The sequence below is a fragment of the Leucoraja erinacea genome, chromosome 13 (assembly GCF_028641065.1).
Source record: "Leucoraja erinacea ecotype New England chromosome 13, Leri_hhj_1, whole genome shotgun sequence".
In the NCBI taxonomy this organism is placed as follows: domain Eukaryota; kingdom Metazoa; phylum Chordata; class Chondrichthyes; order Rajiformes; family Rajidae; genus Leucoraja; species Leucoraja erinaceus.
This window is the reverse complement of record NC_073389.1, coordinates 26,797,671-27,086,028: the sequence shown is the minus strand read 5'-3', so window position 1 is coordinate 27,086,028 and position 288,358 is coordinate 26,797,671. Positions and strand designations below refer to the sequence as shown.

The window sequence follows — 288,358 nt, the reverse complement described above, 5'->3', positions numbered from 1 at the left end:
GCAAAATCTCGTGCAGCCAAACACATGGCTGGACTGAAAGTCTACAATGTGGATGGTAAGTCAAGGCCAGAGTAATCTAGCCAGGAGGTGACCCACAGCTTTCAAGGAATAGAAGCACAAGAAAACAATTTAGCTCCCTGTAATAAAATCTAGCAGTGTAATTGTGGCTGATCTTTTCTCAGGCATTTTTCTTTTTAGATTAACCATATTTTTCGTGGGATCTAAAAATTCACTTGTTTTGAATGTACTCAGTGGCTCATTTACTGCTGCTTCCACATAAGTACGGCACACAGTAGTGCAGCTGGTGGAGCTGCTGCCTCACAGCACCGGGGACCCGGGTTCAATCCTGACCTCGGGTGCTGACTGTGTGTGGAGTTTGCATGTTCCCCCTGTGACCGTGTGGGTTTCCTCCGGGTGCTCCGATTTCCTCCCAAAAGATGTGTGAGTTGGTAATCTAATTGCTCTCAATTGTCCCTGTTGTGTAGATAGACAATAGGTGCAGGAGTAGGCCATTCAGCCGTTTGAGCCAGCACCGCCATTCAACGTGATCATGGCTGATCATCCACTATCAATACCCCATTCCTGCCTTCTCCCCATATCCCCTGACTCCGCTGTCTTTAAGAGCCCTATCTAGCTCTCTCTTGAAAGTATCCAGAGAACCGGGCTCTGAGGCAGAGAATTCCAGACACACAATTCTCTGTGTGAAAAAGTGTTTCTTCAATTCCGTTCTAAATGGCTTACCTCCTTATTCTTAAACTGTGGCCTCTGGTTCTGGACTCCCCCAACATTGGGAACATGTTTCCTACCTCTAGCGTGTCCAAACCCTTAATAATCTTTTATGTTTCAATAAGATCCCCTCGCATCCTAAATTCCAGAGTATACAAGCCCAGCCGCTCCATTCTCTCAGCATATGACAGTCCCGCCAACCTGGGAATTAACATTGTGAGCCTACACTGCACTCCGTCAATAGCAAGAATGTCCTTGTTCAAATTTGGAGACAAGCTGCACACAATACTCCAAGTGTGGTCTCACTAAGTCCCTCTGCCACTGCAGAAGGACCTCTTTGCTCCTATAGTCAACTCCTCTTGTTATGAAGGCCCCAACATGCCATTCACTTTCTTGTGTGATCAGTGATGGCATCAAGCGGGAGTTGTTGAGAATGACGGGAGATTAAAACATTTGGCTTAATGTAGGATTAGTGTAAAGGGTGGTCAATGGTCAGCACAATGATGGGCCACAGGGTCTGTTTCTGTGCTGTATCACTCTCTCGGACTCTGACTCCACAGCCTCTTCACAAGTACATCCTTTTTTGGGAGGGGAGACCAGAACTGTGCACAGATTCCAGAGGTGATTTCATTGGAGCTCTATATAACTGGAGCAAGTAATTGCTGCATTTGTCCTGAAGACAATGTACAATTTACTTCCCCGATTGCTTGCTGTACCTGATGTTAACTTTCAGTGAGTTGTGTACAAGGGACCAATGTCTCTCTGAACACCAGCACTTGTCTATCTTACTGTTATTAAAGCTAAAATATTCTGCTTTTCTGTTGAAGCGAAAGACCTTGATTTTCCTGAAAGCCTCACGTTTTATCGATGGTCCTTCGTGCCGTTGCCATCACTAGACTGCTACGGGTCAGCACTGGTGCATGAGGATGGCCAAAATAACCAAATTTCAATGCTTCTAGGTCCTGGAAACAATGCCGCTGGACAGTCCCGCGCAATGATTGCTGCAGCAGCGAGGAGGCGAGATTCAAGTCACAATGAGCTGTACTACGAGGAAGCAGAACACGATCGGAGGGTGAGAAAGCGGCGAGCAAGGTAAACACGATCGCCCGCATCTGTTCTGAATGTTCTTTGTGTTTGCCTGCATCAAATTCCATTTGCCGCAACTTTACCCACTAATTTAATCATTTAATATCCCTTGTAATATTTATGCCTCCGTCTACAACTTGAGTATGTGAAATGAGCAGCCAGGGGAGGCAATTGAGACAGGTGTTATAAAGACACTTGAACAGTTACATGGAAAGCAAAAATTTAGAGAGATGTGTGCAAATGAGATGACTTTGTATGGGGCATCTTGCATGGCAAGGACAAGGTGGGCTGAAGTGCCTGCTTTTGTGCTGTATAACTCAACATTTTGCGATAGTGAAAAACGCTGATTACAACTCTCTAATATTGTCTGTGTTCTGGAAAATGTCAAAGGCGAACTAAATGGCCATCCTGTGGACTTCTTGCAACGTTATGTTTTTATAAAGAGCTTCTTAGTGAATTTCATTAAGTTTTCCTAACCTGGTTTCTATTTACCCGTGTTCAACACAGACATTTCTGACAATCACAATGTAGTGGATACATAGCAACATAGAAAAATTGGTGCACGAGTAGGCCATTCAGCCCTTCATCTAAAATCAGTACCCCGTTCCTGCTTTTCCCCACATATCCCTTGATTCCTTTATCCCTAAGAGCTAAATCTAACTCTCTTGAAAACATCCTGTGAATTGGCCTCCACTGCCTTATGTGGCAGAGAATTCAACAGATTCAAAACCCTCTGAGTGAAAGTTTTTCCTCATCTCAGTGCTAAATGGCCTACCCCTTATTCATGCGCACATGCACACTGCCACGGCCTGCACATCCTCCCCTGCACATACGCACAACCGCGGCCAGCACATAATCGGCCGTGGTTGTACGCATGTGCCGCCCTGCACACGCGCACTGCCACGGCAATTGGTCACGCCGGGCACTTTCTCCCTCCCTTTGCATTGTGGGAGATCTAGCCGCCATTTCTGTCCGGACGCTGCCTCACCGCGACCGCTGAAAACCAGAATCGAACCCAGATCTTTGGCGTGTGAGGCAGCAAGCCCACCACTAGCAAGCAGAATCACTCCCTGAAGCTGGAGTAAAACCCTGGAGTAATTCTTGCTTCTTCCTGGTCCTCCAAAAATATTCCAAATGGAATTTAAACTGGAGTGGACCCTCCAGCACCAATCTCCAAACTCTGAAAAATAACAGCCTATTACACTTTGTCTGGGACACATGACAAAAAAACTCTTGACTTGTGACTTGGACTTAAGCAAAAAAGTGTTCTTGGGGCAAACAGAGCTACCTTAAATTTAGTTGCATCTGAATGGGTAACTATGGTAGCGTGAAGACTATTCCATAATTTAATTGTGCGGGGGAATTCCATGGAGCAGCCAGCATCTCTGGATAGAAGAAATTGGATGACGTTTCGGGTAGAGACCCTTCTTTAGTTTTCCTTTGGTTTTAGTGTTTTTAGCGTGGAAACGGGCCCTTCAGCTCACCGAGTCCACGCCGACCACCGATTACCCGTACACTAGTTCTATCCCACACATTAGCGACGTACGTCAAGAGTGTTTTATTCTCTCACGTCCAAGTTAGAACAATGAAATCCTTACTTGCAGCAGCACAACAGAATATGTAAACAAAGTACTCTAAACAGTGTTATAAACGAGAAAACAAAACTGTGTATATTTATATATAAATATATATATATACACACACACACACACACACACACACACACACACACACACACTTTCCCTCCTAGGATTAATAAAGTTCTATCGTATAGTATAATTTGTGTAGGAAGGAACTGCAGATGCTGGTTTAAACTGAAGATAGACACAAAAAGCTGGAGTAACTCAACAGGTTGGACAGAATCTCTGGACAAAAGAAAAATATTATGTTTTGAGTTGGGTCTGAAAAAGGTTCCTGCACACCTTTAGAATGTGGAGCACCTGGAGAAAACTCATGCGATCAAAGGGAAAAGGAGCAAACTCCATAAAGAGAGCACCCATATTCAGGATCAAGTCCGGGTCTTTGGCACTTTTAGGCAGCAACTTTATGGCCAATGTACTGCCCCATAGTCTTGAACTGAATTAAAACATATAGTAGCTGTAAAGTGGAACATAGCATCACTTAGAGATTTAAGACTGAAAATGGATCGTTTCTTATTTTTTAGTAACCATAAGTTATCAACGTATAATATTTTGTATGTTGGAAAATAAAATATAATGGCACAGCTGGTGGACTTGCTGCCTCGCACGCCGGAGATCTGTGTTCGATCCTGTTCTCGGGCACTGTGTTGAATTTGCACATTCTCCCTGCAAGCGTGCGGGTTTCCTCCCACATCCCAAAGACGCATTGGCTTTATAGGTTAACTTGTCTCTAGAATTGCCCCTAATGTGTAGGAAGTGGGTGAGGAAAGTGGGATAACAGAACTTGTGTGAATGTGTGGACAAAAATGCTGGAGAAACTCAGCGGGTGAGGCAGCATCTATGGAGCGAAGTAAATAGGCGACATTTCAGGTTTGATTTGATTTGATTCAATTTATTGTCATTGCACTTTTCAGTGCAACGAAATGGTTTAGCCTGCAGTCATAACAAAGAATAAATAACAAACACTCAACACAGTTTAAAGTCCCAAAGTCATTGTCCCTTCCCTCCTTGCTCTCCCTCTGCGCTGAGGAAATCCAAGCCTCCGATGTTGTGACCCCGCCTGGTGATGGTAGGTAAGTCCCACGGCTGAATCCGAGCTCCGCAAACGGACCGGTTCAAACTCCGCGGCCCGGGGTGGTCGAAGCTGCCGCCCTCCAGTCCAGCGGACGCAGCAGTAGTTGCGGGAGCTCCGGAAAACATAACTCGAGCTCCCGATGATGTCGTCCACTGGCCCGCGGCCGAGCCTCCAAGGCTCCAAAGTCGGGTTGGAAGTTGGGTCGCCCGCAACCACAGTGCCGAAGTCGGCCAGCCTCGTGTTGGTAAGTCCTGGCTCTGCCTCCGCAGCCTCGAGGTCGGTCGCAGTTGGAGGCCGCCAGCTCCGCGATAGGCCTCAGTGCAGATGGACACGGAGACGGGGGATACGGCAGGAAAGGTTGCATCCCGCCGAAGGAAGAGTCAAAAAACATGTTACACCCACCCCCCCACACATACAGCTAAATAAACCAAAATAAACTGTAAAAACGGGACAAAAGAAAACAAAAAACAGAAAAGACAAACGGACTGCAGGCGAGCCGCAGCTGCAAGGCAGCGCCGCCACTTCCGGAAGGGTTGAGACCCTTCTTCAGACTGATGTGAGGCGGGGGGCGGGAAGAAGAAAGGAAGAGGCGGAGACAGTGGGCTGAGGGAGAGCTGGGGAGGGGAAGGAAGGAGAAAGCAAGGATTACTTGAAATTGGAGAAGCCAATGTCACTTTCCATCCTAATGCAGAATTCCACCATATTATGGTCACTGTTGCCCAAGGGGCTTTGCACAACAAGATCGCTAACTAATCCTTCCTCATTGCACAATACCCAGTCTCGGATGGCCTGTCCTCTAGTCGGTTCTTCTACATATTGGTTTAAAAAACCATCCTGTATACATTCCAGGAAATCCTCCCCCTCAGCGCTGCTGCCAATTTGGTTAGCCCAATCTATATGTAGATTAAAGTCACCCATGATAACTGCTGTACCTTTGCTGCACACATCCCTAATTTCCTGCTTGATGCTATACCCACCTCCCTACTGCTGCTTGGTGATCTGTATACAACGCCAACAAGCGTTTTCTGCCCTTGGCTATTTCACAGTACTACCCATACCAATTCTACAGCATCCAAGCTAATATCTCTCCTTGCTATTGCATTCAACTCCTCTTTAACCAGCAATGCCACCCAACTTCCTCTATCCTTCCTGAATATTGAATACCCCTGCTTATTTAGCTCCCAGCCTTGGTCACCCTGGAGCCATGTCTCTGTAATTCCAACTATATCATATTCCTTAACTACTAACTGCACATTCAATTAATCCACCTTATTACGAATGCTCCTTGCATTAAGGCACAAAGCTTTCAGGTTAGTTTTTCTTATCTCCCTTCTACCTTATTGCTCTGTCCTCTATTTTATGGCCCTCTCTCCTTGCATTGGTTCCCATCCCACTGCCCGTGTTAGTTTAAATGTGACCTTTCCTACATTCTATTCCCTGTTAACTGCACGCATACGCTTCCACGTTGTTGTCTCCACCCCCCCCACTGTTTAGTTTAAACCCACCCGTGTAGTACTAGCAAACCTGCCTGCCAGAATGTCGGTCCCCCTCCAATTAAGGTGCAACCCGTCCCTTTTATACAAGTCACCATTGCCCCAGAAGAGATCTTGAAATTTAAATCCCTGCCCCTTGCATCAACTACTCAGCCACTCATTCAGATCCCCTATTTCCATGTTCCTACCCTCACTGGTACGAGGTACTGGAAGCAAACCAAAGATAACCACCCTAGAACTCCTTTTCGGTCTCCTCCCTAGTTCTCTATACTCACATTGCAGAACCTCCTTCTCTCTTACCCACGTCATTTGTGCCTACTTGCACAACTACTTCCGGCTGTTCATCTTCCCTCACAAGGATGTTCTTAAGTGGGTCTGAGACAACATAGGCTGGCTGATCCCACAACTACAACCCAATGCTGCCGCCAGGACTATGGGCCTTTATGGCCAAATACTTAGCTAAAAATACTCTGAAAGTAGTGTGTTATTGTCTTTCCCTGATTGTTATTGAGCAGTGTGCAGCTGCTTATTTTAATCAATGCCCAACTCAATGAGCCTGATATAGACTGAAAAATACAGCATAGAAATAGGCCCTTTGGCCCACTGAGTTCATGACGACCATTGATCACCCGTTCACACGAGCTCTGTTATCTCATCTTCTCATCCACACTCTACACACGTGGGGCAACTTACAGAGGGTAAATTAACCTACAAACCCACACGTCTTTGGGAATTGGTAGGAAACCGGAACACCCAGAGGAAACTCACGCGGTCACAGGGAGAGCATGCAAACTCCACACACAGATAACACCCAAGGTCAGGATCGAACCTGGGTCTCTGGCGATGTGAGATAGTAGCTCTACCAGCTGCACCATGGTGTCGCCCCATTTGGGTCGTTTTTTGATGCAACTATGGGAAATGTTTATAACTACATCAAAAAACAAAGTGTGGAAGGAGGCAGCCCTCTCCTAGAGACAATCTGATTGCCTATTTTGCTTTGTCTTGTTTTCATCCTTCAGGTTGGTGGTTGCAGTTGAAGAGGCGTTTACACACATCAGGAGACTTCAGGATGATGAGCAGCAGAAAGCTCCTGGAGAAGTGATGGATCCTTTGAATGCCGCACAGTCCATCTTTCCTTCGATGGCAAGGGCGTTGCAGAAATATCTCCGTACCACCAGACAGCAGCATTACCACACCATGGAGAGTATCCTGCAGCACCTGGCATTTTGTGTCACCAACAACATGACTCCAAAGGTACATCAACATTTCCCATGCAAGTGATTGCAGATTTTCACAGGATCAACACCTTCCTTATAATTAAAATTGCTTTGTAAAAATTAATAATTTAAGTGAAATTTAATGTTCCTCTAAAGCATTTAGTTTTAAATGAAAAGGATTATAAACTGTGCAGTCTGTTCAGTCTGAGACATCAGTGTAAGTTGACAGGCCAAGGACACATGGCAAATCGGTTCAATAAAGATTATAAACTGTCCAGGCTACGTGCTGGGATCAATTAACTGGATCAAAGATGCCTAGCTTTAGTGTGGAAACAAACAACTGCAGATGCTGTTTTTTTTTTACCAAAGATGGACATGAAGTGCTGGGGTAAATCAGTAGGTCAGGCAATATCTCTGGTGAAAAAGGACGGGTAGCATTTTGGGTCGGGAAGGGTCTCGATCAAAAACCTATCTTTTTTTCCTCCCCCAGGCCTGATCTGCTGAGCTACTCCAGCACTTTGTGCCTATCTCTGCCTAGATTCAAATGTGATTCGAAGCTCTAGTCAAGAGCTGGGAATGGAGTGATAGTGGAAGGGTCTAGTGAAAGATGAAGGAGAAAGCACATGTTTCAATTGAATTGAATTGAATTTCCTTTATTGTCATTCAGACCTTTCGGTCTGAACGAAATTTCGTGCCTGCAGTCATACATACAATAATACAATAATAAACAACAGTAAACACAAATTAACATCCACCACAGTGAGTCCACCAAGCACCTCCTCACTGTGATGGAGGAAAAATCTTAGGGCTGCAGTCTCTTCCCTCCTCTTCTCCCTCTGCGCTGACCGGGCGATGGTAAAATTAGTCCCGTGGCTCACCGAGCTCCCCGAACGGGCTGGCTCAAACACCGCGGCCCGGAGTGGTCGGAGCTGCCGCCCTCCAGTCCAGCGGACGCAGCCGCTGACGACGTCGTCCACTGGCCCGCGGCTGAACCCCGGACTCAGGTCAACGCCGCCTCAGCCACCGGAGCACCGTTCCAGCCCCGTGCCGGATCACCCTCACGTGAGTGCCGTTCCACCCTCGGGCTGGGCCGCCCCGACTGGAGCGCCGTTTCCCTCGGGCTGGGCCGCCCACACGGGAGCGTCTCAGCCCCTCGCCAGGCCGCCCTCATGGGAGTGTCACAGCCCCTCACGGGAGCGAGCCCAGGGCGAGTCCCGACAGGCTGCCTCCGGAGCCTCGAGGTCGCCAGCTCCGCCATTAGGCCTCAGCGCAAACGGAGGCAGAGAAGGGGTATACGACAAAAAAGTCGCATTCCCCCGAAGGGAGAGACAGCAAGCCCCGTTTCAACCCCCCCACCCCCACATAAACACTAAAAAAACAAAAAAACAATTCCTCAATTTGTCTTTTAAAAGCGTCACTATATGAAAAGGATTACATTAAACTTTAAATTATATTTTGGTATGAAATTTTTCCCTTATCACTGCTTTTAAAATAGACGTCCATCTACACTTAATGTGGTCTCAGAAAAACCGCCGACATAATCAAGGATCCTTTTTCACCCTAGTCATTCCCTCTACTCCCCTCTTCCGTTGGGTAACCTAGACAAAAACTTGAAAACACGTACTACCAGACTCAGGAACAACTTCTTCCTCTCTGCTATCAGACTACTGAAGAGTCCTCCCATAAGATAGAGTAGTCCCAATCTACCTTAATTACAGACACTGGGCTTTTTTCCTGTGATTGTAACGCTGCAATGTTTGTAACACCATATTCTGCACTCGAGTATTTTTCTCTGTCCTACCTGTTGTACTTGTGAATAGCTTGATTGCACTCTGGAATAGTATGATGTGATTTAATTAGATAGCATGCAAACAAAATGTTTTCACTGTGTGGTTGACAACAATAAGCTTAACACCAGGACTAGAGGGTGTGAGCTATAGGGAGATATTGAGTTGGCTGGGCCTCTCTTCCATGGAGTGCATGAGAATGAGGAGAGATCTTCTAGAGTTATACAAAATCATGAGAGGAATAGATCCGGTAGATACAGAGTCTTTTCCCCAGAGTTGGGGAATCAAGGACCAGAGGACATAGGTTCAAGGTGAAGGGGAAAAGATTTAATAGGAATCTGAGGTGTAACATTTTCACACAAAGGGTGGTGGGTGTATGGAACAAGCTGCCAGAGGAGGTAGTTGAGGCTGGGACTATCCAATTGTTTAAGAAACAGTTAGACAGGTATGTGGATAGGACAGGTTTGGAGGATATGGACCAAGTGCCGGCAAGTGGGATTAGTGTAGCTGGGACATTGTTGGCCGGTGTGGGCGAGTTGGGCCGAAGGGCATGTTTCCACACTATGACCAAAACCAATACGCAATCTGATATAATGATTTTTTTTTAATAGAATAGTGAATGTTAAAATGTGCTCACTTAAGAATGATTTTTGTTGTGGTATTATGTGCAAGCTTTACTTATCTGAATCATTCTTTGCATTATAACAGCATGTTCCTCACTGCGTCTCGTTTAATTTGCAGGCCTTTTTGGAGCGTTACCTAAACCCTGGACCCACCCTCCAGTACGATAAGAACAGGTGGTTGGCCAGTCAGTGGACATTGAGTAGTGAAGAGGCGGTGACCAATGGGCTAAAAGATGGCTTGGTTTTCACACTGAAATGTCTTGACTTCAGTCTGATCGTGGTAGTGAAAAAAATCCCTTTCATCAAACTTTCAGAGGAGTTCATCGACCCCAAATCGCATAAGTTTGTGTTGCGTCTTCAGTCTGAGACATCAGTGTAAGATTACAAGGCCAAGGACACATGGCAAATCAGTCAGATAATCCAACTGCACTTTGGATGGGGAAGGGTGTTTATCTTTTGACCATGTTTAGATTCTTTTTCCTAAATACTGGACACCTAAACTTTCTAGTATAAATCTTCAAGAAAATGTGCACCACCTATCACGGGGTTGTTTATTTTGCCCCGATTAATGTCTCCGCCTGCTTCAAAACACCAGCATTATAGCAGTGAACCTCTAGAAACCTGAACATTTTCCATTTTGAGAGAAATGCACTGTCTTTCTACTTGCTTCCAGAGAAACCTTTTTTTTCCATTTCCATATAGACCATTTCACCCTCTAGTGAAAGTACTTTGGAAATCCTAAATGTGTGTTTCTTGAGATTTGGGCCATTCTTTTGAGAAGACTGGGTTACACTAGCTGTAAATGGCTCAATGTTCTGCAAATGAAGATGTAGATATGTTCCATCCATCCACTCCTAGTGTTCTAGAGAGCCATTTTTTCCCCCGATAAATATGCTTGGAAAATGTGGTTCAGGAATGTAGACTTGCACAGTGTAAGCATTGTTACAGAGTAGATAGTGTTTTATCCAATACGTGGAGTTTATTGTAGATGTACTGCCTTAGGCAGGTAATGTAAAGATAGGGAAAAAATCTTCCTAAAACCCACCTCTACTGACCTTCTCCCCCTCCCCACCCCATCCCCACCCACCAAAATAAAATGGGAAATTATTTCAACTAAATCATGTTAAGAGGGCTTGGGAAGTGTTTGAGGAAAGAAACACTAAGGCACATGTATCTGGGACACTAGAGCACACTTGTACAGCAAGGAACAAACATTAATTTTGTCTTTTATGTATTATTAAATCATGCTCACTAAAATCAGTGTCACATATTTCCAAAAGTTTAAGGCATGTAAAATACTCAATTTCATTTTGTCTACAATTTTGGGATCTGCCCAGTAGGAGCTGTAATTTTTTTACTGAGGACTCATTCATATTCTTCACACTTTTACCTCGTGCAGTGCAATGCAGAATGTGCCCTTGTGGCTCACCTCATGCCCACATGCACTGCACTCCCACTTATGGAATTTTTATACAAAAATAAGTGCTGTCAGAATTCTGTTTGAGAAATGATTTACTTTTTACTTTTTTTAACGGTTGTGGCCTTTGAATTTTCTATTTTATTTTTTAACAGAACTTTGTTTTAAGCAATTTTTAAATTGACATTTCTTGTGTAAAGAATGTTTTATCAGATCGGGAGCAGAGTACAGTATTTGTCCATTGTGTACATCAGACCAAGCCAAGCAACCATCCAAACATTTGTCAGCTTACTGTTTGCAATTGGAAATGAATTTGGCTTGTTTTCCTCAAAGCCAAAAACCATCAGACAATGAATTTACTAATTGATCTTACAGCAAGGTTTGATTTTGTTCTTTCAATTTCAATATCCTTCTCACTTTGCCCGATGGTTCATTTTACACGGGGTGAGAATTTTGCATATTGATTAATGGGACGTGTCAGGCCATCTGTCTCTTTGTTTGGGAAGGAACTGCAGATGCTGGTTTAGAAGGGTCTCAACCCGAAACATCACCTATTCCTTTTTTCCAGAGATGGTGCCTAACCCGCTGAGTTACTCCAGCATTGTGTGTCTATCTTTAAATGTCCAACGATGACTTTGCGCATTACTCGTTTGTGAAAGATTATTGGATTTAACGTGTGTTCACCAAAAAATCACCAGGGACCCAGTCACATGGACAGTGAAATAGAAACTGACTAAACTCTGGCTGAACGGAGCAGTCAACTAGGTGCAGGCGCAATATGTAGCTAAATAACCTTCAATTCCCCTTTGAAGGACACAATGACTGGAAGGACATTTGAGCGCATGGGTTCTTAACTTTCAATACTGCAACCATGTAATTGCTAAGTCCTGAGTAGCTGCAGGGGAATGCTTTTCTTTATTCATTATCTCCACTGTCACTACCTCAAATTTCATGTACATTCCTTCCAACAGAAACCTGATCAGAGATACCAATGCTGGTTAAACATTTCATGAAAAAATATTGGGTCCAATTGTTTGAATTAAACTCTTTAAATATACATTTGAAAATGATTAAGCTTCTGTTTAGTGTTTAAATTGATGTTGTTAAAATGTCCCTTGGTTCTGCTGGAAACATGGAGGCACGAAGGGCCCACTCTGAGCGTGGTGAGTCCACGTGCCACGTTTTTGCTTCCGTTTCTGTCCATGATGTTCACTTACAATTGATGGCTTCGCCTCCTGAGAATTCTAGGGTGCCACTTACTCAGAAACCACTACATCATTGCCAAAGACAGTCCGATCCCATTCCACCCTTTGAATCAATGGGGAGGAGAGGCCATGATCTAATGACTGTGTTTCACTTTAAGGGGAGTTTATCAACAGAATATTTAATGGAAGCATCTACCAAGAGTCTAGAGGGATATGGGCCAAACATGGGCAGGTGGGACTAGAGTGGACAGGACATCTTGGTTGGCACAAAGTGCCAAGTTGGGGAGAAGGGCCTGTTTCGGTCCTGTGGGACTCAGCATTATTTGGGTGCTAAAGAGGAGGACCATCTGTAGGAGTCTCCGTCCTATTTGGTTCTTTCCCTTGATGGTAAATGCCATTTTTCAGTAGGAATTCATTGATGTTTCCAGATTGAGTGAAAGCACTTGGGCATTTTATTCCTTGGCATACAAAGTCGTTACATTTAGACGGCATTACAGTTATCTATTCTGTTTATAATCAGGGTCAGAAAGTTTCGACACTTTGAAGAGGGCCTCCTTGATGAACAGAGATTACGCCACGTAATGTTCATTTAGTTATGCAACTTGATTCCATTGTGGTCTCTATGAATGTAAAATGCATTGAGTACTGTTGTCGCTGTAAAGCAAAAAAAGAATTGTTGGTCACCGAATTCAGACAACCAAGGTCATTGCTGTAAGATTGATTGGTAACTCACTTGCGGTTTCTAGTCTTGTGAAAGTGTTATTGAATTGTCACTGTGTAACTACTGTTCACACCTAATTTTGTACAAGAACTGATTTTTAAACAATTTCTATTGTATAACCTTGTAACAGAGTCTATGACTGTAACCACCAGCTTCTGCACCTTGTATCGAAACAGAATTTGTGGATTTTAGGGACATTATTTGGAATTACTGAATTTTTAATCCAATTGAGTAGGTGCATGATAGACACTAACAATTGTGTGTGTATGTAGCCTTAGTAATTTATTTCTTTTTGGAATCATTCTCTAAATTTTACATTTTTGTAACAAATTGCAAAATGTTTTTTCCACACCAGGTTTTGTACATGGAGTCTCCTGAAAATAAAAAGGAAAGCTAGAACTGTCCTGCCTTGCTTTGTCAGAATAGTTATTTTACTTTACTTGTTCTCAGTGCGTTGACACATTCTTGGGACAGTGGTTCAACCAGCATTGAACATCAATGTCTAGTTGCCCTTTGAGTACCTGTTGGTGCAGTGATAGAGTTGCTACCTCACAGTGCCAGAGACCTGGGTTCGATCTTGGCTACAGGTGCTGTCTTTACAGAGTTCTCCCCGTGACCGTGTGGGTTTTCCGGGTGCTCCGGTTTCATCGGTTTCATCCCACACTCTAAAGACATTTGTAGGTTAATTTGGCTTTGATTAAATTGTCCCTAATGTGTAGCATAGTGCTTGTAATGGGTTGATTGTTGGTCGGCGTGGACTAAGTGGGCTGAAAGTCCTGTTCCATGCTGTATCTATAAACTAAACTACCTTTTGTGGCCCCATAGCTGTGGAAGCAAAGATGAGAGAGATTTCCACAGGATCCAGTGGGCTGGACCAAGTTATAGGTTCAATTTGTTTTAAAAATAGGACTGGCAATTTGATTCCAATGCCTTGGAACACATGAGAGTAATTCAGGGTATGTGAAATATAATGATATGAAAATAAAATATTACAAAAGTAAACCTGCAGCCTTGTAGTAAAAAGGACACACTCTGGCCATGGTATTGTTTAAATGCTAATCAGTTATTCCAGTAGCACTACATAATTCCCATCAAATTTCATGAACTTTTATGCTTTTGCACTTGAGAAGAGCTAGGACCAAGTTGGTGTGGCACAGGATGAAAGTTGCTGCCTTGCATTGCCAGAGATCCCGATTCGATCCTGACCACAGGTGCTGTCTGTATATAGTTTGTACATTCTCCCTGTGACTGCGTGGGTTTTCCCCAGGTGCTCTGGTTTCCCACCACACTCCAAAGATGTACAGGTTTGTAGGTTAATTGGCTTTGGTAACTTTTGTAAATTGTCCTGAGTGTGTAGGATCGTGCTAGTGCACGGGGTGATCACTGGTAGGCGCAGACTCGGTCGGCCGAACAACCAGTTTCCACACGGTATCTCAAGTCTAAAGTCCCCATGCACAACAGTGCACTTGAAATTAAAGCAATGTGTTATCTGGTTTCCTAAACCAGACTCTTCAATCATGAGACGTTCAGGTTCATGTGTGGGTCTATATCTGTAAATTATCTTACTGGCCTGAAAAGTGAAGTTCAACTTGGTCGAAACTGCTTTAAATTAGATAAACAATGTGCATTATTTGATTATCCATAGATTATGTGTGGGGAGGTTTAGGGGACATAAATTTGTCTGTGCTGGATGTTCCTAACAAAAACTTGAAATGTGAGCCCAAGTTTGATTGGAGTTTATCCAGAAATAACTAATCAGAATTTGAACATCCAAGCCAAGAGCATTTTGTCGTAAATCCACTCAGTCACTTGTTTAAATGCTTTTTATGCATTTGATAGGATCAAGATCAATAATGGAATTGATTTAGCAAATTCATTATTTTCTCTGATTAATCAAGTAAACTGCAAAGAGTACAGAGAAGGATAGTGCAAGTGTACAGGGTGATCGATGGTTGACACTGACTCAGTGGGGGCTGAAGGACTTGTTTCTGCACTCTTTCTTTATGGTCTAGAGGAGGTAGTTGAACAACATTTAAAAGACATTTTGACAGATATATGGATAGGAAAGGTTTAGTAAGATATGGGCAAAACGCGGGCAGGCGGGGCAAGCGTGGCTCGGACGACATGGGAAAGTTGAGCTGTATTGAAGGACTGGGTAACTGTCTTTTAAATTGTCTGGAACTCTGACCTTAATAAATGATTGTTCTGTTGCCACTGAAGCCTCATTCTGGCCCTGGAAGCCAGTCCTAAATTTAAAAATGGAAAGCTCTGGCTCCAAGGAGTGGTTAAGGAATGGGTTGCATTCAAATGGAGAACTTCTCTAATCCCCGAGACTCCTAAGGGTTTTATGCGCTTCTTAAGAGAGGTTGATTGTTACTTTCGGAAATATTCAATTGGCGTCCCGATACTCAACCATGTATGGTTACGGAACAGGGACTGCAGAAGTTTATTTTTGATGTGCACCAGTGAATTTGGAAACTTGATGCTATCAAATGCTAAATCTGATCTGCAGATCATATTCGCTTGATAATTTACCAGTAGCATTTTTCTAATTTGGATATCTTCATTAGTATGGGAAACATTCCATAAATGTTCCATACAATTTCCACCCTGCCTCCCATAAGGACACCATCTCCTCTCCGTTTCCCCATCTATGCTGCATCTGCTCTGAAGGTGAGGTGTTCCACTCCAAGATTTCGAGAAAGGTAGCTTCTCGGCAAACATAGTCTGAGCCATCGCACACATTTCCTCCATTTCCTACATTCTGCTCTCACCACATTTCCTCGCGTCAGACACACTGGAGATAGTTCTCCCAAGTCCTCACTTTTCACTCCACCAGCCTCTGCAATTGGCATATCGTACTTTGTCACTTGCGTCAGCTCCGATGGGATCCCATCACCAGTCATGTCTTCCCCTCTTCACTGCCCCTTTTTTTTTACAGTGGATCCATTGTCCACTGATCCACCTGTCCCAACCTCGTGCTTTCTTCTGCACCTGCAGGAGGGGTGACAATTGTCCCTACACCACCTCCCCTCCATACCATCCAGGGAATGAAACCACCTTTTCAGGTCAGGCAGAGAGATTCATGTGCACTTCCTCCAACCTGGTCTAATTGCATTGTTCGCAATGTGGCGAGCCAATGTAGACTAGGTGTCTGCACTGCAGAGCACCTGCACTCTGCAACAGCCATCTTGAGCTTCCGATTCCATGTCATTTCATTTCAACTTAACTTTAGACTATGTGAACTGATTCAGGAATACCATCCTACACAACTTCAAATATTTCGTTTTTTAGTTTTAGAGATACAGCTTGGAAACGGGCCCTTCGGTCCACTCAATCCATGCTGGCCATCAATCACCTATTCATACTAGTTCTATGTTATCCCATCTCCTTTATGTCCTTTAGTATGCACTGGATGTGCAGGGAATGGAAGAATATGGACCATGTGCTGGCAGAGGAGATTAGCTTAACCTGCCCAAAGGGCCTGCTCTTCTGCTATACTGTTCTATGTTTAGTTTAGAAATACAGCACGGAAACAGGCCCTCGGCCCACAGTCAGTGTTGACCAACGATCCCCATACACTGACATTATCCTACACACTACGGACAATTTACAATCTTTACCAAAGCCAATTAACCTACAAACATGTACATCTTTGGAGTGTGGGAGGAAACCAGAGCACCAAGAGCAGACCCACGAGGTCACGGGGAGAACCTACAGATTCTGCACAGACAACACCCAGAGTCGGGATCGAACCCGGATATCTGGCGTTGTAAGGCAGCAACTCTACTGCTGCACTATCTGCTGCTCTGTTCGATGAAGCATTTATATAAATGTTATTTTTACAGGCTGCGGGTTCTCCAAAGTGTGAGACATTTGAGATCCTGATATAATATTTCTTAACGCCAAATATTTGTTGATCACAAGAGCTTTCATTGGTATAGGACCTTTAATATAGCAAGATATATCCCAAGGCCGCAGATGGGGGCATAGTCAAAATTTGACCACAAACTCGGAAGGAAATATTAAGGCAGTGAACAAAATGTTGGACAAAGATGTGGGTTTGGAGGAGCGTTCAAAGGAAGAGAGAGAGAGAGGCACAGAGGGTTAGGGAGGAAATTCCAGAGGATAAGGTTTTGGCAGCCCACTAACCGATTGATTGACATACAGGAAACAGGCGGAGAGATACTGTTTATATCTAGAAATAAACCATTCAGTCAGCCCGTTACACTCCCAAACAACTTTGCTTCGCACACTCATTATTTTAATATGTACACACTTTTTACGTGGGGCGCCTTACAGCGCCATGCACCCGGTTTGATCTTGACTACGTGTGTTGTGTGTATGAGGTTTATACGTTCTCCCTGCTAGTTTTTGTCTGGGTGTTCCGGTTTCATAAGTTCATAAGTCATTAGGCCAATCAAGTCTAGTCCGCCATTCAATTATGGCTGATCTATTTTTCCCCCTCAACCCCATTCTCCTGCTTTCTCCCCATAACCCCTCCACAGCCATCTGTCTACTCTAAGGTCTTGTAAAATAGTGCTGCAACCAGGGTAATGGACTGCACTAAAGGTTTAATACATTTTCTCCTGCCAAAACAGCCCTGTATTTGAGCCATAAAGAACGGATGCAATTCTGTAACTTTGGACAGAAGTTGTTTCTGATTTTTTTTTTTTACTTCGTATAACGGTAATGCAAAACCAAACTTTGATAAGATGAATACAACAGGACCCTGCAATGTTGGAACCGTTTCAGCCAAAAGATTCACGACCTTGAATTATCCTGGCTGCCCTCCTCTAATTCTTAATGCCACTCTGTCCCACGGACATGCCGAACACTCTGTATTAACTTGCTGTGCACATTGGTTCTCCAAGTTTAGAAGTTTGGAATCCCATAATCTTTTGGCATTTTAATCAGTCCAGCTGTATGTTAATGGAATCTACTATTACATCGCAGCCTTTAGGCAGTGGAATCACAATGCGCTTACACGTGATAGTGTAATGACATTAGAATGCCTTTTCGATCCTGGGATAATTTATTATAAAGTCATAGTGTTATACAGTGTGGAAACAGGCCCTTCGGCCCAACATGTCCCATCTACGCTCGTCCCACATGCCTGCGTTTGGCCCATATCACTCGAAACCTGTCCAATCCATGTACCTGTCCAATTGTTTCTGAAACAGCTGTGACTAGTGGGGTGCCGCAAGGCTCAGTACTGGGACCCCAGTTATTTACAATATATATTAACGATTTAGATGAAGGAATTAAATGTTACATCTCCAAGTTTGCGGATGACACAAAGCTGGATGGCATGTGTGAGCTGCGAGGAGGATGCTATGAGGCTGCAGGGTGACTTGGATAGGTTGGGTGAGTGGGCAGATGCATGGCATATGTAGTATAATGTGGATAAATGTGAGGTTATCCACTTTGGCGGCAAGAACAAGAAGGCAGATTATTATCTGAATGGTGTCATGTTAGAAAAACGGGAGGTGCAACGATACCTGGATGTCCTTGTACATCAGTCACTGAAAGTGAACATGCAGGTACAGCAGGCAGTGAAGAAAGCAAATGGCATGTTGGCCTTCAGAGCGAGAGGATTTGAGTATAGGAGCAAGGAGGTCCTACTACTGGTGTACAGGGTCCTGGTGAGACCACACCTGAGGTATGTGCAGTTTTGGTCTCCTAATTTGAACAAGGACATTCTTGTTTTTGAGGGAGTGCAGCATAGGTTCACCAGGTCAATTTCCGGGATGGTGGGACTGACATGATGAAAGAATGGATCGACTGGGCTTATATTCACTGGAATTTAGAAGGATGAGAGGGTATCTTATAGAAACATAACATTCTTAAGGGATTGGACAGGCTAGATGCAGGAAATATGTTCCCGATGTTGGGGGAGTCAGAACCAGGGGTCACACTTTAAGAATCGGGGGTAGGCCATTTAGGACTGAAATGAGGAAAAACGTTTTCACCTAGAGAGTTGTAAATCTGAGGAATTCTCTGCCATAGAAGGCGGTGGAGGTTGTATTCAAGAGAGAGTTAGATATAGCTCTTAGGGCTAACGGAATCAAGTGATATATTGAGAAAGCAGGAACAGGGTACTGATTCTGGATGATCAGCCATGATCATATTGAATGGCAGTGCTGGCTCGAAAGACCAAAAGGCATATTCCTGCACCTGTTTTCTATGTTTCTAAACATTGCGATACTACCTGCCTCAACTACCTCCTCCAGCAGCTCATTCCATACACCCACCACCCACTGAGGGGAAAACGTTGCCCCTCAGGTTCCTATTAAATCTTTCCTCCCTCACCCTAAACCTACTGTCTGTATGTCCTCTGGTTCTTGATTCCCCAACTCTGGGTAAGTGACTGTGTGTCTGATCTATTCATAATTTTGTACACCTCTATAAAGATCAATTGGTCTTAAAATTGATAATTATTGGCTCTAGATTATACATATACAGTACATTATAATTAAAAAATTATACTGCAGATAATGTTCCTGAAAATGTATTAACGGTTTTTTTTTAGAGATACGGAACGGAAATATGCCTTTCGGCCCACCAAGTCCGTGCCGACCAGCGATCACCCCATACACTAGCACTATTCTACACACTAGGGACAATTTACAATTTACAGAAGCCAATTAACCTTCAAACTTGTATATCTTTGGGATGTGAGAGGAAACCGGAGCACCCAGAGAAAGCCCACGCAGTCACAGGGAGAACATGCAAACTCCGAACAGACAGCACAGACAGGATTGATCCGGGTCTCCGGTGGAGGCAGCAACTCCACCTCTGCGCCACTGTCGGCCGCCATAGGAAATGCTTCTCCCAGACATGACCCCCAACAAATTAGGCGACATTCTTCCATGGAAGGCATAATGCATGGTCAGAGATATTTATCTATATTTCTCTTCTTTATATTTAACACAAGCTGCCACAGTGGAGCAGACTCCAATAATAGTGGAGACATCTAGGACAGACACACACATACCTATATGTATGTTTCTTATGTTACACCAAGAACGGTTCAATATAAATTCCTGTGCACATTCTTGCATTGAGAAAATATATTAATTCTTTGTTTAAAACACATGTAAGAGCCTCAACATGTTGAGAATCTGCAGTTTTTATCATGTTAATCTTATATTCATTTAAAAATATGAATTGCAAAAGCTTTGAACAGGAAAATGATAAACAGGTTTTGGTTTGTCAGCAGCATAAATGTGGTAACACTCTGTATACTGCCGAGGTGTGGTCTGCTGTATGATTTTACTGGGTTGTATGCAACACAAAGCATTTCACTGTACCTAGGTCCATGTGACAATAAAATATCATTGATCATTGAATCATTGAAAGTTAAATTCTTGTTTCCAATAACAAAAGTGACCTTGAATATGCAATGATGCTTTGATTTTTTACTTTGAGCTTTATAATATACTTTTAGTTGATATATTCAATTCCTTAATTAGAAATCAATCTTTAATAATTATTTCCTCAAATAATTTTCTGGTTTATATTTGTTATAGAACGCTGGGTATCATTTATCTGCTACAAACATAGTGCAATGTTTTGTGTTGGATCATGTCTTGGTCAAACAGTTACAGACAGCATTACCTATCAAGTAGAACCAAGGCAGAGTAAGAATATATTTAGATTAGATTTTGTTACCGTAGGTTAAATTCGATTAGATTACATATGAGATGAGCATGGTAACTCGGCCCACAGAGTGCATGCCAGCCATCGATCTCCTGTTCACACTAGTGCTATACTATCCTACTTTGCATACAAGGGACAATTTTACAAATTAATTTACCACATCCCGCCGTCTTTGGGATATGGGAGGAAACCAGAGCTCCTGGAGTAAACCCACACAGCCACAGGGAGAACGTGCAAACTCCACACACAGACAGCGCCTGAGGTCAGGATCGAACCCAGGTCTCTGGCGCTGTGAGGCAGCAGCTGTGTCGCTGTCCCTAATGTTTAAAATTAAAATCATGCAGTTAATATGACTGGCATTAAAACTGCCCTCTCAATACAAAGACCTCCTAACTGCAGCACATGCATGGTCTAATTGTGGTTTGCATTCTTCAGTAACCATTGTCAAAGAAACATCCAGTAGTTTTGCATTGGGAGATATGAAAAGTGTGGACTTGTAAAACATTGGAGGGCACTAATGTGCAAATGTCACGTATTGATCAACACGGGTCTCTGGCGCTGTGAGGCAATGGCTCTACCAGCTGCGTCATTGTGCCACCTTATTACAACAACGTTACAAAACACAAAGTGCTGAGGGAATTCAGCAGGTCAGTCAGCATCTGTGGAGGGAAAGGACAGATGATGTTTCGGTTGGGGACCCTTCTTCAGTCTGGTCCTTCCTCAACCCAAAACGTTGCTGATCCATTCCCTCCACAGATGTTGCCTGACCCACTGAGTTCCTCCCGCACCTTGTGTTTGCATCTTGTGTGTCTCTCTCAACGTTTCAATCACATTTAATCAGCTGCAAAATGTGTCCAGTTGATCTTAGGTGTTGAGAAGAGCAGTGTAAATTCAAGCTTGTTATGATCACAGGAAAATGATGAAACTGCGATTAAAAAAATAAGCAGAGTAAGATTTATAAATCAGTTGTCTTTCATTTTTAAATCTGTTTTTACTTTGATCGTTAGGAGAATTTGAATTCATTTCAAGTATTTCTCTCAAATAACACATATCTGTTTTAAAATACCTTTGAACATATAGAATTATTTTGTTCACATTGTTGATAAATGAAGATTACAGATCAATGATTAGTCATCATCATCGTCATCATCATCATCATCATCATCATCATCATTGTCATCGTCATCATCATCGTCGTCATCATCATCATCGTCGTCTTCATCATCATCGTCATCATCATCGTCATCATCATCGTCATCATCATCGTCATCATCATCATCATCATCATCATCATCTTCCGTATTAACCTTTCCTGAGAGAACGTCAAGAAGCCATTCTTCCAGTTCCTCAGCTGATGGTAGGTCATCATCATCTTTAATGTCCATCCAGATACTATCGGCCTTTAGGCATCAAAACAATAATGTCACTGTGTTAATGAACAACTAATGGTGGATAGATCAGGTGAGTCACAAATACCATAGCATCATGGAGGACAGTAATAGGCCCTTCGGCCCATCGAGTCCACACTGACCATCGATCATACTAGTTCTATGTCATACCACTTTTTCATCCACTCCTACCAACTAGAGAGCAGTCCTGGGCTCATATCTTCCTTATTAAAGACCCTCGGACTATCTTTGATCGGACTTTACTGTACTTTATCTTACAGAAACGTTATTCATATTATTCCCTTTATCATGTATCTGTACACTGTGGATGGCTTACACCGACCAAGATGCCCCATCTACACTAATATTTCCTGTCTGCATTTGGCCCATATCCCTCTAAGCCTTTTCTATCCATGTATCTGTGCAAACGCAAAGGGGTGGCACAGTGGCGCAGAGGTAGAGTTGCTGACTTACAGCGCCAGAGATCCGGATTCGATCCTGACTACGGGTGCCGTCTGTACGGGGTTTGTACCTTGGGTTTTCTCCGGGTGCTTCGGTTTCCTCCCACACGCAAAAAGACGTGCAGCTTTATCAGTTGCAAATTGTAAATTGTCCCTAATTTCTATAATAGAGCGAGTGTACAGGGTGATCATTCATCGGCTGGGCCGAAGGGCCTGTTTCCACGGCATATCTCCAAAGTCTCCAAATGCTGTTACCGTGCCCGCCTCAACTACCTCCTCTGGCATCTCATTCTAGATACATGTTTCTGAAAATTACACCCCATTATAAAGCCAACCATAGGTAGTTCTGCAAATGGTACATTAAATGGTCCATTAAATTAGCTCATGAATAAATACACCAGGTAAACAGAGAAGATTTAAGGCAACATTTATAGCTCCTTCTGATAGCTTGAGCAAATACAATATTTGGTGTTTGGCTGTTTGGTAATATTTTTTTGATTTAATTATCTGTTTAGGAAGATAATTAATATCACAAATAACTATTACTTGTCAAAGTTGAATATCAATGACACCTTCCCTACATAATGTCCAGAAAGCAAATTCAAAACTCTTCTATTTTGCTCCGATATTAGTTTAGTTTCATTTAGAGATACAGTGTGGAAACAGGCCCATCGGCCCACCAGCTCCACGCCGACCAGCTATCTCCGCACACTAATACTACCCTAGGGTCACTTTACAATTTTACCAAGCCAATTAATCTACAAACGATACTTCTTCGGAGTGTGGAAGGAAACCAGAGCACCCAGAGAAAACCCAGGCAGGTCACGGGGAGAACATACAAACTCCATACAGCCAGCATCCATAGTCAGGATGGAACACGGATTTCTGGCACTGTAAGGCAGCAACTCTACTGCAGTGCCATCGTGCTGGTAATGAATAGAAGATTGACTGAAAGGTATAAATGAGCATATATGCTTCCTTGCACACTGGAGCTATTACATCTATAAGTCATGTAGTCACAAAGTTATACAGCATGGAAACAGGCCATTCGTCCCACCTTGTCTATGCCGACCAAGTGGCTTTCTCAGCTCGTTCCATTTACCTGCATTTGATCCATATCCCTCTAAACCCTTCCATTCCAAATATCTGTCCAAATGTCTTTTAAAAGTTGTAATTGTTTGCACTTTGATAGCTTCTTCTGGCAGCCCTTTCCAGATTGTTTTATGCTCTGAGTGAAAAAGATGCCCCTGGGATGTGGGAGGAGACCCGAGCACCCGGAGGAAACCCGGAGATTTCTCTTAGATCTCTCCCCTTTCACTTGAATGATTTTAGCATCCTCCACCCTGTGAAAAAGACTGTGAGCGTTCATATTATCCATGCTCCTCATGATCATGTACACCTCAATAAGGTCGCCACTCAACCTCCTGTGCTCCAAAGAAAAAAGTACCAGCCTATCCAACCTCTCCCTATAACTCAAGCCCGCAAGCCCAGATAACACCCTGGTGAATCTCTTCTGCTCTTTTTTTTTAACTTAATAACATCCTTCCTCTAGCTGGGCGACCAGAATTTCACACAATAAGTCTACATGGATGAAGGAATTGAAAACGATCAGACACATAGAGACTCATGTACAGTGATACTCTTTGATAGGTAGATGGTTTTGCGAGGAATGGAGGGATTTGGATTACGTGCAGGCAGAAAAGAATTGATCTTGGCATCATGTTCAGTACAGACAATGTGGGCCAAAGGGCCTTTTCCTGTGATGTACTGTTCTATGTTAGATGTATGTAATCCATAAGTGAATTTCTAATGATAATAATGCATAGTGATGTTCATGCACAAAATCACAATCAGGTCCAGGCATAAATGCGTATATGCATAAATACATAATGCATAAATGCATATACCTGCCTTGCATCCCTGCTGAGAACTATATTCTGCACTCTGTATCTTCTCCCTCTTTCCTCTACCTTTTGAAATTTGACTTGATTAAGTTTGACTTGATTGTACGGTATATCTGATCTGTTTGGACAGCATGCAAAACAAACCTTTTCACTGTACCTCATTAGACGTCACAATAAACACCTAAATCTAATCCCACAGATCATGGCAAAACATACCTGCGTTAACAAAAAGATAGGAAGCGTAAGGTTGGACTTTGATGACTCTACTTACATCGGTGACATTCACCACTCCAATCTGGGGTCTATGGAGATCAATCTTGAAGGTTTTCTCCCAGTAAGTAAACAACTGAAATAATCATAAAAGATCAAATTACTGCCACAGAGCCGTCTGTAGTGCATTTAGTATTAATTGCTGCGTGACATTTCTACTCACCAGAGGGAAGTCATCTGGGTCTATCCACACAATGCTCAGGTCTGGATTGTTTGTGTTTTCTCGTGCTACTTCTTTTAAGATTGTCAGAAATTCATAGCCGTCTGTGAAACAATAAAACTGCCCAATTATTCTCATGGATGAAACCACAGTTTCTTAACCAAGTAAACAGTTCATGGAGACACAAGGAACTGCAGATGCTGGAATCTCGAGCAAAACCCAAAGTGCTGGAGGAACTCAGTTGGTCGGTCAGACAGCATCTGTGGAGGGAATGGAAAGGCAATGTTTCTAGTCGGGACCCTCCTTGATCCATGGAAATCAATTCCACCATGGAGTGGTAGAGCCGTTGCATTACCACGCAAGAGACCCGGGTTCAATCCTAACCTTGGATGCTGTCTGTGTGGAATTTGCACATTCACCCTTTGACCACATGGGTTTCCTCCGGGTGCTCGGGTCTCCTCCCACATCCCAAAGACGTGCAGGTTTGTAGGTTGATTGGGCCTCTGTAAATTACCCCTTACAGTGTGTGGGGAGTGGATAAGAAAGTGGGATAACATAGACCTGGTGTGAAGGGATGATCGATGGTTGGCATGGACATGGTGGGCTGAAGGGCCTGTTTCTGCACTGTTTCTCAAAAGTAAAGTAAAATAGCTATGATCTATGGACTGTGTCTTTGATTGTACTATGGACTTTGATTTTTACACAATTAAAGTTATCTATTAATATGGTTATTAATTTATTGATTATTATATATTTCATCTGCGTGCTATTGCTGTCAAGAGTCAAGAATGTTTCAGTGTCATGTGTACTGAAAACAGAACAGTGAAATTCTCACATGCAGCAGTATTACAATTCTATAAATGTAGGCATGTTACGGGCTTGTTAAGCTGTTGCAAACAAGAACATAATTGTTCCATTGCCAGTGAATATGACAATTAAACATGAGAAAGAACATAAGTAGAAGCAGGGGTGCGCTATTTAGACCCTAATACTTATAATGCATTATAAGGACCTTTCTTCAGACTGATTGGGGGGGGGGGGGGGGGGGGGGGGGGGGGGGGAAAGCATGAAGAAAGGAGGGGCAGGACAAAGCATGGCAGGTGATCAAAGCTGAGGGAGGTTTTTGATAGGCAGATGGTTGGAACAAAGGCTTGAGGATAAAAAGGCCATCACTTGTGTCCTAGGTACACAAAATTGCTGGAGAAACTCAGCGGGAGCAGCAGCATCTATGGAGCGAAGAAAATAGGCAACGTTTCGGGCCGAAACCCTTCTTCAAACACTTGTGTCCTGTTTGTTTGTAAACCAGCTTCTGCAGTTCCTTGTTTCTACTTCTTTCGGTTTAGGTTTAGGTTTAGGTTTACTAGTGTCACGTGTTGCGAGGTACAGAGAAAGGCTTTGTTTTAGTCTAGTTTAGTTTAGTTTAGAGATACAATGTGGAAACAGTGCCCTTCGGCCAACCGAGTCCACGCCGACCAGCGATCCCCGTACACTAGCACTATCCTACACACTACGGCCAATTTACAATTTTTGCCAAAGCCAATTAGCCTACAAACCTGTACATATTTGGAATGTGGGAGGAAACCAGAGCACACGGGGAAAACCCACGCGGTCACAGGGAGAACGTGCAAACTCCGTACAGACAATAGACACCAGCACCCATAGTCAGGGTCAAACTTAGGTCTCTGGCGCAGTAAGGCAGCAACTCTGCCCACTGGGCCGCCCTTGCATGCTGTCCAAATTTAGTTCAAATAATACTATCTTATCTTTTATCTTGATACCAATTTTCTGCATTAACCTCCAACTTCAACATTGGCCAAACCGAAAGAAAATAATATTTTGCAGGGCCAAATATTTTTGCCAAGTATTTCCGAATCTCCTGGGCAGTTTACAGCTTTTTTTTTTTTTTAATCAAAAAATTTATTCAATTATTAAAAAATAATATTTACACTACAATAAAACAAGCCAGAACCCACCACCATAAATACAATACAAACATATATCCATAATAAACTATTATACAATTATGATACAATCCTTATTGAGGATACATTCAACACCCTGCGGAGCCCAGCGGTCCCGGAACTCCCTCAGGGTGCCCACAGACAGGGCGTATTCCCTTTCTAATCCCACCCGGGCACGGACGTAACCCCGGAAAAGGGCCAGGCAGCTGGCCCGGGTAGAGCCCTCCGCCGCCTGGCGCCGTGACTCGCGGATGGCCAGCTTGGCCAGGCCCAGGAGCAACCCAACCAGGGGGCAGTTTACAGCTTGGGTGGAATCATGTTGCAAAAACTCCAGCAGGGTGTGATTTCCACCTCCCCCGCTTCCAGTTGCTGTTCCCAGCTATGTCCAGTCAAGACAGAGTATGTCAGCTGAAGACCAAAATACTTTGTATTTTAAAAATAGGGAATCTCAGTATTTATTACCCTTCCTTGCAGGCATGAGAACAGTTTCCAATCCTCTCACTGAGTTGGAAGTACACCAATGTCTCAATGTCAAGTGTTGCTATGCTGTTTATGCAAAAAAAAGATATTATGTACCTATCTTTAGTGCTGCATTTGTCCATCAGTCCACCATTGGGGTGGCACAGTGGAGCAGTGGTAGAATTGCTGCCTTACAGCGCCAGAGACCCGGGTTCAATCCTGACATTGGGTACAGTCTGTATGGAGTTTTATAGGTTCTCCCTGTGACCGCGTGGGTTTTCCCTGGGTGCTCTGGCTTCCTCCCAAGCTCCAAGGAAAAAACCTTTCACCACATCACATGCTTTCGCCTCGTGTCATAAAACTTGTTATTTAAGAGTCAAGAGTGTTTTATTGTCATTGGGCCCGGACAGGACAATGAAATTCTTACTTGCTGCAGCACAACAGAATATGTGAATATGTAAACATTGTACATAACGGGGGGGAAAAACGAAAAAGTTCAATAAATAACAAATATAGTGCAAATAACAAATAATAATAGTCTTTTGCAGATCAGAGCTCAGAGCTTATTCGTTGTGCTTAATAGATGAGTCGGGGTTGGGTCAGGATTGAAGAAGGGTCCTGCCCGAAATGTCACCCATCCTTTTTCTCCAGAGATGCTGCCAGACCCATTGAATTACTCCAGCACTTTGTGTCTATCTAAGGGAGCGTGCGATTAAATAACGAGTTTTATGATATGAGGTGAAAGTATGTGATGTGGTGAAAGGTCTTTTCACATCCCCAGACTTAATGTTTGGCTTTAAATATATTTACCAGGATCTTCTTCCTCAGCAAAAGCCACAATTTGAATCCCATCTATGTCGTCCTCCTGCACAGAATACAGATCACAAATTAGTGTTGCACTGTAAAGAATGTATAGAGATTTCTTAACAAAAAAATAAAAATTGCTTCCATTTATACAAGTTCCCCAGTTGCTCTTTTCTTTGCTGTGGGATCACCTTTGTCCATGCTGTTTGTTTAGTCTAGTTTAGTTTAGGGGAGTAGTTTAGTTCAGGGAGTAGTTTAGTTTAGTTTAGAGATACAGCATGGAAACAAGCCCTTCGGCCCACCAAGTCCACGCCGACCATCGATCACCCATTCACACTAGTATATGTTATCCCACTATCTCATCCACTCCCTCCATACCAGGGGCAATTCACAGTCCAATTAACCCACAAACTCTTGACAACTTGTTTTATACTTGTTCAACGTGCCAAAATTCTACCCAGAAAATTAAGCCTCATGATCTAAAAATAACTGTGATATACCGACACAGAATTAAGAGTGCTAGAAACATAGAAACATCGCAATAATAGGTGCAGGAGTAAGCCATTTGGCCCTTTGATCCAGTACCATCATTCAATATGATCATGGCTGATCATCTTAAAAGTGCCCTGTTCCTGCTTTTCCCCATATCCCTTGATTCCTTCAGCCCAAAGAGCTAAATCTAACTCTCTTGAAACCATCCAGTGAACTCTCTGGCTGAAAATGTTTTCCATTGTGGACTGTGGGGGTTTTTGTTCTCTGGCTTCCCCAACTCGAGAATCATCTAAGCCTGTCCAATCCTTTAAGAATTGTACCTCCTCCTCTCCATACCCCCTGATCTCTTTAGCCACAAGGGCCACATCTAACTCCCTCTTAAATATTGCCTTCTATGGCAGAGAATTCCACAGAATCACAACTCTCTGGCTGAAAATGTTTTTCCTTATCTCAGTCCAAATTGGCCTCCACTTTGCTGGTTCAATACTATTAAGATAGACTCGGCTTGTACTCGCTAGAATTTAGAAGATTGAGGGGGGATCTTATAGAAACTTACAAAATGCTTAGATGCAGGAAGATTGTTCCCGATGTTGGGGAAGTCCAGAACAAGGGATCACAGTTTAAGGATAAGGGGGAAATCTTTTAGGACCAAGATGAGAAAAACATTTTTCACACAGAGAGTGGTGAATCTCTGGAATTCTCTGCCACAGAAGGTGAGGCCAGTTCATTGGCTATATTTAAGAGGGAGTTAGATGTGGCCCTTGTGGCTAAAGAGATCAGGGGGTATGGAGAGAAGGCAGGTACAGGATACTGAGTTGGATGATCAGCCATGATCATATTGAATGGCGGTGCAGGCTCGAAGGGCCGAATGGCCTACTCCTGCACCTATTTGCTATGTTTCTATGTAAGATTATAATATTTTAAATACAGTTCCGCCGATCTGTGGCATCTACTTTAGTTTAGCTTAGGGATACAGCATGGAAATAGGCTCTTCGGTCCACTGAGCCTGCGCCAACCAGTGATCACCTGTAGACAAGCTTTATCCTACACACTAGGGACAATTTACAGAAACCAAGCCAGCATGTCTTTGGAGTGTGGGAGGAAATCCATGGCGTCACAGGGAGAACGTGCAAACTTCTGAATGTGTAGAGAGGACTCGTAATCACGATTGAACCCTGGTCTGTAAGGGAGAAACTCTATCGCTGCTCTACTGTGCTGCCCTTCATTCACTTCATCTTCTTTGTCACCTCTGGCAACTTGTTCCTCAGTCCACATTGTGTCCATTCCTTTTGCTTTCACATCTTTCTCGCTGGAAAAGTGAATCGACCAGTCTCCCACCTTTACCAATTGCTAGATAGGAAATATGCCATTTGTCTTACCCATGTCTCAAACACGTCTTCCGGACGCAACTTCCTGAGAGTTGATCTGAAATCAGAACAATCACAGTGTCAAAGGCAGGTACTATCCTGCAGCAATAAAGAATGATCAGGCAACATATTCTTGAGATAGACACAAAATACTGGAGTAACTCAGCAGGTCAGGCAATATCTCTGGAGAATGTGGATATGTGACATTTCAGATTGGGACCCTTCTCCAGAATGACTTTTCAGGTCTGGACCTTTCTTCAGCCATATTCTTACTTTTGCTAGTAAGCATGGAGTCTCACTTAATGTTGATAAACTACCTCACCGCTGCAATAAATAAGATTTTCAGACAATTAGAAAACACATTGTCCAGTTGGAGCAACTGAGGATGATCTAGTTCTTCAGGGCCACCTACTAAGAACGTCGATAAGCCCCACCTTTACTATTTACAGAAGTAAGTACTCAATGGATCATCAGTTCATTCCATGATGAATGAATGAATGAAAGAATGAATGAATGAATGAATGAATACGTTTATTGGCCAAGTATTCCCATACAAGGAATTTGCCTTGGTGCTCCGCCCGCAAGTGACAACAACCTACAGTGACAGTTAGGAATGACACATAAAACACTAACCATTAATAATAAAACATTATTGATTAATTGTGAAACACAACTACCAATTATCTAGTAAGGTCCTAACCCGAAATGTCGTTGGTCCATTTTCCACCACAGATGCTGCCTGACCCACTGAGTTCCTTCACCAGTTTGTGTTTTGCCAAAATGCCCAAGAAACTCAGCGGGAAAGGCAGCATCTGTGGATGGAAACTGACTGACGACTGAAGAAGGTCCAGACCCTCCACAGACGTTGCCTGGCCCGTTGAGTTCCTCCAGCATGTTGTGTTTTCGCTCAAGATTCCAGCATCTGCAATTCCTGTGACTCAATTATCTACCTTTTGTGTTCTTGAATAAACTCCACGATTTCCTCCTCTGAATGGGGTTTATCGGGAATAGTGATTGAATCATCCATGAAAGGCTCGTAGAAATCCACCTCATTCATCTTCAGTGAAAGTTTCTTTGCAACCTACCCAGGCGGGAATCAGCGTAACAAAGGGAAGAACTGAAAAGATTAAACTTGCACAAAAACCTCATCATAACAAATTGTAAGTTGCCTTTGACATGAATTCATAGCTCATCAAAACAGGAAATCCACTAGAAACAATGTAAAGTGTTGATTGTAAAATACAGCATGGAAACAGACCCATCGGCCCATCGAGTCCACGCCGACCATCGATCACCCGTTCACAATACATCTGTGTTACCCCACTTTCTCATCCACTGCCTACACACCAGGGACAATTTTTTCCAGAGACAGATTTCCCTGTAAACCTGCACATCTTTGGGATGTGGGACGAAACCGGAGGACCTGGAAGAAACCCACGCAGTTCTAGGGAGAACGTGCAAACTCCACACAAACAGCATCCGAGATCAGGATCGAACCTGGTTCTCTGGCGCTGCGAGGCAGTGGCTCTACCTGCTGCGCCACTGTCGCCTCTTCACTTTGATCAATACAAATGTTTAATGTGCCTCAGAGAAATCATGAAAAATCTAAAAGATACATTGTCGGGTATATTTAACAATAATGGAAGCTGCAACAGCATTCTCTTCTCTTGAATGTTATCTACATACATATTACTATATCACAACAATTTGTATTTATTACATTTCATACATAGAAAAAAAACATGAAAATATATAAGTTTTTAAAATTACATTAAAGAGCAGTTGGTAGCGCTGCTGCCTCACAGCGCCAGGGACTTGGGTTCGATCCTGACCTCAGGTGTTGTCTGTGTGGGATTTTTATGTGTTTCCTGTGACTGCATGGGTTTCCTCTGGGTGCTTCGGTTTCCTCCCACATTCCCAAGCCGTGCAGGTTTGCAGGTTAATTGACCCTCTGTAAATTGCCCTCCAGTGTGTAGGGAGTGGATGCGTAAGTGGATAACATAGAATTGGTGTGAACGGGTGATCGATGGTTGGTGTGGACTTGATGTACTAAAGGGGCTATTTCCATGCTGAATCTCCAAATTATTTTTTTTTAAGTTGTACACGAAATGTATTATGTTGCATATCATGATTAAGATATATGTACAATGCTTCTAATAAAAAAAAGAAAAAAATTAAAACAATATTTACATATTTAAAGGTTAATTTCCTATGATGTGTTACAAACACTTTCTGCAAAACTTTCAGTCACAATTTCTCTGCCGAATCCTGGTCTAATTAAAGCGAGGCTCGCCTTAGTAAAGGTTTAGAAGGATATGAGCCAAACACAGGCAGGTGGGACTACCATAAATGGGGCATCTTGGTCAGCATGTGCCGAAAGGCCTGTTTCGATGCTGTAGAACTCTATGATTATGACCTTTACATAGAACATTGAACACTGCAGCAAAGGAACTGGTCCTTCAGCTCGCAATATCCGTACCTAACAGGTTAAACCCCTACCCTCTGCCTACATATATACATGATCATCCACTCCCTGCATATCCATGTGCCCATCCAAAAGCCTCCTCAATGCCTATCGTATCTGCCTCCACCAACACCCCTGGCACCGTGTTCCAGGCGCCTCCACCCTCTCTGTACAATTTGACCTTAATTCTAGACATTTATCGGTGCTCTGAGACCCTTAATAGCATTATTGAAGTAAACTCTATTAATGATCAATTAAGGGCGGCACGGTGGGGCAGCGGTAGAGTTGCTGTATTACAGCGCTTGCCGCACCGGAGACCCGGGTTCGATCCCGACTACGGGTGCTGTCTGTACTGAATTTGTACGTTCTCCTCGTGACCTGCGTGGGTTTTCTACAAGATATTCAGATTCCTTCCACACTCTGAAGCCGTACATGTTCGTAGGTAAATTAGATTGGTAAATATAAAAATTGTCCCCAGTGTGTGTAGGATAGTGTTAATGTGTGGGGATCATTGGTCGGCGCGGACCCGGTGGGCTGAAAGGCCTGTTTCTGCATTGTATCGCTGAAACTAAAACTAAAAACTAAAACTAAAGCACTTTAAATTGTTGCGAGTCCCACAATTTTGACATATTTTCTTTGTAAGTATGGTTCCTAATATATTCTGTGTGGAGAATCTCTTAGAATTCCATCCCATTATTCTGAACTACCCAAGTGTCAGATAAAAAATAGCTCTGTTAAGGATTGATCCTAAATTATAAAAGCATTAATCAAAGCCTCTTCTAAATTAGATCTCTACTAATAATTTCTCTTGGAGCCATAATGACATGCTGCCAAATCAGTGGCTTGATGCAAACCAGTGTACAATGAACAATGCCTCGAAATGTACAGTTTAGTTTAGGATGTTTTCACAGTACTGAGCGTGCTTGCTAACCAGTCAGCGGAAAGACTATACATGATTACAATTGAGCTGTCCACAGTGTACAGATACAAAGGGAATAATGTTTAGTGCAAGATAAACTTCAGTAAAGTCCAATTAAAGTCTCCAGTGAGGTAGATAGTAGCTCAGGACCGCTCTCTTGTCATTGATAGGATAGTTCAGTTGCCTGATAACAGCTGGGAAAAAATTTGTCTCTGTATCTGGAGGTGTACATTTTAGTCCAGAAGTGTTTTAAAAACTAGTTTGTACAGAGGTGGTGAAACATTCTCTCTATTGTGCATCCTAGCCTCCTCGATGTAGAGGGTAACATTTATGAGGCTTACATTTTAATGCTCTGAACACATCAAACCACAAAATTTCACACTTAAAGTTCCTAACCTTTTCCAAAGTTCCAAACCTTAAAGTTCCTAACCTTTCACTACTTAAAAAAGAATGCTCAGATCTTTTTGTTTCTTTAGGTCTAAAATTGATGACCTCACTCTTAACTATGTTGAAATCCATCTGCCACTGTTTTACCCTTTCACTTTGTCTATCAAAGGGCCTTTGTAATGTTATGCTGCAGTCTGAACTATACACTGTGACACCCATCTCTGTTTTCATTGGTACACTAGGATATATGGCTCTCTATTGTGAGGTCTAAGTCATTAATAAATAAAGTGAATAGTAGAAGTCCCAGCATATATCCTTGCGACAGTCAATCCGATTAGAATACATTCTAATTACGCCCACTTTCTGACTTTTCTCGATTTAAACAAATTCCCAACCCTGTCAACAATTTGTTTTTGCTTTAATTTTTAAGTTTAGTTACTCACCCCTTTATTAAAAGTTGCAAAAAACCTGATGTAAGGATGGAAGTGTTCAGCTGCGTCTTCAAAGGCTTTGTAATCTGTGTGCGAAAGAGCGGGAGAGAAAGGAAGATGCAAAGATGGAAGTGGAGATTAGAAAATGTGAAATATTGTGAAAAGAGACGTCATTGTCTAATGACAGTTTGCACTGGCTCCAAATTACCCTGGAGTGGAATCAAGAGGAAAATCGGGGGAAATTGGAAGTTCGTATTGCCTTGTGCAAGATTAGTTTAGTTTAGTTTAGTTTAGTTTAGTTTAGTTTATTGTCATGTGTATCGAGTAATAGTGAAAAGCTCTTTTTGCATGCTATCCAGTCAGGGGAAAGACTAGACATGATTACAATCGAACTGTCCACAGTGTTCAGATACATGATTCAAGGGAATAAGGTTTAGTGCAAGATAAATCCAATAAAACCTGATTAAAGATATTCCGAAAGTCTCCAATGAGGTAGATAATAGCTCTGGACTGTTCTCTAGTTGTTGAAAGGACGGTTCAGTTGCCTGATGACAGTTCATACAGCTTGGAAATAGGCCCTTCAGCCCAACTTACCCACACTGACCAACATGCATCATCTGCACTAGTCCCACCTGCCTGTGTGACAGGGTAAATGTGTCTGAATCCTCTGCTAATGAAGAGCTGACCTTTCTTGGGGAGACACAGGGAACTGTAGATGCTGGAATTCTGTGTAGGACATAATGTGCAGGAGTAACTCTACGGGTCAGGCAGCTTCTGTGGAAGAATTGGACAGGCAATGTTTTGGGTTGAGATCCTTCTTCATGCCGATTGTAGAAGCGGAGTGGTGGAGGTGGGGTGGGGGGGGGGGGGGGGGGCAGAAAGCTGGAAAAGAACGGTGGGGGTGGGACAAAACTCGGCAAGTGATAGGTGGTTACAGGTGATTTTTGTTTGGATTGGCAGATGGGTGGATAAATGCAAAAGGGTTTAAAAAAGAGACAAGGAGACACAAAGAGTGTAAGATAAGGAGAGAAGAAGAGTGGAATGTAAAGCTGGAGGGGGGTGGGGGGAATAAAGGTGGAAAGTGACAGGCATGGAGTTGATTTTTGTTTGAGCACAGATCAAGATCCTGAGTTCTTGCAAATACGTCCTGAAATTGGGAACCCCCCCCCCCCCCCCCCCCCCCATTCTCCTTCACTGGATATTTTGGGGTGAGACAAAGGCTGTGCCTGCATAGGAGGCCAAAACGATCAGTGTCCAGGTCTCACTAATGTTCTGCTCTTGCGGTAGACATCGGCTGAACTCACATAGGAAGAAGCCAACATTGTGATGAAAATTCAGAGCCTTTTTATCCACCTGACCCTTGTGTGGGGATGCAATGATTCCACCTGTCTCCTTCTGTGCCTCCAAAATACTAGGTTTGAAAGCAGGAGGTTTGGAGCACAGAGGGATGAGGGATAATCTTATAGAGGTGTATAAGATCATGAGCGGAATAGATAGGGTAAATGCACAGTGTCGTTTACCCAGAGAAGGGGAATTGAGAACCAGAGGTTTAAATTGAGGGGGAAAAGATTTAACAGAAACCTGAGGGGCAACCATTTTACACAATAAATGGACGAGCTGCCAGAGGAGGTAGTTGAGACGGGCACTATCACAATGTTTAAAAAACATTTGGACAAGTATATGGATACAACTGGTTTAGAGGGATGTGGGCCAAATGCAGGCAGGTGGGACAAGTGTAGATGGGATATGTTGGTCCGCATGGGTAAGTTGGGCTGAAGGGCCTGTTTCCACACTGCATGTCTCTATGACTATATGACTCTATGGAAGGAGCAACTGTTAATAACGCTGCCTACAATGAATAATTCTTATATATATATATATATACTGTACTGTATACATTGAATTAACTGTATACATTGAATTAACAATTACAAATCATGCATTACAAACAAACTTAAAAGATATTAAAAAACATGTTCCCCTTTAACCAACTGAGAGTAATATAATACATCATAAATTGCTGCTATTTTTTCCATGGGCATAATTGGCGAATGATATAAGGCATCAGAGTTAAAACATGACTCTCAGTGGTCTCAGTAAAGCAGACTGATAATGGATGGAGGACTTCAGGCAATGAAAGGACAGGCTATCGTGTAACCTGCAGCTGCTTATATTAATACATCACCAGGGAATATTTTACCAATTTCAAGAATCCAAACAATGAGATTTTGGTTCTAACTATTTTAAAATCAGGCAACCAGTCAGACCAGTACCTTTTTTTAGAACTTTTGCAAAGCAATGTTAATATTTTACAGCATTCTAGTTTTAAGATTGATTTTCAGAGGTGTCAAAACTGGCCCCAATATTCCTTTTGGTAATTTGAGTTATATTTGTTCTGCAAAATGACAAAATAGAAATGACTGTACAAACAGATTTGTTCAAATTGGATTTTACTGGATTTTATCTTGCACTAAATGTTTTTCCCTTCACCATGAATCTGTTCACCGTGGACCAAAGATCTAGTATCTTTGCTGAGGACGACCTGACTGTAATTATGTATAGTATTTCCGCTGACTGGTTAGCACACAACAAAAAGCTATTCACTGTGCTTCGATACATGTGACAATAAACTAAACTATACTAAAAAATAACTGATTATTATTTTAAGAGAAGATGTTATCAGATTAATGCCTCAATTAAAGTAGTAGCCTCATTAAAGCACCGTGGACTACTTCATTGTAATCATGTATTGTATTTTCACTGACTAGATAGCACGCAACAAAAACATTTTAAATTCACTCTACCTTGGTACACGTGACAATAAATAAACTAAATTCTAAACTCTAATTCATACTTTATGGGTTTAACGCTAACCAAGTATAGGAAACCTGAAGGGCAACTTTTTCTCTCAGAGGGCAGTGGGTATATGGAACTAGCTGCCACAGGAGGCACTTACTATAACAGCATTTAAAAGACACTTGGACAGGTACATGGATAGAAAAGGTTTAGAGGGATGATTTGGGTTGAAGGGTCTGTTTCTTTGCTGTATGACTCTATGATTATCTTATACCACGCTGTGTTTGTGGATCTCTTCAAGTTTAATGATGTTTTGTATTTCGTTCACAGAACAAGTTTCTATAAAGCATAGATTCACGAGACTTACAGTGAATTTAAATACCTTCACAAAACTTTAGCAATGACCAGAAGTTCCATTTTGTTTAGACCTCAACGTTATGTAAAAGTCCAGTAAACGTTCAGAATAAGGGACCTCGATATAGCGGATTTCGGTTATAGCGGACCGAGGCTCTTGTTGCACTGCCCTCCCACTTCCGCCAGTAGCCCAACGAGCTGGTGTCACGTGGCGTGTTTCATAGCTACACGGTGGCACACGAGGTACAGACCTGTGTTCAAACCCATACTCATGTTTGCACGTTCTCCCCGTAACCGAGTGGGTTTCCTCTGAGTGCTCCGGTTTCCTCCCACATCCCAAGGACGTGCGGGTTTGTGGGTTAATTTGTCCTCTGTAAACTACCCTTGTGTGTAGGGAGTCAATAACGCAGGTAGGTAGTGGGATAACATAGAACGAGTGTGAACGGGTGATCAATGGTCAGCTTGAATTCGGTGGGCCTAGGGGCCTGTTTCCATGTTGTATCTCTAAACTGACAGCGGAAGAGTTGCTGCCTTACATGTCAGAGACACAGGTTCAATCCTGACTATGGGTGCTGTCTGTACAGAGTTTGTACATTCTCCCCGTGACTATGTAGGTTTTATCCAGGTGCACCTGTATTCGAAAGGCATTCAGGTTTGTAGGTTACTTGCCTTCTGTAAATCGTTCCTTGTATGTAGGAAGGATCAAATTGGCCTTGGTAACCATTGTAAATTGTCACTAGTGTGTAGGATAGTGCTAGTGGATGGCCAGCACAGACACGGTGGGCCGATGGGCCTGTTTCTGCGCTAAATCTCTAAACTAAACTGAAACTAAACCAAACTGCTAAAAATTCAACAGCTAAGGGAACCTTAAAAGAACATTTAAGGCTAAATCTTTTAACTTTTAAAGTGAAATCTTTCCGTCAAAATGTACATCAGCACCACGGGTCCTGGGGAGTGGGAAATGTTTGTGGTAACTCACTTTCAGAAGATTCACTTTTAAAGTATCCAATCAATTTAATAACTTCATCTGTCCTCTCGAAAGATCGAACCTCTGCCCGGGTTTCGATGAGTTCCACAGGGTCTTCAGTCACCTGTTGTCAAAAACCAGCTTTGTTAAAACATTACATCTTCTTCACCCCTCTCTCATTCCCTCTTCTCCCCTCTCCCCTCTCCCATCAGGCAAGCAGTACAGACGCGTGAAAACGCATACCTACAGATTCAGAGACAGTTTCTTCCCAGCTGTTAACAGGCAACTGAACCATCCTACCAACAACTAGAGAGCAGGCCTGAGCTACTATCAACCTCATTGAAGACCCACCGAACTACCATTAATCGGACTTTACTGAACTTTATCTTGCACTAAATATTATTCCCTTGTATCCTGTATCTGTACACAGTCTTACAGCTGACTGGTTTGCATACAACAAAAAGCTTTTCACTGTACCTCGGTACACATGACAATAAACTAAACTAAACTGAACTGAAGTAAACTAAACTAAGTCTATAATATCGTACCTACAAAATTCCGAGCTAAACATGTTTGTAAATGAAGACACAAGGAACTGCAGATGCTGGAATCTGGAGCATAACACACAGTGCTGGAGGAACTTAGTAGGTCAAGCAGCATCTATGGAGGGAATGGACCTATGATTTTTCAGGTTGGGACCCTTCGTCCCTCCACAGATGATGCCTGATCCACTGAGTTCCTCCAGCACTTTGTGATTTGCTCAAAATTCCAGTATCTGCTGTTCCTTGTGTCTCCAGTAAGAAGCCCTGTCTTTAATTGTGCTTGTGGGGAGGGGGGGGGGGGGGGGCTGGATGGATTAATAAAAGATGGGCTGTTCATTTAAAGAGACAGTGTTTCTATTCTATTATCTACATGGAATACCATATACATGGAGGGCTCCTGATCAGTTTATCTTGACATCATGTCCGGCACACACATTGTGGGCCGAATGGCCTGTTCCTATGCTGTACTTTTCTATGTTCTATATCCTAATGTAGTCTTGGAGGATCTGTCATGTCACCTATCCATGTTCTCCAGAGATGTCACCTGACCCGCTGGGTTACTCCAGCACTTTGATTTGTTTTTTTTGTAAACCGCACCTGCAGCTCCTTGTGTCTTCTCCTATTTTACGTTGTGCAGCTTTGGTATTATCGGCTCACAGCCATCTGTTCCTCAACCTGTAACTCCCAATGTTATTCATAACCGCAAATCCAACACGCTCTTTTTAACCTCAAGATATGAATTGATTTATTGACATGTCCAGCTGTGATTCTGAGTGTAGACACTATTTCTGGAGGCTGCACAGGTGCAAAGTGGTCAATTTTGTTTTCTGACATCCCCTGTGCCCTATTTCAATGATAAGCTATTTGGATATAAGATAATTATGGATAATGTGCTGTTTTTATCTTATCAAAGGTTGGTCGTTGTGGAGCCAGGGAGGTAGAAATTATGTGTTTAAGAAGGAACCGCAGATGCTGGAAAATCGAAGATACAAAAAAATGCTGGAGAAACTCAGCGGGTGCAGCAGCATCTATGGAGCGAAGGAAATAGGCAACGTTTCAGGCCAAAGCTCTTCTCGACCTGGAACGTTTCCTTCACTCCATGGATGCTGCTGCACCCGCTGAGGTTTCTCCAGCATTTTTGTGTACCCAGGTAGAAATTATGTGTTTAGTTTAGTTTAGAGATACAGCGTGGAAACAGACCCTTCAGTCCGTGCCGAGTTCTATGTTATCTTGCTTTCTCATCCACTCCCTACACACTGGAGACAATTTACCAAGGCCAATTAATCTGCAAACCTGCAGGTCTTTGGGGTGTGGGAGGAAACCAGAGAAAACCCCACACTGTCACGGAGAAAACGTACAAACTCCACACAGAGAGCACCGAGGTTAAGATCAAACACGGGTCTCTGGCACTAAGGCAGCTACTGCGCTGCTGTGTCACCCATTGTGCCAGAATGTGTGGTACCTAGGTGATGTCATAGAGGTGCTTAAACAAATGTTTAATCTAAAGTCTCTCTTTAGAGGACACTCCCTCTTCTCCCCTCTCCCATCAGGCAAGAGATACGGTGTCGGCTTCGGCGGCGGCACAGCGCTGGAGCTCCGGTGAGCTGAAGATCGCTGAGGAAAACATCGCGGAGCTGCGGGACTGTGGAACGACCAGCTGCGGGCGGCGGCGCTGAACTTTACACCGGGAGCCTGGGATCTCTAGATGAGATCGCCAGTTGTGAAGCTCCAACCGGCGCGGCCTTGTTGGCTTCGGAAGCCGCGGCCTCCAGTACGGAAGCGGCCGTTCCAGGGTTCCCAAGCCGCTGAGAGGACTCTCCTGACGCCGGAGCAACATCACCTGGCGAGAACGGCCTGGAACATCGGGCCTCCGTAGAGGCTACTGTGGAGGCCTTAATAGGCCCGACTATGGGTGAACTGGGGTTGGGGACTGGACTTTGTGCCTTCCTTCATAATGGGAACCATTGTGGGGGGATGTTCTTTATGTTTAAAACTCTTATTAATGTTATGTCTGTATCCTTTTTTTATGTGCTGCAAAATGGCAAGAAGCATTTCACTTCACTACACCTAGGTGTATGTGAATGTGACCAATAAAATACCTTTGATACCTTTGATAGAAGTGTGAAAATGCATCCCTCCAGATTCAGGGACAGTTTCTTCCCAGCTGTTATCAGGCAACTGAACCATCCTATCACCAATGGGTGAGTGGTCTTGATCTCCCATCTACCTCATTGGGGACCCTCACTGGAATTTATCTTGCACTAAACGTTATTCCCTTTAACCTGTATCTGTACACTGTGGATGGTTCGATTGTAACCATGTATTATCTTTCTGCTGACTGGTTAGCATGCAACAAAAGCTTATCACTGTACCTCGGTACAGGTGACAATAAACTAAACTAAATTAAACTAAACTAAACACAGCTATGAATAACATGTAGATATGGGCAAGGTGCCTATGACCATGAGACCATGGAATACAAAATTGAGAAAACAAAACATGTTAATCTTGAAAATAAGGCCACACAAGGCAATAGTGTCAATGATTGTTATTTTACTCACGTCTAGAAGAAATGATACCAGGACATCAGGAGACAGCTCACCATCATACTCAATCAGGTGATCGCCTTTAAAGATATACACACTCCCAACTTCTATCAGACCTGTGAAGAAACAGGAACTGTAAGTGGAATAGAGAATGGTTAGGTCAGACTACTACAATGTACAGTAAACCATGGTTATAACAGGCTATGGCGGGAGGGTGGGGGGTAATGGTGTCCATCATTGCTGATTGTCTGTTATAACCGAGTAAGAGATTATCATTGTGCGGCACAGTGCCACAGAGGTAGAATTGCTGCCTTACAGAACCAGAGACTCGGGTTCGATCCTGACCTCGGCTGCTGTCTGCAAAGGGCCTGTCCCACTTGCGTGTCCTTGGCACGCAAATTACGTGACCTCGTGGCCGTGTTGAGGCGTATGGGCATTGTATGTCCGTGCGGGGGCGGTCTCACTTAGAAGCGCGGAGGGGTATGTAGTTGTGCGCGACATTGCTCGGGGCTCCGAAATTCTTGCAGTGAACTAAATCTTTGCGCGCCAACGGCCTGTCGCGTAACTGACGGCCAAAGTGGGACAGGTCCCAAGACCCTGGTGCGACGCAACGTCTCACCTTCAACAGCAGCAGAAGCAGACAAACGATCGCCGAGCTCGGCCTGGGGCTCACGGCCGTTGCGGTCCGGATCCGCCCCCACTTCTACTCCCAGAGCGGGGCCAAGAAAATTGAAGATAGACACAAGATGCTGGAGTAACTCAGCGGGACCGGCAGCATCTTTGGAGAGAAGCAATGGGTGACATTTCGGGTCAAGACCCTTCTTTTCAGACTGAAGAAGAGTCTCGACACGAAACGTCACCCATTGCTTCTCTCCAGAGATGCTGACGGTCCTGCTGAGTTACTCCAGCTTTGTGTCCATCTTCAAATGACGTCACATGCTCCAGACGCCTGTGCGCACGCATGTAATCGCGCCCGACCTTCGCAGGACCATCACGGCTCAACGCGACCACGATGTCGCGTAATTTGCGTGCCAAGGACACATAAGTGGGACAGGCCCTTAACGAGTTTGTATGTTCTCCCTGTGACCGCGTGGGTTTTCCCCAGATGCTCCACATTCCACATTCCAAAGACAGGTTACAAATTGTCCCTCATGTGTGGGATAGAACTAGTGTACTACGTGCTCTTGGTGGGCCAAAGGGCCTGTGCCCACGCTGTATCTCTAAAATTAAAACTGGGTTCGATCTTGACCACGGGTACAGTACTGTCACGCATAAAATTCTTCTCCGTAAAATAACTTTTATATTAAGGCGCCAAAAAAACTTGATTTTTAATGGTATTTTTTTAAATGATCCGATAGCATTCTCCCCATCCCACTCCCCCCAGAAAAACAATAAGGTGTGGCACATAGGTGCGGGGATAGAGTTGCTGCCTCACAGTGCCAGAAACCTGGGTTTGATCCTGACTATTGATGCTGCCTTTACGGAGTATACACGTTCTCCCTGTGACTGCGTGGGTTTTCTCTGTGTGCTCTGTAAATGTGTGGATAGAACTAGTATATGGGAGATCATTTCCCTGCATGGACTTGGTGGGCCGAAGGACCTGTTTACATGCTGTATCTCTAAACTAAACTCTAAAGCTCTCATGTGGTTATTGATACAAATTAATCCAAGTTATAAATGTGGATGTACATTTAAAAGACACTTTGACGAGTGCATGGATGGGAAAGGTTTGGATGGATGTGGGCCAAACGCGGGAAATAGAACTAGCTTAGAAGGGGCGCCTTGGTTGATATGGACGAGTTGGGCTGGGCCAGTTTCTGTGGTGTATGATTCTATTTCAAATGCAACTATTCAATAAAATTGCAATGAGTAAACTCATCTAAAATTATTTTCAGCAACGTCTGTCTTTATTTCTATGTGTGTTTCCTTGAGATAGACGGAGTACAGAGTCATAATACCCCAGTCCCGCAGTAATGGACAGCGTAATAAATAACTCAAAAGCCATTAAGGATTTTTCAGATTCCTTCCATTTGTTATCAACAGAATGTGTAACGTCTGAAAAGATGGAACACACACCACCTCCGCACTATGATCCTCGATTCCAATCATGCACAGTAGCGCAGCTGGTAGAGCCGCTACCTCACAGCACCAGAGACCGGGGTTCGATTCTAATCTCGGGTGCCGTCTATGTGCGGAGTTTGCACATTCACCCTGTGACAGGCCCAATTTCCTCCCACATCCCAAAGACGTGCGGGTTTGTAGGTTAATTGGTCCTCTGTAAAGTGTCCTAAGTGTGTAGGGAGTGAATGAGAAAGTGGGATAATGTACAACTAGTGTGAACAGGTGATCGATGGTCAACATGGGCTCAATGGGCTGAAGGGCCTGTATCCACCCACCCATCCATCCATCCATCAATCAATCAATCAATCAATCAATCAATCAATCAATCAATCAATCAATCAATCGCTCGATCGATCAATCGATCGACCGATCGCTCAATCACTCAATCAATCAATCAACTGACCAACTGAGCTATTAGCCGACCCATCGATCAATCCATCGATCGATCCATCCATCAATCAATCACTCAATCTTACTTTGCCCTCATTCATTTAATCATAGTCATATTATGTCAGAAGTTACAGCAAATGAAACCAAGGATTTGAGGGGACGTCAAACATATGTATCTTCTTAGTTGATCAGACTGAACAAGCTGGGCTGAGAATTAGAATCAGTGAATTTATTGCCACGTCATGCTTATAAAGTGAAATGGGTGGAAAGAACGATTGGATTAGAAGCATTTACTTAAATGTTAAAACATTTCTTATATTTCAAATTGATATCTCAATAAATTAAATTTACACAGATAGTGAATATCCTTCAATGCCTAGTGACATCCTAGGAGGATGTTGCCAGGACTCGCGGACCTGAGCTGCGGGGAGTGGTTGGGTAAACTAGGACTTTATTCCTTGGAATGCAGGAGGCTGAGGGGTGATGTTATATAGGTGTACAAGATCATGAGGGAATAGGTAGCATGAATGCACAGGTTTTTTCTTATCCAGGGAAGAGGAATCAAGAACCAGAAGACATAGGTGAGACAGGTAAGATTTCATAGGAACTTGAGGGGCACCTTTTTCACAGAGGATGGTAGGTATATGGAATAAGCTGCCAGAGGAGGTAGTTGAGGCAGGTACTAGAACAACATTAAATAGACTCTTGGACAGGTACATGGACAGAAAAGGTCCAAATGCAGGCAAATGGGACTTAGTTAGTTGGGACATCTTGGTTGGCATGGACGAGTTGGGCGGTGGGCCTATTTCCATGCTGGATGAGTATAACTCTATGACTAATGTCAAATATGTTGCTTGACAGTAATCCATCATGATGCCAGAGGAGGTAGTTGAGGCAGGCACTAATACAACATTTAAAATGTACTGGGACAGGTACACGGATAGGAAAGGTTGAGAGGGATATGGGGCAAACACAGGCAGGTGGGACTTGCGTAGTAGGGGCATCTTGGTCCACATGGGCAAGTTGGGCTGAAGGGCCTGTGCCATGCTGCATGACTCTAGACTCTAATCAATGTTTATCAATGTCTACTAGATCATTAAAAGGATCCTTATGGGCCTGTCCCACTTGGCAATTTTTTAGGCAACTGCCGGGGAGTGTCATAGTCGTAGCAGGTCGCTGAAAAAACGGCGACAACCTACGTCATCCTGGCGACAACCTACGTTAGGCGAAGTCAAGCTAAGCTCATTGGCGTAAAAAACCCACTGTCGCCGAAATATTTTCAACATGTTGAAAATTTTGTGGCGACCAGAAAGACGCCACGACTTTTTGCGCGACTGAGGAGACTACTCCTAGCGACCACCAGCGAACATGTGGCGACAAACTAGACAAACTGTAGTTGCCTAAAAAATCGCCTAAGTGGGACAGGCCCATTAGATGTAAATGGACAAGCGTTAACCCACAGGGACAGAGTTGCGTGTCTCTACATGTAATGCAGGATGCTTTCCAAAATTGATACAGCATGTTTTTAGCTGAAGGGCATTCCTTACACAAATGTGGCCATCCCAATTATTGTGGCTGGGAATCATCTTTGATGCCTTCAGACAAGCCATGTCTAAACATTGACTACTGTTGCAACATGAACGGTGGCATGGAATCAACTGTTGATAATGAAAGGTGGAGGGAGCAGTGGTCATTTATTGTTGCAGTGTTTAGTTTAGTGAATCAGCATGGAAACAGGCCCTTCGACCCATCAAGGCTAAGCTGGCCATCGATCACTTGTTCACACTAGTTCTATCCTACACAGAAGCCTACACTATTTACAGAAGACAGTTAACCTACAAATCTGCACATCTTTGGAATGTGGGAGGTCAGGATCGAACCCGGGTCTCTGTTGCTATGAGGCAGTGGCTCTACCCATTGCACCACTGTGATGCCCTTCAGGTTCTCAAGCCTGATGAGTCTTTGTCGCCTACTATAGCCTCCTCCTGTGAATACACTAACCATCACCATTACTACTAAGACGACAATGTAGAACTTACATTACTTCCCTGGCCTTTCACCATTCTTTACCCTGTTCCACTCCAATCATGTTACTTTTAAAGTGGGCATTGTCTATTGATTTCGTACATTCACCAAGATTTCTCCCCGGAAAAGCCCCTCATTCTCTCCGATCTCCGCTTTCGTTTTGTTTCATCTCTTCTGAATTCACTCCTCCACTAAGAACAGCCGTCCTCACTGTCCACAACTCCTCCAATTTTGGTGTAGTCAGCAAATTTACTCACCAACCCATCTACATTTACGTCAAAGTCATTTGTATATATATATCACGAACAGCAGAGGTCCCAGCACAGATCCCTGTGGAACTCCACTGGCCACAGACCTCCAGCCAAACTATTTACCTTCTACCACAATCCTCCGACTTCTATGCCTAAACCAGTTCTGAATCCATACAACCAAGTCTTCGTGAATCCCATACATTTTAATCTTGTGGATCAACCTACACGAGGGACCTTATCAAAAGCCTTACTCAAATTCACGTACACAAAATCCACCGCACTACCTTCATCAATCTCCTTTGTGACTTCCACTAAAAACGCAATCAAGTTAGTGAGACACGACCTACCATGTACAGGGTGGAACAGTGGTGCACAGGTAGAGTTGTTGCATTACGGCACCAGAGAACCAGGTTTAATCCTGATTAAAGGTGCTGCTAGATGGAGTTTGTACCTTCTTCCCGTGACTGCATGGGCTTTCCCTGGGTGCTCCGGTTTCTTCCCAGTCTCCAAAAACTTACAGGTTTGTAGGTTAATTGTCTTTGGTAAAAATTGTAAAGTGTCCATAGTGTGTGGGATAGTGCTAGTGTACGTGGTTTGTTGGTCGGCATGGACTCGATGGGGCGAAGGCCCTGTTTCTGCCTTGTATCTCTAAACTAAACCAAACAAAGCCGTGCTGGCTATCCCTAATTAGTCCATTCTGTTCCTACTTCTTTATTGCAATCATTTTTCTGATTGTTCATTGTCTAAACCTCTCTAAGCATTGCTTGAGCTTGCCTTTGGCACATTCAGCATTGATTACTGTGTGTAGGGCACACCTTATGGTGCAGGCTTGTTCAGACGCTAAATAGGAGTTGCCACAGTTGGTGGGATAACTCCCTGTCTCATGATAGCCTGCTTGGAGCTAAGAACAGTACAGCACAGGAACAGGCCCTTCTGCCCACAATGTCTGTGCTAAACATGATGCCAAAACCACATTTATCTCCACCCATGTCTAAAGCCAACTCTACTAGACCACCATTGCAACTGTCAATGTACATTTAAGGCAGGCACACTTTATATAAACACATTTTAAAAGCATCATATTTCACTTTACAGAGAAGAAAACAGGCCAAGATACACACAGCAAACTAACTGGCAAATCAATAAATTAAATTTGGGGTCGCAAGGTGGTGCAGAGGTAGAGTTGTTGCTTTTCAGCGCCAGAGACCTGGGTTCGATCCTGATTATAGGGCTATCTAAACAGAGTTTATACCTTCTTCCTTGACTGCGTGGGTTTTCTCTGGGTGCTCTGGTTTTCTCCCACACTCCAAAGACAAACAGGTTTATAGGTTAATTGGCTTTGGTAAAAATGATCCCTAGTGAGTGTGTAGGATAGTGCTTGTGTATGGCAATGGCTGGTCGGCGTGGACTTGGTGGACCAAAGGGCTTGTTTCCACGCTGTATCTCTGAACTAAACTAAACTAAAGGACTGCACGATTTATTTAACTAATACTGGTGAAGGAATCTACTGTATCTTAACTCTATAGATTTATGGTAGATCAGCTGCAGGACATACATAATTCAGAAAAAGGTCTTACAGCAGACACAATACCCTTATTTACATCCTTTCATAAATAACAAAGGGTGGTGGTTGTATGGAACAAGCTGCCAGAAGAGGTAGTTGAGGCTGGGACTACCCCATCGTTTAGGTAGTACTAGTGTAACTGGGACATTGTACTAGTGTGGACAAGTTGGGCCGAGGGGCCTGTTTCTACACTGTATCACTCCATGACTATGATAAATATGATGTTGGCGGCAAAGTGGTGCAGTGAGGAGAGCCGCTGCCTCACAGCGCCATGGTCGCGGGTTTGAACCTGACCTCGGATGTTATATACGTGCAGTTTGCACATTCTCCCTCTGACCGCGCGGGAACAAGTGCTCGATGGTCGGCGTGGACTTGGTGGGCCGAAGGGCCAGTTTCTATGCTATATCCTTAGATCAATCAATCAATGAATCAATCAATGATCATGAAAGCTACTCTGGACAAGTGTGGGGAAACAAAATCAAACGTGGTAATCAGCACCTTCCAGGGATGATGATTTTAAGAGCATTTGTAAGCTCCAACCCCCACAGGAAGGATGGCTGTGGACACAGAATTTAAAAAGGGAACGGTTTGTTAGCTTTCTTAGTCTCTGTTTGAAAAGCAAGTTAAATACAAACACCTCCACATTCAGGGCCGACGGCTTCTCAGCTGTTAGCAGGCAACTGAACCAGCTAGAGAGCAGTCTTGACCTACCATCGACCCTCTAATCGGACTGTACTAGATCTTGCATTTAATGTTACACGTTATTCTGCCTCTCCTCTATCTGTACACTGAGGATGGCTTGATTGTAATCATATATAGTCTTTCCACTGACTGGATAGCACGCAACAGAAAAGCGTTTCTATACCTTGGTACACACGACAATAATATACTAAACTAACTGTGGCGAATGCCTGGGGCCACTGTTACAATGGCAGTGGCATGTAAGTTGGGTGAAATCACCTCTGCAGACAAAATGGGTATGAAGGAACTGCAGATGCTGGTTTACACTGAAGATAGACACAAAATGCTGGAGTAGCTCAGTGGGTCAGGCAGGAATAGGTGTTGTTTTGGGTTAAGACCCTTTATCCGACCCTGATGATGGTGATGAAGTCTGATGAAGGGTCTCGACCCGAAATGTCATCTATTTATTTTCTCTGGAGATGCTGCCTGACCCTCTGAGTTACTCCAGTATTTTGTTTCTATCACGGGCGGCACGATGGCACAGCGGTAGAGTTGCTGCCTTACAATGCTTGAAGCGCCGGAGACCCAGGTTCGATATCGACTACCCATGCTGTCTGTATGGAGTTTGCACATTCTCCCTGTGAACCCATGGATTTTCTCCGAGATCTTCGGTTTCCTGCCAAACTCCAAAAACATACAGGTTTGTTGGTAAATTGGCTTGGTATAAATGTAAATTGTTCCTAGTGCGTGTAGGGTAGTGTTAATGTGCGGGGATCGCTGGTCGGTGCAGACTCGGTGGGCCGAAGGGCCTGTTTCTGCACTGTATCTCTGAACTAAACTAAACGAAACCTCTGCAGAGGTTAATGTAAAATGCCAATTCACCCGACGTTTTGTTCCTCACCCAGTTTCTTTGCCACCTTGGCTTCTTTCTTCTCATCGACAAGTCCGAATCCAACGTTTTTGTCTTGCAGGACCTGAGCTGCCATCTGTCTCCAGATATAAAATGAAGAAAAGTAAAAGGAATATGTTGGTGGGAATGTTTGAATATTATATTGTGCACATCTCTGCTACGCCAGACTGAGAAAGGCACGCAGTCTTTGAAGTTCCAGTGCTTTACTTTACCTTCTACACATTTAACTATTTACACCACTCAAGCAGAGAACCTTTTTAACCAAATCAAAGCACAAAGTGCTGGCAGAACTCGGCGGGTCAGGCAGCATTTGTGGAGGCATGGACTGGTGACATTTCGACTTGGGATCCTTCTCCAGTCCGTCTATCGTTCCCTCCACAGATGCTGCCTGACCCGCTGAGTTCCTCCAGCATTTGGTGTTTTGTTCAAGGTTTTAGCATCTTCAGCCTCTTGTATTTAAACACATATTAAAGCATCATCTTTCCCGTGAGTCTCCGGATAATGTACATTCTTTGCAACCATCCACCCCTCCTTCCTCTTCCCTTCCATCACTTCCCCCCATCACCTATTTTGAAAACACACATGTCCTCACCTCCAGCACCAGCTCGGCCCGGTCAAAGCGCTTCTGGGCAACTTTATCTCCTGCAGGTACCGCCTGATGGTACATGAGGCACAGGATGTCGTACTTTTGCAAAAGCTTCTGGTAGTTTTTCATGTCGACGATGCCAACTCTGTCTTTTCCGTCATACCTGGGGAAGTGGAGACCGTCTTCCGCCCTACAGCAGAGGCAGGCCAGGGAAAAGACGGCCAGGCATAGCCAAGTGCCCTTCATTGGGAAAAGTTAAACTTATATACTATTCACTGAGCAAAACAAACAACAAAAGAGGTAGGGATAACCAAAAAAATATCCTCGCCTTTCCCTTCCAGTTCTGCTTACAGTCCCTGATCGGAGAAACAGGGAGAGAGAAAGAGGGGCATGTTACGATAGCGTATGAAGGAAGAACAGATAAGAGGCAGGGTGTGAATGCACACATACCACCTCCTCCTATTTAAATCTCCATTTTAAGTAACAGTTGTTCCCAGCTATAAATACATGGGACTAAAAGAGCAAAGGCAGGAGCCCAGAGGAGATTTGCTATCCTCACTCTGATGGTCTCTTTTTTTTGGCAGAGGGGTGGGGAGGGGAGGACTGACCTTTCGGATGTCGAGACCACGCATTAGGCTGGCATTATCATTACCTCCCCCCCTTCTCCCATAACAACTGTCACCAGCCGCTGATTATGTTTCCATTTTGTCACGTCGAGAGGTCAAGGAAAGAGGAGGGAATTCTTTGCGTGCGAGGGGGAGGGGTTTTATGATTGCACTGTTCTACTTTATATAGACTATCCTCTGGAGATCAAGCTGGGGGGTTCATTGTTGGATCAGCCACACACTATCTGCTTGTCCTTTTTATTCACTGCTGCAAAAACACATGAAATTATGGAGTAAAAAATATAATTGCAATCTTTTCCCGAGAATGCAGAAAATTAATTTAATTCAATGCAATGATTTACAAAATAATATTACATATTTCAACTATTTTTTTAAATCTTGTTCTTTAGTTTTTAGATTTAGTTTTGGAGATACATCCATGGAAACTGGCCCTCTGGCCCACTGAGTCAAATGCCAATGTCCTACCCCTAGGATGACGGAAGTCAAATTCTCTTGCAGTGATCTGAAACAAGCATTTCACTAGGATAGTCGTCATCCCAGCTGCCTCTGAAGTGGTAGTTGCAAGAATGAAGAGCCAGGGATTGGAATTTAAAGTTGTAATTTTAGAGATACAGCATGGAAACAGGCCCTTGTGCCACGCTGACCATTGATCACCCGTTCACACTAGTTCTATGTTATCCCACACTCATCCACTCCCCACACACTAGTGGCAATTTACAGAGGCCGATTGACCTAAAAACCCAGGAGAGGAGGGCAGTGGGGGAGGTGAGGAGGGAGGGTGGAATAGGGGGAGGCGAGGAGTGGGGGAGGTGGGGGATAGATGGATAGGAGGCGGCAGGGAGGGAAGAGGGGTTATGGAGGGAGGGAGTGACTGAGGGGAGGGGAAAGGAGAAGGAGGGAGAGGTGACGGAGGGATTGGGGAGGGGAGGAGGAGAGGGGAAAGAAGAGGGAGGGTCAAAAGGAGGGGGAGGGAGTGCCGGGGATAAGGGGGAATGGAGGAGGAGGGATGGCGAGGCGCAGTTGGGGAGGGTTGGCTTCACTCGCGTCACAACGGGGATTTCTGTCGTCACAACGGGAACTCGTCAGCCACGCCTACGCTGTCGGGGGCTATGGGTGAGTGGTGGAATATTGCGTTTGGGGTGACATGGACCCAACGGGTCCCACTTGGGCTAGTATATATAGATATAGATATAGATATGCCATTTATTATCACTATACATGTACAGTGAAACTGAAAGCTGCTCGTACTCAGTGCCAAAATACAATTTTACACAAAAAACAAGAAACAGAAAAACAAAACAGAAGGGAGATGGGGGGGGGGAATAGGTGCACAAATTCTGCGGCGCTACAAACATATACAGATGGAAGTCCGTGTTGGGCGGTGTAGTCAGTGTGTGTGAACCTGATTTATAGGTAGATATATGGACAAAGCAACTATTCCTGAGTCCCTATTTGCGCCGTAAAGCAGCAGGTCGAACAGTCCACCGCTACTGTCTTTGGACTGTATATGGGACTCTCACACTGTGTTGTAGTGTGTAACCTGTGGTTCTATGGACAAGCCTGGGTCCCTAGCGCCGTAAAGCATCAACTCTACCACTACTCCACTGTGCTGCCCTCTCTTGAATTTGTGTAGCAAGGAAACAAGTACGAAAGTTGTTAACAATGTGTGCTTTAATTTGTTTTGTTTTACGCAAACAGTTAACTTATTGATCATTAGAGGAAGCCTATTCGCAATGCACATGGAGAAAGGCACCTCGCTGCATTGTCAGGGGTTCTATAAATAACTAGCAGGCTGACCGGTATAAACCATCGCCTGTCCCAATGTGAGGGTCTACAGCAGGTGGTTTGACCAACAGAACAGCAGGGCAGGGTTGTTGAAAGCTGAGTAACAGCGCCATCCTGTGAGCTGGACCTTCGACACCCCGGGACGACTATGCCAAGAGTACACCAGACTTTTGTTCAGATTCAGAGCAGCACAGGATGTGCAAGTAATGTTATTCTTTGCACCAGGAACAGCAGAGGCTGGTTTCCAAATAAAAAGGACACAAAGTGCTTGAGTAACTCAGCAGGGCAGGCAGCATCTCTGGAGAACATGGGCGGGCGACGTCTCTGGTTGGGACCATTCTTCAGACTAATTGTAGTGTGGGGGGAGGGGAAAGCTGGTGGCCACAGGACAAAGCCTGGCAAATGATACAAAGTGCCGGAGTAACTCAGTGGGTCATGGAGCATCTCATGACAGGTCGGAACCATTCTTCAGACTGAAGTCAATCGGAAAAAGGGTCCCAACCCGATACCTCACCTACTCATGTTCTCAAGAGATGCTGCCTGACCTGCAGAGTTACTCCTGTACTTTTCTTTTTTTGAAAAACCAGCACTGGCAGTTCCTTATATCTACATCTGGCAAGTTAATACTAAGTTTTCATTGGATACTTGCCATTTTAGTTTATTGTCACGGGTACTGAAGTACAGTGAAAAGCTTTTGATGTATGCTACCAGTAAGTGGCAAGACTATACATGATTACAATTGAGCTGTCCACAGTGTGCAGATTTGTTAGAATAGAGGTTTAAAAGAGTGGAACAATTGTAATGCGTGATTCCAGATCCACTTCTGTGACCAACACACTAAGAGTCTCCTGGTGTGGGCGCCATCTTGGATCAGGGTGTGTGGGGGTTGATTAGCAAATGGGTCGACAAAAGCCAGAGATGAAAAGACAAATGGTAGTTAAAAGGAGAAAAGAGGCATGAAATGTGAAGCCAGATTGGTCCCCTTCTACCAATATTCCTTCCTCGGGCATCTTCTCCCGTTACCTTACTACCTTTTGTTTTTTTAATCTCTGACCTTTGTCCAACCATATGCCAATCCATATCCAAACATGGACTTCAGATGTTGGAATCTTAAGGTAAAACACAAAGTGATGGAGCAACTCAACAGGTCAGGCAGCATCTGTCGAGAGAATGGACAGGTATTGACCCTCCTTCAGACTGATTGTAGTGGGGGTGGAGAGGAAAGCTGAAACAGAGTGTGTAGGATAGAAGTAGTGTATGTGTGACCGTTGGTCGGTGAACTCAGTGGGCCCAAAGGCCTGTTTCCACGCTGTTTCTCCAAACTAAACTAAACTAAACTCAAATAAAGATAGACACAAAACCAGCATCTACAGTTCTTTTTGATTGCATTATAAACTAAAACTAAATTTAGTCCCCATTAAAAAAATAATTCAGTCTCTCCTTGTCTTTATGTGCTTGGATTAGAAGTTCTATTTGCACAATAAAAAACACACACATGAGTATGTTTTGTAGCAACTGGACATATGCAGTAACATAAAAAGTGTAGGAGCCAAGCATCGTGCAGTTTCTTGAGTTACTCCAGTACTTTATACTTTACTCAAGATTCCAGCATCGGCAGTTCTTGTGCATTAGTCGAGCACCTTGAAATTTACTCAGGATTCTAGCATCTGCAGTTTCTTGAATTACTCCAGCACGTTGTATTTTACTCATGATACCAGCATCTGCAGTTCCCCGAGTTACTCCAGCACTTTGTACTTTACTTCAAGATTTCAGCACTTGCAGTTCCTTGTGTGTAGAGTTTAGAAATACATCGCAGAAATAGACCCTTCAGCCCACCGAGTCCACACCGACCAGTGATAACCCTGTACACTAACATTATCCTGCACACTAGCGACAATTCACCAACACCAATTAACCTACAAACCTGCACGTCCTTGGAGTGTGGGAGGAAAACGGAGCACCGGGAGAAACCCACGCGGTCACAGGGAGAACGCACAAACTCCGTACAGACTGCACCCATTGTCAATATTAGACTTTAGCACTGTAGGGCAGCAACTCTACTGCTGTGCCACTGTGCCACCCTGGTTACTCCAGCACTTTGTATTTTACTCAAGATTCCAGCATCTGCAGTTCCTTGAGTTACTCCAGTATTTGATATTTTACTCATCATTCCAGCACCTGCAGTTTCTTGTGTGGACAGACCCAGTATTTGTCCTGCTATTCACCACCATTGATAATGGACAACATTTCATTGCAGCTATTTACATCTTTAAATGCCATTGTAAATGCAGACAATGCCCTTCATTGACAATTTTACATTGCATGATATTAGCATAATGAAAATGTGCTAATGATATGGGCTTGGAGTAGTACCATCACTGGCAGTTTTCCAATCTATCAACTTTTTCACATGATAATTTGTGTTGATGAGGCCTGGGAAAGAAAAGCAAAGCCGCCTCTCTCTCTGCGCTTTGAATATGAACAGCATTCTTTCACACTTTACAAATATAATAAGAACTGAACAAACAAACCATATCAGGAATTGAGAGCTTAAAACGTTTCAAGCCTATGTCACTTCCAGTTTCACCACTCAGTTGATTTCTTAAGCCTTAGACCTGAGACTGAACGCACAAATGCCTTTTACTGGGTTTATTGGTTTTATTGTTGATTGGAATATTTCTGCACAAACTTACAGCTTGCAGGTTGCCTGCATTTTGTGACGCCAGAGTAATTTTAACGATCTCATTCCCCGCGTGCTTATTGTATTGTATTGTATTCAAATTTATTGTCATTGTCTCAATTAGAGAACAAAATGAATTTTGAATTGAACATGGTGGCGATCAGTTTTACAAGGGAGGGTAGAGTAATGGGTTGGAAACAATCTAATTTTGAAGAACAGACCAATGAGACAGCCAGGTCACGGGTGGGAGGGGAAATATTCGAAATGGGTAAATATTCGAATGGGAAAATTAGATCAGCCATGATTGAATGGGGAGCAGATGATGGGCTGAATGGCGTAATTCTGCTCCTATGACCTATGATCTTATGAATTTATTCTTGCAATATATTGTATTTCCTTTTCATTTAACTTTTTTTCATCTATTTACTACCTTCTTGAGTACTGTGTTTACAAATCTGTTTTAGTTTGCAATATATTATCTTTTCTTTAATTGGAATTATTTTTTGTCCATTTATTATCGACTGAGCAGTGACTTGTGGGGTGCCGCAAGGCTCGGTGCTGGAACCCCAGTTGTTTACAATTTACATTAACGATTTAGACGAGGGAATTAAATGTAACATCTCTAAGTTTGCGGATGACACAAAGCTGGGTGGCAGCGCGAGCGAGACCCTTCTTCAGACCGGAGAAGGGTCTACGACCCAAAACATCATCCATTCCCTCTATCCAGAGATGCTGCCCGTCCCACTGAGTTACTCCAGCGTTTTGTGTTAGTCTATCTTGGGTGTAAACCAGCATCTGCAGTTCCTCCTACACATAAGGGTCTCGACCCGAAACGTCATCTATTCCTTCGCTCCATAGATGCTGCCTCACCCGCTGACTTTCTCCAGCATTTTTGTCTACCTAATGATTTAATCGTTCCGCTCTGGGACATGTGACAATGAAAGACTGGTTGACTGTGCAGAAGGGCACCGTCATTGTTGCAGCACAACAAATGCACGCCGTCACGTGACCGCGATAGTTGTTGCCGTTGCCCGTGGCGACCGTTGCCGGGGCAGCCGTCGCCAGGGGTGGCCGCGGGAGGCGGCGGCCGTTGCGAGGAGAAGGCGGCATTCGAGGAGCAGCGGCTGGGCGCCATGTTCAGGTAGGTAGGTGGTTGAGGAGCCTCGACCGCCCGGCACACCCCGACACCACAGGTCGAAGGGGCGGCTGCTGGAGATCACGACGCCGGGGCTGAACATCCTGGGCCTGGGCCACGGCGGCGATGCAGGAGATGGCGGCCATCTCCCGGCCCCAGGTGCACCTCTGGGCAACTGCACCACAGAATATAATGTTCGTTATTGCAACCTTTATTAACGCTAAATGTCACATAAAACGTCCAATTTCCAACGCAATTCTTTGCAAATGTTTTAAATTGGAGCAAGACAGCTTTTTGAATTTTTTTAAAGGGCTATTTAATTATTGATAAACTCTCCCTACTTCGCTTTGACATTACTGCTTTAACTTCAGAACAGAGGACAGAACGAGACAGGAATACCGATTCAATTAAAAATAATTCATTTGACAGCTGGTAGAAATAAGGAACTGCAGATCTTGGTTAATATACAAAAGGGCACTAGATGCTGAAGTCCTTTTGTGCCATTTGGCAACTCTGTCTTTTGGATTTGGTGTCTAGGCTCAATGATATCGAAAGAATGGAGGGATATGGATTACGTGAGGGCAGAAGTAATTAGTTTATCTTGGCATCATGTTTGACACAGACATTGTGCAAAAAACAAATGTAAATGCTACTAAGAAGAGGCTACCAATATTTATGAAATTTTAAATGGATGATTCTCATCTTGTGACACTTGTGCTTTACTAATGGATGTTCATTAAGTAGTTAGAATGTGCATCCTCAGCCTGATGCTCACTGAACAAAGAAAGTCCATTACCTGTATCTGAAATTGCTGGCAATTCACTGTTTGAAGGGCTGATGTGGAACCTAGAAATACTTCTGTGAACAACAAGATCTGATGTCACACGGGGCAATTCTTAGATTTCCTACATGCGCTGTAGTAGTCTCTTGTTGAGAGTTGATGTTGGACTTGGTAAGCCATTGACATGACTCTCAGAGCAGGTCATTCTCTTATAGCTGTGCTCCTGAAGATTGCCATTCTGCATCGGAGATAACTGCTGCTAGCGATGGCTAGTCATCCTATGTTAATGTATACTCGTGTCATGAAATCATGCGTATCTCTTAGCAAAAAAGAACTATTAATAATGGCACTCTTAATCTCATTGCCTTTCTCCCACAATCTCAAAGGAACTGCTAAACAAACATGAGTGAAGAGAATAGTGTTTCTTCACAAGTTGAAGAATATGAAGATGACTTTGAGAAAGACCTTGACTGGCTAATCAATGAAGAAACAAAAAATAGCGATGAAGACCCCGAGGTAATGTGAAAATAATTATGTATTCTGGTTTGATACTAATGAGGTATGATTACTTTCATAGAGCCACATATGTAACCATGATGTTATCGATCCCCAATGAGAATGTTTCTTTAATCCAAGCAGATTAAAAGTGTCAGCTAAAATAAAATGAAAAATTGCATGAATTTTGGCCTAATCTGTTGCTAATATTTTTTTTTAATTAAATGTAGTTTGCAGTGTTAGTAAAATTTACTTTAATCTTTCTTTAATCTTTTGTCAAAATCGAAAATCATCATCGTTGAAAACATCAACGGGCACAGTGCCTTACAGTGCTATGTACGACAGTGATCACACTTCTACTGAAGTGTGGATGATCGTTGGCTCGCTAGGAGCTCATCCACCCTTTGACAGGTCTTGTTTTTGGTCCTGCTGGGGTTCCACAGCCCCCTCCTCACCTGGCAAATCAGGTGGGTGAGTCGGTTTAGTCACCGACTATCCGACCATGGAGCAGGTAGCAAGGAATTACATGGTACCCATGGCGGTGGGAACTCCCACCCGACCAAAATCGAAAAACTGGATGCAAACAGCACGGAAATGGGTTATTTGGCCCACAATGTCCGCACCAGCACCCACCTACACTGATCCCATTCTTCCTCTTTCATCGCAATCAACTTCTCACCTTCACTCCTGCCACCCACCTAAACTAGGGCTAATCTACCAATGTTTGGCAAGTGAGAGAAAACTGAAGTACTTGGAGGAAACCCACACAGCCACAGTGAGAATATGCAACCACACAGATAGTCAAGAGTGTTTTTTATTGTCAAATTCCCCGAAACAAAACAATTACATTTTCACTTGTAGCAGCACAACAGATACGTAAATATAGTACTCTGTAAAAACCATAATTAAACAAAAAAAGTTCAGTATATAAGAAAAACAAGCCGACAAACAATAATAGTGCAAAGTCAATAATGACCTCAAGTCTAGGCAGTTCGGACCTCGTTGGAGATTGTAGTGATTAAATACTATAACGTCCAAGGGCTTACCAAGGTAGCACTGCATGACAGGGTCGAACACTGGACCCTGGAGCTGTGAGGTAGTAAAAGTAACCACTGGACGTTCTCTCAACCTAAAATGTAAAATACTGAGTAATTACAACATTGGCTGATTTTGCTTTGCAGTTTTCTAACATTGTCATTGATTTGCTGTGGAATCTTTCCCTATTTTGGTAATTGTCTTTTATTCCTCTCTTCTTATCTGCTCCTTTTTTTCTCCTTCCATTCATTTATTCTCCATTCCTTTATTGCTCACTCAGTTATAAGTTTTCTTCCGATGATAACGAACTGAAAATTAAATAATTATCCTTTAATCTTTTCCCTTCATTGCATTCCAGTTGTTTCTGATATTTTCCTGAATTTCACTTCTTTTGGTTTTCTTACAACTTTATGATTATTTATAATTCAATATGTACTGAATTTTCTGCTTTTGGTAAAGAGCTAATTCTTAAGATGGATGTAATTTGACAAGATATACTTTATATCAGGTGTAAAAGAGTTCAAGTAGCCACTAAATTTTAATGGATTTTCTTCCCTATCATGTCAAGAACATTGTATGAATAAAAATCAAAGTTTACTTGGGTGAATGATGTGGTTCTCCACAGGATTATGAAGACGATGAAAACATTGAAGCCAAAATTGATAAGGAGTTAGGTGATGAGGAAGCGAAGGAAAATAAAGATGATGAGAAAAATTCTGGGAGTGAAATTGAAAAATCAAACAATAAAGGTTTTCATAATAATATGAAAAATGCTAATGAAGAGGAAATCCGTACTACCATTAGCTCTGCTCCCAAATCAGACACATGCAGTGAGAGCCTATTCCAGGAGTTAAAGCAGGAGGACCAGCAGGATGAAGAACAGAGTGAGGAGGTAAAACGTTACATAATGGAAAAGATCGAACAGGCCAACAAAGAACTGAAGGACGAAAATCCCGTGAATCAAAATCGAGAGCGCAGATTAAAGTTCAAAGACAATTTAGTTGATTTGGAGGTCCCACCCGTGGAATTCACTGAAATAGATAGGGACAACGGAGAGATCACTGGTCCGATGTGTATCAAGTATATTTCAAATAATGTTCAAAAAGACAATGACAAAGAAGTCACAGATCAGAAGTCTGGAAAGTGTATTTCCAATGATGCTCAAAAAGATAATGATGGAGAGGTCACAGATCAAATGTCTCAAATGCACATTTCAAATGATGCTCAGAAAGTTGATGATACGGAGAGACAGTGGGATGACGATAAGAACAAGAACAAGGAAGTATTGATGGAGAAGGATGGAAAGTTTGAACTACTCAGCTTACAAGATTTTGAAAATCAGGGTTTGCTACCTCAGATTAGTGTAGCTTTCAGTGAAAATGAATGGGAACAACCAAATAATTTGAAGGGAAAAAAACTCTCAAGCAGCCAGAACAATTTATCTCCCTCTCCAACGGAAGTACTTAATACACTAAAACTACAATTGGAACAAAAGGATCGGGTAACATCTCCACCTAAGACATTACCTCGAAGAACGCAATCTGCAGTAGTTACCCCAAAACAGTCTGCCCATCTGCTAATCGCAGAACACAAAGAAATTAATTGGAAAACTCAACAAAAGAAGGAGCAGCCAAAGGCCTCTGAGGTAAACTTGGGTTTTTAAAGCTATGTAAATCAAATTAATATGCTGTAAAATTGCTTGTAATTTCTTATAGGATTGGCACCATTTTCATTACGAGCTACAGTGGCTTGCAAAAGTTTTCATACCCCTTGAACTTTTCCACATTTTGTCACGTTACAACCACAAACGTAAATGTATTTTATTGGGATTTTATGTGATAGACCAACACAAAGTGGTGCATAGTTGTGAAGTGGAAGGAAAATGATACATGGCTTTCAGATTTTTTTACAAATAAAAAACTGAAAAGTGTGGCGTGCAAAAGTATTCAGCCCCCCTGAGTCAATACTTTGTAGAACCACCTTTCGCTGCAATTACAGCTGCAAGTCTTTTGGGGTATGTCTCTACCAGCTTTGCACATCTAGAGACTGAAATTTTTGCCCATTCTTCTTTGCAAAATAGCTCAAGCTCAGTCAGATTGGATGGAGAGCATCTGTGAACAGCAATTTTCAAGTCTTGCCAGAGATTCTCAATTGGATTTTGGTCTGGACTTTGACTGGGCCATTCTAACACATGAATATGCTTTGATCTAAACCATTCCATTGTAGCTCTGGCTGTATGTTTAGGGTCGTTGTCCAGCTGGAAGGTGAACCTCCGCCCCAGTCTCAAGTCTTTTGCAGACTAACAGATTTTCTTCCAAGATTGCCCTGTATTTGGCTCCATCCATCTTCCCATCAACTCTGACCAGCTTCCCTGTCCCTGCTGAAGAAAAGCATGATGCTGCCACCACCATGTTTCACATGGTGAAGTGGGGATGGTGTGTTCAGGGTGATGTGCAGTGTTAGTTTTCCGCCACACATAGCGTTTTGCATTTAGGTCAAAAACTTCAATTTTAGTCTCATCTGACCAGAGCACCTTCCTCCACATGTTTGCTGTGTCCCCTACATGGCTTGTGGCAAACTGCAAACGGGACTTCTTATGGCTTTTTTTCAACAATGACTTTCTTCTTGCCACTCTTCCATAAAGGCCCGATTTGTGGAGTGCACGACTAATAGTTGTCCTGTGGACAGATTCTCCCACTTGAGCTGTGGATCTCTGCAGCTCCTCCAGAGTTACCTTAGCCGGCCTGTCAGTTTAGGTGGACGGCCATGTCTTGGTAGGTTTGCAGTTGTGCCATAATCTTTCCATTTTCGGATGATGGATTGAACAGTGTTCTGTGAGATGTTCAAAGCTTGGGATATTTTTTTATAACCTAACCCTGCTTTAAACTTCTCCACAACTTTATCCCTGACCTGTCTGGTGTGTTCCTTGGGCTTCATGATGCTGTTTGTTCACTAATGTTCTCTAACAAACCTCTGAGGCCTTCACAGAACAGCTGTATTTATACTGAGATTAGATTACACACAAGTGGACTCTATTTACTAATTAGGTGACTTCTGAAGGCAATTGGTTGCACTGAATTTTATTTAGGGGTATCAGAGTAAAGGGGGCTGAATACTTTTGCACGCCACACTTTTCAGTTTTTTATTTGTAAAAAAATTTGAAAACTATGTATCATTTTCCTTCCACTTCACAATTATGCGCCACTTTGTGTTGGTCTTTCACATAAAATCCCAATAAAATACATTTACGTTTGTGGTTGTAACGTGACAAAATGTGGAAAAGTTCAAGGGGTATGAATACTTTTGCAAGCCACTGTATGTTGAGAATATAGAATTTTCTTTAGTTTCATGGACCATAGAACAATACAGCATAGGAATAGGCCCTTCAGCCATGATGTCCGTGCCAAACATGATGCTCACTCAAACTAATCCCTGTTATCTCCAGGTGCTCCATATTCCCCCATTCCCTGCATATCCATATGTCTATGTAAAAGCTTCTTAACGTCACTGGCAGCAGGTTCTGGGCACATACCGCTCTGCATTTAAATAAACAAAACCATGTCCCACATATCTCCTTTAAACATTCTCCCTGTGATATAGTAGTTGTGCCCTTTACCTTTTGCAGTTTTCACCCTTCTATCAGGTCACCCCTCAGTTTCTACCCGCCAGAGAAAACAATTCAAGTATGTCAAACCTCTCCTTACAGCTAAAACAACCTAATCCAGGCATCATCCTGATAAACCTATATTGCATCCTCTCCAAAGCCTGTACATCCTTCCTCTTTATGAGGTGACCAGAACTGCACAAAATACTCCAAACATGGCCTAACCAAAGTTCTATAAAATTGCAATGTGACTTCCTGAAGTCATATGACTTTTACTCATTATTATTCTTATTTCCTTTCTTAAATAAAGAAACAACATTGCCACCCCGAGTCCTCCGGGATCTCACATGTGGCTAGAGAGGATGCGAAGATCTTCATCGTGGCCCCTACAATCTCCTTTCTTGCGTCAATAACCTGGCATAGATTCCATCAGGTCCTGTGAACTAATGCTCTTTAAGAGACCCAACACCACCTCTGCCTTGATCTCAAAATGCTCTTGCATTATTGGTCTACCCTGCACTGATCTCACTATCTTCCATGTCCTACTGCTTAGTAAATACAGATGCAAAGTACTCGTTTAGTACCTCTCTTATATCCTCTGACTCCAAGCATATATTTTCTCTTGTATCCTTGAGTGGCCCTACCCTCTCCCAAACTACCCTCTTGTTGGGTGGAGTGTCAAAATATCTGGCAAGGTATTTTGTGCTCCAACAGCAAAAGTGTAGAAAGATGTAACGGAATATGTAATATATACTTTGATTTTTATTAAACCACAGAGATAAGCCTGGTATTGGGTTAAACATTGGCACCTTGTTTATAAAAGTTGGACCTGCTGTGTATTTTCATTTTGAAAATCAGATAGCTAATCTAATGGGTGTGCAATAACTACATTAAAACTTGCCACAATTAAGTTATTTTGCAGTAAAGCACACTGTACTGAACTTACTGAACATTGTTAAAGAATGTTACAGGATTTCTTGAAAATCAAATCTATTGTTAGTTTAAACATTCTTGCTTTCAAACAAACCCTTATAAATAAACCTGAGAGAAACGTATTGAAACATCTATCCTAGACAAAGTTGCCTAATTCACTATTACCTAAATTAGTTCAGAATTTTTAGTCTACCTTTTTGGAATATGGTTGCATTTGTGACCAGGTTACAACAGCAATAAGCTGGAGTATAAACTTATCTTCAGTCAGACACCGTCAATGCACAATACAGTAGTTTGCACATCGTACTCCTTTTCTATCAACATTAGCAAGTGCTTCAACTTTCTATCCCATTCTTGCCTGATGGTTTTTTCATATAGACTTGTTTCTGGCCAGTTTTCACTCCCCCCACCTCTATCTTTCAGTCTGAAGGTTCAGACTGAAATGTCGCCTATTCCCTTTTTCCAGTTGCTGCCTGACCTGCTGAGTAACTTCAGCATTTTGTCTTATTTCCTTTCTTCTTTTCTCGTTTACTTGATTGTGCTCAGGTTGCTGCTTCTTTGAATTCACACCACTTGTTTCACCTAGGTGTACCCAAAATACTATTCTTTGAGAACTTGTCACAGTGATAAAATATTGCATTACATTCAATTTAAATACATTTTCAGCCATCTTTTAATCTGTTTCACTGATAACATTAAAAACAAAACTTAACTTGAATAGAACATTGCACAGGAATGTTTATATACTTCCAAATCTACATCCATCTGAGATTTAAAAAAATTGCAGTATCATGACATCAGAAGCCTGTTAATTCAAAACATATTTGTCTGGATTTCCTATTCGGATCTATTTTTTCTTGTGTCCCTTGGACTTCCTTTGTTCTTGAGGTGCAAAATTGATTGTTCTCATCATAAAACCAAAAGGTATAAATGACATTTTTACTCCACTGTTTTACTACATTGTAGAGCCAAAGGTTTTGCATCAGATACTGGAAGTCTGAAGTAAATGCAACATATTGGAAATAGGCAGCAGCTCAAGATGATCACTGGAGGGAGAAACAGCACTAACTTTAGGTTGTGTCATCCTGATGAAAAGCCATTGCCTGAAATGTTTATTCTGTTGCTCTCTCTTCAGATGTTGCCTGACCCTCTTAATATTTCTAACATTTTGTAATTTTTGTTGTAGGTGTCCACATACTATCTTTTGATTTATCTCTCCTCTCGATTTTGATGCTGGCTTTCACTATGGGCTTTGGTCTTCAATGTAAAATTTCTTAGTTGAAGGAAAGATTGAGCTTGTCACTAGAATAATTTAAGAAAATATTTTAATTTATGATTTAAAAAAAAACATGTTTTGGGGTAACTAGCAATTTCTAGGCAATTGTGCATTGCTGTTGAAATTCATGTGCTTGAGGAGTGCAAGGCTGATTTTTCAAACTGCTTGGATTTGAGGTTCTTGGTAAACTGGGTTGGTGAGGTGTGACAAGATTACTGAATCTACTGTATACCTTGTTGCAGCTTACATTAACATGATAATTTGTTGTGTAAGATATGGGCAAGAAAAACTGATGAAGATGAGCGGAAGAAAGAGAATAAGGTAGCTTTTGGGATATGGCTTCAAAAGAAGAAACAGCAGCATCAGGAAGAAAAGAGAATTCAATGTGCAAAAGAAATAGAAAAAAAGAATAGTAAGGTAATTGGAAATATTCTTTTTGGAAATTTGAAATCTAACTTCTGTCTAACTTATCAAATTACTCTTCAGCAAAATTAGTTTAGATTACAATCTTAACAATTATTAATTTAGCATTTTGTTCACGTAAAGAATGTCCATTTTGTTTTCCTAATTGATTTTTGTTGACTTAATTGCACGTGTTTTCTCTAGAACACCAGAGGTTGAGGGGAATCTTGATAGAAGTATGTAAAATTCTGAGAGGCATAGTTAGGGTAGCATACACATAGTCTTTATCAGGTGGACATGTCAGACTAGAGAGTGTGGCTTTAAGGTGAGAGAGGGAAAATTTAAAGGAGATGTGTTTTGTTTACAGGATGCCTGGAACGTGCTGCTAGGGGCAAAGATAGAGGCAGTTATGATAGTAGCATTTAAGAGGCTTTTAGATGGGTACTTGGATATGCAGGGTATGAAGCATATGGGTCGTGTGCAGGCAGTTTATTTTGGCATCATGTTCCACACAGACGTTGTGGGCCGAAGAACCTATTCTGGTGCTATACTTTTCTATATTCTTCAATTAACAGATCTTTTTTTCAAATTTTCCTTTTGCCTTTTTAAATATATCAATAAAATATGTATCTTTTCTTTTCTCCGTGCTTGCTCATCCACAATGATGGAGCTGCTCTGATAATCTCAGAATTGGAGTTCTTAAGTTTCAACTTCTACCATTTTCAAAGGAAATTAGAGATGAGCTAGAAAAGCTGACTAATGCCCACCCAATAATAATGAGTAGGAAGGAACTATAGATGCTGACTTTTATACCAAGATGGACACAACATACTAGAGCAACTCATCTGGTCAGGCAGCATCTCTGAACAAATGGAATGGGTGATGATTTGGGTTAGAATCCTTTTTCAGACTGAAGAAGGGTTTCAACCTTAAATGTGGCCTATTCCTTTTATCCAGAGACGCTGCCTGACCCACTGAGTTACTCCAGCATTTAGCATCTATCTACAGCAACAATAATGAATTTGGAAGAAATTGTTCCTCTTTGTGCCAATCTCTGCCACTTAAATCCACTTTAATCATAGAGCCAGCTGTTCAAAATGCCATGTGCTTTATACTTGAAACCAAGAGCAATGCCACACAATTGTTGATTAATAGCCCCTGTGACACTTTAGTACCCTTATTTCATGTGCCCTTGTTGGACTGTTAATTCTACACCGTGCTCTCATTGTGGCTGTAGCACTGCTGTAGTTGGTTGCTCGCTGGATTGAATGAGGTTGGAAGTGGCCATGTATGGTCATTGTGATTAGATTTGGATGTAAATTACTCTCTGGATTGCATTAACCAGTAGTCTGGAATAGCTAGATGGCAGGCAACTGTAAGGTTATGATGTCAATTTGGCAATGATGGAAGCAAGAATGTAGAAACAAATAACTGTAGATGCTGGTTTACAAAAAAAATCACAAAGTGCTGGAGTACCTCAGCGGGTCAGGCAGCATTACTGGAGAACATGGATAGGTGACGCTTTGGGTCGGGGCCCTTCTGCAAATGGTTCTGACCCGAAACATCACCTATCCAATGTTATCCAGGGATGGTGCATGACCTGCTGAGTTACTCTAGCACTTTCTAGAAGCAAGAGTGTTCACTACCAATATTGATAACAAAATTTGCCTTTGTTACTTGATCTAGTAGCTGTAGTTTGTGAATGTGAGATTCACTAAAGAGCAAAAGCTGAAAATGAGGAAAGGTTGTGTCAAAAATATTGAACCCGCAAGAATAAAATTTCTTTCCTTCAATTTTGGTTTCAGTTTGGATGTTCACAACTTATGTATTGGGTATATAACCTTTGTGCAAGGCACCCTTTTGGTAACTTTGGGTTTACAAGGAACTGCAGTTGCTGGAATTTTGAACTAAACAAAGTGCTGTAGGAACTCATTGGGCCAGGCAGCATTTGTGGAGGAATTGGACAGGCAACGATTGAAGAATCGTCCCGATTCGATAGAAGTATGAAGAAGAGTCCCGACCTGAAATGTTGTCTGTCCATTCCCTCCCCAATGCTGCCTGACCTGTTGAGTTCCTCCAGCACTTTGTTTTCCTTTGATGACTTTGTTCCACGAAGGTCATTTTACATTAAAAAATAGCTTGAATGATAAAACATTTGGATAGCTTCAAGGTCAGATGATAATAACTTTTGTGGAAACATTTTGAAAGGATTTCCGAGACCCAAATGATGCCTTCAATCTCTGGCTAAAGAAGAAACGGGAACAACAATTCAAAGAACAGCAAATAGAAACTATGAGAAAAAGGGAACAAGATTATAACTCAAGACTCCACTCAAGAGAAGATTCTGAAAAAGCTTTTAAACAGTAAGGATATTTTAATCATTTCTATTTGTTTAGTTTTGCTCGACATGAAAATAAAGTTAACTATATTTACAAAAGAAAAATGGGATGAGCTAACACTTACTTATCTTTGTAGGATGTGACCTGCATTGTAATCAATAGGTTCAATTTTAGAAATTGTTGAAGTACATAATTATTTCCATCATGAAGCCTGAGATATTGAAACCTCGGGGACCTTTTACAATTACGAGATTGAATAAATATACAACTAACCCAATAATAAGACATACATTTCGAATATGCTTTCAATTTCGTACGTTTTTTGGATTGAATGATTTTATCTTATCGAGTCCTATCATATCTAATTTTCTCTTCCAACCTTCTAGTACTGATCAAGCCTTTCTGTTATGGAAGCGGAAGGGATTAGTAGCTTTTCGTGATTTGTTTTTGGATGGTTGTTTTATGTCTTTCGAACAACTCTCCAATAAATATAATTTACCTAATTCACACTTTTTTAGATATTTACAAATTAGACATTTTTTGAAAGCTACTCTACCCTTTTTTCTGTTGCATCAAACCGAAATCTTGGAAATTATTTTACATTTGAACCCTTATCAGAAATGATTAATAATGACTAATTATGAGTTGATTTTGAAATTACAAATAGATATTTGATAAAATTAAGAATGACTGGGAAAGGGGTCCAAATTTCTCTATCTGTCTCCCCCCCCCCCCCCCCCCCCCTCCTCTCCCTGTCTAGACGCTCCTGCGAGTTGGAGGCTATGCGTGAGTGGATAGGGCGGGGATGGGGTAAAGGGAGTGAATTAATATTAATATATTATCAAGGGGGGTGGTTAGTGTGTGTGTGTGTGTGGGGTGGTGGTTAGTGTGCGCGCGACGCCACAGGCCGTCCCCGTCCCCCCCCATCCCCCCCACACAACCGCGCATTGAGGGGACGGGATCCAACGGGTCCCACATGGTCTAGTTTATTATAAAGGTTGGGACACTCTGTCCTGTATTCTGCTTAATTCAGCAAGCATTTGAACAATAGCTTTTTTTCCTCCATGTATTTTTACAGATGGCTGAAGAGGAAAAAAGCAGAGAAACGGGCCGAGCAGTTGGCTGCCAAGGAGCGATGCAAGAAGTTCCTACTGGAAGCTCGAAAAGTAAAACGAATGCAGACTCTGCTGTGCACCCTTAACGAATCCAAATCATTTCAGTTTGACAATTATGGATACAGGTTCTAGAAAGTCCTGATCATCCTATTCATGTTCACATTTAAAATACCTCAATGCAGGGATGAAATAAAGCAGAGTCTTACTCTGGGTTTGCATATTGCACTTTTACTGGCATAAACACCTCTCAACAATGCTCTCTGCGCTTGTCAGCGTGTTTCTGCATTAGTACCAACACTGGCTGATCATTGCGTACAGCATGATTAGGTTGTAATAAATTATCTACACAGTCTATGTTGTTAATGTTCTTTTGTATTCCAATGAAAAAAAACTTTCAATTATGTACTTAAAAGCTTTAATAAATAGGACGAAGTAGACGGGTGCACCCAAGTTTCCCACAGCTATGTTAAAGGGAACTAATGGCATTTCAGCAGATTTTAGCAAAGTGTTCTATATACAACCAATAGTTAAATTCCATCTACTCAATCTGAACCAAATATTTAAAATTCTATGGTGTCTGAACAGCAGTAAGGTTAAGTGCCAGTAAACTCTTGTACCTGCAGTTCTCTCACAAATAAATGTACAGGTCCAATCCAGTATGCGGATGCCCCACTCATGTACAACATTTGGGAGACTGATGGAATGGATTTGCTGGCTGCCGTGGCGCTGCAGGCATCTTCTGCAGTGTGGGAACTCGGATTGTGGCTGCATTTCCAACTTGTAACAGGTGAACGTCCTTTATACGCTCCTTTGCCTTCTCACTCCCACCACACATACTCTGCATCCCTATCAAGCTGATATATGACATGATTTATGACTTTTTTTCCCCTCCAGGAATGTCAGTAACTGTTGGGTGAGCAAGAAAGGTTTGTGGGTGTCTTGCTGTTTCTCATGTAGAAATGACTCCATACCTAGATTATTGCCCTCAAATTAAACTGACTGAAATTGAGAATTTGGCTTGTTTAATCCCCTCTATAAACATGCATATCAATGTATTAATTCCCTTCTCCTGCCACAAGCAACCTCTTTGGGATTTGTGGTCCTCTGTGGATGAAATGCCCTTTTTGCCAGTTATACCAGTGAAATCAAGTCTTGTGGAACTACCCGGCAAACCACCTTTCTTTAAAAATACATACCAGTAACAATGCTGACATATGAAGGTTGTAAGATTTCTCAAATTTCTATGCACTTTACATCACTATTGACTATACTATAGACTATACTAGACTAATATAATATAAACACAAATTCCAACTAATTATTTTAAGAACTTTACTTATTGTAATTTTCTGTCATACAAGTTTACAGGCAGTAATGCTACACAAAAGGAGTATTTACAGGAAACACAAATTTTCTGTTCCTTTAGAAAAGTTTATTTGAGGTGGAACTATTAATTGGAAAAATTGCAGATGCTGTAAATCCAAAAGAGAAATGTTGTTGGCCTAGCACTCAGAAGTAGATCGGGAAAGAGAAACAAAGTCAAGATTATGTCAAGGATCCTTCATCAGAACTGGAAAAATAAGATAAGAATATTTCGAGCTATAGTACAGGATAGGGGTGGAGGGAACTGAAGGAATATTTGTAATAGGTTACAGATTGAAGTTGTCAAGATAACTTTTTTTTTAGAGTTGGAGGCGGTAAAGAGAAATGAAACAAATTGAAGCAAGAAGGTAACGCTGCTTCCGTGCTTTGACGTGCTACCTAAGGAAACTAATAATGTTTAATCAAGTGTAATGACATTTCATATTACAGTGTTATTGTTTCTCTGTATCTATAAAAGTGCAGGCGTTATTAATGAGTTTCATGACAATAAAAGCAAACATTACCAAATGTTTGGACTTGCACTTTCTGGAGATCAAACTAATGAATGATACCATTCAGCAATAATACACACAATTTATTCAAAAGTGGCCATTATTTCTCTATACAGGTTGGTAATAAATTAGCAGGTTTTAAAAGTTGTGTTCTCAGAATTCCAAACTATGAATGTTTTTGACAACTTTAAAGTGCCCAGAAGTTTATTTTTATGCGCCACGCATTATATAAATGCATTTTATCCAAGACACACCAATTCTATAGCATTAGGGATCTTGCGAACAGCTGGTAGACCTGATGAACTAGAATGCAGGGAAAACATCTGTAAGCATCCTCCAATGTTCTAGAAAACGGGTTCGCTGGGGAGGCTTTTAGATAAGATTGAGGAGGACTCAGTTGGAGTCACAGCTGGCCACTTGACAGCTATGGCAAGGCTTGCATGGTATCACCTTCTACAAGGCACCAGTCTGAGGAGGGGTCCCAACCCAAGGTGTCACGTATCCTTTTTCTCCAGAGATGCTGCCTGGCCCACTGAGTTACTCCTGCAGTTTGTGTCTACACTGGGTAGCTTAAGTCACAAAGATGCACCACGTCCAGAGTTTGCATCTGCTTGATCTGCATCGGCAGACTTTTATCAGTATGGATTGGTAACTTCTCACTGACCATCAACATAGAGCTGCAAGCTCAGGCCTCTGTTCTACTTTTTTTTTATAGCCGTGACTTGTTATGCACAGCTTCAAATTCGGCATGATACATCTGTTGGCCAAATCATGGGTGACGATGAGTCATCTTGGTCAGCATGGACAAGTTGAGCCGAAGGGCCTGTTTCCATGCTGCTTGTGTCTATGACTGCAGGCCAAGTTCCTGTCTGCTAAAAAAAAAAAATCCTTGCCTCTATTACATAACTAAGAAAGTATTTTAAAACTTGATAAAACACTATTTGGTACCGGCTTGAATATAATGAGAATTTCTGAGCACCATACTTAAGGAAGAGATCAGCACCTTAAAGAGAGTTTGGAAAATGTTAATTAAATAGCGAGAAGGACGAGGGACTTATTGCAAAGTCTCTACTTATATCTAAGAACATTGGGATTCAACCTTATGAAAAAATGGGGAAACCTACTTTTGTTCTAAGGGAACTATTCATCAAATGGCAATTGTGTATATTATTTCAGTCACCTATTGCAGCAGCTGTGTGCAGTTTTTCAAGCATTGTTCAACAATTTTGCAAGCAAATTAAAGATTACCTCTCTGCCTTTTCAACTATTTTTCCAGACAAAAGGAAACTGACCAAAATCATTAGTTTGCCAGAAAATTATTTGTAAAAGGATTTATTTCTAAACCTAGGCTTAGACCAAAAATTTTAAACACCAATAAAAGCAACACCATTAAACACCATTAAAAGCAACACACCTGGCAGTTGTTTTCTCAACTACAAGGGATGTGTGGGCAAGTAGAAACAACTTTGGATAAATTTTGTTTCTTACTAAATTGTGTCAAAACATCTCCAAATTTTAATGTATGAACATGAATTATCCTTCAGGCAATTGATTAGTCATGAATGATCTGATTGACTGTAAAATCTAGGTTTCCTCTGGCGAGCACCTGGATCTAAATTTGAATAATGCACAGATTTAGTTGCAGATTTGATGCCAAGAATTTAAACATTAAATCACTTAATTACCAAATTACTTAATCAGACCGACAATTCATAATTTGATTGCCAAAATCAATGCATCAGTGGTACAGAGTTTTAAAGAAATTGAAAACTGCCAAAGTCCTTGAAGAACACCAATCTATTCAGAATAGATTCTAACCATCTAGCTCTAGTATCAATTAATACATTCTTTGGCAAAAGGCCAGATTATTTTAGCGTCAATGTGGTAACAAAGCAAGCTATGTCGAAATAAGCATATAAACGCTTGTTAAGGAGGCTAAGGAAATTCAGCATGTCTCCATCGACTCTTATTGAAGCTCCCAGCGAGCTGCGCAGGCGGCAGAAGCTCTCGGCAAGCTCCGGTCATACCTCGACAGCAGCCCTGGCTCGCCCAATGCTGAACTGGGAACCTATCTCCAGTTGTCTGAGGCTTGACTTCTGCTTAACCTCAAAGATAGGGAACCGGATAGGAGGGTGGAGAGAATTGGCGACAGAAGCGGACGCTGGACAAAGGTCTGTTTTTCAAGATGAAGGAGGATGGAGGAGGGGACCTTTAAGGCCAAGATAAGACTGCATTCTTAAGAACTTTGAAACTTTGTGAGAGTCTGAAACATGGCAACTCTTTCTGTACTATCTCGGTGAAGTGTACTAATACATTATAATCATTGCACTTTTGTACTTATCTTTGATTATGCTCATCTATAGTAATTCTTTTACTGGATTGTATGCAAAACAAAGAATTTCACTTTACCAAGGTACATGTGACAATAAAGTATCATCATCATTAATTTTTTACTGATGCACCATAGAAAGCATCCTATTAGGGTGCACTTCAGCTTGATATGGCAACAGTGCTGCCCAAGACTACAAGAAATCGCAGAGTTGTGAATGCAATCCAGTCCATCGCATAAATGGGAAAACAGCCAGCATAATGAAGGACCACCCATACCCCATTCATTCTCTCTTATCCTTTCTCCCAGTGGGCAGAAAATAAAATAGCTTGAAAGCACATACTATCAGATTCAAGAACAGTTTCTTTCCTGCCATTATGTTACTCCAGAATGGACCTCTGGCATGTTAGGGATGAATTCCTGATCTTCCAATCTACCTTGTCATGATTATTGCGTTTTTTATTCTGCACTTCCTCTGCAGTTTTAACACTATATTCTCTTATTTATATTATCCTTGGTACTGCCCAACATACAACATTATTTGCACTGTATCTTGGTACACATAACAATAAACCTTGCTGACCTTGTGTTGAATAAAGTGATGAAGCACATTAAGATGTTCAAAATATAGATCGCCATTCACATTTACAGATGTGAATGTTGATCTATATTCGGGGTGGGAGATTGCAACCTTCACGTGGTTCCCACTGTTTCGACAAATGCAATCAACCCAGTGTGCACAATCAAATAAGATCAAATAGAACAAGTTGTCCTACAACTTTAGGCCATGCATGCCATACGCAAGAAGAAGAAGAAGTGATCTATATTCAACTTATCATTTCCTTTAAGCAAAATAAAGCAAATTAAACTGATTATATCAACATGATTTTTTAGAATCTGCTTGGAGCCAAACTGATTTAAGAATTCAATAGAAACACTGTCACGATCTGTACCAGCTAAGAAAATAGTGACAATTGAATTTCTCTCAAAATCATCTTGATAAAAACACCATTCCAAACAATAATTATATGATTGTTGATCAATGAAACATAGTCCCTTATATTTGACATTGGGGTTTGGTTGGTCAAATAACTCAAACATTATAATAGTACATTGCATTTTAAAAATCGATGGACACAAATAATATAGCAGCTTGCAAGAATTTATCAGAAACATACACATATTTCACTACAAAATCAAAGATTCATTTGATTTATAAGGAACCTCTTAGGAAATGCATTGACATAGTTGGAACTCAGTTTACTAGGTTTGAATTAAGAACATTATCATCTCTGCGACAACTGTGCCAAGAAATACTGCTTGTATCCACGTTCTTCTGACTATACAAAAATAGACATCAAAAATAAATACATAGCTTTACATTTTAATTCCATGAACCTGAAGTCCAAGGTTCAGGTAATGCAGAAAATTTAAGAATGAGAATAAGGTGGAATATATTTCTGTGCTTCTTAGAATCCATACATACCCATCTTCAATATAGGTAATACTTGCAATTAAGCTCTTTTTAAACAAATAACTAAGTTTGATGGCTTCAAAGTACTTAAGTAGGTAACAAGAAAATGTAACAATAGTGACCATTGTTTCCTAAATCCATTCTCTTCATTAAAAAGCTACTTCACAGGACTGTTAATTCTCCCGTACAATGGTTGCAACAATTAAATGTAATATTTTCATATCTGGTATATGGATGAAATCGTCCAATACTCTTTTTGTTGGCGAGAAATGAAGCCGGGGATGTATCACAGAATGGCAGGTCAGCTGTTCCTTTATTACATGCCGTAAGATCCAAAATCTTTAAAACCTGCAAATGGAAATGGGATGAGAACATTTGTAAATGTAAAGTTGATTAATAAGCTTGCTAAATATACGATCATTATTGTTTAGTTTAGTTTGAGATGCAATGCGGAAACAGGCTCTTTGGCCCACACACTCTGCACCGACCAGCGATCACCCTGTACACTAGCACTATCCTACACACTGGGGACAAATTAGAATTTTATCAAAGCCAATTAACGTACAAATCTGTATGTCTTTGGAGCGTGGGTAGAAATCAAAGCACTCTGAGGAAATCCACGTGGTCACGGGGGAGAATGTACACACTCTGTACAGACAGCACCCGTAGTCAGGATCGAACCCGGGTTTCTGGCGCTGTAAGGCAGCAACTCTACCGCATCGCCACCGTGAAGCCCTCTCTAGGCGTTCCTGGCCTTAGGAACTTTACTTTACCTTAACCATAAGGAGGCCACAGAGGGAAAATATACATTGATTTGTTTGATTTATTTACAAATTTCTAGTGGATTGTGTAAACTTTTTCATCAACTTCGATAACTAGGGCAATACCGTGACACAGCTGGTAGATTTGCAGCCTTCCAGCACCAGAGACCCATGTTCAATCCTGACTTCAGGTGCTGTCTGTGCAGAGTTTGCATGTTCTCCCCATGACCGCATTGGTTTCCTCCGCGTGCTCCGGTTTCCTACCTCATCCCAAAGACATGCTGGTTTGTAGGCTAATTGGCCTCTGTACATTACCCCTTTGATATGTGAAACCAGTGCAGGATTTACAGTTAATGGTACAACCCTGTAGATGTTATAGAACAGAAAGATCTAGGAGTACGTGCATAGCTCTCTTGAAATGGCGAGTCAGGTGGACAGTAAGGTGAAGAAGGAGTTTGGAACGTTTGCAAGAATTGAGAAGTGTACCGAGTACAAACGTTGGGTCATTTAGGAATGAAGGATGGAATGGAGGGATATGGATTATGTGAAGTCAGATAAGAGTTAGCCTTGACATTTTATTTAGGATAGGCAAAGGGCCTGTTCCTGTCCTATATTGTTCCGTTCTATAATGATACAGCTGCACAAGTCATTGATGAGACCACACTTGGAATACTGTGTGCAGTTCTGGTTGCCCAGCTGTATAAAAAACGTCATTAAGCTGGAAAGGGTGCAGAAAAGATTCACCACTATGTTACCTGGGGAGAAGTTATATAGGCTGGGACTTTTTTTAATTTGAAGTGTGGGAGGTTGAGTGATGACTTTATAGAAAATCGTGAGAGGCATGGATAAAGTGAATGTTCAGTCATTTTCCTCAGGGTAATAAAACTTAAAAGGGATCTCAGAGGCAACGTTTTCACTCACCGAATGGACCAAGCTACTAGAGGAAGTTGTAGAAGCAGATCCAATTATGCCATGGATAGGAAGGGATTAGACGGATATGGACGAAATGCAGGCAAAAGGGACTAGCCCAACTAGGTCGGCATGGACAAATTGGGCCAAAGGGCCTGTTTCCATGCTTATAGCTCCATGAATGTATGACTATCAAACTACATCTCATTCAGAACTGCACGATGAACAAGCAAGCCCAGAAATTGGATTTTCCTTACTTTTTGGTGAGCTAGAGACAAGGCTGGTGACAGAAACCAAATGAAGGAAGTCTAATTATGGGCAAAATCAATAAGCATGGTGTGATTGTCAATGTTATAGACTGCAATAAGGAAGAATTTATGCACCACAAGAAACACATAATTGTTATGACCTCTATGGCTTCCTTCACAGTCCTTTCAACAGGACGAAAAAGTTCACTTAAAAAGATAGACAAAGTACAAATTCTTAAGACCATACAAAGCTTTAATTTAACGTCTGACGGGTGTGGACCTAGAGGCAACAGTTTCACGTCTGAATCTCCAGCAGCACACACACAGAAATACCAGAAAACGCGAGTTTATATACGTACAGAAATAAAACCAATTGCATGATGTAATGTACAAAAAACACCAGCCACCTCCAAATATGGAGTTGTTTTTCACTCTTTGCCAAAAGCCAGTCATCCCAAATGGCATCCTCTGGGCCCCTTCTTATCTGATTAACCTCTTCAACTTACATAAAAAACCTTACAAGAGAGCTGCGAACTTTTCACCTTACATAAGAACTATTCACCTTAAGTTAAAAAAACCCTTGGCATGATGGGAGTTGTCCATATCCCATCATGCATTACAATTGGCCTTTTACAACAGGAAAGCTTAAATATGACAACAATCAATTAATAACTAACTATTTCAAGGTCATGGACAAAAACCTAAATAGAAAACTGAAGTATTCTAAAATAAACAAGAATTTTTGAGGCGAATGAGATGTGAGAATGATTGGGGTTGGGATGAGCCTGCAAGGATGAATGGGATGGGTTTTGTTAAATGGCCAGCACTGTGACACAGAGGTAGAGCTGTGACCTTACTGAGACCCGGGTTCGATCCTGATCTTGGATGCTGTATGTGTGGAGATTATACATTCTCCCTGTGACTCATGGGTTTCCTCTGGGCGCTCCAGTTTCCTCCCACATTCCAAAGACATGCAGGTTTGTGTGGTAATTAGCTTCTGTAAATTTCCTTAGTGTGTAGGATAGAGCTAGAGTACAGGGTGATCGCTGGTTGGCGTGGGCTCAGTGAGCTGAAGGGCCTGTTTCCAGCTGTATAAACTAAACAAGATAGGAATATTTGAGGCAATAGAGATGTGAGAAAGATTAAGGAAGAATGGAGTTGGGCTGAGCCTGCAAGGACGCATGGGATGGCCCTTTTTTAATGAAGATGTTAATGATGGATTTAAAAGTTGGTGGTGTTTTGGGGATAGGAAACTGTAGATACTGGAATCTCGAGTAAAAAAGGTTTGATTTTTGTTGGTGTTTGGGACTGGGACTGGACGGAGTTTCAGTTATTCACAGTACTTTAAAAAGGAGCTGCTAATGATGTATTAGCACAGGATTCGGGAGATGTTTCCGTTAAATGTTGAAGAATTGTTTAAAAAAGAACTGTAGATGCTGGAAAAATCGAAGATAGACAAAAATGCTGGAGAAACTCAGCGGGTGATGCAGCACCTATGGAGCGAAGGAATAGGTGACGTTTCGCGTCAAGACCCTTCATCAGTCCCATGCAATATAATCTCTGACGAGAACAAAGAGGTACCCGGTGGGCCGCCTGCAGCCATATGCAGCGGCAAGCTTAGTTCGCTGTTGGAAGAAGATAACACTGTACTAAGAGGTTTTGAAACTTGATCGGCGGCAGAAACGTGGGGATTCTTTGTGTACTGCGTAGGTGATGTCTGCTGCATAATTTTACCGGAATGCAGGGAAAAAACAAAGAACGTCACTGTACCTAGATACATGTGACAATAAAGTATAATTGAATCATTGAACCTTGCAAAATCATATACCTTTTCAGCCATTTTTTCCGCAGGTGTGTTGCAGAATTCAATCTGTTGGTTTGTCTTTTGTGCATTACTTATACTTAGTTTTCCTAGAAGGTGACAGTTTACAGCCTCGGCTAATTTATGATTGGCGGATGCTAGCTCTGCCGTGGTGAATGGTTGAGCACTAGGGTAGTAGGTTTGTTGCCGGCCCCACTGCAGTGATACCAAGAGCTCCTCCAGGAATCTGTGAAATATAAAACAATGAATTACTTGATAGCTTATTTTATGCAGAACTAACCTAGACAATTTGAACACTTTACTGCAGGTAGCTGCAATGTTTATCTAAGTGATCTATACTTATAGTATCACAATTTAAACTATAGATACAGCGCTTGAACAGGCCCTTTGGCTCACCGAGTCCGCGCCAACCAGCTATCCCCATACACTAACACTATCCTACACACTAGGGACAATTTTACAATTTAACCAAAGCCAATTAACCTATAAACCTGTACGTCTATGGAGTGTGGGAGGAAACTGGACAGACACGTACTATCAGGGTAGGCAAGGTAGGCACTGCCTACCTTGACTAAAATAATAAAATGGTAATTATTAAATATAAATAGTAAAGGCATGGGAGAATAATGCCTACCTAAGAGATCGATCTCTTAGTTAGCATAATTCTCCGTGCCTTTCATCCGCAGTACATGTAACACACGAAGGTCTGTGCAGCTGATTTGCCGTCGATGCTGCTTCAAGCCATCAATTTCCAGGGTACTGAAGGCAGCTGAAATTCTGTCTTTGCAGTACTGTGCATTTCAAACATGGATTGCCATTATCTTAAGAAACAAAGAGAGAAGGATGGAGTTCGTGTACAAATGATGTGGTAAATAAATTTCTTGGTGCTATATGTTTTTAAATACCGAATTTCCTGGCAATGAAGACGCTATTTTTTACCCAAAAATAAGGCACGAAAATGTACATGTGTCTTGGAAGCCGAAGTTGGAAGGTTGTTAGCCAAGAAAGATAGACTTGGCTGTCCCTCAGTACAGCAACATTAAGAACGATGTTGTTGTACTGAGGGATAGCCAAGTCTACCCCTCATTGCTGGCAGATAATGGGAAGCGGCTATAAAAGGACAGCGCCGCTGAGGAGGAAAGAGTTCCTTTCACAGCATGTGGGGAATCTGGCCCGGGGTAAATTTGTGGGGAGGGCAGGAGTGTTGAGAAGGAGGGGTCGGGGATCATGCCAGCAACCCACTTGCTGTGACGCTCCGGGCGCGGAGCCACCGCATTGTGGCCTGGGGGAGAAGTAGCTCGGGTGGCTGCGAGCGGACAGCGGAACTGGCCGCCACCTCAGCCCTTCAGCTGGCACCCGCTCACCTCTGGCAGTGCTCTCCGTCTGAAAACCTCTCTCCTGCCGCTCGCCAGCCTCACTCATGTCAGCCGCTTAAATCCTTAAATTCCGACAGCACGATCAAGGGACCAATTGAGGTTACTCGGCTGTCTGAATTTAAGGATTTGCGGGAAGCGGTTGACAAGAGCGAGGCCGGCGAGCGGCAGGTGAAAGATGTTCAGACGGAGAGCACTGCCAGAGGTGAGCGGGCCGGCAGAAGGCGCTGAGGTGGCGTCCAGTTCCGCTGTCCGGTCCCGAGGCCGCTCGCAGCCACCCGAGCTGCTTCCCTCCCCGGCCACAATGTGGTGGCTCCGCGCCCGGAGCGCCGCGGCAGCGGTGAGTGAGTTACTGGCATGATCCCCGACCCCCTCCTTTTCAACGCTGCTGCCCTTGTAGATACAGTGAATAGCTTTGTTTTGCATGGTATCCAATCAGAGCAGATAATCTATATAATACTCTCATCTTGTTCTCTTCCGGTTTGCGTTGTTTTTACATTTGCGCATAAACCGTATCCGATAGCGCTACGATTTTTCGCAACCTTATTGGTCATTCTCCTGTGCTGCAAGTGCAACAAGTTTTGTTCTGATCAGTGGAACAGTACAAATGTTATGGTTTAAAAATCGTAAAAACCACCCCTTCCGGCACCCGCTGTCAATCACTGGCGGCAGGAGAATAAAGCTGAAGGAGCGGAGTGAGCAGAGTGTGTTGAGCGAGTGCGGTGTGAGCAGCGTGCGGAGAGAGAGCAGCGTGCAGGCAGTCAGTCGACTTTTTAAAAATCTTAAACCGCGCATGCACAGATTTTTTTCTCCGTAAGCTGTCAGTGGACTTTTATGGGTAGTGAATTAATATAATCTAAATAAATGTTCACCAGCTACTATAATAGAGGTATTTCTGAGATTTATATACCAATCAATAATAGGGTACCACTCAATGATAATTTGCTTGATTTAAGCTAATTGGTTCCCAATGAGCATTGCAATTTCTTTGTAACTGCTGGTAATTTAAAAGTTCAGAGTTTATTCAATTGGTTTCGATTTATTATCGTCATGTGTACCTTGAATGAAAAAAGAGGTAGTGTTAAGCAAAAATTGTCAATGGGGGGGAGGGGGGGTTCTCTGGTCTGTGTGGCAGACTGAGCTACACACACAACTCCCTGCAATTTCTTGTAATCTTGAGCAGAGCTGATGCCAAACCAAGCTGTGATGCATCCAGTTTAATTGACAACGCGTGATAGACACTCCAGAATAAAAGTATACCTGTGGGAGTCAACCATATCCTGACGAAATTGCTCACGCTCGTTGAGAAGGTCCTGAATGGCACTTTGGGTTTCTCTGACGTTACGCTGCAATGACATCCTGGAATGGGACAACTCATCGGCCATTACTCTGGTGAGTCAAAATAACATTTCACGATCAAAATAACACTTAATTCAGAAAATTACAGCATATTAGTTTTTTTTTAGTTAAAAGGTATTTAAGAAACAAGAACCAAGGGATACACTGTAGATCAATAGAGCCCGTGCTATAAGTAAATTCTGATGCTTCAGTAGTGTTCAACAATAAAAATGAATGCCATTTCTTGAAAACTATTAGCAGAGATGTTAAAAAGATATACACTTCAAGCAGCATTACAACAACAAAAAAAAATCTTTTATGAATTTACTTCAAGTTTATTACTGTGCAATAATTATTTTGACCATTAGAGAATGCCAGGCTTTAGTTTTAGAGATAAGCATGGAAACAGGCCGTTTTTGCCGATTTAATCCACGCTGACCATCGATCACCTTTTCGCACTAGTTCTATGATCCCACTTTCTCATCCACTCCTTCACAGTCGGGGCAATTTATCGAGGCCCAATTAACCTACAAACCCGCATGTCTTTGGGATGTGGGAGGAAAGCAGAGCATCCGGAGGAAACTCATGCGGTCACAGGGAGAACGAGCAAACTCTCGTAGACAGCAGCCGTGGTCAGGATCGAACCTGGGTCTCTGGCGCTGCGAGGCAGTGGCTCTAATAGCTGCGTCACCGCGCCATCATGTTTTTGGCACATTCAGTTAAATTATCACAATGCTCTAATATACAGAATATACTGTACAGATATATGCCATTTGCTCCAACTTACACCCTCCATTACTTCCACTGAAATGCATCTGCTGTATTTACCCCAATATTTCATGAGCTCTCAGTGAAGAAGGAAATTTCTTCTGAATTCCAATTTCATTTTTGGATATCTGTGTTAATGATAATGGTTTTACTTTGGCTCTTCCCTAACTGTGAAAATACATTCTCTGCATCTGTTCTATTATGAAACCTCTCAGCCGTCTTTGTTTAAGAGAAATCAGGCTTCAACCTTTTCAACCCTTAGAATTCCAAGAAATATAAACAAATTCCTGGCATACAAGAAACATTCCTGGCCTGTTTGATCGTACAAGTATGATACCACCGTCCTGATGTCAAATTTTAATTATTTATTTGCAGCCTTTCTAATAATTTTATATCATGACTTATAAAGTGGTAACCAGAACTGTAGATGGTGTTCCAATTATGGTCTAATAATAGTTTAGAAAAACATTTTTTTTCAATTTCATTCTTCAAGAAATAAACTGCAGTATTAGATTTGTCTTTGCTTTGGCCCAATATATATATATATATATTAATCGCATAACACATTTGTCTACCAGCGGCACAGCTGGTAGAGATGCTGTCTCCCAGCACCAGTTTCGATCTTAGGTGCTGTCTGTGTGAAGTTTGCATGTTCTCCCTGTGACCCCATGGTTTTCCACAGGGTGCTCCAGTTTCCTCCCACATCCTAAAGATGAGGGTTTGTAGCTTAAATTGCCCTTTGTAAATTGTCCCGAGTGTATCAGGAGTGGATGAGAAAGTTGGATAATATAGAATTAGTGTGAAAGGGTGATCGATGATTGGTGTGAACTCAATGGGGCGAAGGGCCTGTTTCCACATTATATTTCTAAACATTTATTTAAACTCTGAGATCCATTTGCTCCTCTATCGGTTAGTTTTTCATTTCCAAGTAACGTGGCTTGTAAAAACAAGAAACTGCAGATGCTGGTTTACAATAAAACTGAAGAAGGGTCCCGAACTGAAACGTCACCTATGTTCTCCAGAGATGCTGCCTGACCCACTGAGTTGCTCAAACATTTTGTGTGTTTTTTTAAATATGTGACCTCCTTATTTTTCTCACTAATATCTAAGTTTAAATTTAATTTTTCTTTTTTAAGCCAGTTTATCTGCAGGTTTATTCATGTCCACTTGTATTCACAGAACACTTCAGTGCTTTCTATCCTACCTAATTATGTACTGACTACAAAATGCTAAAAAAATAATTATGATTCGTGGGAAAATTGTTAATATAAATTGTGAACAGAGTCATAGCAATTAGTTTTATGAAGGTGTATTTCCCACCTTCTGGAACCCAGCTCTGCCATTCTGGAAGAGTCCTTCAAATTATTGGGAATTATTTACTTGAAGACAAGCAGATATTTGTTGTGGAGACACAAGGAACAGCAGAAGCTGGAATATTGAGCAAAACACAAACTGCTAGGGGAACTCAGTGGGACAGGCGGCATCTGTGGAGGGAATAGATAGACGACGTTTTGGGTTAGACAATAGACAATAGGTGCAGGAGTAGGCCATACAGCCCTTCAAGCCAGCACCGCCATTCAATGTGATCATGGCTGATCATCCACAATCAGTACCCCGTTCCCACCTTCTCCCCATATCCGCTGACTCTGCTATCTTCAAGAGCCCTATCTAGCTCTCTCTTGAAAGTTTCCAGAGAACCGGCCTCCACCGCCCGCTGAGGCAGAGAATTCCACAGACTCACAACTCTCTGTGTGGAAAAGTGTTTTCGTATCTCCGTTCTAAATGGCCTACCCCTTATTCTTAAACTGTGGCCCCTGGTTCACTGCCTGCCATTCTGAAAGGAACCCATTAATCCCTACTCTTTGTTTCCTGTCTGTCAACCAATTTTCTATCCATGTCAGCACCCTACCCCCAATACCATTTTGCCCACTAATCACCTATGTGGGGCCTTATCAAATGCTTTCTGAAAGTGCAGGTACACTACATCCACTGGCTCTCCCTTGTCCATTTTCCTAGTTACAACCTCAAAAAATTCCAGAAGATTAGTCAAGCATGATTTCCTCTTCGTAAATCCATGCTGACTTGGACCGATCCTGTACTGCTATCCAAATGTGCTATGTCATCTTTCATGATTGACTCCAGCATCTTCCCCACCACCGATGTCAGGCTAACTGGTCTAGAATTCCCTGTTTTCTCTCTCCCGCCTTTCTTAAAAAGTGGGATAACATTAGCCACCCTCCAATCCACAGGAACAGATCCTGTTGGGACTGTTCTTCAGACAGATGGACTAGGGGAGAAAGCCGGAAAAGAGAGGAGGGAGTGGGACAAAGCCTGGCTCCATTCCTCTCTTCCGTATGCCCATCTCCCATCCCCGAGCCCTACATTCCCCTCATCATTGCTCTTTAACCTCCCTGCTGTCCCGTTCCACCCATATCCCTTCTTCCAGCTACATATTACGCTCCTCTTCCTTCCCGACCCAAAACATGTTGGTCCATTCCAACACACAATATAAATTTAGATAATGAAAACGTGGTTCAACAAACATCTAACAGATTTGAAAGTGAGAATTTTAATTGAATAACAACTTCTCAAGTTGAGCAATTCTCACCCACAATAACCAAATTTTGGAAGCAGATGGTGCAGTTAGAACTGCAGTAAACTGTCATTGTAATGGATAGGTAGGAAAGAACAGCTGGTTTAAATCAAAGGTAGCCACAAAATGCTGGAGTAACTTAGCGGGACAGGCAGCATCTCTAGAGAGAAGAGATGCTGCCTGTCTGAAGAAGGGTCTTGACCCAAAACGTCACCTATTCCTTCTCTCCAGAGATGCTGCCTGTCCTGCTGAGTTACTCCAGCATTTTGTGTCTAGCTTCTCATTATAAAGGACCATGTTGTCCAATATTACTGATAGTCTGCTATAATTGAGTAAGGTATTAAGATTGTATAGGTAGTGGCAACAAGCAACTGCAGTTGCTGGCTAATACACTAAAGGACACAAGTGCTGGAGTAACTCAGCAGGTCAGGCTTCATCTGTGCAGAACATGGATAGGTAACGTTTCGGGCCAAGACCCTTCTTCAAACTCTGGGTCCGGAACTGGGCCTGGAATCCAAGTGAATTGACAGCCCCGGCCTGTTGGTGACCAGGGGAGAGGCAAGGATTGGCGGAGTTAATAGTCGCGGCTCGATGGTGGCCGGAGTGCAGGTGAGGGTCGGCAGTGACAGGCGAGGCCTGGCAGCGGCCGAGGAAGCTATGTGGGCTGGCTTTGGCACCAGGCGGTCTAGCCTGGAAGCAGCAGGAGGTGGCGTGGGCAGCAGTTAATAGGTCCGTCTACTATAACCGAAGTCCATTATAAAGAGGTGTATTAAAACGAGCGGTTATTGAATGGAGTATTTTCAATGCCACTAATCAGGGATGAATTTCGAGGCATAGAAATGGAAGTTAAACGAGGAATTGGAAAGTGTGGGAGCAAAAGTAATTGTCCGTTTTAGACCATTTTTGAAAAGTCAATGCCGTAGGTTACAAACCTGCTTGCGAGGAATTTGCTGCGCCACACATCACATTGTATGGTCATCCTCTCCAGCTGCTCGGAAAGTTGAGACAGGTTTTGACTCAAAGTCTCATTTTCTAGGATTAGGTGATTCTTTTCTCGAGCCATGCGCTCAAAGTGATACTGAAGATCATCACCAACAGATGCCACAAGCAACTTCTTCAATTCGCGATTCACCTGGAAGACAAAAACTAAAATGCTTGCAACTGTCCTATTATCTTTATGCACCCGTATACTGTTCACCCTGCAATTTCATGGTTTCCAACCAATCTATTTGTTTCTTCTTATTTTCTAACCGAAATTCAGTTTTATAGAATCATAGTCAGGCACCATAGAAACAGGCCCTTCGGCCCAACTTGCCCATGCTGGCAGAGATCTCCCCCTACACTTGTCCCATCTGCCTGCATTTGTTCCATATCCCTAAACCTTTCCTATCCATGTACCTGTCCAAATATCTTTTAAATTATGTTATAGTACTTGCTTCAACTACCACCTCCGACACCTCATTCCATACACCCAGTGAAAAAGTTGCTCCTCAGGTTCCTATGAAAACTTTCCCACTCACCTTAAACCTGTGCCCTCGGATTCTTGATTCCCTTGCTCTGGATAAAAGACTGCATCTACCTATCTATTCCCCTCATCATTTTATACACATAGAGGTCACCCTTCATTCCCTGCTCCGAGGAATAAAGTCACAGCCTGTCCAATCTCTCCCTGTAGCTCAGACCCTCAAGCCCTGGCACCATCCTTGTTTTAGTTTAGTTTGGAGGTAGAGCATGGAAACATGCCCGATAGCCCACCGAATCCACGCCAATTGTTAAAGCCCGACCACACTAGTTAAGAACATAGTCCTGTGATTATTTAGTTAAGGATAGTTTCGTTTAGAGATGCACCATGGATGGCCCACTAGAACCTTGTCTTTATCCTCCCTCCAAACCCCATTTCCATAATTACAATAGAACCTTCTGTACAGTTCTAGCAATTTTTAATTGGTAACGGGAGGTAAACAGGTTTGAGCGCTAACAGATTTGTGCAAATCTAGGACCAGGACACAAGCTAAAATGTCATCTCACCTCCGTTTGTACCCGGATTTGATTGGCAAGCCCTCCTTTATCCTGAATGAGTTTTCTTTCTGAACACTGAGATTTTTCAAAGGCAGCTTTAAGTTCGGTCAACTCTCTCTTGAGTTCAATTGTATTTTCTAACTGATTTGACAATTCACCTTTATTGGAATATGCAGGATCAGTTAGCATTATACTCTTTGCAGGAAGCTCATGAATCACAGCAGCTTTGGGAACCAAAATCCTCATGGCTTCTACTTCAATTGCTTGGTTTGGCTGAATTTTTCCAAGTTGAAGAATGCCAGGCTTCGTGATAACGTGAGAAGAACTGGATGTTACATTAGTTCGTGCAGCATGATGACCTTTTTTATTTTTTCCTGATGTATTTTCCATTGGTTTGGCTGGCACTTCAGTTTCCATTCCATCTCCAGGTCCTCGGATGAATCGTACTATTGGAACTAAAATATTAAAAAATGAAACTTTATACGTGGATGCAAGGCTCTGCAGATGCTTGAATTTTGAGCAAATTTCCAAAGGTCTGAATTTTGAGCAAAATTCAGCGAGTCAAGCAGCATCTATGGAGGGATTGGATACATGACATTTCTGGTGGGAACTCTTCAGAGGCAAGTGCTGAGGAAAGACATATGGTTGTAGCCGTGAGTCTGGGTCAGAACATGGTGGAATAGCAGGAGAGCAGCAGGAATCAGAGAGGAAGATTGTGAGAGGATCTCACAGAATCCATCAGAGAGAGTAGAAATTCTTCAGTGCAGTGTAGGGATTGAAGAAGGGTCCCAACCTAAAAAGTAATCTGTCCATTTCCCTCCATAGATACTGTCTGACCTGCTCAACTCCTCAAGCACTTTGATTTTTTACTCAAAACGTGAATCTGGTTGAATACAATGCTTGGTAAGTTAAACTGTAATAACAAAATGTCGCATATACCTTAACCAACGTTAATCATCAGTGGACTGTCGTAACATTTAACCCAAGAACCAAATTACATGCATCAGGTCGGAACTTCTGTTTTAAAACTGCTGACTCTCTAACATCTTTGTCTGGTACAAAGTTAAATTTACAAAGCTCATGGTTACATCAATATTTTTGCTCCTTTCCTGTGTTATTATGAACTTTGTTAAATGAGCCGATTCGTACAAATTGTCTGATATCCAGACTGTACATTTTGATAAATTTAACTACACAATAAACAGATGGCCTCCATCCCACACATCTTCAGGGGAATCAATCAATCCATCCACCCACCCACTGAGAAAGAGAGAGAGAGAGAGAGAGAGGGGCCAGGAAAGAGGCAGAGAGAGATGCTAAATGTAAACATTTTATGACCTTTTGCAGTCCTGAAGCAGTAGAAATATGTTTTTTTGAGATTGTTTTTAATATTAGAATCAAAAGTAAAGTAAAAATAGTTCTAAAGTATCAGCTCAGGCAACAAATCCTGTAACCAAGATGATTTGTTTACGTAACTTTGGTTGAACTTTACACATAGTCTGACATAAATCCACTCCATAACCTTCTGACTCAAAAGCCAATACTACCAGCAATGAACCAAAGATGATGGATGCAAAGGATTGTCAGGAAGAGAAGTATCGGCTTTCTGAATATTCCTAACTAATCTTGAACGAAATAGTTCTGTCTGAATTTGTGGCCACATTTAAAGAAGCACTGTTCCAGAAGTTTACACGTCATGTTACAATGTCAACAAGGTCAAAATATAAATTGTGTCTCTTATACAAAATGATCAGAAAATGAGTGGCAAATATAGACATCATGGACCAAAGATACACTTATATCGATACATTTATAAGCCTAGTTTATTGCTACAACCTTTGATACAAGTAAATAAACAAAACTGTTTGGAAACAATTGCGAAATCTTGCAACTATTGAAATACCTTTAGTCTCCATTTTGATGTCTGTTGTCATATTCACAAAATTGTGCTGGATTTTGGAGTACTGTTATAGATTTTCATCTGGGGAAAAATGAGAAGTAATTGTCAGTTACTGAAAGATCAGTACAAACTAAATTATTGTAAATAATCCAAATCTACTGCAGCTATTTAGCAAATAATAAACGGAACCAAATGCTCGATGGAAAAGACAAAAGAAAAACAAAAGAAATCCCAGTCATCTCCTTAAATGTTCACTTATTCAACAATCAGGAAGCATCAAACTAGTGTGAAATTAGTGAAGGTACACAAAAAAGCTGGAGAAACTCAGCGGGTGCAGCAGCATCTATGGAGCGAAGGAAATAGGCAACGTTTCGGGCCGAAACCCTTCTTCATCGCCACATCTTCCCATCTCCCCCCATATCTGCCATACTCCACTGTGAAATTAGTGATATTGATAGCAATTCACTGACTAATCACTGACAGTAGTGCACAACATTCACAATATTCCTAAGCATCGGATTTGATAGAAAGCTCAGGCTAAATGTATCAGCGTAACCCTCTATTCCTGTCTTTCTTGTATGTTTTTCTAGTAAATGTGGTAATACCATTTTCTTCAACACACCCTCGAGGTATAGTTTTAGCAAGGCATCTAATCATGGAGACATAATCCTCTAGAGACACAAGAGCAGATGCTGGAATCTTGAGCAAAATACAAAGTGCTGGGGGACAGCATCTGCGGGGGGAATGGAATGAAGAGGCGTTCTGATCCAAAAGGTCATCAGTCTATTCCCTGATGCTGCCTGACCCGTTCAGTTCCTCCAGTCCTTTATATTTAGCATAATGCTCTTATTTTGTATACATTTCTACAAAATGATAATATTTTTCAGCCAAATCTTGCAATGCGTCCATAGTCTTGCAACTCTTCAGGGGAAAAGATTTGTTATGAATTCATTATTTGTGACTGTCTTTAAAATGTAGACTACAAATTATGTTCTTCCCCACAAGTGAATAAGTTCTCTCTACATCCACTTTGTTAACACCCTTCATTATTTTAGACTTCTATTAAATCGTTCCACAGTCTTCTTTTCTCAGGAGAAAGGAGACCTAGTCTGCTTCTCCTTTCTTAACTGCATGGCCTGACAATTCTGCACTTTCTTCAGTGCCTTATATCTTCCACATTCTTTGAGAACAGAAGGGTATGCAGTGCTCCAAGGAAGTTTCTTAGGATGGAGGGAAATTTACCTCCACTTCAGATATGTGTATCAATCCTTTGAATGTACGTTAGTTGTTGAATGCAGATAGAAATATTAGAGTCAAAGGAGATATTAATAGATTAAGTAAAAGGGCAAATGCAAAGTTGTCCTAGGTTTAGGTTTAGGTTTATTATTGCCATGTGTTGCGAGTTTCAATGATACATTTGGTACCTTTTTTTTGCATGCTATCCAATCAGATTAGGTAATATTATATATGTATAGAATTATGCCAAACCCGTACAAAAGATAGAACAAAGGGAAAGATACAGAATGCAGAATATAGTTCTCCTGCAAAGGATAGTCCTAAGTATTGAGAAACTGGAAGTGTAGGCTCAAAGGCACTTGAAGACCCATCAAGGTTGATTGATAAATGTCGTAGGCAAATTACAGAAGTGAATCAAGAAAAGCAGTGAACTTCTGGCCTTTCCCAACAGGAAGGATGCAATACAAAGAAGGGACAATGATGCTATGGCTACACAACACATAGGCAGGTTGTAACATAATGCATATGCATTATACAACAGAGTAGAAAAAGCTCTGTATATCTAAAGAAATGACTAGCCCGATTCTTACACGTCATTCTTGATGTAGACTGACTTGCATAGGTCTGGGGTTATTTTTCATGATGGACACTTGGACTATTGCGTTCACGATATTGGTGGGCTGTCATTAAATTTTTTACCAAGGGTAGGGGAATCAAGAGGATATTAGTTTAAGGTGAGAGTGGCAAGATTTAATAAGAACCTGAAGGGCAAGTTTTTTCTCACAGAGGTTTGTAGGTATATGGAATGAGCTGCCAGAGCAGAGAAAAACAAGGATCTGCATATGGTGGCTTAGGAAGGATACATAGGCTGGAGTAACTCATTGGGCCAGGCAGTATCTCTGGAGAAACTGGATAGGTGACCTGTCAGGCCGTGACCCAGTCTGAAGAAGGATCCCAATCCTTCACCTGTCCATGTCCTCCAGACCTGCCTGACCCGTTGAGCTACTCCAGCACTTTGTATCTTGCCAAAGGAGGTATTTATCTTGCACTGAACGTTATTCCCTTTACCCTGTATCCGTACATTTTGATTGTGCAGCTTGATTGTAATCACGTTTAGTCTTTATACTACATATATATATTAGTTTTTTACGAATAGTTATTTTTTGTCTGACTGGATAGCACGCAACAAACAGTACAGCACCTCGGTACACGTGGCAATAATAAGCTAAACTAAACCATATGGACACGTATATGAATGGGAAAGGTTTAGAGGGATATGGGCCAAAAAAGGCAGGCAAATGGGATTCGATGCCATGGACAAGATGGGCGGAAGGGCCTGATATTGTGCCGTGTGACTTTTATAATTCCGGTCGAATTTACAATATTAAAAAGTCGACAGAAACACTTACTTTACATATTATCAGGGATCTAATATCTATTGTTATGTAGAAGATCTCTAGGTTGATGTCGCCGGCCGGCCCGCACTCACCTCAGTGACAGCTCCCGCCTGCGTGGACCCGCCGCCGACGGGGAGCACTTCCGGTGCCGTGTCACCCCGACCTCTGACCTCTGACCTGGCCACCTCCTCCCTCGCCAAAACACCTCTTTATATTTTTTAAATATCATCACCTTTTGACAAAATGGCCAAACTGAGTGAAATTAATGCTTTGTCTTCCGTTTGGAGAAAACAGTCTGGGGTGTGGAGGCGGGGCGGTCGAAGTGCGCGTGCGCGCCGTTGCCATGGGAGGAGAGGGGACGCGCGGGGACCATGGTAAGGATGAACCCGGAGCGGGCCCGGGCCCGGGACAGGGGAATGAATGTTTCTCTGGGCAGTGCAGGGACAGCAACAGGCCCTTCGGCCCACACTGTCCGTGTAGTCGTGGTCGTAGTCGAAATAATCCCCTTCAACCCGGCTCTTGAAGCTGGAGAGAGTGCAGGATGTTGCCAGGAATCGAGGGCCTCAGCTGCAGGGAGAGGTTGGGCAGGCAGGGACTTCACTACTTGAAGCGTAGGAGGAGGAGGGAGCGAGGGGTGGATGGAGGGAGGGAGGCAGAGGGGAAAGAGGAGCAGGAAGGAGGGGGTAAGAATAGAGAGTGAGGAAGGAAGGGTAGGAGGAGAAGAGGGAGGAAGGGGAGAGAATGAAGTGAAGAGGGGAGGAAGGAGAGAGAGAAGAAAGTGTAAGAAGGCGTGAGGGGAGGGAGGAAGGAGTGAGGGGGAAGGAAGGAGAGGGGAGGAAGGAAGAGGTGGCAGAGGAAGGGCGGAGAGAGGGCGGAGGAAGGAAGGAGAGGGCAGAGGAAGGAAGGAGGAGGGAGTAGGAAGGAGGGAACAAAGAGGGCGGAGGGGGAGAGGGGGAGGAATGAGAAGGGAGGGGAGGAAGGAGGTGGGGGAGGGGTGGTGGAGGGAGGGGGAGGAGGAAGGATTGAGGAGGGAATCATAAGATCATGAGGAGAATAGATAGGGTGAGTCTTTTACCCTGGGTAGGTGAATCAAGAACCAAAAATAAAGGGTGGCACTGTGACACAGTGGTAGAGCGTTACAACGCTTGCAGTGCCAGAGATCTGGGTTCTATCCCAACTATGGATGCTGTCTGTACAGAGTTTGTACGTTCTCCCTGTGACCACGTGGGTTTTTTCTGAGATCTTCGGTTTCCTCCCACACTCCAAAGACGTACAGGTTTGTAGGAAAATTGGCTTGGTACAAGTGTAAATTGTCCCTAGAGTGTGTAGGATAGTGTTAATGTGTGATGGGTCGATGCAGACACGGTGGGCCGAAGGGCCTGCTTCCGTGCTGTATCTCTAAACTAAACTAGAGAGTAGAACCTAAAGATGCTGGTTTACAAAGACTACAGATGCTAGTTTATCTATCATGATAGGACTTTATTCCTTGTAGTGCATGAGGATGTGTGGTGAACCTATAAAGATGTATAGAATCATGATGGGCTTGGATTGGTGAATGCACATTATTTTACCCTGGGGAGGGGAATCAAGAACCACAGACATAGGTTTGAGAGGAAAGATTTAATAGGAACTTGAATGGCAACTTTTTCCACACAGAGGTTGGTGGGTATACATGGAATAAGCATCCAGGGCAGGTAGTTGAGGTAGATACTATAATAACATATTAAAAAATGCACTGAGACAGTTACATGGATAGGAGAGATTAGAGGGATATTACCCAAACTTCAGATGAGACTTGTTCAGGAATGACGAGTTGGGCCGAAGGGCCTGTCTTTGCGCTGTATGATTCCTCTGCCTGCATGTGATCTATATCATTCTATTCCCTGCATATCCATGTGCCTCTTAAATGCCACTATTGCAACTAAGCCAAGACACTTTGTGTTTATTGACCAAGTTAAACTAATCTCCTCTCTGCATATCCCTGTGGTGGGCTGACTGGCTTGCTTCCATGCTGTTAATTTTAATCAAAGCAAAATCCTAACATAAATTTAAAGTGCCTTCAATCAGGCAAAAAAATATATAATTACCCACTGTCCCCTTGAGTTAGAGGAAGGAACAATGGCTCAATTTCCCAAGTGCCTGCTGCCTAGCTAGTGCTGAAACGGAGTCTGAAAAAGGGTCCTGACCGAAAACATGGTCTGTCCATTCCCTTCGCAGGTGTTGCCTGAACTGCTGAGTTCCTCTAGCACTTTATGTTTTGCTGTAAGTAACATAGGCTTGTATTTAAATATTGGATGATTCAGCTGTACTATATTTGCTCATGGTTAGCTGTTGAAATGGACAATTTATGGACACACATTAAGGAACTTGTCAGAAGAACTTGGTGACTGTGAGGACTCATGAACTTGGAATATAGATCATAAACTCATGAACTTAGAATATAGATCATGTGCAGACAGAGGAGATTAGTTTAACTTGGCATAGTCTTTGGCATGGGCATGGAGGACTGAAAGGCCTGTTGCACTGCAATATGCCTTTCAGTCCTCCATGTCCATGCCAAAGATTATGCCAAGTTAAACTAATCTCCTCTGTCTGCACGTGATCTATATTCTTCCATTACATATCCATGTGCCTCTCTAAAAGCCTTTTAAATGCTGCTGTTGCATCTGTCTCCTCCCCATCCCTGGCATTGCGTTTCAGGCACTCACCACCATCTTTGTAAAATAACTTGCCCCGCACATTTCCTTTAAATTTTGTCCTTTCAACCTAAAGCTATACCCGCTAGCTTCCTTGGATTGCAATGGCCTCAGTGGCTCATAGAACACAGCACATGCTATGGTAATGAAGGATCAACCTGTCCTTCAGGTGGATCCTGCTTCACTTTGATGTGCAACACCAGGGGATTATCATGTTTTTTGTTTAGTGTTAGTACTTTGTTTGGAAAATATGAACGTGGTATTTTCTGGCAGTTGTGTGGGAACTTGCAATGGAGAATAGTCCCATCTAACAACAAATGCCTCTGTCTGGAAATAGTGAACAGAGGTTTTATTGTAGGGTTTGTTTGTTCTCTGTTTACTTTGTTTCATTATTTTGGAAAAATAATACTTGTTAATATGAAAAAACTGCACTGTATAAGCAGCAGCCTTTTAGCAGTCAGTCGGCACATATGCACAGGCCGACTTTAGAGAGTCATTGCCCACATTGATTTATTTTGTGCTTTATTTGCCATTGGTTTCCAACTATAAATATGGTGTTTACAGATTTAAGTACATTTTTCTAGCATGTAATTGTAAAACTCAGCTTCTCTGATATTTCCCTTTGAATAGTGCTTTTGTTTTTTACAGGTTATGTTTATAGTTTGCTTGCGACTATTATTGAATCATTTTCCATTCCTTCCAGGTATTTTAAATCTCAACAACTTTGAGTTTTAACAAAAAATCTTGTTGTATTTTTGTTTGTCAATTGCTGCCAACAAATTGAAACGTTCCCTCTTTACTCAATGGAAAATATGCATGATATGAATGAATGAATAAGTTTATTGGCCAAGTATTCACATACAAGGAATTTGCCTTTGTGCTCCCCCTGCAAGTGACAACATGACATACAGTGACATTTAGGAATGACACATAAAACATTAAACATTAATAATAAAACATTATTGATTAAACATGTGACATGTTTAACACTACTTTAAACTTCAAAGTAAAAATAGAAAATATTGGAAATAATAGGTGAGCCAGCATCTGTGGATTGTCTATGTTACTCTGAACAGTTTACTCCTGTTACTAGCAAGAATCTTTTCACACAAAATCCAGGCAACCTTATAATTTCCTTTATACTTGTAAGTGGGATATACTGACTTGGGTATAATTGGATGTGCAAATCTGAATTCTTCCTCGTACTTTGCATATTTACCAGTGCTAGACTGAGAGTGAACTCGGCAATCAATCTGATGAATTTCTGGACTGGCATTTAGTTTAATCTCACAGTTGCCTCGCTTTGTTAAGAATATTAAATTAGTTTTTGTTCAATTGGGTTGTTGAACTTTCTGTTTGTGGCTGTTGTTTTATTTTGATATTGGAAGACTATCGTATAACTGCCTTGGAACTAAGGTGCAAGAGCAACTTGGAGTTCATGATAATTGTCCTATCATGCAGTAAGATGAGTAAATAGATGCGGGAAAGAAAGTAAAATTCAGAAGGGCATTTTGTTGACTTTTTTTAAAGAAAACGATAAAATTGATAGGTTGATGTGATCGGTGCAATTTTGACCATAACACATAGGAGCAGATTCAGACTATTCGGCCCATCAAGTCTACACTGCCATTCACTCATGGCTGATCTATCTTTCCCCCTCAACCCCATTCTCCTGCCTTCTCCCCATAACCTTCGACGGCCTGACTAATCAAGAACCTATCAATCTTCGCTTTAATGTCTAGGCCTCCACAGCTGTCTGGCAATGAATTTGTGGCCATATAACTAAGGATTTTTTGTTATGGCTTGACCACTATGGCAGATGGTCCTATTTGACTGGATCATATCACTTTTTGGCTGAAGCAGGATTTCATATGATGCATGGATTCTATTTACTTTTATTTTGTAAACATAAGATATGCACTCGATCCTTTTTCATTTCCAGTGGGCTTGGCATTGGGAGACAGGTCAAAGAATTTCAAGGAGCTTTGTATTCATAATGTTTGAGTGAAATGGGAAGAATCCATTTGGCCCACTGAGTCTGTGCCAGCTGACAGATCAATCCCACTAATTTTCTGTAAATCCGCCTGAATGTCCGGAGGTATGTAAGAGGAAACTGGAGCACCAGAGGAAACCCCTCGGTGAAAGAAGCTGCCAACTCGACACATGACCATACCTGCAAAATAGCTAGGTTATTTTGTGAATCATGCACTCAGACATCCAGAACCTTGTACGTCTTGCAACTCTGCAATCTCTCACTATTTAGAAAAGAAACATTTTATTTTTCCCCCAGAATTCAAAATTTCACAACTCCCCCCCACATTATACTTCATCATGTACTAAATCTCTGTCCACTCACTTCACCTATCTATTGCCCTCTAACCTATTCACAATGATTTCATCAACAAATTTAAAATAATGACCACCGTACTTTAAGGGATCGAAAAATGTTTGCAATTAAAATAAACAACATATTTAATCCAAATATTTCACGGTTAATTGAATAATTTTTAATAGAGTATTTGGTTGCTATCTTTTTAGACACCTTTACAATACTAAAAGGCAGGATCCTTTAGTAAAATCTCACTATTTTCCTGCTCTTTTAAATTTAATCTTTAGGTATGGAGTTGTTTCTACACTTTATGCACCTTCTCCTCTTTGAGCCATCAACTTCATGTTCATAAGTGATAGGAGTAGAATTGGGCCATTTGGCCCATCAAGTCGACTCCACCATTCAATCATGGCTGATCTAACTCTCCCCCTCAACCCCATTCTCCTGCCTTCTCTCCATAATCCCTGACACTCGTACTAATCAAGAATCCATCTATCTCTGCCTTAAAAATATCAATTTTTGGTGAGTCGAGTGTTTGCCGAATATACGTAGGAGGAGGGCTTTGAGGCCATCGTACTTCGCGAGTGCCGGTGGGTCCTGCAAGACCGGCAGCAAATGCGAGGCCATCCCCTAACTGAGAGCCCCGACGACTTGGAAATATTTAGTGTCGTCGACGACATTGTTCCGCAGGTGGAACTGTACTTCGACGTGTGCGAACCAGACCTGCGGTTGCTCGGCCCAGAACACGGGCAGCTTGAGGCCGACGGCATTTTGCTGGGCATCGGGGATGGCGGCGGCTTGCATGTTTTACGTCCAATATTTGGTTGGACGTGTCGGGGTCACCAGTTTGGCAAGTCAAGGCAGCGAGTAAGCAAAATTGTTTTATTTTGAAAACGAAAACAACGAAATTACTCAAATCGCTAGAGACAGCCAAATACACGGTTGATTCCACACGTGTGGCGCTAGAAAGAATCAATGCAGTAGAAAACCCGCGAAAATAAACACCCACGCTTATGTGGCTTCTCCAGCCAATCCCGAGGGTTCGATTACCCAGGGCCACCGCCAGGTGTCGCTACAAATTGACTTCCTCACAGTGCACATTCATCTCTTGCTATAGCACTCCTCTCCAGATAGCGCTGTTTTCTTTTATTTTTATTTGCATAATGAATGCAAGTGTCAGTAAGATTTGCAGTTTTGTTTTTAAGCTTAATTGTCCTTGGGAAGGTTTTGATGAGCTGCCACCTTGAAGCACAGCAGTCCGTAAAGTGCAGTTACCTCTTTGGTCTTGTTAGATACAGTGCTCAGCGTTTTGATCTAGCAGCGAAGAATGATTGGTGTTGCATTTCCAAGTTGGTAAGTGTGTGATTTGGAGGTGATGATGTTTCGATGTGCCAACTGCCTCTGCTCTTTCAGTTCCTATGTTTGGGAAGAACTAACTATCAAAGACACCTTGGCATGTTGCCACACTGCATTTTGTAAGTGATACGCTGATGAAGGGAGGGAATGTTAAATGTGATGTATGATGTGCTCTGGATAATGTTGAGCTTCTCGAGTGTCATTGGAGCTGCACTCATCCAGGCAAGTATTCCATCGTACTTCTCATATGCCTTTTAAATAGCAGAAAAGTTTTAGAGAGATGAGTCATTCCCCGCAGAATACTCAGCTACTGACCTGCCTTTGTAACCAGAGTATTTATGTGACTAGTTCATTTAAGCATTCTTGTAAATGTTAAACCCAGGATGTTGATGGGTATGAATCCGAGACCTGAATGCTCTTAAATGTCCTTGGGAGATACTCTCCAGCATCTGTTGAGATTTGTCTTTAATTTAGTTAACTTTATTATTGTCACGTATACCAAGGTACAGTGTAAAAAGCTTTTGATCATGGCGCATATCAACTGTTACCTCAACAAGCACCTGGACCCACTGCAGTTCGCTTACCGCCACAACAGGTCAACGTGGATGCGATCTCACTGGCTCTCCACTCCACTCTTGACCACTTCGACAACAAAAACTCATATGTCAGGCTGTTATTCATGGACTACAGCTCGGTGTTTATTACCATCATCCCCTCCAAGCTGGTTACCAAGCTCTCAGATCTAGGTCTCTGCGCAACCCTCTGCAATTGTATCCTCGAGTTCCTCATCCACAGACCACAGTCTGTCCGTATTGGTGGAAATATGTCATCCTCATTAACAATCAGCACGGGGGCACCTCAAGGCTGCGTGCTCAGCCCCCTGCTGTACTTACTCTATACTCGTGACTGCGTAGACTGACATAGTATGAACTCCATCATCAAGTTCACTGACGATACCACTGTTGTGGGAATAATCACTGATGGTGATGAGTCAGAGTATAGAAGTGAGATCGACCGATTGACCAAATGGTGCCAGCAAAACAACCTGGCCCTCAACACCAGCAAAACCAAGGAACTGATTGTGGACTTTGGAAGGGGTAGGATAGGGACCCACAATCCCGTTTATATCAACGGGACGATGGTGGAAAGGGTCAGGAACTTCAAATTCTTGGGCATGCATATTTCCGAAGATCTTTCCTGGTCCCAGCACACTGATGCAATTGTAAATAATGCACATCAGCGTCTCTACTTCCTGAGAAGATTACAGAGAGTCGGTATGTCAAGGAGGACTCTCTCAAACTTCTACAGTGCACAGTAGAGAGCATACTGACTGGTTGCATCGTGGCTTGGTTCGGTAACTTGAACGTCCAGGAGCGGAAAAGATTGCAGAAAGTTGTGACCACTGCCCAGTCCATCATTGGCTCTGACCTCCCCACCATCAAAAAGGCTGCCAACATCATCAAAGACCCACACAATCCTGGCCACACACTCATCTCTTTGTTGCCATTGGAAGAAGGTACAGGAGGTTGAAATCTGGAACATCCAGGTTCAGGAACAGCTTCTTCCCCACAGCCATCAGGCTATTAAACTCGCCATCAAACAAAATCTGAACAATAACAGCCTATTGCACTTTATCTGTTTATTTATTGTGTATATACATATATGGTCTATGGTATATAGACACACTGAACTTTTATTTCCTGTTCAGTATTATGTTTACATATTTTGTTGTGCTGCAGTAAGCAAGAATGTCATTGTCCTATCTAGGCCACATGACAATAAAACTCTCTTGACTCTTGACTCTTTTATGTTGCGTTCTATCAAGTAGCAAAAAAACCCAACACGATTACAATCAAGCCGTCCACAGTGTAGACATATAGGTTATGGGAATAACGTTTAGTGCAAGGTAAAGTATGATAAAAGATAGTCCAGGGGCCTCCAATGAGGTAGATAGTAGGTCAGAACTGTTCTCTAGTTGTTGATAGCTTAGAGTTTGAAAATTGGAGTTACTGAACTGTCTGAAGATTTCAGTAGATTGTGAACAAGAATAAGATGCAAAACTCTTTCCACTCTTTCTCCTCTCTTGCTGCAACAGCCTAATTTCTCTGCTGAAATCGACTAACTCAACAGAGGGCAGGGAATGTCCTAACTCGGAGGAGGAGCCATCTTGGGGAACGGCTGCTAACCAGCAGCCGTCCATTTAATTCCTTTTTTTTCCAGTTTTTAGTTAGTTTTGTTCGTCGTTTTTTTCGGAGAAATTGACTTCTTATTGTGGGGGGAAGGAAGTAACCTTACTTCTAGGTCCCTGCCTGGTCGGTGAGGCAGCTTTTTCTCTGGGCTGCCCGTCGACCCGTCCTCGTGGCCTACCAGCGGGCTTGGAGCGCCGTTTCCTGGTGGGGACCGCCCAGCACCTCGGCTTCGGTGGCGGCTCAGCGCTGGAGCGCCATCGCGGAGCGGAGCGGGTGATACCTTGCCTGGGTCGCCGCGCTGGATCGACGCGCTGGAGCTCTGGTGAGCTGGACCGCCGAGAGCAACACCTCCGGGCTGCGGGTCTGCGGAGCGGAGCGGGCGGCGCAGACATTAACATCGGGAGCCTGGGAGCTCCAAATCGGTGCATCCTTGTCGGCTTCGGAAGCTGACAATCCCCTGCTAGGAAACGGCCGTTCCAGGTGGCCCAGCCGCTGTGAGGACTCTCCCGACGCCGGGGCAAGACCACCCGGCTAGAACGGCCAGGAACATCGGGCCTCCGTTGAGGCAACAGCGGTGGCCTTAATAGGCCTGACTTTTGGGAGAACTGGGGTTGGGGACTGGACTTTTGTGCCTTCCCCCACAGTGGTAACCACTGTGGGGGGATGATTTTTCTGTGTGTAAGGTACTTTGTTAGTCTGTGTCCAAGATGGCTGTCGGAAGAGAGAGTGGACGCTGGCGCGCTTTAGCTGCCGCTGCTCTCTCTTCACATTGTGTTTTTTTTTGATTTTTTGATTTTGTGTCTTTGGAGCGATTTCTATCTTTAATTTGTGTATTGATGATGTCCTTATTATTTATTTTTCTCCGACTATATGTTTTTTCTTTCTCTTCTGTTTAATCTTTGTAAGGTGACCTTGAGATTTGAAAGGTGCCCGAAAATAAAATTTATTATTATTATTATTATTATTAACTGCATGAAGCTGTTCCTTTTATGAGCATTTTCTACGAACAAAACACTTCAAGATTGTATACAAAATTATGAGAGGCATAGACAGGGTAGAGAGTCACAATCTTTTTCCCAGGATGGAAAAATCAAATACTGAAGGTGAGAGGGGCAAAGTATAAAGGAGATGTGCGGAGCAATTAAAAAAAAAATGTACACAGAGGGTGGTGAGTGCTTGGAAGGCATTGTTGCCAGGTGTGATGGTTGAAGCAGATTCATTAATGGCATTTAGAAGACTTTTGGTTAGGCTTATGGATATGCAGGGAATGGTGAAATTAAGGGTATGTGCAGGTGGATAAGTGATGTTTCTTGATGTCATGCTTGGCACTGATTTGTGGGCCGAATAGCCTGTTCTTGTGCTTTAGTATTCTATGTTCTATATTAAACTTCATACCCAAATGCTATAGAAACTGATACAATTAGAGTCAAAAGTGTTTTATTGTCACATGTCCCGAAGCGGAACTATGAGACATACAGCAGCACAACAGATATCTAAACATAGTACTCCATAATCAACAACAAAAAAAGTTCAGTATATATCTTCTGAACTGTTTTGTTTTTCATTATAGTGTACTATATATATGTGTAAAAACGGTATATATCTGCTTCTGAACCTGGATGTCAGCTTTCAGCCTCTTATACCTTCTTCCTGTAGCAGGAGTAAAATGAGAGTGTGGCCAGGATGGTGTGGGTCTCTGATGATGCTGGCTGCTTATTTGAGGCAGAGACTTGTGTAGATCCCTTTGTCGGTGGGACGATCAGTACCCGTGCTGGACTGGGCAGTGTTCATCACTTTTTGCACCATATCCAGATTTAGAAGACATTGGATAATAGGGACATTTTGCAAACTTCTTTGTTCCTGGGCATCCGAGTTGCCAAAATATGATGCAACCCGTCAATATGCCTTCTACTGTACATCTGTAGAAGTTCAAGAGAGTATTTGTTGACATACCAAATCTCTTTAATCATCTAAAGAAGTAGAGGCATTGGTGGGCTTTCTTCATGATTGCATCCATATGCTGGGTCCAGGACAGAGATTGGCATGCCCAAAAATGTGATGCTTTTGACTCTCCACCATCGTTCAGTCGATGATGACAGGTTTATGGATCTTCCGCTTTCAAAGTTAACAATCAGTTACTTGGTTTTAATGACGTGAGAGCAAGGTTGTTGTTTTGGCACTTTTGGTCAGTTGATCAATCTCTTCCTATACTTTGAATCATCATCTAACAATGGTGGTGTCGATGAATTTGAAGATGGAGTTGGAACTGCGTCTGGCTACACAGTTATAAGAATAGAGTGACTGAGCATGCAGACGGGACTGAGCATGCAGCCTTGAGGTGCTCCTATGCTGATGGTTCTCGAGGAGGAAGGTACAGATTGCGGTCCGTTGATGAGCAAGTTGAGGATCCAGTCACAGAGAGCAAGTTCTGTGAGCTTGACTTTTTAAAAGACAGATACATGGATTGAAAGGGTTACGAGGGCTATGGGCCATATGTAGGAAAATGGGACTACCCCAATTTGCCAACTTGGACAAGGTGGGCTGAAGGGCGTGTTTCCATGCTGTAGAGTTCTGTGGCTATGATTCCTCACAGCAAAAAAATCATTAGCTTTCCTCATCCTCATTGTTAATTGACTCCTCATTATAAATCTGTGTAAATATAGGATGTTTTTTACAGACATTGGGTGAGGAAAAGATTCAGGTCAGTCCAGATATCTTGTCAGTACTCATTTTGGCATGTTGTACTTGAATAGTATACTAGAGAATTGAACAAATCTATTAGATTTAATGGCAGCCTGACTTTTTCACTGTGGAGAAAAAAAGCTTGCTGGTTAGAAATAACTTAGAAAAGATTTCTTAAAATTGAAAAACTATTTGATGAGTTCATCCACAAATTAGAAAAAAATCTCTTATCAGTGAGCAAATAAGCCTCAACATAATTTGGCGGCACAGTGGCGCAGCAGTGGAGTTGTTTTACTGCGCCAGAGACCCAGGTTCGATCCTGACTATGTGTCCTGTCTGTATGGAGTTTGTACGTTCTCCCTGTGGTCGGGTGGGTTTCCTCCAGGTCCTCCACTTTCCTCCCACATTGCAAAGACATGCACGTTTGTAGGTTAATTGCTGTTGTAAATTCTCCCTAGTGTGTAGGATAGAACTAGTGTAAGAGTGATTGTTTGTTGGCATAGACTTGTTTCCCCACAGTATCTCTACACTACGAATCACTTGGAGTGGTGGGTATATGGAACAAGCTGCCAGAGGAGGTAGTTGAGGCAGGTACTATAATAACATTTAAAAGACACTTGGAAACCAGGGAGGGTTTGTAGGGAAGATACAGGAATGGGTGACGTTTCGGGTCGTTTCTTCAGTCTGAAGAAGGGTCTCGACCCGAAATGTCACCCATTCCTTCTCTCCAGAGATGCTGCCTGTCCCACTGAGTTACTCCAGCATTTTGTGTCTACCTTCGATTTAAACCAGCATCTGCTGTTCTTTCCTGCACGTAGGGTTTAAAGGGATATGGCCCAAATGCTGGCAAATGGGACCAGCTTAGATGGGGCATCTTGGTTAACATGGACCAGTTGGGCCGAAGGGGTTGTTTCTGTGATATGATTCTGACTCTCTGACTCAATAATTATCTGGTTTCCAAAATAATTTGACAGTATTTTGGTATATTTCACAGTGAAGACCATAATTTATGTCACTGGATGGCAGCATTTACTCATTTTATTGGTAACACAATTCCTCTCTCACTTTGCTATACATCTTCTGTTTCCCTGAAGGTCATTTGAAAATGGTTGATTGCTAAAAAGTGCAGTATTTTTGATCGCATGATGTTATGAGACTGGAATGAAAATATATAAAATTGAAAGTAGAGGCTGGTTTTGTAGAAAGCACTTTAACACAATTTATAGGTATTAAACTTTCTCCTTTGTGTAGTAAAAGGCAGTATGTGTTTTTATATAGATATTTTATTACATATTGCAACATATTGCACTGCCCTTCTAATAATTTAAGTCAAGATTTACTACCAAGTTTGTACAAAAGTGGAAAATTATTTGTGAACTACAATCTGGGTGTGAATCTCCGATAATTATTTCCTTTCTTGGATCTCCACGTCGCTTGTACTTGGAGGTACTGGAACCAGAACTGTGATATCCAAATGTGCATAACACATGCCTTTTATATCACTTACACATCTCCATGTGTTGTCTGAAGACAGAGATGGCCACGTGCAGAAACTGGCCTGCAGCACATGTTAGACCTGCTCTTCCCAATTAAGGTATACTTGCTTGAGTCAATCTCTGATCAGAGAATATGACATTTGCTTTTGGTAGTTCTGCTTTAAATCAGAGACATACTTTCACGGTGTTTCTTGCATTTGCTTTCCCGCAACACCTTCCCCGTAAATCTGGTGATTGGTTAGCTGCAATGGTGGATTTCCATACTAGATTAGATTAGATTAGATCCTTTATTTGTCATTCAGACCTTTCGATCTGACCGAAATGTCGTTGCCTTCAGCCATACATATAATAATAAACAACAAAACACACAATAAACACAAATTAACATCCACCACAGTGAGTTCACCAGGCACCTCCTCACTGTGATGGAGGCAAAAGTCTTAAAGTTACTGTCTCTTCCCTCCTCATTCTCCCTCTGCGCTGAGGCGATATGTTGTTACCCCACCGGCGGATGGTAATCAGTCCCGCGGCTCAACCGAGCTCCGCGATCGGGCCGGTTCAAGCTCCGCGGCCTGGGGTGGTCGAAGCTGCCACCCTCCAGTCCAGCGGACGCAGCTGTTACCGTGGGAGCTCCAGAAAACAGGCACCAGCCTGTGACCTGCGAGCTCCCGAAGATGTCGTCCACTGGCCCAGAGCCCCGGACTTTTGATCATATTAATTGTGAATGGCGCAAGAAATTGCAGTGGCAGATTGCCAAAAGATCATAGTGTTGGAGATTGCGAAAATGGTTGTCAAAAATAGCAGTAAAATCTTGATCGGTAGGACAGGTGGGCTGAGGCATGGTTAGTGGAGTTTAACATAGAGAAGAGCGAGGTGTTGCATTTGAGAGCTCAAACCAGGGCAGGACATATACAGTGAATTGCAGGGCTCTGGGGAGTGTTGTAGAGCAGAGGGATTTAAGAATGCAGGGACATAGTTCCTTGAAAGTTACATCACAGGTAGATAGGGTAGCCAAGAACAACGTGTAGTTTCAATATATTGGCCTTCATCAGTCAGAGTACTGAGTGGAGAAGTTGGGAGGTCATATTTCAGTGGTAGAAGACATTAGCAAGGCCATATTTAGAGTATTGTGTTCAGGTTTGGTAATCCTGTTATAGGAAGGATGATGTTAAGCTGGAAAGGGTGCAGAGAAGATTTACGAGGATGTGCCAAGACTCGAGGGCCTGAGCATACTGGGAGAGGTTGAGCAAGCTAGGACTTTATTCCTTGGAGCGCTGGTGGATGAGGGGTGATGTTATAGAGGTGTCTAAGACCATGAAAGGAACAGAATGGGCAAGTGCGCAATGTCTTTTTGCCTAGACTAGGGGAATCAAGAACCAGACGACATAGGTTTAAGGTGTGAGGGAAAAGATTTAATAGAGACCTGAGGGGCAGCATTTTTTACACAAAGGTTGGTGGGCATATGGAATGAGCCGGAGGAGGAGGAAGTAGAGACTGGTTAGGAGAACGTGGTGGGTGCTTGTATGAAAAGTGGGAAAAACTGTCCTGAGTTTTAAATGCTCTTTTTCCAAAACCACTGTCCATACACTCCTGATACATCACCTTCTCAGCTAATTGAGTATGTAATGATGGGAGCTTTTTCTAGGTATTAGGTACAAATGAAATGCTGCTTTTATTAATTAAGGAGTGGTAATGATGCTAACTTTGCAACAGTGGTCGTTAATCTCTATTTTCCACTTGGACCATATAAGTGACATGTTGGCATCCAGGTGGCATGAGCAACCCTCATTGATGGTCCATATAGTCTTTGCTTAGTGATGTCACACATATTTCTGAGTCAATAGGCTATGGGCTTAAGCCCCAGAAATGGAGCCTGTTGACTTGATAAAATGAATGTATCAGAAATACGACGTTTTGAATAGATATGATTTTAAAATAAGTCCCTGTCTGGGTTCATGTTCAAGACTCCCACAATATTATTTCAAAGGCTGGAGGAATTACTCTCTGTAATCCTGCCCTGTATTTTTCCTTAATCAACTTTACTAGAACAGATTAATAAATCATTTGGTTGTTATCTTGTTTGTCAGACTGTACAAATTGACCTCTGCCTTTTCCTTGTTACAGTAGTAACTGCACCTCATAAATATTTCAACTTTGAGATGTAGTTACCGTTGTCATAAAGAAACAGCAGCAGCAACTTTGATCACCCTGAGTTGGGAAAGGTGCAACAGAAGTGAAGGCTTTTTTTTATGGCTCTTGACAAACTTGGCTAGTTGGCTGTGGGAGAGTGAAAGTCACACACACTACAAGTGTCCTCAGCAATAAAGCATGCAACCAACGTTGTCATTGAGCAAATATTCAAGATTAACCCCCCTTACTCATTGCAAAAATCCAATCCTTTTGACCTAGTTCCGACACCATCAGCATTGTTAAGATTACAAAGACCAATGCATCCGACAAACATCTTCACTCAATCTGCCTGGGCCTACGCAATCTCATGGTTGCTAAACACTTTAACTCCCCCCTCCCATTCCCATACTGACCTTTCTGGTCCTGGGCCTCCACTGTCAGCTCGTGGCCAAAAGCAAATTGGAGGAACAGCACCTCATATTTTGCTTGGGCAGCTGACAACCCAGCAGTATGAATATTGATTTCTCTAACTTTAAGTAATCCTTGCTTTCCCTCTCTCTCTGTCCCATCCTGGTTCTCTGACTAGTTTCACTGTCCTCCTGATTAATTTTACTGTTTGTATGCCTCGTTATCATCTTCCCCATAGCCAACAATGAACCATTCTACATTTCCTTGTTCATCCTCTGCTTTGATCTGTCCTTTTCACAACTTACATTTTCTTTGTTCCCTTCCATAACTCTAGTTTCCCTCTCCCTGACTCTCAGTCTGCAGAAGGGTCTCGACCCGAAACATCACCCATTCCTTCTCTCCAGAGATGCTGCCTGTTCCGCTGAGTTACTCCAGCATTTTGTGTCTATCTTCGGTGTAAACCAGCATCTGCAGTTCCTTCGTACACAAACTAATTATTTACTTCTCCAACAGACTCCATTCCTCAACAAGTATTTACATGTCTGATATCTGTTAGCCTTCAATGTCTGAAGAAGGGTCTAGACCCAAAACATCACCCATTCCTTCTTTCCAGAGATGCTGCCTGTCCCGCTGACTTACTCTGGGTTTTTGTGTCAACCCTCCATGCATGTCTAGTTGGTTGCATTCCCGTAAAAGCCATTTTGTTTATTAATATCTTTTGGAAAGGAAACCTGCCACCTTCACCCAGCCTGGCATGTTTGTAATTTCAAACTCACCAATGTTACTTCAGCTCAGGGGCATTTAGGCATAAACAATAAATAGCAACATTACCACCAATGTTCCATGAACTTTTTTTTAAAGTGTCAAAGCAATTGTGAGATGTCCTCTTCGTATTTCTGAAGAACAGACATCAATCTGAAAAGTTCTTCTCTCCACAGATGCTACTTGATTTGATGAGTACGTTACTGCAGTTTGGTTTTATTTAAGAATGACTGACTTTTACAATTTTAATGACCACGATAAAATATTGCACAATTTGTCTTGCTTGACAAATTTGCTGGAATTCTTTGAAGAAGCAACTAGCAGGACAGACAAAGGAGTCAGTGGATGTTGTTTAGAAAGCTTTTGATAAGGCCACACGTTAAGCTGCTAAGGAAGATGAGAGCCCATGGTATCAAAGGGCAGATACTATAATCGTTAGCCAGTTGGCTGAATGGCGGAAGACAAAGAGTGGCAATAAAGGGAGCTTTTTCTGGTTGGCTGCCAGTCACTAGTGGAGCTATGCAAGGGTCGGTGTTGGGGCCACTACTCTTCACTATATTAATGATTTGGACGAGCGGATTGAAGGCTTTGTGGCCAAGTTTGCAGATGTTTCGGAAATAGGTGGAGGGGCAGGAAGTGTAGAGAAAGAAGGACTTGGACAGGTTGGGAGAGTGAGCAACGAAGTGGCAGATGGAATATAGTGTAGCAAAGTGTGGGGTCATGCATTTTGGGAGTAGGAATAAAGAAAATCCTATTTTCTAAATGGGGAGCAAATCCAGAAATCGGAGGTGCAAAGGGACTTGGGAGTGCTGGTTCAGGATTCCCAAAAAGTAAATCTGCAAGTCAAATCAGTAGTAAAGAAAGCTAAATCAATGCTAGCATTTATTTCAAGAGAGACTGTATACAAAAGCAGGGATGTAATTTTGAGGCTCTATAAGGCGGTGGGTGGCAAGGCCACATTTGAAATATTGTGAGGAATTTTGGGCGCCATATCTGAGGAAGGATGTGCTGACTCTGGAGAGGGTCCAGAGGAGGTTTACAAGAATGATCCCAGGAATGAGTAGGTTAACCTATGATGAGCATTTGTCAGCACTGGGCCTGTATTCACTGGAGTTTAGAAGAATGAGGGGGAGGTGGGGGGGCTTCATTGAAACATACAGAATAGTGAAAGGCTTGGATAGAGTGGAAGTGGAGAGGATGTTTCCACTAGTGGGAGAGTCGAGGACTAGACGTCAGCCTCAGAATTAAAGGATGTTCTTTAAGGAAGGAGATAAGGAGAAATGTCTTTATTGTCAGAGGGTGGTGAATCCGGAAATCTTTGCCAGAAGGCTGTGGAGGCCAAGTCAATTGATATTTTTAAGGCAGAGATAGATAGATTCTTGATTAGTACAAGTGTCAGAGGTTATGGGGAGAAGGCAGGAGAATGGGGTTGGCAAGGAGAAATAGATCAGCCATGATTGAATGGCGGAGTAGACTTGATGGGCCGAATGGCCTAATTCTACTATCACATGACCATATGAGAATGTAACTGCACCAACAAGTGCAGTATCATTGTTTCCATAAAAGGTATCTAAATAATTTCAGCATCCATTACGACATTTTTGCATTGCATTGGATGCAGAGTAATTCTAAACAATTTGGGAATAACTTGCCACACAATGACTTCTTCACTTAATTATAAATGAGATGTATGGTGTGGTACTAGACAATAACGTGCAAGTCAGAACAACTTATGTTGTTAAACTTGGCTTGGAAAGAAGGAACTGCAGATGTTGGTTCATACCAAAGATAGACACAAAGTGCTGGAGTAACTCAGCAAGTCAGGCAATATCTCTGGAGAAGAAGGATGGGTGACATTCTGTGTCAGGACCCATCTTAAGATTGAAAGTATGGGGTGGGGAAGGGGTGAAGAGCTGTAGGCAAGAAAACACCACGACTAATCCCGGCTGGCCACAAATGCCCATTGTGGCTAGGGAAGGTATGATCTCAAAAGGGAAACAATGTGGAGAACTGTGGAACTGGATTCCACAGTGTGGACTTGGAGTCTTTCTTTGTAATACTTGGCGCATTGTTCATACTTTTAGTAATAACATACAGAAACGATTCTAGATGCATGAGAGCGACATTTTACCAATTTGTCTTGCTGTTTTTATTTGTAATAAACAAATTAATTAAAAGTAGAAAATTAAGTACATAATCTTTTATTGTGAATTTTGGTATATAATTTATATTAAATTTCAATGATTCATCCACTGAATTTATTGTTTTTCATTTGTCCGATTTTTGTTTTTGTATTATTGATTTTTAACCCGTATGATTTTCAACCCCTATGTTATGTAAGCGGAGTCCGCTTTATTTCACATATTGAAGATGCCTCGGTATCTCTCAAGCGGTTTACATTTGTCAACTGGTTGTCCAACATCCTTTTCAGATTGATTGGAAACAATAATTATTATCCCTGATCAACATCATGACTCCTTGCCTTCTCACCTGTTTTATCTTTCTTTTCAGTCACGATGAAGCAAATTTATTGATTTGCATCTGACTGCAAGCTATTTCCAAATCTATATTCATTCTATCACAAGGCCACCAATTCTAAACTTGCGTTTTCCATGCCCTCTTGATTTGCTTTCTTCTATTGCTTATTGAATTTATCCTGTACAAAGTTCTTGTCTTTGTGTATCTTTCTGTCTCTGGTAACCCACATTGGTCTCCAGTCTCCAAATACTTTCAATATGATATTTCATCCTTGCTTTGTTCCTGCCCATATGCACTGTTGTTTAGTATAGATTATAGTGATAGGCATTCTCAAATTGTACTTGATTCACTTCAGTTATTATTGTGCAAGAATCACATTTTTCTGGACATGTATTCTTTGGTTTCTTATCTCTCAAACTTAATTTGGACAGACTTCTTAAAAATTCAAATTTACGTATTTTATTTTAAATGTCAGCGATTCTTGTCACCAATTTTACATTCCTTTATAGCATATGCAGATGACCTGGGTCATTTACTTTCCATTTGGCCCTGTCATTTCCAGCACTATATTCTTTTCTTTGGAGTTTATGGATTAACACCAATAAATATGGATTGAGTACATTTTCTAATGCTGTTATATTTATTATTACATACAGGCATGCATTTATTAATTAATATGAAATGGTACAAATATGTAAAAATAAATAAATGCAGTTGCAAAACTATTAATTTGTACCAGTTCACATGAACTAATAAATGCATGCCTGCCAGTCTAATATAACTACCTTGCTTTGTGCTCATTTCAGAATCCAGAGTATTATTGACATTTCAGAATGTGACCTAACAGGTTTGATTGTTCTACATTTTGTTGTACAAGATGTTTATTGCTTTGATGTTATTATTTTGCAGCAGTAGCACAAAGTAGTAGAGCAAATCTTTTCTACACACACACACATTTCTGTTTGTGGTGATTAGATACCATTTTTTGTGATTCTAATTGACTAATTGGTACACGTGACAATAAACAGACATTTGGATTGAACCTTTAAATATTAGCATAGGCTTTGGGAGAATTGCTTGAACCCTGCCTGACGCTGTGGATGAGCAGGGAGGTCAGACTCCTACTGAAGGCTCGCGACGCCGCTTTCAGATCTGGCGACGCTGAGGGATACAGCTCATCCAGGGCCAATCTGAAAATGGGAATTAGGAATGCTAAACTCAATCATAAACGGTGGATTGAGGAGCATTTCCACAACAACTCTGACCCCAGGCGCATGTGGCAAGGAATCAAATCCCTTGCCGATTACCAGAAAGTTAACACCCCTCCCCCAGACAACGCCACCCTGCTTGACGAGCTAAACCACTTCTATGCTCGCTTTGACCGGGACAACAAAACCCCAGCCATTAAAGTTGCTCCACCCCCGAATGAACAACCTCTCAGCCTCTCCACCTCTGCTGTACAAGATGCACTGAGCAAGGTGAATGAGCGCAAAGCTGCCGGCCCCGATGGCATCCGTGGCCGGGTGCTTCGGGCATGTGCTGGACAACTATCCCCAGTCCTCGCCGACATTTTCAATCTCTCACTGGCCCAGGGTGTTGTCCCCACTTGCCTCAAGACATCAACCATCGTGCCAGTGCCCAAACAGTCAGCTACAGGGAGTCTCAACGATTTCATTGGCACTCACCCCTGTCATCGCGAAGTGCTTTGAGCAGCTGATCTTGGCTCACCTCAAAGCCTGCCTCACCCCCACACTGGACCCCCATCAGTTTGCCTACCGGACCAACAGGTCTACAGGGGACGCCATATCGGCGGCCCTACACTCTGCCCTGACCCACCTGGACTACAACAACTCCTACATCAGGCTGCTGTTCATTGACTTCAGCTCTGCCTTTAACACTGTCATCCCCGCCAGCTTGATCACCAAACTCAGTGGACTTGGCATCTCCACCTCCCTCTGCAACTGGACACTGAACTTCCTCACTAACAGTCTGTTAGGGTCAATAATCTCACCTCCTCCACTATAACACTGAACACCGGAGTGCCACAGGGCTGTGTGCTCAGCCCTCTCCTCTACTCCCTCTTCACCCACGACTGCATCCCAAAGTACGGATCCAACGCCATTATTAAGTTTGCTGACGATACCACGGTAGTAGGACTGATCAGCGACAACGATGAGTCAGCCTACAGGGAGGAGATCCAGCACCCGACAGCCTGGTGTGCCAACAATAACCTCATCCTCAACTCCAAAAAGATGAAGGAGATTATTGTTGACTTCAGACAGACCAGAGGAGGCAGTCATACCTCCATCCATATAAACGGGACTGAGGTGGAGCGCGTCTCCAGCTATAAATTCCTCGGAGTACATATCTCGGAGGATTTGTCCTGGTCCCTCAACACCTCCAAGCTGATCAAAAAGGCACAGCAGCGCCTTTACTTCCTGAGGAGGCTCAAGAAAGCCCACCTGTCCCCCCGGATCCTGACCAACTTTTACCGCTGTACCATAGAGAGTATCCTGACCACCTGCTTCACGGTATGGTACAGCAGCTGCACTGCTGCGGATAAGAAGGCACTACAACGGGTGGTGAAAACCGCGCAGCACATCATCCGTGCCCTGCTCCCTGCCATGGATGCCCCCCACCGAAAACGGTATCTGAGACAGGCTGGGAAGATCATCAAAGACCCCTCACACCCCAACCATGGACTGTTTGCCCTCCCCCCATCAGGGAGGCGGTACAGGAGCCTCAGATCACGTACTAGTAGGATGAGGAACAGCTTCTACAACAATACAATCACACTGCTGAACTCGGAGTCCCGCCGATAGATTTCTCTGGTCCCTCCGTCCCCATTGTTTAATTATTCTGTATTTCCTGATTATTCTGTATCTTCTCTCTTTCTATTTTTTTTTTTTTTTTTTTTTTTTATGTACAACTACTACGGACTGACGAAAAACTGCATTTCGGTGTACTCATACTTGTATTTGTGCGATGACATTAAAGTTGAATTGAATTGAATTGAATTAAATGAGGAAGCTGATATAAATATTTCAAAGACACCATATCTTTAGGTAGAAACACAAGGAATTGCATATGCTAGTATCTTTTGCAAAATACAAAGTGCTGTAGGAACTCAGTGGCTAAGGCAATACCTAACTTTAAGTATACAGTGCTGAATTTGAGTGTTTAAGAGTTAGCTTAGTGCTGAAGACTTTCTGAATTGAGGCTCGTGAAACCATTTGACCAAGGGCATTTAACACCTGAAGGGGAAGGGAATGTCAAAGCTGCAGTAACTGGTTTGTGCAGCATTATTTTCTCCTTTCCTGAGGTGACATGCTAGAATTCCTGCTAGGTTAAACTCTGATTATGAATTGAGCAACATCACTGTTTGGATTCTAATTCTTTAAGTTTGGGTGTTGAATGTTCCAGTCATTATCACTGAAAAGCTTTCGAATATCCCTAGGTCAACTACTGCTTAGTGTTTTCAAGGAGAAATAGCAAAATTGCTATCTCGTTGAAATCAAATGGTTTACATATTGCAGTATGCGGCAAATTTAACAACATATGCATTTACAGTTTGTATTTCTGTTTAAAGTATGAATTTGTATTCAATGGAATAAAATTGGTCAATAGGATATCTCGGGAAGAGCCAAAGATTTAATTTGTTAAGAGACAAGGAGCATTACTTCTTGATTCATGTCCTCTGTTGGTCTGGCAATACAGATAATCCAGAAACGCTCTGGAACCAAGGGTGCTGGAAAATCAGTGGTGGACCTGTCATCATTTGATATTGTTGTTGGCTACAAGTATTCATGTCAGTATTGCTGGAAGCATTCTCTTGCATGTCCTTCAACTTGTGTAGATAGCCAAAGTCCTTTTCCCTTGGTAGAGGTGTCTAAAACTGGTTTAAGATGAGGAGGAGGTGCTTTAAAAGGGATCTGAGGGGTAAACATTTCATATAAAGAGTTATTGGTATCTGGAATGAGCTGGAGGCAGAAACATTTAAGAGGCATCGGAACAGGTATCTGAATGAGCAAGAATATAGAATTAACGCAGATAAGATGGATTGGCCTAGGTAGGCATGATGTTTGGCATAGATGTTTTGGGCCGACGGGCCTGTTTCTAGGTTTACCACTCTATAATCTCAAAAGATTAAAACACGACTCCTTTGCTTATATTGCCAAAAAGCACCTGGCTAATAGTTGAGGGTATTAAGAAAAAAATAGTACTGAATGCTTAACAGTAGAAAATGCAACTTTTAATGTAAAATCAAACTTCAAAAATCCTCCTTATCTGGTGTGTTTGTCCTTCGTTGTACTGTAGGCTGCCTCGCTCCCCCTCAATTTCCAATGGTCTTGCATTCTTCTCTTCTGTTTTCTCAGTCTCTGTTGTTTATTTTGGTTTTGTCAACCTTCAAACTTACATTTAGTTTTGAACTTTGAATTATTTCTCAGTGTCCCCGCTGGTCACGACACAAAATATACTGCTTCATCAGCAAAAGAGTACGTGATGTGGTTTTGAGTGATTAGATGAAAGTTTGTAAGATGTGAGGGGTGACGTGCTAGTAGTATTTATGGCTGATTTTATTTTAGTGACAATGGTCACTAAATGCAATTTTAAGTTAAAATAATAAAAATGGTCTAAAATTGACATTTTTATTTTCACTTAAAAACAGGTGGAGCATTCATAATTTATATTTTATAGTGCACTGTTACAGAGTGAATAATCAAGTAGATTTTGTTGTACAATAACAAATGTTTGGAACAATGTAGTCATGAAATATTTTAATTGGAGCTTTGAAGTTGCAGCATTAAGAGCTCTCGTGCTATTTAGGAGGCAGAACCTGTCACTTATGGCTTAGAAATTTAAAATTATTCGTTAGTGGTCTGGCATGGTGTCAGATTATTGTGGATTATATCTGAATGCCATGCTTAATAAGTCATCAGTCATAATGCACCCAAAAAATATGAATCGTTGAGATTGTTGTGCATTGAACATCTGACAGTTTTTAACTTGCAATACAGCATTTTGACTAAAATTCTGGAGAGAAATTATTTGTTACATTAATATTTCTCAAGAGGGGAACATTAAGTGGATTGTTACAAAAAAAAACTAAATACAGAATCTCCCAAAAAATGAAGTAGATGCCCAGACTTTTTCATTAGTTATGATCAATGGCTTCAATTTTCAGTGTTATTTGCAGTTATTTTGAAGAAAAATAATATACTGAACTAATACATACTAGCAGTATCTAACACTTTATCAAAATAAGAATCAAGTTGAATTTGATACTTACTCTGCCATTACGTTACGTTGGTTTTGAGGGAGTTAGATGTGCCCTTGTGGCTAAAGGGAGAGAAGGCAGGTACGGGATATTGAGTTGGATGATCAGCCACGATCATATTGAATGGCGGTGCAGGCTCGAAGGGCCGAATGGCCTACTCCTGCACCTATTTTCTATGTATCTATGTTATCCAGATGGTGAACTATCAGGGTTTCTGAATAATCAGATAGTGATAGTTTTACTGTTGTATTGGTTGTGTTAAAATTGCCTTTATGATTATGTATTTATATTTTAAAAAGTTGAGGTCATGTCAAAGTGATTGCTCTAGGAAAGAGCTACGATATGATATGCCATTTATTGTCACTATACATGTACAGTGAAACTGAAAGCTGCTCGTACTCAGTGCATACATACAATTTTACACAAAAAACAAGAAACAGAAAAACAAAACAGAAGGGAGATGGGGGGGGGGGGGGGTAATAGGTGCACAAATTCTACGGCGCTACATACATATATACAGATGGAAGTCCGTGTTGGGCGGTGTAGTCAGTGCATGTGTGGATTTGAATTTATGGTAGATATAATTCTCGGGAAGCAGCTATTCCTGAGTCTGTTTGTCCTGGATTTGATGCACCTATAGCGCCTTCCAGAGGGCAGCAGGTCGAACAGTCCAAACGCAGGATGGGAGCTGTCTTTGGTGATCTTCTTTGCCCTGCTAAGGCAGCGGGAGGTGTAGATGTCCATCAGGGAGGGGAGAGGGCAGCCAATGATCCTCTGCGCTGTCCTGGTTACCCTCTGAAGCCTCTCCCTGTCTGCCATGGTGCAGCTGCCATACCATGCTGTAATGCAGTATGTCAGCAGGCTCTCGATGGACGAGCGGTAGAAGGTCAGCAGCAGGTTAGAGTCCAGGTTGTGCTTCCTGAGGACCCTCAGGAAGTGCAGCCGCTGCTGAGCCTTCTTGATGACCGCCGTCGTGTTGTCCGTCCAGGAGATATCAGCAGCGATATGGATGCCGAGAAACCGGAAGGTGTTGACCCTCTCCACACACTCGCCGTTAATGTGTAGGGGGACTAAGTCGGTGCTGTGCCTCCTGAAGTCGACAATGAGCTCTTTTGTTTTCCTGGTGTTCAGAGCCAGATTGTTTTCTGAGCACCAGGTTGTCAACTTCAGGACTTCCTCTCTGTAGGCTGCCTCGTCTCCCTTTGCAATATCATGCATATCATGTCATAGCCTTTTTTCCCATTTGCACCTCATTATTTCCCAATGAATTTTTATCCTATTCTTTCTCATTATTAATGAAACTTTCCCCATCTGCTTTGTAGATTATTATAATTTATTATAAATTCAGTCTGGTTTTAATTTTACTTTACTATAGATATACAGTGCGGAAACAGGCCCTTCGGCCCACTGAGTCTGTGCTGACCAGCGATCATTCCATACACTAATACTATCCTACACAATAGGGACAATTTACACTTATACCAAAGCCAATTAACCTACAAACGTGTATGCCTTTGGACTGTGGGAAGAAACGGGACACCAGGGCAAAACCCATGCATTCACAGGGAGAATGTTCAAATTCTGTACAGACAACACCTGTAGTCAGGATTGAACCTGAATCTCTGCCGCTGTAAGGCAGCAACTCTACCGCTGCGCCTCCGTGCTGCACAAATTACTTAAAAACTTTGTGTCCTGTGACCACTAATCTGTCTGTTACTGAAAAGTTTATTTTTTTCACCCATCCATTATTTTGAGTATGACTTTAAAATTTAGCATTATCTATTCATGTTGTAAGGAAAATAACCATAGCTTATCTATCTCTTTCTGGTATTATTCTATTCAATCCATAAAATACTTTAAAAAATAAATAAAAAATGATACCATTCTTAAACTATTGTGCCCATAACTGGATCAGTTGTAGGTGACCCAGAGTTTTCAGAAGCTTTAAAATAATTGCTCTATTTTGTAATCTGTGCCTCTAGTTGGAAAACGAAGGAACCCTGTATAGATTTTTTAATCCTTCTCTTCTCAGCATTCCCTGCCCACTCAAGTTTTGGGTGCATTCTTGACAAGTCTGTGGATTTTGCAATAGCGAATGCTTAAGTTAGTGAATTAAATGGCACAGTGCTGGAATAACTCTGGGCATAGTCAGGCAGCATCTCTGGAGATCATGGATAGGTGATGCATGCTTGCTTTGTTTAGTTTAGTTTAGAGAGATACAGCACGGAAACAGGCCCTTTGGCCCAACGAGTCCGTACCGACAAGCGATCCCTGCACATTAACACTATCCTACACACACTAAGGACAATTTCCACTTGTACCAAGCCAATTAACCTATAAACCTGTATGTCTTTGTGAATGTGGGAGGAAACCGAAGATCTCTGAGAAAACCAACGTAGTCACGGGGAGAAGTACAAAGTCTGTACATATAGCGCTGATAGTCGGAATCGAACCTGGGTCTCTGGCGCTGCAAGCGCTGTTAGGCAGCAACTCTACTGCTGCGCCACCCGGTCGTTGTTCTGGATGCTAATTGATAATTAAAGAAACTGCAAATGTTGGAAATCTGACATTTTAAACCTGGGCTTTAAACAAAATTTCCTCTAACTCCATTCACTCGGGTGTCATGAGGAGAAAATAAATGGTTTACGGCTTTGTTGAATATTATTTTGTTCTGTTACATTGATATTAGAACCTGAAAACTGTAAGGTCCAGGTTCAGGAACAGCTTCTTCCCTACAGGTTTCTTCTTCTTCTTGCGTTTGAGGCAGCAGAAGTCTGCAGCAGGGTGATGCCATTCGGTTTGAAATCCGTAGGTGCCCGCCCTAAAAAGGGCGCATGGTCCGGGTTGGCGCCAAGCCGTGGCGCTGCTGCTGTCTCTGTTTGTTGTCGTTTGCCTGACTGAGGTCAGTTGACAGGGCTCACCACGGGGATCAGGCTTCAGGCTATTAAACACTACAACCTCCAAATAGGCTCTGAACGGCATAGCCTTGGCATTGGTTTTGTCTTTTTGAACTGTTATTGTTTGTTTGTTTGTTTGTATGACAATAAAACACTTGACTATTGCAAGGCTGTTCTACTTGGTGCGTAGAGTAACGTGATGTGGGAGTTTTATCAGGGCAATTGGTATAGGAGCTAGTGTTCGCAAGTAGCTGGGCAATAGCTGCACAGATGGATGGTTGGAAGTAAGTTAACCATCTGCCCCTTTGTTGTAAAGTTGAACTTGCATGTAAAATATTATATCTAAAGTTACAACATTTAGATTAATATTGGTTGCGATTTGTTTTTCATCACCAACATTGAACTGAATGTTATCAGGCTGTATTGGAATTTAGATTGCCTGAGATGATTTAATATATTTGTGTGCACATAACTTTGGTATTGGTTTAAAATTTTGGAAATTATTCATTACATTCCTCTTACATAAAATCTGCATAAAATCTTATTTCTGCACTATAACATGCCTCTGAAATGTCTAGACTTGGAACGAAGATGTTTTTTATTTGTTAAATCATGTTAATCATTTACTGATTATGTGAGCCTTACTGTATGTGGTTTGTTCATTCAAGCTTAGCATACATATTATGCCACTGCACTTCAGTTTTAAATATTTTAAAGCAGCACCAATTTTGCTTTATTAACTAGAGAAATTAATTTTGTAAATCATTTTTCTAACTGTAAAACTGTGATGTAGAAAGGAACTGCATGTGCTGGTATATACCATAGATGGACACAAAGTGCTGGACTAACTCAGCAGGGTTAGGCTGCATCTCTAGAGAAAAAGCATGTGACGTTTTGGATCGGGACCCTTCGTCAGACTGCCTGCACAAACTGTAAAGTATGTTTTTTTGATTTGATAAATTTCTCTTGTGATTTTTGCCTTTTAGAACCAAGAAGAACAATTTTCGTTCATTGCGGAATGGTATGATTCCAATGCAAGTCTAATTCGACGTTACATTTTCCTGTATTATACAAAGGATGGATCTATTGAAATGGTAAAAGATTTTTTTAAATTCTTATTTAAATGTGTGTGTTATTTTAATTGAACAGTTCAAACACTAGTGGCCAATACTGATTTTGTAAAGTTAGTCATGCAGCACGGAAACGGGGCCCTTTGGCCCAACTCGCGCAAGCTGAGCAAGATGCCCCATCTATGCTAGTCCCACGCATTCCCATTTGGCCCATAATCCACTCGACGTTTCCTATCCATGGCCCTGTCCAAATGTTTTTTAAATGTCATTATAATATCTGCCTTAACTATCTCCTCTGGCAGCTTGTTCCATATAGCCATCATCCTCTGTGTGAAGAAGTTGCACCTCAGGTACCTATTAGGTTGTTCGCCTCTTACCTTAAATCTATGTCCTCTGGTTCTTGATTTCCCCTAGTCGAGGGAAAGGACTCTGTGTATTCACCCTATCTATTCCCCTCATGGTTTCATACAACTCTAGAAGATCACTCCTCAGCCTTCTGTGCCCCAAGGAATAATGTTCTAGCCTGCCAAACTGCTCCCTGAAGCTCAGACACTCAATTCTTGGCAACATTCTCAAGAATCTTCTCTGCACTCTTTCCAGCTTAACAACATGCTTCCTGTAGCAGGATGACCAAAACTGAACACAATACTCCAAATGTGGCCTCACCAGCGTCTTGTACAATGTAAATGGGTTTGGTGCACAAGTGCATGAAAGGTTGCAGCATCATTAAAATATCTTCATGGATCCAAAATAAAAATTTGCAAGAACGGTGAAAGTGTCATCAGTGCTATAATCATGTCCTGACCTGAAATGTCGCCCCTCCATGTCCTCCAGAGATGTTGCGATACTTGCCAAGTTTAAAGCTCCTCGTTTCATCTGACCATTTATTATGTCTGAAGAAGTGTCCTGACCTGAAATGTCGCCCCTCCTTGTCCTCCAGAGATGTTGCGATACTTGCCAAGTTTAAAGCTCCTCGTTTCATCAGAATTATTTCCATGTTCTTCTCCAGAATATCCTTGTACAAAGCATCACTCTACTACATATCTAATCTGGTTATTTATATATTTTTCTGTCTCTCAGATCTTGACTCCTTGTTCAAACTTATTAAATATTTATGCAGGAACATTGTAATTGAATATTATTATCTATTGGCATACCTTCAATATGCTTATAAGGAGTAATTAAGGTTTTCATACTGTGTTGTATAAAAATATGTGACTCCCTGGCTGCAACAAGAAGAAATGATCATGCAAGTTATTGGAATGCCAATTTTTGTCAGTCCCCTTTAATATGACATTCGTTACTCCAGAATTCTCACTATCCAACACTAATTTGTGTATAACATATCTTAACATAGCATAAACATACTCGTGAATCCGACAATTCGTATTCCGACACTGAAGTGTATTTTTCCAAAATCAATCATAAATTTAGCATCATATTTAAATAGTTTCAGTCAGTGCACAAAACCAACGTTTCAGGCCATGTGCCTCCATTTCTTCATTCAACTCACAGCTAATTAAATAATACTTTGCTCTTTCTCCACTTAGTACTGACGAAATGCATTCACCACTTTCTTATTATAATTTACAGTAACACTATTATCACTTTTTAAGTTTGCTTAACAGTGCACACTTTGTATTGATTTTTGATGCCTCTTGCCTGTTTCCAACTTGGTCCTTGTCTGATTGCATAGTTTATCAGAAATTCATGTTTATTTAATCTAAAGGAAAGTTTTATTTGAAATAAATGTTGTTTGTCAAGAAGCCCCTTCCTCTCAACAATCCAACCCTGATCTAATAGCCCTAGATAAGAATGGAATAGTTCAATAGACGTCTATTATACGGTCTTATACTTGTCCAACGTATTTGTGGCTTGATGGTATTTTGCTTGCGAGATATCTCAGAGAAAATGGAAATGAGGCAATTGATTTCCATTAGTATCATGGATACACAAGGAACTGCAAATGCTAAAATCTTGAGTAAAACACAGTACTGGTGTATCTCAGCAGGTCAAGGCAACATCTCTGGAGGATATAGATAGGCAACATTTTAAGTGAGGATCCTTCTTCAGACCTCCACTGCTTCAGTTTGGATAAAGATCCTGACTCGAAACGTCACCCATCCATGTCCTCCAAAGATACTGTATGATGCGCTGCTACTCCAGCATTTTGTGCTTTACTCCATCATGAGCATGATAGTTTAGTACCCTGTGCTGGGACATGATCATCACTTCAGTTTAAATGCTTTGCTGAGCCTGGATGTTCATTTCCTTTGTTCCTAAGTCCAATATTGGATTGAAAACAACTTGCTGTTATTCACAGATGGAGTAGGGAGTTTAAAATAATCTGCTAGATGGATGAAACATTTAATCACCCTTTAATCTGCTACAAAATAGGATAATACAAATAGTCTTTGAAATTGGATTTACATCATAAATCACTGCAATGCACAGTGATCTCCAGCTATAACAGTGATTGTTAACTACATTTTCTTTGGCTCTCTTACTAAATTGAAAAAGTAACTGTCTTCAGTTTAAAAAAAAAAATTCTTCTGTCTTCAAGTGAGGCGATATTTCAGAGTGGCAACATATATTAATTACGCTTTTGCAGCAATACTATGTATGTTCCCAACACTACTATGCTTTATATAGAACATAGAATGGTATGATACAGGAATAGGCCCTTCGCTCCACAATGTCTGTGCCGAACATGATGCCAAGTTAAACTAATCTCATCTGCCTGCACATGATCCCAATCCCTCTCTTCCTTGCATATCCACATGAGTATTTAAAAGTCTCTTAAATGCCACTATCATATCAGCCTCCACCACCACCCTCTGTGGGGGGGAAAAAAAACTTCCTCCGCACATATATTCTTTAAACCTTGCTCTTCTCACCCTAAAGCTATGCTCTTTGATTTTTGGTGGTTTTATCATTTTAATCAGAGTGTTTTGCTTCACGCTAGATCTCTGATTTTCCTTAAAGTATTTCCCAGCCTCCCCTGATCCTCAATGCTCCAGGCACATTTGGTGCCAATCTTATACTTCAGTGTCACCTCAAATTATATGTTGCGTTATAGACTGGATGTAGAAAGCCTGTTCATCTTTACCTATCAGTTTGTCCCAGTCTGGCTATTTACCAATGTTGGTGGGTATCAATACCACTTAACATGGGCTCTCAGAATAACTTCAGCATTAATTTATTGTCACCAATTTGCTTCATATAAAACAAAGGAATTACTATCCTAGGCTTATAGGCAAGTGTGCTGGCTTTGGTTAAAATATTGCCATGTGAGAATATCTGGAACACTGTGATAAAACCTCTACCCTGGTGCAGTTCACCTGTCTGCTCTGTTCATTTGGGATAAAGCCATTAGTTGGAAAACATTGGTGCAATGAGCAGGTTTAATCTGTTTAGAAGGCGAAACAGGTAACACAGTAAAGCTAGGTTGGTGCATTCCTGGATAGAACATAGAACAAACAGTACAGCGCAAGAACAGGGCCTTCAGCACACAGTTTGCGCTGAACATGAGGCCAAGTTAAGTTGTTCTCATCCGCCTGATCCATATCCCTTTGTTTGTTGCACTTCCATATGCCTATCTAAAAGCCTCTTAAACACCATTATCAAATCTGTCTCCACTATCATCCCTGGCAATGTGTTCCAGCCCCCCCCCCCCCCCCCCCCCCTCTCTGTGTGAAAAAAAATGTCCTGCACATCTCTATTAAACTTTCTCCCTCTCATCTAGTGTCGGACATTTCCGCCCTGGGAAAAGTGTTCTGACTGTCTATGCCATCTATGCCTCTCATAATTTTATATACTTCTGTCAGATCTCACCTCAACCTCTGACGTTCCAGAGAAAACAATCCAAATTTATCCAACCACTCCTTGTACCTGAAACCCTCTAATCCAGGCAGCATTCTGGTAAACATAAACAAGATATTTGAGCATTGTTGTGCCAACAATTGTGCTGATTATATCAAGGTTAATTTTGACACTCTGATTTTTCTGCATACTTTGTCTATTGTGGAATGAAGCAACCAATCAATCAATGCAAACTGATATAAAAGCAGCTTATAAACTTGTAAGATGCAGTCCAGATCACAAGGGAGTCTTTTGTTGACTTCCAAATTCCAATGTTGCAGATTAAAATGTCAGTTTGTATTCATTTGTTTCTTTATTTTGGAAAAAAAAATAACTACATTGTTTACAGGAGTGACCATTAACTGAACTAATGTAGATCTCTGCAGAAGAATACCCATTTTTAGTAATCCATCTCAATTTTTGTTCCCTAGCCACATCAATGGTTGCTTGCTGGTGTATGCTTGTTTCCGTATGTGTCCGCCTTGTTATTCTAGATTTGTTTACATTTTATCATTATCAATATCTATTCCTGACATTTTACAGTTTGACATAAAACTTCATCGTACTTTTCTGAAACGAACTAAATATGAAGGTTTGCGGCAAGAAGACTTGTTTGTTGGCAGTACAATTACTGTGTACTCTCGTCAACTACGATTGGTAGGCTATGGGGATCAGCAGACGGCACAGAGACTGGGAAGTAAACAACAAAGGTATGAAGTTAGTTCGCAATTATATTTGGAGATTATGTGAATTACTGATGAGAATATTTAAATCACGTTCAAAAGCATGAAGGTCCTTAAAAGTTAAATGGCATTAACCCTAGTAAAGCAATGAAACATTTCTTGATTTTGGCATTTTGAATTTTAAGATTAGTACTTATTTACCACACCATGCATTAATTATTTTTAATTATTTATTTCATGTTAATGGTTTAGCGTTTAGAGAGATATAGAGCGGGAGTGGGCCCTTCGGCCCACCGAATCTGTGCCGACCAGTGATCCTCGCACACTAGCACTATCCTACACACTAGGAACAATTTACAATTTTTACCAAAGCCAGTTAAGCTACAAACCTGCACATCATTGGAGTGTGGGAGGAAACCTGGAGAACCTGGAGAAAATCTACGCAGTCATGGAGAGAACGTACAAACTCCGTACAGACAGCACCCATAGACAGATTCTAACCTGGGTCTCTGGCGCTGTAAGGGGGGGAGCTCTACCGTTGCGCCACGTGCCACCCTGCATTCAGCATATTGTAGTTAGATCCTGGACTCGATTTGATTTGAATATACTGTACCTTATTGATGTCACTATACTTATTGGTAGCTTCCAGTAAATTAAAGGATGTTTTACTGTCCATTGTGTCTGAATATGGAAGGATTGTGATTTGTTGGCTGTATGATCACTCCATACGAAGGCATATTGCTTTTGTTAATTAGCACGCATGTTGTCCTGGCATGCGCTTTCTCCACATTTACACTACTTTGTAAGGTGTGCGAGATGCATGCAAGGGCTCCTTGCATATCCTTCTACACTCAATGGTTGAATGATTCGTTATTGTCACGTATGCACACTGCACAGTGAAATTCTTGCACCCATCGCCATATTTTGGCACCATATACAAAAGAAAAAGTCCAAAGCAGTCCACATCAGGATTACTGGAGCTGCTCCTGATGCAGGGAAGCCCCAGGCTGCTGTAGGGTCTCCTCCATCGCCCTTTACCTCTCATTAAACCGCTATTGGTCCGTGGTTTAACAGTAATGATTGGGTAAGGAATATGGCAGGCCGTGAAGTACAGATTGAAGTGGAATATAGTTTTGCAGTGCCGATACCCCACAGAAACTCCATGATTTTCCCGGTTTTGAGCAGTCAATCAATTTCAAGTCCATCGCACGGAACACAATCGTAATGCTACAGTTCATGATGGAGGATTTAGATATATAGCATGGAAACAGGCCCTTCAGTCCACCCCTATCATCAATCACCAGCTCACACTAGTCATACAGCGTGGAAACTGGCTCTTTGGCCCAACTTGCCAACACCGGCCAACGTATTCCAGATACACTAGTTCTGTGTTCTCTCACTTTCGCATCCACTCCCTCACACAAGGGGCAATTTACAGAGGCCAATTAACCTATAATCCCAAGAATCCTACAAAGACCCATGCGTATTTGGGATGTGGGAGCAAATTGGAGCACCCGGTGGAAACCCACATGGAGAACATGCAAACTACATACAGACTGCACCAAGGTCAGGATCGAACCGGCGTGTCTGGTGCTGTGAGGCAGCAGCTCTGCCCCCACCAGGTATCATCAGTGTAAAGATAAAACGTTGTTTCTATAAGGACCATATGTGGTATATGGTCACACTGATCTGATCTGATTTGTATTTATGCCTCAAATATTCTGTCGTGCTGCAGCAAGTAAGAATTTCATTGTCCTATCTGGGACACATGACAATAAACTCTCTTGACTTGACTCTTGACTGTGTCACAATCATTCCTATAAATACTTGTGCGGACAGATGATTCCAGACTTTGTAGACTGACGTGGATGAAGGCAAGTGGTTGGTTTACTCTCATCCAATACGACAGCTGTGTCCTTCAATTCTCAGCATGCTACCAAGGACCCAGTAAGTTTCCAAATGTTATTAAAATGTGGTGTATCTTTCATCCACTGAGGAAGGCCAGCAAATGGGAATCAGCATGAGATTTCGCCTGATGCCATAAGGCATAATTTCTCTTTGAAACTTACCAAATGGTGAGAGGCCTGGATAGAGTGGATGTGGAAATGATGTTTCCAGTGTTGGGAGAGTCCAGAACCAGAAGCTACATCCTCAGAGTGCAAGGAGGTATCTTTAGAAAGGAGATGAGGAATATCTTTAGTCAGAGGGTGGTGAATCTGTGGAATTCATTGCCACAGACAGCTGTGGAGGCCAAGTAAATGGAAACGGCCAAGTTATGGGGAGAAGGCAGGAGAATGCGGTTGAGAGGGAAGGATAGATCAGCCATGGTTGAATGGCAGAGTAGACTTGTTGGGCCTAATTCTGCTCCTAATACTTATGAATAATAGACTAAGTTTGAGGACTCTGAGTGCCAATCCTTTTTATATGTGTGACGTACGTCTGTTGAGTGTATAGTGTTTGGGGCAAGGCATGCCCAGTGATCGAGATTTTGGGATGTTGGCTATATGGAGACCAGCCATGTTATGTTAGGCTATTATTTGACTGATGCTCAGATGCTCATGAGGAGGAACTTGCAAGATCACCTAGAGTGATCTTGTAGCATTCAATTCTGATGTCCTATTCATCCTAGGATACACTTCAATGATACGTCTCATTAACGATTGAGTTTTTGTTTTGAAGAGGTGGCTAATAAGGTTGACGAGGCTCGGATGATAGATTTGCCTGTAAGGAATTTAGCAAGGATATTAACATTGTCACACATGGGAGCAATTGGTGGGCTACCAATTGGATACAAAATGAAACTCTGACTGTACCATATCAGAGATATTTCCTTGTCTTATTCACCCCCCCCCCCCCTTTCTTTGTACAACCAAGCTAATTAGTAGGAAGGATCTGATACTGATGCTGATGCCGATGCTGGTTTATACCGAAGATAGACAGCAAGCGCTGGAGTAACTCAGCGGGTCAGGCAGGATCTGTGGGAAAAAGGGTGACGTCTGAAGAAGGGTTCCGACCTGAAACATCACCCAACTTTTTTCTCCAGACCCGCTGAGTTACTCCAACACTTTGTGTCTAACTTCAAACAAATTAGTTGTAGTTTAGTTTATTTTTATATTAGAGATACAGCATGGAAGCAGGCCCTTCAGCACACCAAGTACATGCGGACCATCAACTACCTTTTCACACCAGTTTGATGTTATTCCACTTTCTCATCCACTCCCTACATGCTAGAGGTAATTTATAGAGGCCAATTGACTTACAAACCATCTAACTTCAAATAGCCCTTGCTTTCCCTCTCTCTCCATCCCTTCCCAGTTCTCCCACCGTCTTACTGTATCCGACTACATTCTATCTCTGTCCTGCCCACTCCCTTGACATCAGTTTGAAGAAGGTTCTCGACCCGAAACATCACCCAATTCTTCTCTCGAGAGATGCTGCCTGTCCCGCTAAGCTACTCCAGCATTTTGTGCCTACCTTCGATTTAAACCAGCATCTGCAGTTCTTTTCTACATAACTTTCAAACCCTACGTCTTTGGGATGCGGTGGGAAACTGGAACACCTGGAGGAAACCCACGTACGTGGTCACAGGGAGAACGTCAAAACTCCACACAGACAGCACCCAAGGCAGGGATTGAACCCAGGTCTCTGGTGCAGTGAGGCAGAAGCTCTACCAGCTGCGCCCTCCCCTTTTGTAAGGATGGGTGTTCAACATGAACCATTAACTCTGTTTCTCTTTCTGTGGATGCTGCCTGACGTACTCAGCCATTCCAACATTTTCAGTTTTTTGTTTCAGATTTCTAGCATCTGCAGATTTTTGATTACTAGTTATTGTGAAATGCCCCTTACATCGGCAGATTGTCTGCTCTGTCGTTTATCTTAGTATGTTGATGAGGTAGTATTTTTGCTGCTTTGAAATCATTGCTGCAGTCTGAGCTATAACAGGCATGTGTTCAACTCTTTTCTCTTTGCCCTCCCCACCCCCTTTCCTTCCCATTGTAACTGGAGAGCTGGCAAGCTTTATTGTTCAGCTGTCTATACTGTAAACTTGAGTGCTGTTCTTGGTGTGTTGCTAGTATTTTTAAGGGCAGTAAGCTATTTAAATGTTTGCATACTGCTTCCTACTGTAAGGGAAACACCAGCATTTTCAAAACCTACGATCTGAACAACATGCCCAGCCAATTTAAAATGGAACTGCAGCGTTTAGTAATAGAGTCCAGCATTCTTTTTCCTTGAAAGTATAATTTCCAATAATTTTGTTCTGACAATAAAAATATTAAATTTGTGATGACAGTATTGAATGGCAATAGATAGTTAATTGGAAGTCTCCAAAATATTAAAAGGTGGCACAGTGGCACATTCGTAGAGCTGCTGCCTTACAGTGCCAGAGACAAGGGTTTGATTCTGACTACAGGTGCTGTCTGTACAGAGTTTGCATCTTCTCCCTGTGACCATGTGGGTTTTCTCCGGGTGCTCTAGTTTCCTCCCACAGTCCAAAGATGTACAGAACATTTTTGTCGGTTAAAAAAAATATTGTAAATTGTCCCTAGTGTGTAGGGTAGTGTTAATGTACAAAGTGATCGCTGGTCAGCATGGACTCAGTGGGCCGAAGTGCCTGTTTCCTCGCTATATCTCTAAAGTCTAAGTTTAAAATCATATAACTTGCAGAGGAGGCAGTTGAGGCAGATACTATCACAACATTTAAAAAACATTTGGACGGGTGCATGGATAGGATAGGTTTAGAAGGATATGGGTCAAACACGGGTAAGTGGGACTAATGTACTTGGTCGGTGTGGGCAAGTTGGGCCGAAGGGGTCTGTTTCCACGCTGTATGGCTCTCTGACTCTCTCGCAGTTTTCCTGTGCCGTTACCAGTAAATTAGAACTATGGATTAAGTGATTTGTAAGTGACAAATTTGAGTGTGACAAAAAGGTCATTGGGCTTTCCTACACTAATTTTGGGATTTTTTTAATTTATTGATTTTTTTTTTTTTGTGTTTATGTGTTTAGTTTGACTTCTGCTAAGCTTTGTGCCCATCAAATTGAAATATGGGACATTAGTTTGAGATGACCATTTTGTTGTTACTGGTGATAACTGTTAGAACTATCATGATTTTTCAGTTGGAGTATCTTGTTATTTACCTTGACTGGATGCAACATGTTTTTGTACAAGGTAATGAATAGCTCTTTATCCCTGCTGATTTCTTTTCAGGACCTTGGGTGTAATAAAGCCAAGTAATGATGTTAAATTGGGAAAATTGCTTAATATGATCTACTCATCAGGATTGGTCATAACTAGAGCAAAAATGATCAACTTAACAAGGTAAGTAGTTCGTCACTGATGTCAAGAGAAATTTTTACAGTATTTTGATTTGTTGAATTGTGAAAACATATTTTGTGATACAGTGGTACCGTATTAAGAGCAACAAGCTCCTTTACTCTGGGGGGAAATAAATAGGTAGTATTTCCTGGCACTGTTTGTAGTTAAACTTTTGGAGTAATTACAGGGCATATGGAGGCCATTTGTCAATCAGGTCTTCATTGGTCCTCTTTCCAGCAACCCAGCCAGTCTCATCTCCCTGCTCTAGCCCTGTAACCAATTGGCTATTTCCCTCGAGTGCCTATCCAATTTCCTTTTGAAATCATTGATTATCACCACTCCCACAACCTTCTTTGGTCAGGAGTTCAGGGACATTTACCACTTATTGCCTAAAGTGGACTTCCTCACATTCCCATCCTGTAACTCGTGTTCAAAACTTTATTTCTGTTTTGTGGCATCAGCTAATGGGAACATCGTGTTAATACAATCAGTTCCAGTCACAGAACCAACATTGCTGTGTTCTGCTCATGGACGTGAGGCATGTACTCTGGACATTATGGCAATAGTTTAGTTTAGTTTATTATTGTCACGTGTAAAAAGGTAACAGTGAAAAGCTTTTGTTTGGTACACTCAAGATGGCTCTGAAACCAGGCGACTCTTTGTGTGCTGGTCCCAGAAGTGGATCTGCTATCATACATTACCATCGCTGCACTCTTTTAAATCTTTATTTATCTGTGCACTGTGGATGGCTTGATTGTAATCATGTGTAGTCTTTTCGCTGACTGGATAGCACACAACAAAAAAGGTTTTCAATGTACCTCACTCAGTACACATGACCATATAAACTGAACTAAACTAGTGTGATAAGTAGGAGATGTGGGCAGAAGGGTGAGGGGAGAATCTACATGGGAGGCAAGAGTAGACCAGGGGTCAATTTATTTTGAGGGAATTTGGAGGGAACAGTCTGGGCATGAAATGAGAAGCTATGTGATTGCGACTCGATAAATAAGAGTGGAGCCACTCGACGCCAGTCCCACCTAAATTAATGATCAAGGAAAGGTTTTGAAGAAGAATAGTGTGGCCAAGTACTTCATAGGTTGAGAAGGATGATTTAAAATTAATGGGCTGGATGAAAGCCTGACCACTGATGGAAAAAATTATAATGCAAAAGAATAATGACGTGATTCATGGTTTTTATTCCAAATTGTTATGAGCTTTCCGATGTTGATATCTTATTATTTACATTTAAACACAAGCTAATTCTGAAGAGAATCCCTGGATGTATAATCATAAGTGAAGATGCAGCTATTTTATTTGTCCACAATACAGATGTTCACACAAAAATACATCATTGTGTGCCTTCTATCACCTAACCAATTTGATAAACAAGTTAGAGACACAAGAAACTGCAGATGCTGGAATCTTGAGTAAAGCATAAAATGCTGGAATAACTCAGCAGGTCAGGCAGGACATGAATGTGCGACGTTTTGAGTTGAGACCGTTCATCAGATAACTAGATTTCTGTTGTCCTTAATTTCATGTCTTAATTTAGTTTGTGTATTATGTGCCTCTTTTAACAATGTCTCTTTAAAGGTGACTATAGACATCAGCTGAAATATCATCATCAGCTTCTGCATTATTTTAATTGAAAAAAATACTCACTATTTCTCCAGTTTTACAGTGTACAAACTCCTGTTAAGTTTATATTCACATAGCTCCTTTAACCCTGCTATTCATGGCATCCAAAAGATGAACTTGAAAGCAACTATTATTTACTTGTCAGATAATCTTATACAATCTAATTTTGTCATTCAGTATAATTATGACATGGGTTTTTGGAGACCAAATCTACTTTGATGTTTGAGGTACAGGATACTGAGTTGGATGATCAGCCATGATCATATTGAAGGGCGGTGCAGGCTTGAAGGGCCGAATGGCCTACTCCTGCACCTATTTTCTCTGTTTCTATGATCTAACATCATAGGATGAAGCGTTAGGACCACAGACAGTGGCGCAGCCAGTAATGCTGATCCCTCAGCACCAGAGACCCGGTTCGATCCAGACCTTGGGTGCTGTTCCTGTGGAGTTTGCACAATCTCCCTGTGATTGCATGGGTTTTCTCCCATGATCTGATCTACTCCCACATCCAAAAGATGTGCGGGTTTGTAGGTTAATAGAACTCTAAATTATCCCGAATGTGTAGGAAGTGGATGTGGAAGTGGAGTAACATCGAGCTAGTGTGAACGGGTGATTGACAATTGGCATGGACATGGTGGGCCAAACGACCTGTTTCCATGCTGTTTCTCTAAATTAAACCCAAAAAAGGAAATAATTTGGTGAAATCTTCCTCAGCATTTGTGCTACTGCCTAGATTAACAGCAGACAAAAAGAGAATTGAAACCAGTAATTATTGCGATCATATCTTGATGTATTTTACTTGGTTCTAGATGCTGTGTAAATTTCCTTTGTTGTTAAGTAACCTTCAGAGTATTTGTTTTGCCAAAGTAATCTTGCAGTATTCATTCATAACAATATCTGAAGTTATATACAACAAAGACAGAATTTAATTGCACGCGTCTCTCATTCTGTGAGTCTTGTTGCAGAAATGCTTGACTACTCAACAAAAATTTCATGCTGTTTTATATTTATTGTGTTTCAGTTCAGCATAATTTATTTACTTATAATATATCTTAACATAAAATGGTATGTGAATGTTTAGCCTATTAGCATGAGTGAAGTCAAGCCAAGTTTTTTAGGAAATACGATTGCACACGGTATTCCCTGCTGGGAATATTTGTGCTTTTAGTTCCTGTAACTGTGACTTTCTGCAGTCATGATGTCATTGAGTCTACAGGCTTATTAAGCCCAAAAGGGTGACCTGGGAAAGAATATGTCCCCGTAAAGATCAGCATGGCTGTCTTTGTGTGGTGCCACAAGAGATGGGAGAGACATTAAATGACAATTTCTCATCCTTTTTTACTGAGGGGAATATTATGGAAGCTAAGGAATTGACACATGCAAATTGTGATGTCTTGGATCATTCAGTGCCCTCCAAAATGTTTAGGACAAAGACCCATCATTTATTTATTTGCCTCTGTACTCCACAATTAGAGATTTATAATAGAAAAAAAATCACATGTGGTTAAAGTGTACATTGTCAGATTTTATTAAAGGGTATTTTGATACATTTTAGTTTCACCATGTAGAAATTACAGCTGTGTTTATACATAGTCCCCCCATTTCAGGGCACCATAATGTTTGGGACACATGGCTTCGCAGGTGTTTGTAGTTGCTCAGGTGTGTTTAATTGCCTGAATCGCTAAAAATGGTCAATTCTTGAGTGGCCAAGTCAATCACCTGAGCTGAACCAAATTGAGCATGTCTTTTATATGCTGAAGAGAAAACGGAAGGGGATTAGCCCCCAAAACAAGCATCAGCTAAAGATGGCTGCAAAACAGGCCTGGTAGAGCATCACCAGAGAAGACACCCTGCAACTGGTGATGTCCATGAATCGCAGACTTCAAGCAGTCATTGCATGCAAAGGATATGCAACAAAATACTAAACATGACTACTTTCATTTACATGGCATTGCTTTGACCCAAACATTATGGTGCCCTGAAATGGGGGGACTATGTATAAACACTGCTGTACCTTCTACACGATGAAATGAAAATGTATAAAAATGGCCTTTATTAAAATCTGACAACGTACATTTTAACCACATGTGATTTTTTTTTTTATCCATTACAAATCTCAAATTGTGGAGTACAGAGGCAACTAAATAAATGATGGGTGTTTGTCCCAAACATTATGGAAGGGACTGTTATATACCAATTACCAAATGACTTGTGGCCCAGCTATAGGAAGAATGTTATTAAGAAGTAATTCCGAATGATGTTGCCTGGACCTGCAGGCTTGTGTTATAGGTAGAGACTGGATAGTGTGGGACCTTTTCTTTGGAGCATGGGAGGCTGAGGGTTGATCTTATTGATCACGAGGGGCATGGAGGATCACAGTTTTTATTCCAGGGTGGAGGAATTTAAAACTAGAGGGCATAGGGCTAAGAGGGAAAAGATTTAAGAGGGATATCAGGGGCAACATTTTGAGTCCGAGGGTAGTCTGTACCTGGAACAAGTTGCCGGGGAAAGCCATTGAAGCATGTACAATTACGACTTTTAAAAGACATTTGGACAGGTATATGAATAGGAAGGGTTTAGGGGGCTATGGGCCAAATGCAGGCAGATAGAACTAGCTCCTCTGATTTAATCTGTATAGACAACATACACAATGTCTTTAGGACAAGGTGGCCTGAATAGTCTGTTTTTGTGCTGTTTAGCTCTGCTTCTATGATGTAATTGTATCTTGAATGCAGAATAATAAGTATTATGAGGTTATGTTACAGTTGTACATGTTTGTTTTGGTCACCCTGTTATAGGAAATATGTTGTACAACTGGAAAGGGTGCAGAGAATATTTAAGGGGAAATTTCCAGGACTACAAGGCCTGAGCTATAGGGAGAGGTTGGGAATGCTACGACTTTATTGCTTGCAGCACAGGAGGATTAGGGGTGATCTTATAGAGATGTAAATCATGATGGAAATAGATAGGGTAAATACACCGTCTTTACGAATAGGGGAATCAAGAACCCAATGACATATGTTTAAGATTAGATGGGAAAGATTTAATAGGAACCTGAGGGACAAGTTTTTCACACAAAGGGTATATGGAATGAGCTCCCAGAAGAGGTAGCTGAGGCAGGTACATTTAACTCACTCGATCACAACATTTAAAATACATTTGGACAGGTACATGGATAGGAAACGTTTGGAAGGATATGGGCCAAACGCAGGTAGGTGGGACTAGTGTAGATAGGGCATGTTAGTTGCTGTGGGCAAGTTGGGCCGAAGGGCCTGTTTCTATGCCGTGTGATTCTATGACTATAATAATATCATTTTTGTTCAATTTCAGTGATCTCCTTCAGTACTTAAGCTGTGGTCCTGCAGTTGCACTGGAAATCTTGGGAGATGAGGCAGTATCTGCTTGGAAGAACCTAATTGCTTCTGGAACTGCAAGCAGAGCACAAAATCAAGCAAGTGTGCGGGCACTGTATGGAATTGGTGATGTCAGGAATAACGCCTATGGCTCTGAATGTGCCGCATCTGCAGCTCGAGTAAGCATCTTTGTGGGGTGGGAGGAAGGGCTGAAAGAAAATGGCAATGTACTGCATTTGTTTCTCTTGCTTTCTTATTAACAGTGCATAGTTAACTTGTCTGCTGGTAACTGGGTGAGATTTATCTATTTTTTTCCTACTCGAATGTATTTACTGATTAGTTTTTTATTCTTAAGTATGAATTAGGCCATTTAATTCCTTCTAGCAAATACCAATTAATTATTTAATAATTTTATTTTGTAGTTTAACTTGGTATATCGTATAATCAATGCTAATTTTGATGTTTGGCTATTGATCTGTCTCACTGGATAGGTTATTCTCCTGAAAACTTTAAAAACTTTGCCTTTCAAAACATTTTCCTAGGTCGTTACCTAGAGCAATAAGGAATCCTGAGCAAAAAAAAAACAAAGTGCTGGAGTAACTCAGCGGATCAGGCAGTGATGTGGCTAGGCGAACATTTTGGGTTGTGACGCTTCTGCAGTTTCTTGCGTCTCTCTAAGGAATCCTATTTGAGTTCACTCCCTTCATGAGTTGATTAATGCAAATCTGTATATTCTGTTTGAAAATCTGATTCACAAGAACAAAGGATAGAAGTAGGGTCAGGCATCGTCTCTGGAGAATATGGATATGTGACTAGTATATATGGGACATGCTGGGTGTGGGCAAGTTGGGCTGAAGGGCCTGTTGACACGCTGTATGACTCTATGACTCTGTAATATTTTGGGACGGAACCCTTCTTCCACAAAGTGCTGGAGTAACTCAGCGAATCTTGTAGCTTCTGAGGAGTACAAAAAAGGGTCCTGACCCAAAATGTCGCCCGCCTATCCATTTTCTCCAGAGATGGTGCCTGACCCACTGATGTATTCCAGTACTCTGTCTCTTTTTTTGGTCTATCCATGGTTTCTTTAATTAATAACTAAAATCTGCTGTGCTTGTGTTTGAACATACTTGACAAATAAGCCCCCATATATCTCTCAGATAATGCACCTCACCTTCTTCCACAAGTATGTATTATCTGAGGTAGGGTGACCAGAACTGTAAACAGTATTCCAGATGCAGTCTCAACAGGTCTCTATTAAATTGGAGAAAAATATTCAGATCTTCTTGCAATATAAAACAACAAGGCAAGTAGAAGAGAAGAGTTGAAGTTATAACCTGACCATTCATGATTTTGTTAAATGGTGGATCAGACTTCATGGCTTTGTGGCTAACTTGGATTCCAAACCATATTGGTAGAGCTGCTGCCATACAGCACCAGAGACGGGGGCACAATCCCGACCTTGGGTGGAGTTTGAACATTCTCGTAACTGTATGGGTTTCTTCTGGATGCACCACATCACAGAGACTTGCGGGTTTGTAGGTTAATTGGCCTATGTAAAATTGACCATAATGTGTAGGTAGTGGATGAGGAAATGGGGTCAGTGGGCTAAAAGTTTCCATGTTGTATTGCTAAACTAAACTAAACACTAATTTATATAAATTACATAGTCATGGTAAAATAAAACAGCAGAGGAACAAACTAAAACTTTATCTAAATATTCATCTGAAGAAGAAGTCGCGACCAGAAACATCATTTATCCATGTTCTCCAGAGATGATACCTGACCCGGTGAGTTACATAGATACATAGATACATAGAAAATAGGTGCAGGAGTAGGCCATTCGGCCCTTCGAGCCTGCACCACCATTCAATATGATCATGGCTGATCATCCAACTCAGTATCCCGTACCTGCCTTCTCTCCATACCCCCTGATCCCTTTAGCTACAAGGGCCACATCTAACTTCCCTCTTAAATATAGCCAATGAACTGGCCTCAACTACCTTCTGTGGCAGAGAGTTCCAGAGATTCACCACTCTGTGTGAAAAATGTTTTTCTCATCTCGGTCTTAAAGGATTTCCCCTCTATCCTTAAGCTGTGACCCCTTGTCCCGGACTTCCCCAACATCGGGAACAATCTTTCCTGCATCTAGGAGTTACCCCAACACTTTGTGCTTCTTATCTAAGTATTTACATTTGGAAAATGTTTGTTTTTGGATAAATGCAGTTGCAAAGTACTGAAATGAAAAGTTATATCAAATTGCAAGACGTCAGAATAGTCATCCGGGAAATTCTGATTCCTATCATTTGCAAGATAACCAATTTGAGAAAGGAAGAATATAATTAACACTAGAATCATAGACAGAAATAATACACAAAGAGATGATTTGTTTTTTGTGGTTTTGTAATTTCTTTTGAGTTTTACAAATTAAGCCGGCATTCATAGAATCATAGGGTCATATAGCATGTGAACAGGTGCTTCAGCCCAACTTCCCCATGTTGACCAACATGCCCATCTGCCTACATTTGGTCCTTATCCCTCTAATCCTATCCCATGCACGTGTCTGTCTAAATGTTTCTTAAATGTTGCGATAATGCCTGCCTCAACTACCTCCTCCAGCAGCTTGTTCCATACACCCACTGCCGTTTCTGTTAAAAAAGCTACCCCTCTGGTTCCTATTAAATATTTTCCCTCCTCACCCATGACCTGACTTTCCAGGTCATAGTTTAGACGAATGAATGGTGATCTTATGGGAAAAGTGAGATTTCAAACGAGATTGATGAGGTAATTGCCGAGTGGCATGTTTGTTGGGATAAGGGCAAAAGTTGCTTATCAATAAATTATTATTTTTTTTTTTATAGGAGCTAGACATTTTCTTCCCGTCACCTGGCAAAGGACCGTTAAATACAGCAAGTTGTACTGATTGCACTCTGTGTATTATCAAACCACATGCTATTGCTGAAGGTAGGCTTCAGATTTCAAAAAGCATTCCTTGAAAAGGAAAATCACTCTGAATGTCTTTTTGAATTAAGATACATAATATTTCAGTTTCATTGCTTTTTCTACATAATTGTTTCCAAAACTATTCAAATTGTACTAGTCTTATTACTACCACTTAAACTCCATCGAATTTATTAGGTCAAATGAATTGTGTCTACTACATACCATAGATATTGATGATCACTATTTTTTGGTCTTTCTAGAAAAATAAGTTCATCAAAGCTATGCTGAAACTGATTATTCAATTATATTTGGAAGGACTGCAGTTAGTGAGTTACTTCATTTTATGTGTTTATTTTAAGAACACTTTATCTAATTGGAGGAAAAGTATGTGTCTGCCTTTTGTGAAGGTGTCTACCATTTGGCCCCTCCATCTTGGTCTGCTATTTAATTAGATCCAAAGCTGATCTAATTTGTAATCTTAGCTCTAAGTATTCCGCTCTTACTGTGGTAGCCATTCACCCCCTTGCTTATCAAAAGTGTGCCTGCCTGTACCTTAAACCTACTCAAAGACTATTTCCATCACCCTTTAAGTAACTGAGCTCCAAAATCTCATGTGCCCCCTTGAAAAAAATAATAATTTCACCTCTGTCTTACATAATAAATCCCTTATTTTTAAACAGTAACCCTGGTTCTATATTTTTCCTTTCCGCGTCCACACTCTCCCTCTCTTTTAAACTCTAGTGGGTCCATCTTTGCCTTGTAAGACAACCTTCTCCATATACAACCCCCCAACTTCTTTCCCTACCCACCCCCACCTGGACTAGCACCTACTTCTCCCCTCCCTTTGCACCTCCATTCCTTCCTCGAGCTTCACAATTCATAACTCTTCAAATCTTTTGTCTTATACCTTCTGTCTTTTCATCTGTGGCCTTTGTCCTTACCATCTGCCTAGCAAATAAACCCTCCTCATCTACGTTGGCCAATTACCTACCAGGCTTTGTCCTGCCCCTCCTCTCTTCCAGCTTTCTTTCTCTCTCCCCACTTACAAGCAGTCTTAAGAAAGGTCCCGACCCAAAACGTCACCTATCCAAGTTCTCCTGAGATGCTGCCAGACCTGCTGAGTTAGTCCAGCATGTTTTGTCGTCCTCTCATTGCAGATATTAGAATAGGAGTACTTCTCGAGCAACTGTAGAGAATGGATGAGAAAGTGGGATAACATAGAGCTGGTGTGAACAGGTGATCGATGCTAGCCATGGAACTCGATGTGCCCTTAAGATTACCTGAATCTGAATTTTAGTTTAGTTACCATGTAATCTAATACCATAAGAAATTCTAGTATGGAAAGATAACTTTTTTAATTTTTACATGTTGAAACTGTGAAGTGTTTCTGTAATGTTTATAGGCTTTACACAGCTTCAGTGAAACATATAAACATTAAAACATAAGATTATTAAGGGTTTGGACATGCTAGAGGCAGGAAACATGTTCCCGATGTTGCTGGAGTCCAGAACCAGGGGCCACAGTTTAAGAATAAGGGCTAAGCCATTTGGAACGAAGATGAGGAAATACCTTTTCACACAGAGAGTTGTGAGTCTGTGGAATTCTCTGCCTCAGGGCGGTGGAGGCCGGTTCTCTGGACGCTTTCAAGAGAGAGTTAGATAGAGCTCTTAAAGATAACAGAGTCAGGGGATATGGAGAGAAGGCAGGAACGGGGTACTGATTGTGGATGATCAGCCATGATCACATTGAATGGCTCGAATGGCCAATTGGCCTACTTCTGCACCTATTGTCAGTGCTAAGCCACAACTTGAGAGATAATATTTGACCAAGAAACAAGACGGAAGCTTCATGAGTACACAAAGTGCACTTTAATACTACTTAGCGGGTCAATTAGAAACTCTTCAGAGTTTAAATTTTGTTTCTCTATTTACCTAGATAACAGGTTATGTAAGAATAATACCTGCTGGGAATTGTACCTAAGCCAATAAACTGAATCATTACTATTGAAATTGATGATTGAAATCATAAAGTCAATACATTTCGGATAATTGTAAAACCTAACCTTCCATGATTCCTGGTTTAAAAATTCCATGCTCCCTGGTTTAAAAATGACAACAAAAAATCTTTTTGAACCCTTTAGTAATAAATGTGGGTGCAGATAGGAGTGCAGATAATGTAGTTTATAGGCGAGGTGTAATCTACCTGTGTGGTGGAGAGTTTTAAAAAATCTCTACATTTACTAATTTTTGGGCACAGAATTAATGGACCTGGCAACTGATTTGGGTATAGGAAGATCTGGTTAATCAGATCTGGTGAAAGGGTTATCACTGATCTGGTTGTCAGCTAGTTTTATTTATGTCTTAGTCCTATATCCATTGATGCTTTGAACTATTAAGCATCTAACTATCTCCATTTTGAATTTTCAGTTGAGCTAACGTCATCAGCTCTTTGGGGATGGAAGTGGGAGTGGCATGGTGGTAACTGCCTTACAGCGCCAGAGACCCAGTTTCAATTCTGACCTCGGGTGCTATCCGTGCAGAGTTTGTACATTCCCCCTGTGACCCTGTGGGTTTTCTCCGGGTGCTGTGGTTTCCTCCCACATTCCAAATATATACAGGATTGTAGGTTAATTGGTTTCTGTAAATTAGCCCTTAGTGTGTAGGATAGAACTAGTGTACGGGTGATCGTTGACCGGCACAGACTTCGAGCAGCTGAAGGGCCTGATTCCATGCTGTATCTCTAAACTAAACTAAAGATTATATTCCCTTATCCTAGAAATTCTCAGCAGACCAAAGTAGTTTAAGTTGCATGCAGCAACACAGTAATGCATGAATTCTGTAGTATCTCTGCTCTCTTTCAGAATTAGTGCTGCTGGGCTTCTTAACTACCAACAAAAATCTGATATTCAGAAGGGGTGGGGTTTGATATGCCTGCAAAGGAGATAGGTTATAGGATTGAATTTGTTCTCTGAAACCACAAACATTAGGAAAGTATAGCCAATTTACTTATTGCTGTAAGATAGATTTTGTGCAATTTGTGCAATTCCATCAATCTAATAACTGGGAGGCTGAACATAAGTTTCAAATCACTCCAGCGTTAAGTGCGGAAATGTCCTAAAGGTCAAAGTTTCTCATTAGTAGTATAACAGACTTTAGTTTAGTTTGGAGATATGGTGCAGAAACAGGTCCTTTGGTCCACCGAGTCCGTGCCGACCTGCGAACCCCATGCATTAGCACTATCCTACACACGAGGGACAATTTTACAATTTTTATCTAAGCCAATTAACCTACGTCTTTAGAGTGTGGGAGGAAACTGGAACACCCGGAGAAAACCCACGGAGTCATGGGGAGAACGTACAAGCTCCGTACAAACTCCGGTCGGTGGGGGCGCTTCAAGCCGGCAATCCTGCCAGCAGCGTGTTCGTTTTTACTACTTTTTTAATGTTTTTAGTGTGTCCTAATGTGTGTTTTTGGTGTCTCTCAGTGTGTCTTGTGTGGGGGGGTTAGGGGGAAACCGTTTCAGTCGCCTTCTCCATGGAGAGGCGTCTTTTTCCATGTCGCCTCCCCCGTGGCCTAGTATCGAGGATCGGTGCGGCCTTTCCCGGAGACGTGCCCGGGGCTTCAGTGGTGGGCGCAGCGTGGACCCTCGTTGTGGAGGGAGCACTCCGTTCGCTGGCCCGCAGCAGCCTGAAGCCGCGGTCTGCGGAGCTCCAGCTCGCACAGCGTCCGCAGCCTGGGATCCCTCGTTGGGGACCTGGGAGGAGAAGAGCTCCGACCGCCGGCCCGCGGCCAACTTCTGCCGCGGGGACTTACCATCAGGAGCGGGGTCCCTAGCCGGGGACCATTGGAGAGGAGCTGCGACCACCAGCCCTGCGGTCTGTGGTGCTTCCGGCTGCAGCGTGGCGGGGTCTTTAGATCTTCGACCGCCAGCCTGCGGCCTGCACCAACCTGAAGCCGCAGTCTCCGGTGGGGAGGCACCGTTTCAGGACTTATCTGGACTTTATCTGGACTTTGTCGGCGGCTGCGGAGGGTTGAGGTCCTGACCACGGAGGATGGAGGAGGACTGGCCAAATTTTTTGTGCCTTGCACCACAGTGATGAATGCTGTGGTGGATGTTTGTGTTACATTTTTATTGTGTATTTGTGTGTTCTTTTCTCATTGTACCTCTGCTGGCAAATTCATTTCACTTGCACTTTATGTGCAAGTGACGAATAAAACTGATATTGATTTATATTGATACGGCACCCGTAGGCAGGATCGAACCCGGGTCTCTGGCGCTGTAAAGCACCAACCCTACCACACTCCATCATGCAGCCCCACTTGATGCAAACAGGTTTTGCCTTATCTCAGGATTGTTGACAAGTAGAAGGGGTTCCCAACAAAATGGTTCTCTGAGCTTGGCACCTATATTCTCTTGGCCCATTCACAATCTTCCACCTGCAATTGTTTATCTTTTCAGTCTAAGGTAGAGTAAAATAGTTTGAGCCTTCAGCTATTCTAGCAATAAACATGGGGTGAGGCTCTCGGTTACTTTAACTGAACATCAAAAACATCACCAGGCCAGGCTGACCCTGCAACACTGACCCAGTGCCACTGCCAGGACAATGGCCCTTTAGGGCGAAGGCAAGATCCTACATTTTTAACAGCTTTGAAACTTGAAGCAAACAAGATGGCGCCAGAAATATGGCGATTCAAGTGTACTGCCTCAGTGTAATCTACTATTCCTACACTCTTGTGCTTGAGTTGATTGTGCCTATGTATCGTGAGATTTTATTGAATCAGATGCAAAAAAGGAATAGATATGACAATAAAGGATAATTGATCCTTTGAACTGCAGGAGAACTGACGTAGAATTGCTGATACATACTGCTGCGATAGAATGGCTGAGCTCCATGCATTCTGAAATGGAGGATTGAAAATCTTTTGGTCCAGTGAATATTCCTCTGTGTATACCACTGCCACGAGTAAAACTTGCAAGTTGAATGAGTTGACTTGCTTCCAGTCTTTTATTCTGTGGGTCACAAATTAAACTCTTAGCACCCTTGCCTCGAACTGCTCTGTGTTGCAGAGAGTGTTGCAGCTGCACTCGACTGCACTGTCAGCGTTTCGCAAAATTTTGGAAAGACAATAGACAATAGGTGCAGGAGTAGGCCATTCGGCCCTTCGAGCCAGCACCGCCATTCAATGTGATCATGGCTGATCATCTCCAATCAGTACCCCATTCCTGCCTTTTCCCCCTTTCCCCTGACTCCGCTATCTTTAAGAGCCCTATCCAGCTCTCTCTTGAAAGCATCCAGAGAACCTGCCTCCACCGCCTTCTGAGGCAGAGAATTCCACACACTCACAACTCTCTGTGAGAAAAAGTGTTTCCTCGTCTCTGTTCTAAATGGCTTACCCCTATTATTAAACTGTGGACCCTGGTTCTGAACTCCCCCAACATCGGGAACATGTTTCCTGCCTCCAGCGTGTCCAAATCCTTAACAATCTTATATGTTTCAATAAGATCCCCTCTCATCCTTCTAAACTCCAGAGTTGTCAAGCCCAGCTGCTTCATTCTCTCAGCACATGACAGTCCCGCCATCCCGGGAATTAATCTTGTAAACCTACGCTGCACTCTCTCAATAGCAAGAATGCCCTTCCTCAAATTAGGGGACCAAAATTGCACACAATACTCCAGGTGTGGTCTCACTAGGGCTCTGTACAACTGCAGAAGGACCTCTTTATTCCTATCTCTTGTTATAAATCCCAACATGCCATTCGCTTTCTTCACTGCCTGCTGTACCTGCATGCTTACTTTCATAGACTGATGATCAAGGACCCCCAGATCCCGCTGTACTTCCCCTTTTCCCAACTTGACGCCATTTAGATAGTAATCTGCCTTCCTGTTTTTTCTACCAAAGTGGATAACCTCACATTTCTCCACATTAAACGTCATCTGCCATGCATCCGCCCACTCCCCCAACCTGTCCAAGTCACCCTGCATTCTCATAGCATCCTCCTCACAGTTCACACTGCCACCCAGCTTTGTGTCATCTGCAAATTTGCTAATGTTACTTTGAATCCCTTCATCCAAATCATTGGTGTATATTGTAAATAGCTGCGGTCCCAGCACTGAGCCTTGCGGTACCCCACTAGTCACTGCCTGCCATTCTGAAAGGGACCCGTTAATCATCATTCTCTGTTTCCTGTCTGCCAACCAATTTTCTATCCATGTCAGCACTCCACCCCCAATACCATGTGCCCTAATTTTGCCCACTAATCTCCTATGGTGGGACCTTATCAAATGCTTTCTGAAAGTCCAGATACACTGCATCCACTGGCTCTCCTTTGTCCATTTTCCTAGTTACATCTTCAAAAAATTCCAGAAGATTAGTCAAGCATGATTTCACCTTCGTAAATCTATGCTGACTCGGACCGATCCTGTTACTGCTATCCAAATGTGCGGCTATTTCATCTTTTATAATTGACTCCAGCATCTTCCCCACCATGGATGTCAGGCTAACTGATCTATAATTCCCTGTTTTCATCGATGCTTTCAAACATTCACCTTTAAAGTGCACTGAGCTCATTTGTCAATTTGTCATTTGCCCTTTGGCCAGGGGATGACATTTTCTTCTGGCCTCTTTATATGTCCTGAAGAATTTAGTATTTAAATCTTCATCTGAACTTTTCAAAAAGCTCCCAAAATGACTTTCTGACCCAGTGAATACAACTGGCGGTGAATCCTTCAATGCGTGTGCGGCACAGCGTCAGAGACCCAAGTTCGATCTAGACCATGGGTGCTGTCTATGTTGAGTTTGCATTTTCTCCCTGGAACTGCATGGGTTTGCTCCAGGTGCTCCAGTTTCCTCCCACACCCGCAAGACATGCGGAGGTTTGTAGGTTAATTGACCTCAATAAATTGCTCCTAATGTGGCAGGAGTGGATGCAAAAGTGGGATAACAGAACTAGTATGAACGGGAGATTGATGGTTGAAGTGAACTCGGTGAGCTGAAGGGCCTGTATCTATGCTGTATCTCTAAAACTAAAACTACATTTGCATACATTTCTTCTAACTGAAAACATAGAAGCATTTTCTATTGTTCCAGTTGAAAAATCCATTCTCTAGTTATGTCCTCTGTCCTCTTTGTTTGCAATCTTGGTGTTTGTTTTTCCAGGAAAGGAGCTTAGTGTCCCACATCTCACCATCTATTTTTATCAAAGTACCATTCCCTGATCTGCTTATACCTGAGAGCATGTGTTGTCCCAAGATCTTGTCCAGATCTTGAATTGATTTCTATGCATTCTTGCCAGCTGCTTCATTTGCCCTGTGTAAACTTGGCAATATCCAAGTTCCTGTCACTTGTCTCTTAACTCGCATTAAGCCCTGTTCAACTGTAATTGCCACGCTTACTGATCACCGACATCTGCTTTACTAAAGCCTTGACTTTATTTTGACAGAGTTCAAAATCTTCCAAGGCTTTGTCCCTCTCTATCTTTCTCTGTAATCCCCCTTGGCCAACAAACATCTTATGTTTAGTTTAGAGGTACAGTGCAGAAACAAGCCCTTCGGCCCATCGAGCCCACCTACAATCCAGCACGTCTTTGGAGTGTGAGAGGAAACCGGAGCACCAGGTGAAAACCCATGTGGTCACAGGGAGAACATACAAACTCCGTACAGACAGCACCCAAAATCAGGATCGAACTGATTTCTGGTGCTGTAATGCAGCAACTCCACTGCTGCACCAATGTGCTGCCCTGAATGTGAGGTGTCATAGTCAACCCCAAATTTACTTCCACCACTATTGACAGTCGACGCCTTTGGCTCTAGCCTCGTAAACTCTGTAAATCCGTCCCTGAACCACTCTGTGCCTGCACCTCTTTCTTCCTTTTAAATAGTTGCAATCACCCAGTTCTAGTACTTTACTCAAAGTCACATCCACTCCTGTGTCATTCAATCCAGTCAGCTTCTTTGGGCGTTTCAATGCCAGCATGTGGAGATGGGGGCTCTACCAGAGCCCAGCCTGTGAATGCGGAGCAGAACAACAGATAGCCAACCATGTCATCTCTGAGTGCCCACTCTACTTCCCACCAAATGGAACTCAGGGCCTGGCAGACATTGACGCAGAGACAACAACCTGGCTGCTCAACACCCGGCTTGAGATCTAACTATTCCTTTGGTTTATTTATGTTTCATTCGCAAGAAGAAGAAGAAGAAGAAGAAGAAGAAGAGCTTCAGTTGGGATCATTGAAACTTGATCTCAATCTCGAAATTAAATCTTTCCCAAATTACAAAAAATGCAAAACACTGCATCTAGAGGAAGAAATTAAATAAAGACGCCAGCAATAAGTTAATGGACTTAAAGTATGAAATTACAACCCAGAGGACACTGTTCCTTAAATGTAACCTTGGCCGGCACATCTCATTCTACAGTATCTTGAGACTTAACCATGCTATTTTAAGGACATTGTGAGTGCACAGAGAAACTGGTAAATAGGTTTTGTTTGACATTAAGAGAGGATCTGGGTATCGGAAAGTAGTAAGAAAAGACTGGTTAGACTTGAGGAATAATGACGTGAGCTGGCTACAGCCTCTGGAAGTAGAAACAATTAGTGACAGAACATATAGTCCAGATAATTGGCTTATACCAAAAGTGGAGGAGTTTATAAGAAATGATTGGAAGAACTGAATAGCTGAAATGTGGTATTTTTAAGACAGAGATTCACATATTCTTGATTAGTAAGAGTGTCAAGGGGTATGGGGAGAAGACAGGAGAATGGGGTTGAGAGGGAAAGATAGATCAGCCATGATTGAATGGCGGAGTAGACATGATGGGTCGAATGGCCTAATTCTGCTCTATAATTTATGAATTTATTAAACCAAACAAAGCTTCCTGGAAGTTTGATTTTTTAACATAGTGAAAACCCTGGGAATTATAGTTTTAGGGATGGACCCATGTCTGCAAAATAGCAAATGTACAGTATTCCACACAGGTCAAATCAAAAAGGCCCATTGATCTAACATCTGCCTTTTGAGCTGAGGACAATATGGATATTATCACAAACCTTGGAGACGAGTCATTAGATAGAGGAATTCTGAGAAACAAAATGGATTAGAATGTGATACACTCAACAAACCAAAGGCAATGCGTGCTGCATCAATTAATAATTTTAAATTTCAGATTACAGATTATTGGTGAATAAATGTAACAAGATTATGGAGCCCAGGTAGATGATTTTAATTGGAACAAATATCTCATTCCAAGACCCAAGAAACTAGAATATGATAGAATCCTGATAGAATGATAGAAATAGGCTCTTTGGTCCAACTAACCCACACTGACCAACATGTCTCATCTACATTAGTCTCACCAGCCTATTTTTGGCCCATATCCCTCTAAACCTCTCCTACCTGTCAAAATGTTTCTTCAACGCGCGATAGTACCTGCCTCAACTACCTCCTCCTGCAGCTCAGGTGTGGTAGTATCAGCGGGTGCAGCAGTATCTATGGAGCGAAGGAAATAGGCAACATTTCGGGCCGAAACCCTCCTTCAGATCTTGAGCAGAACATAGTGCTGGAGGAACTCAGTGGATCAGGCAGCATTGGGGGGAGGGAGTGGACAGGTGACCTCTTGGGTCAGGACACTTTACAATAAATTCACAACGGAGGGTCCTGATCCAAAACCGCGCCTGTCCATTCCCATCATTGACCTCAAGTGCTAAGTTTCTCCAGCACTTGGTGTTTTGATAAAGATCTCATTCAATAAGCGAGTTTGGTATTCCGACTGCACATGCCCAGGTCATAGGTCACTCGCGATAAACATTCTCAGCAGCTGTGCTGCTGCATGTATACAGACCTGTGTTTCATACGTAGTCAGGATTGAACCTGGGTCTCCGGCGCTGCAAGTGCTGTTGAATTGCTACTGGATTGTCCCCGTCCCCACCTGAGTGTCGCATTCCTATCTGGGGGTGGCCGGAGACATCTGTGGTGACCCTGGACTGACGAGACACCGGCCCGGAGCAGTGGGGGCCCAGGCCTACAGCCAGCGCGGAGAAGAAGCGCTAGCTCCAGCTCAACTCTGCCTGTTCCGCAGGGTTAACCGACAGCCCTGGACTGACGGGACACCGGCCTGGAGCTTTGGAGTTCGCGCTTCTTCTCCATGCTGGCTGTAAGCCTGGGCCGCCACTGCTCCGGCCCGGTGTCCCGTCAGTCCAGGGTCATCCCGGACATCTCTGGCCGCCCCCGGACAGGGGTGGGACACTCGGTTGGGGACGGGGACGGTCCAGTAACAATTCAACAGCGCTAGCAGCGCCGGAGACCCAGGTTCGATCCTGACTACGGATGAAACGCAGGTCTGTAGCATGCAGCAGCACAGCTGCCGAGAATGTTTATCGCGAGTGACCTTTAACAAATCCCATGATTCCTTGCTTTTTTCGGAATACTGAACTAGCTTATCGCCAATAAGTGAGGAGAGCTATTTCTGTTCCCATAAAGGATTAAAAATAAATCTTACTTGGAAGTGTATTCCACTTATTTTGTTACATTTAATCAGCTGTTTATCAATTCATTTACAGTCTACTTGGCTCCAATTTATTTTTGTAGCTCTTTATCCAATAAATATATTTGTCTGATGCATTTAAAAAAAGAGACAAATTGACTTCTTGTAGGCATGGGGGAAGCAGCCTAGTAAAGTGCATTGCTTCATTATTTAGCATTTACAGACTGCTTATTCACTGCAACAACAAGGAGCTTGCTAACTGTATTTACCATGAAAATTACCTGTTACTGCCACTATTCATTCCTTTACTGGAACGGTTAAATGTTACTGCTGCTGTTTGCTTGATCCTTTACTGTTTGGTAAGATTACTGATCTCTATATCCCAATTCAAACTGAATTGTTCTTCTGCTGCCTTCCAATCAATAGTTCAACAATACAGGTCCACCTGCGATTTTCCAGCAACTGGTGGTCCGGCTCCTCCTTTAATCTGGACAAAATCATGAGGGCACAATTGAAATGCACCCCCCTGGAATTCTCCCAGAAAATGTGGCGCTCAGGCCGGGTGAGGTAGTCGATCTCGACTTCATCAGGATTTCCGCGGCGATCGGCGGGTTGAATTTACCCCCTGAGGCGGGTGCTCTGGAACTAATACTGGCTGGAGTCGGCAGATCCGCTCCGCAGGCCAAATAGTTGGTTGAATTTTCCCCCTGTGGCCGAAGCTCTGGAACGCCGGCCTGGCCGGAGCCGCCAGATCTGTTCCCATAGCTGACGTCCAAGGCCATCTTTGTGGGTCAGTATCTTGACCCTGGGGCGGCCTAAGCGGACCGTTCCGGTACCGTTGGACTCTTCTTGGTGGCTGTGACCTCCGTTGGTCTGGCGAAACGGATAATCCAGAAAGGCTCTTGAACCAAGGGTGCTGGAAAATTGGTGGAGGACCTGTACTTTATTGTCACATGTACTGAGATACAGCAACATTATTTTTGGCATACAGTTCAGTATAAGTATTACTATACATAAGCACATATTAGATTCAGTACCAGTGTATAGGAATAGTATCCTGAGACAGTATACAAGAGTTGCCAGGTTTGGCACCATTTTCAAGTCCACAATGATATAAATTGCAGAGTTCTTAACCTGGCCATAAAGGTTTTAAGTAAACAAGTGACAGTAGGTGACATAGGTTTTTGTATTGTTTCTGAACTGATTGTAAATTGACCAAAATATCTCAGCAGTAATAACCTGTGTGTGTAAGAAGGCAGAACTTGTCTATTCATGTGTAGAAAGGAACTGCAGATGGTGGTTTATACCGAAGATTAACGCAGAGTGCTGGAGTAACTCAGTGGGTCAGGCACCATCTCTGGAGAAAAAAGATGGGAGACATTTGGGGTAGGGCTGAAATGTCACCTATCCCTTTTCTCTAGGGATGCTGCCTGACCCACGGAGTTACACCAGCTCTTTGTGTCTTGCCTATTCATATTGTTTTGAAAGACAGGCACCAAAAGTGGTTGGAGAAACGAGGAGGAAGATTTCTTAATCACTCCTCCACACAATTTAACAAATGCAGCGAATGCTTTGGAACCTGATCTATGAACTTCTAGTGGTTTAACCTGAATATTTGAGAAATCTCAATGATGTTGGCCGAAGTCCTGACATTAATCCTGCCCGTGAACCAGCTCACTTAAAGTGCATCTGCTGCTGCAGCTGATATAATTAAAACTGGGAGTGCCGCACTGAAAGCTGACTCTTGCCGACGTGTGCCAATTGATCTAGAGCCTCCTTCCTTCATGGACTCCTTTATCAGACCACTAGGAATGTTCATGCATGCAGACCAACTACTCCTGTTTTTCTCTCAGGCCAAGAGGACAGTAGGAACGCTTCTCCCAAGAATAGTATGCATAAAGAAAGAATCCCTTTAATCCCTTGTCATTCGCCTGGCTGCTCTATCACACCTCACATAATAGACCAGAATCCTTTCTCTATGACCAACCATGGAGCACTGATGTCCATTACATCCGTCTTTCTCACCTGAGATTGACCCCCACGGTGCCTTGATTAGAGCATTCAAACCACTTACTTTTAAAGCCACAAATAACTTTTAATAAAAATATGATATTTAGTTTAGAGATACAGCATTGAAACAGACCCTTCGGCCCACTGAATCCATGCCGACCAGCGACCACCCTGTACGTTAGCACTGTTCTACACATTGGGGACAATTTACAGAAGCCAATTAACCTACAAACCTGCACATTTTTGCAATGTGGGAGGTGACCGGAGCACCCTGAGAAAACCCACGTGGTCACTGGGAAAATGTACAAACTCTGTACAGACAGCACCAGCCGGTTCCGAATAAGAATCCTACGAATGACTTGCAATAACTACTTTTAAAGTTACTAATAACTTATTAGTGGGCAGCACCGTGGTGGAGACCCGTGTTCGATCCTGACAGACAGCACCTGTAGTCACTGTGCCGCCCACTAATAAGTTATTAGTAACTTTAAAAGTAGTTATTGTAAATTATTCTAAAATATGAATTAATAATTGTTGATTATTTCAAAATATCCCCAATCTTATATTCTATGCTAAGGGTCTCTGTATCCTCCCATAGACTTTCCCTGTTTCCATCCTGTGAGGACTAGGAATCAGAAAGTCCATGGTAGGAATTTTAGGATGATGAGTTGATGATGAAGGCTTTTACCTTCAATCAGTATTTTCAATTTTCCAGGAATAGGTGAGCTTTATTTACTTTAAATCTTGATGCTCCAACTCCATCCTGAATAAAATTTGCTGCTTGCCTGATAGATATAAACATTTAAGGAGAACTTCAGCAGATTTAAGATTTAAAACTAGCCATTAATTTCCACTTTTGGCTTAATCATTTGCGTTTTGAAGAATGGCATTCCTTGGAAATATTCTGCTGTTCCTTTGCACAAACAGTTCAGAATATTTTGTCTGTGTCTCACTAGTTTGTGGTTTTGTAGCACAAAGAAATCTGGCAACATAGCTGATTAAGGCTGCTATGGTTATTGTTGATTTTATTCTTGTATGTCTTTTTGCTTTAGTTTTTCTACGCCTGTAGCAATGTGCTGAAAATACTTCCTGATTACATCAAGAGCCTTTGACCGATGTAGTCATATTAAATGCTACCCTGGTTTGAAAAGACATTCTTCAGTTTGTTACAGAGAGAGGTGTGGATCCAACTTTAATCATGGGCCTCCTTCTCTTGAGTCCTGAGTCCTTCATCATTACTAAATTGCTGAAAATAATTAAACAACTGAAAAGACTGGTTTGACATCAGAAGAACCACTAATTTAGAAATTGCACTGAGTAAAATGGCAAAGTATATAAATTTGCATGCTTAACTCTCTTCTCACAAGATTTCTGTTTAATTTCCACGATGGACTAAATGTTCTTGAAATGGGTCGAGCCATTCACAGGGGAACTTTCAAAACAGCCTAGTCTGTTTCAGGATATCTACACTTCACCCTGCCTTGGTAGGGCCACCAATGCAATCAAGGACCAGTCTCACCCCAGTTACTCCCTCTTCTCCCTTCACCCATCAGGCAAGAGGTACAGAATTGTGAAAACAATTGCCTCCAAATTCAGGGACAGTTTCTTCCCAGCTGTTAACGGGCAACTGAACAGTCAATTCATCAACTAGAGTATGGCCATCTACCTCCTTGGTGACCCTCGGTCTACCTTTAATTGGAGTTTACTGGACTTAATCTTGCACTAAACGTTATTCCCTTTATCCTGTATCTGTACACTGTGGACGGCTCGATTGTAATCTTGTCTAGTCTTACTGCTGACTGGATAGCACACGATTAAAAAGCTTTTCACTGTACTTCGGTACATGTGATAATAAACTGAACTTAACTAACTAACTAAAAGATAGAAGCTGATAATTGTCCACACCTTTAATAATTATACAGTTTGGAGAGGGTTGAAACTTTGACTCATAATCTACAGCAAGGGTTCCCAACCCAGGGTAAATTTCGCCTACTCAGGGGTACATTTGTTGATTCTGGATTTGTACATATATTTTCTCATTGACTGACTGTGTTTGGCTCTGGTATACCGATATCTGTTCATCATTAGTTGTTCATGAATAAGTGAAATAACATAGCTATGTGCTATTAAAGTTGCCTGGGGTAAACGGGACGAAAAAGGTTGGGAACCCCTGATCTACAGTGTCCTGACTTTATATGCAGGAATACCTATCATCTCACCTGGATTTTGAAGTTTCCACAAAAAAAACTATTAGTAGCTTGCAGTGTTAATGCTAAGGAAATCCACAAATTTAAATGAGCAACGCAATTATCTAAGTAAAAATCTAGTGCTCAACAGTGCACATAAACTAATTATTCGTTAAATAATGGAACCATATCATATCTCCCAGGGAAAAAGGTGTAGAATTGAAACTTTGACTGATACTGAATATTCAACCAAATTAAAAATATAGAGCAAAGAACATAGAACAGTGCAGGAGTAACTCAGCGGGTGAGGCTGTATCTCTGAAGAAAATGGATAGGTGACTTTTTTTGATCGAAACATCACCTATCTACGTTCTCCAGTGATGCTGTGAAACCAACTGAGTTTCTCCAGCACTTTGTGTCCTTTTGAGTAAGCCAGCATCTGCAGTTCCTTATTACTCCATAGAATAGTACAGCATAGGAACAAGCCCTTTGGCCCACAATGTCCATGTCAAACATAATGCCAGGTCAATTTGTCCCTTCCCACCCAATCCACCCACTCCCCTGGTACTTTTCCTTGCAACCACAGGAAATGCTACACTTGTCGCTTTACCTCCCCCCTTGACTCCATCCAAGGACCTAAGCAGTCTTTCCAGGTGCGGCAGAGGTTCACCTGCACCTCCTCCAACCTCGTCTATTGCATTCGCTGCTCTAGGTGTCAGGCGCTCTACATCGGTGAGACCAAGCGTAGGCTTGGTGATCGCTTTGCCCAACACCTTCGCTCAGTTCGCAATAACCAACCTGATCTCCTGGTGGCTCCAGGATTTTAACTCCCCCTCCCATTCCGAATCTAACCTTTCTGTCTTGGGTTGCCTCCATGGCCAGAGTGAGTCCCACTATAAATTGGAGGAGCAGCACCTCATATTTCACTTGGGTAGTTTACATCCCAGTGGTATGAACATTGACTTCTCCAATTTCAGGTAGTCCCTGCTTTCTCCTTCTTTCCCCTCCCCTTCCCAGCTCTCCCACAGCCCACTGTCTCTGCCTCTTCCTTTCTTCCCGCCCCCACCACTCCCACATCAGTCTGAAGGAGGGTCTCGACCCGAAACATCACCTATTCCTTCGCTCCATAGATGCTGCCTCACTCGCTGAGTTTCTCCAGCATTTTTATCTACCTTAGATTTTCCAGCATCTGCAGTTCCTTCTTAAACATAATGCCAGGTTATATTAATCTCCTCTACCATAAAACATAGGAGCAGAATTAGGCCACTCAGCCCATTGACTCTACTCCACCATTCAACCATGGCTGCTCTATTTTTTCCTCTCAACCCCATTCTCTTGGCTTCTCATGATAACCTATGACGCCCTTCGTAATCAAGGGCGGCGCAGTGGTAGAGCTGCTGCCTTACAGCGCCAGAGACCTGGGTTCAATCCTGACCACAGATGTTATCTGTACGGAGTTTTTCCTTCTCCGTGTGACCGCATTTTCTCAGAGTGCTTCGGTTTTCTCCCATGCTCCAAAGACATATAGATTTGTAGGTTAATTGGCTTTTGTAAATTGTATGGCTTCCATTAAAAGTTGTAAAGATAGTGCTAATGTATGTGTGTAAGATAGTGCAGGTGTATGTGTGATCAATGGTTGGTGCAGATTCAGTGGACCAAAGGGACTGTTTCCATGCTGTATCTCTAAAGTAAAGAGAAACAGAAGAAGCTACAGGTAATATGCTACCAGTTTTTGCATATCTGTGTGCCTATCGAGAAGAATCTTAAATGCCATTATTGTATATGCCTCCACCATCACTTCTGGCAGTGTGTTCCTCTATTCTCTGTGTAAAAAAAACGTGTCCCTATTACTATTAAACTTTGCTCCTCTTACCTTAGAGCTATCATAAAGCTAAAAGTAATATTCCCTTTAATTAAACCGTCCAGTACCATAATAGTACTTACAGTATATCTCAAAGTTTATTTAGATATGCCCTACTGTTACCTCTGGATAGTAAACTACAAAGCAAGATTAATCACCACAGTGGAGTGAACCAGCGTTAGCAGGTTTTTTGTTGTAAACTATATAATCATTTTCTACTTTGTCTTGTTACTGATGCTTATGAAAGCTTGCCGACAGGCAATGTCCATTACTTGAGAATTAATTTTGTAGTTGGAAAGGAGAAAGTAATGGTGCATTCTCAATATTGATGGAAGCTTTAAGAACAGAATGGCAGGAGGTTGAGACAACGTTTAGCCAAGTATCCTTGTTTGGGGGACAAGTTAAAACAATGTGAAAAGGGTAAGTGGATACTCTGGAGTAACTGGAATCTTATCTGACACGTCGGAAGATAGTTGGGAATGTGGAGGCCAAGTGTTTAATCCAAAGGGCAATCTCTTTAGTTCATTCATCTTTAGCTGCTTCATTTACAAACTTCCCTTTTTGATAAGATTGCGAGTGTGGCAATTCACCAACATTTACGGAGCTGTTTTTCTGATAATGAGGCAATCTACGCCAGTCTCTAAATAGAGCGAACAATATCCAATCTTAAATTGACAATAGCATGGGTTACAGTTGCATTAGACTCATGGGTGATTGGAGTATAATGGACAAAATATGTGGAGCTTGTTAGAAATGATAATCATGGGGATTTTAATCCATTTGTAGACTAAAAAGAATTAGATGGGAAAAGGCACAAAGATGAGGATAGTTTCTTAGAATGACATACTCTGGAGCCAACCAAGCCTAGACTGCTCAGAGCCTTTTGCAATGAGGTCGGATTAATTGAAGAGCTTTGAATGCAGGGTCCTCACTAGCATTGATTAAACATGATTGTATTTTACATGCAGCGAGCCAATGAAGAATGGGTACAAGCATAGTTAATATTTGAAACAAGGTTAATTACAAGGCTATCAAAGAAGACGGCTAAACTGAACTGGTAAATTATATTAAGGTAATAGTTGATCGAGATGCAATGGCTGATATATAAGGGGATATATTTGAGAAAACTCAGAATAGATGCTTTCCAACAAGAAATTAAAGCTTGAAAGGGAAGATCTTTTGCAGGTAGGTGAGACAACTGTAGATGTGGCAAGTTGGGCTGAAGGGCCTATTTCCAGCTCTGTACGACTCCATGACTATCTACGACCCAATATCTGTGTTTTAACTAAAAAAGTTAGTCAGATGATTGGGCAAAATATAAAACATGGCCAATAGATTCATATGGAAAGAAATCTGGGAGTACAAGACCAAGCTATTTGGAAATGTGGAAAATGAGTGAGAGTTTTAAAAGAAGATTTTGAGGGATTACTAATGACAAAGTAGGGGGGTGAGTTACTCCAGCTTTTTGTGGGTAGACACAAAAAGCTGGAGTAACTCAGCGATTAGACAGCATCTTGGGGCAGCACCCCCTGCAATTCACTTACCAAACAAAGGCGGGGGTGGAGGACGCCATCATCCACCTGCTCCATCGTTCCTATGCTCATCTGGATAACTCAGGAAGCACTGTTAGAGTCATGTTGTTTTTACTTCTTCAGTGCTTTTCACACCATCCAGCCTGCACTGCTAGGGAGCAAACTGACGAAGATGCGAATGGATGCTCCATTGGTGTCCTGGAACTACCTGACTGGACGACCATAGTATGTCAGGCTACAGAACTGTGTCTCACACATGGTAGTGAGCAATGCAACACTGGCCCCACAGGGGACGGTCTTCTCTCCCTTCCTGTTCGCCATCTACACCTTGGACTTCAGATACAACTTGGACTCCTGCCACTTGCAGTCGGATAACTCTGTAATTGTGGTCTGCATCAGTGATGGGAGAGAAGCTGAATACAGAGGTGTAGTTAACGGCTTTGTTGCATGGTGTGGGCTGAATCACCTGCATTTCAACACTGACAAGACCAAGGAGTTAGTGGTGGACTTTAGGAGGAGAGAAACACCACTGTCCATTGTCTCCATCAAGGGTGTGGATGTGCAGTTTATCAAGGAATACAAGTATCTTGGAATTTACCTGGACAGTAAACTGGACTGGTCCAGGAATGCTGGAGACACTGTATAAGAAGGGATAGAGCCGTCTGTACTTTCTGACGAGGCTCCGCTGTTTCAACGTCCACAGTAAGATGCTGCAGATGTTCCATCGTCAGCAACAGAATCACAACCTGAGGAGCACCTTCAGCAACAGACAGGTTCCACCAAGATGCAGCACAGACTGCCACAGGAGATCCTTTTTCCCTGTGGCTATCAAACTATACAACTCCTCCCTCATCTGGTAGACTGACCCCCCCCCCAATCTTTGCACATCCCCAATCCTGGACTTTCCACTCGTCACTTTAATATAATGTTTCATGTATCTTGTTGTGTTTTATGACATAGACTGTTGGCAGACCAATTTCCCTCCTGGGATAAATAAAGTTCTATTGTATCGTATCTGGAGAAAAGCAATAGGTGATGTTTTGGGTCTTGAGTCTGAAACAGGGTCCTGACCCTAAACGTTACCAATTCCTTTTCTCCAAAGACGCTGTCTGATCCACGGAGTTAAGGGGCTGTCCCACTGCGGCGACCTAATCTGCGAGTTGAGACGAGTTTGCCCTCGACTCAAACGCAGCATGGTCGACACAAGGTCCTATGAGGTCACTGGAACTCTCCTTCATTCTCGAGGGAAGTTCCCGAATACTCGTGGCCTCAGCTAGGTCGCGGAAAAATTTTCAACATGTTGAAAAACCGACCGCTAAAATGCCCGCTAAACTTTATTATACTTCTTAAAAGTGTCTCCACTCCTTTCCCCCTTCTCTCCCCCCCCCCGCGCTCTCTAACTTGGACTTGCCCTACACTGTGGCAGCCGTTTACCTTTCTCTTCATTGCGGGTGTGAATTTCAGACAGCGCTCCCCCGCTTTCCCTGGCCTCCGCCTTTGCGATGTGCGTGTGAGGTCGGTCGATCCAGCTAGCGGTTTCAACGCGGACGGTCGATCCAGCTCAAGGTTTTCCAGGCGAGTGCCCTCGAGCTTGAAGGTCGAAGGCACTCTTCTTAACTAGCGGATTAGGTCGCCGCAGTGGGACAGCCCCTTTACTCCAGGTTTTTGTGTCTATCTTCGGTTTAAACCAGCATCTGCAGTTCCTCCCTGCACATACCTAGAATTTGAGGGTGGTGGGGAGTGGTGTTTGGAGGAGGGGGGGTGTGGGGCAGGGTTGTTGGCTGGAATTGCAATCACCAAGTAGGTGATGCTGAGCTAACTGCCGGAGCTGCAAGTTGACAAGTCTCCAGGTTTCGATAAGTTTCATCTTAGTGTCTTAAATGGAGCGACAAGCAAGATGGTTTTAATCTTGCAAAATTCTGCAGATATGGGGAAGGTTCCATAGATTGGAGGTTTGCATGGCTGCCAATATTGGATGAGAGTTGAGAGTGAGAAATTGCGAGGGAGCGCAGCGACCGAGGGTAGGAGGGTGTGGGAGGGGGTCCCCTCCCTCCCATGGTAGCTTTTGCATTTTTCAGTTTGAAATTGTGCAATCTGGTGCATATTGTAGCGAGTCTTTTAACTTGCACTTGAATGCAACATTTATGCTTTAAATTGGATTAGGTATGAATAAGGTTAGGCTAAATTACATTCCTAATTACATTCCACAGTAGAGCCAGGCTCTGATCAACAGATGCAGCATATGAGAAACAGTGAGATAGGTACAGGCTTAGAGGAATATGGGCCAAATGCAGGCAGGTGGAACTAGTGTAGATGGGACATGTTGGTCGGTGTGGGCAAGTTGGGCTGAATGGCCTGTTTCCGCTGTAAAACTCTATGATTCTATGACATACAAACTTGCTGACCAAAAATAAAGAGTAGAACAAAGAGAAGGTATCCACAAAAGGAAACAAATTTCTGGAGTAACCTAGCGGGTCAGGCAGCACTCTGTCTAACTGCACTGGCGACTTTATCCTTTACCTTAAAGACAGGAACAAAAGATGTACAGCACGTAGAAGCCAGCAACTGCCAATGCTAGTTTACAAGAAAGCACACAAAGCTCTGGAGCAGCTCAGTGGGTCAGGCAGTATCCCTGGAGAACATGGATAGGTGACATTTCAGGTGTGGACCCTTCTTCAGACTGATGAAGGGTCCCGACCTGAGACATGACATATCCATGTTCTCCAGGGACGCTGCCTGACCCACTGAGTTCCTCCAGAGCTTTGTGTGCTTTAAGATAAGACTTTTGGTCAGAGCAGAGTGAAAAGAACAACGAGAGATGCTGGATGTTCTATCAGGACAACAGCAATACTAAACGCAACACACAAAGCGTACGATGCTGCTTAAGCCTGGTATTAATGCGACAATTACTGAAGCGACATTGTTTAAGGCAGCTTTCACAACACCAAATAAGTTCTGCTGCTGCTTCACTTCTTCTGGGAATTAATAAACTGAAAAAAAAATTATTCCATCTGGTCTACATCCTCGCAGAGAAAATACTGGCTACACTTTGGCTCAATATTTACTCATGGTATGTGATATCCTCCAGCACTGTAAGAAGTAAATCTTGAAAAATAAACCACTGGACCTATGACCAAATTTATTTCGATGCATTGGAGCTGATCGCTGAATGTGTGAAGGTTAATGTCCCTCTCAATCTGAGCAAACTTCCACTGAATTCCGCCAGAAGTTTGCATAAGGTGGGGCTGCAAAAATAGAGAAGTCAAAATGTAGAAACAAGGAACTGATTAATACATAAAAGTACACAGATTCTGGTGTGACTCAGCCCAGTGTGGCCCAGACCAGGTTATGAATGACATTACCACTGCACGCAAAAATTAGCATGGTCCTTATGTTTCTCCACACGTAATGTGGCCGGTGATAACAGGAATATATACGCCCAACCTTATTCATACCTAATCCAATTTAAAGCATAAATGTTGCATTCAAGTGTAAGTTAAAAGACTAGCTACAGTATGCACCAGATTGCACAATCTCAAGCTGAAAAATGCAAAAACTCCCAACCCTCCCACATCCTCTCCACCCCCCCACCCACTCGGTCGCCATGTTCCCTCGCAATTTCTCACACTCAACTCTTACCCAATGTTGGCAGCCCTGTAATCGTTCGATACTTTGACTTGACACGATTGTTTTTCAGCATAGAAACTAATGTTTTTATGAATTGTTTAGAATTAGTGTAAATAATGGTTCAGATGATGTAGGAAGATCAAATATCCCTGAAGAGATGTTCAGCAAACAGAAATGTTTTGCAGCCATTAGTATGAAGTCACTGCAGGCATTGATTTTAAATAACTTCAGGGGGCACCCAAGATCTTATGGCAAATGACATTGCAGCAAAATGCATATTAGTAAACAATGCTCCATTTAGAACATATTGCATGCTCATGTCAATTGATCTTGCATTTCCAGATAATTATAAGGTGGGAGTACTGCAAGACCATGCATATTTAATTGCCATCTTTTCACTCGCAATAAACGTTGCATCATGAGCAAAGTGTTATCAGCGGTAGCTTGTACAAGAATTCAAATTTCACCAAGTGGTATCTATAATCAATGTATAATTAAACTGAGCAGCTCAAAGTATCAAAAACTCTAAAGATAAATCATAGTTCTCTTTTTATTTCCAACGCCATTGTATCTACTACTGATTATCCATAGTTTCTGCCACGTAATTGCTTTTATTTTACACAGATTATTTGAAAGGTGCTTCAAATGTGTTAAAACTTCTCATTAAAAATTCTGTGCACTCTACTTGGCAACTACTGGTGACACATAGACTCCAAGGTCCAAACCTTTCTAAAAAAAAAATTATGCTTGTGCACTGATTTCAAGGTCATAGTCTTCTTGGAGATTTTTATTTTTTTTTATTGCAGTGGATCATTTACAGATTACCTAAACATAAACGTAGCAATGGAAAATCACAGCACGGTTTATCTCTGGCAGATTGCGTATGTTGATCAACCAGTGACTAGAAGAAATGGACAGCTGTTGCCTAGGCAGTGGGAACAATGTATCCTAGCAACAGATATACTTACAATGGAAACATAAGGAACACAAAGTGATCTGCGGTATGCGGCTGGTTGGGTTGGGACTGTTCACTGCTGGTGTTTCATAGTAGGAAATACAGAAATGAACCCGTGGAAATGATTAAATAAACTATTTGTATATAGTTTTTCGCCTTTTCCCAGGGCGGAACCTTTTATCCCCATCATGGAAAAAAACAAATACCAGAGGGCATAGCTTCAAGACAAGAGAGGCAAAGTTAAAGTTTAAACGAGATGTGAATGGCAAGTTTTTTTACACAGAGGGTGGTGAATGCCTGTAACCCACTGCTGGGAGTGGTAGTGAAGGCAGATACGAGATTGGCATTTATGAGGCTTTCAGATAGGCATGTGGATATGCACATTGATGGATTATGTGCAAGGTGGATGAGATGGAATAACAAGAATCTGCAGATGCTGGTTTATACCAAGGATTGTCGCAAAGTGCCAGAGCAATTCAGCGGGTCAGGCAGTAAATGTGGAAAGAGATGAGAGATAAGAGATGATCTCGGCATCATGTTCAGCACAGACATCGTGAGCCGAAGGGCCTGTTCTTGTGCTGTACTGTTCTATGTTCTATAAATGCAGAGGAGTTCTGAAATGTAGCTACCCCGAGAAGATTGTGCAGGTTGCTGATTGCTTCTGAATGCTGTGATGCAGAAAACAATGGTTTGCTTGCTTGTGGAAATTAAATGAAATTAGAGCATGATGGTGGCCGGTTCAGAAAGAAGTAGCCATGTTAAAGAACAATCGTAATAAAGCTCTTGATTCAATAATCATGACAAACTTTATCATAGAAGTGCTGATATATTGTAAACATTGAAATAAAAACAGACGGTTATATCAGTCAGAGGGACTGATTGGACAAGTCACCTGTCAATGAGGCCTCAGGCCCACACGACTAAGTGGCCGGATCGATTCCCTGCATGTAGTTTGTGTAACTGTTCTCTACTCGCTGCATTTCTCATGAGAAAAGTCCCTTGCTTTTATTGGGAGGGGTAGCATTATTTCTGTTTGTCTGCTCTTCAAACAGAATCTGTTTCCTTCATAAATTGACTTTGTTTATGGTACAATATACCATCTGCCGAGACTCCTACACGCCAATTCATATAAATACTCTGCAGTACAAAATGAAGTCAGCATGCAATCAAATCAATCAGAGATGAAAACATGAAGTGCTGGAGGAACTCAGTGGGGTCAGGCAGCGTCTGTGGAGGGAATAGACAGACAACGTTGCTATCACCCTGGGTGAAAGGCTCTGATTGTCTATGCCACTCATAATTTTATACACTTCTATCAGGCCTCCTTTCAGCCTACGACGCTCCAGAGAAAACAATCTAAGATTTAATATGAAACTGAAGGGCAACTTTTGCACTCAGAGGATGGTGGGTATAAGGAATAAGGTGCCAGAGGAGGTAGTTGAAGCAGATACTATAACAACATTTAAAAAACACTTGAACACGTACATGGACAGGAAAGGTTCAGAAGGATATATGCTAAACGCGGTCAAATGGGACTAGCTTACTCAGCGCAGACGAGTTGGGATAAAGAGCCTGTCTCCGTGGTGTATGACTCTGTGTTTGCCCAACCTCTCCTTGTAGCTAATACTCTCTGATCCAGGTATCATTCTGGTAAATCTCTCTGCACCCTCTCCAATGCCTCCATATCCCTCCTGTAATGGAGTGACCAGAACTGCGCACAACTCTTCAAATATGGCCTAACCAGTCCTGTAAAGTAGTAACATGACTTCTTGACTCTTGGACTCGATGCTCTGACTGATGAAAACAAGCATACCGTACGTCTTCTTTACCACTCTATTGCCACTTTCAGGAGCTATGGCCTTGTACATCAGCGTCTTGCTATTAACTGTATACTTTCCCCCTTGCATTCAACCTCCTAAAAGTGTAAAGTGGAAATTAAATAAAATTAGAGCATGATGGTGGCCAGTTCAGAAAGAAGTAGTCTTGTTAAAGAACAATCATAATAAAGCAGATGTGCGATAAGAGACAGAAAGAATAGATAATCAGTTGGATAAACCTAAACTTTGTTGAGAAGGAAGAGTGCATGAAAGACAGATAAAACTCCGAATGAGCAGTGGTAAAACAAAGTTAATGGATTCAATGGAATCACTACACAGTAATACGTACAATGCGGTGATTGTTACTTTTACAAGTGTGTGGGGCTTCCAACCCAAAATAAATTTCTCCAAACTGTTTAGATTTGGATCAGGTTATCATAATTTGCCTTGTGAATTACCTAGAACACAGAACAGTACGGCACAGAAACATGTCCTTAAGCCCACAATGTGCCGAACATGATGCCGAACAAGATCAACTAAGCACCTCTGTCGCTTTAGTTGAAGATTTGGTGTTCGAGCCCATCATACATTCTTTGGTGTGTTTTTTTTTTGTAGAAGTTCTTTTCATTGTTCATAGCTTTATGTTTATGTACTCAAACACGCATGGTTCTATATGTGGCCAAATAAACATTATAACAATGAAAATAAACACTGTACATTGTGCCTTTAACACTTCAATACCTTCTTCCCAACAACCACCATGTTTGAACCCTTCAAAAGACTAAACTCAACAATGAACTTCTATGGACTGTGTGTGTGTGTGTGTGTGTGTGTGTGGGTGTGGGGGGGGGTGGGGGGGGAGAGGTGGTGGTGTGGGTGGGGGGGTGTGGTGTGTGTGTGGGGTGTGGTGGGGGGGGGGGGCGAGGGGGGGGGCGAGGAGAGAGGGGGGGGGAGGTTGGTTTGCATAGTGTTACAGTTGTTTATTGAATTCAAAAAATATTTTTATATTGTCTGTGTACATTGTGTTTCCGGGCCTGTGAAACTGCAGCAAGTCAGCATTTAATCGTTCTGTTGTCGGTACAGATAACAATTAAATGCTATTGACTTCTACTTGAAGATGGTTGTGAGTAGTTTGGTCAGTAGTTGTGAGCTGAGCTGTGATCATTGAGGATGGGGATTTTCATCCTATTAGCTTAATTATCCACCGCCATTCATGACTTGATATGAGAGGATTTATGTGCTTTAATATGATTCATTGGATGTTGAAGTGATTATCTCCATGTTTTAACAAATGCTGGCAGCTAAACAATGAGATTACAGAGGTTTATTTTTGATGCTGACCAGAGCAGCAACTGGATTTGAAACTACTCTGATTCCGAGCATCAATCACCCATTCACACTAGTTCTATATTATCCCATATTCGCCTCCACTCCCTACACACGAGGCAATTTTACAGAGGCGATTTAACCTATAAACCCGCACATCTTTGGGATATGGGAGGAAATGGAGCATCTGGAGCAAATCCACGCGGTCACAGTGAGAATGAGCAAACTCCACGTGGACCTATGTGAGGTCAGGATCGTACCCGAGTCTCTGGCGCTGTGAGACAGCAGCTTTACTAGCTGCGCCACTGAGCTGCCTAATGTACCCAAGACTAATGCCACTGTTGTGACATGAATGACCACTGCATAGCCTGGGTAAACATAAAGTGTTGTCTGCACCCTTTTTCAGACTGATAGGGTTGGGGTGAGGGAGGGGGGAGTTGAGGGAGTAAATAAGCTGGGAGAGGAATGTTTGATTTACAATGTCTCGATTACCTCAACTAAAGCAATGTTAAAGAAGATTCAAGATTCAAGATTCAATTTATTTGTCATTTGGACCCCTTGAGGTCCAAACGAAATGACGTTTCTGCAGCCATACATTACAAACAAATAGACCCAAGACACAACATAATTTACATAAACATCCATCACATTGCTGTGATGGAAGGCCAAAAAAACTTATCTCTCCACTGCACTCCCCCCCCCGATGTCAGAATCAAAGTCAAAGCCCCCGGCTGGCGATGGCGATTGTCCCGCGGCCATTAAAGCCACGCCGGGTGATGCAAGGTCGCACACCGGGTCTTGATGTTAGAGCCCCCGGCGTGCGCTCGCAGAGTCCCGCGGCCATTCCAAGCCGCGCGGGGTGGTGCTGTAAGGCCCCGCTCCAGGAGCTCTTCAACCCCGCAACTCGGGCGGGAGAAGTCGCCGTTGCGGGAGCCCTGAAAAGCGGTCTCCCTCCAGGGACCCGCGGGCTCCCGGTGCCGCCGTCCGCCAGACCCGCAGTTGCAGCCTCCGAATCTCCGGAGGGCGGGCCGCAGCAGCGCTCCACCACAGCTCCACCCGCTCTGGACTCGGCCAGCTCCGCGATGGTGAGGTGAGTCGGCACCAGAGCCCCCGGTCTTCCTGTTGGAGGCCGCTCCACGTTGCAGCCCCAACGACAAACAACAGAGACCCGACAAAGAAACATAACTTATTGCATGCTAGTTGATGCTTTTTGTGCCATGGATTTGCCTCTTTCCCAGAAGTATGTGTATTCTAACATGTAAGAAATAGGAGAAAAAAACATTTTAAAAAGTTGAAAGTAAACAAAAAGTGCTTCAAACATGCTACATATAATATGATTCCCTGCCGTGGGATATGTCCTACATGGATAGGACAGGTTTTGGGGGGGGGGGGGGGGATATGGACCAAGCGCGGGCAGTTTGCCATCTGACTGCTGCCCAGGTAGTCCTGAAATAAGCGCATTGTTGTATGTAAACATTGGGCAAGGTAGGGTTGGCTTTAGCTGTAATACTTTTGCTTGAGGTTAGCTGTTGAAATGGACAATTTATGGACAAACGTTGAGGAACTCGGTGGCTGCGAAGACCAATGAACATTGAGCATAGAACCATACAGCATATGAACAGACTCTTCTGTGCCAAACATGGTGCCAAGTTAAGCTAGTCTCCTCCAAAGATCTATGATCTTTTTTCTCCTCTGCCTGCACTTGAATCATATCCCTCCATTCCCTGAATATCCATGTGCCTGTCTAAAAGCCTCTAAATGCCACAATTATATCTACTTCCACCACCACCCATGGCAGCACATTCCTGGCATCCACCACTCTTTGAGTAAAACAAACTTACCCCACACTTCTCCTTTAAAACTTTATCCTTCTCACCTTAAAGCTTTGTCCTGTAGTCTTTGACATTTCCACCCGAGGAAACTGAGCGTTTTTAGTTTAGCTTTAGAAGTACAGCATAGAACCAGCCCATCAAGTCCACAATGACCATCAATCACCCATTCACACCAGCTCTTTGTTATTCCAATTTCCCATGCACTAGGGCAATTTACAAAGGCCAATTAACCTGCAAACATGCACATGTTTGAGATGTGGGAGGAAACCAGAGCACCGAGTGGAAATCCATGTGGTCACACATGCAAACTCTGCATGGACAGCACCCGAGGTCAGGATCAAACCCGGGTCTCTGGCGCTGTGATGTTGCAGCTCTACTTTTGCTGAAGAGAAGCAAATATGGAGATGGAGGTTAAATCGTTTAATGTCCGATGACTAATATTCTTATTTACTCGTTGTCTTCAAATATAAAAATAAATGGTTACGTATTGGTATTAAACGTTTTGACCATTCCTTATACTTACAGGTCTAGCTGGAACGATTTTGAATACCATTGAAGAAATGGGATTTCATTACAGTGCACTCCAAATGGTAAGCTGAATGGTATGTTTTTATACTAAATAGCTCTTAAAATATGGCTACAATAAGGCTGCTCTGGAATGACCTGGCATTAGTATGTTATTTTAATTTTTATTGCATCTAATGCTGCCGTATGTTTGGAGGCTCCAGAATAATTTTTCCCACCAGTGCTCAAAAAAAGGGGATCAAATCAAATGAATACAAGAAATTCCACAATCTTCCACAACTGTCAAACTAACCAATGCAGACTAAATCGTTCTTGCACCTCTTTACAGTGAGCATTGAATCCTAGTACTGTTGGAAGATTTTTTCACCTTGAGTAGAGAAGAATTGCAGCAGAGCAATGGAAAACGCCGCACTATTTTATTGATTGCAGACAGCAGCATCTTGCTGGACAATCACCAGCAAGGACATCCTGAACAATAGGCCATTCATGAGACCCCAAGGGCTGAGATGAAGCATCGATGAGAAATGGTGGGCACTAAAATAGTTTTAGTTTAGTTTAATTTACTGTCACGTGTACCGAGGTACAGTGAAAAGCGTTTGTTGCGTGATAATCAGTCAGTGGAAAGACTATATATGATACATGATTATAATCGAGCCATTCACTGTGTCCAGGTACGTGATAAGGAAGTAACATTTAGTGCAAGATAAAGCCAGTAAAGTCCGATCAAAGATAGTCCGAGGGCCACCAATGAGGTAGAAACATAGAAACATAGAAATTAGGTGCAGGAGTAGGCCATTCGGCCCTTCGAGCCTGCACCGCCATTCAATATGATCATGGCTGATCATCCAACTCAGTATCCCGTACCTGCCTTCTCTCCATACCCCCTGATCCCCTTAGCCACAAGGGCCACATCTAACTCCCTCTTAAATATAGCCAATGAACTGGCCTCGACTACCCTCTGTGGCAGAGAGTTCCAGAGATTCATCACTCTCTGTGTGGTGTTATTAGTTCAGGACTGTTCTAGTGACCTTGCATGTATATCTCTTGCATCTATAACGTATGAGGAGCCTTTGACCATTCTAGGCCTGTACTCGTTGGACTTTAGAAGGAGTAAAGGGGACCTCATTGAAATTAACCGAATAATGTATGGCTTGAATATAGTGGATGTGGAGAGGATGTTTCCAATAGTGGGAGTGGATATGCAATGGCAAAGATTTAAAGATCTCATGGATGAATTACAACAATTGTTCATCCCTGTCTGGCCTTAAAATAAAACAGGGAAGGCGGCTCAACCATGGCTAACGAGGGAAATTAGGGAAAGTGTTAAATCCAAGGAAGGGGCATATAAATTGGCCAGAGGAAGCAGCAAACCGGAGATCTGGGAGAAATTTAGAATTTATCAGAGGAGGACAAAGAGGTTAATTAAGAGGGGGAAAATAGAGCTTGAAAGAAAGCTTGTGGGGAATATAAAAACTGACTGTAAAAGCTTCTATAGATATGTGAAGAGGAAAAGATTAGTGTAAGCAAATGTAGGTCCCTTACAGCCAGAAACAGGTGAATTTATAATGGGAAACAAGGACATGGCTGACCAGTTAAACAAGTACTTTGGTTCTGTCTTCACTAAGGAAGACACAAACAATCTCCCAGAAATACTAGGGGACCGAAGATCTAGTGGGAGGGAGGAACTGAAGGGAATCCACATTAGTCAGGAAATGGTGTTAGGTAAACTGTTGGGACTGAAGGCAGATACAGTAAATCCCCAGGGCCTAATGGTCTGTATCCCAGAGTACTCAAGGAGGTGGCCCTAGAAATTGTGGATGCATTGGTGATCTTTTTCCAATGTTCTATAGACACTGGATCAGTCCTGTGGACTGGAGGGTTGCTAATGTAACCCCACTTTTTAAGAAGGAGGGAGAGAGAAAACAGGGAATTATACACCAGTTAGCCTGACATCGATAGTAGGGAAGATGCTTGAGTCGATTATTAAAGATGTAATAGCAGTGCATTTGGAAAGCAGTGACAGGATCGGACATAGTCAGCAGGGATTTATGCAAGGGAAATCATGCTTGACAAATCTTCTGGAATTTTTTGAGGATGAAACAAGTAGAATGGATAAGGCCAGCCAGTGGATGTGGTGTATCTGGACTCAAAAAGCATTTGACAAGGTCCCACACAAGAGATTAGTGTGCAAAGGTAGAGCACATGGTATTTGGGGTAGGGTATTGACATGGATAGAAAACTGGTTGGTAGACAGGAGCCAAAGAATAGGAATTAACGGGCCCGTTTCAGAATGGCAGGCAGTGACTGTGGGGTGCCGCAAGGCTCTGTGCAGGGATCCCAGTTATTTACAATATATATTAACGATTTAGGCAAAGGTATTAAATGTAACTTGTCCAAGTTTGCGGATGACACAAAGCTGGGTTGCAGTGTGAGCTGCGAGGAGGATGCTATGAGGCTACAGGGTGACTTGGATAGGTTGGGTGAGTGGGCAGATGCATGGCAGATGCAGTATAATGTGGATAAATGTGAAGTTATCCACTTTGGTGGCAAGAATAAGAAGGCAGATTATTAACTGAATGGTGTCAGATTAGGACAAGGGGAGGTGCAACGAGACGTGGGTGTCTGGGTGGAGTATTGTGTGCATTTTTGGTCTCCTAATTTGAAGAAGGACATTCTTGCTATTGAGGGAGTGCAGCAAAGGTTCACCAGGTTAATTCCCAGGATGGCGGGGCTGACATATGATGAAAGAATGGATCGGCTGGGCATGTATTCACTGGAATTTTGAAGGATGAGAGGATATCTTATAAAAACATGTAAAATTCTTAAGGGATCGGACGCAGTTTAAAAATAAGGGGTAGGCCTTTTATGACAGAGATGAAGAAAAACTTTTTCACCCAGGGAGTTGCAAATCTGTGGAATTCTCTGCCACAGAAGGCAGTGGATACCAATTTACTGGGTATTTTCAAGAGAGAATTAGCTCTTAGCGCTAACAAAATCAAAGGGTATGGGGAGAAAGCAGTAATGGGGTACTGATTTTGGATGCAGCCATGATCATATTGAATGGCGGTGCTGGCTCACTCCTGCACCTATTTTCTATGTTTCTAGTCTGGGACTAGAGGGTACAGCCTCAGAATAAAAGGATGTATCTTTTGAAAGGAGATGAAGAGGAATTTCTTTGATCAGAGAGTGGTGAATCAGGGGTGGCACTGTGGCATAGTGGTAGAGCTGCTACCTTACTGTGCCAGAGACACGGGCTCGATCATGACAATGTCTGTACAGAGTTCTCCCTGTGACAGCGTGGGTTTTCTCGAGGTGTTCTGGGTTCCTCCCATACTCCAAAGATGTAAAGGTTTGTACGTTCATTGGCTTAGGTAAAATTGTAAATTGGCCCTAGTGTGTAGGATAGTGTTAGTGTACGGGGTGATCACTGGTTGACGCAGACTCGGGTTGAAGGGCCTGTTTCTGCGCAGTATCTCTCAAGTCTAAAGTAAAGTCTAAATCTGTGGAACTTATTGCCACAGACAGCTATGGAGCCCAAGTCATTCGGTATTTTTAAGGCGGAGATTGATAGGTTTTTGATTGGTAAGGGTGTAAAAGGATATGGGGAGAAGGCAGGAGAATGGGGTTGAGAGAGAAAGAGATCAGCAATGATTGAATGGCAGTCGACTCGATGGGCCGAATGGCCCAACTTTGCTCCTATGACATGAATCTCGTACACCATTTTAATCTCATTCTATTACCTCTTTTGCCTTCTTCCTCGGAATGAGCAAAGGTTTGTGCTTTCTCATTTCAGATGTACAAGAAAGGCAACTTTGCTGGAATTTTACCTTTCACTATTAAGCCCAAAGCAATTAGAATAGGAAAATAAAATACATAGGTGTTCAAAATCGATAATAAAATAGAAAATATTGGAAATACTTAGGTCAGGCAACATATTTGGAAAGAGAAATAGAGTTAATGTTTCAGGACCCGCCAGACATCTTGAGTGTTCCCATCATTTTCTGTTTTTATTCGATAATGATTAAGCATTCACTGGGTCTGTGACAGTTAGTATACTTTATTCAAAGTAAGTGAAGACTGGGTATAGGGGCTGGATAGTGGCCACTGGAAAATAGCCTGATTCATTTTATCCATCGAGCCTTGGGTCAGAGATATCGCTATTGGATCCCACCAATATTTCAATTTATTCTGTGCTTCAAGAGTGGCCTTTCTCACATCCTCTTCTTTCTCAGACTAGATCTGCTCCATGATTCCAAATCCCAAGCAGAATTGGTTTACCACATTTCTGCAGGGGCCTTTGTTTTGCTTTCCTCATGTAGCACGGTCTATGGAGTAGTGGTTTGTTCATTACACAACTTAGTGGACACACAAGGAACTGCAGATGCTGGTTTACAGAAAAAGACACAAAGTGCTGGAGTAACTCCGGGTATCAGGCAGCAGCTCTGGAGAACATGGATAGGTAACGTTTCGGGTTGGAACCCTTTTTCAGACTGATGGGTGACGTTTCGGGTTGTGACTCTTCTCCAGCACTTTGTGTCTTTTTTTTCCACAACTTGATTCTTCTACTGGCTAGGAGGACCCTTGCCTCAATGCTACTTATGGGTGCCTTGTGCTAATTCTTGAACTTCTTGTTAGTAAGTTCTAAATCAAAAAGTAAATTCTTCAGACTGAATCTATGTCTTAAGTTCTTAGTAGGCGTGATCTGGAGAACTACAGGGACAGCATGATAATGACATTGTGTAAGGAAAAGGAAGTGGCATTTCTCTGCGTTAATCGAACTGTTTTCATTCTGTCATTTTAGTCAATGTCAAAACTTGTGGATCTGTTCATTATACCTATGTTCGGAAATATGCTATCTTGACTTCCAGACTTAATCATCCTCCTTTATCCCTGATCATCTTGCATAATTGTCAAAACTCGACTGGTGCGTATAACTGCATGAATGATCTGATCATTAAAGGGCACCAGTCTATAGTTCAGATCTTATCAAAGCATATGAAACCTACTTCATTCATGTTATCTAGATTAACGGAAGAATAAACACAATGGTTTATGATCTTGTGTGTAGAAATAATGATAACGTGAGTTTTAAATAGCCTACTTTCCTTCTCATTTTCATCTGGGAATGTTTTTTTAACATGTGGGCTCTTTTAGATAGTGTATTTGTTTTTGACTAGAATTTGCAGTAGATTATCTTGCTGTGATTACAAATGGATTATCGTTTGACGAGCTGAGATTAGCCTGCCTTGCTCTTGTTGCAAACTTTTTTTTATTGCCAACTTTAATATTAGGCTGCCATGCATTGTTAGGAATTTTTTGTACAAGGTTAGGCTACAAATATTCCTTGATTTATAAGCATTTAAAAAAATTCTACTCTAATGTTGTTTGCTGTATAGCGTACATGTCTTGATGTGCAAACCTTTTTCCTTCATTAGTATGATCTTTTTTTTAATACCTTTTTGATGAGATTATTGAGGCTCAGTTGCTAGGTTGGCAGGAATCACAGGGCTCCTCTGGGATGGTCATGTTAACGGACACATTGTGGTCATCGGCATCTCTCGGCTATTGGTTTGGCAAGTTGGAATCAGAGTTGTACAGCATGGAAACAGGAATTTCTGCCCAATATGCTGACCATGTTGCCTGCATGAGCTGGTCCCATTTGCCCACATTATGTTTATGTCACTCTAAACGTTTCCTTCTGCATGTCTTTTGAACACTAATTGTACCCTCTACCATTTCCTCTGGCAGTCCGTACCGAGACAGTTTTCCTTCATACCTTAAACCTGCGCCCTCTAGTTTCAGCCACCACTACCCTGGGGGAAAAAAAAGACTGTGGCCGATTACCTCATCTATTCCCAAACGATGGTATGCGCTGGTATATGTTCGTTTTTTTCTTTGCAGGGAAGGAAGGATAAACTAAAGGAAATGTACCATGACTTGAAAACACGCAATGAATTTGAAGTGGGGGAGACACTGGTGGGAAATATTACCTCAGTTTTCCAGAAGCGACAGGATCACACAAGGCTCCCAGTAGAAAGACACCGGAAGGGTCATAATCCAATTGCTGGCATTATGATCTTTCTCACTTTATCTGACGTTGTCCTTGAGTGCTCTTTGCAAGTACAGGTCCACCACTGATTTTCCAACAAATGATGGTCAGGCACATCCTTTAATCTGGACAAAATTACGGGAACGCCCTTGAAATCCCCGTGACTCGCTATGAAGGCCAACATCCTCGTGCTCTTTGGGACGTTTGTTTGTTTTATTTAAGCTTCCAGCAATCCATGGTGCTGTAGAGACATGGGAAGGGTATAATTAATAGGTCAGAGATGTGTAGTTGAATTATTGTTTTGCGACCCCTGTTGGTCTGGCAAAATGGAATACATGGCAGGGCTCTGGAACCAAGGTTGCCGGAAAGTCGATGGTGAACCTCCATTAAATTCCTATAGGTTACCATTGGGATAGTTGCTGTTGCGATGTTCCTTATTGTGCACAGTAACCTCGTTTAATAACGGAGGCCACGAGAGATATGGTCAGTGATAATAGTTCGCAGGAACCCATTAATTATAATGAACAAACATTTGCCTTCAACTTCTTTCTACTGTATCCTATATTGACATTATAAGAGTCTTCAATCTACCTTCAACGATATTATAACTAATAAATGGCAATTGAAATTACAGGTGCAGCTGTGTCAATAATATCACTATCCATTAGGTTGACAGACCACAGCCACTTAACATAATGGATTCCGCTTGATATAATCAGTCCTTGAAACTAACCACAGTATTTACTCAGACCACTTTCAAAATAGAATACTACATTGGAAATAGACCCCAATAGAGTAGGAAAAGTACTGCAGAGGAAATCTGGAATTTCAAAAATAAATGTATCAGTTCAGTTCAGTATTGGAAATGGATTTGAGGCAAAATGTTACTTCTGAGCTAGGAGCAGGGATGTAAGAACATGTTGTTTCCGGAGCTAGGAGCAGGGATGTAAGAACATCTACCTCTCTATGATGATCTAGGATGAGGGGAAATGAGCCACGCCTGCGCAGTTGGGGCGCTATGGGTGAGTGGTGGAATATTGCATTGGGGAACGGGTGAGTGGTGGAATATTGCGTTGGGGGAACGGGGCCAAACTGGTCCCACTTGTTCTAGTATATATTACTAAAACTCTCATCTTGTTTGTCTCTCTGTCTGTCTCTGTATGTCTCTCAGTCTGTCTGGCTGTTCCAGGAATGACGGCAAAACGGTACACGATAGTGCTAAAATTTTTGGACCAGCTTACTCACCATTGTCCTGTGGTATGGTGTATCAAAGATTTGTTCAGATTGCTGGTATATTTTACGTTATTCACATTTTAAACTTTACAAAATCCAGTTTGAGAAAAATTACTTGCACTGGCAGTTAGCAGGGTATGATGTCACAATGGGATGTCATGGAAATAAACTGCCTGTCAGCAGTGTTCCACCCCACAATGACATCACAACGGGATCGCATTTACATAAAAAAACAGCAGCTTCCACCTCACAATGACGTCAAGGGGGGTAGGGAGGGGAGAGGGATGAGGGGTTATGGAAGGAGGGAGGGAGGGAGTGACTGAGGGTAGGGGAAAGAAGAGGGAGGGAGAGGTGAGGAGGGGAGAGATGAGGGAGGGAGTGGGGGAGGGGAGGAGGAGAGGGGAAAGAAGAGGGAGGGTGAAGAGGAGGGGGAGGGAGTACTGGGGGATGAGGGAAAATGAGCCGCGCCTGCGCAGTTGTGGGGCTTTGGTGGAATATTGCGTTGTGAGAATGGGTTGCATGGGGGGCACATTTTAAACTTTACTAAACCCCACGTTGTCAAAATTCACTTGCATGCACTGACAGCAGCTTATGATGTCACAATGGGATCCCCAACCTCATTTACATAAAATATTGCTCTTTTCAAAAACATTTGGTTACAATGTTAACAAAGACAGGACTACAAGTGCAATGAGAGATTTGTTACATTGTTGTAAGGAGAGGGAGGGAGTGGGGGAGGGATGAGGAGAGGATTGTTGTTTAATGTTATTTAAACAGATGGAGGGAGAGGAGGGGGTAGGGAGGGGAGAGGCGTTATGGAGGGAGGGAGGGAGTGACTGAAGGTAGGGGAAAAGGGAGAGGTGAGGGAGGGAGTGGGGAAGAAGAGGGAGAGTGAAGAGGAGGGGAATGGAGTGCTGGGGGATGAGGGGCCTGCGCAATTGGGGCTATGGGTGAGCGGTGGAATATTGCGTTGGGGGAATGGGTTGCATTGGGGGCACGGGTGAGTGGTGGAATATTGAGTCAGGGGAACGGGGCCCAAATGGTCCCACTTGGTCTAGTCCAGGAGTTCCCAACCTTTTTCATCCCGTTTACCCCCTGGCAACTCTTCGTAAGTAAATTTACCCCCATCCTGTTTTGTTCAGTAATTTGAGTTGAAACTTCTACCATAATAAAGCAACTGACAAAGGGGAAATTTTAAAATACTGTTTTTAACAAATTTAGAATCAATAAATTTACCCCCTGGGTAGGTGAAATTTACCCCCTGGGGGGAAATTTACCCAGGTAGGGAACCCTTGGTCTAGTATATTTGTCTATATACTATTAAAACTGTGTGTGTGTGTGTGTGTGTGTGTGTGTGTGTGTGTGTGTGTGTGTGTGTGTGTGTGTGTGTGTGTGTGTGTGTGTGTGTGTGTGTGTGTGTGTGTGTGTGTGTGTGTGTGTGGGGGGGGGGGGGGGGGGGGTATGTCAGATCCGCACTTTGATTCCTTGGTCCGCCTGCACCACACGCTGAAGCTCCGTCATTTTTTCCATTTTGCTAGCTAATTCACTTTTACATTCACTTGTGCACTCCTCAAAACATTTGCACATTTTTATGTACACATTTTTAAATAAAATCCTCCACCCCCCCCCCCTCCCCCCCCCCCCCCCCCCCCCACCCCCCCCTCCATTAATGCATTCATTCCACAGTGAGTTCAGTTCGGTAACAACACCCCCCCCCCCCCCCCAGTTCGGTAACGACCCCCCCCCCCCCCCCCACTCGGGGTTTGAAGCATGTTCAGGGACCAGACCCAACGGGTCTGCACTTGGTCTAGTATATTACTAAAACTCTCATCTTGTTTGTTTCTATGTCTGTGATTCTGTCTGTCTGTCTGTCTGCCTCTCTGTGTGTATGTATGTCTGCCCATGTGATCCTGAAAATACGCGAAAACAGTACATGATAGCGCTACAATTTTTGACCCACCTTACTCACAATGGGATCTCATTTACATAAACTGCCCGTCAGCAGTGTCCCACCCACAATTACATCACATTGGGATCTCATTTACATTAAAAAACAGTCCGTTTTAAAAAACACAGCAGCGTTCCATTCAGATTAATGTTATATTTTACAAGTTATTCAAATTTTAAACTTAAAAAATATATATTTTTACTTTAAAAAATCAAACCTTTTCACTAAAACATTTCCCTGCCTGTTGCAATGTTACCTAATGACAGAATACCCAGTGCAATGAGAGATTTGTTACATTGTTGTAAGGAGAGAGAGGGAGTGGGGGAAGGGGAGACAGGACTCCCAGTGCAATGAGAGATTTGTTACTTTGTTGTAAGGAGAGCGAGGGAGTGGATGATTGTTGTTTAATGTTATTTAAACATTGTGTTTAGTGGGGGAGCAGGGAGATAGAGGGAGAGAAGGGGTGTAGGGAAGGGAGAGGGGTTATGGAGGGAGTGAGTGACTGAGGGTAGGGGAAAGGAGAAGGGAGGGAGAGAGAGGGGAGGGAGGGAATGGGGAGGGGAGGACGAGAGGGAAAAGAAGAGAGAGGAAGAAGAGGAGGGGGAAGGAGTTCTGGGGGATGACGGGAAATGAGCCGCGCCTGCGTAGTTGGGGTCTATGGGTGCGTGGTGGAATATTGCGTTGGGGGAACGGGTTGCATTGGGGGAAACGGGGCCCAATGGGTCCCACTTGGTCTAGTTGAGAATATGAAAGGGTGTAGCATGTGGCTAGAAGATCAGATTCAGCACCATGTGTAGGAAGGAACTGCAGATGCTGGTTTAAACCGAAGATAGACACAAAAAGCTGGAGTAACCCAGGCCGCATCCCTGGAGAAAAATAATGGGTAACGTTTCGGGTTGAGACCCTTCTTCAGACTGGAGCAACACCATGACTAGATTCAGCACCATGTTCTCCTTCGATGATGAACCAAGAAGAAATAAGATTGTTGTGACAAGACTTGAAAGAAAATGAAGGGAATAATTAGTCTTCTAAAATTGCAGGTATATTCAAGGCCAGTCATGGGTGGTTAGGAACTTTCAAGATGTTTGTAAACCTGCATTATATTCATCTTGCACAGGAGGCTCCTAGTGTGGAAACCACAGAAGGACACAGTGGGCAGCACATTTGCACAGCGGTGGAGTTGCTGTCTTACAGTGCCATAGAAACTTACAAAATTCTTAAGGGGTTGGACAGGCTAGATGCAGGAAGATTGTTCCCGATGTTGGGGAAGTCCAGGACAAGGGGTCACAGTTTAAGGATGAAGGGGAAATCCTTTAGGACCGAGATTAGAAAAACATTTTTCACACAGAGAGTGGTGAATCTCTGGAACTCTCTGCCACAGAAGGAAGTTGAGGCCAGTTCATTGACTATATTTAAGAGGGAGTTAGATGTGGCCCTTGTGGCTAAAGGGATCAGGGGATATGGAGAGAAGGCAGGTACGGGATACTGAGTTGGATGATCAGCCATGATCATATTGAATGGCGGTGCAGGCTCGAAGGGCAGAAGGGCCTATACTGCACCTATTTTCTATGTCTATGTTTCTATGTATATATGTTCGCCTTGTGAACGCAAGGATTTTCTCCGGGTGCACCAGTTTTCTCCCACACTCCAAAGGTACAGGTTTGTAGGTTCATTGGCTTTGGTAAAATTGTAAATTGCCTATTGTGGAGGATAGAACCAATGTACGGGATGTACTGTACTTCTGAAGAAGGGTCTTGACCCAAAACCTCACCTATCCATGTTCTCCAGAGATGTTGCCCGACCTGCTAAGTTACCTCAGCACTTCTTGTCCTTTTTGTGTATTTACCAGCATCTGCAGTTCTTTGTTTCTGTACAGTGTAGAAGCCATTTTAGCAGAACATTTTTCAAAAGAACCGAAATTAATAATTGAGGAAGGTGGCAGAATACTTTTAGCTTCATTGATTGTGTGCCTGGAAAGAGTGAATCCGAGTACTGGTGCAATAGTACCCCACCTCTGATCTCTTAGCATCCTTGTCAATGCACATTCCGCTCTCCCCTCCACAAACACTACTTTTTGTGTGCCCCACTCTCCCTCCAGTCACTGGGCAGTGGGCAGGTGCTATAGACCTGCACGGGAAGGTAGACACTCCCGTCCCCACGAGTCTCGGGCAGATGGGACTCGTCAGCCTGGGAAGGAGGAGAGAGAGAAGAGGGGAGAGAGAGGAGGAGAGAGAAGAGGGGAGAGAGAGGAGGAGAGAGAGAGGGGGAGAGAGAGAAGAGGGGAGAGAGAAGTGGGAGACGGGAGTGTGGGGTCCATTTTCCCACGCAAGCCATAGGTGACTGGGCAATCCAAGCATCAAGCATCAAGTTGAACCCAAGCATCAAGTTGAAAGCGGCCGAAGGTGTGCATCCCTTGGGACAGCCCCCACTCTCCCACGGCCACCCTCCGCGGGCTGCGGGTCGGGTGGAGCGGAGGTTTGGGACAATGTTCATGCTTTCACAGTGATGTGATGGACGCAGGGGTCTGGACCAATCGCTGACAAGTCCCGCCCCCCGGCAACGTCATGTCCGTTATTGGACTTTTCTGTTGAGCGGCAGTCGGTCCTTTGGCTTGTAGGCGACGCCGCCTTTCAGGTAGGTGGCTTTTGTACAGAGCGGCCAAGTTTGCTTTTAGGCGACGCAGCTTTTCGGTTTGTTGGCTTTTAGGCGTCCCGCCTTTCGGTTAGTAGGTATTTCGTCTTCGTAATCTTTCGGTTTATTGGCGTTTCGGCCTTGTTTCCATTCGGTTCTTTGGCATCGACTTCTTTGCTTCAGCCTCTCGTCCGTTAGCGCCACGTCCGCACACGCCTGCGACGGCGCTGATGCCAAACTGTAACGGCCCTGCTGTTCCTTTGGACCGATCAGCGACATGGAGAGGGAGGACGTGCTGCATGGGCAACAGCCTGTCCTCCATATGACATTGCCCAGGCTTGCATCCGACCAGGATGCATCACCCATGGTCAGTCATGACCGAGGAGGGCCTACTACTACTCTCCCTCTAGTCACTTGCAAAAGTGGTATCAAATTTCCAACATTTTGGCCCAGCATTCACCATGACGTTTCTCATCTCAGCCTCTTATTTCGATTTCAAATAGCTACTCCATTAGTCTTCCTGTTATGGATTTCATTTCCACTCTAAGTCAAAGGGTCATTGTCTTGAAAATTGATGGCAGGGAGCAGATTTAACCATTTATCATATCTTTTAGAACTACTGCTTTGCACTCCTGTGCTAAATCTTTCTATTTAGAATGTTAACTTTGTATTGTAGAATCTCCTTGGGCTGAAAAGATGATTCTTGGCTTTTCTTACCTATTACTCATTTTGTATCTGTCTCCCCGCACATTAAAAAAAAGAGACATAAGGAACTCATGGGCTACTTTGTCACTACTGTAGAGTTAATCAGTCCTGCTATCTTACCCTTTTCACCCTTACCCAAGCCCAATGTCAAAAATGGCCAGGTTCCTCCATTTCATAATCCTTGCATTGTTTCTGGATTTTTTTCTGGGTTCTTTATCTCCTGTGGTGGTATCTCAGTCCTCAGCGCAAAACAGTGGCATAGCTGGTCGAGCTGCTGCTTCGCACGTTCAGGTTCCTGGGTGTACATATTTCTGATGATTTGTCCTGGACCCAGGACATTGATGCAATCATAGAGAAAGCCACCAAAACCTCTACTTCTTTAGAAGAATGAATAGATTCAGTATGTCGAGCAATCCTCTCTTGAACTTCTACAGTACAAAAGAGAGCATATCGACTGGTTGCATCACCGTCTGGTTTGGCAACTCAAACCACCAGGAACAAAGGAAATTACAAAATGGGGTGGACACTGCCTGGTCCATCACAGGTATTGACCTTCCCACTATCGATGAGATCTATAGGAGGCGCTTCCTCAAAAAGGGATTCAGCATCATCTATTACCCACGGTATCTGACCGCGCTCTCATTTCACTCCTGCCTTCGGGAAAAAGGTATAAGAGTCTGAAAAATGTGAATTCCAGATTCAAGATCAGCTTCAGCTCCAACAACCACCAGGTACATGAACACTACAAGTACCAACTAAGCTATTGATTACAAACTCTCTTGGTTGCATCTAGGGACATTGGGCTTATGTTTTGCACTAACATTTTTTTTTTAATTTATTCAACTTTTGTATTGTTCATTATGTCATCTATGAGTACTGTGTTTACAGGCCTGTTGTGCTGCTGCAAGTAAGAATTTCATTGTTCCGTTTTGGTACATATGACAATTAAATACTATCAGCTCTTGAATTTTATTAACCTCAACACAACATTCTGGACACCCGTTGAGAAGCAAAGAGTTTGGTGTCCTCAATTGCAAGACAGTAATTTTTTAATTGAATGTTACTTCAAATCTCAGTCCAGAAATTTGAGTATGACTCTTCAGGACGGCGATGAACACGAATAGATTTCCAAACAATTGCAACATTCTGAACATCACAGTATCTTTACATACCCGATTCTACCTGGAATCATTATATCTGATAGATGTAGAAAATGACCTAGAACAAGTAGAAGACAAGTTTGAAAATGTTCCTCTTGACCACGTTAGGCAAGCAAAATGAGTCCAAGGATCATGTAGGTCTTCTTTAATGTTATACAATACCTACCACTTTTACTTTATCTCCACCCTAGTGTGAAACAAATGCACGGCTGATGCAATTTAACAAGATTGCTTACAAGGCCTTGACCTGCAGCCTGTTCCAGAGGTCAACACAAATGCTGGAGTAACTCAGCGGGTCAGGCAGCATCTCTGGAGAAAAGGAATAGATGATGTTTCGGGTTGAGGCTCTTCTTCAGACTTAGAGTCAAGGGAGAGGGAAATTACAGGTATGAAAAGGTACAGAACAAATCAGATCCGGCCAGTTCCAGAGGTCACCATTCACTGGAAGAAGAAATCTGTTTCAACATTTAAACTGGTTCTTTCAGTAACTTGAGATGATGAACTCCTATTTTCCCCTGACCTGTTCAGTATTCTGCAGGAGTATTTGAGTGCTGACTTGTAAACAGCCTTTCAAAGAAACCTTCAAGTAAGGCTTACTTTGATCCTTGTAGCTCCTCTAACCAACTCCTCGCATTAGCAACAAAATCGAGTGGAGGCACTTTTTATGTGAGTTAGAAGTTTGTAGATTCAAGCTCCATTCCAAATGTACAATGTAGGTTGCTTTTTATCTGCAGCCTTGTTGGAGTGGTGGTTACCAAAATTACTGGCTGTTGGCATTTGGATTAAAATTTGCATTAACATTTGCATTCAGAAGCCCCATAAAGAAAAATCAGTAGGGTTTTCCATATATCCTGCCAAATATTAACCGATCAATCACAACTACAAAAATGCATCCTAAGGACATGCAGATATTTTTCTTCTTGCATTATTTTGATAGAAACAGGTAGCTCTGTTACTGGAGCAGTTTCATTGTCGGGAAAGAGCCTTGACTTTGACTTTCATTTCCACTTAATATTTTAAACTCGGTTCTCTGAAGGTAGAGGGAGTGAAGGTTGAAAGTACCTGCTACGGCTGCATTATCTAGACATGGCGGAAATGTTGAGAGTATTGAGAGCTTGGATGGGGCATCTTTTAGAGATACAGTGCGGAAACAGACCCTTCGGCCCACTGACCAGGGATCACCCCGCACATTAGCACTATCCTACACACTCGGGACAATATTTCAATTTTACCGAAGCCAATTAACTTACAAACCTGACTGTCTTTAGAGTGTGGAAGGAAACCAGTGCACCCGGAGAAAACCCACACAGTCACAGGGAGAGCATACAAACTCCGTACAGACAACACCACTAGTCAGGATCGAACACAGATCCCTGGCGACGTTACGCAGCAACTCAACCGCTGTGCTACTGTGCTGCCCCTAATCATGGTCGACATGGACGACTTGGGCCAAAGGGCTTCCGTGATGTCTGACACTATGATTCAAAAATGAATAGATTTCTATATAGTTTCTGTGCATCTTGTGGTACGGAAACTAAAGCAGAGATAATTTGAGTATACAGAGGAGAAAATTAAAATCTTGTTAATCTTGTAAAGTCTTGTTGAGTTTTAAACCCAAATTCCAATAGCCAACAATTCTGGCAAATCTTGTTTACCTTTATTCTCTTTTGCCCACAGTTTTATGTAGAACGAACCAATGCAGAGGAGTTCTTGGAAATATACAAAGGAGTTGTTGCTGAATACAATGTAAGTAGGAAGTAGGTTAAGGCAGATGAACAACATTAACAAATCATGGAGGGTGGGAGGAACTTTTAATGCAAGATCACAAAATGTACAAATGAACTAATTTTGACAATGAACGGATGTCTGGACTGTGTAAACTATCTACCTTATCATGAGTAATGCACATAGAATAAACTAACTCGAAACTCCTTGATTTTTTCCAGATATATTTAAGTTTAAGCATCTACTAACTTTCAAGTGTACATATTTAAGAGAATGCACAATTATCTTTCTGTCTACCATGTGCTTATGGGGGGCATAGATTACAATGTAGATACAAGGAACAGCAGATGCTTGTTTACAAAAAAAGATTCAAACTGCTGGAATAACCCAGCGGGGCAGGCAGTGTCTCTGAAGAACATGGATAGGTTCTTCAGTCTGAAGAAGGGTCTCAAACCAAAATGCCACGTCCATATTCTTCAGGGATGCTGTCTGACCCGATGAATTACTCCAGCACTTTGTCTTTCTTATAGTTTACATGTCTGGGTCCAGCCAGTTGGTAGTCCTGAGTCGGTTGATGTCGAATAGCATCGCTATTAGGGCTCACAATTGGTTTGAGTTAAAGTTGTCAGCTTCAATAGACCAAATCTTGTTTTCTCTTGCCTGTAACTCAATGGTTTGCATTAATCCCAAAGACATGCGGGTTTGTAGGTTAACTGGCCTTTGTAAATTGACCCCTGGTGTGCAGGGAGTGGGTGGGAAAGTGGGATAACTTAGAACTAGTGTGAACAGATGATTGATGGATGGTGTGGACTCGGTAAGCTGTAGAGCCTGTTTCCAAGCTGTACAATTCAATCAACCACCATTTTTAAGCTTGCAAAGCATCAACCCCCAGTTTTACTAGCTGAGATCAGTGGGTCCAGAAGATGCACAAAAAAATATATATTGAATGTGTTTTAAAATCAGAAATTAACAGTTGATAATTTTGCTTTGTTTTGTATCCAAAAACGATGCTACAATGTAAGAATACAAATAAAATTGTTTAGGGTGAGGTGAGGATGGAAGAAATGATAACTTTTCATACTAATATGATTTGATGTATTTCTACAGGCTATGGTAATTGAACTATGTTCAGGCCCTTGCCTGGCCTTGGAATTACAGGGAAGTGAGGTTCAGAAGTCATTTAGAGAATGCTGTGGACCATCTGATCCTGTAAGTTATGGTCAAGTTGCAAATAAGTTACTGTATTTTACCAGTTGGTAAATTGAAAATGACAGAAGTGGCACATTTTTCATAGCAGGTCTTGTATGAATTACCTTTTATTCAGATTTTTTTTTAAATGACACATTACCTGTCAGTTCCATGCAATATCAATATTTTGTAACAGATTTCCTCTATTTTACAATGGATGTTCAGTTCCATAAAGAACAACATTGTTCTGGCAGCTATGATTAATGGTTTGAGCATATTCAGTTTTATTTTGAAAGAGAAAGCCATTTATCTAGTGTCCTTCAAATTAAAATCCTATCATATAACTTATAAAAGTCTGATCTTGGATGTTTACTGGTGGGTTTGCTTGCTTGCTTGCACTTTTTCTTTCATTCACATCTCCTCGAAATCCTGACGCGGTAACGGTGACATTTTTTCATATTCCGGTAGAAATTTACCTCATGATTCCAAAATCTCCTCATCTGAAAATTTAATTCATTATTTCCCAAGTTTTTTACTAAAATTGTTCACCAATCTGACATCTTTTTAAAATCTAACGTGCTGAAGCGAGCTGCGCGGTAAGCTGCGCAGAATTTTCAACGCGCAGGGGCACTGTTTTCCACGAGCTGCGACATTTCCGCTGCTTTTCACCGTCCTCAGATCGCTCCGGGCCACGCCGGGGGAGGAGGGAGGAGAGAGGGGGAAGGAGGAGGAGGGGGGGGGGGGGGGGGGGGGGGAGAGGAGGGGGGGGGGGGGGGGGAGGAGGCCCTTCCTCTCTGCCCCTCCCTCCCTCTCTGCCCCCCCTCACTCTCTAGGGAGTGGTGGATATTGGGACCTATGGGGGAGTGGTGGAGCATTGCGTTCGGCAACCAGCCCTCCCATGTGACGCCGCGCCCGCCCCACCGCTCAATCTCTACCTCCCCCCCTCTCCCTCTCTACCTCCCTCCTTCCCTTTCCCTCTCCACCTCCCCCCCTCTCTAGCCATGCCTGCGCAGTTGGGGGTTATGCATGAGTGGATAGGGCGGGGGATGGGGTAAAAGGAGCAAATGAATAATATTAATATAACATCAAGGGGGGGGGTTATTGTGTTTGGGGGGTGGTTAGTGTGTGACGCTGAAGGCCCCCCCCCCCCCCCACAACCGCGCGTTGAGGGAACGGGACCCAACGGGTCCCCCTTGGCCATATTTTTTCTTTAGAAGTAACTGCAATATCTGATTTATAAAATTGTCCTTCCTGTAAAGGTTGAATTTTCACAGCTAATAATTTTAAACAGATTATGTTTTGTATAATATTCTTGGATTCATTGTCACAGATGCTCTGGAGGCCAAGTCTTTGGGTATTTTTATAGCGGTTCTTGATTAGTAAGAGCATCAAGGTTATGGGGAGAAGACAGGGGAATGGGATAGAGAGGGAAAAAATAGATCAGTCATGATCCAATGTCGGAGCAGACTTGATGGGCTGAATGGCCTAATTCTGCACCTATGTCTTGTGGTGTAATTCAACACAATAGAATGAGTAATTTAATGTTATGGCTTAAAAGATTTGACAATCTGAAGCTGCTATAAAGTGTCTCATCAATTCACTAATTTCAGGTTTTTAGACAAACTGAGAACACTGTCAAAGAATTTCCCCAGAGAACAGGAAGAGGAGAACTAAAATGTATTCAATCTTGGCATCCTTATTTGACTCAGGCATTTGTTGTAAAGGGTACCATCTGAGCATAAATTCAAAAGTACCAGAGACTATAACCTTTTCAAAAAGTGGCAAAAACAAGCAGGATGGTGATCAACTGATATATTGGTATTTAAAAATCCTGCTGAATGATAGTTTGTGGTTTTGTAAAATGGTTGCATGTCCAGCTTGTTGATATAAACTGTGCCACCTCAGGATAATACAATCAGCGGGATGAAGCCAATGAGTTGCACTACAGAGATCAAGAAAGTAGGTTCTCAACACTATTTTTGTTCATTATGCCACAAAGAATTAAGAAAAAGTTAAGAACTTTTAATTTCATTTTAAGCAAAGTGAAAAAAACATGTTGAAATCAGAGCAGCGTTAAAGGATTCCCACCATTTGGCTGCTAAAATGTGAGAGTGTAAACCATGACAGGTATACTTACAGCTGTAATCAGGTGAATTTACAAAATAACAGGTTGGCTCTGAGAAAATTGACTTCCAATGAAGGAATGAAAAGAAGAACATTTCTTAACTGTGTTGCAAAAAGCACTAGATTGGGTTACATATAAGATTCTATTTTGTGTGAAGCCATGTAAAAATGTGTTGGTGAGAAACAATGAAATGAACAAAACATTGGCACCTGTCATTCCTTGTCGTCATTGTAAGTATATGTTATGAAAGTATTGCGGTTCTGCTACTGCATTTTGGTGATGTAAGGCATTTCATTGCATAACAACTTTTGCTTCATACATTTGCAGGCAAATGGGACTAGCTTAGATGGGATATCTTGGTCAGCATGGATTAGTTGGGCCTGTTTCCATGCTGTCGGACTCACTCACACCCTCACCCTCACCCTCACCCTCTAACCAGAATAAAGCCTATTGCCAGATGTTAACCAATGTTATTTAGCACTACTTTAATCCAGATTTTAAGGTCTACTGTTATCTTATTACTTTGTGTGCAGGAAATAATTAGTAATAACCAACCTCACTAATTAGAGGCAATACCCGTGGAGAGAGAAGCTTTAGTTAACGTATAAGATTAATCTTTTATCAGGTCTTTGTTGGGCATGGTTTGTTGCAGCACAAGCATGTATGTCATGCTCTCTGACATTGAGCCATTGAGACAATAAGATGCTTTGGCCATAGAGCATCAAAAACTGGTGGGCCATTGGCTGAGAGCACAGGAAATGACTTCCTGCATGCAATTTCATTAGGCCAACATTTTCAACATTCTAATACTTGTGTTAATCAGTTTTGTTCATCAGTGACTGTACAAATTTAGGACTTGATACAGGTCGTGAATTGTGTGGCTAAAATAAACTTTCTTAATATTATGAATTCTCCAAATGTTACAATGAAGAAGTCCCTCCATCCAAAAATATGTTCATCCAAATGTTCATCCAAGATGTGACTGTCTAATGTGCTTTAGGTGGTTAGAAAGCTCTGTGAAGGATCCCTTCATGACATTAAGCCATTGAAATTTAATGGCACGGCGGTACAGTTGCTGCCTTACAGTGCCAAAGACCCGAGTTTGATCCTGACTACTGGTGCTGTCTGTATGGAGTTTGCATGTTCTCCCTGTGACCGTGTGGGATTTCTCCAGGTGCTCCGGTTTCCTCCCACACTCCAAAGACGTGCAGGTTGGTAGACTAATTGGCTTTCGTAAAAATTGTAAAATTGTCCTTAGTGTGTAGGATATTTTTAGTGTATCGTTGGCCTACACGAACTAGGTGGGCCGAAGGGCCTATCTCCACATTGCATCTCTAAAATAAAGTTTTGATATTACAGCCAACTTTCAGGAAAGTTTTGATATTTCAGCCAAGCCTCGCTCTTGTTTACTATGATCACCATAATGTAGTGCCAAGATATTACCCTTAGAGACTTGGGAGTAGGCATTAATGGTTTCAAGGAAGACTTTTGTCAGTAAAATGGATTTGAAATGTGGCACACTGCACTTAGTTTAGTTTAATTTAGAGATACAACATGGAAACGGGTGCTTCAGCTTACCGAGTCCACACTGACCAACGATCACTAGTTAACTGTTATCCCAGTTTTGCATCCTACACACTAGAGGCAATTTATAGAAGCCAATTAACCACCAAACCTGCACGTCTTTTGAATGTGGGTGGAATCCGGAGCACCTGGGGAAAACCCATGCGGTTACAGGGAGAACATACCAACTTCATACAGTCAGCATCCGTAGTAAGTATCGAACCCAGGTCTTTGGAGCTGTAAGGCAGCAACTCTACGCTGTGCCACTTTGCTGCTGCTGCTTGAGAAGAAGGCAGAGTCTATCTATATTTTATTTGTGAAATTTCCTTGGAGATACCTAAAATGAGATGTTTCAGTGGAAGGGTATTCTTTATTGGGTATTTTCTATTTTGGGGTGGTCTTGGGTGTTTCTTATTTTGGACTTTTAAAATGACAGCTACCCCTAAGTTTACTCTCATGTTAGCTGATATTGTTAGCAATTCTCTCCTCAACTATTATCCAAACCTACCACCATTACTCTCACTTCAGAAAAAAAATATTGGCCCTTTCTAACCAGACAAAACATGACTTCCACTCCAACATTTCCCTCTATTTGATACTTGGTAAAATCAAAAGGAAAAGTGCAAAAGTCTGCTTAGCAAACAGTTTTATCATTCTGTTGAATCATGAAACGTTCAAGTAAATATGTCAAAACATTATACAAAACAAATGCTACTAAAAACTCAGAATGCAAAATCCCAATGCTTCAAGTGTACTGTGAATAACACAATTGATTTTTCTAACAATTGTTCATTGTAGTTTAAAAGTTTATTTACTTAGAAATTAGAATTTACAATCATCCGAGCATGTGATGCTGTTACTGTGCAGCATAAAACATTGTTAATTGCAATAACAATTGGCCATTCTACTCCCACCTTTTACAAGCGAACAATTATAGCCTTGAGAAGTCGTTGCTTGGACTGTATTGCTGCACGATAGATATGGATATTTGAAATCCAAATGAATTCCCTGTTATCAAAAATGGTTTTTGATGTGTTTTTTTTCCACAACAAACAAAAACCAAGAATGTTGCTTTGAGGAAGCAATGTGTCACAAGCTGAAGTTAAAAAAACAAGCTACTCAGGATCACAAGACACCCTGCTCTAAAATAATCCAGCTCTCTTGCCAAATTGAGGAAGTATATTTCTTTATCCCATGAAGCTTTTCTTCAAAGTTGTGAAATCAAGTTGGAGAATTCATCAGAGATAGACTCAAAGTGCTGGAGGAACCCAGTGGGCCAGGCAGCATCTCTGGAGAAAAAGGATAGGTGACATTTTGGGTCAGGATCTTTCTTCAGAATAAGAGTTTCGTTTTAGTCTGCAGAAAGGTCCCGACCTGAAACGTTACCTATCCTTTTCCTCCAGAGATGCTGCCTGACCTGCTGAGTTACTCTAGTCCTGTCTATCTTTGGAATAAACTGGCATCTACAGTTCTTTGTCTCTACTCTAGAGAATTAATCACCTTAGATTTACAATTGGATGGGTACTAACCAGCCAGAAAAATTTAGTTTGACGTCTAAATAGAGTCTGAAGAAGGGTCTCAACCCGAAACGTCACCTATTCCTTTTCTCCAGAGATACTGACTGTCCCGTTCAATTACTCAACCATTTTGTGTCTATTTTCAGTGTAAACCAGCATCTGCAGTTCCTTCCTGCAGAAATATCTAAAGTTGTGTTTACCAGAAGGCTGTGAGGGGTCAATAATGGAAAGATATTTTTGAACTTCCTTCTGCATGTTTGTAAATGAGGAGTGGAAGTGGAGGAGGATTCATGTTTGATTCCTGGAACTTGACTCTGGTATCATAAAAGAGGCATCTGCCGAATTGCTAATGATCTACCACAAGCCCTCAGTGACCCACATCAGGAGTTCATGAGTGCCGCAGACTCATAGTTTTTTTGTAGTCATAGAATCGTACAACATGGAAACAGGCCTTTCAGCCCAACTTGCTCATGCCAACCAAGATTTCCGTTAACTATTGGATGCAGACGATCTCTAACTTTTTTTGTATCTTCTAAACATGTTTTTATAACTAGTAGTAAATTGAGGGCAATATTTGCAAAGTTCTTCTGAAGTAAAACCGGCAGACGATGGTGCCAAGGATAGTGATGTCGAGGATTTTAGTGTAACAGAGGCAATAAGGAGGTGACTGATTCTGGTGTAGCACTCTTGGCTTTATGAAAAGATCCATCTGCTAATAGCACCATCAGCTCTCTTTACCATGCTCCTCCTCTGACAAAACTTTTTTGAATTAAACCTTTACTTTACTTTAGACTTTAGAGATACAGCATGGAAACAGGCCCTTCGGCCCACTAAGTCCATGCCGACCAGTGATCACTCCCTACACTAACCTACACACACTAGGAATAATTCTTACAATTTACCGAAGCCAATTAACCAACAATGAGTTTTGGGCATAAAATGAAGGTGACTATTTTAATGCAAAGGAATCTCCAAATGACAACCGTGATAAGAAAGCATTGCCTAATGTTACTTTTGCGGTCAATGGGGCCTATATTGACTTTAATAGACATCCGCAAATTAATTTCAGAGTATGAGGCCAAAGCTAAGGAAACAAGTGATGTACATTGATTATGGTCAATCCAAGGTATTTCTGCAGCAGTCGATGCTGAGCGGACAAGGCATTGCAGTAAAATAATGCCCTGAATACTTTCTGAAGAGGGACCCGGCATGGGGGGAGAGTGCCGAGAGATCAAAGAGGAACCATTAGGACTACATTGAACACTTGGTTACTTTTGTCGTCGCCCTATCCGTGGCGACTCTTTGCATACTTTGTGTATGCTATGCAAAGAATTTCACTGAGACATGGCACGTGTGATAATAAAGAATCATTCAAGAAGGGTCCCCACCCAAATCGACGCCTAGTCATTCCCTCCACAAATGGTGGCTGACCGCTGAATTACTCCAACACTTTGTGTTTTAGTCAAGATTCCAGCATCTGCTGCACCTTGTATCTTCTTGAATACTTAAGGTAGATGAGCTCTCTTTTACGGTGCCCACAACTGGCTCCTCATTCCACTGAGCTGCTTCTGGTCTTCCCTGTTATTTCTCTGCTTTTCCAAAGAGCATTCGGAAGCAGAGGTGAAACAAAAGTGATCAATGATGGTGCATCTTCATATTAAAAAAAATAGATTTGGAGATACAGCATGGAAACAGGCCCACCGAGTACGCACATACCATCAATCGCACACATTCGCACTAGTTCTATTTCCGCATCCACATCTCCACGGATTGGGTGTGATTTTACAAAGGCCAATTAACCTTCAAACCCACACATCTTTGGGACGTGGGAAGAAACCCATAGGGAGAACATGCAAACTCCACACAGGCAGTACCCGAGGTCAGGACCGAACCCGGGTCTCTGGTGCTGTAAGGCAACGGCTCTACCAGCTGCGCCACTGTACCGCTCTTTTTTATTAGTAAGCAATGGGATGGAAGATTTAGTTCCCGATATGAAAAAATATATTAAAAATAATTTTAGGTCAACCAGCAGTTTGAATAGGTGATTCTGCCTCATCCCATTTAAAAAATAAAAAGCACTGGCACAAGACACCTGCTAGAAAATACACTACATGTTGCCAAACAAGTTCAGCCTGCAGTAAATCATGCACTGAAGCATGCCAAGATCATGAGTTCCTCTTCCAAGCAAACAAGGAGCATTATTCAAGTTAGTTATTTAATGGTGTAAATGCTAGTTCTGAACAGCAGAGTATAAGAGGAAGATCAAGGACAAGAAGATTTAGACTCATGAGATCCAAAACGTGGCCTAATTGGATTGCAAATTGGCTTGGTGATAGGAGGCAGAGGGTAGTTTTCTGCTTGGAGGTTTGTGACTAGCGGTACACTGTCGGGATCAATGCTGGAACCCTTGCTGTTTGTCATTATATATCAGTGACTTGGATGTGAATGAAGGAGGAACATTCAGTAACTTGGTGGAAGAGTGAAAAATTGGTGCTGTTGTGGCAATGAACAAAGTTGCTTTAGGCTACAACAAGATATAGATCAGGTAAAAGTTGGGCGGATCATTGTCAGAAAGAATTTAATCCCAACAAATGTGAATATTTTGGTAAGTAGGGTCAGGGTCAGCCATGTGTAGTAAACAGTAGGATACTCAATAAGGGCAGCACGTAGGTGCAGCAGTAGAGTTGCTGCCTTACAGCACCAGAGACCCGGGTTCGATCCTGACTATGGGTGCTCTCTGTATGGAGTTTGTTCGTTCTCCACGTGACCTGCATGGGTTTTCCCTGGGAGCTCCGGTTTCTTTCCACACTCCACAATGCTATAAGCAGGAGAGCATGAAGCGATGATTCACCAGGATGTTGCCCAAATTGGAGGATTTTAGTTCCAGGGAGAGATTGGATAATCACAATGATTTTTACTATCTACCCTTCTGTCTCTGTCTTAATCTTATGTATGTACATCTTTCCTCCATGGAAGGGTGATCTGATAGACATACTTAAGATTCTGAGAGGCATGGATAGGTAGATACGTTCATAAGCTCTATGGGCAGAATTAGGCCATTCGGCCCATCAAGTCTACTCCGCCATTCAATCATGGCTGATCTATCTTAGCCCCCTCAGCCCCATTCTCCTGCCTTTGCCCCATAATCCCTGACACCTTTGTTAATCAAGAATCTGTCAATCTCCACCATAAAAATATCCATTGACTTGGCCTCCACAGCCGTCTGTGGCAATGAATTCGACTTGATTCGAATGAATTTGATTATCCAATCTCCCCACCCTCTGACTAAAGAAATTCCTCCTCATCTTGTTTCTGAAGTTAAGTCATTTTATTCTCAGGCTCTGGCCTCATCCTAGACTCTCCCACTAGTGGAAATATCCTCTCCACATCCACTCAATCCAGGCCTTTAACTATTCGGGGGCTTTCGAGGGCATAGGTTTAAGGGAGAAGTAGTTTTGAAGGGGATTTCAGGGATGGGATGTTATCTGGCGGTTGATATCTGGAGCATGTTGCCAGAAGAGGTGGAATCTGATAAAAATCACTGCTGTTAAGAGGCATTTAAACATATACTTTAATATGCAAGGTATAACAAAATGTAGTCCTAATGCAGGCATATAGGATTAGTGTAGGTGGGGAAAATGGTTGGCATGGATGTGGTGAGATGAAGGGCCTGTTTCCCTGCTGTACACAATTCCAAAAGGATAGATTATAAATAATGTTGACTATCTTCCCTTCTGTGCATCTCACTACAAATGGATAGATTATAAAACAAAATCAAAATGTGGTCTTCAAAATATTTGACTTGGGGATGTAGAGTAAGTTATCCTTGGATGTACTTTTTATACAGACACAAGGTAAATTACTCCTATTATGCCTACCTTTGCATATACAAATAATCAAACTGACAATAGCTATTGAGAATGTAAGCAGAGGCCTAATCTGACAAGCACAGGTAGACAAAAATGCTGGAGAAACTCAGCGGATGAGGCAGCATCTATGGAGCGAAGGAAATAGGCAACGTTTCGGGACGAGACCCTTCTTAAGACTGATGTGAGGGTGTGGGGTCGGGGGGGGGGGGGGGGGTGGGAAGAACTATTATCACAATCTTTAGTTGGTTTAGGTCAGTTTTATTCCCCTGTCCCACTTAGGAAACCTGAACAGAAACCTCTGGAGACTTTGTGCCCCACCTAAAGTTTCCGTGCGGTTCCCGGAGGTTTTTGTCAGTCTCCCTACATGCTTCCACTACCTGCAAGCTCCGGCAACCACCTGCAACCTCCGGGAACCGCACGGAAACCTTGGGTGGGGCGCAAAGTCTCCAGAGGTTTCCGTTCAAGTTTCCTAAGTGGGACAGGGGCATTTAGCTCCTATCTTTTTTGAGTGAAATCATGCTTTATTTTCAGAATAATGGTTACCAGAAACAGCAATGAACAATGCTAGAAGTTAATTCTCCATATTGGCAATAGCGAATTTGGGAAATATATCATTTTAATTAACTGTGTGTAAACTTTTTATTCTGCAGTTTTTAAACAATGTATTTTTCTATCATTTTGTGGAAGAAATTATCCAATTTAAAAAAATATATTTTATATTTTTTTCAGAAAAGTTTTGTTATTTGAGTTACTTAACATCTAAATGTGTTAAGATAAACAGTTTTATGGGTTTGGAAAGTGATGGCAAAACAACAAGTACAAACATGGGGCTTAATGACTCATATTCCTCGGTTTCCTTTGCTTATTTGCATAGCAGCCATAATTTACTGATGATGCACAATATATAAATAAAGCTTTGTACTGACCCTCGTGTCAAAATTGTGATGCGACTCAAATAATAAGAAATTTGAGAGACAAAGGGTCAGATTTGCTTCAACAATGTCGAAGCCCAGTTCAGGACTGCAGTAACACAGCATGTCTTTGAGGCATGAATCATAGACACAGACGCAATGTCTTGACCAGACAGTGAAGCATCAAGCACAACAAGTATAAAGTAATGGCAATTTATAGCTGTTATGAAAACGGCTCCATTTGTGTTTGACTTGCCAATTTATGAGCCTCCATTTCCTAGGTGGCCTTTACACTATCTTTATGAAAAGTGCCTTTTAATAGCAGCATATGGAAATAGTTTCCGTAATTAAGCAAATTATTAATGAAACATACAAAACAGTCTTTGTAATAGTCTTTTTAAAAACTGATAAAATGTTAATGTACAATTGATTTCAAATGCAGGTTTTGGAAAATAAGCATTTCTGTGCTTAGTTTGCCTGTGTTGTTTTGTGATTATAAGTGGATTGAATCTTGAATGGTGCCCTGAAATGGTGGGACGATGTATAAACCCTGCTGTAGTTTCTACAAGGTGAAACCAAAATGTCTAAAAATGGCCTCTATTAAAACTGACAATGTGCACTTTAACCACATGTGATTTTTTCTATTACAAATCTCAAATTGTGGAGTACAGAGGCAAATAAATAAATGATGGATCTTTGTCCTAAACATTATGGAGGGCACTGTATTTTGTGTCATTTTATAAAATATTGTTTTCCCTCAGTGGTTGCTAATCACTTACTGCGGTAAAACATCATCTTCTTGATAACTATTTGCATCCATATCTCTCCTGAACTCTGCCCAATTGCTTCGTGATAAATTAAAAACTTGTCGTTCATGTTGACAAAAGAAAACAGTAATATCAAAGCTTTCTATGAGGGCGGCAATGAGTGGCGCAATGGTAGAGTTGCTGCCTTACAGCGTCAGAGACCCGAGTTTGATCCTGATTATGGCGGCTGTCTGTATGGAGTTTGTATGTTTGTGGGTTTCCTCCCACACTCCAAAGGTCTGTAGGTTAAATGGCTACAGTAAATTGTAAATTGTCCCTGGTGTGTAAGGTAGTGATTTCTGTTCGGAACGGCCTCGGTGGGCCAAAGGGCCTGTTTCTGCTTTGTATCTGTCAAGTTAAAAGCATCTCGTGAATATGAATTTATCATAATCTGCTCCAGTGAAATCATTCTTGAAACATATATATATAGTGTGTTAAAAACTCTCTGATAGCCTAATGTCTTATTTTCCCCATTTTGGTATTACTTTTGCTTTTATTGCATTCTCTTTCCTTAATGCCTTGTCACCATTGTTAGAATTGTTAGTTTAATTTCATTTCTGCCTACATCCAGAATATATTTAATCCTACCTCTGCTATCTCCTATATTTGCTACAGGTATCTCTTTTTTCTAAAGGTGTGGTATAATAATATTCTTCCCCTATCATCGCAAAGATAGATGTAGATGAAACAAAAATGTATTGTTTAACGTACAATCAAATCTCCAATCAAGGATTTAAACAGAACAAAAGACAAAGCAAAATGATTATTTTAAAAGATAAAACTTATGTGGTACTGACCATAGCTTTTGTAAAGGTCTTTGTTATATTTTGTACACTTTTTGTTACCAATATGGTGCAGAACATTCTGACTTAACGGGAGATCTTGTGAACATCAAAACAGGATCTTAATTAGGATTTAGATTAACCATGTGAATGATTCAATTATTCACGTGTTCCATCTGATGAGTAGAGGCTCTGTATTAGAGATAATTGTTGTACAAGTCATTCAATAATCACTTGCTCCCTTTCTTTCTCATGCTGCGTGCAAGTCCAAACAGCCCATGTTAGGTTTGCATTTAGCCAACTTTGCCAACATATTTCTCTTGAAAACTACATTATTTCCAAGTAGAAAAATGCCCATTTTAATCTCACAACATATTCCTTTTAATGCTTTTTTTCTAGTAACCTTTTTTTCTAGTATCTTGTCCAACTCGGTGGATTTACTCCGGGCACTCCAGTTTCCTCTCACATCCCATGGATGGTGGATTTGTAGGTTAATTGGTTTCAGTAAATTGCCCCCAAGTGTGTAGGGAATAAATGTGAAAGTGGGATAACATAGAACTAGGACTATAACTATAACATAGAACTAGCACAAACAGGTCGGAGTGGACTCGGTGGATGTTTCCATGCTGCATCTCTAAACTAAACTAAAAATGAATGAAACTGTGGATGCTGTTTTACAAAAAAACACAGAAATTGCTGGAGGAACTCAGTGGGTCAGGTAGCATCTCTGGAGAACATGGATAGCTGACATTTCAAGAGGGGACTCTTCTTCTGAATTTTATATGTTACTTCAGCACTTTGTGTTTTGTTCAGGATTCCAGCGACTGCAGTTCTGTGTGTCTCTAACAGATTGTAATCATTGCCATCACCATAATTCAAAACGCCACTACTATTTTGTTCTCCCTCGCAGACACAAGTGCAATTTCAACGTCTAATACACCTATGCGACCACAAGGAATCATAGATATGGGTTTACTAAAAAAAAAACCAGAAAGTGTGGGAGTAACTCAGTGGGTCAGGCAGAATCTCTGGAGAACATGGGTAGGTGAACTTTTGGGAGGGGTTGAATTTTATATATTGGTATATATATCTACTGCAATAATTAGTTGTAAAAAACGTTGAACCGAAGCTGTATTTTATGTTATACTTGCAGGTATAATTTGTTTACCAGTTGACCCTCGCTAATGGATGATGATTCTTTGAATTCTTGTAGGGATCTATGTAAAACATTAACCAAAATCCATTAATTAATTGCAGATCATATGGTACATGGTCTGCAAGACAATCAAACTCGATGAGCTGCATTGCTGCTGCTTTTCCTATATCTAGTCTTCCTTTTGCTCCCATACCTTCAGAGGGAGGTTACTGGATCCCCGACACACACCAAACAAGTTGTCCATCCTACTCACGGGCATTTTCCATATAAGGTGTAGCTATCAAAATGGCTTGAATACAAGAGACAGCAGATGCTAAAATCTGGAATAAAAGAAACACTGGAAAGAGTCAGCAAGTCAAGTAGCATCTGTGGTGGTGATACAGTGGCTTGCAAAAGTTTTCATACCCCTTGAACTTTTCCACATTTTTTCACGTTACAACCACAAACATAAATGTATTTTATTGGGATTTTATGTGATAGACCAACACAAAGTGGTGCATAATTGTGAAGTGGAAGGAAAATGATACATGGTTTTCAATTTTTTTTACAAATAAAAAACTGAAAAGTGTGGCATCCAAAAGTATTCAGCCCCCTGAGTCAATACTTTGTAGAACCACCTTTTGCTGCAATTACAGCTGCAAGTCTTTTGGGGTATGTCTCTACCAGCTTTGAACATCTAGGGACTGACATTTTTGCCCATTCTTCTTTGCAAAATAGCTCAAGCTCAGTCAGATTGGATGGAGAGCGTCTGTGAACAGCAATTTTCAAGTCTTGCCAGAGATTCTCAATTGGATTTAGGTCTGGACTTTGACTGGGCCATTCTAACACATGAATATGCTTTGATCTAAACCATTCCATTGTAGCTCTGGCTGTATGTTTAGGGTCGTTGTCCTGCTGGAAGGTGAACCTCCGCCCCAGTCTCAAGTCTTTTGCAGACTCTAACAGATTTTCTTCCAAGATTGCCCTGTATTTGGCTCCATCCATCTTCCCATCAACTTTGACCAGCTTCCCTGTACCTGCTGAAGAAAATCATCCCCACGGCATGATGCTGCCACCACCATGTTTCACAGTGGGGATGGTGTGTTCGGGGTGATGTGCAGTGTTAGTTTTCCGCCACACATAGCGTTTTGCATTTAGGCCAAAAACTTCAATTTTGGTCTCATCTGACCAGAGCACCTTCCTCCACATGTTTGCTGTGTCCCCCACATGGCTTGTGGCAAACTGCAAACGGGACTTCTTATGGCTTTTTTTCAACAATGGCTTTCTTCTTGCCACTCTTCCATAAAGGCCCAATTTGTGGAGTGCACGACTAATAGTTGTCCTGTGGACAGATTCTCCCACCTGAGCTGTGGATCTCTGCAGCTCCTCCAGAGTTACATGGGCATCTTGCCTGCTTCTCTGATCAATGCTCTCCTTGCCCGGCCTGTTAGTTTAGGTGGACGACCATGTCTTGGTAGGTTTGCAGTTGTGCCATACTCTTTCCATTTTTGGATGATGGATTGAACAGTGCTCCGTGAGATGTTCAAAGCTTGGGATATTTTTTTATAACCTAACCCTGCTTTAAACTTCTCCACAACTTTATCCCTGACCTGTCTGGTGTGTTCCTTGGGCTTCATGATGCTGTTTGTTCACTAATGTTCTCTAACAAACCTCTGAGGCCTTCACAGAACAGCTGTATTTATACTGAGATTAGATTACACACAAGTGGACTCTATTTACTAATTAGGTGACTTCTGAAGGCAATTGGTTGCACTGGATTTTATTTAGGGGTATCAGAGTAAAGGGGGCTGAATACCTTTGCACGCCACACTTTTCAGTTTTTTATTTGACTCCATCGTGAGAGGTACGGACAGGGGTTTCTGCGGTAACAGACGGGATGCGAGGATGGTGTGCTGCCTTCCCGGTGCCAGGATCCAGGATGTCACGGACAGAGTGCAGAAAATCCTCAAGGGCGAAGGTGAACATCCGGAAGTGGTAGTGCATGTCGGCACAAACGATGTCGGAAAAAAGGGGATGAATATTCTGCAGCATGACTTTAGAGAGCTCGGAAAAATGTTGAAAAGCAGGACCTCCAGGGTTGTTATCTCCTGTTTGCTTCCAGTTCCCCGTGCTGGCGAGAGCAGGAACAGGAAGATACGGGACCTGAACGTGTGGCTGAGGAACTGGTGCACGGGGCAGGGATTTAGATTCTTAGATCACTGGGATCTGTTTTGGGGTAAGGGGGGAACTGTACAAAAGGGACGGATTGCATCTTAACAGGGTGTGGGACCAGCATTCTGGCAGGCAGGTTTGCCACTGCTACACGGGTGGCTTTAAACTGAATAAGGGGGGGTGGGGTGTTGAATGGGATAGTGGAGGATGGAGTTAAAGGGAAAGGGTTTCTTAAATGTGTGAGCGTAGAGACCGAGGGGTGTAAAATGAGGGTAGAAGAAATAGGTAGCAAGGTGAAAAGTAAAAGTGGCAGGCAGACAAAACCAGGGCAAAAATCAAAAAGGGCCACTTTTCAACATAATTGTATAAGGGGTAAGAGTGTTGTAAAAACAAGCCTGAAGGCTTTGTGTTTCAATGCAAGGAGCATTCGTAATAAGGTGGATGAGTTGAATGTGCAGATAGCTATTAATGACTATGATATAGTTGGGATCACGGAGACATGGCTCCACGGTGACCAAGGCTGGGAGCTGAACATCCAGGGATATTCAATATTCAGGAGGGATAGACAGAAAGGAAAAGGAGGTGGGGTAGCGTTACTGATTAGAGAGGGGATTAATGCAATGGAAAGAAGGACATTAGTTTGGAGGATGTGGAATCAGTATGGGTAGAGCTGCGAAACACTAAGGGGCAGAAAACGCTGGTGGGTGTTGTGTACAGGCCACCTAACAGTAGTAGTGAAGTTGGAGATGGTATCAAACAGGAAATTAGAAATGCGTGCGACAAAGGCAAAACAGTTATAATGGGTGACTTCAATCTACATATAGATTGGGTGAATCAAATTGGCAGGGGTGCTGAGGAAGAGGATTTCTTGGAATGTATGCGGGATAGTTATCTAAATCAACATGTAGAGGAACCAACGAGAGAGCAGGCTATTTTAGACTGGGTATTGAGTAATGAGGAAGGGTTAGTTAGCAATCTTGTTGTACGTGCCCCCTTGGGCAAGAGTGACCATAATATGGTTGAGTTCTTCATTAGGATGGAGAGTGACATTGTTAATTCAGAAACAATGGTTCTGAACTTAAAGAAAGGTAACTTTGAGGGTATGAGACGTGAATTGGCCAAGATTGACTGGCAATTAATTCTAAAAGGGTTGACGGTGGATATGCAATGGAAGACATTTAAAGACTGCATGGATGAACTACAAAAAATGTTCATACCAGTTTGGCAAAAGAATAAATCAGGGAAGGTAGTACATCCATGGATAACAAGGGAAATCAGGGATAGTATCAAAGCGAAGGATGATGCGTACAAATTAGCCAGAAAAAGCAGCATACCGGAGGACTGGGAGAAATTCAAAGACCAGCAGAGGAGGACAAAGGGCTTAATTAGGAAAGGGAAAATAGATTATGAAAGAAAACTGGCAGGGAACATAAAAACTGACTGCAAAAGATTTTATAGATATGTGAAAAGAAAGAGATTAGTTAAAACAAATGTAGGTCCCTTGCAGTCAGAAACAGGTGAGTTGATCATGGGGAACAAGGATATGGCGGACCAATTGAATAACTACTTTGGTTCCGTCTTCACTAAGGAAGACATAAATAATTTGCCGGAAATAGCAGGGGACCGCGGGTCAAAGGAGTTGGAGGAATTGAGTGAAATCCAGGTTAGCCGGGAAGTGGTGTTGGGTAAATTGAATGGATTAAAGGCCGATAAATCCCCAGGGCCAGATAGGCTGCATCCCAGAGTACTTAAGGAAGTAGCTCCAGAAATAGTGGATGCATTAGTAATAATCTTTCAAAACTCTTTAGATTCTGGAGTAGTTCCTGAAGATTGGCGGGTAGCAAACGTAACCCCACTTTTTAAGAAGGGAGGGAGAGAGAAAACGGGGAATTACAGACCAGTTAGTCTAACATCGGTAGTGGGGAAACTGCTAGAGTCAGTTATTAAAGATGGGATAGCAGCACATTTGGAAAGTGGTGAAATCATTGGACAAAGTCAGCATGGATTTACGAAAGGTAAATCATGTCTGACGAATCTTATAGAATTTTTCGAGGATGTAACTAGTAGCGTGGATAGGGGAGAACCAGTGGATGTGGTGTATCTGGACTTCCGGAAGGTTTTCGACAAGGTCCCACATAAGAGATTAGTATACAAACTTAAAGCACAAGGCATTGGGGGTTCAGTATTGATGTGGATAGAGAACTGGCTGGCAAACAGGAAGCAAAGAGTAGGAGTAAACGGGTCCTTTTCACAATGGCAGGCAGTGACTAGTGGGGTACCGCAAGGCTCAGTGCTGGGACCCCAGCTATTTACAATATATATTAATGATCTGGATGAGGGAATTGAAGGCAATATCTCCAAGTTTGCGGATGACACTAAGCTGGGGGGCAGTGTTAGCTGTGAGGAGGATGCTAGGAGACTGCAAGGTGACTTGGATAGGCTGGGTGAGTGGGCAAATGTTTGGCAGATGCAGTATAATGTGGATAAATGTGAGGTTATCCATTTTGGTGGCAAAAACGGGGAAAGCAGACTATTATCTAAATGGTGGCCGATTGGGAAAGGGGGAGATGCAGCGAGACCTGGGTGTCATGGTACACCAGTCATTGAAGGTAGGCATGCAGGTGCAGCAGGCGGTAAAGAAAGCGAATGGTATGTTAGCTTTCATTGCAAAAGGATTTGAGTATAGGAGCAGGGAGGTTCTACTGCAGTTGTACAGGGTCTTGGTGAGACCACACCTGGAGTATTGCGTTCAGTTTTGGTCTCCAAATCTGAGGAAGGACATTATTGCCATAGAGGGAGTGCAGAGAAGGTTCACCAGACTGATTCCTGGGATGTCAGGACTGTCTTATGAAGAAAGACTGGATAGACTTGGTTTATACTCTCTAGAATTTAGGAGATTGAGAGGGTATCTTATAGAAACTTACAAAATTCTTAAGGGGTTGGACAGGCTAGATGCAGGAAGATTGTTCCCGATGTTGGGGAAGTCCAGGACAAGGGGTCACAGCTTAAGGATAAGGGGAAATCCTTTAAAACCGAGATGAGAAGAACTTTTTTCACACAGAGAGTGGTGAATCTCTGGAACTCTCTGCCACAGAGGGTAGTTGAGGCCAGTTCATTGGCTATATTTAAGAGGGAGTTAGATGTGGCCCTTGTGGCTAAGGGGATCAGGGGGTATGGAGAGAAGGCAGGTACGGGATACTGAGTTGGATGATCAGCCATGATCATATTGAATGGCGGTGCAGGCTCGAAGGGCTGAATGGCCTACTCCTGCACCTAATTTCTATGTTTCTATCTCCTCACATCTTCATGACCTGGGCATCATTGACAAGACAGTAATTATTATTCATGCCTAAAGGTCTTTAGCTAGTGGTAGAGACTCACATTTTTGAGCAGCTGTTGTCTTTCTGTTGAAGGTACTACCACTGTGCCGTTGACCTGAAGTGACACAGCACAGCAATGGGGCATTCTGCCCGCTCTATTAGGCACCTTTTATTCCCATATTTCCATCGAATCCCCTAGATCATGCCTCACGTAAAGGAAATTTCCATCATCTAAATTATCTACATCTGTGCAGTCAAAGAGAGAACGCACAAACTCCACACAGACAGCGGCAAGGATCAGGATTGAACATGGGTCATGGAAGCTGCGAGTTTCTGCCCCATCTGAAATGTCCTCCAGAGATGCTGCATTACTGACTGAGTTACTCTAGACATTTTGTGTTTTTTATTGATAAACCATCATCTGCAGTTCCATGTGTCTCCTAATAACTGCACCGTTGTGCTGCACTTGGTCCGGGGAGTTCTAGGATTTAGACCCAGCACCAATGAAGGACTAGTGGTACATTTCCAAGTCAAGATGATGCATGACTTTTTCAAACACAGGGTGGTGAATTTTCATACAGAGGGTGGTGGGTTTATGAAACGAGCTGCCAAAGGAGGTAGTTGAGGCAGGTAGGATAACAACATTTAATAGCCATTTGGACAAGTGCACGGATAGGAAAGGTTTTGAAGGATATGGGCCAATCGGAGGTAGGTGAGACCAGTGTAGATGGGGCATCTTGATCAGCATGACTCTCTGACCCTGCTGATGGCAGTGCATCCATGCATCTGCTGTCATTGCCCTTCTCAGTGGAATAAGTCACAGGTTTGGGAGGTTCTGTTGGAGTAGCCTGAGCTAGTGACTGCAGTGCATGTTGTAGATGGTACAACCGGCGGCATTGTGTGGATGGTGAAAACAATGGTTGATAGTGTGCCAAGCAAGCAAGCACAGTACTTTGTCTGGGATGGTCTCAAGGTTCTTATGATTAGTTGGCACTGCATTCATCCAGGTAAGGGGGGAATGTTCCAACATGATCCTGCCTTGTGCTGGAAGTAGATGATGGAAAGGCTTTGGAGAGGGGTGAAGGATGGAGGCATGTGGAGTGAATTTGGGCATGGTGGGAGTTATGAAGTAAGTCGCTCATCCAGCTTCTTGTCCATTCTTGCAGCCACAAAAATGTTACTGGTGATACCCAGGATGTTGTCTTCTTCTTCTTCTTGCGTATGGCGTGCACAGCCTAAAGTTGTAGGACAACTTGTTCTATTTGATCTTGTTTGATTGTGCACAATAATAGGTTGATTGCATTCGTCGAAACAGGGCGGACCACGGTTGCAATCTCCCACCCCACCCAGGATGTTGATGGTGAGGGAGCAGGCAATGGCAATGTGATTCAATGCCACTGGTGGGTGACTGGAATCTGTTGTGGAAGACAGCCATTGCTTGATGGTTTATATTGACAAATGTTACTTGACACATGTCAACTCCTGCCTGAATGGCATCTAGGGCTTCTTGCTTGCGGGAATGGGCAGTTTATTGTACTGTGAAGTTGAAGATTGGATTGAACAATTTGTAACCGTCTATGAATATCGCCAGTCCTGACTAAAGCTGGAAGGAAGGCCATTGATGAAGCAGCTGAAGACGGCGTGGCCAAATAAATAATCCTGAAGGACTCCAGCTGTATTGTCCTGGGGCTAGGAGTTGACAGTGAAAGATTTGTTTGAAAGTGGGATGTATCGAAAGTTAGAGAAACATTGGAAGGTGAATGGTGGTGGCTGGGTGAAAGGTGAGGATAACGGAGATTTCCATGACAATAAATGGTGTAGAAGCAATGGTCTGATAAATGAGTTCTGAGTGTGATCTTTTGTCTGATGTACATGTGTAAATAAGTCACTTCTACTATAATTCTATTCAATCCATGCAATATGGTTTATTTAAAAAAACTACGAATGTCTGCCAAGTCAAATATCTAAGATGACCTGAGCCTGAAGGTTTTCAAACTCCTTCCTAGAAACACAATCTTGTCTCACCCTCCACCATAGCTCTGTGGAGTATCATGTTTGTCTCAACTATGATCCATTCTACTCTCTATCACATACTGTTTCAAAGTTACATGTATGTGCAAAACCAATTTTGGCATCCTTGGAGAGAGGAAGAGTCAATATTTGGTATTTGTGATTATGAACTCTTCCACCCCCCCCTCTCCCATTCACTCCTCTTCGTCTGGTTTCAACTAACCACCCCCTCCCCTCAGTCCTGATGACTCAAGCCCAAATTACCTGTTGCTTCCACAAACACTGCATGACCTGCTGTGTTTTTTCAATGATCTGCTATTTTATAATGGCTACCAAACATCGAGAATGTCCCTGTCCCCTTCCACTTATTTCCCTTTCTAGCTTTACATTTTACTCCTCTTCTCTCCGTCTGACACGCCTTTATCTCCTTTTCATCTCTAGCTTTAGCCAAGCCTCTGCTAATCAACCAACCCCCCCACCCCCGTCACCTGTATCCACCTATCACTTGGCCAGGCTTTGTCCTGCCCCTACCCCTCTTCCAGCTCTCTCTCACCCCTACCAGAATCAGTCTGAGGAAGGGTCCTGATCCAAAATATTGCTTATCCATGTCCTCCAAAGATGATGTCTGACCCTCTGAGTTAGTCCTGCACTTTGTTTTTCTTGTAAACCCACACCCGCAGTTCCTTGTGTCTTCCTGAATGTTGTTAGTTGTGCCCATCTATTGAAAATATTGATTGAGACGTTTTAGGGAGTCGTGAGGTGTGCAATATCTCTTTTGCATGTTTAGTTTATTATTGGCACATGCACAGAGGTAAAGTGAAAATTACCATTCACCATAAAAGATGTATCATTCCACTTGCCTTCAATATTAGCATATTTTTTGTTTCATACATGTCACAAAATAGGTTTGAGTGTTTTTACAGTTTCCGCCCTCTTACTGCAGTGGGAGTGCCTCAAAGTGCAGCTTTTGAACATCAACCCCAATGCACCCATCAGTGTTGCTGGACTTTGGAATGTGCCAGACCACAGCATTCATGGAAGACCCATAAATATCAGGCAGAGAAAATTGTCTCTTTCACCAAGTTGATGACCTAACAGGAGTCGACATTTGAATGTGTCTGTATTGCTGGGAGTAGCCTGTAAAACAATGGACTCCTGTGTTCTGCTATGTATGGGATGACAAAGATCGCTGGATCCTTTTACAGCTTCTTTAGAAATGCAGATTCAAGAAGGAGGCGATTGACTGTCTCATATCCACCACAGCCGCCTTGAGGGCACTGCCTACACATTGGCACGGCGATTCTGGCTGTTGTGTAGGTCTCACTGCTTTGTTCGAAACCTCCATTAATGAAACCTTCTGTTAATTGATGTTGACATTCTGCTCTTTGAACCATCCAAAATAATCCACCATTAACTATTTCCCCCAGGGCAGATCGCTGCATTTTGATTTGCAGTCATATAGGTGTTCTTATGCAAACGTGTTTCTATGAGGGACAACTGAATTTCCCCAGCAATGTGCCCAGACCCATCCTTAGCAAAATCAGGATCAGCATGGAGTGACATTTAATGGGATTTGATGTTCGTGCGCCTACAATCAACACACATCCATACATTACCATATTGGGTATAATTGCCCTCCACCAACACCTTTGCCACATCACAATGCTTCAATCTCCAGATGAAATGGAAGATGACTTGGGTGATTTCTGCAGCAATATTGTGGGGTGCAGGTCACACCTTCACCTCTCGGAATTTGTGTGTTTGACCTGCACCCTGAATCTGGCTTTCATGTGGGGCCTGCTTAATTACAGCCCAGATCGGGACAGCGCAGAGAAAATCTCATTCAGCATGTGGCAAGTCTTGAACCAGTCGTTTTATCCTGTCCTTGAACAGTATATGCTGGGATGCACTTTGAATGAGGGCTCAAAAGTACTCCACTGACTCAAAAACACTTTCAGCAATTTATAGCATTTGAGTTACAATGGTTACATGCGGATTTTACATTTTTTCACAGTAATTATCAGTAACACTTTTCTTGGTTGTCTTTGATCCATGTTTTATCTCTGCAAAAATTGCCTCTGCCAGTTATTTTTCCCATATTATGGCCAAATCCGTCCAATCTGTCATGACTCTTTTTATAATCTATTCTTTTGCACTCAGCTTAGTTTACAAACACCCTATTTTTGTATTTGCTCAGGCCAGCTATGCTTTGCAATCTAAACAATTTCCTTAACTAATTGCGGTCTCTCCTATTGTGACTTTTAAGCCATCTTTATTAGGTAGCTCTCATTTTGCATAATTCCTGTTCGGTTAGCAAAGAACTTCAGTTGACCATATTGCAAACTTTCCCAATTTTATAAGTTTCCAGAGAATCATACATCAACCTCGTACAGTGAGACCATCTGATGACCAAGTTCTTTTGCGTTGCTTCCATCCCAATTTCTTATTTACTCTAGCTTTGTTTTTACACTGTAACATTCTGTCAAACAATCTGCATCTTCAGAATTAGCTTCATAACTTTTCACTGTACCTTGGTACATGTGACAATAATAAACCTAAAACTGCAGTTAGTTGGAACCATTCAGTTGAAATGTATAAAATCGAATTGTAGAAATAAATGTATGGTGAGAACTGTACACAGTATAGTGAATTTAAGAATCAAGCTTGGACAAAAGGTAGAATGGTAGAAACTAGGAACTGCAGATGCTGGTTGACAAAAAAAGGACAAAGTGCTGGAGTAACAGTGGTCAGAGAGCATCCTTGGAGAACATGGGTAGGTGATGTTTCTGGTCAGGACCCTTCTTCAAACCCTTGGACAAAAGTTGATAGGAAGTGAAAGACACATCTTCACCCCATAAAATGCAGCAATTCAAAAAGGAGGCTCCCCATTACAATCTCGAGAGCTATTAGGGTTGTACAAAATATATTTGCCTAGCCAATATTAGCTTGATGAGGAAAACATTGAGAAGTGTGTACTGGATCTACACTCGGTAAGCTAAAAATCTGTGTTACCAGTAAAAGCAGTATGCAACAGGAAAATAATATACAATCCCATGACCAGTGCATCAGATAAAAGGTTTGTGCAGTCATGTCATAATCATGTATGGTGGCCAATTAAATGGCTAATAGGAGAGTGTGCCAAAAACATTTCTGCATTGATCAACATCAGAGTCTAGTTTCTGAATGGGCCATCTTTGTACAAATGAAGAAACTTTAAAGCAGGGCTAACAAGGATCGGGTAGATGCAGAGTTTTTTTACCCAGAGTAGGGGAATCGAGGACCAGAGGACATAGGTTCAAGGTAAGGGGAAAAAGATTTAATGGGAATCCAAAGGGTGGTGGGTGTATGGAACAAGCTGCCAGAGGTGGTAGTTGAGGCTGAGACTATCCCATCGTTTAAGAAACAGTTGGACAGGTACATGGATAGGACAGGTTTGGAGGGTTATGGATCAAGCGCAAGCAAGTCGGGCTAGGGTAGATGGACATTGTTCGTCCGTGTGGGCGAGTTGAGCCAAAGGGCCCGTTTCCACACTGCATTACTCTATGACTAGATCTATATCTGACCTCTGACCTAATCCACTTTTAATTTTGTAGGAAATAGCTCGTCACCTTCGACCTCATAGTTTACGTGCCCTCTATGGAAAATCTAAAGTTCAGAATGCCGTACATTGTACAGACCTTCCAGAAGACGGTGGTTTGGAGGTAAGGAATACCTAATGTACAAGTGAAGTCTGAATAAGTAAAACGGCAAGTTTTTAATCAATTTTTAATTACAATTTAATCTTGGTCAGATTTCTGGTTTCAGTCCCAATCAGTGTGAATGTACTGAAATATTTTGTTTAAAATCTAAAACGGTCAGATTACTTACTGCAGGTAGATCTGTAGGGATATGCCTTTGTTTACATATCATAAATGATACAAATCTATTGAATAGAGTTGCTATGTGAAATGATTAATACCCATGACATGGGAATCCTAAAAATGGCAGAAACAAAATTGAAAGGTTTATATTCAAGAGTCTCACGACTAAAATTATAGTTTAAAAATAATGCAAACTAGCTGCAAGGATACAAGTCTTTCAATTATGCTTTACTGAAGTTTTCCGTTGTTCCTCAGTGTTACTAATATGCAAAGGTTGTGGAATAGGATATACTTGTTTGGAAAATACTGGGATTATTAGGGACAGTCAGCATGGCTTTGTGCCCTGCAGGCTGTCTTGTTAATTTGATCTTTTTATTGTGGAATTGTTGGAGGTGATCAATGAGAGGGCAGTGGGCATTGTCTACATGTATTTTAGGAAGGCATTTGATAAAGACCCGCTTAGTTGGCTGATCCAGAAGGTTAAGATGCACAGGACCTGGTCAAATGGATTCAGAGACCTGGAACATGGGAATGGGAAGGATAATTAAAGTGTCCAGCAACCAGGAGGATTAGAGGGCCTTAGCTACAGGGGAGAGGTTGGACAGATTGGTTGTTTTCTCAGGGATGGAGGTTGCAGGATGACTTGATAATAATAAAAGTATAAAATTATGAAGCGCATAGATAAGGTACAGTCAGAACTGATCTTCCAGAATGAATATATTAAATTACTAGCAGTCATAGCTTTAAGGCAAGAGGGGCAAAGTTTAAAGTGCAGGGTCCCCCCCACCCAACATTTCCACAACCAAGCATGGGTAGATTTTAAGTGTCCCCAAAGTTGCTGCCTCAATCACCCACCCCAGTGTACCATTAAAGGGCTTCCTTAGCATTGATGTTCCTTAGCTATTTCCTATAGCCAGGGAGGTGGTGAATTTGTGCACTTCATTACCACACAAGGATGTAGAGGCCAAGACATTGGATATTTTTAAAGTGGAGATGTTTAAGTTCTTGATTAGTATGGGCATCAAAGGTTACAGGGAGAAGGCAGGAGAATGGTGGAAATAGATCAGCCATGATCGAATGGCAGCGTATACTCTGAGCCAAGCGACCTGATTCTGCTCCTGTCTTATAGTCTCTTACTGCGCACTACAGAGTTCCTGTTGCATTTATTGTTGATTTCAAACAGCTAGGCTTCACTATGTAAATATGAAAGTTAATACCAGAATATTTAATCAGTGCACTTCAGAAATTAAGCTCTGTATATGGTCCACTGTAAATTAAGCACTGTATATACTTAGCTAACTAAACCTTTATACTTTTCAGGTCCAGTATTTTTTCAAGATTTTGGATATTTGACACTGGTTAAATATTTCCAGAAAAATCCCACGACAATGGGTTCATAAGTTTTATTTTTCTGATGCTTTCAATCAAGTGAGGAGCACTGTTCTCCAAACAAGTTTACAGATGTTACGTTGCATTTTAACATGAACATCCTACTGCATTGGTTTACTTCAAATAAAGATGATTTTACCAGTGACTTTGGTATCTTTTATACATTACACTTTGCAGAAAAATTGTACAACTGCATAAATATAAAATCTTTCACCATACAGGTTAAAGCATTCAAAGACATGACGTGGTGGCTCCAGCAAACAACCTTTAACTAATCAAATTAGCTCGACAATCGGACCCAGATCTCGACTTAGCTGTTTCAACCTAAGTTATATTAAAACCAGTCACCCTGCACTAATGTTGCCAAAAGAAAAAGCACATTCTCCTACCCGCCCACCCTCCTGAACAAATAAAAAGAGTGCAGTATGTTCATACACATGGGCATAACAGAAAAATGAAGTGCCATTGCAATTTTCAGAGTATTTACAACTTGGAAAGCGAAATTTGCTTAAAAACTGCAACATGGCTTGAAAGACCAGTGAATGCACTACAGTACTGTACACTCAAACCCACACGAGGCACAATGCAGCAATACCCAAAGGACAAACACTGCTACACATTAGTGGAATTATAATTTACAGTAATGGGCAAACCCATGGCTCAAGTAGTATCATTTACAGTAGAATAAATATGTACTACTATTGCTTTTATTTTACATATCTAGATGCAGAAAGCTAGTGTAAAGCGTACAACAGATTAAGTGTAGGTCCCATATGTATGAGTTTGTTCAAGACTAATTTTTAATATGGGGCAAATTCTGACTGTTATCAGCTTTTAACCTCAATTTTTACTTCAAAGCGCCCCAGTGAGCGATCTTTTTCACTATATTCAATATTTTCACCATACACTTTACACTCGATGCGTAACTCCATGTTATAAGTGAGGTTGGTGAACTGAATACCAATCAAGGGTTGAAGGTAGCTTTTCTGCAGACGCTTGCCATAGTATGGATAGTATTGTAAAGGAAAGCCACCAACTCCTCCAAAGCCAAAGAATTCCACATTTCCAATTCTGTGTATGTCTTCATCTTTCTAAACAAATAAATTCAGCATATTATAAAGGGAAATTAACACGCAAGTCATGTAGTGAATCATTTCAAATTTAGACCATGGGAAGACAAAATACTGAAATAAGCAGAGGCATAGATATGTTTTGAGAACAAGTTCTTCCTTACAACACCTTCAGAAAATTTGATGAAACACCATGGATGTTGATTTGTTAACTCAAGTGCCTGCATTCAATAAAACTGGTACTTAGGCATAAAAATGTAGTTCTGCAAATTGATAAATTGTTCCACCGACACTTTCAACCATGGCATTAAGACAAACTCCAACAGTGGTTTATAATAATTTCACCTTCAAGGATTTCTCTAATGCTTAATGCTATACTGCTGTGCTCCATTCAAACCTGTTCCCTATTGCTCAAAAAAGATGTTAGAAAATGCTTTGATTGAATAGTCTTGTTTGCCATTGGCTCAAGTATGGTTCCTACTCATGACTATTTGCAACTAAAGGGAGATGTTGGACCTCGCATTAATAGGGAAACATTAAACACATCTAAAAATACTGTAGCAGGAAAAGAGCAGACTTTTGACGATGCCAGCATTTTAGATGGGACCTATACAGGTATCCCAGAGGATTGTTTCCATCCTAAGCCACAAATGACCGTGACTACCCCGTGCGTGTCCATGAAAGTCCTGGGATAAGGCTAGGAAATCTGGATTTACGCTGCCCTCGAAGTCAAGTTCCCAATAAAGGATATCTGCCCATAGTATAAACTCAATACGGCCCATTTGTCCGATTTGCAACCATTCATGAAACTGAATCCTATAGAGCTGATTTTCCATCGGCAACCCATCTCTCAGGTAATAATCCTACAACAGCTCAAATCTGTGTAAGCACAGCACTCCCCATTCAAAAGTAATGAGAAGTCAGCTGCTGGGGGGGGGGGGGGGGGGGGGGGGGGGGGGGGGGGAAGAGAGGTGTCACTCAAATTCTTTAAAAGCTTAAAACAAAAAATTGAAATGTTATAATAAAGTTTATTTTATGCAGTTTGTAAATATCAAAGCCATTCAAACATTCCCTGGGCCTGACAACTGTTATCAACAGCTCAGAGATGGATTCTATCTGTTAAATATATCGTATTGCCAGTATTACAAGCTGAACACAGCACAAATGAAGAGTTGCAGCCAGGTTCTCTGCTTTAAATCCACCATGAGCCACATAGGAATGCAGGGTGGTGCAAAACTGGTTAATTGAGGACAATGTAAGACTGCCTTCATAATTTAAAGCACTGGCCATCTTAGGTGCATATTCCTCAAATGTGCTAGCATCAGCCTCAAAAATCTCAACTTTGGAACCATCATTGTACTAATTGCAGGTTTGATATACTCGCAGTATAGAAGTTGGCAGTTGCTTAAGATGTCGGTGAGACCACATTTGGAGTATTGCGTTCCGTTCTGGGGACCATGTTAGAGGAAAGATATTGCCAAGCTTGAAAGGGTTCAGAGAAGATTTACGAGGACTAGAGGGTCTGAGCTATAGGCAGAGGTTGAGTAGGCTGGGACTCTATTCCTTGGAACACAGGAGGATGAGGGGTGATCTTAGAGGTGTAAAAGATCATGAGACGAATAGATCGGGTAGATGCACAGAATGTGAGGGGTAAACTTTTCACACAAAGGGTGGTGGGTGCATGGAACAAGCTGCCAGAGAAGGTAGTTGAGACTGGGACTATCCAACGTTTAAGAAAGAGTTACAGGTACAGGGATGGGATAAGTTTGGAGGGATATGGACCAAACGCAGACAGGTGGGACTAGTGTGGCCAGGACATGTTTGCCTGTGTGGGCAAGTTGAGCCAAAGGGCCTGTTTCCACACTATATCACTCTGGCTCTAATTGGCTTTTCCCCAAAGGGAAAATTGATAGCAGTTCCAGCTGGCTCATCAAAAGAAAACCATTAAAGTCCCTGTCCCACGATGCGAGTTTACCCAAGAGCTCTCCCGAGTTAAAAAAAATAATCAAACTCATGGTAAGTACGTAGAGGGCACATCGGAGCTCGTGGATGTCTCGTAATGCAAATGGCACGTACTAGGGAAACGCGGTAACTCGTGACGTTGTCAACACTGTGAAAAAGAGTTAAAAAAACGTGAAGAAGTTTGATTTTTTTTTTTTAAACTCGGGAGAGCTCTTGGGTAAACTCGAACCGTGGGACAGGGGCTTAACATTTATTCGGATACTTGAAATGGCAAAGACAAGAGGAAAATAGTAAGAATTCCTCAGAAAATAGCAAGAATTCCACACATGAAATTCCAAAGAACATTGGTCAATAAAGTGCAAGAGTACACTCTTTCAGAAATTTCCTTAGTCTGAATATATTCCAACAAATCAGCCTCTACAACTTTTTACTTGTCTCCACCTTAAATCCTAATTCAGAAATCATGCTCAGTTCAAAGGTCAAAGAATAGGAGGAGAATGCCTACCTTCAATGACTGGTGTACCATGACACCCAGGTCTCGCTGCATCTCCCCCTTTCCCAATCGGCCACCATTTAGATAATAGTCTGCTTTCCTGTTTTTGCCATAGAGTGCAGAGACTGTTCACCAGACTGATTCCTGGGATGTCAGGACTGTCTTATGAAGAAAGACTGGATAGACTTGGTTTATACTCTCTAGAATTTAGAAGATTGAGAGGGGATCTTATAGAAACTTACAAAATTCTTAAGGGGTTGGACAGGCTAGATGCAGGAAGATTGTTCCCGATGTTGCGGAAGTCCAGGACAAGGGGTCACAGCTTAAGGATAAAGGGGAAATCCTTTAAAACCGAGATGAGAAGAACTTTTTTCACGCAGAGAGTGGTGAATCTCTGGAACTCTCTGCCAGAGGGTAGTTGAGGCCAGTTCATTGGCTATATTTAAGAGGGAGTTAGATGTGGCCCTTGTGGCTAAGGCGATCAGGGGGTATGGAGAGAAGGCAGGTACGGGATACTGAGTTGGATGATCAGCCATGATCATATTGAATGGCGGTGCAGGCTCGAAGGGCCGAATGGCCTACTCCTGCACCTAATTTCTATGTTTCTATGTTTCTAATTATGCTATTCGGCCCATCAAGTCTACTCCGCCATTCAATCATAACTGATCTATCTCTCCCTCCTTACCCCATCCTACTGCCTCCTCCCCATAATCTCTGACACATCTACTAATCAAGTATATATCTCTGCCTTAAAATATTTCTCCACGCTACCTGCCCCACCACTTTTGCCTTGAAATATCCACTGACTTGGCCTTCTGTGACAAAGAATTCCAGATTCACCACCCTCTGACTAAAGAAATGTCACTTCATCTTCCTATAAGAACATCTTTTCATCTGAGGCTATGACCTCTGGTCTTCAACTCTTCCACGAGTGGAAACATCCTCTCCACATCCACTCTATCCAAGCCTTTCACCATTCTGTATGTTTCAATGAGGTCCCCCCTCATTTTTCTAAACACCAGTGAGTACAGGCCCAGTGCCGACAAATGCTCATCATAGGATAACCTACCCATTTCTGGGAGCATTCTTGTAAACCTCCTCTGGACTCTCTACAGAGCTAGCACATCCTCAGATATGGTGCCCAAAATTGCTCACAATATTCCAAATGTGGCCTTACCAGCGCCTTAGAACCTCAACATTACATCCCTGTTTTTTGTATACAAGCCGTCTTGAAATAAATGCTAGCATTGAGTTTGCTTTCTTTATCACTGATATGACTTGCAAATTAACTTTTGGGGAATCTTGCATCAGCACTCCCTTTGATTTCTGGATTCTCACCCCATTTAGACAAGTCTACTCCCTTATTCCTACTACCAAAATGGATGACTCCACACTATATTCTATCTGCTACGTCTCTGTCCACTCTCCCAACCTGTCCAAGTCCGTCTGCAGAGCACCTGCTTTATCCACACTACCTGCCCCACCACCTATTTTCGTATCATCTGCAAACCTTGCCACAAAGTTTTCAACCCCCGTGTCTGTTCCTCCAATTTGCACCGAACCTCACTCTGACAGTGGAGGAGGCCTAGGACAGAGGGGTCCAATTGTGAATGGGAGTTGAAGTGCGGAGCCACCGGTAGATCAGGTAGGTTGACAGACTGAGCGGAGGTATTCAGTGAAACGATCGCCGAGCCTGCGCTTGGTCTCACAGATGTAGAGAAATTGACACCTGGAACAGGGGATATGTAGATGAGGTTGGAGGAGGTGCAAGTGAACCTCTGCCTCACCTGGAAAGACTGTTTGGGTCCTGGGATGGAATCTAGGGGGAAGCTAAAGGGACAGCTGTTGCATTTCCTGCGGTTGCAGGGGAAAGTACCTGGGGAGGGGGCGGTTTGGGTGGGAAGGGACGAGTTGACCAAGGAGTTTCGGAGGGAACGGTCTCTGCGGAAAGCAGAAAGTGGTGGAGATGGGAAGATGTTGCCAGTTGTGGGATCCCATTGGAGGTGGTGTAAATGTTGGAGGATTATATGCTGTATGCGACAGCTGATGGGGTGGAAGGCGAGGACAATGGGGACTCTGTCCTTGTTACGAATGGGGGAGGGGAGTAAGAGCGGAGCTGCAGGATATCGAGGAGACCCTAGTAAGAGCCTCATCTATGATGGAAGCGGGAAACCCCCGTTTTGTAAAGAACGAGGACATCTCCGATGCCCTGGTACGGAACACCTCATCCTGGGTGCAGATGCGGCGTAAATGGAGGAATTGAAAGTAGGGGATAGAGTCTTTACAAGAAGCAGGGTGGGAAGAAGTGTAGTCAAGATAACTATGGGAGTCAGTAGGTTTGTAGTAGATGTCGGTCAATAGTCTGTTTCCTGGGATGGAGACGGTGAGATCTAAAAACAGTAGGGTGATGTCGGAGATGGTCCAAGTGAATTTGAGTGCAGGATAGAAATTAGTGAAGTTGATGAGGTCAATGAGTTCTGCATGGGTGCAGGAGGTAGCACCAATGCAGTTGTCAATGTAGTGAAGGTAGAGTTCGGGGATAGGGCCGAATTGGAGGAACAGCCCCTCATATTTCGCCAAATAATTTTACACCCCAGCGGTATGAACATTGACTTCTCTAACTTCAGATAGCCCTTGCTTTCTCTCCATCCCCTCCCCTTCCCAGTTCTCCCACTAGTCTTACCGTCTCCGACTACATTCTATCTTTGTCCCACCCCCTCCCCCGACATCAAAATGAAGAAGGGCCGCGACCCAAAACATCACCCATTCCTTCTCTCCAGAGATGTGTCTACCTTCAACTTGCATTCAAGATCTAATGAGGATGGTAACAATCAGATTTTTAGTGATGCTGATCAAAGGATAAACAGAATAAGGTCCCGGTCTTTCTAGGATACCCAACAGATCCTACCTATCTAACAGTATTTGATGGATCCCATGGCATTATTCAATTAAGACCACAAGTATTCCTTGTGCAACCTGCAACCAAACCAAATCAAGAGTTTTAATCTAATTTCGATGCAAGGAACTAATAGATAGATATGTAGTAACTGCTTGATCTATCCTGAAATATTTGTTGAATGGCTTGTGAAAATATTGCTTGCCAACCACAATGGTTGCCTCACATTAAGCATTGGCATGTTAAGCAGTATGCAGAGACCAAAGTCCATTCGTATCATAGCTAAATGGAACATAGCTATTACTTTTACTCTGCTTTGAAACTAAATCACTTACCTTTGCTTCGCAAAAAATAGGAAGAATATATTGATTATAATTTGCTTGCATTGCTTCACGAAGATTGGTGTCATTTTTTGGAGGCTAAAAGATAAACAGTAACAAATTGCATCAATTTAAAAAACTCCTAACTGCACGCTGGTACAATTTGATTATGAAAATTACTCAAAACAATTATCATTAAAAGATAACCAGCAATTCCACATTACGAAAAAATGCGGATTGATCTATACTTCATTTCCTTTGCACAAACAGCACTGTGCCCTTACATTCAATGTTGACGTTAAGACAAAGTTGCAGCAACAGCTTTAATGCACTTTAAAACATTTGTCCATCCAATACCAATCCACATTTCTGGCTGAGAGTTGCAAACAAATTCATTCGTTCAAACGGTTGTTCTCTCAATTTCAGTAAGACAAAGGAGACTGATTGACCTCAGGAAGCAAAGCAGTACACAAACCCCAGTTTGCACCAACAGCGCCAAAGTAGAGATGGTTGAAAGCTTAAAATTCCTAGTATATATCACCAGCATGCAAAAGCTTTTCACCGTACCTCAGCACACATAATAAACAAAACTCAAACTGTGTAGTTGTGTTTTCTCCGCTAAAGTAAAACTATTTGTATCCATTCTCTGTCCACTTTCTCTTCCCTAATTTTCTCCATCTTGACTGATTCCTACTACCATCATTCTGATGTTTTCACCTCAATTTCTTTGCTAAATGAGACAAACAGTAGATACAGTCACCCCACAAAGGATTCAGCTGCCATGAGTAGCTTGCACATCAAACAGGTGTGGGGAAAGTTTAACACCATTCTCAACTGGATGCTCTGCATAAGCATGTCAAATAATAAGTAAAATAATAAATCTCTGACAATGGGAGTACAAATACTCCAATCAGAATAGGAGTACAAAATATTTTTTACTTTGCTAAATGGTGACAATTAGGAGTACCTCAAATAAACTATTCTGAATACCAAAAGCTATTTCAAAACATTTTTGTTGACAATGTATTTTGTAGCTACAGCTTTGATGCATTATAGTTTCAGTACACACAATCCTACAAATCATATAGAAATAACCATTTTGTTTTAATGTTTTCATTTACTAAAGGAGTCATACCTTAGGATAATAACCAACGATCCTGTTGAGCTTTGCAATCAAGCATGGTTTTCCTTCTGCATAGCCATAAGTAGGATCGTCTGTTCCAGAGCAATTTTTAAGCCAACTACGGAGAAATTTGCAAACTCTCTTCTGTCCTTGCGTATCATCTAATGCCCCTCTAGTTTTGTAGTTAGCCGGAGCATCTAAAGGAACAGATTATGTAAAATTATTGAACAATGCATTTTACAGCAGTTAAAATGCACACAACCAAAATACTGTATAAAACAAAATGGGAAAATACAAAATAACTCATTTTCAGCTGAACCCCAACCCCCTGCCCTTTCCTAAATATCAGCACCAATAAAACACACACCATTAACCAAATTATACTTTTATTTGTGTTATCATGACACCTAAAAATAGACATTATCCAATCCTCCAAGCAGTAACATTTTACAATTCAGTTCAAAGAAATCTGTATTTACATAAATGCACAGTAAATAATATCTCCCTTTTAAAAAAGGAAAAACCTAGAAACAGGGAACCTATAATATGCTGTTTTAGATAAAAATATTAATTGGCTCCGAGAACTTAATTGTCATTAACTTGCAGCTGTTGCCAGTTGGTACAGAATACATTGTCATTACATAGTTTGGAGATATTGGTGAATGGAGAGAGGGGTGTGGATAATAAAACATTGGAGACATTCATAAAATTATTTGTCCCTGTGAAATAGTGAATATCAATGTGTCAGTGTTTAAGTTGAGTTAAACTTCACAGTAATAATATAGCAAACTATTGGAGGAGCCCAAATTAACACACCAAAACTAGGTAGAAAAACACCCAAACGCCGACCAAAACGTTGTTTTGAACTTGATGCATGTCAAATACAAAAATGTCAAATGAATAACTCAACTTTAAACTCCAAATATGCTTTCTTACTCTTACCTCCAATGTTTCCTTGTGTGATTCAATGAATCCACCCCATTTCGACCTTTAAATAGCCGATCCAGACAGCCCATGTTCCTTAAGCCCCTTGTATTGAACACCTTCAGTTCCGACAAAATTGAAAACTATCCTACAAACAGCCACAGCCAATGGGCAGCACAACGGTAGTGTTGCTGCCTTACAGCACTTGCAGCACCAGAGACCCGGTTTCGATCCCTACTATGGGTGCTCTTTGTACGGTTTGTACTTTCCCTCCGTGACAGCATGGGTTTTCTCCAAGATCTTCAGTTTCCTCCCACACTCCAAAGACATATAGGTATGTAGGCAATTTGGCTTGGTAAATGTAAAAATTGTTCCTAGTGTGAAGGATAGTGTTAATGTGCAGGAATCGGAAGGTCGACGTGGACCCGGTTGGCTGAAGGGCCTGTTTCCATGCTGTATCTCTAAAACAGACCCAAACATAATATAAGGTAGACAAAATACCGGAGAAACTCAGCGGGTGAGGCAGCATCTATGGAGCGAAGGAAATTGGCAACGTTTCGGGTCGAAACCCTTCTTCAGACTGATGTGAGGGTGGGGGAGGACGGGAAGAAGAAAGGAAGAGGTGGAGCCAGTGGGTTGAGGGAGAGCTGAGAAGGGGAGGAGAAAGTAGGGGCTACCTGAAATTAGAGAAGTCAATGTTCATACCGCTGGGGTGCAAACTGCCCAAGCGAAATATGAGGTGCTGCTCCCCTAATTTACGGTAGTCCTCACTCTGGCCACGGAGGAGGCCCAGGACAGAAAGGTCGGATTCGGAATGGGAGGGAGAGTTGAAGTGCTGAGCCACTGGGAGATCAGGTTGGTTATTGCGAACCAAGCGGAGGTGTTCGGCGAAGCGATCGCCAAGCCTACGCTTGGTCTCACCGATGTAGAGCAGTTGACATCTAGAGCAGCGGATGCAATAGATGAGGTTGTTGAGGTTGGAAGGATTTCGACCCGAAATGTGAAAGATAAACACTATTTCTTCTCATTCTGTAGTTCAAAATAAAAAATCAAAATTTGAGCTTGCTGCCCAGGGAACAAAGGACAGCACATATTCAAATGCATTCTCCTTGGCTAAACACTCATTGTCAAAATATTCTACACAATGAAGCATGCGACAACTACAAGATTATTACCAGAGATCTCCAAAACGATTCCTGTATATACAAAAGCTCTCAATTACATTAATTAATTAAAAAGTTAAAGCGCATCAATTTTTTGATGGTGCCTTCATAATCTGACATCCAAAATCAACAAATCAACACCTTATGTTCTGTCACCACTAATGAAGGAAATTAAACTGGACAATCTGCAATTTGCAATCCGTAAGCAACAAGCTTTCAAAACTGCAATCATTAAAGTAAACATGACCGCCAGGGCAGTATTGGGATTAAATGTTAGTTTTGCAGAGATAAGTGGCAAAAGATCTCGATTAAATAGGATCACAGTTTAACAACCAATCCAAAAGGCCATGTTCAACGCTGGGAAAAATTTGAATTAAACCATACTTGTGTATCAAGTCATTCAAATGCCTGTGATTTTGCAATCAGCAATGAACAGTTGTTTATTATACTTGCACATCCCCACACAAGGGATTTTGCACTTACACATTGCAGTAATTAAATATCCATTTTAGCACACATCCCTCTACAGGCAATGTGGAAACTGTAAACAAGCATTCCCCACCCCTAAAGCCCCCGTAGAACCAATAAGATTGAATTAAAAACAAGTCCGAAAAAGTGCAAATTAGTATGTACAATACAGCTTTTAAAATAGAATTGAAATTGTCAGTATTTTTACCCAGAATTTAGTGCAAGTCATGGGTTGCTACAGCAACACGCTACACTTCAGGTGCAGAGTTGAAAATGATTCAATTTTATTATCTAATTTACATGACAAAAATAAAATGGTGTACACAAACACCGTTATCTTGTTTGTACAATCCCAGCCAGTGAACTCCTCTCTCTAATATTTTGCAATTTGATATTTGATTTGAACCAACTGAATTCCACCAAGCTTAGCCAGACTGGACAATCATAAAATTCACAAATCATAATCAAGCATTCAGCAAATTAATCAGAAAATAACAATTCTTCAGACCATTGAGACAATGCTAAATATCTTGAATTGTTGTGTGTAGGTAAATCACAGTGATGAATTTAGAGGTCAAGTTTGAATAGTTTAGTTTAGAGTTACAGCACGGAAACAGGTCCTTCGGTCCATGACAACCATTGATCGCACACTTGCAATAGTTCTATATTACTCCACTTTTGTACCCACTCCCTATACCAGGGGACAATTTACAGAATTGTACAAACCCACACGTCTTTGGGAAGTGGGAGAAAACTGGAGCACCTGAGCAATGGGAGAACATGCAAATTCCACAAAAACAACAGTGAGGATCGAACCCTGGCCTCTGGCATTGAGGCAGCAGCTCCATTAGCTGTGTTACTGTGCCGCACTGCGCATAACAAATGTAAAAGTAAACCTCCGCTCTACCATACATGTAATGTGACAACTCCGGACAGGAATGTGGAGGATAGAAAAGAAATGGGGGCAGGAAAACAGAAGTTGGTACAAGCTGTTTTTATCCCCCTACTTAACATAAATGGAGTCCAAACCCAACATCCACTTGCATTAAAGTTGCTAGGCAAACTCTAAATAAATGAACTAATGGCTTGTTCATAAAAAGCAACTCCATGAGCAAGGAACACCCATGCTTAACAAGCCCAAAGACAATACCAAAGGTAAGGCTTTCAAAGGCAGTTACTCTTCATTTGCTATGTCCCCTCAAAACAAAGCTTCAGCTTATATTTTTTATATTTTACTGGCATCGGAATGAGTCTTACCCTCAAGTTTGATGCTCTATTTACCAGCACTGGATCAGTACGCCAGAATACCACCCTATTGGTGCATTAATACGCATGTTCATATTATTTCTTAGTATACTATTAGGAAAACAACATTTTTCTATGTCTCAACATGGTATCGCACTTAGTACACTAACATTTTCCCTAAACTTACTGCCACATTCCTCAAAAGGAGAGACGCCATCTTGCAATGTGTCATTGTACATCTCCAAGAGCTTGTTCAGACCAGCCACATATTTTTCAAACGAATTTGGGTTTGAAACACTAAAGGATATCTCTGTTTTTACAGCTTGTGGAGTATGCGATAGACCTAAAAATGGAAGTTGAAATTCAAAGATAAAAATTATTAATTTGCTGAACTGAAACAATATTCAACAATTAATATTAAATATTTATATTCAACAATTAATATTAAATATTAAACAATTTAAAGTGTTTATGCTATGCAAAGCAAAGGTTTATGCGACTAAAATTTGAAATATACTTTCAAAACTGAAGTAACTTCAAGCAGCTGTATATAAAAGCTCGATCTACATTTTGAATATTTTACAGTAAGTGAATGTTCTGAATTAAGAATAGTGAAAAGTGTAGCTGCACCTCGTTTTTACTGTTTCCACAGGTGATTATATTACATGTGCGAACATCAGGGTTAACTATTTGTGGCTCAAATAATGTACTACATGCATAACTTAAAACAGAAGAGGACAATTATATCCCAGGACTGTCAACTGTTGAACTTTTTAAAACAAAGTGTTTTATATTGCAAAGATAACCTAAGATACGTGTAAGCAACATAAGCAACTTTTAAGTTCTCAAATAGGGATCATTGTATAGTACACACAAAGACACCATGGCTTAACTCAAGTTATAACGTACAATAAAGTTACAATGAATACTTCATGAATGTAGAATGATTCACATTCTACATTCATGAAGAATGTGGAATACAATGAATACAGTATTCCCTCAAGCAGTAATTCTTTTGTTTTTTAATGCAATTTTCCAACATATAACACTTTAAATACTGTGTATGCGTATGGTACACCAGCTGCACAGCGGCTCAGATGAAAGCGCTCCAGAGGGCCATTGACAATGCCCAGAGGATTGTCGGCTGCCCTCTCCTTACCATAGAGGACATAGTTCCCGCTGCATCAAAAAATCCCAGAGTATTATAAAGGACATTTCCCACCCCGGACACTCCCTGTTTGAACCGTTGCCGTTAGGCAGACGGTACAGATCTACAAGGACAAGGACAAACAAGACTTAAAACAGTTTTTACCCCACTGCTATAAAGGCACTAAATGTAGCCACCAAGGAACGCAGGGGCGATACATACTAAGGGACTGTGGTACACTGTGAAATCGACAGACGGATGTAGGGTTGGGTGTTTATGCATGCTATTTTCATGATATTTATTTTAGTTGTTTATCTTTTTAAATATTTTACCTTGTTTGTATTGTTAGCTTTTAGAAATGTTTCAATGGTGCACTGACTGGCTGACATTTTTAAATTTTGTTGTACATGGTTCATGCACAATGACAATAAAGAAACTATTCTATTCTATTAAATGCAATTTATAAAGCTTGACTGGTGGAATGCAAAAGTTAGTTTACATAGACATTGTTAAGTGACCTTCCCAGTTGCCTCTAAGCAGGCTCTTTCCACTGTCGTACATCAGTAAGCATTGGAGTGTGTTGAATTAATATATACTATTAAAGCCCAATTACACATGGTTTCCCAATACACTTCCGCAACGTCCACCCCTTAATATATTTGAAAATACTGAAGTGATCAACCTGGAGGTGCAACTCTGTCTTGATATTTTGGTTCGAAATCACTGATGGTGAGTAGCAGTACTTGAATGGTTCCGATGAAGATTCCAGCGAGGCACCCGTAAAAGATCAAGTAGAATAAAAGTATCTTGACTACAGGAGAAATAATACAGAAAACTACATTACTCTTTAAACTTCAACTACGGGAAGGTTTTTTTTTTACATCAAATGCATAACGGCGATTCGGGGTCCAAACGTCGATTGAGTTCAACCTGGGGTTGTTTCATCATTGCCGTGAACACACTCTTATCGCGATGCAACTTCATGACTCTAGGGTGGGAAGGTTTATGAGCATAGGTTTGCCAGCACTGGCACAGCTCCATTGTTTCCTCCAAAATTCACAGGGTCTGCTTATGAGGAACATTCAACTGACGGCGTTTCAAGGGCTTTTGGGAAATTTCCAATCAAGTGCAAGGGAGAAGACGGGACCAAGGGAATAAACACACACCCGACATAAGATTGCAAGAATTTTTATTGGTATATAAAGAAAATAACTCAAACTAGTACAATTAAAAACAGGATAGTGCCGTCCGGTCAATGCTTTGCATGAAAACAGAGGATAGTGCACGATTCTGTGCACAAATCAACCGGGTCTGGGTGTAATCCAGTTCATCAGTCTGAAACGTTCCAACCCCAAAAGTGGCCTAACCCGTTGAGTCCCTCCAGCACTGTGTTATACATCGGCTGAGCAGCAGTTGCTAAGAGACCGCCCGCTCTGCCCCCCTCCCCCCAACCCCTCACAATCTTCCACTCCCGCCATCCGATCAATCCGTTCCCATATCTCTCCCCCTGAACCCCAGCCCCTCCAAGCCGAGGGGGGGGGGGGGGGGGGGGGGGGGAGGGGAGGAGAGAATTCCCCTCCCCCAACTCCAGGGAGATGGCGCACAACTCGCTCCCTGAACGAACTCCTTACACAATCCTACACAAGGGCCAGACCCGCCACTTTGTCTTCCCTGCACCCTTGGGGTCCTGTCCAGTTTGATATATTGCACAACTCTGTCCACTCTCTCGGGCCCCCTCCCCCCACCAGGAGGCGAAATCCCACACGTATACCGGAGTCCGCCACCTGATGAGTTTGTTCCATTACACGTCTTCCTGATCATACACCCACCCCCGAAGGGAGAGGCTGTGCCCACCACCCCATCCCAGGCGATCCCCAGAAGGGACGGAGCCCGCCACCACCATGTGTGTCCACCACCCCCATCCCGGGTCGGTACCTCATGTATCCATCCCAGAATTGTCCTTGGAGCCCATCCCGGGACGGAACCCCGCCGCCCCCAAAACCATGTACGCCTACTACGCCCATCCCGGGAATGCATGCCCCTGGAGCGCACTCTCACCACTCCATGCCTACCGCTCCCAATCCAGGTCGGGACTGCCCGGGGGGACCGGTGCCCACCGCCAACATGCGTGTCCACCACGTATCGCCATCCGAGGTGCCCGCCCGCCGCCCCTCTGGGAGCCGGAGACCGCCACCTTGAATAACCTTGGGACTGCGGAAACCTGTCGTTCTCCCTCCCTTCCCTCACACACGCCCCGACCCAGTGTGACACGACGCCCGCCAACAACCATCACCCTCCACCCAGTCGGTGTTTAAAACGCCGACCACGTACTCCTAATACGCAGAGCCCGGGCTTCTTCCACCCCCTCCCCCGAACACAATGTCCTTCACATTGACTTCTATTCACTTCAGAACACGCCCGGCACACAGTCACGCATGTTACAGGAAGACGGAAGCCGGTGCCATTAACTGTTTCTCCCTCACACACGCTCCATTTTACACCCACGCTTTTGTCCAAACTGTTTCCAAGCCACCTTCAAGTCACGTCTTTTAAAAAATATGCATAATCCGCAGACCACATGAACGGAGTGCACTATTATTTTCGATGGGGATTGGGAAAGGAGGGAGGAGACATTAAAGGGATTGTAAATTAGAGAGAGCGAAAACCGGGCTACTCACACCAACTGGAGCCGGTCCTGCCCAAAAACTGTTTCTTCTCCGAGTCCCACAGGAATTTCTTCCATCCTCCAGCGTCTTCCGTGGGCTTATCTTGTGACATCTTGGCGGAAAATCCGGCTAGATTTCTTCTTCTTCAGGTTAATTTTATTTTAGTTCTCCCGCCCTCCCTCCTTCCTTTTGGACTGTCGCTTTCGCCCTTGGAGCGGATCCGCCGCCGCCGCGCGCCTCGCCCAGCGACCGTTGGGGTCTTCGATTTTAAACGAAGCGCGACGGTTGGAAGGCGCTCACTCACGAAGTGGTCGTCGCCCGCGAGGTTGGCAGGCGGACTGTGTGTGCGCTCCCGAGATCAAACTTCACCAGGTATAAATATATATATATATACTTACACCTAGTTCCAGGGGAGAGGGGGGGAAAAATAGGAGGGGCGATGAAGAGGTCAAAAGAAGCGTTGTGCTGAAGGGCGAGTAGCGAGAAAGGGAGAGGGGGGGACTCCAGGTGTGAGGAGTTTGGAGGAAGGTGAAGGGCTCCGCGGCCCTGGATTTTATCAGCTCTAGCTCCGCCTCGCCCCGTTAATGAGTGACCGCGCGAGCGAGGCCGGTCGCCAGCCAATCAGGACCGGGTAGCCTTTGTGACGCCATGCTTCACGTCACGCCTTCCACACCCCCCCCCCCCCCCCCCCCCCCCCTTACACGAGGTGAAGGCGCTTGGCGGTGGCGCCGCCTCCTCCGTAAAGAAGGGGGGGGTGCGAATAGGGAATTGCTGCCGCAAGGCCACTTCTCCCCAAAGTGCTGATTTATTGCAGTTTTGTGTACCCGTCCCCATACACCGACACACACATATTGAGAGATGATTGGGATTTGAAACAAAAACTTGGAAAAGGTTTTCCGACTAGCATGCATTCATTTAACATTGACGTTCCTTGCATTAATATGTATTGTGTGGTCGATCTTATCATTCAATCACTAACGTGAACCCGAAAAAGAACGATTCTCTTTATCACGCCTCCCAGCATCGTACTTGTCTCCTCTCATTAACAAGCAGGTTTCAATGCACTCTCCCTTTTGTTTCAGAAAGGTTAATGTAATCGCCTCAGACTGCTCAGCCGTGGAGACCTTTGAGTGTAGTCTAATTGGCACAAAATGATAACACAGATACGTGCTTCTAATAAAACTAAACTTGAAATGTTGACATTAATAATCCAGTATTTTTAATCAGCAGCGCACAGTCAAAAAAGATGAATTGAAAAAAAAAAGGAAATGAAAATATCAATCTTCATAGAGATCAAATTAAATTCCCTTTGCAGCAAATAGAGCAGCAGGCAGAAGTCACGACTTATTTTGCTTTCAGGCGGCGTAAACGCTCTAAAATGACACCATAGAAAAAATAGTCACGCTTCCTGATCAGCTCAGCCCTTTCGTGTTTGCCCTTCAAAAAACTTACAGGCTGAAGCACGTGATTGATGCAGCTTCCGGGGAAAAACATCCATACAAAATCACTTTCATATTCACGCCTTGCTTCTGGGCCCATAAAACGGTTTACAGATCCTTAAAGCAACAAGGGTGGGGAAGCTAAACCTTGCCCGCTGTTCTGTCCTTCAGAGAACAACGGAAAGTTACGCTTAGAAGGCAGAAAAAGGAAAAGTGTTAGTTGTAATAGGATTCAAAGTTAATCCTGCTATCATGGGGACAACTTGAATTCACTAGTTTAGTTTATTGTCACGTGTACCGAGGTACAGTGAAAATAGACAATAGGTGCAGGAGTAGGCCATTCGGCCCTTCGAACCAGCACCGCCATTCAATGTGATTATGGCTGATCTTACCCAATCAGTACCCCGTTCCTGCCTTCTCCCCATGTCCCCTGACTCCGCTATTTTTAAGAGCTCTGCAATTTCTAATGGTCTTGGATAGAGCTGTTCCCAAACCAAGCTGTGATGCATCCTGATAAAATGCTTTATGTGGTGCTTTTGTAGACATAGGTGAGAGTTACAGGGAACATGCCAAATAAGCATGTCAACGTGTTGGTATGCTATTGATAACCATTTGGATTTTTATTAACTAAAATATTTTATGCTGAAGCTAATTGCAAGGGCAGAATGAAGGAATGGTGTAAATGTAGCCCTCTGGGTTTAATCATTAAATTATATAAACATGCATCACCAAGCATCTATCGGTTTTCTGTTTATTTATAAAATATTCCAGCATATGAACATGCTCCTACGGTGACACATTTATGCTGCCACAGTATTTCAAAGCAGGGGCATAACTATTGGCAAAGATAACAGTTTAAATAGTAAAACGTCTTGGGGTTAATTCCATTAGAGTATAGGTCTTATACATCATACTAAATATTGAAGTGTGAACATGGAAGCATAGTAGCTCACATTCTCATCTATCCATTTCTTGTTGGACTATTGTTGACAAAGTTGTGGTCTGGGGATGGGCGGAGAGGACGTGATGGTTGGGTGGGGGGTTGTGGGTTGTGAAGTGGTAAATTGATAAAATCCAAGCCTATTTTTAATCATTGCTAGATGTCTCCAGGCAACTAGGGATGCCAGTGCTTGATGTCACTGTAGTTTCATTCTTGCTCTATGTCTGTATAGTTGATGCCTGCAGCAATGTGTCAGAATGAAGCTGAATGGATTGTCACCCTTAATTGTTTTGGATAACAAAGATCAAAATATGAGAGGCTAGAAGGGGGAACAAATTAGTTTGTTTGAATAAAGTTTAAGCAATATTTGGTTAGATATGCTGAATACGAGTGAATATTTCATATAAAAATGGACAATGGAACAGTGTTACCCTTAAGCATTTGTGGCAAGTTACATACATGAAACACATTTTTTTCTTGTAGTATTTTGACGGTTAAGATATTGTTTGATTGGAAAAAGTTAATTACTGTGTGCCTTTTCATCTGTGTCACAAACATCATGAGCACCTATAAACCACAACGGCACTGGAACGAGACCTCATAAAATTCACCTTCCAATGTCCTTGTGGTTGTAAAAGCCATGCATACTTTATTTTATCTCAACATTTCACAACAGTTTAAAGGTATTTCTGTAATACCTGTACAATAAGATGATTACTTTGTGATTTTAACATTTGTGATGTTAGCTTACCACTTCTATATTTTAAATGACAGGAAATAATGTATGAATCAGGGACTCCAAACACTGTGCCTAATTCAACACACAAAACATAAATTGTACATAACAGATACAAAATAGTGATACTAAGTAGTTGTTCCTGAACCTGGCGGGGCGGGGAGTTATAGGGGAATGAGTTGAAGTTTAATCGGGTGTTAAGAAAGAACAAGAGGAAGCGAGGGAACCTGTTTCATACAAGAAAATTTAAAGGTTAAGGCCTAGGCAGTTTAAGGGATGATCACCTATGATGGATTCATTAACAAATTCCTGCCTTTTTAAAATCACATTTTATATTAGTATTTTTCCATTTTGATAATTAACCGAGCCCTACCAACACCATAAAATATTAGCATTATATGAAGCTTGTTTTATTGGGAATATTTAACCCCAGTATTTATGGTTGCAAGTTCAAGGTTGCTAGCCAGTTAAGATGGCTTGATAATTCATGCCAGGAAAACTGATTTGTTTTTTATCTCAGCCACTAGATGGAGGATCTTGCCTTAGTGGATCGCTGTATTTGTAACTTCACTAAAACAGTGAAGTCGTTTTGTCCTACAAAAAACAAACTTTTCGTCAAATGACCATGCAGCAGATTTTAAGGACAATTAGATGTAGAACGGGACTTCCTGCTTTCCTCTTTATAGGGTAATACAAGCACTATGGGGAATTGAGAATAAGAAAAGAGAAGAACATAAAAATTGGATGTGACATTGGAAATGTGTAAAAATGATGATTCTGGAATCTTCCAATGAAAGATACAAAATTTAGAATAATGGTGATTTCATAAAAAAAATAACATGTATCGCCAAAACATGCTACCTAAAGAACAATGCAGGAATGAAGAACACAGTGGCGCAGCTGTTATAGTTGCTATCTCATAGCGCTAGAGACCCAGTTTCGCACCTGACCTCATGTGCTGTCTGCGTGGATTTTGCACATTTTCCGTATGACTACGTGGGTTTTCTCCAGATGCTCCGGTTTTGTTCCCACATCCCAAAGTGGTGTGGGTTTGTAGTTTAGTTTATTGTCAGCAGAAAAACAATACATGATTACATTTGATCCATTTGCAGTATATAGATACATGATGAGGGAATAACATTTAGTGCAAGGTAAAGCCAGCAAAGTCCAATCGAGGGTCTGAGGGTCACCAAAGAGCTAGATAGTAGTTTAGCACTGCTCTCTAGTTGTGGTAGGATGATTCGGTTGCCACATAACAGCTGGGAAGAAACAGTCCCTGAATCCGGTGGTGTGCGTTTTCACACTTCTTTCACACTTCACAGTGTAGGCTAATATGCCTTTGTAAATTGCTCTTAGTGTTTAGGGAGTGGATGAGAAAGTGGGATAACATAGAACCAGTGTGAACGGGTGATTGATGGTCGGCGTGGACCTGTGCCTGTTTCCATGCTGTATCTCTAAACTAAACTAAACTTTAAAAAAAGGCTTATGATTATCACTTGATTAACTTGCTTATCATCACTATTTTCAAGAAAAAGCTGAATCGAATATTCCTTCAATATTTGTCCTTTATACAAAATGCACTTTTTGATAGAATGATTTTATGAATTTCTAAAGCATGTTTAAAAAATTTTTTTGTGAAATGTGGACATTGTCAGCATTTATTGTCTATCTCTAATTTAGTCCATTTCTGATTATCTTTTGTTGGACTTTACTATACTTTATCTTCCACTTAACGTTATTCCCTTTACCCTGTATCTGTACACTGTGGATTGCTTCATTGTAATCATGTATGTTCTTTTCACTGACTGGATAGCATGCAACAAAAAAAGCTTTTCACTCTACCTTGGTACACGTGACATTAAACTAATCTATCAAGTATCTATGAGAGAAGTTGGTGTGGCTTTGATGTTACACGAATCCTACATTAATCTCATGTTTTTATTCTCCCCACTTTCTCATCAACTCCACGATTCTATCCACTGACGCTCAGGTCAATTTACAGAGATTAATTAACCTACAAAGCCGCACATCCTTGTGATGTGGAAGGAAACTGGAGCACCCAGAGGAAAGTCACATATTCACAGGGTGAACATGCAAACTCCACACGGACAGCATCCGAGTTCAGGATAAGTCAGGATCGGCTGGCTACATTGCGGTGCCTGCCAATTAAATATTATATAATCTGATATTTGCCATGTGGGATGTTGACCACTATCACATGGTTCAGTAGTGCATTTCAAATTACTAACACTTTGAAGTTCATTCATTTTGAGACCGTTACATATAAAATAACAGTCTTGAGATGATGACATCATTTGTGCCTCTGAATGCATAAGGAATAGGTTTAGAATTAGGCCATTCGGCCCAACAAGTCTACTCCATCATTCAATCATGGCTGATCTATCTCTCCCTCCTAACTACATTCTCCTGCCTTCTCCCCATAACCTCTGACACCTGTACTAATCAAGAATCTATCTTTGCCTTAAAAATATCCACTGACTTGGCATCCACAGCCTTCAGTGGCAACGAATTCCACAGAGTCACCACCCTCTGACTAAATACATCTCTCCTCATCTCCTTCCGAAAAGAACGTCCTTTAATGCTGAGTCTGACCTCTAGTCCTAGACTCTCCCACAAGTGGAAGCATCCTCTTTACATCCACTCTATCCAAGTCTTTCACTATTATTTCAATGAGGTCCCCCCTCATTCTTCTAAACTCCAGCGAGTACAGGCCCAGTGCCGACAAACACTCATCATAGGTTAACCTAATTCCTGGGATCATTCTTGTAAAACTCCTCTGGACCCTCTCCAAAGCCAGCACACCCTTCCACAGATATGGTACCCAAAATTGCTCACAATATTCCAAATGTGGCCTTACCAGTGCCTTATAGAGCTTCAACATTACATCCCTATGTTTGTATACAAGCCTTCTTGAAATAAATGCTAGCATCGAGTTTGCTTTCTTTAGTACCAATTTGACTTGCAGAATAACGTTTGGGGAATCCTGCACCAGCACTCCCAAGTCCCTTTGCACCTCCAATGCAGTCAATAATATTAATGTAAAATTAACCATGAAACTTTTGGACATCATTTAAACTAATAACACATCACTACTGGTATTAGACACCAGTGAAAAGCTTTTGTTGTAGATAAGCTTTGAAAAACGTTTGTTGGAGCGCATGTTGTAAAGATTCTGAATTAGCTACTAAATAATACCCTAGCATTAGTTTTCGTTTTAGAGGTATAGTGCAGAAACAGGCCCTTCAGCCTATCAAGTCTGTGCCAACCAATGGTCACCAATATATCCATACACTATTTCTATTCTATATACTAGGAACAATTTACAATAGCCAATTAACCAAGAAACCTGCACATCTTTGGAGTGTGGGAGGAAACCAGACCACCTGGAGAAAAACTCAAGCGGTCACAGGGAGAACGTACAAACTCCATAAAGACAATACCCTTAGACAGGATCGAATCTAGGTCTCTGGCGCTGTAAGGCAGCAACTCTACTGCTGCGTCCCTGTGCCACATAGTATTAAATGCCAGAAATTTAATTTAATGACAGAATCTAAAACCATGTTCCAAACATCTCACCCACAAATGCTCGACCCATTGCTTCTTAAAATAAAATGGTCTTCAAGATGTATACTTGAAAGGTGCAAGCATAACAGATTACAGAAAGCTTCTTTGGGATCTTTTAGACTGGAATACTTGTGGCCTGTTTATACCTTTAGGGGTCAACTACAGAACAGTCTTTTGGTTGTTACCAGGATAGTCTAGGACAACCAAAAGGAGTCATTTACTCCGCCTATCATGTCCCTGACATATTTGTGAATTGATCTTTTCCACTGCTCTGACTAAGTGCAGTCGGGAGATGACGAATTATTCTATGAAAGCCATTATCTTTTTATTCCATCAACCTGTACAAGATGGACACTTTAACCTTGCAAAGCAATCAGCTGAGCTTCCACAAAAACTGCAAAGAGCGGTAATAACGAGAAAGGACACTGGGTAATTCAGAGGGCACACGTGAACAGGTAGGAAAAAGGAAAGCGGGGGTGAAATCACCTTCAGCAGCTGCAAAGACCAGCTCAAGAGTCTCGCTTTTGAAAGAATCTGCTTTCAGATTATCAGATGTTCTTGAAGTTCCCAGGAGCTTCAGGCAAGCATTATCATTCGGACATGATTAAGGCTGCCATAGAGTCAAAGTATTATTAAAGCAAAAGTGGAATCATTCAACCACTATGACATTATTTTTGTTTTGCAATCTAGTTCACACATTTGCTTGGCTCTTTCACTTTGGGTTTGCAATTTATTTCTCTTCAAGTAATTCTCTAATTCTCTAAAAAAGCAAAACATCTCTTTGGATATGCATTCCATGAAAAAAATGACTTCACTCTTGGTTCTTTTGATCATTTCCGTAGATCTGTAGCTCTGGTTCTGTGCCTTCTGTAATTTGGAACAATTTATTTTTAATTGGCATTGTTTTTTATTGTCACATGTACCGAGATACAGTGAAAACCCTTGTTTGCATGTTAGCCAGTACAATGAGTACAATCAAGCCATACACAAGTACAACAGGTAGTCTAAAGAGAAAAATACCAGAATACAGAATATAGTGTTACAGCATTAGAGTGTGACAGTTGCAGAATGAGTGCAGATTAAAAAAAAGTACAAGATCTGTTCAATAGTCTGATAACGGCAAGGAAGAAGCTGTTCCTGCATCTTGTGCATGGTGCTATCACTTTTATAACCTCTGCCCTACGGGAGAGGGGAGCAAAGAGAATGTCCATGGTGTAAGTGTTCGTTGATCAAGTTGGTTGCTTTCCCAAGACAGCGTAAAGTACAGATGGAGTCGATGGGGGGGGGGGAGCTTGTTTGTGTTAGTAAGAGTCTTTGAAGACATGCTAAACTTATTTAGTCTTCTGAGGAACTAGAGGTGTTGGTGTGCTTTCTTGGTTGTGGCCCCAATGCGGCTGGTCCAAGACAGATTGTTGGTGATATTTACACCTAGGAATTTGAAGCTCTTGACAATCTCTACTTCGGCACCATTGATGCTGACTGGGGCATGGACACCACTTTGATTCCTGGAGTCAATAACTAGCTCTTTCATCTTGCCGACATCAAGAAAGAGTTTATTATCTAGGTGTCATGTTACTAGGCCATGTTGTTCATTTATACCATTCATGATTTTCAACCTATCCATCAAATCACTTCTCAATCTTCATAATCGTAAGTGGGAAAACCCCAGTTTCTCCAATCTAATGAATGTAACTACAGTTCCTTCTGCAGTTCTCAATTTCCTTTTTAAAATGTTGCCTATAATTATAGTTATATTAATGTTTTATAGAGTTTCAATATAATTGTTGTTATATCTAGTTTTTTTGAACAACATTTTAACTGTCTTTAGCTTGCCCAGATACCTTCAATAGTCCACGTAAACATTTAATTTTTCTGTTTTTGTACCCTCTTTGGAATTGCAAACTAGATTATTTTACTTCTCTTGTCCTTCCAATGGATAATGTTTCAATTTCCCCTTCTCAGCATTAAATCTCACCTAGTACATATCTGTCCATTTTACCACAAAAATGGTGCAGGATTCAATAGAAAAGCGGTCAATCTATTGTTTCAGAAACAGCTATGTAAAAACCACCATGGCTGAGGGTTCAAAGTCCTTATTGTGATTAGGTAAATCTTGAATTAAGAGCTAATATTATTAATGGTGACTATGAGAACCCTATCCATTACACTAATGTCTTCAGGCAGAGTGATCTGTCATCTTGTTTAAGAAAGAACTGCAGATGCTGATAAAATCGAAGATAGATACAAAATGCTGGAGAAACTCGGCAGGTGAAGCAGCATCTATGGAGAGAAGGAATAGGCGACGTTTCGGGTTGAGACCCTTCTTCATCTGTCATCTTTGTCTAGTCTAACCTATTGGTGACTTTAGATATACCCGTATGACTGCTTCTGAAAGTGTCCAGCAAATCACTAGACAATTAAGGGCCATCAGCATTTGGAAATGAATGTGTAGGAAAGAACTAGATGCTGGTTTAATTCGAAGGTTGCCACAAAATGCTGGAGTAACTCAGTGGGCCAAGCAGCTTCTCTGGAGAGAAGGAATGGATGACGTTTCCCATTCCTTATCTCCAGAGATGCTGCCTGTCCAGCTGAGTTACTCCAGCAATTTGTGTCTATCTTCCAATTGGAAGTAAATGTTGGCTTTGCTACAACATCCACATCCAATTAATGAATAAATAAAAGTCTCATAATTTTTGTCCTGTTTACCACATTTTGGAAATTTTAAATTTGTGCCCTATATCCCCTAGACCAGAGTAATTATTAAGAAAATCGACTGCATACTGTAGCAATGTTACAAAATTTTGAGATTTAAAAAATCAAGTCTGCAATTTATCCCATCAGATAAAGCATAACAATAAGTTTAATTTGACACCTAATTCACTTTCATATCTCAAGTAATAAAAAAGTTATGGCCATTTTCATACTCGGAAATTAGCATCTTGTTCGCTATTGATTTTCTATGGACATAACAAAAAAGCTGTGATCGAGGACAGTCAAAAGCCCATAACCTTCTTAAAAATTAAGAGAACTGAATGAAATTTTCAGTTATCATAGATTGAACCATTCTGAAACAAATATAAAATAATCTTACTTGGAGGACCTGAAATTAAAGCATATAATTAGTTAGTTACCCAATTGTAGCTAATTTAAAACTTCAATTACTAGATCTAAACATCTATCAATTTCTTAATAAATGATTAACATTTTTAAATAGCCTAAGTGTCCAAATAATATTCACAAATAATTCACAATAAAACATGATTTTTAAATCTCATTTACATCAATTTATAGGCCAAATGGAAGGAATTTAGTGTTCAATTGCTGTAAATTAAAGTAAATTTAAATCAGCTTTCTAGTGGGTTCCTGTGAACGCGCTGGTTTAGAACGTTCACATTGCGCTGGATTTGTGCCCACAAATGCCCAGAAAAATACTGCGGGATATAAAGAGCCCAAAATGAACTATTCGCTATAGAAAATTTTATATACAGGGTTCTTAAGAAGCCCCTTTTAATGTAAAAATAAGGTACATACCTTTAATTGTTTGCTTTATAAAACCCTGGGGCTGCGAGAGGTTGCGGGTTGAGAGAGTGATTTTTAAACTACTATAACTATTATACAAGGCCATAAAAACTAATAATACCTTTTGCGACGGGGTCTTCCAGCGATTTTCCGTTAATGATTTACTAGGCTGAACATTTTCGATTGCAACAGCCTAGTAAAAATCGCGTTTTAAACCCGCCCCCTCTAAACAGCGCCAGAATCGCGTACACGGGGTGGGGCAGATACTCAGACACGATTCAGGTAGGTTTTGTAACATACCTATATATACTGTCTTCCAATTTGGAGCACAATCATTCACTGCTATTCCCTGCCCTTGTGCATATGAAATTGATATGCTGCCACTTTTCTTTATATTTCATGGATTTTGTTGACAAGCCTGTAATGTGGTGATTTATCAACTAGTGCCCCCAACAACCCTCTTTATCAAAAGCTTGGATGAGTTAATAAGCATAATTTATCTTTATCAATCAGTGTTCTATTTCCTTTATTAATCCACACTTGTCCAAGTAACTGAATATCATTTCGAGTAACTGCCAACTCCCAAGATTCATTAAACAAACTATCCTGTAAATGCTGCTTTACACCATTCATCCTTCCTGCTTGCAGCAGGATTTTCTTTGTTATAGACGGATACAAAGTTCCTATTTGGAACCTTCTTGCATAGGGCAGCAAATTGATGCAGCGGTAGAGTTACTGCCTTACAGCACCAAAGTCCCGGGTTCGATCCTGACTACGGGTGCTGTCTGTACAGAGTTTGTAAGTTCTCCTTGTGACCGCGAGGATTTTCTCCAGGTGCACCACGTGCTCCATTTGCTCTGGTTTCGTTCAACATCCCAAAGCTTTGTAGGTTAATTGGCTTCTATAAAAATTATCCCTAATGTGTACGATAGAACTAGTGTATGTGTGATCGCAGGTGGGCATGGATTCAGCGGGCAGATGGGCCTGTTTCCTGTATCTCTAAACTATACTAAACTAAACTAAATCTTATGCCTCCATGTTTAGATGTAGTACTCTGCTGATTCAAGATCAGTACAAAAATCTGATGTTACTACCTGTTTACAATTTATAGACTAGTTTTCCTAATGTACATTAGTGTATATTTATATTCTGTCTTTTCCCCACTTTTCCTCTTATTTTCTCTTCCCCTCTGATTTTTCCAAATACAGTCGGATTCTTATTAGCATTAGCAAAATGACATCTGTCAAAGACCAGATTTTTCTTTTTTATCTTACCCTGTCCTCCTTTATTATATGCTGGCTCTGGCTTTGATTGCCTTGTCTTTCACTGTCATATGCATACAGTATATATAACATCTCTTTAACAACCATTTGTTGTTCATTTATAGTTTTGCCGTCTTTGATTCCAGAAGCTCCTTCAATTAAGTAATTTTACTTCTAATTACGTGGTCCTTTTCTATAATTTAAACCTTACAATATGAAGACTACTGTTGTCTAGATTATACCCCACTGTTATTTGCTTCACTTGATTCATTTAATTCTCCCATACCAGATCCAACAAAGCTTCCTTGTTCATTGGATCAGCAACAAACTATTAAACATGTTCACACGATTCTAAGAGGGATTTAAAGACGCAAGATTCTGAGAGGATTGATAGGGAAGAGGTTAAGAGGCCTTTTCTTTTATCTGGCGAATCTAGAACAAGGAAGCATTACATCAAGGAAATATAGACAACATCAAGATTGCTGGAGTTGCAAGCAGTGAGGAAGACTACTGTATACAGGAGGATATTGATCAGCTACATAAATAGGCAGAGAATTGACAGGTGGAGTGTAACCCAAGCATGTGTGAGGTGTTGTAATTTGAGAGGTTTAATGTAAGGAGAAGGTATGTGTTTCAATACCCTTAACAGCATTGATGTGCAGAGGGATCTTGAGGTCCAGGCCCATACTTCCTGAAAGTGGTAAGACAAGTACCTGGTGTGGTAAAGAAGGAGTATGGGCATACATGCCTTCTTCAGTCAGGATATTGAATGTCAGAGTCAGAAGTCATGATGCGGCTTTATAAAACTAGGCTGCATTTGGAGCATTGCATGCAGTTCTGGTCGCCCCATTACAGGAAGCATGTGGAGGCTTTGGTGGGGGGGGTGCAAAAAAGGTCTATCAGAATGCTGCCTGGATTAGAAGGTATTAGCTGCAAGGAGAAGTAAGTCAAACTTGGATTGTTTTCTCTGGAAAATCGGAGGTTCAGGGGAGAATTGAATTGAATAAATTTTAATAGCCAAGTATGTATACATACAAGGAATTTGCCTTGGTACTTTGCTCGCAAGTAACAACACGATATACAGTAAACAATTAAGAATAAAGCATTATAATTTAAACATGTGAAGAATGAAATAAAATACCAGGGCAAAAGGAGGCTACAGAATTTTGGTTGTTGAGTAGAGCTACTGCTCGTGGAAAAAAAGCTGTTTTTATGTCTGGCTGTGACTTTGACAGTCCGGAGTTGCCTTGCAGAGGGAAGTGCTTCAAAGAGTTTGTGGCCAGGGTGATAGAAGTATATAAAATGATGAGAGCCATAGATAGGGTAGACAATCAGAACTTTTTTCACAGCCTGTAAAAGTCAAAGACTAGAGAGCATAGCTTTAAGGTGAGATAGGCAAAGTTTAAAGGGGATGCGCGGGACAAGTTTTTTACACACATGGCGGTAGGTGCCTGGAACGTGCTGCCAGGGATGGTGGAAGCAGATATGATTGTGGTGTTTCAAGAGGCTTTTAGTAATGCACGTGGTTATGCAGGGAATGGAGGGATCTGAATCAAATGCAATCAGATAGAAATTAGTTTATCTTGGCATCATGTTCTGCATGGACATTGTGAGCCGAAGAACCTGTTTCTGTGCCGTACTGTTCTACATTCTATATTAATTAGTAAGGTAAGAGAAATTTATTTGCACAATCCCACAAAGGGGATTTTTCACACAAAGGGTGGTGGGTGTATGGAACAAGGTGCCAGAGGAGGTAGTTGAGGCTGGGACTATCCCAACGTTTAAGAAACAGTTAGACAGGTACATGGATGGGACAAGTTTGGAGGGATTTGGACCTGTGGGCAATTTGGGTCGAAGGGCCCAGTTTCCACACCGTATCACTCTATGACAATCTTTTGAATTACCTACTTCATTGGCAACAATTGAGAATATTGAAGGACAAGATAGATTTTTAAACCCTTAAGGCAACTTGGGGATATTCTGACTGGGCAGAACAGTGGCACAATCTCAGCAATGAAAAGTAGAGCTGGCTTAAGAGACCCTGTAAACTGCTGGAAGTCATTTTTATGTTTTTATTTGCATAGGAAAACAGCCATCATGCATTCTTCCCCATCTTTATCCTGTACCATATTGCTATTGTAGTCTTCATTAGAATAGTTGAAGTCCAGTATTATCATTACTTACAGTTCTTCAACATCTCTATTGTTTCCACGCATATATTTTACTTTGTAATCCTTCCTTTCTTGGGGTTAATCTTAACTTTAACCATATGGTTTATTTCCCGCACCATCACGTACATCCTCTTTTGTCAACAATGCAATATTCTTCTTTTATTAATATTTCCAAGTCTATATCTTCTCTGAACATCTTGCACCCAAGAATATTTAGTACGGAATCCTACTGCTCTTCGAACCAGGTCTCTGTGGTTTTGCAATATATCACAACCTTTTTCGTGATTGCAGTTTGCTGACTTTATTTACCACACTTGGTTAACGTACATCTACTGTATTGTTATCTTCTTTAGAATTTATTGTGTTCTCTCTCAGTCTAAATCACACTGTTGCTCGTTTCAATCCCCTCTTATGCACCGTGTTTCTCCTTTAACTGCAAATGCTAGTAATTTGAAATAAACAACTCAAGTGGCATCTGTGGAGAAAGGAATATTACCTGACATATTGACTCAGTTTCTCTTTCCCCAATTGCGGCCTGATCTTCCGAGTGTTTCTGTTGTTTCTCCTTTTAATTAGCTACATCCTGGTGCCCATCATCTTATGGATGTGGATAACCACCCCGACGCCAGATTAGTGAACCTATCTCCGAATATGTCAATCCCAGCCGGTATTAGTACAACCCATTCAAGCTAAATATATTCCACTTTTCTGAGAGTGTGCCTGATGGCCTAGGAGTCTAAAGCCTTCCCTCCATCAACACCTCCTTGTCCATAAATTTATTTATATTTTCATATTTCTGTGCTTACTATCACATGAAACCAGAACACATATTCAAGAAATTCATACATTTGTGTTCCTATGTCTTAATATTTCTCCTGCTTCCCTAGCATGTGCTTGCTGGACTTAATTTATCTTGCTGCCATAGTGGTTGGTAATAATAAAGACCATTATTTCAGGCTTACAGGGCTGGATTCTGTACAGACACTATGTTTGGGAGGATAGCAGAAGAACTTGACCCAAGGAGACAAAATATGTTCCTGCTTATTGCTATGGTGCCTGCCAACCCTTAGATTAGGAGGTATTGTATAATGCAAGGCAGATAACCAGTGGCGATGCTTTTTCTCTGGAAAGGAAGTTTATAACATGCAACTGTGGTGATATGCTTACCCTGATAAGGGCAGAGAAAACTTGTCATGGAGTTAAGCAAGTGCCAGAGCTATCACACTGTTACACTTGCGAAATAATCAGAGGTCCAATGGAATACATATATTCTCTGAGGCAAAATGTTTATTTCCTCAGGATATTCTGCTCATTTTCCCCATCTTCCATCAAATAAGGCAAATTCCGTTTTAATTACAAAGGTATTCCAGTTTTACCAATGGGTGTTATATATATCTGAGGTATACAGCAGCATATTGATCACCAACAAAATGGTCGGAGAAATGACAGATGGAGTTTAATCCGAGCGAGTGTGAGGTATTGCACTTTTGTAGGTCAAATGTATAATTAATTACATCAACAATTAATGGCATTACCCTTAACAGCATTGATGTACAGAGGTATATTGGGGTCCAAGTCCATAATTCCCTGAAAGTGGCAACACAAGTAGATAGTGGTAATGAAGGTATATCATATGCTTTGTTTCATAGCTTGGGACATTGAGTATAGGAGTCAGGAAGTCCTGATGCAGCTTTATAGAAACATAGACACAAAATGCTGAAGCAACTCAGCGGGACAGCCAGCATTTCTGGAGAGAAGGAATGGGTGACGTTTCGGGTCAAGACCCTTCTTCAGACTGATGTCAGGGGAGAGGGAGATACACAGATAAGGAAGTGTAAGGTGTGAAAATAGGACAAAGGGAATGGAGATCAAGGAAAATCTAGAATAGATTATCGTTAGCTGAGAGAAGGTAACAACAAAGTAAACAGATAAAATGTAGTCGGAGATAAGAAGATTGGTCAGATAACTAGGAAGGGAAAGGATGGAAAGAGAGGGAAAGTAAGGGTTATTTGAAGTTAGAGAAGTCAATGTTCATACTGCTGGGATGTAATCTGAATAGGATGTTGGTTCGGCTACATTTAGGGTATTGTATACAGTGTTGTATACCGAGCGAGGTCGCGGGCGGGCGTGGACCCGAGGACCTGAGCGAGGCCGCAGGCGGGCGTGGACCCGAGGATCCGAGCGAGGCTGTGGGTGGACGTGAACCCGAGCGAGGCCGCGAGCGGACGTGAATCCGAGCGAGGCCGCGGGAGGGCGTGGACCTGAGGATCCGAGTGAGTCTGCGGGCGGGCGTGGACCCCTAGTGAGTCTGCGGGCGGGCGTGGACCCGAGCGAGGCCACGGGCGGGCGTGGACCCGAGGTCCCAAGTGAGGCCGCGGGCGGGCGTGGACCCGAGCGAGGCCGCGGGAGGGCGTGGACCTGAGGACCCGAGTGAGTCTGCGGGCGGGCGTGGACCCCTAGTGAGTCGAGGCCACGGGCGGGCATGGACCCGAGGTCCCAAGTGAGGCCGCGGGCAGGCATCAAGTAGCGATGTTACAATAACTACCTTCAGCGGTGCTGCAGTTCTGCCACTGTCTGTGTACGCGACTTTGGCGCCTTTAAGGGGGGGGGGGGGGGAGGCGGGATTAAAATGACGTTTTCTCCTGCCTGTCGGAATCGAACTTTCTCAGGCTGTTCAGAAGCTGCAGAAAAATCTTTCCGAAAATTTGCGGGACAATTTAATCCCTGGAGTAAAATAAAAAGCTACTTCTAATGCCGTCAACGCCTACAACGGGACGGATCTCACGTAGTGGACAAAACATAAGGTAAGTCGTCTATTTTACATATAAACTTGCTTCTTAGGAAGACTTTAATCCAAATTTCATTGGCGAAAATGTGATTTTGGCCCCATACGAACCGGCAATGTTTTTCCTACCGATATGGGGTTCAAATTCACTGCGACCGCAATGTTCCAATCGATCACGTTCCACAAAACCCCCCTCGCAAGATGATTAAAGTGCCCATTAATTTACGGGAATTAAACATTAAATTTCTTTGGCCAATAAATTCATGACAATGAAATTTAAAAATCATGTTATATTGTGACTTCTTGTGTGAATGTTATTTGGACACTTAGGCTATTTCAAAATGTTAACCTTTTCTTAAGAAATGGATAGATGCTTAGATCTAGTAATTGAATTTTGTAATTAACTACAATTAGGTAACTAACTAATTATATGCTTTAATTTCAGGTCATCCAAGTAAGATTGTTTCATATTCGTTTCAGAATGCTTCAATCATTAATAACTGAAAATTTCATTCAGTTCTCTTAATTTTTAAGAAAGTTATGGGCTTTTGACTGTCCTCTATCAGCTTTTGAGTTAAATCAATGGAAAAGCAATAGGGAACAAGATGCTAATTTCCGAGTATGAAAATGGCCATAACTTGTTTAATACTGAAGATATGAAAGTGAATTAGGTGTCAAATTAAACTTATTTTTATGCTTTATGCGATGGGATAAATTGCAGACTTGAGTTTTAATATCTCAAAATGTTGTAACATTGCTACATCAAGCAGTCAAAATGAAGCATCTCGACCGTTGGGGAGGTGGTGAAGCGTTTGAGGAATGTTCTGGAAATACGGCCCTCCCCCTGACGTCTCTCGAAGCTGGTGGAATGTTCTGTGTGTAAAATGGGCGTCGACCCGAGCCATCGTGCCCGCCCACCACATTGTGACATCATCAGTTGAAGCTGGTTGAAGAATCTGTGTGAAAGTCAGTTTAAAAGGCAGTTTTGTCTTTTTTTTAAACTTTAATCACCAATATGTCGTGAAATATAGCATCAAAGCTTAAGTGAACCTGATCACTGTGTAGAGGGGAGAAATACGAGTCAGAATATGTAATCATTTAAGCGTTACCGTGTAGCGTTTTGGCAAAAATATACACACACACACACACACACACACACACACACACACACACACACACACACACACACACACACACACACACACACACACGCACAGGGAGCAGCCACACACACACACATATAGAAGACACACACACACACACACACACACAGACACACACACACACACACACACACACACACACACACACACACACGCACACAGCCACACACACACACACACACAGACACACACACACACACACACACACACACACACACACACACACACACACACACACACACACACACACACACACACACACACACACACACACACACACACACACACTGAGACTTATAGATATAGAGATGTGCGAAGCAGGTTTTTTGCACAGAGGATGGTGTGTGCCCGGAATGCGCTGCTGGAGGTGATGGTTGCAGCAGGTATGTTAATGGCATTTGAAATATTTGTGGATAGGCATATAGATATGCAGAGAATGGGGGAGTATGGGTTATGTGCAGGTAGATAAGGTATGGTCTTGGCATTATATCCTCGCACAGAAACTAGGCCGAAGGGCCTCTTCTTGTGCTGTGCTATTCTATACCCCAAATCTTCCAGCTATTGATGCCACACAATTAAAAAAATAGATCAAGGCACTACACTACTCACAGCCTCTTGTTTCAAAATGTCAGTGAGGAAATGACACCATGTTTTTTATTGTATCAGTGCTTTAATGGATAACAAACATTTGTCCTGTGCTCAGGAAAAATAGGGAGCTGGATATTGGCAATCTAATATTGCAGTACATCATCCATCTCATAATGTAAAGCATACTTATGATTATTTTGGGCATTGGTAGATGCAATCAAGTTGCAGTACACCATGATCACCTATTTTTTCCCAATGACTCCCTCCATAAATTGGCACAATTTAGAAACAATACAGAATAAACAAAATTGTTTATGATTTTTATTAGATGCTTGATTTAATTTATTGAACTATCAAATAATTCATATACAATATAAAATTACAATTAAAACACAAAGTACAGGTGCACAACCTTTTATCCGAAATTCTCGAAACCGAAAAGCTCCGAAACCCGGACATTTTTTCCAGGATGTCGTCTGCACACCAAAGCTCGCGTTTGGTGCCAAACTTGACCCTAAACGACCCACGGTCAACCCAGGCCTGTACTACTGTAGCGGCTGCCTCCTCCCCGGAGATCGGGGAGACACTTAAACATCTGTAAATCATTGCTTAAATGTTAGTCAGTTAGTTTGGAGGGCTTTTATGTGGTGGTGGGGGCGGGTGAAGGGGGAAACTTTAATTCTCCAGAGAACTTTAATACTCGCACGCAGCCCCAGCTCCGCGATGTTGGGAGTCGGCGGCCACAGCGCTCCGAAGCTTACCGCACGGCGACCCGGAAAGGCATTGCCCGCTCCCCGCTGGTATTCCAGCACTGCGCCACCACCGACTCCCAACATCGTGGAGCTGGGGCTGCAGGGCCAGGGATCGATTTCGCCGGGGTCTGAGCTCCAACCGGCGCCGCTCTTGGCCGGAAGCCCGCAGCCCCAGCTCCACGATGTTGGGAGTCAGCGGCCACAGCGCTCCGGAGCTTACGGCACGGCGACCCGGAAAGGCATTGCCCACTCTCCGCCTCTCCGACCAGGTAGGGGACTAAGAATTAAAGTTTCCCCCTTCACCTCCCCCCCCCCCCCCTCCCCCCACCACATAAAAGCCCTCCAAACTAACTGGCTAACATTTAAGCAATGATTTACATTAATTCCCCGGTCTCCGGGGAGGAGGCAGCCGCTCCAGATTTTCCAAGCCGCCCGCGCTGTCTAATCTATGCTAAAAATATTCCATTCCGACATCCGAAAAATTCCGAAATCCGAGAAGTGTGTGGTCCCAAGGCTTTCGGATAAAAGGTTGTGCACCTGTACTTGTGTTATAACTTGAGAATAAGCGCTCAACCAAAAAAAACGAGCTCAAATCCAAAATATTACCTGACTAAGTAAATATACCAACTTACAATAAATTATTCCGTATACAAAAAACAGCTACCTACATATTAACTAGCTCTTAGAAAAAAACTGATCCTGTAGATAGATGCAAGTATAACAAAAACATACATATATATATATATTTTTTATTTATTTTGTCTTCTCTCTCTCTCTCTCTCTCTCTCTCTCTCTCTCTCTCTCTCTCTCTCTTTCTTTCTCTCTCTCTTTCTCTCTCTCTCTCTCTCTCTCTCTCTCTCTTTTTTTCTTTCTTTTCTCTCTCTCTCTTCTTTCTTTCTCTCTTTCTTTCTTTTTTCTTTCTTTCTTTCTTCTCTTCCTTTCTTTCTCTCTTTCTCTCTTCTCTTTCCTTCTTTCTTTTCTTTCTTTCTTTCTTTCTTTCTTTCTTTCTTTTTTTTCTTTCTTTCTTTTTCTTTCTTTCTTTTTTTTCTTTCTTTTTTTCCTTCTTTCTTTTCTTTCTTTCTTTTTTTCTTTCTTTCTTTCTTTCTTTCTTTCTTTCTTTTTCTTTTTCTTTCTTTTTCTTTCTCTTTCTTTATTTTTCTTTCTCTCTTTCTCTCTCTTTCCCTCTGTATTTCCCTCTCTTTCTCTCTCCCTCTCTTCCTCCTCGCTCTCTCACTCTCTCTTTCTTTCCCTCTCTTTCTCTCTCTTTAGGCCCTGTCCCACTTTCCTGAGTTACTCACAAACTCTCTCTCTCTCTCTCTCTCTCTCTCTCTCTCTCTCTCTCTCTCTCTCTCTCTCTACAGCCCCCCTCTACCGGACGTACTCTTGCTCTCTATCTTCGCTGCTCAACCTCTGCTGCCGAGTCGACATATCTAAGCCTTTGCATTTCACAAGCCTCATTCATTAAGTTCTCGCAAAGCACCATCGGTTTTTATAAAATACACTATCCGCTGACTAACTGACCATAACACTATATCAGGCCTCAAACTAGAACTAATTATTTCCTGCAGAACAACAAGCTTTCCTCCCAAATCATTATCAAAGTTTTAATTGAAAATTGTCACCTCTACTTCATTTTTTAATATTACTTTAGATTTTGTATGGAGGTTGAGAAATAAAATCTGATATAATTAAAGTCATACAGTAGAATTGTCTGCTAAAAATTCTGTATTCATTTCTTATTCTAGACAGGTATTAGTGCAGTGGTGACTAATGATTATAGATTCAAAGTTTGAATCTAACACTTTTAAAAGCATCTCACTGGTTAACGTTTATTTCTTAATGTTTTTCCTAACATATCATTCATCGGTGTTACACTTATGTGTGGCGCATGAATATGTTGTAATACCTGTATCTAAAACTGACTAAATCTCGAAGACAAAGAGACCTTCTAGGGGAGGTTAATGCAAAGAAGATTTCCATCTACTGCAGTATAATGCATGTGTGAGAGAGTGTTGCTAATTCTATGAGAGACCGCATCTTTATTATTACTGGCAACAGCTACTGTACTTCAGAATGTGAAGATCAGTATTAATTTCAAAATTTCCAGAACCTTCTTTACAGATCAAATTTAGGTCAATATTACACATACCATATGTCAGACATTGCTTCATGTGAATTTGTAAATATTTCTGTTAATAGCTATCACCACTGTTTCTTCTGTGATGCCATCTTTAAAATATCTGCAAATCATAGTTTAATGGCCTTGACAGTCCAAAATGTTTATTGCACATTCATTTAACTCTTTGTTGTTAATGAATCACCCAACACCATAACACTTCTCCATCCCCCATATGAATATTCTCACGTGTTCCACTTGACCTACCCATTTATAATCTCCACAAGTAATCTTCCCACACCATGATTAATTCCCACAAACAATCCACCGTACCTTTTCCCCTCCGCTCATGGTCTCCCATTTTCATGCCTCAATCATGTCCTGGGCCGCTGTTTGTATGTTTTCCCAGTGACTGCGTGGCTTTTCTTCCGGGTGCTCCAGTTTCCTCGCACATCCCAGAGATTTGCAGGTACGTAGGTTAACTGACCTCTGTACATTGTCCCTAGTGTGTAGGGAGTGGATGAGAAGTGGGATAACATAGAACTAGTGTGAAGAAGTGATCGATGGTCAGCATGGACTCAATGGGCTGAAAGGCCTTTTTCCATGCTGCATCTCAAAACTAAAAAAAAGCAATCGCCTTTACTATTACTCCTTGTCTCCCGCATGATTATCAACTTCATCCAACAGCCCCCCATCCTCCAATCTCATTAGCAACATTCTTTAATCTTCATCAATTGCAGTGGTAGTAAATTATGAAGACAATGCCTTTGTGTGCCTTAGAGACTGGGGGTGGAGGTTTTTACAGAAGAAGTCTGCTACAGAATTGTCTTTCCATGTGTGTTTAATGTGGTTTTTTTCCCACTTGCTACAATGCCACAACAAAGTTGTTTCTGCATGAGTTCACTGCACTTTGTTCTTAGGTTTATACTTATTTTTTTCTTCAGTTTTTCTCTTTAACCAAAACTCCAACAGTCCAGCATCCTATTGTTTGGAAATTCTGATGGTTTAGCATCTGGCTCGGTCATTAGTTAATTAGCCGAGGATTGAGAGTGCAGATGGGATTTAGAACCAGAACTGGGGTTCAAGGGGGCCGTCGGGGCTGGGGTGTAGGCAGGGTGTGCAGTCAGACTGGGGACGGGATCAGGAGCATCAGTGGCAGGAACATGGAGCTGGACCCATGGAGCAGTCTATTTAAAAATGTGCTCACCAAAATTAATGGAAAATGTATTGTCTATCTATATATTACTAAAACTCTCATCTTGTTTGTTTGCGAGTCTACGTGTCTGTCTGTGTGTCTGTCTGAGTGCCTGTCTGCGGTTCATGCCCTGAATTACGCCAAAACGGTACACGATAGCGTTACAATTTTTGGACCACCTTACTCACCAATCATTTGAAGTTGCAGTGGTATTTAGCAGCTATGATGTCACAATGGGATATAATTTACATAAACAGCCCTTCAGCAGGGTTCCACCCACAATGACATCACAATGGAATCTAATTTACATAAAAAAACAAAACAGCAGCTTCCACCTCACAATGACGTCAAGGGCGGTAGGGAGGGGAGAGATGTTATGAATGGAGGGAGGGAGTGACTGAGGGTAAGGGAAAGGAGAGGTGAGGGAGAGAGGAGAGGAAAGGGGAGAGAAGAGGGAGGGTGAAGAGGAGGGAGAACGAGTGTTGGGGGATGAGGGGAAACGAGTTGGGGGGCTATGGGTGAGTGGTGGGAAATTGCGTTGGGGGAAAGAGTGAGTGGTGGAAACGGGTTGCATTGGGGGAACGCGTGAGTGGTGGAATATTGCGTTGGGTGAACGGGGCCCAACGGGTCCCACTTGGTCTAGTACTACATTAAAACGCGAACAAAAGTGAACTAAAATCATGTTTGGATATTAATTGGAGCAACATCCAATAATCCAGAAAATCTGCTAGTCTGCCAAGGGTGTCAGATTATCGGAATTTTACTGCATTTGTTCTGGTGGATTCTCGCAAGCAGAGTCTATTTATCTCCCCATTGCTAAACTATCTATTCTAAGGGTATTAACATTGAATTAGACAATTTTAAGTAACTACATAAACCCTCACCCCTCCTTTTTTCCCCAATCCCATGTGCTCTACCTGGACTAGCACCTATTTGTCCCTTCCCACTCCTCTTCCACCTACATTCCTTCCTCAACATGCCTATCAACCACCCTCCCCCCTCATCTGTATCCACCTATTACCTGCCAGGTTTTGGCCTGCCCCTCCTCTCTTCCAGCTTTCATTTCCCTACGCCATAACCACAATCAGTCTGAAGAAGGATCCTGACCCAAAACGTCACCTATTCTGGAGATGCTGCCTGTCCCGCTGAGCTACTCCAGCACCTGTGTCCTCTTTTCAAAGGGTGATTGTATATACCAAACTCCTATTAAAATTATATTCTGAGAGGAACTTAGTCCAGAATAATTTGAAATAATCTCTAATTTTACTACTATAATTCCAGCAGATGAGTCACCCTGCAGGTTTCATTAATTTTGCACCAGTCGTGGCAGGAGGGCAGTAGAAAACCTGCAAACATTTAGATATACTGATGACTTACTGGATAATTATCTCCCATTAAAAAAAACCTCAGTCTCTGTGCTAACCTAGCTCATTTCATTTAAGGCAGCAGATAGTTCTTGGCATTAATCCTCATTAACCTCAGTCTGGGGAAATTCGGCAAGTCTTCCCAGTCCTGATTGCTATCTAGTGGTTCATAAACATCAAATTATGACATAATCAGGCACTGCTACAATGCCTGTTCTGAATTGCCTGCCTAAAACTTTCAGGTTAGGACACCCATCATTGTTTTCAATTCAACCATCTGTATCCTTTCGCTAAACACATGATGATCATTAAAAACCATTTAACCTTCTTAAAACAATATAACCCATGAAGAAAATGGGTGGAGATCCAGCTTCAGTTGTGAGTTGTCTTCTTATTGAAGTCTTGCAGGAACAGGATACAAGATAACATAGCATCCCCATACTGACCTTTCTGTCCTGGGCCTACTCCACGGTCAGAGTGAGGCCAAATGCAAATTGGAGGAACAGCACCTTATATTTTGCTCGGGCAGCTTACAACCCAACGGTATGGTATTGACATCTGTAACTTCAATTAACCCTTGCTTTCCCTCTCTCCATCCCTCCCCCATCCTAGTTCTCCGACTAGTTTGACTGTCTTCCTGATTTAATTTTACTTTGTATGCCTTGTTGTCAACTTCCCCTACCTAACAGTGATCTATTCTACATTTTCCTTGAACTTCGTCCCCTTTGATCTCTCATCTTCACCTTACCCTTCCATATTTCTCGTTTCTCTCTCCCCTGACTTAGTCTGAAGAAGGGTCTCGACCCAAAACGTCACGCATTCCTTCTAACCAGAGATGCTGTCTATCCCGCTGAGCTACTCCAGCATTTTGTATCTACCTTCGGTGTAAACCAGTATATGCGGTTCCTACCTACACATCTGGGCAGTGGGTAGGTGCTATAGGCCTGCACGGGAAGGTAGACACTCCCGCCCCCACGAGTCTCGGGCAGATGGGGCTTGTCAGCCTGGGAAGGCAATTCATGTAGGAGAGGGAAAACTCTGATTTAAAACCTCCACTGCCTTGTGGCCATATCCAGTCATGGAAAAGGCTCCAGGAGTAAACCTCAAGAAAATCCGGAGTCGGAGCCCCTAAGGCAGTTCGTCATTGTCTACAACCTCGCTCTGGCAGCTCCTGCGACGGCGCTGGTGCTAAATTGTAACGGCCCTGCTGTTCCTTTGGATCGATCAGCGACGTGGAGAGGGGGGACGTGCTGCATGGGCAACTGGTTGTCCTCTATATGACATCGCCCAGGCTTGCATCTGACCAGGATGCATCACCCATGGTCAGTCATGACCGAGGAGGGCCTATTACCTACACATAGCATTCTAAGTTAGTTTCACCCATTGAAAGGTGAATCAGTATCTGGGTCTTGTTATTCTCTGTAGCTGTGATTTGAAGGAAATGAAGATCGGGATTCAGTATCAGGAGTGCCTCAAGGACTATAACCTGTAATTGCTACATCCAAATTTCCAAGCCTTTAACAGGATTTAAGCTACAGTACAATCCGGATAATCTGCTATATCATTGTTTGGAAAGCTCAACAGCTTAGCATTTGGATAATTGGGTGTTGTTTCTTATGCTTCATATGTACTGGGACCCTGTTTCCCACATTTCTATGAAATACCAAGACTCAATTTCCTACACTTCCTTTAAATTCATTTGGGCCCTTTCTCTCATGCTTCCTTTAAATTCACTGGTGCCCAGTTTCCCATGTCCTTTTAAACTCACCAGTTCCGATTTGCCATTCTTCCGTTAAACTATCAGGGCCATGTTTCCCACGCTTTCTTTAAACTATCAGAGCCCCCTTTCCCACTCTCTACATTAAACCTACTGGGTTCAATGATAAATATGTTAAACTACTATGTACAATCTAAAAAAAAGTAAACTAGGCTTGCATTTATTATTATTGTCACTTCAGGTACAGTGAAATGCTATGTCTTGCACACTATCCAATCAAATCAAATAATACCATACGTAGATACAATCAAACCAAACTCAAGTACAATGGGTAGAGTGAAGGTAAAGACACAGAGTGCAGAATGTCGTTCTCAGCACTGTAGTTCACCAGTTCCAGAGACAAAGTCCAATGTCTGCAATAGGGTGGTGATGAATCGGACACTACTCTAGCTTATGGAAGTACCGTTCAGAATAGAGTTATATAGTCATACAGCATATGACAGATATACACCATCTGCTTCTTGTCAAAATTATAATTAACCTATTGCAGCATTTGATAAAATGGGAACGTTATATCCTTCTGCTTTAATGGCCTACGATTGCTGTCCGCCACACAAAAGTAACTCTTTTCAGAAAGCACCTCATAGACAACTGGTCAACTCCCAACCTACAAGAGCTGCAAAGTCTCCAATGTTTATGGATATGCACCTGTAAAGAGCTCTTGAATTCTTCACTAAAACAAGAACCAAGACTATTTAATGAGAATAACCAGGAGATTAAGTGCATGAACTGCCAACATAAGATATGACTACATTGGAAGTGCCATCATTCTTTCAGGGAGCTGTACATGCCTTGAAAGCAGATGGATTGCGAGAGCAAAGGAAGCTCAGCTTGTTAACAGCCATGACATATGTGGATTTTTATGTGGGCTGTTATGGCCATCCCCGTCTCAACAATATCCTTCCTATTCATCAGAAGGATTGGCTTCATCATCACTCAGTGGCCAATATCCCCAGCACTGAGGCCCTAGCTAAACTTGGTTGGCTACATTGGTCATGCCCAACTCTGGCTCCTGAAACAAATATGGTATTCCAACCTCTGTCATGGAAATAGATTACCAGGCAGACAGAGGCAACGTTTAAAGGATGTACTCAAAGCCTGCTTGAAGAAATGCTAAATCACCATGGATTCCTGGGAATCTCTAGTCCCTGATCACTCCAAGTGTAGATTGAGCATTCAGGATGACGCTGAGAACACCAAGGCCATGTCGGAACCACGCGGAAGCCTTGAATATATACTGTGCATTGATATACCACCTCACAATCTACTCACCTGTCTATTCCACCAGGTACCTCCTACCCCATCGGTGGAAGAGTCTCACAATGGCTTCACCGACTGCCTCAGAACCCTACAAAGCCAATGTGGAAGCAAGTCATCCTTTGTCCAGAAGGATTGCCTAAGGGAAGACAATGTTCCACCATTAGATAGGCCTGCAGTGAGCAGATGTTCGGTAAAGGTCAATTATCTAAAAAGTTACTTTCCAACTCACACCATTCCATTATTAGAATAATTGATAAATAACTGGTGCCTTCTAAAATTGCTGACCATCTTTTGAAACATTTTTGGGGCATTACATATGGCTAATTCGAGTTCTGTGGAAAAGGAGTTTTGTGTCCTACCCCCGAGTCCTGTTGGTAAACAATGTCTCTGTGTTGTTGGCATTGTGTTTCAGATAACACAGTGCTGTCTGTTAAGTGAGCTGGAGGCAAAAGTCTTTGTAGAACTACAGATCTCTCAACACGACAATGAACATCGCAGATTTGGTAAGAGAATAATCCTATAATATGGTGGAATATTAGAACTTGCTGATTCTGTACAAATTAGAATTCATGAAAATAAAAATGGTTGTTTATTTATTAAAGGATGTTCCCATAACCTATGTGAAATAACCTGTAAAATACTTCAGATGTCAGTGCCGATATCAAAATTGATTGTTTAGGATGCTTATTTGTTGAGTTGTAACTATATTGTTAAATTCTTTTTTTCAGTCATTTTTTATTCCCTAGTGAGGTACTTGTACAATAAAACATAGCTGCAGTATTGTTGTGGAAGAAAGAAAATCTGTGATCCAAACGGATAAATTAAGCTCCTTAATCCACATATCGTGCCTTGAGAAATACCTTGTGGACGTTTTGCTGTTTCCTCACAGCTCCTAGGACCCAGAGTTTACACCTAACCTTCTGTCTGTGTGGAGTTTGTATGTTGTCTCATGCCACCGAGTGGGTTTCCGCTGGTGCTCCGGTTTTCTCCTACATCCCAACGACTAGCTAGTTAGCAGGTAATTAGCCACTGTAAATTACCCACAGTGTAGCTGGCAGGTAGAAGAATCGTGGAAATAGTGGGTACATAGGAAAAAATAGGATAAAGTTAAAGGAAAAAATAGGAAAAGGGTATTAATGGGATAGTTCGCAGAGGTGACATATGTGGGCCGAATGGCTTTTTTCTATGTCATAATGAAGTGTAATATGAAATTTGCAGGTTTTGAAGAAAGGGCAGGACTGATAAAATATATCATAGAAGTATTATTAAAAGATTAGTAAAATTGTGTACGAAATAATCCAGTTGTAATAAATATTAAACCAAGCAAACCCTTGTCACAAATCTTGCAGCGTGCATTTTTGTTCCAAACTAGCCATGTGACATCTACTTGGTGTTTTTGATTCACCTTGCTGTGGGATCCTGAGAGGGCAAGGGCATTTCATAATCAAAGCTAGGAAGTGACAAATACAGTATCATTAATTTCTCATCACTGAGCCATCATGATTTTATATGTTTATTTCAACAAATTATCTCCTGCTGTCTGCTGCAATTAAATCATTCATGTTTAATAATAATAATAATAATAATAAATACTTTATTGATCCCCTCAGGGAAATTCAGATGTCCAGAAGCCCCCAACCAACAAACCCACAGATTCAAAACGAACGCAGACAGAAAATACATAGAATACACTGTGGACACTACTTAAAAAGACCAATAATTAACAATTAAAAATTAAAAATTGCAAGAATGCATCACCCTACAGCCTAGCGGTCCGAATTATAAAATCTAATGGCTGCAGGGGTGAAGGATCTCCTGAACCGCTCCGTTCTACAGGGCAGGGAGAGGAGCCGGTTGTTGTTCCGAGTGCTCTTTTGACTCTCCAGAATTACATGGGGTTTTTTCAGGATGACCTGCACCTTGTGCCTCATACGCCTCTCAAGCACATCCATCCACATGTTTGATTTAATTTACAGATATAATCTGAGACTTTAATATTAAGAACAATTCCAATTGTATTTCTATGATTTTTTTCAAAATATATCAGTTCATATGTTTGTATAAAGTTTTTGCTTGTTTCAAGCACTCTCAAAGCATCATACACAAATTGCGACATGGAGTGATTGTGTGGAATTGTGACCACGGTTCAACAATGTTTGAGTTCTTGATTTCAACTGAATAAACACGAGGAATTCTTAAATGGACAAAAAGGGATTTTTCTATCCCTTCTAAGCTTTCTGAATACTAGTTATGGAATTCCACTTAAAGAGAGGTGATAAGAATTTGCTTGTATAAGAATTTCCCGATAGTTGGGAGAAGAGGCCTAAAAGTGTAAAATATTTTTAAAAAACAGGGATAATCTAAGATAGTTTAGCATCCCACAGATGGTGTTACTATGTCATGGGTTGAATGAAACATAGCAGAATAATATGCATGGATTGGCATAATTTATGTTGTAGATGGAGTTTCTGGTACATTGGTCAAATTAATCAATTTGTGAGAATGCCAACAGAAGTAGAATGCTCTTGCTTTTCAAAGCAAAATTAGCAGCATTACTAATGATAATGAATGATCATTGTATTACACCCTATTGATCAATGAACTTCCTTGAATTTCTTAAGATATTATGGAGAAAAGTATACAGAGACCTTTTCAAAAACTGTGTTTTAAATTCAACATGTTGATAAATCTCTTCAGCTTTAGCTTGTGGTCCGTGATGTAATCTGAACCATCTCTGTTTCTGTCTTGTAACACACTCTGGCCTCTGTTTCATCTATATTTAGTGCTGGCACTTGTTGCATAAATAGTACAAGCGACACCACTCAAGTAGATTATAAATAATAAACCACTTTGATGTTCGATGTGACAGAATTCCCATCAATTAATGGACAGTGTTGACAAATATGACTGGTTAGTTTTTAGTAAAAATAATCTATTTGTCAAAGTGAGGCACCATAATTTTCTAAAACAATTTTTCAGACTAAAAGTACCTTTCATTGTCATGGACAACAATGGGCAGCATAACTTTATTTTGGATGTGAATGCAATAGTAAATCAAATGAAAGGACCCTCCTCTAGGCCCACAAACTTTAGCAAGTTGAAGAATTGTTGTCTGGATAGTTGCATGATGTGCCTGAGCAAGGATGTACTGCCTCCAGTGTTTGCCACTGGTCAAGGCGTTGGTAAGGCCATGTTGTAGTGTTTCCCTGCTGTAGAAAAAATGTTAAGCTGCAAAGAGTGCAGAGAAGATTTATGAGGACGTTGCCAGGACTTGAGGGTCTGAGCTATAGGGAGAGGTTGGGCAGTCTAGTATTATTTCCTTGGATCAGAGGAGGATGAGAGGTGATATTATAGAGGTGGAATGACCGGAATAGATAAGGTAGATGCACAGAATCTTTTACCCAGAGTAGTGGAATCAAGAACCAAAGGAAATAAGTTAAAGGTGAGAGGGGAAAGATTTAATAGGAGTCTGATGGACAACATTTTCACACAGAGGTGGTGGGTATAAGGAATGAGCTACCCGAGGAGGGAGTTGAGGCAAAAACTGCATTTAAAAGATATTTGGACAGGTACTTCGATAGGAAATGTTTAGTGGGATATGGGCCAAAGGCAGGCAAGCGGGACCAGTGTAGATAGGGCATCTTGGTCGGAATGGGCAAGCTGGGCCGAAGGGCCAGTTTCCGTGCTGTATGATCTACAGTATGACTCTATATCTTTAATTTTTGATTAAAAAAAATTATTGTACTTTTAACCTTGTGTTTTTCTTTTTTTTTTCCTTCTCATTAGTGCTTATATATCAGTTTATTGATGTCTGTTTGGCATCCCATGAACAGTTGATTAAGTTTGATGTAGAACAAGTTCATTTCCAACTCCTTTCATTGCTATCTTTGACTGCCACACTACATTTTTGCATAAACACCATTGACCCATACTTACAATGCACTTTGTGTCACCAGCATTTTGTTGTCTTTAAAAATAGTTATGCAGATTTATTGAATTGGATACTAACTAATTAGAGAAATGCTTTACATTAAAAAATAAAATTTGTGATATCCTTGTTTTTCATACCTCGTTATTGTGCCTTCAAATGCCGTATTCTGTCACAACATTCATGAAGTTCTCACGGTCCAGTGTACAGTTCACATGCTGAACAGTATAATACTGACAAGTTATAACACCTCCGGATAAGTGCAACAGGATTGTAAGAATGTGTTCACTGCAAGGTAATTGCCAGCTGTCATCATCAAAACCCATTGCGAAGCTTATATAGGCAAATATTGCCAAATTCTGCAAAGACCCATGTAGAATTTACTTTATGTACTTCAATATAGTTTGCTCTTCTGTGACTGATTGAATCTTGGGTCTCCTTGCCGGGAGCAGTCTGAATGTCAATGTTCTGGGAAAGGGAATTATTTTGAGTTATAACAGAATGAGGTGAGCCTTCTGCTCTTTCTGAATATGCATCAAGAAAGTTTTCTTCAAAAGCTCTTACATGTCATTGGAGATCTCAAGTAATGGTTTATCAATCCTAAGAAAACCTGTCTTCTGGTACACCTCACACTATCAAATTTGAGACAGGCTTGAGACCCTCACATTTGCATTTTCCTGACACATTAATTAGCCCCAGAAATTGCTGAAAAAAGTACCCAATTCAATGTCTTGTTGTAAAGCATTGATTCCTGAAAATGACCCAGAAAATGGTTGAATAAAATCCGATTTTTACTCTTGTCAGGTGTCGCAGGGAGACAAGTATGGCTAAAAGATATGACAGTAGAAGGACTGATAAGGGGCAGGCAATATTAAACATGAAAATATATATTGTGACAATTTGAAACTGAACTTCTTGTCAAACAAACTGATGCTTTGCCAACAGATTGACACTGGGATCAGTGAAAGAATGTAAGTACTTTGCCAATTTGTCTATCACACCTATGGTTCCATGAGCCTCACAGATCACAGCACTTATTGCATGTGCCTCAGATCCCAACCCCATCTCCACAGTTTCATTGAAAGAAGTACAGTTTACAATGATGGAAATAGGATGTTCTGGAAATACTCAGCAGGTCACATAATATATGTGGAAAAGTGGGCAGGTGCTATTGACCTGCAAGGGAAGGTAGACGCTCCCGCCCCCACGAGACTCGGGCAGATGGGGCTCATCAGCCTGGGAAGGCAGTCCATCTAGGAGAGTGAAAACTCTGATTTAAAACCTCCATTGCCTTCTGGCCATATCCAGTAATGGAAAAGGCTCCAGGAATAAACCTCAAGAAAAATCCGGAGTCTGAGCCCTTAAGGCAGTTCGTCGTTGTCTATAACCTCGCTCTGGCAGCTCCTGCGACGGCACTGGTTCCAAACTAATGGCCCTGCTGTTCCATTGGATCGATCGGCGACGTGGAGAGGGGGGACGTGCTGCATGGGCAACAGCCTGTCCTCCATATGACATCGCCCAGGCTTGCATCCAACCACACATCACCTTCAAACCTACACCTACAACCTAGAGAGGACACTCCAGCTTCGTCTGCGGCGTCGACACAACACGCGGAGCAACAGTTACCGGTTATTAGTTATCGCGAGATTGGTGTAAAGTGAGGCGCCAGGAGTTGCTCCCGACTGGGAGGGATTTTTGGATCTCACTGGACAGCTACCGCCCGCCTCAAGCTGGGCAGCCCCCAGCCAATAAGGTGCTGTCCCGCCACGGTCTGCTATCCTCACTGGGTGCACGGGGATTAGGAACCATCCGAACAGCAGATCCCAACCTTCGCACCTACCAACAAAAGAACACATCAAAAGAGACCAGCTCTAAAACTGGGAACTTGGAAAGTCTGGACAATGATGACCGGCCTTTCTGAAAACCTATAGGACATCAGTGATTCCAGGAAAATAGCTGTCATAAAGGACGAGCTCAAGATACTCAACGTAGACATAGCCACCCTTCAGGAAACAAGGCTGGCAGACTCGGGCACACTGAAGGAGAAGGAGTACACGTTTTACTGGCAGGGGAAAGACTTTGACAAATCCAGAGAGCACGGAGTAGGCTTCGCAGTAAGGAACAGCCTGCTGAACACGGTGGAACCAGGCAGTAATGGCTCAGAGCGACTCCTGACTCTCCACCGCAACACCACCGCAGGCCCAGTCACTCTTGTCAGCTTGTATGCCCCAACACTGTCCTCCACATCAGATACAAAGGACGATTTCTATGAGAACCTTGAATCCATCGTCAGCAGATTCCTCAGCAAGGAAGAACTTGTTCTCCTGGACGACTTCAATGCCAGAGTGGGCGCAGACCATGAATCGTGGTCTTCCTGCCTTGGGCAGTTTAGTGTGGGCAAAATGAATGATAACGGACAGCGACTGCTTGAACTGTGCACCTACCATGATCCGTGCATCGCCAATTCGTACTTCCAGACAAAGCCCCAGCACAAGGTTTCCTGGAGGCACCCACGCTCAAAGCATTAGCATCAACTGGATCGGATCCTATTCAGACGTGCCGCCATCAAGAACGTTCTCCACACACGTTCCTGCCACAGTGACACAGCCCACTCCTTGGTGAGTTGCAAGATCAGGCTGCAACCAAAGAGCTTTTACTGTACCAACAGCTGTGAGCCCCAGGCTGAGTTCGACAATCGTTTGCCTGCTTCTGCTGCTGTTGGAGGTGAGACGTTGCGTTGCGCCAGGGTCTTGGGCCTGTCCCACTTTGGCCGTCAGTTACGCGACAGGCCGGTGGCACGCGAAGATTTTGTTCGGTACTAAGTCCCGGAACGCTGCGTGATACCGCACACAACTCCATACCACTCTGCGCTTCTCAGTGGGACCGGCCCCGCGCGGCCACACGATGCCCGTGCTCCTCAACGCGACGACAAGGTCGCGTAATTTGCATGCCGAGGACATGTAAGTGGGACAGGGCCTTTACTGCTTCCTTTGTATGAAGTCCTCTGCCAGTGCTGGCAAGAAGGAGCTGTACCGCAGGACATGAGGGATGCCACGATCATTTACTCTCTACAAGAACAAGGGCGAGAGAAGCGACTGCAGCAACTACAGAGGCATCTCCCTCCGCAACATCGTTGGCAAGGTCTTTGCTCGGGTCATCTTGATCCGCCTGCAGAAGCTGGCAGAACGTGACTACCTAGAGTCACAGTGCGGTTTCTGAGCTGGAAGCTCAACAATAGACATGGTCTTCTCCCTTCGCCAGTTCCAGGAGAAGTGCAGAGAACAGCAGATCGCCCTGTATGTTGCTTTCATTGACCTCACCAAGGTGTTCGACCTCGTCAGCAGAGATGGCCTATTTAAGTCTGATGGACCGTTTCTATCGAGCTTGCAAGGAATTCGGGCTGACCATCACCCTGAAGAAGATGAATGTCTTGGGGCAGGATACAGAGGCGACGCCTGTCATCTCCATCAATGACTACGAACTCATTGCTGTCCATCAGTTCACGTACCTCGGCTCCATCATCACCGACAACCTTTCCTTGGACACAGAGATTGATAAGAGGATCGGGAAGGCAACTACAACTCTCGCTCGCCTCACAACTCGAGTGTGGACCAACCCAAAGCTGACAGTGAAGACAAAGATAGCAGTCTACAACGCCCGTGTCAACAGCACGCTGCTGTATGGCAGTGAGACATGAACTACATATGCCAGGCAGGAGAGAAGACTCAACACCTTCCACCTGAGAAGCATCCGCCGTATCCTGGGCATATCCTGGCAAAACAGAGTGTCCAACGCCGAGATCCTGTCTCGTGCTGGCCTTCCCAGTATGTACACTCTACTCATGGCTGGGCCATGTCCACCGCATGGAGAATGGCCGTATTCCAAAAGACATCCTCTATGGAGAGCTGACATCTGGGAGGAGAACCACCGGCCGCCCCCAGCTACGTTACAAGGATGTCTGCAAGAGAGATATGAAGGCGCTCAACATCGATGTGGAGTCCGGGGAGAGCCTTGCAGCTGACCGCATGAGGTGGAGAGGTACCCTGAACCAACATCTCAAAACGGGGGAAGAGAAACTTGAACGCAGAGGCAGACAAGCGGACACGGAGAAAGGAGCGCAGCAACTTCAACAAACCGGAGACCCCACAGAAATGTGACCTTTGCGACAGAGACTCCTGCATTAGTCTCTTCAGCCACAAGCGACGCTGCTCTAGCCGAGGTTTGGAGCAAGCAGCCAACAACTGGGATGCATCACCCATGGTCAGCCTACACATTACAATGATGGTAATAGAGTGTCCTGGAAATACTCAGCAAGTCACATAATATATGTGGAAAAGGAAATGGAGTAAATATTTCAGATTGTAGATCTCAGTTTTACTGAGGCATTTTTGACCTGAACCATTAATTCGGTTTCTCTTTCTGTTGATGCTGCCTCAATTGCTGAGTGGTTGCAGTACTTTCTATTTTTATTACAGATTTTCATCATTGGCAGTTTTCCATTACTTCCAGTCTATGGTGATTTTTTTCCCCCCTCATTGTCCTGCTGTTGTCCCCCTTGGGCCCCGTTCTCCCAATGCAACATTCCACCACACAACCATTCCCCCAACGCAACCCATCCCCCCAACGCAATATTCCACCACTTACCCATAGCCCCCTACTGCGCACCCACAGCTCATTTCCCCTCATCCCCCAGCGCCCCCTCCCCCTCCTCTTCACCCTCCCTCTTCTTTCCCCTCTCCTCCTTCCCTCCCCACTCACCTCTCCCTCCCTCTCCTTTCTCCTACCCTCAGTCACTCCCTCCCTCCCACATAACCCCTCTCCCTACACCCTCCTCTCCATCTCCCTGATCCCCACTCCTCGCCTCTCCCCAATCCCACTCCCCCATTAAACACAATGTTTAAATAATATTTTTCCTCCTCCCCTCCCCCCCTCTCTTTACAACAATATAACAAATCTCTCAATGCACTGGGAGTCCTGTCATTTGTTAACATTGTAATGGCAGGGCAAGTTTTAAAGTGGAAAGTTTGATTTTTTAAAGTTAAAAGTGAATTTTTCAAAGTTTAAAATGTGAATACCTTGTAAAATATAACATCAATCTGAATAGAACACTGCTGTGTTTTTGAAAACAGGTTTTTATAAACGTAAATGAGATCACATTGTGATGTCATTGTGAGGTGGAACACTACTGACGGGCAGTTTATGTAAATTAGACCCCATTGTGACATCATACGCTGATAACTGCCAGTGCAATTTCAAATCAAACTGGATTTTGTAAAGTTTAAAATGTGAATAACTTGTAAAATATACCATCAATCTGAACGAAACTTGGCTAATGCACACCAGAGGACAATGGTGAGTAAGGTGGCCCAAAAAGATTTTGGGCCACAGCGCCATTATGTACCGTTTGGCGTAATTTCCAGATCACACTCACAGACAGACCCACAGACACACAAACTAGATGAGAGTTTCAGTAATATATAGATTAAAGTTTCAATCCCAACGGTTGGCAACAGCGGTAGACCTTAGAACAAAAATAAATCAGCCATTTGAATTAGCCAAGTGGAACACAAACACGCGCACATGCTTGTACACACACATGCACTGGAAAGAAATTAACAAAACATTTTTTTGATTACGGCCCCCATGAGCAATGAGCGAAAATCACAATTACCATGATCTGGAGACGCTAATCTGAAAAACAGATGCCCTCTGATGCCAAGCAAGCAGGTGGTGGCACTACTTATGTTAACCAGTGCACAAGGAATGAGTGTAAAGTTGAGTATCATAACAAGGAATAATATATTGAGTGCAAGATGGGAACAAGAATACCCCATCTAGCCTCAAGCATTCACTGGAGTTACATGCAAATTCAAAAAGTTGAGTTGAGGTAGCATTTGCTAATTTACTTGAAATGATTAAACACTCTGGCACCTTGCTAATTGCTCTGAGCCTCCCAAAACTGTCTTGCACTGGTGTACAACAGTTTTCTTTGTTTAATGTTTTGTCTTCTATAGGAAATGGCTGAAGAAATGTTTTTAATATTTTTTTAAACATTCAATGCAAACTGCTGTGTGTGGGCACATTGGGCAAGTTAGTATTTGTCTTGGTTTATTTTTAACTTCAGATTATTTGAGTAGTTCCCAGTTATTTAGGGATGTAAGAAGGGATGGGTTTGAAAAAATGAGATCTCCATTTTTCTGGTTATAAAGATCTATATAATTAAAAGTCTCATCTTGACCAGTTCCTGTCTGTGCTGTATATTGATTTTAGAAAAAACGCTACCTGTATCACTGTGATTTTTGGCCATCTTACTCACAGTCCTCCTCCGCTGAGCCAGCCCTGAGGATTTTTCCCATCGATGAAAAATAAAAAAGTTATTTTTTTACAAAGAGTGTTTACAAAATCTTGAGATCAGCTGATTGGTCCTCTCGCCTGTCAATTGCCATGATGAAGGGGGGGGACGCCCCTTCCAGGGGTGTGGGGGGGGGGGACAGGACTATAAAACGCCGGATGCCTGGACGCGAGTCAGTCACTCTGCAAGATCGCAAGGGAGAGGCCACGACTGTCATTCTAAGCTGTGAATCAACTGAACTGTGAGTCTGCAATGTACTTGCAATAAATGATTTGTTAGCCCTTAATGACAATGCCATAAGTTGTTTGGCCTGCTGTCCTGCCTGTGCTTGAAAGTGCAATGCTCAATTGGAAATTAAATGAAATGACAATGCCATGAGTTGTTTGGCCTACTGCCCTGCCTGTGCTTGACACTGCAATGCTTTATTAGGTCCGACTGTGTTTGGAAGGAATAAATGTTTTATTAGGTCCTTTAGTCTTTAGTCCATTTCGTGACTTCCGCTTAGTGGACAGGTCGCGCTAATTGTGGAAGTGCCGCTGACTGCGGAAGCCCCACAGTGGAGAGGCCGCACTCAGCCGTGTGAGTAGATTCAAGAAAGTTTACTGTCATATATATGGTGTGTGAGTCAGTGTGTGTGAGTGTATCTGTGTGTGAGTGTATGTGTGTGTGTGTGTGTGTGTATGCGTGTGAGTCTGTATGTGTGTGTGAGTGTATGTGTGTGTGTGAGTGTATGTGTGTGTGTGTGTGAGTGTGTGTGTGAGTGTATGTGTGTGTGTGTGTGTGTGTGTGTGTGTGTGTGTGTGAGGTGTGTGTGTGTGTGAGTCTGTGCGTGATTGGGTGTGTGTGTGTGTGTGTGTGTGTGTGTCTGTGCGTTGGTGGAGAGGTGGAATATGTATCCGTTGCGTTGGGGGACCAGCCCTCCCGTGTGAAGCTGGGACCCAACGGGTCCCAATTAGTCTTGTATATATATATATGTAATCGTTGGAGTGATAGTTGTAAATTTGGAGAAAATGATCCCTAATGGTTGCTATAGGATCAAAAGTAAGATTTGAGAATGACCCTGAGCAAAACTCAAAATGTTGGAATAAAATAACGGGTCAGGCAGCATTTGTGGAGGGAATGAATAGATGACTTTTCGGGTCGGGACCCTTCTTCAGACTGAAGGGACCCTACTCAAAATATTGCCTGTCTATTCCCTCCCCAGAGACTGCCTGACTTGCTGAGTTACTCTAGCACTTTGTGTTTTACTCAAATTGTCTGTCTCTATTTGAGGTGATCTTAACCGGTTGCCCTGACAACATCTGGGAGTTTTGTGAATGTGTAATATTCCAAACAGAACAGTATTTGCATTTGGTATTGGTTCAGCCAATAAACATATGAAACCTAGTAAACCCAATATGATTTGCTTTGCCTTAGGTTACTATTCATAGAATAATTTAAATTTATAGTGCAGAAGCTGATCTTTTGTTCCACGGTATCTATATCAGTGCCATGAAGAGTCAAGAGTGTTTTATTGTCATATGTCCCGGACGGGACAATGAAATTCTTACTTGCTGCAGCACAACAGAATATGTGAATATGTAAACATTGTACATAACGGGAAAAAAAAAGAAAAAGTTCAGTTTAGAGCTCATGGCTTATTCGTTGTGTTTAATAGCCGGATGGCTGTGGGGAAGTAGCTGTTCCTGAACCTGGACGTTAAAGTTTTCAGGCCCCTGTACCTTCTTCCTGATGGCAGTGGTGAGATGAGTGTTTGGCCAGGATGTTGTGGGTCCTTGATGATTTTGGCTACGATAGATCCCTTCGACGGTGGGGAGGTCAAAGCCGGTGATGGACTGGGCAGTGGTCACAACTTTTTGTAGTCTTTTTCGCTCCTGGACGTTCAAGTTGCCGAACCAAGCCACGATGCAACCAATCAGAATGCTTTCTATGGTGCACCTGCAGAAGTTTAGGAGAATCCTCTTCGACATGCCGAATCTCCGTAATCTTCTCAGGAAGTAGAGTCGGTGTGCTGGGTCCAGGAAAGATCTTCTGATATATACACGCCCAGGAATTTGAAGTTATTGATCCTCTCCACCATTGTCCTGTTGATATAAACACGATTGTGGGTCCTCATCCTTCCCCAACCAAAGTCCACAATCAGTTCCTTGGTCTTACTGATGTTGAGAGCCAGGTTGTTGTGCTGGCACCATTTGGTCAGTCGGTCGATCTCACTTCTATACTCTGACTCGTCCCCATCTGTGATTCGTCCAACCACAGTGGTGTCGGCGAACTTGATGATGGAGTTTGAACTATGACCGGCCACACAGTCATGGGTATAGAGTGAGTAAAGCAGGGGGCTGAGCACGTAGCCTTGAGGTGCTCCTGTACTAATTGTTACTGAGGATGAAGTGGTTCCTCTAATTCAAACAGACTGTGGTCTGTGGATGAGGAAGTCGAGGATCCAATTGCAGAGGGATGTGCAGAGGCCCAGTTCCGTGAGCTTGGTAACCAGCTTGGAAGGGATGATGGTATTAATCGCCAAGCTGTAGTCTATAAATAACAGCCTGACGTAGGTGTTTTTATTGTCCAAGTGGTCCAATGTGAAATGGAGAACCAGTGAAATTGCATCCTCCGTTGACCTGTTGTGCCGGTATGCGAACTGTAGTTGGTCCATGTTCTTGTCGAGGTAGGAGTTGATGTGCACCATAACCAACCTCTCAAAGCACTTCATCGCCATAGACATTAGTGCCACTGGTCGATAGTCATTGAGGCACGTCACCTTACTCTTCTTGGGCACCGGTATTATTGATGCCCTCTTAAAGCAGGTGGGAACCTTAGACCTCAGAAGTGAGAGGTTGAAAATGTCTGCAAAAACTCCCGCCAGTTGGTCTGCACAGGTCTTGAGAACTCGACCGGGTATACCATCAGGTCCAGGCGCTTTCCGAGGGTTCACCCCCCTGAAGTGTCCTGTTATTTCTAGTCCTGTTTTTACTCATAACACTAATTGTTCTTTTACAAGTATTTACCCATCTCCATTTGAGATTTGCTATTCCATCTATTTCCACAATCCTTATAGTTGGTAAATTCCAGATTACAATAAGGTAGTTTGTTGAGGGAAAAAATATATATTCTCATCTTTCCTCATTCTTTAATCATTGGGTGCACTTGACCTTGTGCATACCTTGATTATACTCATGTACATAACATGATTGTAATGGGTAACACACAACAATGCTTTTCACTGCATCTCGATACACGTGACAAGAATAAACCAATACCAATTGTCTTAAACCTGTGCCTTTTGGATATTGTCTTTCCAGCCGATATAAATCTTTTTATTAAAAGTCTTCATGATTTTGGACCAAGTTCCTGTAGCATTTAGAGGTACTGGTGCAAGTCCAGTCACCATATATAATGCTGTTTACTTGTTTAGATTTTTTGATTTTCCCAAATATGTTTGATTTTTAATTCATGATTAGGCACAGTGAGTGTGCTGACATGATCAGAAGGAGGCTCCACTTTCCACACCACGATAATGCCCATTTTTACGATGATGCTTACCATTTTTCAAATGGACACAAAGTGCTGGAGTAACTCGGCAAGTCAGGCTGCATCTCTGGAGAACATGGATAGGTGATGTTTCAGTTTGCGACTCTTCTTCGGACCGATTGTGGTGGCGAAGTATAAAACTGGAAGAGAAGAGGAGCAGGTCAAAGCCTGGTGAGTGATAGGTGGATGGGGTGAGGGGGAGGTTTTGTTAGACAGATGGCTAGATGAAGGCCAGTGATGAAAAGGCAAAATCTATGAGATAAGGATAGAAGAGGCGTGAATTGTGAATGCAGAGGAAGGAATTAGGGGAAGGAGAAATGGGTGCGAGTCCAGGTAGGGCACAGCGAAGTTGGGGGGAGGGGGTGGTGAAAAGGGAGAGGTTGTTTATTCATGAATTAAGTAAAATTGGAGCATTCACTGTTCATACCATTAGATTGCATGCTGTCCAAAATATACTGTTCCTATGAGGTGCTCTATTCAGAGCCTATGGGAACTTTGCAATGATCAAAAGGAAATAGCAGGAAGTCTCATGGCAACTTGCTGACATCAGAGTCTCAATGCTTTGATTCTTCTTCTTGCGTACGGTGAGCACAGACTAAAGTTGTAGGTCAACTTGTTCTATTTGATCTAATTGTTTGTGCACGTCGGTTTGATTGCATTAGTCGAAACAGGGTGGACCATGGGAAGGGTGCAATCCCCCACCCTAAAGCCCTTGTCCCACTTAGGAAACCTGAACGGAAGCCTGAACAGAAACCTCTGGAGACCTTGCGCCCCACCCAAGGTTTCCGGGAGGTTCCCGGAGGTTTTTGTCACTCTCCCTAATGGTCGAAGGTGGTTTCCACGTAATCGGGCTTCTTCTATGCTCCGGCGATTATTTAAAAAAATTCAAAACCGGATTTTGTTTTTTAAATCGGTAAAAAAGCCAGTTGCGAAGTATTAACACCGGAGGTTGCAGGTGTGGACCTCCCTGGTCAAAACTGGGTGGGCATGTGACTCTGTCAAATCATAGTTGCACAGTTCTTTTAGCAGAGATTTCAGAATTTTTTTTCTTACAATAAAAGCCTCCCAGGTTTAAAAAAAATAGTTCTGAACAATGAGAGCAGGGAAGGAACAGGTTAGGTGGATGTTACTAAAAGTACATCTACTGCTGTCAGCAGCAGCCCTTTTGCTTCATCAGCCTTTCAAGAAAGGCAGAAGTTGTAGCTGAGGCTCTTGTAAGAGTCCCCTGATGCCAAATAGCGGAGTGTGATGGCTAGACGCAGTCCTGGTTCTAGTGGATTCGTCATATAGGTCTCCTTTTTTTCCAGCAGGGGACCCACAGTTTCCTTCAGCTCATTAAACAGCTCAGGTGTGATTCGTAGAAAGTTTTTAAATGCAGACAAATCCTCCTCTTGCAGCACATTCATCAGGTTATCATACTGTCCAAGCATCAATCTTCTTTGCAAGAAGGGCTTCACCCACTGACACCTCTTCTTCTGCTTCCTCTTCACCCTTGTGCTTTCCCTTCTGCCTTTCTTGAAAGGCTGATGAAGCAAAAGGGCAGCTGCTGACAGCAGTAGATGCACTTTTAGTAACATACACCTAACTTGTTCCTTCCCTGCTCTCATGGTTCAGAATGATTTTTTTAAAAAACCTGGGAGGCTTTTATTGTAAGAAAAAAAAAAACTTTTCTCCAGAAGTCTTTGGAAACCGGAACCCCCGGATAAAACCCACGTGGTCACAGGGAGAATGTGCAAATTCCGTACAGACAACATCCAAGGTCCGGATCTAACCCGGGTCTCTGGCGTTGTAAGGCAGCAACTCTACCACTGCTGCCCTCTGCACCACTTGTTCTTAGGGTCAAAGGACCACTGCAATATTATGATTTTATGGAATTTGCTTCCAGGGCAAGCAGAAATTATATCTGTATTCAAGTTTAGTTTAGATAAATCAATGAAGGAAAATAATACAGAGTATTGGAAACAGAATAGCTAAAGCATGATTAGGACAATTTGTTAATAGACAATAGGTGCAGGAGTAGGCCATTCGGCCCTTCGAGCCAGCACCGCCATTCAATGTGATCATGGCTGATCATCCCCAATCAGCACCCCGTTCCTAAATTCTCCCCATAGCCCTTGACTCCGCTATTTTTAAGAGCCCTATCTAGCTCTCTCTCTTGAAAGCATCCAGAGAACCTGCCTCCACTGCCCTCTGAGGCACAGAATTCCACAGACTCACCACTCTCTGTGAGAAAAAGTGCTTCCTCGTCTCCGTTCTAAATGGCTTACTCCTAATTCTTAAACTGTGGTCCCTGGACTACCCCAACATCGGGAACATGTTTCCTGCCTCTAGCGTGTCCAAACCCTTAACAATCTTATATATTTCAAAGAGATCTCCTCTCATCCTTCTAAACTCCAGAGTGTACAAGCCCAGCCGCTCCATTCTCTCAGCTTAATTGGAAGACATTCACTGACATGGATCTGAGTAACGCTTCTATACCGTAATCTTTTTTTATTTCTATGTGTCCAGCTCCTGGAAATGGATGGATCTGCAGGGTTTGGAATGAGCAAAGGAAAGTGTCCCTCAGGATGACTGCAGATGTGTTGTGTTGTGTGGCAAACAAGCCCAGGCACGATCACTACAATACCCCTGGCACCTGTAGCTGAAAATCAACGAGCAACTAAGGGAAACAACAAGAAATAATTCCCTTCATCTCATTAGGTTGTCCCACAGCAACGTACAGATAATGAAATACTTTGGAAGTGCAGTCACTGTTGTAACTTCGGGAAAATAGCAATCAATTTGTGCATGACAAGCTTCCATGATGAGCAAATGATAATTACAGGAAAATAGACACAAAAGCTGGAGTAACTCTGCAGGTCATATAGCATCTCACGAGGAATAGGCGACGCTTCACGCTTAATTAAGGATAATGCCCAGCTTTGTCACTGCGCAGGAATGGTGCTAAGCAATGAATGCAGATAGAAGACTAAATAGATTTATGAGTGGCTTTAGTGGCCATGTTCACAGCAGATGGAGATGTAGAAGTCGACATCAACTCCAGAATTGGTAGCTGCATCAGTCTTCAGAAGAATGCAGCCAATATTGTCTAGTGGCGGGATATCCAAGATGCTAAAAGTCAAGCTCTTTCAGTCTGTAGTCTTCCCTACAGCCCTCTGCCAGTGAGACATGGAATCAATGTGACGATGAAAAATATATTGGATGCATTCCAACAATGCTGCTTTAAGAAGATCCTGAAGATCTTCTGAAGATCGACAGAGACCACATCACAAATGAGGAGATCTATCCGGAAACTGCAACAAAGCCTCTCAGCCAGGACATAGAGATACGGAGGATGAAATTTGCAGGACATGTACTCAGAATGTCACCAGAACGTGCACCTAAGATAGCAATGACATGGCAACCTGACGGAAGAAGGAAAGGAGACCGACCTAAAGAAGGAAAGGAGGCCGACATGGAGGCGAACATTCCAGAAGGATTTGGAAGCCCGGGACGCTAACCTATCGAGGGTGGAAATCATCGCATATGACCGAACAGAATGGCAAAAGCTTGCTGCCCAATGCACTCAACAGTGTGGGAGGAACTAAGTCTAAGTAAGTTAGTGGCCAGAGGAGAAAGCACATAGATTTGTATGGTGATATGGTGCATTTGTTATTGCATTTCTTTTGATATAAAAAAAGACACAAAGTGCTGGAGAATGCAGCAGGCCACGCGGCCTCTCTGGAGAACATGGATAGGTGATGTTACGAGTCGGGAACTTTCTTCTGACTAATGGAATAGTCTGAAGAAGGTTCCCAACCCGAAACGCCACTTAGCCATGTTCTCAAATGCTGCATGACCCGCTGAGTTACTCGAGGTCATTGTGTCTTTTTTTTTAAATGAACCAGCATCTGCAGTTCTTGTTTCTAATTTATTTTGATAGATTATGAATTTATGTAGTTTTGCTTCTTTTCATAAGGAGCATACTATTTCAGGAACGGAAAGAGCAAATGAAATTCGGCAGAAATTTTCTGATGGAAAAATGATTATTAAATGAGAAAGTACACAAAAATGCTGGAGAAACTCAGCGGGTGCAGCAGCATCTATGGAGCGAAGGAAATAGGTAAAGTTTTGGGCCGAAACCCTTCTTCAGACTGATTATTAAATGAGATGTTGATAGTCTCAGAATAGATGGTCACCTAAGTTTCACATCTGCACTCTGCTATTTCTGATACCACAGTAGAATTAACATATGGCTTGACTTTTCATGTTGACTTTATTTCTTTTATTGATACATTATTTGACTTTATAATAACAAAAGATAATAAACAAGAGAATTGTAAGTTTGAAATTGGGATTTTAAGTGAATTGCTGGATGAGATAAGAGTTTTTTCCGTTGCAGACTGTTTCTGATTAAACTAATGGATTCAGAAAAATGGCAAATAAATTGTTTGAATAAAGCAAACAGAATGTGGTTCTTTGAGATGTAGGATGCTACTGCCCTTTGAAATAAATAGTATTACTGATACATTAAATTAACAGCCAGAAAGAAATAATTGATATTTACATATTGCCTTCAGAACCTCAAAGTCAGTTTACTGTATATTCAAAATTGTTGAGTTTCCTTTTAAAGCAGATATCTTGCTCAATATTTCCTTTCACTTCCTAAGAATTCGGGAATGGAAGTTTGTTACAACCCTGTTTTGGACTTGTAATCAGCAGCAAATTGGGTGTAGGCTCCAAAGATTGAGATCCACCTCAAATTACGCCTCAGGCCACATCAACATTTCATAGTTCCCACAGAAACAGGATTTAGTCGAATGCCTCTCCCACAGTGTCGCTGGCCAGGTATATAGACATTTAAAAAGGAACAGGATGACTTAATATCTGCAGACCATCTGAGTAACCCATTGTTATGTGCTATCCAGCTGGAACTTCTTCCTCCTTTTACTCCTCCCTGACTCCTCGTATATATCGGATTATGATAAACAGGCAATTTTGCCCTAGATCCGTACGAGTAAAAAGTAATAATTTTGTTCATCACAAGTATTTTTTTACTCTTGTACCTACTGTTACTCGTACGAGCCGCTACGAGACATCCACGAACTCCTACGGACCCGCTACGGACATTCTCCGAGTTCGAATCAGGGGAAAACTCAGGAGAATTACTCTTGAATTACCTCGTACAGTAGGACAGCCCCTTAAGGTGCATCTACAACTCATGCTCTGTAAATACTCAAATATTCAAAGGCTTTCATTGATAAATAATTGTAACTCATACAGCCCCCCCCCCCCCCCCCCCCCCCCCCCCCCCCCCCCCCCCCCCCCCCCCCCCCCCCCCCCCTCGTCGCTACGCTCCCCCTTGGGTTGGTCTCTCGCAATTTCTCACTACCAACTCTCACCCAATGTTGGTAGCCCTGGTCATAGATACTTCCTCCTTTCAGTTGCTCCTGTAAACTTAAAAGTTTGTATATGTATGGGTTAATAAAATAAAACCAAACTAATGTGAACGCTAGAAATCTCAAACACAGATGAATCCTGAAATGTTCAGAAAGCAGGCAGCACACAGATATTATATCTATTCTGCACACAGACAGCCCTGTTATTTAATCTTTCTTGATCTCCACTCTATCAGTTACCTACCCTTTTGCTGATTACTCACTTTCTTCCCTGTCTCTGTTTTTGCTTTCTAACCATGACGTGTCTGAAATTAGGTCATGAACCCTACATTTACAGGGAGGCAGGGAAGGAATGGAAAGAAGAAGGGCCCGCTCTGAAAACATTGCCTATCTATCTTCTCCAGAGATGCTGCCTGACCCACTGAGTTACTCCAGCATTTTGTGTCTTTTTTTTAAAGAAGAAGTTCTAGATGGATATCCTATAACAATGGGTTTCGTGTTATAGATATTAGGAAATCTTTTTCTTATTTTCTGCCTGCAACCAGACCAAACTGGAGGTGAGGGAGAAAATAGATAAATTGTGACAGTGTAAAGAAAAAAGGCAAAGACATTAGTGCACATAATATGCAATTTAAAAACAATTAGATCATAACTTAAAATCCATGGTAGTGTAAGAGATGGTTTGTAGTGGTCTTTTGGTGTGGTAGGTTTAGGGCAGTGCAGCAACAAGAACTGCAGATGCTGGTTTACAGAAAAAGGCATAAAGTGCTGGAGTAACAGCAGGTCAGGCAGCATCTCAGGAGAACATGGATAGATGACAGCTGGAGCACCGGGGAGAGAAGGAGGGGAATGAAATACGGGGTGGGCAAGAAGGAGTAGAGCGGAATTGTACTTAACCAGAATTAGTGAATTCAATGCTCAAACAGTTGTATTTTCAACTACTCAAGTGGAAGAGGTGCTGTTCTTCAAGTCTGTATATGGTCTCACACTGACAATGGAGAGGACTGCCCTGATTCCTGGGTGAGTGAGTTGGCATATGAATAAAGTATAAGTAGATTGGCCTATACCCAATGGAGTATAGAAGAATGAGATATGATCTTATAGAAACATACACAAGTCTGAGGAGGTTTGACAGGGTAGATTGTTAGAGGATGCTTCCTCTAGTGGGGTCCTAGAATTTGGGGGGGAGGTAATTTCATAATGTGGTCGCCCATTCAAGGTGGAGATTAAGAGGAATTTGCAGGGAATGGAAGGATATTGTTCACGTGCAGGCAGAAAGGATTAGTTTAGTTTGGCATCATGATCGGCACAATTATTTTGGGCCGAAGAGCCTCATCCTATGGTGTACTGCTCTATGTTCTATGTTGTTCCCTCAAAAGTCAAGAGTTCTTGCTATTCTCTACCCTAGAGAGCTGTGCAGAGGCAGTGTCATGTTGGATTTACATCTTAGACATTTGATCTTCTAGGAATATCTGTGCACGTGGAGAGAATGGGAAAAATGGGATTGAGACCAAGATTAGGTCACCCATAATCATATTAAATGAAGATTGCTTACTAAGACATTTGGTTTACTCATACTTTTATTTTTATTATCCCAATCATGGAGTCATAGGGAGGTGCGGTGTGGAAACAGCATTAATATTTTGTCTATTAATAGAAATATTAACCATAACTGATAACAATTAAATATATTTAGATCCAGAGAGAATGAAAGAGCACAGAAACAGGCCCTTTGGTCCACAGAATCCACACTGAACATCAAACACCAATTTACATGTATCCTGCACTAATCCCATTTTATCATCCCGCTATCCCATCATTCTATCATTCCCCTACATATTAGAGGGACTTCACAGTGGCCAATCTACCTTCCAATCTGGAGATACAATGAACTGTAGATGCTGGAAGTCCCTTTACAGATGACCCACTTAGTTCTACCAGCACTTTATATTTTGCTCAGTTACCAACTTGGAGGTCTTTGGGATGTGGCAGGAAAACTTGCTGAAACCTACATGGTTAAGGAGAAAATGTGCAAGTTGGTAGGTTAATTGTCTTATGTAGATTGTCCCTAGTGCCTAGGATAGAACTAGTGCACAGGTGATCATGGCCGGCATGGACTCGATATATTATTACTTCAGCTTTGTGATGATTTTAAATGTAAGGTTTACTCACACAGATAAAATAGGCACTGTTCTGACAATATTTTACCTGATGCCAGCTTCCGCAAAGCCTAGCTTATCACAATATATCACCAGGTTTGTAGGTTATTTGGCCTCTGAAAATTGTCCCCCTAGTGTATAGAGAGTGGCTGAGAAAGTGGGGTAACATCGAACTAGTGGGAATGGGTGATCGATGGTCAGCGTGGAATTGATGGTCCGAAGGGCCTGTTTCCATGCTATATCTCTAAATTGATTCAGGAATATATTGTAAGAAAAGAGGGTCCATCTTTTTCAAACAGAGGACAACAATGTATAATATTTGTGATAGTGTGGAATTAGAATCATAGGGCTCAATATTGACCAGCTTTGGGTGGGGTGGGTTAGCAGGAAACAACCTCAAATCCTGGAATATATTTTGGGATATTAATATGATTTTGGCAGCAGGTGGTGCGTAGGACACTCATATTACTTGATCTGAACTTGAGATGGTCGTTTTACCCCATCTTCTTCCATCAGAACCTTCCGGAAGTGGCGGCGCTGCCTTGCAGCTGCGACTCGACTGCAATCCGTTTTGTCTTCTCTTTTTTTTGTTTTCTTTTTGTCCCGTTTCAGTTTATTTTGGTTTGTTGGGTTATGTATGTGTGTGGGGGGGGGGGGGGGGGGGGGGGGGGGGGGAAGCTTGTTTTTGGTCTCTTTCTTCGGGGGGGATGCGACCTTTCTTGTCATTTCCCCCGTCTCCGTCTGCGCTGAGGCCTAATGGCAGAGCTGGCGGCCTCCAATGGGGACCGACCTCGAGGCTCCGGAGGCAGAGCCAGGGCTTACTTATCATCGCAAAGCTGGCCGACTTCGGGGCTGTGGCGGCGTTCCGGCGGCCCGACTTCGGGGCTGTGGTGGTATTGAGGCGGCGGCGACCGACTTCGGGGCTGTGTGGCAGCGTTCGTGGCCCGACTTCGGGGCTGTGGTGGTATTGAGGCGGCGGCGACCCGACTTCGGGGCTGTGGCAGCGTTCCAGTGGCCCGACTTCGGGGCTGTGGTGGTGGTATTGAGGCGGCGGCGACCCGACTTCGGGGCTGTGGCAGCGTTCCGGTGGCCCGAATTCGGGCCTGTGGTGGAGTTGCGGTGGCCCGACTTCAGGGCTGTGGAGGCTCTCCGGCGGCGGCGACCCTACTTTGGGGCTGCGGCGGCGTTCCGGCGGCGGCGACCCGACCTCGGAGCCTTGGAGGCTCGGCCGCGGGCCCAGTGGACGATAGCGTTGGGAGCTCGCAGGTCACAGATTGGTGACCTGTTTTTCCGGGGCTCCCGCAACAACAGCTTCGGCAGCTTCGACCACCCCGGGCCGCAGAGTTTGAACCGGCCCGTTCGCGGACCTCGGAGCCGCGGGACTTGCTTACCATCACCCGGCGGGGTCACAACATCGGAGGCCTGCATCGCCTCAACGCAGAGGGGGAGCAAGGAGGGAAGAGACAAGGACTTTGGGACTTTTTGCCTTCCATCACAGTGAGGAGGTGCCTGGTGGACTCACTGTGGTGGATGTTAAACTGTGTTGAGTCTTACCCATCTGGTCCCATTCTTATCAGTGCCCTATAAGTATGGTTTGTCACACTAAACATACAGATGCTTGTTCTAAAAACATTATTAAGGCAATCCAATCAAAGCATAACCCAAAAAAAAGACTCAATGGGTCAGGCAGCATCTCTGGATGACATAGGTATGTGAGATTTCGGGTCAAGATCCTTCTTCAGATTGATTGCAGTGGAGGGAGAAAGCTGGACGAGAGGTGGAGACTGGACAAAGCCTGGCAAGTGATAAGTGGATACAGGTGAGGGAGGGTCTGATTGATAAATGGGTGGATAATGGCTAGAGATAAGCAAAAGGCCACCACAGCATTTACAGTTCATTGGTCTACAAAACACAACCATGCTAGTCTTCCACAACATTGCCAGTCTTCAACTTAGTGATAGATGAAGGTGTTATCAATGGACAATGCATCCCATAGGCATATTAATGTTGCAGTGAGAAGTAGGGAGTCCAATGGCAGGGAGACAAATTAATCCTTATCCTGGAAAATATTGGGTTTCTTGAAGCACAAGAGACTGCATATGCTGGAACTCATAACACAAAAAACGTGAGTCGCTGGAGGAACTCAGCAAGCCAGGCAGCATTTATGAAAGGAATGAACAGACGATGTTTCAGGACGGGGCCCTTCTTCAGACTGAAGGTGGGTCCTGACCCAAAATGTCATAGATCCATTCCCTCCACATAGGCTGTCCAGACCACTGAGTTCCTCCAGCACTTTGTGTTTGCTCAAGATTCCAGCATCTGCAGTTCACTGTGTCGTGTTGTTGTGTGCCTAAATGTCCAAAAAACATTACCCAAGAAATATCAAGAAAAACCCCTAAAGTGCTCAAGATTGTAGCAACTGCAGTCTCTTGAGTCCCAAGAAATATTGTTAATTAAGTTAAATAATCACTGCAAATGCATAGGAAGTTAAGACAGTAACTGTTTGTTAGAGGAGTTATTATCAATATGTTCTGTCAAAGATTTTATGTTCAGCTGCTTTGTATTCTGCTGGTCAGTATATCCCAACAAATGGCAGCAAATCAGAAATTGAGTAATTGGATGAAACTCTGCCGACCAGGTAACTTGGTTCAAATCCCAGAAAGGCAAATCAATAATTGCATTTTTAAGAGCAGCTGGTTATGATAAATGGTGAATCCCTTATCTGCTATTCATGAAATGTAATAAACTTTGTAATTAACTCTATCCCTGGTTATCTGTTAATTCCCTATGTATTTTGTGACCCGATTCTTCAAAAGTATTGACTATCTCATGTGGGTTACTACAGTGCCTAACCCCAGATAGTTTTGACGTGATGTTTCTATCATTAAATATCTATCAATTGTAAAAATAATGACCCTGAATGTAGCATTTTTTTCCTTTAATGAAGAAGATGACGCACTGGAAATAACGGAGGAATAGAAAACAATGACATTGGTAGAAAGGGGGCAACATTTGGAAAGCATGTGTGTTATTTTAAAGTTTTTTAAGTGTTTAATTGAGGTGCACAGGATCATGGAGGCTCAGCCTTTTTTCTAGTGCAGAGGATTATAAGACTAGATGGCATGGGGCTTAATGTGAGAGGGGAGAGATTTAAGAGGGACAACTTTTTCAATCAGAGGGTAATCCATATCTGAAATGAGCTGCCAGAGGAACCTAAAGAAGCAGCTGATTTTTACGATGACTTTAAAAAATATATTTGGATAGATATATGGATTGCAAAGGTTTAGATGGATGGGCCAAATACTGGAAAATGGACTAGCTCAGTATGTGAACTTGGTCAGCATGGGTAAGGTGGGCCGAAGGGTCTGTTTCCCTGCTGTATGACTTCATGTCTCTATGACTCTTTTTGACCAGTCACATTATGCATTGAAATAACATCCTGGCATTCCAAAATCCACTTGCCAGAGCTCATGTTGCTAATGTCTTGCTTGGTTTATAATGAAAACGTTTTGCATGAGTGAGTAAGAAAGTTCATAATTATGCTTTATCACCCTGGTATGATAAACTAACGAATGACAATGCTAACTTCATATGGCGAGCTTTTTTCCATCTTTTGCTTTTGTTCAGTTATTTTATTCAGTGAAGTATAGATTTATTCTACGACTTGAGATATATTTAACTTCAGAAAAATAATGTTTGAGCTCAATTGTGCCTTTGATTCAGCTTGTGCATGATCACTGTGGTTGCAATAACATTTTCCAACCACTCTGGTCTCCATAAGGCCTGCAACCTGCTACAGTAGCTGCCTATTGAACTGATTGGTCCAAAAGTGGCAACTGGGCCTCAGGAGGTAGATCCCTGTTCTCGGCTCTCAGGGTGCCGCCAAAGCCTCTTGACATCATGTGCTGTCAACGGACTTATTAACTGTTTTGAAATGTCTCTGCATTTAAAAACAGTTAAACTATATTTAGATAACTTTAGGAATTACTAGACTAAGTGGGACTCATAGGATCCCATGTTCACATGGGAGGGCTGGTCCCCCAATGCAATATTCCATCTCTCCACCAATTCAATTGGTGGCCGGAGGGGGGGGGGGGGGGGGGGGGGGGGGGGGGGGGCTTTCTGGAGCGCTACTATGGGTGTTGTGGGCCGAAGGAACTGGTTTCCAGAGGGCTAGTATGGACATTGTGGGCCGAATGGATTCTTGGGCGGGCACCTCAGTCCCTCAGGCCTGCTGGGCTGGCAGCTCAGTCACTCAGGTCTGGTAGGATGTCAGCTCAGTCACTCAGGGCTGGTGGGCTGGCAACTCAGTCACTCAAGGCTGGTGGGCTGGCAGCTCAGTCACTCAGGGCTGGTGGGCTGGCAGCTCAGTCACTCAGGGCTGGTGGGCTGGCAGCTCAGTCACTCAGGGCTGGTGGGCTGGCAGCTCAGTCACTCAGGGCTGGTGGGCTGGCAGTTCACTCACTGCTATTCCTTGAAATTCCATTTCAAGCAGAGTGCAGGCCACCAAATTCAATTTTGTAGAATTTCAAGCAGAGTGCAGGCCGCTAAATTCAATTTCGTAGCATTTCAAGCAGGGTGCAGGCCACCAAATTCAATTTCGTAGCTTTTCAAGCAGTGCAGGCCGCCAAATTCAATTTCGTAGCGTTTCAAGCGGAGTGTAGGCCACCAAATTTAATTTCAGAGCATTTCAAGCGGAGTGCAGGCATCCAAATTCCATTTCGTAGAATTTCAAGCAGAGTGCAGACCACCAAATTCAATTTTGTAGCATTTCAAGCGGAGTGCAGGCCACCAAATTCAAATTTGTAGCATTTCAAGCGGTGTGCAGGTCACCAAATTGTATTTTGTAGCATTTCAAGTGAAGTGCAGGCCACCAAATTGAATTTCATAGCAATTCAAGCAGAGTGCAGGCCACCAAATTCAATTTCATAGCTTTTCAAGCAGAGTGCAGGCCACCAAATTGCCAAACAACTCATTGCATTGCCATTAAGGGCTAACAAATCATTTATTGCAGGTACATTTGCAGACTCACAGTTTAGTTGACTCACAGCTTAGAATCACAGTTGTGAACTTCCCTCGTGATCTACCAGAGTGACTGACTCACGATCAGGCATCCGGGGTTTTATAGTCCTGTCCCCACCCCGGGAAGGGGCGATACCTTCATCGTGGTGAATGACAGTTGAGAATACCAATCAGCTGATCTCAAGATTTTTTAAAACACTCATAACTTTTTTATTTTTCATCGATCGGAAAAACCCTTGGGGCTGCCTCAGGAGGACTGTGAGTAAGATGGCCAAAAATCATAGTGATATAGGATAGCGTTTTTTCTAAAATCAATATACAGCGCAGACATGAAGTGGTCAAGATGAAACTTTTAGTTATATAGATGTGGTACTTCAAAAAGTGAAATAATTGTCATGATGTAACTATATACGACTTTGGCTAGGCTGCGTTTGGATTATTGTGTGCAGTTCTGGTCGCCCCCATTACAGGAATGATGTGGAGGCTTTCAAAAGGGTGCAGAGAAGGTTTACTAGAATAATAGACACAAAATGCTTGAGTAATTCAGTGGGTCAGGCAGCATCTCTGGAGAAAAGGAATTGGTGACATTTCGGTTCGGAACATCTTTGGAATAGAAGGGTATTAGCTACAAGGAGTGGTTGGACTGTCTTGGAAATATATAAAATTAGATACAGTAGACAGTCAGAATCTTTCTCCCGGGATGGAAAAAATTCAAATACTAGAGGGCATAGTTTTAAGGTGAGAGGTGCAAGGTTTAAAGAGGATGTATGCGGCAAGTTTTTTTTTTACAGAGAGTGTGGTGAATGCCTGGAACATGCTGCTGGAAGTGGCGATTGAAGCAAATACATTAGTGGCATTTAAAAGTCTTTTGGATAGGCACATGGATATGGAGGGATATGGAGTGACGTTGACATCATGTTTGGCACAGACATTGTGGGCCGACGGGCCTGTACTTGTGCAGTACTGTTTTTATGTAAAAAATGAATTCATTTAGAAACATAGAAACATAGAAATTAGGTGCAGGAGTAGGCCATTCGGCCCTTCGAGCCTGCACCGCCATTCAATATGATCATGGCTGATCATCCAACTCAGTATCCCGTACCTGCCTTCTCTCCATACCCCCTGATCCCCTTAGCCACAAGGGCCACATCTAACTCCCTCTTAAATATAGCCAATGAACTGGCCTCAACTACCCTCTGTGGCAGAGAGTTCCAGAGATTCACCACTCTCTGTATGAAAAAAGTTCTTCTCATCTCGGTTTTAAAGGATTTCCCCCTTATCCTTAAGCTGTGACCCCTTGTCCTGGACTTCCCCAACATCGGGAACAATCTTCCTGCATCTAGCCTGTCCAACCTCTTAAGAATTTTGTAAGTTTCTATAAGATCCCCTCTCAATCTTCTAAATTCTAGAGAGTATAAACCAAGTCTATCCAGTCTTTCTTCATAAGACAGTCCTGACATCCCAGGAATCAGTCTGGTGAACCGTCTCTGCACTCCCTCTATGGCAATAATGTCCTTCCTCAGATTTGGAGACCAAAACTGTACGCAATACTCCAGGTGTGGTCTCACCAAGACCTTGTACAACTGCAGTAGAACCCCTCGGCTCCTATACTCAAATCCTTTTGCTATGAATGCTAACATACCATTCGCTTTCTGCACTGCCTACTGCACCTGCATGCCTACTTTCAATGACCGGTGTACCATAACACCCAGGTCTCGGTGCATCTCCCCCTTTCCCAATCGGCCCCCATTTCGATAATAGTCTGCTTTCCCGTTTTTGCCACCAAAATGGATAACCTCACATTTATCCACATTATACTGCATCTGCCAAACATTTGCCCACTCACCCAGCCTATCCAAGTCACCTTGCAGTCTCCTAGCATTCTCCTCACAGCTAACACTGCCCCCCAGCTTAGTGTCATCCGCAAACTTGGAGATATTGCCTTCAATTCCCTCATCCAGATCATTAATATATATTGTAAATAGCTGGGGTCCCAGTACTGAGCCTTGGGGTACCCCACTAGTCACTGCCTGCCATTGTGAAAAGGACCCGTTTACTCCTACTCTTTGCGCCTTTAAAACACCTTTGCATGATATAAAGATATTAACATTAATTAACATAAGTACAATTAATAATAACATGAATTAAAATAGTAGCCCAGTGCTTACGTGGATCTTGAACAAGCAGCAATCAAAGAGAAGCAGGGAGAAGAGCTAATTGGCTGAAATCCGTGGGAAAGGTGAGCCAGAGGTCACAGGGGAAAAACTGTTTAAAACTGAGGAATTTTGATTGTAAATTAGGCAAGTTATCAGTCAATATAAGCAAGGCTGCTCTAAGGGAGCGGCCTTGTGAGTCTTTGGCGAGGATGCTGAGGAGAGGAGGCTACGCAAAAAGCTGGAGAGGACGGGACACGGTGAACACATGACGGTTAAGATGAGGCAGTGTGATGCTTGCAGGATGTGGGAGGCCAGGGACACGGATGGAGCCTCTGGCTGCTACAGCTGTGGCAAGTGCGTCCAGCTTCAGCTCCTGAAGGACCATGTTGGGGCACTGGAGAAGCAGCTGGATGACCTCAGGGCCATCCGGGAAAACGAGAGTTTCCTGGACAGGACCCACAGTGAGGTTGTCACGCCGAGGATACGGGAAGAACCAAGGTGTGTGACTGAGAGAAAGGGTGGTAATCGTGAAGTGCAGGAGACCCAGGTGGCTGTGCCTAATGAAAATAGGTAGGCCCTCTAGGGAGCTGTCGGGGGAGACGATGTTTCCAGTCCGAGCTGCGGACACGTCTGGGGCTCCAATCCTAGAGATGGGACTTGACCGGCGAGACCAACATCGGGCAGAGCCATAGTGGTGGGTGACTCCATTGTCCGAGGAGCAGACAAGAGATTCTGTGGCAGCAGACGAGACGCGAGGATGGTCTATTGCCTCCCTGGTGCTAGGGTTCAGGATGTCACGAGCCGAATTCAGAACATCGTCGAGAGAGAAGGTGAACAGCCGGCAGTAGTTTTGCACGTAGGGATTAACAAATAGGGAGTATAAAGATGAAGTTGAAGGGGAAATGAGTACAGGAAAAGTTAGAAAGGATTCTCGAATTAATTAGAAGGAAAGTTCCAGAAGGGATAAGAGAGTAAGGTCAGGGCCAATTGCGAGCGATGCGAGGGGGGACGTGAATACGGAGGTCAAAGTGTAGTATATGAATGCGCGAAGTATAAGAAATAAAGTGGACAAGCTTGAGGCTCAGTTAGAAATTGGCAAGTATGATGTTGTGGGAATTACAGAGACATGGCTGCAAGAGGGCCAGGGCTGGGAACTGAATATTCAAGGGTATAACGCCTATTGAAAAGACAGACAGTTGGGCAGAGAGGGTGGGGTAGCTCTGTTGGTGAGGAATGAAATTCAGTCCCTTGCAAGGGGTGACATTGAAACAGGAGATGTGGTCAGTATGGATAGAACTAAGGAATTGTAATGGTAAAAAGACCCAAATGGGACATCTACAGGCCCCAAAACAGTAGCCTGGACATAGGATGCAAGTTGAATCAGGAGTTAAAATTGGCATGTAGTAAAGGTAATGCTGTGGTTGTTATGGGAGATTTCAAAATGCAGGTAGACTGGCAAAATCAGGTTGGTACTGAAGCCCAAGAAAGAGACTTTGTAGAGTGCCTTCATGATGCATTCTTAGAGCAGCTTGTATTGGAGTCTACCAGGGACAAGGCAATTTTGGATTTAGTGTTATGTAATGAACCGGATTTGATAAAGGAACTTGGAAACATAGCAAATTGGTGCAGGAGTAGGCCATTCGGCCCTTCGAGCCTGCACCGCCATTCAATATGATCTTCGGCTGGGCTTGTACACTCTGGAGTTTAGGATGAGAGGGTATCTTATTGAAACATATAAGATTGTTAAGGGTTTGGACACGCTAGAGGCAGGAAACATGTTCTCGATGTTGGGGGAGACCAGATACAGGGGCCACAGTTTACGAATAAGGGGTAAGCCATTTAGAACGGAGCCGAGGAAACACATTTTCTCACAGAGAGTTGTGAGTGTGGAATTCTCTGCCTCAGAGGGTGGTGGAGGCCGGTTCTCTGGATACTTTCAAGAGAGAGCTAGATAGGGCTCTTAAAGATAGCGGAGTCAGGGGATATGGGGAGAAGGCAGGGACTGGGTACTGATTGGGGATGATCAGCCATGATCACATTGAATGGCAGTGCTGGCTGGTAGGGCCGAATGGCCTACTCCTGTACCTATTGTCTATTGTCATAATAAAAAATAATGACCTGCATGTATCATAAGTTCATAGGTTTTAGGCATAGAATTAGGCCATTCGGCCCATTAAGTCTACACCATTCGATCATAACTGATCTATCTTTCCCTCTCAACCCCATTCTCCTGCGTTCTCTCCATAACCCGACCCCCGTGCTAATCAACAATCTGTTAATCGCCAACTTAATAATATCCATTGACGGACTCCACAGCCTTCTGTGGCAATGAATTCCACAGATTCACCACCCGTCTGACTAAAGAAATTCCTCCTATCTAATGGTACGTGTTTTTATTCTGACGCTATGGCCTCTGGACCTAGACTCTCCCACTAGTGGAAACATTCTCTCCACATCCACTATATCCAGTATTGTTTCAATTCAGAGCAGCAGCCCATTCAAGTGGATGGGAGTCACACTAAATATGCCATCCAAGTGTATACAGCCTCTCAACACAGCCCCACTGAGCTCTACCCATGGACTTAGAGCTGAGTCTAGTAGCCTAACAGAGCTTACTTGTGCTGGCGCCTGACCTCCAACTCATACCTAATTTCCATGCTGCCATGCACAAGTCTGGAAACCTGGAACCCACTGACCCACAGAGAGAATTTGACAGGCATTTCTCTCTTGAACTTTTGGCAAAACAGTAGGTATGTTCGAGCATGATGGGAGTGCAGTGGAGTGGATGGGAACAAACTCCACACAAGCCATTTTCTCAAGCACGTAGTATCTAATTTACCAACCAAACACATGATAACAAAAAGGTTTTAACATTAAAATGGCTTGCAAAATATTACGTTTAAACAAGGAACTTGAATTAAAAAGGAAAATAAACCAAATACTGTACATGAATTCCAGAACAAATGAACTGCAATGAGGTGAAAGTAATTCTATAAACTATGCAAAAAGAACATAAGCAGGGATTAAAGGATTAATTCAAAGGTCAAAATGCTTCATTCTGTTGACATTTTCTCAAGCTGGTCACATGGTATGGAAAGCTTGAAGGCTGTTTATACTGTATTAGATTCATGTTATAATTCAAGCATGGGAAGTGGATGCTGCAAGACCAGAATTATTTTTTTTCCCCATCCTAATTTCTCTTTTGATAAGTTAGTATTGAGGTGCCTTAATGAGCATTGTGGTCTGCACTTTGACCTAATGATGGGGAAGGGATGATGATACATTTCCAAGCAGGGCTGTGTCTGATTTGAAAGGGAATTTGATTGCCGTCACAATCCTATTTCTCCTGCCACTCTGATCCTTCTGGGAGACAGAGGTTAGACGGAAGAAGGGTCCTGACCCAAATGGTCACCCATCCTTTTTCTCCAGAGATGCTGCCTCACCCACTGAGTTACTCCAGCACGTTGTGTCCTTTTAGAACACAGAGGTTGTTGGTTTGGGAGATGCCATCAATAAGTGAGTTACACCTGTGGATCATGTAGTTCAGAATCACGGTGACTGCGGCGAGCTGGTGATAGAGACAGTGACAGCTTTGGGTTGTAGATGGGATACCAATCCAGCAGATTGCTTTATCCTGTCTCTTCAGTTTTTGTGTTTGCATTTATCCAGGAAAGACCAACGTTTCTATAAAATTCCAGACGTATGTGAATATGGAATGGCTTTGGAGTCTGGAGATAAGTCACTTACTGCAGAGTCCTCTGTCTTTGACCTGATCTTCTAACCAAAGCATTTATATAGTTGGTCCATTTAGGCGATTGCAAAGTGCTGTAAACTTTATTCTACATTCTGATATTTATCTCTTTGTAGTACCTGTTGTACGTGTATGGCTTGATTGTACTCGTGTGTAGTATGATCTGATTTAATTGGATAGTACACAAACAAAAGTTTTTCACCGTAACTTGGTTCACAGGACAATAGGAAACCAATGGCAATACCAAGATGGTAGACAAAAATGCTGGAGAAACTCAGCGGGTGAGTAAGCATCTATGGAGCGAAGGAAATAGGCAACGTTTTGGGTCGAAACCCTTCTTCAGACTTGCAATACCAAGATGTAGGGGTATGGCGAAATCACCATTGAATGTCCATGGGAACTGATCAGACTTTCCCTTGTTGGAGATGACCATTGCCTCATACTTCTGTGAATCAAATATTACATGCCATTTACCTGCTTATGTCTGAATGTTGTCTACAATTTGCTTTTCGTGGGATATGTTGCTTCATCTCTGTCTGATTGTGAATGGAGTTCAATATTGTGTGTTCGTCTGCAAATATCCTAAATTCTGTCATGGAAGCATAGTGGAAGGAAGATGGTTGGGACAAGGGAAACGTCCTGAGGAATTTCAGCCGTGATGTCTGGCTCTGTTATTTTGCCGTCAACGGCCATCAGCGTCCTTTGTATGACTCCAATCAATGCAGAGTTTTGTCGTTGATTCCCATTGATTTTTTTTTTCCTGGGCTCCTTGATGACACATTTGATCAATTGCAGCCTTGATATCAAGGGCAGTCACTCGTAACACAGCTTTGGAATTTGGTTCCTTTACTCACCATTACTTACACTAGCTTTATATTCAATATTTATTCAATTGACTGACTGACTGGTCTCAAATCTCCTTATCAAATTAACATCACTAGAACCTTAATACATTATTTTTTGCATTCTGTTGTGCATTGAATCTACGCAAATATTAAACTAATCACGTATCTGCAATACAATAATTGGAATTATACAGAATGTAATCAATAATTGAGGATGTATGGGCCTGGATACTGGATTACATCAGAATGAATGTGTGAACCAAGTGAAGCGCATGCCTAAAGAGGTGAGTGGGAGGCCAGTATTGCAGAAAACCGCTCGACTTGGCTAATTTATTTGTTAACTGATCTCTGGTCGCAGTCTTGGCTTGTGTGGCAATAAGACTTAAAATAGGTCATTACTGAGGAAGAAATTATAGTTGTAGTCTCATCTTCTCGTCTGATAAACAACCATTCACCGTAACTTAACTTAACTTAAGTCAGTCATGGATAATGTGGTTAGGGTGCTGATGGGCTAAAAGGGGAAGCACTGTAAAACAGCTATACTTTAACCTACAATAATCACAGTCCAGGTGTGATATACCATCAGTTGTTGAGAGAGGTAATGGTGGAAATTGCATAGGCTTTGGCTGTAATCTTCCAAACAGCTGGAGACCTGGCCTGGTGACTGAGAGGTAGACCAATACAAACATTACATTATGTTCAGAAAGGATTGTATAGAAAATCACACAACAACAGGCCACTCACTTTAACCTTGGTGATGGGGCATCTTTGAGAGAACATAATTAATAATAAATTTAACAGCACAGGCGTAGATCAATTCAGGAAAGCCATAATAGACTTACTCGAGGGCTGTTTAAATAATTTTATAGAGATTAGATGATGCAACAGAGATGGTTAAAGAGAAAAAAACATTGACCTTTAAAAAGCATTTTGATTATGTGTGGCATATAGCATTAGAATTTCAGCCCATGGAATAAAATGAGTAGTAGCAATATGAATTGAAAATACAGTAATACAAGTGGTGGAGAATGGCTGTTTATCTGATTGGAAGGACATTGGACCTCCATCTGATTGGTACCAGTGCCACTAGCTTTCTGAACATATCTTGGATTTGGATATACAGGGCATTATTTCCAAAACTTATAAGTGTTGTGAACTTTAATGAAGATAGTAATAGACTTCAAGAGGATATAAACAGGCTGGTGGATTGGCCAGAGAGATAACAGATAAGTTCAAAGTTCAAAGTAAACTTTATTGTCAATTCAAATAAATTGGATTGAAATTGCGTTTCCCCATACTCCAAATGTGCAAGTAATATTTATAACACAGACATACAATATACCAATAAGATAGACAATATACATTATTTAAAATATTCACAGTGTGCCAGACTGTAGTAAAATTTTGAGGTATGTTATTAAGGTGCAATAATAAAGGTGCAATATAGAAAAGTGCAAATAGCATACTGCAGACATTGAGTTAAAGTTAAATGTTCATGGAATTTTCTTGAGTGTGTTGAGTAGTCTGATGGCCTGAGGGAAAAAGCTGTTTTTGAATCTGGTGGTTTTGCTCCGCATGCTGCGGTAGCGCTTGCCAGATGGTAGGAGAGTGAACAGTTTGTGTGCTGGGTGGGTGGTGTCTTTAATGATATTGGTTGCTCTCTTGTGACAGCGAGGTGGGTATAAGTCCTGGATTGCAGGTTGGGGTGATCTGGTGATCTTCTCCGCTGTCCTCACCACTCTTTGTAGTGCCTTCTGGTCAGCAGCAGAGCAACTGCCATACCAGACTGAGAGACTGCTAGTAAGAATGCTCTCAATGGCACCCCTGTAAAAAGTGTTGAGGGCAGAAGGGGGGAGGTCGGCTCTCCTCATCTGTCGAAGGAAGTGGAGGCGTTGCTGTTAACATAGGAAAATGTAAGTGTTATATTTTGGAAGGAGGTACAAGGAAAGAAAATATAAACTAGGGGGAACAATTCTAAAAGAGATACAGAAACCAAAGAGTTTTAGACTTTAGAGATACAGTGCAGAAACAGGCCCTTCGGCCCACCAAGTTCGCGCAGACCAGCGACCATTCCCTACACTAGCACTATCCTACACACTAGGGACAATTTACTATTTTACCATCGCCAATTAACCTACAAACCTGTACGTCTTTGGAGTGTGGGAGGAAACCAGAGCACCCAATGAAAACCCACGTGGCCACAGGAAGAACGTACAAACTCCACACAGATAGCATCCGTAGTCAGGATCGGACCCGGGTCTCTGGCACTGTAAGGTAATAACTCTACCTCTGCACCACTGTGTCGCTCCAGGGTGCCACAGGGGCAATATATTTTCTCAGCATCAATAAATAGAATTGTTTCTTCATAGCTGGCTTATTCAATATTTAATTAATGTGCAGTCTGCTAGTGCATCACTTTCTGAGTTTCTGATTAAAAGAAGAGAAGGTAAACAAAATGCGTAAAATAGTTTGTAACTGCCCACTTGTCTTTATCTTTGCATTGAATATGACCTTCCACAAACATAAGTTGAGAATTTTTGTTTAAATAACTACACAACATGATTTGGTTCTTGCTAAAATATGTTTACATTGTCCACCATGAAGGCATCTAACACATGTACTGACTGAAAGCAGAGACTGACCAGTCCTTTCAGCCTGAAGCTAAGCATTTTTTCTGAGTGAAACCTTAGATTAATAAATTTGTACCTTTAGAAAGTATTCAGGCTATAGTCACATGTAGACACAAGGAGCTGCAGATTCTGATTTACAAAAAAATACCCAAAGTGCTGGAGTAACACAGCGGGTCAGGCAGCATCACTTGAGAACATGGACATGGGTCGAGATCCTTCTTCAGACTGATTGTAGTGGGAGGTGAGGATTGAAAGCTGAAGAGAGGTGGGTATTATCTGAAACAAATGTAATTTCATAAGATCCAAAAATCTTCCAACTTGAATCGGCTCGAGTTAAGCATCATTAAAATACCAGCCCAGTAATTATCCTTTACTTTTCCGTGCAGTAAGAGATTATAGATTTCCAATGAGCTGTTTGAGTTAACTTAAACTGAGTCACCTAATTTTAAATCAGAGATATTTTTCCTCACCAAACAACTTTATAGTTTAAAATCTTTGCTCTTTGGTAATAAATTTAAAGCTGCCATGTGAACATTTCCTCTTTATTATTTTTAGCTTGATAAGGAAGTTAAATATGCTGAGTCCTTTGATATGGAAAATCTTTTGTAATATTAGTTCTACAAATTGGGTGGATGTTATTGTGCAATCTACTGTATGGTTTATGATTCACAGACAGAACACAATATGGCTTTTGATTAAAACTATAAAATTAAAAAAAGTGCAGATGCTGGAAATCTGAAATAAAACCAAACTGCTGGATATGTGCTGAGCATTTCCAGTACTTTCAGTTTTTTATTTATAATTGACAACATTGCTTGCAATGCTTTAAAACAATTATTTTTGTAAATTATGAATTTGAAGGGTGCTTTTAAAAATCAGATGGTATTTTTAATTACGCTGGCATGTCATAAATATGATATTTGAGTGGATATTTTACGGAGTCAACAATCTTCCAGCAGCATCTGATGTTCATCTCAGTGTGCAAACCTGGAAACTGCTCACAGAACCCAGAGTCCTGTGTTACACAGATCTATGATTCATTGACCACAAGGACATTCGTGATACACAATATTGAACTCGTAATTTAGAGAGACAAAGATCAGAACTCGCCCATTAGGTCAAATTATTGTAATCCCACAACTCAGGGTAAAGTAGAGGATCACAGAATAAACATGCAATCGTTTATGGAAATCACCAAATCAGACTATTGTGCAATTGGCAATACTAGTTTAATCCCCACCTATTGTAAACAGAGATAGGCTTAATATTAAAAAAAACGGCACAAAGTGTTGGAGCACCTCAACGGGTCAGGCTGCATCACTGGAGATGTTGGATAGGTGATGTTTTTTGTCACTACCATTCTTTAGTTTGAAGAAGAGCCCTGACCTGAAACATCACCTATTTTTTTGTAAACCGGCATCTGCAGTTACTTGCTTCTGGCTTAATAGAGATATATTTATCCTCGAAGAGTTGACAATATTGGTGTTCTCAAGTACAGATCAAATTCAGGACTATAGAATTATTTGAAATTGTGGGGGTTGGTACAAAATACTGCTGACCCATAAATGTGTTGCTATGAGACATTCACATTTAAAAAATCCATGTGTCAAAAAAAGCAAGAAGGTGCCCATGTTATTTGACCAACTTATCAGATGAATTTAAATACGTAGGTATGTATGCATTAGTTTTGCTCCTAATTCCCTTTACCAAATCATTAATATATATGGTAAACAGTTGCAGCCCCAACACCAAGCCTTGCGGCAAAAAAATCCAGATTAGTCAAACATGATTTCCCTTTCATAAATCCATGTTGACTTGGACTAATCCTTTTACTGCTATCCAAATGCCCCATTATTACATCTTTAATAATTGACTCCAGCATCTTTCACACCACCAAAGTCGGGCTAACTGGTCTGTAATTCCCCGTTTTCTCTCACGCTCCTGTCTTGAAAAGTGGGATAGCATTAGCTATCCTCCAATCCACAGGAACTGATCGTAAATCTATTGATCGTTGGAAAATGATCATATGTATAAATATATGTGTATGTGTATATATGTATGTGTATATATGCATGTATGTGTATATATGCATGTATATATGTATGTATATATATGTTTATATATGTGTGTATATATGTATGCATATAAATGTATCCATATGTATGTGTGCATATGTATGTGTATACGTGTGTATGTATGTATGTGTGTATATATGTATGTGTATATATATATATGTATGTGTATATATGCATGTATATATGTATGTATATATATGTTTATATATGTGTGTATATATGTATGCATATAAATGTATCCATATGTATGTGTGCATATGTATGTGTATACGTGTGTATGTATGTATGTGTGTATATATGTATGTGTATATATATATGTGTGTATAAATATATAAATGCATATATTTATTATTACTATATAATTATATATATAATTGCCTTTATGATTTATGTATATCATCTTATAACACAAATAAATTAATAGTGATTATTTAAATCAAAGTTGCTTCTGACCCATGAGAATAAACTTTATTATCTCTTTTATTTATTTATTTTTTATATTTTATTTTATTAGAAGTAAGCAGTCATATGGCACCAAAGTGCCTAATATATATTTTCATAATATATTTTTAACTTAACTTTATTATCTCTAACTTGCCTCTCACACACAGACACACATTCATATAAATATATAAAATATATATACGTTAAATTTAATTTTGTGCAGTGTGTGTTAAAGCAATACAAGGGAAACTGCACAATACAATGCAAGGGAAACTACGCAAAGCTGTAGGGGGCTGTTCCCGCTACAAGATGCTATAAGATCTTTGGTGTGTAGTAGGTTCATTCAGAACTCCTTCAATAATGCAACCATCTGTATCGACCTTCCGTAGTAGTTTTTGTTTATTTTTGGGATATAGCTTGAAATCAGGCCATCCCATTGAATACACGCTGACCATTGATCATCCCTTCCCATTAGTTCTATGTTATCCCAATTTCTCATCCACCCTCTACACACCAGGGGCAATTTACAGAGGCCTATTAACGTACAAACCCGCACATCTTTTGAATGTGATAGGACACCAGAACACCCGGAGGAAACTCACTCAACAATCATAGGGAGAAAGTGCAAACTCCACAGAGAGCATCCGTGGTCAGGATCAAACCTGGGTCTCTGGCATTCTACTAGCTGTGCCACCAACAACTCTGCCAGACATGCCATTAAACCGTCCACGATATGAAAGAAACAAGTTATATGGCTGGAATTTGCCCTCATCTCATGATTATGAAGATTAATGCAGGGGTTTAAGAATTTATGTGGACAGAATGCTACCTTTTATTTTTCATGTTACGCAAAGTATTTTTTGATTTCTGAATGTCAAAATTGCTGAGAAGAGGCACAAACATTGTTCACAGACTGGCTTGATTTTGATATTGCTGCTTTAAAAGTCAAGCTCAGGTGATGATGATATGACTAGCTGCAGTACTGTTATTTTGTGTTCAGAATCACTGAGAATGACCTTGCAATGTCGCTGAGGACTGCAGAAACATTATTTAGACAAATCTTTTTCAGACATTGTGCTGTGGAGCAGGACCCAGAAGGTCTGTTTGTCTTATAATGCTGTCTACAACACAAAAATACAACATACAGATATGAAAGGTGAGGCAACAAAAAAAAGACTAATAAACAAGTGGTCCCAATGAAATGTGCCCTGTCTTCATTTTGACTCTTATTTAAGCAAGAGATAGGGAAGGGTAAAAAAATGCAATCATTTTTACACAGTTATAAACTCAGACTGTAATATTGATATATATTGATGTTAATTTCACTCAACATTACAGATAAAGCCCTTGTTTTTGCTGTGGACCTTCATCGCATTTAGTTGCTATATCAATAATAATCTGTCACAGGAAGTTTGGAAATTACCAGGTTGAGACATCCTTGCTTAATTGAGTCAGAATTTCTATAAGCAGTAACATCAATTATCAGAGATCAGTGAGATGGTCAAATGTCTGCCCACCAGTTTTATAATTGAGCCCAATTAATGTAACTAAGCCCAGCCTCTGTGTTCAATGCATGTGAATATTCCTGCAAGCTCCCGGGAGCAGTGGCGGCACACTGGCGCAGCAGTAGAGTTGCTGCCCTACAGTGCCACAACACACGGTTGCGAGGGGGGTGGCCTGCAGTGTCACACACACTAACCACCCCACACACACACTAACACTCCCCGTGATATTATATTAATATTATTCATTTGCTCCATTTCCCCCATCCCCCGCCCTATCCACACGCATAGCTCCCAACTGTGCAGGTGCAGTTAGAGAGGGAGAGGAAGGGGGGTAGAGAGGGAGGGGGAGGGAGTTGAGATGGAGAGTGTGAGGGGGGTGGGGAGGGAGGAGAAGGGGGTAGAGAGGGAGAGGGAGGGGGTAGAGATTGAGCGGTGGGGGGGGCATGTGGTGTCACAGTGGAGGGCTGGTCCCGGAACACAATACTCCACCACTCACCCATAGGTCACAATAATCACCATTCCCTAGAGAGGGAGAGGGGGGGGGGA

General features: G+C 42.3%; 6 protein-coding genes and 1 long non-coding RNA gene across 11 annotated transcripts in view; 4 read left to right on the top strand and 3 right to left on the bottom strand.

The window, feature by feature from the left end:
* LOC129702735 (vang-like protein 1) overlaps window positions 1–13,394 on the top strand; it is a 41,616-nt gene extending 28,222 nt beyond the window's left edge. The window contains exons 5-8 of the mRNA XM_055644673.1: window positions 1–55; window positions 1,686–1,818; window positions 7,040–7,274; window positions 9,766–13,394. The exon at window positions 1–55 is cut by the window's left edge and continues 79 nt beyond it. Of these exons, the coding sequence (XP_055500648.1) occupies window positions 1–55; window positions 1,686–1,818; window positions 7,040–7,274; window positions 9,766–10,026 (684 nt within the window). The 3' untranslated portion in view covers window positions 10,027–13,394. The remainder of the gene's footprint in view (window positions 56–1,685; window positions 1,819–7,039; window positions 7,275–9,765) is intronic.
* A 5,980-nt stretch (window positions 13,395–19,374) lies between these two features.
* Window positions 19,375–50,530, bottom strand: casq2 (calsequestrin 2). The gene is made up of 11 exons (XM_055644672.1): window positions 49,859–50,530; window positions 49,258–49,342; window positions 41,340–41,440; window positions 38,249–38,360; window positions 34,132–34,205; window positions 30,869–30,999; window positions 29,931–29,976; window positions 28,066–28,120; window positions 24,839–24,939; window positions 24,677–24,751; window positions 19,375–22,052 (listed from the first exon to the last, which is right to left on the bottom strand). Exons 1-11 carry the CDS (start codon window positions 50,096–50,098, stop codon window positions 21,780–21,782), a joined length of 1,293 nt encoding a protein of 430 aa, XP_055500647.1. The 5' UTR covers window positions 50,099–50,530; the 3' UTR covers window positions 19,375–21,779.
* Window positions 50,531–55,949: 5,419 nt separating this feature from the next.
* On the top strand, window positions 55,950–68,410 carry ccdc181 (coiled-coil domain containing 181). Of its 3 annotated transcripts, none has more exons than XM_055644663.1 (6): window positions 55,950–56,084; window positions 57,246–57,375; window positions 59,015–60,034; window positions 64,476–64,619; window positions 66,813–66,967; window positions 68,022–68,410. In XM_055644663.1, the coding sequence occupies exons 2-6, from the start codon at window positions 57,262–57,264 to the stop codon at window positions 68,188–68,190; spliced, it is 1,602 nt and encodes a 533-aa protein (XP_055500638.1). In that variant the 5' UTR covers window positions 55,950–56,084; window positions 57,246–57,261; the 3' UTR covers window positions 68,191–68,410. The 3 variants fall into 3 exon arrangements, with proteins under 3 accessions (XP_055500638.1, XP_055500640.1, XP_055500639.1); XM_055644664.1 differs by lacking the exon at window positions 55,950–56,084 and adding an exon at window positions 56,104–56,272; XM_055644665.1 differs by lacking the exon at window positions 64,476–64,619.
* Window positions 68,411–73,407: 4,997 nt separating this feature from the next.
* Window positions 73,408–90,264, bottom strand: blzf1 (basic leucine zipper nuclear factor 1). Of its 2 annotated transcripts, none has more exons than XM_055644668.1 (7): window positions 90,192–90,264; window positions 87,470–87,547; window positions 85,576–86,021; window positions 84,480–84,679; window positions 80,109–80,237; window positions 77,482–77,701; window positions 73,408–74,083 (listed from the first exon to the last, which is right to left on the bottom strand). In XM_055644668.1, the coding sequence occupies exons 2-7, from the start codon at window positions 87,498–87,500 to the stop codon at window positions 73,898–73,900; spliced, it is 1,212 nt and encodes a 403-aa protein (XP_055500643.1). In that variant the 5' UTR covers window positions 87,501–87,547; window positions 90,192–90,264; the 3' UTR covers window positions 73,408–73,897. The 2 variants fall into 2 exon arrangements, with proteins under 2 accessions (XP_055500643.1, XP_055500644.1); XM_055644669.1 differs by having other exon boundaries at window positions 90,112–90,240.
* Window positions 90,265–90,423: 159 nt separating this feature from the next.
* nme7 (NME/NM23 family member 7) lies at window positions 90,424–206,052 on the top strand. 2 transcript variants are annotated; one of them, XM_055644667.1, is made up of 11 exons: window positions 90,424–90,473; window positions 117,787–117,894; window positions 122,275–122,441; window positions 127,623–127,733; window positions 132,699–132,900; window positions 135,580–135,682; window positions 163,810–163,874; window positions 179,213–179,281; window positions 180,368–180,469; window positions 204,252–204,359; window positions 205,839–206,052. In XM_055644667.1, the coding sequence occupies exons 1-11, from the start codon at window positions 90,471–90,473 to the stop codon at window positions 205,869–205,871; spliced, it is 1,071 nt and encodes a 356-aa protein (XP_055500642.1). In that variant the 5' UTR covers window positions 90,424–90,470; the 3' UTR covers window positions 205,872–206,052. The 2 variants fall into 2 exon arrangements, with proteins under 2 accessions (XP_055500642.1, XP_055500641.1); XM_055644666.1 differs by lacking the exon at window positions 90,424–90,473 and adding an exon at window positions 96,340–96,477.
* LOC129702733 (sodium/potassium-transporting ATPase subunit beta-1-like) lies at window positions 205,908–221,916 on the bottom strand. Its single transcript, XM_055644670.1, has 6 exons — window positions 221,397–221,916; window positions 219,401–219,529; window positions 217,759–217,914; window positions 213,784–213,968; window positions 212,664–212,747; window positions 205,908–206,998 (listed from the first exon to the last, which is right to left on the bottom strand). Exons 1-6 carry the CDS (start codon window positions 221,494–221,496, stop codon window positions 206,735–206,737), a joined length of 918 nt encoding a protein of 305 aa, XP_055500645.1. The 5' UTR covers window positions 221,497–221,916; the 3' UTR covers window positions 205,908–206,734.
* Window positions 221,917–239,211: 17,295 nt separating this feature from the next.
* LOC129702728 (uncharacterized) lies at window positions 239,212–254,783 on the top strand. The gene is made up of 3 exons (XR_008724427.1): window positions 239,212–239,367; window positions 248,449–248,539; window positions 249,647–254,783. It is a non-coding gene; the product is annotated as an uncharacterized LOC129702728 (long non-coding RNA).
* The last annotated feature ends 33,575 nt before the right edge of the window (window positions 254,784–288,358 follow it).

Coding starts and splice junctions, on each gene's coding strand:
- casq2 (XM_055644672.1), bottom strand. CDS start 50,098: ATGAAGGGCACTTGGCTATGCCTGGCCGTCTTTTCCCTGGCCTGCCTC. Junction 41,441..49,257: donor CAAGGTGGCAAAGAAACTGG/GTGAGGAACAAA, acceptor GTTTCTTCACAG/GTCTGATAGAAGTTGGGAGT. Junction 38,361..41,339: donor TGGTATCATTTCTTCTAGAC/GTGAGTAAAATA, acceptor TTTTGACAACAG/GTGACTGAAGACCCTGTGGA.
- ccdc181 (XM_055644663.1), top strand. CDS start 57,262: ATGAGTGAAGAGAATAGTGTTTCTTCACAAGTTGAAGAATATGAAGAT. Junction 57,376..59,014: donor ATAGCGATGAAGACCCCGAG/GTAATGTGAAAA, acceptor GGTTCTCCACAG/GATTATGAAGACGATGAAAA. Junction 66,968..68,021: donor TCTGAAAAAGCTTTTAAACA/GTAAGGATATTT, acceptor GTATTTTTACAG/ATGGCTGAAGAGGAAAAAAG.
- blzf1 (XM_055644668.1), bottom strand. CDS start 87,500: ATGACAACAGACATCAAAATGGAGACTAAAG. Junction 77,702..80,108: donor GATATGGTTGACTCCCACAG/GTATACTTTTAT, acceptor TATATTTCACAG/ATTCCTGGAGGAGCTCTTGG. Junction 74,084..77,481: donor CGGAAAAAATGGCTGAAAAG/GTATATGATTTT, acceptor TTCCATTTGCAG/GTTTTAAAGATTTTGGATCT.
- nme7 (XM_055644666.1), top strand. CDS start 96,355: ATGAGCTGCCACCTTGAAGCACAGCAGTCCGTAAAGTGCAGTTACCTC. Junction 122,442..127,622: donor CTGGGAAGTAAACAACAAAG/GTATGAAGTTAG, acceptor ATTTCTTTTCAG/GACCTTGGGTGTAATAAAGC. Junction 163,875..179,212: donor ATTACAGTGCACTCCAAATG/GTAAGCTGAATG, acceptor TTTTGCCCACAG/TTTTATGTAGAACGAACCAA.
- LOC129702733 (XM_055644670.1), bottom strand. CDS start 221,496: ATGTCACAAGATAAGCCCACGGAAGACGCTGGAGGATGGAAGAAATTC. Junction 219,530..221,396: donor CAGGACCGGCTCCAGTTGGT/GTGAGTAGCCCG, acceptor TTTCTCCTGTAG/TCAAGATACTTTTATTCTAC. Junction 213,969..217,758: donor TCCTTTTGAGGAATGTGGCA/GTAAGTTTAGGG, acceptor CTGTTCCTTTAG/ATGCTCCGGCTAACTACAAA.